This window comes from Pogona vitticeps, chromosome 4 (assembly GCF_051106095.1).
Source record: "Pogona vitticeps strain Pit_001003342236 chromosome 4, PviZW2.1, whole genome shotgun sequence".
Taxonomy (NCBI): Eukaryota; Metazoa; Chordata; class Lepidosauria; order Squamata; family Agamidae; genus Pogona; species Pogona vitticeps.
Window position 1 is genome coordinate 96,999,801 of NC_135786.1, and position 262,700 is coordinate 97,262,500.

A 262,700-nucleotide genomic window follows, 5' to 3' on the forward strand; every position below is an offset into this window, starting at 1 on the left:
TTTAAAATATGACCCCCTTGCCTCTGAGCGAGTCTTATTCACCGCACTTTCTTGCTTGGACAACGCCGTCTGTTTCTCCGTAGCGGACAATCTACCAATCCCACCTGTCCTGGGATTGAATGCCTCACATAAAATTGTAATGAGTAGGGGGAAATGGGTATCACCATTTCATGAAGTCTTTGTGTGGATTAATGCAGTGCAGTGCAGTGGATACAGTATCAGTAGGATTCAGGAGAACTGGGTTCAAATTCTGTTCTGCCCCACAAACTCACAGAGGGTGAGGTAGTAGAAATGATAAACTGCTCCCAGAACATTTCACTTACCTTGAAATTCCTGTTTGGGGTGACCATAAATTGCAAGCAACATGGATTTATTGGGCTGAGTAAATTGGTTTCTTTGGTTTGAAATTTCTATTTAAAAATAAAATTTTCTTACAACAAAGTAAAATAAAACAAAATTACTTAAGATCTTGAATGCTGAAATGTACACCAAATATCTAAATAATAATTCAGTGATTTAAGAAATAAGGAAATAATTTATATCAGAGCAGAAGCTCAGGGCAAAGAAAGATACTACTGTTATACGTTTTGCACATATTTTATTTATTTGTTTATTTATTTATTTATTTGATTTATATCCCGCCCATCTAGTCTGGTCAACCGTTCTGGGCGGCTTCCAGTAAGGTGTATACAATGAAACATAAGGATTTTACAAACAGTCCATAATACATACAATAATAAAACAAATAATAAATGAAAGAAAAAATAAAGAAAGAATTAAATATTGACAGGAGGGAAGGCCTGAACATACAACCATGTTTTTAGTTGACTCTTAAAAGTGCACAGCGTAGGGGCCGCACGAATCACCGGAGGAAGGGTTATTCCAGAGGTGAGGAGCCACCACCGAGAAGGCCTGGGTTTGTATCCTTTCCTTTCAGGCCTCCCTCACCGTTAGGCTCCTCAGCCTCACCTCCTGGCTCGTGCGGGTAGATCTAGGTGGGAGCAGGCATTCCACCAAGTATCGGGGTCCTAAACCGTAGGGCCTTGTATGTAAGCATTAATGTCAATGCGGAAACGGATGGGCAGCCAGTGCAGCATGGCCAGAGTAGGAGAGATATGTTGGTATTTTCTCACTCCAGTAAGGAGTCTGACCGCCGCATTCTGCACCACCTGAAGTTTCCGCATCAGCTTCAAAGGGAGCCCCATGTAGAGCGCATTACAGAAGTCTAATCTAGAGATTACGAGTGCATGTACTAAGGTAGTGAGCGCCGCCATGTCTAGGTAAGGTCGCAGCTGGGCAATCTGCCAAAGGTGGAAAAAGGTGGTGCGGACTACCGACGCCACCTGCGTTTCCATGGTGAGCGTCGGGTCCAGGTGTACCCCCAGGCTGCGGACCCGCTCTTCGCGTCCAGGGCCACCCCCCCAAACATGAGGGAGTTTCCCAAGCCACCATCCACAGGGCCACCCACCCTCAGAACTTCTGTCTTGTCTGGGTTCAGCCTCAGCCCGTTCTCCTGCATCCATTGCAGTACGGCCCCCAGGCAGCGCTGGAGGGAAAGGATGGCATCACCTGCAGTTGGTGAAAAGGAGATGTAGAGCTCGGTGTCATTGGCATATTGATGACACGATGCTCCACACCCTCTGATGACCCCACCCAGCGGCCTCATATAAATGTTAAACAGCATTGGGGAAATAGTCGACCCCTGTGGAATCCCACATTTGAGACTCCACGGGGGCCGAAATACTCTCCCCAAGCTGCACTCTCTGGGGCCGGTCCTCCAAGAAGGAACGGAACCAGGCCAGAGCCAAGCCACCGATACCCAACTCAGAGAGCCTCCCCAGGAGGATACCGTGGTCAACAGTATTGAAGGCCGCCGAGATGTCAAGGAGGACCAACAAAGATATTTTACCCCTGTCGGCCTCCCTCAACATAGTCATAGTGATACTTTCCATGCTCTTCCCACATATTTTATGAAATAATAGGCTTGACTAATATCTTGGTTTTGAATGTGTGATTTTTAATTACCAATCAGCCTGAGCAGGTTTGTGAATGTAGGTTCATCTCATGGACTGAAAAAGCTTCTGCTAGTCTGGTACTGATTAAATCAAAATAATTAGAATTTGATGACTATCAGAGCTACCATAAATCCTATGCAAACTGCGGTGGGAGTAATACCCACTGAATCAGTGGAACAAACAATTGCACAATACGTTTCCAGCTTCATCTATCAAAGGGAATATAGTTATACACACTTACTTCACTTTATAGACCGCAATCCATTGACTACAATGAGACTTCCTTCTGAATCAACATGCCTGGGATATAATTTCCAAAAGTGTAGTTGAGTTAATCTTCTGCAGCAAAAGCAACAAAGAGCCTTGCATCGCCTTAACATTTAACAACTTTCATTGGCATACATTTTTGTAGACTCCCACAATCTTTTTCAAAAGTTCAGAAAAAATCAGGAGCAGTTGATACCTTTATTTGACCATTGAAAAAACAAAGCAAGCTTTCAATGATAATCCATCTTCCTCAGGCTGTACACCAAGTTCTTGTGGGTAGCTCCAAAATTATATGTTTAAATTCCTTGAAGTTTCATGGCCACTGTTGGGGGCCAAATATAGCTTCTTTTTTAGAAGTACAATATTTCTTCTTATACTTGGGATATGGTGTGATCATTTTCAGCCCCCGCTTCTCCGAATGTGACATCTCGATGCAAAGATGAATCGGCCACTTCAGTATTTTCTAATAAAACATATTTATGGTTTAACAAGGTTTCATGGTTTTTTTCAACAACAACATCTGTCTCTGATTTCACAGAAACAGCGGCATATTTGTCTTCTTTAAACAAGTTCTTCCTAGTGAAGGGTGATGAATTCAAAACCAGTTTATAACTGTCAAACTCAGATAACAAGTCCCCTGAAGATAACGCCTTTTGCTTTGGGGTGAGGGGTGAAAGATCCAGCCCACCTATGGCTCCCAAACCTTCTTGCCCAGCGTAGGTCTCAAATTGGAACGAAATGGACTGGCCCCACAGGGGTCTCCCACATCTCTCTATATTTTGTTTGTTTTCTTTCCACTGAACCTCCCTCTGTATCCATACTTTATATCTCTTTCTCTCTTCTCTCTCTTCCGTCTCACCCCAATAAGGTGGCTTCCTATATACAGTATCTGCCTTTTTCACTCCTCTGCGTACTCTCGAGGAAATTTAAATTCCACCCATTCCCCTGTCCAGAGGTCTTCTTCAACCAAATCCACTAAATCCTCCATTTCCTCTGCCTTCTCCATCCAGCATGCTTCCTCCCTCCCTTCCTCCTCCAACTGCCCTCCTTGCTTTCCTGCTCCTTTCTTTTTCTCCTCTTTTCCCGTCGAAATGGCGCCCCCATTGTTTCTATCCCTCTGTTTAGCCGGTGAAAGTCTTTCGTTATGCCATCTGTCCCTCGTGGTTTCCTCTTGAAGAGACCGGCTTTACACCTCTTGGGCCACCTCTGAGGTTGGTCTTAGCCTCACATATGGGTACTACTAAGTCACCACCTCAAGTGTTCAAATTCACAGTAGTGCCTGGTGCAAGTGTCACTGGTGCAAGTGTCACCTTGCTAAGATTTATTTAGCTATTCATTTTTGTTTCTTGTATGTAGCCTTTTTCCCCACAGGGTAAAAACGAAAATGTTAAGACAGTATTAAAAGCACTATATAACCATCGTATTTAAAACTATTCAACATATATTAAGATTAAAAAACAATACTGAAAAAAAATTAAAACGTTTTAAAATCTGTAAGTTAACAACAACATTCCAGAGGCACTTCCTGCTTAAAAGCCTGCTTGAAGAGGAAGGTCTTTCTTTGCCTGATGATGGAAGGACAATAGGGAGAGGGCCAACTTGGCTTCTTGGGGCAGTGCATTCCCAAGCCTGGGAGCAATCATTGAGAAGGCTCTCATATCCTTACCAAATTAGCTTGAGAAGTGGTGGAACCCAGGGAAGGGCTTCCCCAGAAGATCTTAAAAGCTGAGAAGGTGGTACAATCCTTCAAACAGCTTGGGCCCCAGCTACTGTATATAGGGCTTTATAGATAATAAAAATCACTTTGAAATGGGACCAGAAACAGACTGGCAGTCAGTGAAGCTGCTGTAATAAGGGAGTTACATGCTCCCTAGAACAGTGCCAGTTAACAGTCTGGCTGCATCATTTTAAACCAGCAGAAGTTTCCTAACACTCTTCAAAGGCAGTCCCGTGTAAAATATGCTGCAGTAAGCTAAATGGGACATAACTAAGGCACGTGTCACTGTGGCCAGATTGAACATATCAAGCTGGCGTAGCAACTTTAATTGTGCAAATGCACTCCTGGTCACCACTAAATCCTGGGCATCCACACTCAGGTTTGAGCCAAGGAGCACATGCAAGATGCAGACCTGACTTTTCAGGGGGAGTATAACCCCATCCAGTACAGGCTGACTTCCTGTCCCTTGATTTGCCTTGTGACTGACTAGGACCACCTCTGTCTTGTCTGGATTAAGTTTCAGTTTGTTAGCCTTCATCCAGTCTATCTTTGACAACAGACACTTGTCTAAGCACAGAATATCTTCCTTGGAATCATATAGGAAGGAAATATAGAGTTGGGTGCCATCAGCATACTGATGGCACCAAACCACAAACCTCTGGAGAAACGCTTAACAGTGCATTAAAGTAATGTTGATGAAATGGGTGGAGAGGACTGAGCCCTGAGGGACACTGCATACCAATAAGCAGTGGGTCAAACAGGATTTCCCAAATATCATATTTTGAGTTTGGCCATCTAGGAATAATAAGGACACTATAAAAAAATTAGGGCCATTCTTAATATTAAGCAAATAGAGGGTGCCACTTTATTCATCTTCTGCATAATTTTTTAGTGTATTCCCCTTCTTCTGTCAGTAGGTGTGTAAATTCATCTGGATGTGACTTGATTTCAGCATTTTGCTAAGAAAGCACTTTGTACAGTTATGCATGATACACTATGTACGTATACAATTTGACATGGAGAGTGATTTTAGAACTGGAAAACACGGTCTCTGCATCAGAAATCCAGTCGGAAACCCATATCTGTGGGGGATTGGTTACAAGCTCCCCCCCATGGATGCTGAAAACTAACAATATTGAACTAATAATAATTAGTATGTTATATACTGTATATATTTAAAAATACATGCAAAAGGCAAGCTTTTGTGGGTGAATCACATGATCAGAGGGCTTGCTGACATCATCTTCAGGACTCAGCCAATCCCGAGGGTGCTGGTGCTGTTGCCTTGGGAACCCAATCCCTTTTCTCCTGGGTCTTGGTGACCTCACAGAGCACCATCTCTCTGCTGGCAGATAAAAGGGGCTTGCTGGGCAGGGCAGGAGACCAGAAGGGAGGCCAGAGGCCAGAGGGCCCTCCAGCAGAGAGAGCCAGGGCGGCTGCTGCAGGGGACCCAGTCCTTCTGCCCAAGGCAAGTTCTCTCGCAAAAGCAGATGAACTTGCTAAGTGGCCTTGCGAGTTAACAGGTCAAGGCTGGCAGAGATCTGTGGCTTGAAGCTGGCTGATGTTGGCAATGGACCAGGGAAAAGTCGGTAGACGTTGGCAGACAGAAGGTGGTGGAATCTGCCTGCGGATTGGAAGCGATGAACAGGTGGATATTCCTGGGGGAAGCCAGTGGATGTCGGCAGGCAGAACTGTGGGATGAAGTTGGCAGAACATTGGTGGGTGGATACGCCTGGGTTGAAGCCGGTTGACGGCAGCGGACAAGCTCACCCCTTAGTTTTCGGTTTTTTTCTCTCTCTTTCTCTTGCAGGGCCCGAAGCTTCCTCTTCCCCAGGGGGATGCGAGGGACCAGAAGGCAGGCGTCCTGCTGGAGCTGAATCAGGCTGTTGTCTCCGCTGAGGATACCCATTTAGCCACTTTTCCAAAACCAATAAAAGTACAGTGGGGTCTTGACTTGAGAACTTAATCCGTATTGGAAGGCAGTTCTCAAGTCAAAAAGTCTGTAAGTCAAGTCTCCATTGACCTACAGTGCATTGAAAACCGATTAATCCTCTAACAGGCCGTTTTTGTTCCATTTTGGTTTTTTTCTGGTCTGTAAGTCAAATCTCAGTCTGCAAGTCAAACCTAAATTTTGAGGCCAGAGAAGTCTGTAACTCAAAAAGTCTGTAAGTCAAGCCGTCTGTAAGTCAAGGGTCCACTGTATTTTTCTGGAATTGTCTTGAAGTGTTGTCTTGTTTGTCAGGGGCTGCCACGGGATGATCTTCCCCATCTCATAATATCTGAGGCCTAATGCCTGGTGTGGGGTATCAAGTCATGGTGTGGGTCCTTGTGATATCACAGGAACTGGGAACATATTTCTCCATGCATGTGTGTGGGAGTGAGCTAGGCATTGTGGGTTCCCTTTCTGAGCTCCTAAGGAAATATATTAGGTGTTGTGTTGGACAGACACAGGAAGCCAGTGAGCCCTGGTGCCACTTGGAGAGGATTGGATTTGGGTACCCAAACACTATGGCCACCCCGTAACAATAAACGAGACTCGTTCCTTCCCTTCCAGCACCGCTCCTGACATTTGTCTGCCTGGCCTGGAGATTCAGTGGAACCCAGCCATTTTCCGGCACAGCAGCTCATTCTCTGAGACCTGGCAAGCCTCACCTTCATCATCGACACCATGAGCACTCCATGGACAGCTCCTTGCAGAGGACAAGTGGGGAGAAAATATGCCACTTCAAAGAAGCTTGCAGCCCAACCTCTCACGTCAGTGCCACTAACGAGGAAATGGAGCTTTTCTACTGGAAGGCGAAAAAATTGAGGGGAGAACAGGAGCACACCTGCCACACTGTCAGTGGTTCCATGCCTCCTCCCCCAAACGTTCGTCATCTTTAAAATATTTAGAATTAAGTGTGTTTACTTTCCTCATTTACCAGTTATTTTCTATTCTGCTCTCTTTTGTTGCTGTTGCTGTTGTTGTTGTTGTTGCCTGCATATTTCACTTTAATTCAAAATTAGCACCGGTGCTCTTCCTTGCAGGATTTAGGAGCCCTGAAATCTCTCGTGCTTCCTACTGATTATTCCGTCTCATCTACCGAGGCATATCTGTTCTTGGCTCATCCAACCATGGACCCATTCAGTGACCCAGAATTCCTCTCCACTCAACTGTCGTGATTGTTTGTTCCTCCTCCGGAATTCCCAACAATTACCTTTTCTCTCTTCTCTCTTCTCTTTCTTTTCTCTCCCACCTCACTTTTTCCCCTTGCAGGTCTGTGGTGAGGGTTAATTCAGATTTTCACTCTGCTCATTCGTCTCCCACTAGGCCACAAGGTGTTTTATCTCTTTCAATATTTGGAAGAGTGTTGTTGTAGTCATGTCCAGGATGATGGTTTCTACTCACCTGAGGATGATCAGGGGACTGGAAACCAAACCCTATGAGGAAATGCTTAAAAAGCTGAAAATGTTTGGCCTTGAGAAAAGGGAACTGAGGGCAGATACGTAACCAGTTTTCAAATACTTGAAAGGCAGTTATGCTGAGGAGAGGCAGGATCTGTTTTCACTCATCCCAGACTGCAGGACACATGATAATGGGCTCAAATCCCCTTTTAAAGGCATCTGGGCCATATGCCATCACTACATCCTGCGGCAAGGAGTTCCACAGACTAACAACACTCTGGGTCAAGAAATTATCTCTTTTGTCTGTTTTCACTCTCCCAACAGTCATCTGGAATGGATGTCCCCTGCTTCTGGTATTGCCTGAGAGGGAAAAGAGCTTCCCTCTAGCCACTTTATTCATCTTCTGCATAATTTTATACTGTATTCCCCTTCTTCTGACAGTAGGTGTGTGAGTTCAGCTGGCTGTGACTTGATTTCAGCATTTTGGTAAGAAAGCAATTTGTACAGGTATGCATAATACACTACGTGCGTATACATTTTAAGACAGGGAGTGATTTTGGAACTGGAAAACATGGTTTCTGAATTAGAAAGCAGCCGGAACCCCATATCTGTGGGGGATTGGTTACAAGCTCCTCCCATAGCTGCTGAAAACTGTAGAGAAGACTGAACACTAATAATGACTAGCATGTTAAATATATACAGTGGTGCCTCGCTTACCGATCGCTCCATTGAGCGACGAAACCGCATACCGACACTGCTTTTGTGATTGCAAAAGTGATTGCTTCGCGATTTTTCCAATGGGGAAAAATCGCTTTGCAATTGTCGTGTGGAAGCGACCATTTTTTAACAGACCTCTGGGTAGAGTGGGCGGCATATAAATAAATAAATAAATAAATAAATAAATAAATAAATAAATAAATAAATAAATAAATAAATAAATAAATAAATAAATTAAAATAAATAAATAAATAAATAAATAAATAAATAAATTAAAATAAATAAATAAATAAATAAATAAAATGGCCGCCGCAAAAACAAAATGGCTGCCGCTGTTTTGCCTCGCTCTAGAGGGAATCAAAATGGCCACCACTATGGAGGAATTTCACATAAGGTAAGTTTTTAAGCCCATAGGAACGTATTAAACGCGTTTTAATATGTTCCTATGGGCTTTTAAAAATCGCTTATCGATTAAATCACTTTGTGACGTTTCTCCTGGAACGGATTAACGTCGCTAAGTGAGGCACCACTATATTTAAAAAACATGCAAAAGGCAACCTTTTGTGGGTGAATCACATGATCAGAGGGCTTGCTGACATCATCTTCAGGACTCAGCCAATCCCGAGGGTGCTGGTGCTGTTGCCTTGGGAACCCAATCCCTTTTCTCCTGGGTCTTGGTGACCTCACAGAGCACCATCTCTCTGCTGGCAGATAAAAGGGGCTTGCTGGGCAGGGCAGGAGACCAGAAGGGAGGCCAGAGGCCAGAGGGCCCTCCAGCAGAGAGAGCCAGGGCGGCTGCTGCAGGGGACCCAGCCCTTCTGCCCAAGGCAAGTTCTCTCGCGAAAGCAGATGAACTTGCTAAGTGGCCTTGCGAGTTAACAGGTCGAGGCTGACGGAGATCTGTGGCTTGCAGCTGGCTGATGTTGGCAATGGACCGGGGGAAGACGTTGGCAGACAGAAGGTGGTGGAATCTGCCTGCGGATTGGAAGCGATGAACAGGTGGATATTCCTGGGGGAAGCCAGTGGATGTCGGCAGGCAGAACTTTGGGATGAAGTTGGCAGAACATTGGTGGGTGGATACGCCTGGGTTGAAGCCGGTTGACGGCAGCGGACAAGCTCGCCCCTTAGTCATTGATTTTTCTCTCTCTCTTTCTCTTGCAGGGCCCGAAGCTTCCTCTTCCCCAGGGGGGTGCGAGGGACCAGAAGGCAGACATCCTGCTGGAGCTGAACCAGGTTTTTGCCTCCGCTGAGGATACCCGTTTAGCCTCTTTTTCCAAAACCAATAAAAGTATTTTTCTGGAATGGTTTTGAAGTGTTGTCTTGTTTGTCAGGGGCTGCCACACGGTTATTTTCCCCATCCCCTCATTATATCTGGGGCCCAATGCCTGGGGTCAGGCATCAAGTCATGGTGTGGGGCCTTGTGATGTCGCAGGAATTGGGAACCTTTTTCTTCATGCATGTGTGTGGGAGTGAGCTAGGCATTGTGGTTTTCCTGTCTGAGCCCCTAAGCAAGTATATTAGGTGTCATGTTGGATATTTTAATGTACATACATAGTGTGTATGTAGATACTGAGTCTTGGCTGAGTCCTGAAAATGATGTCAACAATCCCTCTGATCATGTGATTCACCCTACATTTGTTTGCCTGGCCTGGAGATTCAGGGGATCCCAGCCATTTCCTGGCACAGAAGCTCATTCGAGACCTGGCAAGCTTCACCTTCATCATCAACAGCACAGCTCTTGCAGAGTACAAGTGGGGAGAAAACATGCCACTTCAAAGAAGCTTACAGTCCAACCTCTCACGCCCGTGCCACTATCAAGGAAATGGAGATGGGCAATGAACTGAATTAACATTTTTTGTGGGTGAATCACATGATCAGAGGGATTGTTGACATCATCTTCCAGTCTCAGCTAGGACTCAGTATCTACATACACACTACGTATGTACATTAAAATTCATGTGGATCCATGCCATGGATAGATAGCAAAAATACACTGATACTGCAAAATCTGCTGCTTGAGGGCAGTGGCTGCCTCTGAGCACCTAATGGTCTATTAATCCAAGTCTTGATTTCTCTCAGTTTGAGAGAAAAAGCCATGGTTGTGTCATTTCCTTTTAACATGTGTCCTGCAGTCTGGGATGAGTGAGAACAGATCCTGCCTCTCCTAAGCACAACTGCCTTTCAAGTATTTGAAAATTGGTTTCGTATCTGCCCTCAGTTCCCTTTTCTCAAGGCCAAACATTTTCAGCTCTTTCAGCGTTTCCAATCAATTTTAGCCTTCCAGTGGACAAGCTAAATCCCTACATAACACTACTCTTTATGACTCTTAGTAGATCATGAGTAAGTTTGGAAAGGAAGGAAAAACCTGCCAATTATTAATAAGGGTCTGGACAATAAATTAATACAGCCACTGGCTGTGCTTTGCATGCCTGTATTTTCATTGGACAGATTCCTGGAGAAAAAGTCCATTGCAGGTTACAAGCCATGATGGGGATGGATAATCTCCAGGCTTAAAAGGAAGGTACCACCAAATACCAACTGCAGGGGACCGTATAAAGAGGCAGGTATCTAGTTGTCTCCTGTGCTGCCAGAGGCATCTGTTGGGGCCACTGTGAGATACAGGAAGCTAGACTAGATGGCCCCTTAGCCTGATCCAGCAGGGCTCTTCTTATACATTCTTACGTTCTTAAGGAGCTGAAATTCCCAAAGCTTCCCAATATAATATTAATAATATAAGCGTATTCAGTGTTAGCACCTCTGGAATAAAACATTAATAACGTTGCACTTCCTGTCATTGCAAAATGTGATACAGGTGATTGTGGAATTCATTAACATTTTTAATGTTTTATTCCAGAGGTGTTAGTTAACACTGAATACGCTTACCGGTATATTATTAATATTCTATTGGAAAGCTTTGGGAATTTCAGCTGCTTTAGAACATACAAGGACGCAAAGTACATCAAGCAGACAGGTCTATTGAATCTGGGAAGAGCAGAGGTGGAGGGGTTTGTGTTTACACAAACAATAACTGGAGCACAGGTGTTAAAATAATGGACTTTCAAAAGGATTTAACGTTTTGTGCTTCCATGGACCTGCCAAAACCTTTTCTGGTTCTTGGGGCACTTCTTCCATCCCATCACTTATCAATAATGGGAGGGTTTCTTCATCTCCCGACCATCCCCAAAACGGCAATCCCTCTCCTGGCTGTGTATCCCATGGTCCAGGTAACAACCCATCTTCCTCAGCCATATGCCATGCTCAGTGGGCTTCTTTTTCTCTTTCAGCGGCTTCCTTCTCTTCCCTTAGCCGGTGCCGCCACTCACAGGTCTCCGACTCACCCCAATAGGACAGACGTTGGGGAAGCCCTTTTCTTTTCCTCTTTTCCACCTCCTGCTTGGGCACTCTTACTTGCTCCCAGCGTCCAGTCCATGGATCTTGCATCCAAATTGTTTCCCACCCCACCCCCACCCCCGTATATTGTCCCAGTCCACCTTTATATCCTCCACTCCGGCCTCCACCACAGACTGCCTCTTCTCCTCTTTTCCCGCCATCTCTGGGTTGGTCTGGGTAGACACAGTTAACCCCTTCATCCCCTTCACTAAGTCCTGAGCATCAACTCCTTGATGTACCAGTCTAGGTGGAGTGGGAGGTGGAGTAGTCTGTATCCCCTTGGATATTTTGGGGAGAGACGGCACTCCCACTAGAGCTTCTTGACCTGGGTCTCGGGCTCCACATGGGCCCAGTCTTTCCTGTTTTTTACCTCCAGATTTGACTCTCAATATATACAGGGGACTGAAATTAGACATGCTGCTCTGTTCAAGTGTTGTATTTGATGTATGCGTACAAGGAAGACTCTGAGTTCGGGTATGTTATGGCAGCAAACACACAGACCTTCTTCCCATAATTTGTGTGGACTGTACATTTTCACAGTAGGTTTTTTTCAGGCTTGTACAAGTGATTACAATATTCTGAGCTTTTCCTATTGTCCAAGTACAGCAGTCACTTGGTTAAGACAAAGAGAAGTTTAGTTAGTCGTCTCATACAACAACAAGCTTCATTTGGATTAGCTGAGTCCAGAATGCTTGCGCACAGGTTAAGGAGAGCCAATGTTTCTCTTTCACTTATATTTTCTTTTCTTGCTAGGTTTGCACTTGTATTGTTTGAGGAATAGTTTGTTTCCCTGACGTTAGGGTAGCACAACACGTAATTCTGAACATTGTTAATACAGAGGGTTGTTTTTCTTGTCCTAGTGCTGAAATATTAATGTGTAAAACGAGACCAGGCAAATACAAGATTGAATTCTACAAATAGAACTTCCACTGTTAGCTTGTACCCTGAATGTGTTAAAAAAAGGTGACTTGATTTCCATATTTTGGTTTTGAATTTGTATTTTCCCCCCTCTTATATGCAATATTGTCACATGTACTGTTTAGTAAGTGGTCCAGCACGGTCTGGGGGTGGAAGGTAATCAGGCCAGCCACTTATGCCAGGAGGCTTCTTATATGAATAGAAGCCCCCATTTCTAGTCTCCATGCATCAAGTTGCCATTCTCATTCATCAGAATGGATATTCTTGCTCACCTGAGACTCAGTGGATGCCTTGGATTACTACTCGTGTACAATATGCGGCTTGATGAGGGAGGGAGTTTAGATTTTTCTGCATGTTTTGCAATGAAAGACTGCAAAGTTTTAAAGATTTGGAGTCAGCACCACTTCAGATGAAGACATTGGCCAAAATCTGGTTGTTTAGCATAATCCAGATCATAATGTTTGGTCCGTCCCTCCCTGGTAATCAAAGCTCATAAATTATTGCTTTCATTCAGGAGAGTAGACTTAGAGGGGTGGAGGAGGTGCTTAATGGATGTTTACAACAACATGCACTTGTTTTTGCTAGGAAGCAATTCAATTGCTCAGGTTCTTCTATCAAACATAATATGGGCATCAGTATATTCAGAATAATGAAAATTGTCTGATTTACTCGAGCATCACACTACTTTATAACAAAAACTAAAGAACGGAATTTCCATAAATCCATGATCTCCATTAGAGCATTATCTTTATATCTATTTATATCTATTAAAGCATTATTGGGATAAATGTACCATAAAGCAATACATATCTCCTTTGCATGAACATTTCATCCATGTTGGTTATATTTGTAGGTGATTTACTTGAAGAAAACATCAGAAGAAGTTTCTTGGATACTTCTATCTGGATCTAATTCACACTATCTTCTAATTACATTTGACTAATAATGCTAACAGGAATTACAATCCATATAGTACTTGTATAAAATGCTGTATATATATCATCTGCTTATAATCCATCCACAACCTTGCCATTTACTCTGTCATCTAAGTAGATTGGACAAATTTGAGTGGTCTTACCAGTTTTTATTTTGCAGTCTTCATGTTCTGTTGGTTTTTGGGAGAGGCAAGGATTTTTCAGGGTATTGGAGTCTTGAGCAAACTGACAGAAAAAACTTCAACTTCAGTCTGTTACATTTGAGGCTTCACCAGGCATTATTGACTGAATTAAAAGCTTATATGACTTACAAGGGCTATACATTTGTTTTAAATTATAACTGATGCTGGCAAGGCAGTCAACTCTGTGCCCAAGATCAAAGGTTGCTCTTCTGTGGAATCACAAGGATGTGCCAGTCCAGTATGCAATGTATAACTTATTGAAGGATCTCCTAAAATTTGGCTGATCTGTGCTGCATGGACTAATTAAGTTATTAAACAGATGTCCACCATTAAACAGTTCATCCACCGTGAGACAAAAAATTTCTATAACTGGCCGTCACAATTGCATAATGCTTTTATCCATTGCCATGCAATGTATTTGAACCAACACAATTTTGAGAGTTTCAGTGTCTGGCAGATTTATTTGTAGAGAAGTGATTCTGTGTTGATTCTAGGGTATATGAATGCTGCATTAGCCATGACTTACGAACGCTGCAGGAATAGATATGAGTTACAGATAGCTAAGAATCAGGTTTTAAGATCAAAGCAGATGGTTTCTCATTATTGCTATGGCAGTGCCTTTGCCTCTAGTTCCTGGTTTTTCAGTAAAAAGGTGCCAGGAGAGCTGCATGCTGTTGGCATTTCCTGATAATCCTTCTGATTAATGAACAATTGCCAATGATCCTTACAGAGTCTGGCAAAGCGCTAGGGATCAAAGCGTTGTCATTTCAGAGCTGTTTGCAATCACCTGGCGTTTAGATGATTGGCAGATGTGTATCCTGAGCGGGAGGCACCCAGCCTTTAAAACCAGCAACAAGGATGTTGATTTGAAGCCTACATAATGCTGATTTGGTGGGACCAGGACTTAAAACTGAGGATTCTACCATCAGGAGTCTTTCAATTACTGCCTCTCATGTGAGTAGAAAATTAGCCTTTTGACTTCTGTAATTTAATACCTGAAGAGAAAAACAGTGTTAAAACATTCTGCCAAACAAAAGTAATCAGAATTAAAGCAGAGGCAATGGAAGCAATATAAAATTTCTCCAACTTCTGTGCTGTCACACCCCCTCCCCCAATGAAGCAAACATTTAAACCTGCAGTTACCAGGGTGGATTTGATTTAAATCATGATTTAAATCCTGGTTTGAATCCAAGCCATTAAGCATTTTATTTTTAACAAATGATTTTAAATTAAAAATCAGATTTGAAAAATTTAAATCAGTTTTTTAAATTTAAATCAATTTTTGTATTAAATGCATATTGACTAGAGATTTAAAGCATGATTAAAATTGATTTGATTTAAATCAAATTCACCCTGCAAATGCATCTATGAAACCATTCCCAGTCATTTTTCAGCCGGAGTGGTGCATGCACTCCTTCCTTCCTTTCCCTCTTAAAATTAAGCGATTAGGGTGTGTCATCTTATATTACTAAAAGGGTGTCTAAATTTTTGTTGATTGTTATGAGAACTAGAGAGGAAATGTTGCAATCACCCTGAAAGAAGGTTTTATATACTTTATATATAGGAGTTTTTCTGTATGTTCTGTAAGTTGTTTTTATAATCTTGGTCTGTGACCGTAATAAAGAATTATGATGATGATAATTAAGCAATTAGATATGGCTTACATCCAAAATATCAATGGGTGTCAAAGCCAAAGAATGTTTGATGTCTTGGGAGCCTACTAAAACATTTCTTCTGGTGGACAGCATTTGGCTCCCTGCAGCTTCCCAGGCAGTAAAAGATGGTGATCTTCCACATTCCCCTGCTTAAAGAAATGCTATGCCATTTTGGACTATAACAGATTGTAACAGGAGAAGAGCCAGGGCATGCAGTACATCTGCTATGTAACAAAAGCTTTGACACCTGTGTATCCTTCTGTGGCAGCTCTGCTTTGCCAAAATCTGTGTTGGAAAACTCAAGTTTGCTTGTGTTCTTGACCAATTTTCCTGTGATTTACACCTACAGGAAGCAATAGTACTAGGATCTAGAAATTCACCTTCTGGTACTTTCTGTGTGGTTTGTTCCAAAACAGTTGATTTCCAAGGCATGGAGTGTTTTCATAACCTTTTCCCTTCTGGTATCCATGCTATTACGTATGAAGGATGACTCCCCATATTTCTTTGTATCAAATCCATAGCCTCAAGGCTTCATTTCTATGTTTTTCAAGATAGAACAAATACAGAACCCATGGGGTCCATGGAAACAGAAGTGGGTGACAATGCACATCCTTCTAAACAGAAAACAAAATACCAACCCACTTTACTTCTTCACATTCCATCCAGTACACAGTTCTTAATCTGAGCCCCAACACTCTGTTCTCCAAAAAGATGCCCTGTGATCCCATTGACCCTTACATTTTCTTCTTCCATCACTCAAACCTCCTTCCTTGTTCCTGTTCATAGCCTCCCCCCAACTGCTGTATGTCCTAGCAATTCACTGCAGTCACTAACCATTGCCCTTATTTTCTTGCTTCTTAATTCATTCATTTTTTAATACTGCCTGTCGCGTCCACCTAGTGTCCTTTGTTTATTTTCCCTAAACACAAGTCCGCCCTCTTGATGCGTTTCCTCACTTCACGCTGCCACCAGTTATTATTCCCTCAATACCAAATAGATAGATCGTAGACACGTGCTGCCAATACGACAGCTTTATTGATATTCTAGTTGTCATGCAAATCACAGATGAAAATCACGGATGTTTAGGATAATTCATTAAATATCATTTTTTTTCATGTTGGTTTGGGTGTGTATTTATTCACTGTTACAATATTCTTTGACTATCTAAATATTCTCTAGACTTTTGCATTCTTTCCTATTCTCTCTAGCATTCCAACTTTCCAATCTCTGTCTTAACTTTCTCAATTCAATCTCCTAACTCTCTTCAGTTCCCTATCTCCAACCTCTTTTCTCTAACTCTCCTCTCTAACTGCCTAACCAACTGCCTAACTGTCTTTTTGGTTCCGCCCCTCCTGTTCTCTCATAGGCTCCTGCTCTTGAGCTTCCTATGATGGACAGGCGTGACATGGGGGTTCCACCACACTGCCCATCTAGCAAATTGCAACTCTGGGCGGTAAATTGAAAGTAAAGCCAAAATAATAAAAATCATACAACACACGGGGCATGGAGCGCCAGTGGCTGTGTGTTCTTCAGGGCTTGGAAAAGTGTGATTGTGAGTTTCACCTCCTCTTCCTCATCTTTCCACTCATGTGAAAACTTCTGCTATAGTCACAAGTGGCAGGGTGGGGATGACGTGGTCATACAGGAAAATGAGAAGGGCAATCACTAGTGGCTGCAGAGAACTGCTGGAAGATTCTGTGTGTTACCTTAGAGCAGGGACAGTTAAGGCAGGACTGACTTCAGCCATTGCCAGCATATTTGTGTGTCCCATCCTTGTAACAGTGCTGCATGGCTATGCTAACCTTCTCTCTTCAACATTTGGTGCATCATTGTGAACTTCTCCCCAGTAAATTTTCCCAAGAATCGACTAGTCTGTTGCATGCACCTCAATACTTCCCACCTGTTCTGCTTGTGGAAAGTCTTCCTTCCCATGTTCTCCTCTTCTACATTACCAGGGGTGGGGTGGGGAGAAGCCGATTGGGATTCTCCCCACCCAATGTATTTTTGTGAAGGCAGAGGAGGGTGGATTGGTTGACACTGCAGGTTTTGGTGGAGAAAGCACAGCCACTCCAGAGAAGCAAGTCTGCCACCCGCTGAAACTACTCACCTGCCTAACTGGGGGAGTAGAACTGTACTGTGGGTTTTAAATGTGATCACTGCCTATTTTTTGATGTTGTGCCATACAATATTGTATTAAACACTGAGAAGGTTGAGAACACATTAAACACTGTGAAGCTTCTTTTCACTGAAAGTTGATATTTGCGTGTATTCATATCTTTATTTTCTCTTTTATTGTGTTCACTTAATCAATAAACCAAAGTAATACACATTTGACTTGTGGTGTTATTTTCAGTGCGTTCAGTGTGTGATAACTTGTCATTTGCTAAAGTATGGTTGCTTTGTCTTCAGTAAATGGCGCTTCCCTCAGTTTGATTGCTGGCTTGCTGCCTTATACTGTCACTACATTTGCTAATCCCTGCTGCTTCATTTTGTTTTAATTGTGGCCTGTCAATAAATTTCAACTAACATGTTGTTGCTGACAGCTTGGGATTTGTAGAAACCTACAGTTGCTCCTAAATCTTGCAGACCCCATGAAAAAGTCCTGGTGATGTTTCTTCTTTCCTGGGGTAGTACCAAAGAAGTAGATTAGAAATTGGTTGTCTGTGTCAAATATATTTATAGATGGGAAGGGTACTGCAGTTTTTGTCCTGTGGTTTTCCTAGACAATTCTTTGTCCCTCTGCGATATGACATTTATTGTTTTCAGAAATGAAAGTCAGCCACTATTGCTTTTCCCCTAAAGTCCTAGGTGTAACCTGACACCTGCAGGAAAACGGGTGTGTGTGTGTGGTGTCACGTTTTAGACTGGTCAGCAGCTTTAGGCTGTACTTCAAGGAAACACAACTAAAGAGGAGAGGCTGGTCAAAGAGGCATATCTGCATGTAGTACTTTTTTGGTTTTGTTTTGCCATGACAGAGGAAATTATCTACAGTGGTGCCTCGCATAGCGATCGCTCCGTTAAGCGACGAAATCACTTATCGACAGAGTTTTTGCGATTGCAAAAGCGATCGCTTTGCGATGGTCCCTATGGGGTTTTTTCGCTTTGTGATGATCGCGGGGAAGCGATCATGGCAAAGCGACCCTTTTTAAACAGCTGATCGGCGGTTTCAAAATGGCCACCAGGAAAACAAAACGGCTGCCCGCTGTTTTTCCTTGCTTAAGAGGCAGGAAAATGGCGGCGCTATGGAGGATTTTCGCTTAAAGGTGAGTTTTAAGCCCATAGGAATGCGTTAATCGTGTTTTAATGTGTTTCTATCGGCTTTTTAATTTCGCTTAGCAATGTTTTCGCTTAGCAACATTTTTTTCCGGAATGGATTAACATCGCTAAGTGAGGCACCACTGTATTACCTATTTTCAAATACTTTTCATATTTTAAATATTTTTCAGTCAATAAAATCATAATTCCCCTAAATCATAGGTCGGGGAACGTGGGTAAATTACCCCAAATGGGGTAAAAGTGAAAATCCTGGGGTTAATGAGCAGTGTTACACCCCTCCCTCCCACCCCCACCCTCTGCAGCCAAATCTCAAATTGTAAGCCACCTCTCCCTGTTACTTCCTGGTTGCCGCAGGCACTTGTAAATCCTCAGTTGGTTTAGAGATCGGAGATAAGCTCCTTGATTGGTTGCAGCTGTGGATTAGCCCCAGGCAATCAATCAATCCAGGGCTTCTGAATGACTGCTTCCTCCGGAAATGACTGCAAAGAAGCAGCAGGAGGAAAAGGATCAAGGAGCAAGCAAGGGAAGAAAGAAAGGTGCGAGACCGAGGACTTCATCAAGCTTATTTAAATGTATGTAATTGTAGAAAATGGAGGGAGAAAATGGAGGGAGGGAGGAAATGGAGAGAGGGTGAGTGGATGGATGTGTGTGTGTGTGAAACTATGAAAAAGAACAGGCAAGAAAAAGAGAAACCTTGAATTAAGGCAGGGGGAGGTGGCTTTTTAAGGTGCCGTCTAGGTTTATCATTGCTTTCCTTCCAAGAAGCAGGCGTCTTTGAATTTCATGGCTGCTGTCACTCTCTGCAGTAATCATGGAGCCAAAGAAAGTAAAATCTGTCACTGCCTCCATATCTGCCCTTCTATTTGCCAGGAGGTGATGGGGCCAGTGGCCATGATCTTAGTTTTTTTGATGTTGAGCTTCAGACCGTTTTTTGCACTCTCCTCTTTCACCCTCATTAAGAGGTTCTTTAACTCCTCCTCACTTTCTGCCATGCTTTTGCGTAGTCAATGAAGCAGAAGTAGATGTTTTTATTGAACTCTCAGGCTTTCTCCATAATCCAGCGCATGTTAGCAATTTGGTCTCTAGTTCCTCTGCCCCTTCGGATTCCAGCTTGTACTTCTGGGAGTTCTCGGTCCACATACTGCTGAAGCCTGCCTTGGAGGATTTTGAGCATAACCTTTCTAGCATGTGAAATGAGTGCAATTGTACGGTAGTTGGAGCATTCTTTGGCACTGCCCTTCTTTGGGATTGGGATGTAGACTGATCTTTTCCAATCCTCTGGCCACTGCTGAATTTTCCCATGATGATGATAAAAAAAATAGCACAATGATTTTGGGCTGTGGCACCAGGGTGGGTGACATGGCCTTTAGCCTGGTTTGTTCCTTTTTGCACACCACACATAGAATGATTAAAGTGGTAGGGAAAGCCCCCCCCCCATTGTGCATTGGCTGTCTCTAGCAAGCATGTCATTGCTAGCACCAATCTGGCAGCCACTGATGATGATTAAATCCTCTGCAAGCTAGCAAAAATTGAATGCAACTTGCTAGGCACGTTGGACACCTTACTACTCCCTATACCACACCATGGCTGGAGTGCAATGTGTTCCAGCAAAAATAGTACACCTCTTTATCAAATTTGGTGCATCCTGCTAGTTTGGTACACAGCCTGTGTAGATTCAATAATATTTTTAATTCAAATAATGTATGATTTCCTTCCTTTTGAATCAAGGGGGTAATGTTGGCGTATATAATTTTTTTTGCGGGGGTAAAAGGTAAAGATCCCTGACCCCTGCCCTAAATAAAAGCATTCAAATTCATAACTCCCACTTGAGAAATATACTGTACTTCAATAGAATACTAATACAGAAAGTAATGTTCAACTATTTCTATGCTCAGTGCTCTGCAGGTTGTATGTTCAACCGGGTTTTTTCTTCTTCTTCTAGGACTTCTAACAGTATTACATTTTGATGCATTGGAATTCATTATGAAATTGCCTGAGTCAAGGTGGGGGAATGTGGTTGTTGTGGGTTTTTCGCGCTCTTTGGCCATGTTCTGAAGGTTGGGAGCACTCCTAAGCTAACTACATCAGAGCAGAGTGCTCTCCTCTGAAGATGCCGGCCACAGAGACTGGCGAAACGTTAGGAAGAACAACCTTCAGAACATGGCCAAAGAGCCTGAAAAACCCACAACAACCATTAGATCCTGGCTGTGGGGGAATGTGTTTCTCTTCAGATGTTCTTGCAGCCCTCATCAGCTTAGACAAGGGTGGGGGATGATGAAAGTTGCAGTCCAACGATATCTGGTAGCCCGTGTATTCCCCATCCCTATTTTGGGAGATGTTGTGACCAGAGTGCCAAAAACTTTTGATAGTTTTGTTCTAATTGAAATACTTACCATTTATTTGAAACATATTTGAATATGACTTACAGTACCTTCTTTTGGTCATAGAAACAATTCCCAGGGAAGCAAACAATGATTACAATGCAATTACAACCCAGTTTAATGAAAATATTTATTTATTTATTTATTTATTTATTTATTTATTTATTTATTTATTTATTTTATATCCCGCCTATCTGGTCCGTTAAAATCATTTTGAACAACCAATGCTGACAGAGATAGGAGGAGAAGAAATAGTTTTCCTATTTAATGTAATATAAAATGAGCCAAAGTTCTGACGAGTGGTGGATGAATCTGAGTAGAGCTCTCCTAGAAAGCTCTTAAGAGTACAGAAAAGGAGGATCATGCTGGAGGAAACTGTCTGACCATGGGATAGTAGTCAATCTGTTGTGGGCAGGTTTGCTCACTATGGCATTTACCCCGTGGCCCCTGCTTGTTTCACCAAACACAGAGCTCACATGAGTATCCCAACATGCCCTTTAACACGCTGCCACCAGTTGATCTCTTTATCAACCTATATTTCCTGTGAAAGACTGAGGTCCATGCAGTACAGTGGTGACCCGCATAACGGGCGCCCCGTTTAATGACGAATCCGCATAGCGATGGTTTTTTGCGATCGTTTTTGCGATCAAATTGCGATGTTTTAAATGGTAAAACATCGCTTTGCGATGACTGGCAAGCTGTTTCGCTTACCGATTTTCGCATAGCAATGTTTTCCTAACAGCTGATCGGCGGTTCCAAAATGGCCGCCGGGTAAAAAAATGGCCGCTGCCAGTGTTTTCGCGCCCATTCATCCTTTACCAGGCAGCAAAAATGGCGGCTGTATGGAGGATTTTTGCAGAACAGTGAGTTTTTTGCCCATAGGAACGCATTAAACATGTTTTAATGCATTCCTATGGGCTTTTTTATTCCGCATAGCGACGATTTTTCCAGAATGGATTATCGTCACTATGCGGGGCACCACTGTATTGAAGTTTTAAACAGAAACAGGTTTATTGATTACAAGTTGTTTTAGGAATAGTTCTTAAGCACATTCTTAAAGTTACATCAAGCTTCAGTATTTTACTTTAACCTCTTCTATCTTAATGAATACAGGTCACATTCTGATTACTCCTTAAACACACTCTCTCTGCCTCAAAACCCCAAACTCTTTCTCTCCTCTCTGTCTGACTGAACTACTGTAGACTGACTCACCCCTCCCTTCTAGTTTCTCTGGCCCGGCCTCCCAACAGCTCTCATTGGTACATGCCAATAATCTTCTACCTGAGCGAAAGCAGGGTGATCGCTACACTCACCATCAGTCTTTCAACCTGGGAGTGCTACAACTAGTAGCAACCAGCAGTGCTACATCTAGTGTGGCAGCTGTGACCCCTTCTGGGCAAAGGAACACATGCTCAGAAATCTCTATAGAGGTGAGAAACAGACCTGTCACCGCTGTTAACCACCACAGTAGTCTGTAACGGTGAGAAATAAAAATTTCTAAAAATGCTTCTGGCAGCTTGTGGTGGTGGGGACTGTTGTGGTTAAAGAGGTTTAAATTGGCCTCCAGACTTGTTGAAGTTGCTTATCCCTGCTATAAATTATGATGGCCTTCCAGTAAATTACTTTCAAGGCTATGGCTGCCTTCACTATCATTTTAATTCACATTAATCTTTAATGCACTCTCGAATTGGCCTCCTCAGCCACACTAGACGCTGTTCCAAGTCCCCCATACAGAGCACGTTACCATAGTCTTTCGAGACTGAAGGATGCCTAACTAACTAACTAACTAACTAATATTTAATGTTTTAAACATCCTTCTCTGAAGGCTTCTGAATATAAGTGTGGGTATCTCTCAGCTGAAGCTTCTGTGCAAAATGAGATAGTTTTTTCTGTAGTAACTTTATTGTACAAAGAATATTTTCTTAATTTTATGATACCTTTCTTTGACTACTAGCGCTTAATGTTCAAAAATTTCCCAGTGAAAGAACTGCACACAGCACCCCAAGCTATTAAATTAGCATTTACTGTTGGAATCCAAATGTTTTCAAAGCAAGAAAAATGTTTTGAATAACAGGACATGATGTTGGAGAATATAAAAAAGCATCTCAAGTCACATGAGCTAGTCAACCTGTTTTCCCAAAAATAAGACCTAACCTGAAAATAAGCCATAGTATGATTTTTCAGGATGCTCGTAATATAAGCCCTACCCCAAAATTAAGCCCCAGTTAAGTGAAACCCTGCCCTCCACCATTGTGCAGCAAACAGAAGAAGAGGACATGGCTCTATTTGAATAAATACAGGTTGTTGCATATGAAAAAAAAATCTGCTGAAAATAAGCCCTGATGTATTTTTGAAGCAAAAAGTAATATAAGACCCTGTCTTATTTTCAGGGGAACACGGTAATAATATACTGAGCTAAGCTGTATATTATTAATACAGTGGTGCCTCGCTTAACGATTGCCTCGTTTAGCGATGAATTTGCATAACGATGTGTTTTTTTAGAAAATAATATGCACCGCATAACGATGTTTCCTATGGGCGATTTTCGCTTAGCGAAGTTTGGGACCATGCTTCGCATAACGAATGCGATTTTAGGTCCCCTGCTTCACTTAACGATGTTTCTTTTTTCAATTAAAAAAGTGTCTTAGAAGGGTCAAAAATGGTTCTAAATGCTTGGATTCGTTAGAGGACCCCTTAAGTCATGTGCAAACCTGATTTGGCTTTGATCTGACTTTTCGTTAAATTTTTGTGATTTTTTTTTTTGGCCCATAGGAACCAATGGACCTGTCAAAATCTGACAGCTCCATGCTTTCCTATGGGGGAGAAAACAATTCACCATAAATTAACGAAAGTTCAGATCAAAGCCAAATCAGGTTTGCACACGACTTAGAGGGTCCTCTAACGAACCCAAGAATTTAGAACAGTTGCTGAGTCTTCGTTAATTTTTTGGGAATTTTTTCTTCCCCCATAGGAAATAATGGAGCTGTCAGATTTTGACAGCTGTCAAAAGTTGGGGGGGAAAAATTCAGAAAAAATTAACGAAAAGTCAGATCAAAGCCAAATTAACTTTTGCATCCGTTTTAGAGGGTGCAGAAGCTTATCCAAGCATTTAAAACCATTTTTGCCCCTTGTATGACACATTTAAAATTGCAAAAATTGACTTCGCAAAGCCATTAAAATGTATTGAGTCAGCTTCAATACATTCCAATGGAGGATACATTGTTTCGCTTAGTGATGTTTCCTATGGGTTTTTTCGCTTAACAATTGGAACGGATTAACCGGTTTCCAATGCATTCCTATGGGAAATGGTGTTTCGCATAGCGATGGTTTCACATAGCGATGTTTTTTTTGGAACCAATTAACATTGCTATGCGAGGCACCACTGTAATACACATTGTTATGCTCTGTTTTAAAGGTGTTTTAGTACTGGTTTTATTTACCATTTTTAATATAATACTTGTTTAATTCTTTTTAAACATTTGTATACTTAGCGTTTTTAGCTTTCACATACTTTCTTTTTAGTGATGTAGTCTGCCTTGATTCCTTTCTAAGGAGAGAGGCAGGATAAAAAATATTTTAAATAAATAAATACATTTGTATTTGCTACCAGGCATGCAAAACCCAATAGAGACAGCTACTTCTCCCTCAGCACCCAACCGGCTCTCTGTTGTCCAGGCCAGGTCAGTCCTTTTGTCCACAATCAGGTCAGCAATCTGTTGGGACTTATTTTGGACTGACTGGGCATTCAGCAACAAAAGGGGCCAAGTGGAAGGCACTGGACGGAGCTGGTTACCCTGCACGGGTCCAGATGAGGGAACGTCAGAACCCGGCATTGGAACCAAATACCAAGCCCAGATTTTCCTGAAATGGCCAGCATTCCCTCCAGCACCACATTATTTATTAGTACTTTTATTTATATTGTATGCCGCATTTCTCCCAACAAGGGACCCACATCCTCCCCTCTCCATCACCACCGATATTGCATTGTGCCCCTCCCCCCCGTAATGAGCTCTCCAGGCTAATCAATTACCATCAGGCCTTAATTTCCCCCACCACAAAGAGAGAAAGAGAAACCCACCCAACCTGGTCCCTAAATTAAAGAAAAAAGATCCTTAAGCTAACATAACAGTTAATTTTACAACATAAGGCTTAAGATGTCTAAGAAGAACAACACTCACAAAAAAACCTAATAAAGGCATAACAGACACCTAATAAATACAACAGCATAATTAACAATGAAAATAACAGTAAATGGGTATACAGCGTGCAGCAGATGTATACTAAACCACACGGAAACCTCGGCGTTGAGGCAACTCTGCCAGAGGCGAAGTCCGAGAAGCGGCGGCGGCCACGGCTGCTCGTACTAAAAAGGCGAGTGCCCGAGCCGAGGTCCAAAAAAACACCCTCCAATCATCCGTCCAACTATCCCTTCATGTACAGTGTTCGTCCTCCTCCTATCAGGCTTCCAGTGACCCTCAGAATACCACCATCCTCGACAACGACCCCGACGTCGGAAACGATCTCCCCAGTTCTCCTGAAAAAGGACGCCGTTTCAGAGCAGCTCCTTCTCCGCCTGCTCTGCAGCGCCTGCCATTCAATCATCCCGCACACCCACCTCCCGCCTTCCAAACCGCCCTCCTCCGGCGAGCCTCCCTGCCGCTGACTCTCAGCCGGCAAGCCAGACGAAGCTAGCCGCACTCCGAACAAAGGAGCCTCCCCGGCAGTCACAGGGCGGCCTGCTCGCCTCAGCCCTGGAGCCTTCGGCTCGGCTCGATCGGTTAGGGAGGAAGCGGCCGTTCCTCTCGCTGACGCCGCAGAGAGCGTAAATCCAGCCCCCGGCTCTACCCCGGCGCCTCGGCCGAGCCTGAGGCAGGTCCCCCTCGATGGAGACGTCTGGAAGCCTCAAGCCCATTCCCCACCCTGAGATGGTGAGTGCCCTGTGAGATTATGAATGGAAGAAAGCGTCAGGGGACTCCATGGCTTAGAAAGCCTTCACCCAAAGTGGAAACAGATGAAAACTCCCTGCCTGCGACCTCTCCGCCCTTTGGGTCTGACATCCTTTACATCCCAGGAAGAAAGTGCTATTTGCATAATTATATTGTGAACTACGGTATAGAAGACGAAACAACAACAAAACCCATAGGGCGTTGCTTCCTATTCCTGTCCTGTTAATCAGGCAAAATCCAAAGGAAAGTGGGCAGGGTGGGGAGACAAAAACCATGTGGCACCTTGAGGACTGTTATATTTTAATGTGAGCATTTTCTGGGTCGAGTATGTGGGCAGCCAGAGCTGAAACGGGCACCCAACGCCTGGACACAGCAGTTGTTTGAGGGTATGATTTGGTTTTTTCTTTTAACAACGAAGGAGACATGCCAGAAGTCTGTAATAGCTTTTTTTCCCTTTTCAGTTATTTTCTTTTTGTGCATAATGTTTCAGCTATTGGTTTTAAGTGATCAGATATTTAGTAGGAATCGTGTTATGATCATGTTTGGTGCTTGTGATGGCAAATGCATAAAATCTAATGTTAGCAAGCTGTCATAATATTCTTCTATAAGGATACTAAACGAAGACTCAGCAATAAATAGTGTCATGAGTGGATGGAACCAGCTGTCCCTTAAAGCTTTCTTTACATTATGTTTTCCACAGTTCTTTCACAAAGTAGTCGATGGCATATGTGGCCGTGCATACCCTCGCTATCAAGACTATAACACTGTTTGGAATTTGGCAGAGTGGATGAAGGTGCTAGAGCAAAGTGCTGCATATTTCAAGAGTGCAGTTGGCAAAGATCTTTCCGATGAAGAGGTATGAATCCTTATCGGACGTGATTTTGTAAGGAAAGTCTTGATCCTGCTGTTCTTATCCAAAACAATTTGTGTAACAGGAAAAACCGTTATCACAAAAGTTACACATGGGGTTTCACTTCCTCATCATACATCCATTGCAAGATTCAGTGTATAACTTCCAATTAAATCAATTCAGTATGCAGCTTGTAGTTTGTATTTTCAGTTCCTTTTCTATAGTATAAATAGTAAAAATAAAATGTAAAACCAATGTTTAGTTATGAATTGGGATAACATACAGTTTTAAAAAGGCACTTCCAAGTATGAACATGACAATAATTATACTGTATTGTATCTCCCAGGTATATTTTCCTCCATAACAGATCCATGGTAAAAAGCTTCAAAGGGCCTAAGCAGAGAGTCTTAACTCATTACCATGTTATTCTTGTACTCATCTATTGCATGAGGTAATTCACCTATCATTGTGGCTGCTTACAAAACCTCCTAGAAAGGAACAGAGATCTTAAAGGTCATTAACAGTAAGAAACCAGTCTCCTTAGTACAATTAATATTCATATTGTTTCTGCCATTGTTGCCCCAATGTAACAGGTGATACAGTAATCCAGATGAGATATAGCTAAGGCATTTCTTGCCGTAGAGACGTTAGACATTTCAAGGAATGGGCATATAAGGTTTAGCTGTACAAACATCATTCTGGCTTTTGTTGAAACATGGTCATCCAGAGTTGGGTTTGCATCCAAGAGAACATCTCAGCTATCAACCTGAGTTTTCGGGGGTGTTCTCTTGGATGCATCCTGAAGTCTGGATATCCATGTTTGAATGCTTTTTGACAGACAATGGCCTCTGTCTTGACTGGATGAAGCTTCGGTTGGTTTCTCTTCATCCAGCCTATTACTGAAATCAGATACTGATTTAGAACCAAAATAGTTTTCTTGGAGTTAGGTGGAAAGGAGAGTTAAGTAATATCTCGTGAGCCTATTGGTGACACTGAATCCCCAAATTTAAATAACCAGGTCTGATCTAGAAAATACATCTCATACCTAATCCAGTAGAGAAACACAGTTCAGTACCTTATCCCAGATTTGAATATTGGAGACTGGCCAGTAGTAATCTACCACAGTGGGGGTTTATGAATGAAAGTCTTGCTACCCTTCTTTTCTTTAATGAAGGCTGGAATCCTGCATTATGGTAAAGAGATATCCACCCTTTCCCTTACCCACTTGGCCACTTCTCGCCTTTACTGAGTCAGGAGGGACAAGGATGCAACACACACTTTGATTCTCATCTCCAAGAAGCCATTGTGTCCACAAATGAAATTTCAGATGTCAGGGCTTTGACAGGAAGATCCTCAAGAGCGATCACAAAATCACTTGGATTCACCAGTTTTCTGTGAAGGGTTTTAAATGAGTTATATTAAGCCTAAATGTCACCAGGCAGTGTTCTGTCCAGGAGAACTGGACTACACAGGGTTTGTCCATACAGATCACCATTGTCCCTCCAGAAGAGAAAGCTGAGACCACCGTGTGCTCTGCTACCTGAGTGGAGCCAGACAGACCAATGGTCATCATGGAAGACATGAAATCTCGAGCCACTCCTGACAAAGGGGCCTCGGCATGGACATTGAAGTTCCCCAGCATAATCCCTGAGACCGTTCAGCCAGCTCAAGAAAGGAGAGCCATAGAGAAGGTGGTTGGTCCCAGACATCCACCTCCAGACCTAGCAAACTGTAGAACTGGCACTTGGGGGAGGATGGAGCCACTGCCCAAGTCTTGTGTGCTGCTGCATTGAGAAACCACCCCACAGAGTTAAGAAAGATTACTTCTCACCCTAGGGCTGAGGTACTCATCTAGAATCAAGTCCGGAATGGTATTGTTTTCCCATGAAGGCGAAGGGCTTGATGCTGACCTTGAAATGTGCTGAACCTGTTTGTGAATGTATCATCTTCTATAAATGTAGCCATTTTTAAGTGAAATAAATATGGTGTGTCTTGTAGGCTCTTCAGCAGTTGAGTGAGCTGAGTTCTGACCAACAAAAAGCAGCAATGACTTGCTTGAAAGCCAGAAGACACGATATCAGGCGTGCCCTGGTTGAAAAAACAAATGCCATCTGTTCTGCACAGCTCTTGGATTTTGACTGGCAGCTGAAGGTTAGATCTATATATTCATTCTTAATGTAAGAATACCTAGACAGATGCACAGGGTGCAAAGCCTTCGCGAATATATTTGGTACATAAACATTGGCTGACCAACGTGTAAAGGGCACACAGAAGCATTCAGGCAAAGTGCAGTGAAGACAAACTAAGGGAACTTCATTCTTCCCCTTGGCTGGCCAGATTATGCAGCAGTTGGTGGATATTCTTTTGTTCTCATTGGCACCTGGCAACTAAACTGGTTTTGGACCAAGCACTGGAGTCAGGCACTACATTTTTGTCTTGCTTGTAATGGCTGGGTGAAGCTGAAAGTTCTGTACTGGTGCAAAACCAGTTCTGATCTTGGGTGGAAACTAACTAGACATGAGTAGGTAGTGTTGAAAGGGGACTTCTTTCCTTTCCAAAAGGCGAAAACATTTTCCTGGGTTTTGAGTATATTGGATCTGCCACCACTCATCTATTTCATTTCTACCCTGCTTCTGTGGCAAAGAGAGAGTTATTTTATCATTATTATATATGTGCTTGCTTCTAGATAGTTGAAATTGTTTGTACAGAATTTTAAAAAGCTAAAACCCATGTGCAAACCACTTTTCAATCTAAGTTGGTGGTTCCCAAACCTGGCCCCCCAGAATGTCTGACTTCTGGAACCTGACATCCAGCCGCATCTGGGGACCCATTTTAGGTCAACACAGATATTGAATAAAAGTGAGCCAAGTGGTGGAAGAGAACAGTGAGGATGGAAACAAAGGCTAGAACATGCAGAAGAGAGCAAGACACAGTGCCTTCATAGAAGTGGACGGTTGTTGATGAAACGTTTCCCTTCTTACTTAATAGTCACGTGCTGTCAAGTCAATTCTGACTTATGGTGATCTGTTTCATGGTTTTCCAGGTAGAGAATATGCAGAAATGGTTTACCATTCCCTTCTCCTGGGGACAGTCGTTGACACTGCTCTGTAAAAGTGTTTGAGCCTCTTGCTTTAATGGGCTATGGCTTTTAAAATTCTCTGTAAGATCTGAATAAAAAGGCTTTCCTCCATCCAGTTGGGGTAGCACTTTTGAGAGGTATATGTCTAATCTAGTTGTTAAAATTCACTCTAGCATCCTCATGGTCTCAGCCTGAGCCTTTGCAGGCTGGTTACTGGAGTGCAAAATCTTTTCGTAGAGAGCATCCACCATGACAGGCTTCATTTTATCCTATATTGCAGTAACTTTATCTTGACTTTCCTCTCCTCAAATGCTTCCCTATAGATGCCTCTGATAAACCACATGGACCTCAACAATTCCCACAGCTCAGTCACAGTGTTTTCCTCAACTCATGAACTGCAATGGTTGTGGTCAGCAGTTGTTTCTATTTTACAAAATCCTTTTCTGCCTGGAGTTCGGTGTAGAGTAAAAAGAATTTGCAATATTTCTTCAAGGGCTTGGGATGTTGTTCCTTCCTTGCAGTATTTCTCCCTTCTAGCTCCATATTGCTAAGTGCAGATTTTTTTTTGTTTTCCCTGGCACTCATGGGATAGAATGGGATGGCTTCGAGCAAGATCCGTTCCACTGGTCTCCCAATAAATTCTTTTTGTTCTATTTCCTTCCTGTTTGCTGAAGAGAACATCCTGTCCTCTCCTGTTGAAAAATTGCTGCCCCATTGTGGCTGCACTTGGAGGCCTGCTTTATCTGCCTAAAAGCATAATTTGGGACTTTCCTAACTGCTGCTCCTGGCCTGAGTCTCCTTTCCCAGTTTCTGGGTGTCTCCCCCCCCCGCCCTACCCTGATCACAAACTGTCCCTCAGCAAATTCCATTCAAATCCTGTGTTGTTCCTTGGTAAATTAGGGACACCAAAAGCATTTTCTCCATATAGAGAACCTTTAAAAGAATAGAGATCTTATGGTGTTACTGGCTTCATACTGGATTCAGTGGGGCTTATTCCAGCCTAAAACTAGGATTCAGTGATGCATTTCATAGGATTCTACTTCTGTTTCAGTTGGCAATCCTTCCTTCCTTCAGCTTTCATCCGACTCGTATGTTAAAAACTTGTTCCGGAGGGCTGGGAACCCTTGGGAGTTCATTTTTGACATCACAGAGGGTCAGAAAGAAGGATGAGGGATAAAAATCCTGCATTGGTGCATATGTAACACTGTTGAATATGGAAGTATATTGCTTGATTTTGGCCAGAGTCACACTGAAAATTGTGCTGATCCTACCCCCATGTTAAGTGTGTACAGTATCTTCCAATGCTTTGGGCTGTGGAAAACACCTCTGAGAAATGTAAATGGCGTATAAAATTGACATGACATACTTTTACATTACATTTATTATTAAATACTCCTAATGTGTTATAGTGTATTCCTTTCATTGTAGTTTGCTAAAGAGAGTAAGTCAAAATGGAAAAATTGGATACTAGTTGAAAATATGACATTGGGAAAAAATCAGTTCAAACTTTCCAGAATACCCACTTCAGTGTGTCTGATCTTGATACTTTAAATTTTGGTATGCTTCTCTAGTGATATAGTTGTGGAAGAAAAGCCGTGGTTTGTGTTGCTATCCTAACAGTCATGATATTATTAAGTTGGCATTTACTGGTTTTAAGTGGGGGGGGGAGAGCAAGAGAGAGGGTGAAGGAGGGCTCCCATTCAGTTGGAAAAAATACATTCATTGTCTATAAAAAGGTATAGTAAATAGCATGCACAAGAAAGAACTCCTTGTGATAATAAGCACATGGATGATAAATATTATAACATTTTATTAAGAATTAATGTGTAGTAAACCATGAATTATGGGGTGGTATACAAGCTGAAATAATAAACAAATTAATTATAAATAAATTAAACATAGAAAGATTTATAATCTTCAGTGTAAAGAGACCCTAATTTACAAAACTGTTCCAGTGTCCACTTGTCATTATAATCATGATATTAACCCTGAAAGTTTGCTATCTCCTCTGACTGCGAAGGTATACAGGAAGGCAGAGGGCTATGTAAGACATATATAGTTTGTGATACCACATAGTTGTCTTTTCACTCTTGAACTGGATTGGTTTACAGCATGTTTTCTGCATGTATCTTTTTCTCTTAAAAAAGAAAGTTAAAAACATGCTGCTACAGCCATTACTTCTTGTTAGAGATGGGTGCAAAATGCAATTCAGCGGCTCGGCCAAGTTCAGTCCTGCACTTGCACAGGGGTTATGAGGGTGCTACACACTCCCCTCTCTGCACAATTGCCCATTTCCTTCCTGCTTCCCCATCACAACTGTTCACTCACGAATTGCAGTGTGTGCTTTTCTCCTCTGCTTCCTCCGGCTGCCCTGCCCTGCCTCGCCTCCTCATCTGAGTTGGTAGCTGCCAGAGGAGGCAGAGGAGAAAAACATGAGCTGCAATCCGTGAGTGAGCAGTCATGCTGGAGAAGTGGGGAGGGAAGCGTGTGTTACCCAGGGAATGGGCAAACGTGCAGAGGAGGCAGGAGAGGGGAGTGTGCCGCACCAGCATAACACCTGTCCAGGTGAAGTACCAAACTTAGCCGAACCATTGCAGTGTGGTCCATGCCCATCTCTAGTTCTTTCATTTGATTCATAGCTGTTGAAAAGTATCCCTGTTATAGCTGCAACCCTGTTATTCTGTCACATTAGTGAGAATAGTTTAGCCAGAACATCTGACTATAACACTACATGCTTGCTAAGGAGAGTAATTATGCTCCCACTCTTCTAAGGGGCTTTTGCTAGTTTACATTTATACCGTTTAAATAGCAGAGGTCTTAAACATTATTTATAGAACACAAAAATGTCAAGAGGCAGCTAAGTGAGAAATGGCATACCTTTTATCTGTAGCTATTTGTGACATTTAATTTTCCGAAGAGAAACTCACTTTCTCTTCCACCACCAAAGCTTGATGTGTAAACCTAGCTGGTTTGTACATCTCCAATTCACTCCCCACCCCTGCCCCCTGCAGGTTTACAGAAGCACTTCTAAGATTGTATTTCTCGTTTCTCATCTGTTATTGTAAGTATAGTTTTGGAAAGGTTTGCTTTTAATTTCTGAGAGTAGTTTTGGATCTCTGTTTGCTTTCTGTTGTTTGCTCTTGCTCATTAAGAGATTAAGCTGAACAGCTCAAGCATCTAGAACCATAGAGCTGTAGGGACATATTTAATTAGAAGTCTGACAGAGTTCCATTTGCAAGACGTACTCCTGAATATGTGTGCACAAGATGGAGTGAAAAACACTTATTGCAAAGCTTCCTTCTGCTTCATCATATATGTGTAATAATTTTAACCCTGAGCATTTGCTAATGTTTATTGCCTAAAGTGAGTGAGTTCAAAATCCACCGGGTTACTTGCTGTTCTCTTTCCAAAAGTTAGGTTTTTCTTAGTGAGAAAACAAACGTAAAATCCATACACTCTCTGACAAGTTGTATTAGCACTGCTATTCTGCTAATGAAGATTTTGACAAATCACAGAATATTTTAAAGGGAAAACAGTATGAGGGAGGGGATTTATTTCATCCTACAAGCAGTTGACTGGATGGCAGTTTGAATCTTCACACAGATAAATTAAACCTCCTTTGTCTGCCAGTGCCCATAACATGTTTTATTTGCATATTTTGACATTACCATTAAAGGTTCACAGGAAACTCACTCGTCATAATGTAAAGATACAGATTATGATGTAGTGAGTAGAGTGATGGACTAGAACTCAGGAGACCTGTGTTCAAATCCCTTCTCAGCAATGGAAACTCACTAGGCGTGTGGAACTGGTAAAACCACTCTTTAAATATCTCACTTACCTTGAAAGCCCTATGAGGATGGCTATAAGTCATTCCCAATTTGACAGCACTTAACAACAACAATGTGATGTAAAGCTACTCTACATGAAGTGTGTTTTGTTTTACTCTCCTGTACAGCTTGCCCTCTCAAGTGATAAACTATCCATGCTACAAATGCCACTTCTAAACCTTGATCTGGATTTGGCAGAGAATGGTGATGTCAAGCTGTTCTCAATAGAGATGAATAAGGAGGAGCTACAGAACCTGATCAGTGCATTGGAGGCAGCTAATAAGGTTTGTGTCTCATTGTAAAAGTAAAGATATGACCAAAATATTTCACATGCTGTGTCCAAGAGATTGCTACCTGTGTATGAAGAATATGTCTAGTTATACCTTTATTTTGTGATTCAGCTGGATATCATTGCTCTGATGTAAACTTCTAATATCAATTCAAGGTAGCTGTTTAATAGGGGTCACACATCTAGCTCATTCCATTGGTTAGAATTGCCACTGGGGACATTTCCAGGTCCAGTTTCCTTCTGTTGTTTGTTCCTTTGGAGCAGTCAGGGCCCTTTTTGTTTGCTCCATCTTCTGGCGGGTGGAATTTCCTTGTATAGTTTGGCAAGTGTAGGCTTACAGGCTTTTTAATGGAAGAAGGGGAGCAACCCACCTCTGCTGTATGGAGACAGCTTTTTTGGGGTAGGGGTAGGTAAGAGAGGTTGTATTATGGAAATTTAAGGCAAAATGCAAGTAGACATGCTGTAAAGTTTGAAATGTTTTAGAGCAGTTTTGAGAACAGTCTGATTTGAAAACTTGCAGAGTTGTTTTGGTTTGGTTTATTATTCAGATTTCCTGTTTCCCACATGTTGTGTCTTGAAGGTTGTCCTCCAACTGAAATGATTCCAGCCACCTGCAGTGCCTCTCAATGAAGATAAAGAAACGTATATTGTACAAAATAAAGGAATCATACCTTTGAATGGCTGAGACATTAGAAGTGTAAGATAAAGGATTATTATCACGAAGTTTTTGAATGTTTGATTTGTGCAAGACCAGAATAAGTATTAAAGTATATTGGGCCTGATTTGTGGACAGGTTCAATGGAAGAAAGCCTTGTGACACTGCCAGAGCATTTCAGAGGAGTACCACATGAAAGCATTAATTCAAGATTCTGAAGATCACCCCGGACTTGGCCTTCCACTATTTGCTGGAAAACAGCAAACATTTACGTCAGATAATATGACGCAGACATTCCCTTTCTCTCTCTGCTTTGTTTTGCTTAAGATTTTTGTAAGAAGATGATAGATTAGAAATACAGAACCATTTCCACACAGAACAATGTTATGTTGTATTTTGAAATTGCATAGGAAATAGTTTTGATGTCCAGATGAAGCTCGGTTCTTATGTACAGTAGTAGCACAGACCTCCTCAACCTGATATTGTCCAGATATATTGGACTACAGTGTGTGTGCGTGCCCACACATTAGGAAGGTGCCAGCATTGAGGTGGGTTGCAGTCGAATATGTTAATGGTTTACCAGATTGAATGTAGGAAGCTTGAGAGTTCTCCGAGAGTGATGAAGACTTTTCCTTGCAAGAATGATGTCCCTGCATGGGCGGAACCTGCCTGGAAGGGTTGTATAGAATTACCCATAGTTGGCGACTAAAGCTCATGACTGTCATCCTGAAGTCTGCCATCATCAGATAGAAATCTGTGACCCTAAAGCACCTGTCTGTGTCATTGTGCAGCTGTAAGGCAAGGTGAGCAACTTGAAGCCCTCCAGATGTTAATGGACTGCAGCTCCCATTTTCCCCTTACCATTGCCTATGCTTAGTAGTGCTGGTTAGAGTTGCAATCCAACAGCATCATCAGAGCTATTTACAAAAGTGTACAGGCATTCACAATTACTGTATACCATCATAAATATTCCACTTCACACCAGCTTGTCATTTGCCTTTATTTGTATGTGGAGTAATTTTTTAGAAATATGTATTTAAGCTTTGACTGCAAACAGCAATGAAACTCCTCTTAACCCATTGAAGCCTGCACAAGTAGCCCTTTCTACCAGACTTGTCTGGCTGATACGGAACCTTAAATCCTTAAATTAGCAAGCAGAAGTTTACTCAGTTTGAATCCTATTGTTTGTAACTTTTTAACCTTGTAACTAAAGCTTTTGAAAGAAACTCGGTAAGGCGCTTGTCTTTCCATATCATGCTGGCTTGAAGCCAACAGAGTATACTTACGTTAAGGATAACAGCACAATAAGACCTTTCCTTTCTCCCTCCTACATTCCTTCATCTCATTGACAAATTTACTTTAGAGGGATTCCCAGATCTATGGAGCAGAGTTTGAAGACTGGGTGGGGTGGGGAGATGTGGGGGGAAAGTGACCCTCTCTGTTGATGGAATGCTTCTGTCAGAAGAATGGCACAAAGGTCCAGGCCCTTGTAACGTTCATATCCTTTAGCTGGACCAGTGAGGAAGTTCAGAGAGTCCATGTTTTGACATTGCAACTACCAAAAGTAATTCCAGAGCTTGACTAGATGGGCATGGAAATTGGTTGTGTAGCAGTGGTGGTGTCAAGTTTACCATTTGGGGATTTCTTTGGTAGCACAAGCACAAAGCCTACAAATTAATGTGGGGTCTAACTCTATGGTGAATGCCACAATAGTGAAGGGGAGGTTAAGACTGGGAGCCATAGATGGAATTAAACCAAAGGAAGCAGCCCAAACAGTTTTAAAGTATTTTAGTGAAAAATGAGACTGTACATAGGTGTATGGGGGGCACACTTCTTGTAGATGATGACTTATAAAGTCATCATATGTGGATTTTAAAAGTATATATTGATCTGCCGGAAAACAGTATTTTGAAGTTGCAGTCCTGTGGTTATTCAAATGATCTAGTGTAAGCCCTAATTTACTTGCAAGCAGTCTTTGGGTTGACCTATAAAACTATCTTAAAAAACAAACGGATAATAGAACTGTAGAATAATGGAATTTGAAGGGGCCTATAAGGCCACTGAATCCAATCTCCTGCTCAGTGCAGGAATCCAAATCAAAGTATATTTGACAGCTGGTTATCCAATTTTCTCTTCTATGCCCTCTGTATTGGAGCACTCACAATCTCCTGAGGTAATTGGTTCTGTTGTGCTGCTCTAACAGTAAAACTTTCCTAATATTCAACTGAAATCTGGCTTCCTGTATCTTCAGCCTGCTGTTATGTATCTTGTACTCTGGGATGGTTAAAAACAGATCCTGCCTCTCCTCTGTATGACAGATCATTATTCACCTTTTCCTCGCCTGGTACCCCTGACCGACCATGGTTTGAGTGGAAGGGGGGGGGACACTTTACCTCAAAAATGTCAGGGTTCTTATGGTACTATGGGCAGGCTTTCCTCGTTTACATGGGTTTACAGTACATGTACATGTCATACAATCTTCCAAGTATTTGGAAAGTGGTGTATCTCCCCTCAGTCTTCTTTTCTCAAGGCTATGCATGTCCAGTTCTTTCAATCTTTCCTCATAGGGTGTCCTCACTGCCTCCATATCTTCCCCTTCTATTTGCCATGAGGTGATGGGACCAGTGGCCATGATTTTTTTTTTATGTTGAGCTTCAGACCATTTGTTGCACTCTTCTCTTTCACGCTCATTAAGAGGTTGGCCTGCAAAAGTCCTCCAACACTAGCACTTCCTTCTGGCAGCTTTTGCCTCCTGATTGCCAGCTGAGCTGCTCTTTTGCTGAAGAGACTATAGCCAGGACCTCTTGCACACCTTCTCCTCCTAAGCATAGTGATTTATTTATTTATTGTATTTTTACCCCCCCCCCCCTATCTGGCCAGTGATCCCACTTGCAATCAAGGTGTCTGAGCCCGTCTGGCAAAACTCTTGAGTGCTACTTCGTTAGAGCTTGTCTGCCAGTTTCTGCAGGCCTGCCTTCTGCACCATCTACCTCCTTGCTTGGCTAGCCACCACTACCAGGGCTTGCCTCTGCCATCTGCCCACTTAGTGGCATAGATAACTCACTTTTTGCTGCCCACGTGTGGGGTTCCCACTTGCCATCAAGGAGACTATGGCCACTTGGCAAATGTTGTGTTACTTACCTTTGGCCCCTGCCTACTTGTCCCTGCAACTACTCGTTTCCTCCACTCCCGGCATCTGCTTGTCTGCCAGCCACAGAAGTACTAATGTATGTTCAGTTTCAGCAGCTAGTGGGAAGCACAAATATTTGGATGTCTACATTTCGGTGTACAGTACACAGATTGTCCGACACCAAAGTTTAACTAAGTAGCCTCTGAAACAGTTCAAAGGCCAGTGCCAGGCCCCCTCCCTCCTATCATTCCAACAACTAGTAAAACACATCTTTTCAGAAAAGCTTTTCAGGATATCCTCCCCTCACAATAGCTTACTATGTCTCTGTTACATTTTTTATTTTATCTTTTGGCTGCTGTTGCCACTGGGGGCTCTTTTGGGCTGCTTTCTACATTATAGATTTGATAGACAATGGGTTGGGTGCTTTTATGTGTGTTAACTGCCCAAAGTAATGGCAAGCTACTAGATGGGTGGTATAAAAAATTCCAATCAATCAATATATACATAAATAACAGTCTTCAGAACTGATGAATCAGGGCCTAAATCAAATTCTGTTGGTCTCTGATCAGGCTGCAGAGTTGTAGGTTAAAGGTATCCCTCATTTCCTTGGGAAGCGGTCCTACTGAATTATGTGGAATTTTATTAGAACATATACACAAGGAAAGGCGTTAATCTGCTTTCATTCTAATACAGCTCCCATTATTCAATAACCACATGACATGTCATAATTACACATCTTTATTAGCTTTTCAGTTAGAAAACAACAATAAAGAAACCAACCTCCTAATAGCTTATGACTGGAAAAGAACAAAATACACAAAACTTTAGGAAAAAATAAATTCTGAGTAAACGACTACTGCACTAGGCAGCCACATCTGTAGTTGCTGCTTAATATTTAAACAAACAATTTCAGTCCTTCAGTGTGTTCTTAGCTTATTTCTTGAACGGAATACAGGAAAAACCAAACCAAACCAAGACATACAAATAAACTTAGTTGAAGGAATGTAAGTAGGAAATATGGCACCTTAATATAAAGGTAGCATAGCTCCTGTTTTAGAGCTAAGCATTAAGTAATAGTTATTTTTCTGAAGGCAGGAATCAGCCAACAATTTCAGATATTTACAAGATGCTGAACAAGGGCACACTTCTGACACCAAGCAAAGAAGCACAGTTCTATTCCAGTTTGATTTCAGCATGATAAATGTGTGTTGTAAGTCCCCGTCTTCACAGCCCACATGGCTGATATGCCCTGTATTGGCCAGGGAAGTAGGTTTTGCAGATTAAATCATGCCACTGACATCTATATCATGTAAATGAGCTGCAACCCTACACTGTTGTGCACACCTAATCCTGCTGCTCAGATCAAGATATATCTGTGTGCACAGCTAGATGCACACTTGTTTTTAATCCTGGCAGACTGCCTCTGATTGAAAAGACTGTCTCCCAGTATGGTAGGTATTAAAATGTGTTCTGCGAAATATACCAATGCTAAATAAATACAGGAATATGTGTAGTATGGGTTTCCTTGATCTCAGGCTTTGGCTCCATGTGGAATACAGGTAACTGGGTACCTGATTGCAGTCCTTGAATACACAGAATAAACAGACTATGACGAAAACTGAGACCCAGACTGCTGTGGCATTGCCCTCCTGCTTCCTCTGTGAGTTGTACCGCCATCTCCAAAGCTTGCTTTATGGCAGCGGAGTGCAATGTTGGAAGGCCCAGGGACCAGTTTTCCACCCCAAAGGCCAGCTTCCCACTGAAACCAGAACTGCCTGGAAGCCCACATCTGCTTTCCAAACCCTTCATGCTAACTCTTTTAAAAAAACCAGAACTGTATTTCCTGGAAGGCAGCTCTGAGGGCTGGAAAAGAGTGGGGCTGCATGTGGGGATGGCAGGCCAGATCTAAAAACAGCATCAGTACAAATACACATTGTGCCAGCTTGGAAGTTTAATGTTTATGCCAAAAAAGGAGAGAAGGAAGACTCAGCAAGCAACCTCCTGTAACTTTTGGTCTGACAGATACAGTAAAACTCTTTCAAATGCAAACAATAATTGCTAAAATAAATATATTCAAGGAAGTGCAAGGCAGACTCTTCATATATGTACAAATCAAAAGGTATGCCCATTTGCTCTGAATATCTGGTTGTTCTATTTATTTCTTTTTATACTGGGGGAGGGAGAACTAACGGGCTGCAAAGCTACCCCAAATGGGAAAGAACGCCCCAGAAATTTTTCATTGCATATTTCCAATGGGTTAAATTAAGGAAAGACACTAGCATGACACAGGGTATTACTAACCAAGCGTCATGTGTAGGCTTGCAAAGAACTGTAGACCATCTTGACTGGTGATGATGTAAGGATGGCTGGGGAAAACTTCTTAACTGGTCAAAAACAACTGACATCAATATATACTCATATATGGATGGGTTGGGGGCACTAATAAACATTTATCTGGGCTTACAACCTGCTGGAGATGTACTATCAATACTCATCATGTGAATGCACCTGAATTTTGTGGGATACTCCCATCCTTGTGCAAGGATGGGAGTATCTGACCGTAACAGGGATAAATGACAAAGCCAACCAAAGAAGCTTTTGCATGCTGAGCACAGAGATGGAACGCTTTACCCAGAACTTGCATCCCCAAATTGTTTTTTTTTTTTTGCAGAAGCATATTTCAAATAATGTGCCACCTACAAATCCCTTAGTACTCCCTTCCCTACTTTGCCATTTGAATTGCCGAGAAGCAGGCGAAAGCACTGCCTTGCAGCACCTTCTTACATTTTACTCTTGTGATTAGCATAGTTTGGGAAGCCAAATTGGGAAATCATAATGTTAGAGTATTTTAATGGCATGTTGCCATAGATACTAACCAATTTATTGAGGCAGTAAGACCTCTGCAGCAAGTGTTCTGGTCGATGCCACATTCCCGAATAGCCAGTGTTACTCTCTTTTTCTAAATTCCTGAGGTCCACTGGCTTCACGAACATGCCTGAAGCCTTCCCAGTATGTTTAGCCACTAAGAAATTCATGGCAATATCATCACAATTTTGCGTCTCATCTATCATGGCGTGCACGGCTTCCGGCTGCTTTTGAAAAAGTTCAAGGTATTCACTGTTGAAGAAGGCTGCTCCAATGAGGACCATAGAATACTGGTCTCCATTGCCAGTGCTAGGACTCTGCAGTTCAAAGCTGCCATAGCTGTATATTCCTGACGGGCTAGGTAGATGCTTTCTAGGAACAAACCCCACTATCTGATCTGGAAATTGCTGTAAGAAAAGAAAAACATAAATGTCATTTATGAACATGATCATAACTACAGAGGGCTCCACAATGACTGCACAAACTGTACACTGTGTAAACTGTCCTGTTCGCTGCTTGCATGTAGAATCAAAAGAAAATGAATTTACATAAATTTATGCAATTAAAACATCCTAATGGCTATATTTCCTAATGGGTAAATTAAAGGTAAATGTTCCCCTTGAGATTTAGTCCAGTTGTGTCCAACTCTAGGGCGCGGTGCTCATCCCCATCTCCAAGCCGTAGAGCCAGCGTTTTGTCCGTAGATAGTTTTCCATGGTCACGTGGCCAGGGTGACTAGACATGGAACGCTGTTACCTTCCCACCATGGTGGTACCTATTTATCTACTTGCATTTGCATGCTTTCAAACTGCTAGGTTAGCAGAAGCTGGGACAAGCGACGGGAGCTCACTTCGTCAAGTGGATTTGATCTCACGACTGCTGGTCTTCTGACCTTGCAGCACAGAGGCTTCTGCAATTTAACCCACAGCACCACCACGTCTCTGGGTAAAGGGAGTGCTTTACAAACTATTGGCCAGACAGAAGAGATTCTGATTCATATATTAGATCTATGAAAACCTACCACACCAAAAATTTGAATCAAGAATACTGACTCTGTAGTTGCAACCGAAGAATACTGATTTTTAACTACTAAAATGTAGCCCCAAACCAGTGATGTACAGTATACATTCCTCTCTTTATGACTAAGACTTATTTTAAATACTTGCCTCAGAACCTCAAAAATGTTAGACTTGTTGCTGGTCAAGGCTGACAGTTATGACAGTACAGATCATAGAAGTGGGGAGATTCTTCTTTACTGTACAATCTTTTATTTCAATAAGAGTGTTATTACACAGACATTCAAAGATCGCTGCATTACCATAAGAACTCGTGACTATGCTATTTTGGCATTTCTATGCTTTATTTTAAACAGAGTTTAACTATTTAATACAAGGTGCAACTATTCAGAGCATATTACCATAGTTTCTTGAGACTGAAGGATGCCTACACAAACAGAGTTTGGAGAAGTTACCTTTTTTGCATTACAACCCTCAGAATCCTCCAACCTTGTCTTTATCTCCTTTGAAAAATAATACCTATTTTTGTTAAGAAATAGGTTAAGAAACTGTATTCACTGGGACTTCTTCCTCTGTAAGTATGAAGAGAGCTACAGCTTTACAAGAATAATACACAACTCAGATACACATGATATTGAACCAAATACGGTGAGCCAAGCTGAATACAGACATTACCTGCCAAATGGAGAACGCGAAAACTAGGTCGTAGGCACTAACTAGGGTATCATCATCCATCATCAAAACAGCTGAACAGAGAAAAATGGATTTTGATGAGTAAACACATTTAAAAAGGCATTATTGAGCAAAAGACATATGACCAATTGGAACAATATTCCCTGTAGATGCTCTTGCTGGAAGACAGAGTCCAACTGCAAGAGATGAACAATTTATGGAAAACTCAAAATATGCTTTGTTAAATTCACTCAGGCATAACTGCTGTTCAAAGAGGGTTTCCAGAATTCTTCTTTTTAAAACCTATCGGATGTTACAGATTTGGTTTGAAAGGTGTGAGCAAAAACAAGGTGAACTCCAAATGGTGAGTAGGTTAAGTGCAGCTCTAGAGTACTTCCTCAATATGAAGAGGAGTGGCTAAAATAAACTGTGGTGAACATTATACAGTACACTTAGGTGGCGTTAAAGAGGCTTCTGATTCTTTTGTCATCTCAATAATGGCATTTAAGATTTCAACTACAATGGTTGTTCTGGTTTTTTTGGGCTCTTTGGCCGTGTTCCGAAGGTTGTTCTTCCTCACGTTTCGCCAGTCTTTGTGGCCGGCATCTTCAGAGGACAGCAATCCAGAGTACAGGTTGCTGTCCTCTGAAGATGCCGGCCACAGAGACTGGCGAAAAGTCAGGAAGAACAACCTTCAGAACACAGCCAAAGAGCCCGAAAAACCCAGAACAACCATTAGATCCTGGCCGTGAAATCCTTCGTGAATATTTCAACTACAACCTTGTACTGCAGTTGAATACATTGGGGATGGAAACAACCAGACCTCTGGGGGAATTATAGACTGAACTGAAGGTCAGGAGTAATGGGTTAGCTGAAACCAGAAGTTATAGAGTGGGGTAGGGAGCCTGCATCTTCAAACTGTTTGGGACTTCAGCTGCTAGAAGTCACAGAGAGCATGGACAATATTATGGCAACTGCAGTCCAAAATATCTAAAGCACCCAACATTCCTCACGATCTGAGTTTCAAGCAAGTGAAAATAATATTGGCCGCGGCTGTCAAAACAGAAAAAGGGAGCAGAAAGAAGCAATGGTGTTGTGAATAGGTCAGGATGGTTCATGGTAGAGGAATACTACTCAGAGGAGAAGGAGGGTGACTGGGGTCTCTCACGGATTTTTTAAAAAAAGATGACTGATATTTCTTCAGTTGATAGCTGAATATGCAAACACTCTGCTGTAGAAAGAAAAGAAGCCCAGGACCTTTTAGTTGGGATGGGAAGCTTTTCCCTAGCTTGAGCTGCAACTTGGCTCAGGAACCTGAACTGTTCTCCAGAAAACAGTGGGGTGTTCGAGCACACAAGTCCAAAATTTGTAAGCAGTTTTCTTGTTGAGAGTCTGACAGGATCCAAATGCCACCTCTAATCTCACTTTTAAGCCCTGACTTTTAACACCCTCTGAGCCCATTGGCATTACTGATTGGTGGTAGTAATAGGGAGGCTTCATCAGAGCCTTTTCTGAGAGTCCTCCATTCCTAGCTGACATCTTGAAGACTGCAGTCTCAGAAACTAAGGAAATACCTTGGAAGCTATATGTGCCAGGATACATAGTACGAGGCTTTGCCACACTGTGCCTGCAGCTACAAGCAGCCAGGAAAGAGAAACTATTTAAATTATGAAACAGAGCCGAAATTTACGGAGGTATGGCATTCATTTCATAATGAAAGTGAGCGCAAGAAAATGGGCCAAGCTTTATGTCTTCAGAGACAACTGATCACAAACTTAAGCAGCCTCCCTAGTTTTGTCAGGACATGGGGCAAAAATAATATCCTGTCTCTAGCAGAATATTAGATCTATTTGATCTGTGATGGTCCATTTGCCTATGAAAGTTGCTACTTGAAGGTACAGTCATCAATTAATACAATGAGTAGTCAAGTACAACTCCTTCCTAGCTAAATGGAAATACAGTGGTGCCTCGCAAGACGATTTTAATTTGTTCCGCGAAAATCCTCGTCTTGTGAAAAAATAATCTTGCGAGGTTCCCTATGTGTCAGTCTTTTTTAAAAAAAAGTCTTGCGAAGCATTGGTCTTTTAAAAAAAAGTCTTGCCAAGCACAGTCATAGAAAAAAATGTCTTGCGAGGCACCAAAGTGATCACAAAAACCAATCGTCTTGCGGGTTTTTCGTCCCACAATGCAATCGTCTTGCGAGCCACCACTGCAATGTTGTATAAATGGTAACGATACATGTTGGATGGAGGATAGAGAAAGCCCTTACCTTTGGTTTCCAACTCAGGGAAAACCTGCAGCCTGTTCCTCATGCGATTGACTGTTTGCCCTTTGAAGATAACTGGAACGGGATGAGGTCCCAGGGAGTTCCAGATTTCCTCGGGTGCCTTCTCTCCAATGTTATTCCACACAACAATCACTTTGTGCAAATGAGGAACAGCCTGATAATGATTCAGAAGCTTCAGGAGTAAGTCGGTTCTGTTGTATGTCTGCATAATGAGCGTAAATGCATCCGAGGCAATCTGACTCTGGGATTTTCTTTCCCTTCGCAGGGTAAGCATTTTGTCTTCCTTAATATTGGGCAGCAAAGCCGTTAATGCACCCGCCACTAGGAGCAACAGAAGGATCACTACTGAAGAGAAGTGAAGCAGCCGGATCCCCATAATTCTTCCAGGCAGTTTGCAGGTGTTATAAAACCTTCAGTATTGTTTTTAGAAAAAGGGGAAGGGGAGAAATCAGTCAGCCATACCTTGCAAACCACAACATTAATATCAGCCAATGAAGGCTTATTAGTATCAAATGGGATTTGCCAAATCATAGAATCATAAAAGAGTTGAGTTGGAAGGGGCCTATAAGGCCATCGGGTCCAACCCCCTGCTCAATGCAGGAATCCAAATCAAAGCAAATCTGACAGATGGTTGTCCAATGTTTTCTCGAATGCCTCCAGTGTTGGAGCTCTCACCACCTCACGAAGTAAGTGATTCCATTGCTGTACTGCTCTAACAGTTAAGACGGTTCCCCTAATAGTCAGCCTAAATGTGGCTTCTTGAAGCTTGAACCCATTATTAGGTGTCTTGCACTCTGGGATGATCAAGAACAGATCCTGCCCCTCCTCTATGACTATCCTATCTCCCCCGAGTCTTCTTTTCTTAAGGCTAAACATGCCCAGTTCTTTCAGTCTTTCTTCATATCTATGCAAGAATTTGCAAAAGATAATAAAATGCATATTAGCATCACTGAATGTTCAATAACACCAAATACTGTACAGAAAGCCCTGCTGCCACCATCCCTTCCTCAGAATCTTAGAGTTTTTTTGTTGTCATCTACCATCTGTGTTGCTTCCAACTTATGCTGACCCAAAACTTCCCATCATTAACAGCCCTGCTTTAGATCTTGTAAACTCAAGGCAGTGGCTTCCTTTACAGAGTCAATCCATCTTGTATTTGAACTTCCTCTTTTCCTGCTGCCTTCAGTTTTTCCTAACATTTTTGCCAGTGAATCTGGTCTTCTCATCATGAACTAAAGGTCTAGTTTAATTATTGATTTTGTTTGTGTTCCACTCTCCTCTTTGTGACAGGAATCAAGGCAGCATACAATGGCAAAAAATGCACACGTTTAAAGTCACAATAAATGTAGATATTTGTATTAAAATATAATTAAACCTAAACAGTATTAAAAACATACTAGTTAAAGCAATTAAAACATATTATAAAAATATGGTGCACCCTCTTACTAAGAACTCCAGTTCTACTGGGGCATTCAGACATCAAAAGGCAGTTCAAAAAGGAAGATTTTCACTTGTTGGCAGAAAGACAGCAACCCAACCTAGCCTCATGCGGAAGGGAATTCCACAGATTGGGAGCAGTCTGATAATGCTCTTGAGTCCCCACCAAACATGCTTACAATGTTAGCAGGACCAAGAGAAGGCCCACCCCTGAAGATTTCTGAAAGTAGGGGATTATATGGGGAGATATGATCCTTCAAATAGCCTGGACCCATAAAAGGCTTTATAACCAGCACTTTGAATTTGGCCCAGCAATGGATTGGCAGCCAGTTAAACTGTTGTAATATGATCAATATGTTATATGATCCCTTTAGCCAGCTTTAGTCAGCAATCTGGCTGCAGCATTTTGAAGCAGCTGAATTTTCTGAAATGACAGTTTCAGTTTAGTCATTTATTTGCTTCTAGGGAGAATTCAGGCTTAATTTAACCTAGCAACATTATCTTTTTCTTTTTTCTGGCAGTGGTATCTATAAAGCTTTCTTTTAACACCATATTTTGAATGAATCCTTTTTTTTAAAATAGGAAGGGAAAGAAGAAGGAAAAAAGGGGAAATGCATTTATTTATTAATTCATTAAAAAAAAAATCATCTAGAATATGACCTACTAATGACAAAATCCTCAGAAAGAGCTTGATCCTGCTGGGGACAACCCAAGATAATTTCCTGCCTGAAGAAAAGATAGTGCCTTTTACCTGCCCCACATAGAGACGCCAACTATACTGACAAGCAGTTGTTTCTTCCTTTATGACTGGCGATGAACATTCCATCCTTGTCATGCTTGAGGCAATAGGTTAGTACACAGGCCTCAGGATGGAGTGTGGACTATACACAACTTAGCCTTCCAACGTTGAGGATGAACTAGGAGGCTCAGAAGGAATAGCTAGGAGATAATGATATCCGTCAACGGTGAGGCTGGCCTTGGAGTGGCTGTGTTTAAATCTGGATTGTCCGGAGCAAGGTCCCTGAGACCAGAAACTGAGCTGAAGCCTTTAGATTAGCAGTCAGAAAATACTACTTCAAGTAACATTAAATGGCCAAGCTCCATTACACCAGGCATGGGTATTCATGAAGATTCATATTTTCTGTTACTCTGGAACTCCCTCCCACAGGAGGCTAGGCTGGCAAAGACCTTTCTCTTCAGGCACGATTTCTTTTAGTGACTGGCTGCCTCAGTAGGGTTTTTAAATGGACTGTTATACCTTATTGTTCCGAATGTGTTTTGATGTTGCTTATGTTTTTAAAGTATAGCATTCATTTGAGTTTTTCAGGTATTTGCATACTCAGCATTGTTAGCTTTCAATGTTATCTTTTAATGATGTAAGCTGCTTTTAATGAGAAAGGTGGGGTAAACATATTTTAAACAAATGTTGTTTGGAGATGGCAAGGGAGACTGAGGACATGGACTCCAAAGGAGCTCACTAGCATTCAAAAGTCTGGAAAAAGTACGGTAAAATATTTAACTGATAGCTTTGAGAGTTCAAGAGCAGCTGCTCATAACAAAGAGTGGTAACTAGTGCATTATAAGCAACTATAGGCTGAACAAATTCCAGAAGTGTATTCTGGTGTTAACAGACTTCAGTGCTTTGAGTCTGTTCATGGAGTCTGCAAAGGGAGAGCCTCAGCTGAAATTGCCAATTTCCCCTTAAATTTCTACTTAATTTAAAACCAATTATATACATAGCAATCCAATCAAGGACGTAAATTAAAAAATGAGTATGTTACTGGAGAAAACAAATGATCTTCAAAGGAGATAGAAAACAATATAGATATTTAACTAGATTTACGTGATTCATCGATGATTTGTACTGGAAGCTTTACAGAGGCATTCCTGTTCTCTGGTTAGACCAAGAAGTGGAAAAAGTATTTTTGCTACTGGCAACTAAATGTGGTATTCCACAACTATGGAAAACACAAATGGGTTTGTTCCTTAACAAATGGTATGACTGAGTATGGGGAATAGCACTTGACGAGAAGCTAATTAGCGTCATGTATTTGTTAAGGAAAAGACCCTGATGTTGGGAAAGTGTGAAGGCAAGAGGAGAAGGGGACAACAGAGGACGAGATGGATGGACAGTGTCATCGAAGCGACCAACATGAATTTGACCCAACTCTGGGAGGCAGTGCAGGAGGGCCTGGCATGCTCTGGTCCATGGGGTCATGAAGAGTCGTACACGACTAAACAACAACAAATTTGTTAAGGGTCCAAAAAGAAACAGACTCATCTGAGGTACTATGGTTCAAATTTCTTGTCTACATCAACATTTTTTTTTTAAAAAAAGGCAATTCCCTGAAATCATATGGATATGGGAAGTAGGAACTAATTAAGAATGAATAAAAGGCCTAGTTTCCCTGGGCAAAGTCCCAAAATCCAGAAATGTCTTAAGTCATTTTTATGTCCAATTAACTTGGAGTTGACTACATTTTAAAGTCCCTGTTAAACACATAAGTAATTCAGAAATGTCAGAAGACTCAGGAACATTTGTTGTTGTTTTCCTCAACTATTTTTGTATTCTTGGCATACATTTGCCCTGCATTTGATAATAAAAAATGAATCTTATAAATAAAATCAAAGACTTGTTTGTGTGTTTGTCCCAAAAGGTCTCTGAAATGGTGAAAGCTACAAACACAACATTTTCTACAGATGCTACTGAGATCCCAGTTTAAGTACTGGGTGGATTATACATATCTCAACTGGCCATGTTGGCTCAGGGATTCTAATAATTATTTTTTAAAAAAATACACTAAAAATGCTCAGATTTTCGAAACTGTACAGGCTAGAAAAGATGAACCTCTGGACCACTGAGGGCCCCAGTTAAATAATTAGATATGTAATATCTGAACTGATCTTGCTGGCAGAGGGACTTTGTCTTCTGAGTACAGTATTAAGCTATGCATTGGAGCTGAAGGAGAAAATCTCTCTCTCTCTCTCTCTCTCTCTCTCTCTCTCTCTCTCTCTCTCTCTCTCTCTCTCTCTCTCTGTGTGTGTGTGTGTGTTTTAACCCTTAAACCTTGGGGCAGTTGAAGAAAAGAAATAGAGAACTGGGGGGGGTACTAATGGTTTCTAACTCTGGATTCAAGCTGAACAAACATAATAATGGTAGTGAAAAAGAAGGGGAGCAATGTGAAAGAAAAAGTCTAGGTGATAAAAGAGAAAGCACTGAGATGAGGATGGGACTCCTAGGCTTCTAACCTCGGTGAAGTTCAGTGTACAGTATTTGCTACTAAGCCTTATAAATAAGAAGTGAACAGAATTATCCAAGAAGCCTTGCACTGGTTCAACAAACAGGGAAACAGAGCACAACAATATGGCTACTGCTTCTGCTGAAAGCTCCCAGTTTCAAAAGCAGGCAGAGAAATGGAACAATAGTTCAGCAATATTCAACAATATTCCAGCCACTGGCTTAGGAGCAGTGTTGCATCTCAAAAAGGGCAGCAGAAACAAAAACACCAAATCTCTACAGAGGTAGACCAAATGTCAGATGGACTGAATCTATAAAGGAAACCACAGCCTTGTGTTTAGAAGAACTGAGGAGGGCTATTCATGGCAGGACAATTTGGAGGTCCCTTAGTTATAGGGTTACTACAAGTTGGACATGACTCGATGGCATGTAAACCACAACACACAAGTAAGGGTTCACAATACCTAATGCCAGCCAAGTTGTTTCTGTGCGTAAAGCAAAAAGATAAAAAAGGCCTCTCCTTCTAGCTGACAATAAACAATTTTTTAAACCCCAAACAATTTCCTGAACAGGGGAAAAAAACACACCTGAGGCAGCTACCTACACCCTGCCTAAGGACACTGCTGCCTTGTTTTTAATACATATTCTCAGTACCTCCACAAGAATCCCACCTGATGCCAGCAAACTAAGAAGCTGACATTCACTTGCTAGTTACAGCTAAGGTGGACAGACAAAGTCAACCACCGAACAGTGAGGCAACATTTGGATAAATTCTACTGATTCAGTGGTTCTCTTCTGGTTTGAAATACCAGCCGGATTCAGGCCAAGAGCTTCCAAGGAACTCCAGCTGGGCAGGAGCACAGAGGGTGGAAAGACAAACCACCGAAAGTAGGGGAGAAATGGCGAGCTATCAGGACAGCCACAACTCAGGCCCTCTGGCAGCTTATTTACTGAGTAGACACTAGCAACAGTCCTATATACATAAAACATGCCAGGTATGGGCTGGGCACAACAGAAATCATGTTCAGGAGCAACCCTGAACCAAGAATAGGCCCTCAATTCAGGAGAGACATAAAGGATGCAGCCACTGTAGACACCAAGCCCTCCTTCTAGGAAATGCTTGCTATAAGTGTTTATCTGTGTAGGAGCACAGTACTGTATAAGATATGTAGATCAAACAGTGAGAATCAAACCATGACTGAAGACAGGTTCAAAGCTGAAGAGAAATTTAAGCACAGGTGCCCTTAGTGAATGCCATGCTAAATATTTATGAAGTCCTTAGAAAGGAGGAAAAAAGGGAAGAGCTGGGGGATGCATGTGTGGAGGAAGAAAGGGCACACAAGTGAAGGTTTAATACTCATTAGCACGCCCTCAGGGCCAGCCCAAAACATTTTGTTGCCTAAAACAGAGAAGCAAACAGGGCCTCCCCTTGCTTCCAAGTCAAGAGTCATAGTACTCCCACATTCTTTGGAAGACGGAGCAGAAAATCTCATAAATACCACTCCTTATCTTTGGCAGGAAAAATATGGTAACAACAGAGTGAAATAAATAGCTCAAAATCTGCTTGACCCTTCATAACACCTAGTTGCCTCATTAGGCAGGGTCAATCATGCATACTCCCTAGTACTGCAAATTATTAGATAATAATATTGTCATGGTTCCTTGTCACATAGCCTAAGCTTCTGTGAACACTCGATGAAAGCTTTCACATAGAGAACTACACATGAAGTGAAGATACAGTCAGGAAACTGTATGAATTAAAACAGGAAATGGAGCTTCAGAAAGCTATTTACATTGCTGCCATGGGTGACCTTCCATTCACAGTATGTGCACTAAGGCTTTAATTACTGCCAGTTTCTCTGTTCCTTTGAGCATTTTACCTGAAGTAAGCCCACCCACACTCTTGATGTTATCACAGCAGGACTGAGGTAATCTGAGGTATTATTTTGATGCTGGGCTTTATTGCACTAGCTTTAGAGTCACAGCATCTCACAAACAAGAAGAAACTATGGGTTTCAAGACAGAATTATTTCCTTCCAAGACATTATTTCCTTTCTTTACACACACACACACACACTCTCTCTCTCTCTTTTGTATACAGAGAGAGAGAATGTGTTGCTGCAGGCAAACTGTAATGCAATAATATACTCCAAATTTCTCTATAAAGATTAAATAGCAAATCAAACCATGGTAACATCCTATTTTGTTCTTGGCATTAGAAAAAAAAAGTCAATAACTTAATGTATTAAAATTGTGAGTGGAACATTTAAGCAGAGAAACACATTTGGTATGAGAACTCACCTCATTCCTGCACTGGAAGGGGTATTGTTTAGAGTACTCAAGAACTTTGTGTTGGACAGCCTTTTGCTCTGTAGGAAAATAAAGCCATTCACAGTAATACATTTTATAGACACACTATAAGATAAGGAAACATGCAGGGTGATGATTTTACCAGGCAAAATTGCTAATAGGTATACAGTGCTGTTAACCATCCCCCTGATTGTGAAGAAAAAAACATCTTTTTTTCTTCAGTCAGCATGGCCAGCAGTCATGGTGGCTAGAGTATTTTGGGAGCCGGAGTCTGAAGAAGTAACTTGTCCTATCTCCACCTTGTCATTATTATGTAGACAAACCCCAATGGAAGCATGAGTGAGGTGAAAGCCTTTCCTCCATGATCTCTATTGAGACTGCAGTTTTCCTCTTGCCACAGGGAGCTTGAACTGAATGGATAAAAACCTATGATTTAAAAAAAATTACACATTTGATTCTTAAGAATTTAAATCAGATTTTCAAAATATTTTTTTGTTGGAATTATTTTTTGAAAAAACATTAGATGGTGATAGTTTTAATTTAAAATGTTATATCCCAAAGATCTCATTATGGAACAGAGATTGCCAATTTGAACTCTAAAGTAGTGTACAGTGGTGCCTCGACTTACAAACTTAATTGGTGATGGTTGTAACTCTAAATGGTCGTAAGTCAAAACACCATTTCCCATAGGAATGCATTGAAATGCAATTAATCCGAAGGAAAAAAACACAGAAAAGCAAACAAATCCTGCAAAACCGATCGGAAATGCAAAAAAAGAAAATCAAAAAGCAAACAGAGACTGCAAGACCCATCAGAAATGCAAAAAGAAAAACCCAAAAAGCAAACAAACCCTGCAAGACCCATCATAAATATGAAAAGAAAAACCCAAAAAGCAAACAGAGACTGCGACCCATTGGAAATGCAAAAATAAAATCACCAAAAAGCAAACGGAGACTGCAAGACCCACTGGAAATGCAAAAAAACCCCAAAAAACAAACATACCCAGCAAGACCCATCACAGCACAGAAACCCTACCACCCAACCCAAACCCATGCTGCAAAATCCACCCAGAACAGCCAGTTTTTAAAAAGCAGAAAGCAGCACCTTATCTTACTCCGAACACACTCTCTCTAACTGCTGGGACAAAAGAGCTACAAAGAAGCAGCCTCTTCACCACCAACGGTTAGCAATTTAAATTCCCCGCCTTTTCCCCCACCTTTTTTCTGGTTGTAACTCAAAGCTCCGGTCACAAGTCGAAGCAAAATTTTGTGGCCGGGGCTGGTTTTAACTTGAAATGGTCGTAAGTCGAGGCACCACTGTACTAACATACTTCCTTTAAAAAAAAGGTAAATGGAGTCCAACAGTTCTTGGGTTTTATGGGGCTCCGTAGGTTTCTGTATACAGTACATTATTGAGATTAATATTTCTATTTCCTATAGTATTCAGTCTACTAGATCAGTGGTCCCCAACCTTGGGCCTCGCAAGGATCAAAGCTGCGGCAATTTCAGATTAAGTCAGCTAAGATATTTTTTTGGCTGACTCAAAGTTACCTCCAGAGACTGACTCCAGAGAGACCGGGGGGGGGGAGATCTGTGAACAGAAGAAAGGGAATTGAAAAACACTTTCCAGATCTGGGAGGAGGTTATGCAAGGCAGTCACAACGCTGAACCAGCGGTTTTCAATGGAAACCAAGCCATGCTATCCACTTTATTTTTAAAAGAGGAGATGGGTGTGTGAATGCAAAACATACTGCGAGTAAAGACCTTTTCGATGGACTATTACCGTATTTTTCACACCATAAGACGCACTTTCCCCCCACAAAACAGGGGGGTGGAAAGTCTGTGCGTCTTATGGAGCAAAGAAAACAGATTATATTTTCCTGTTTTCTTCTCCTAAAAATTGGTGCGTCTTATGGAAAGGTGCGTCTTATGGAGCGAAAAATACGGCAATTAACAATTAAGAGAACTGGAGGGGGCTTGGAACAGAGCAAGGTGAGAAGCAAAGTGAGGATTTGTCAGAGCAGAGTGAAACTTTTAAAAGAGAAAATAACAAAATAACTTTAAGATAACATAATGGGAGTTCGTGATTGAAAAGACCAAATTAAGAGCAAGAAAATAATACGAAATGAAAAGAAAAAATAAAAGACCACAAGGAGGACTGAGTAAAATTGGCTGGAATGGAAGGAAAAACAACCTGGGGTGGAACTGAAGAAGCTGAGTATAAACTGGAATAACTAATGGTTTGAAGATCTAGACATAATATTGGTTTATGAATAATAAGAGTCTGAGATTTTGAAGGACTATCTTAAAAGTCTCTAGGAACATTCAAAAAGTTTTGGTGGATTACAATAGAAACTAAAAGAAAGAACTGTAAAGATCTGTTTAAACTAACCTTGGCCAATATACCAGCTGTGAAAAAAAGATCTGAATTAGCAGCTGGAGGAAAGGGCTGGAACTAACAAAGACTGAAGAGGTTTAGAGACTTAGAAATATATGTTATTTATTGTGACTGTTGGTTTACAACATATTTACATACATTGGTGGTATTTGAATTGGTATTTAACTTTCTGTTTCAAAATGAGTACTGTATTAAGTAGGTAAGAGAAGTTAAAGATTAGAGACAGAAGTGGATATGTTTTAAAGGGTAGAAAGTAGAAAAGGAAACACTAAGTACTGAAAACATATCAAATATTTGATTGGAAGAGTTAAAATGCAGAAAGAAAAGGACAAGCAAAAACCTATGCAGGCAAGAAAACTGTCTATAGAATGGATAATAAATTAATAGGATTGGTGTGAAGGAGGTCCCGGAAAGAGTGTGGCATCCCACGAGAAAGACGGCGGAGAAGGAGTAAGGAAGCCAGAAGGTGCCGGTGTAGAGGTGAACCTAAAGGAGAACTTGACCATGGAGGGGGCGAGAACAGAGCGAAGCAGGAAATTTGAAATATGTCTGGTGGAGGAGCACAGGAACCAGAAGGGAGAGGAGCAAGAGTTGTAAGTCTGGGAAGAGGGTATAAGTAGCCAGGGAGGGCAACGTTTTGAAGTTGTGGAAGCGTAAGAGGGAACTCGAGAGGCTGCGGGAGTATGAGAGATTAAAGACCCAGGAGTTGTTACATGACTTTCCGAACCTGAAGTTAGGGGGGTTGCTACCTGACCCTACCCCTAAAGAAGCAGGCGAGGTGAGACAGGAGACGCTGGAATGGTCTGTTATAGTCTTCCCTAAGAATAAAAGTAGAGGACGTCAGGTGATCTGCCCGGATTCCTGGTACAACACACCTCCCTCTGAGGGAGACTGGGCCGGGCACCCATGCTGCGGCACCATTTGTGCAGTGAGGAGAGCACCCCTCCGGAAACCCACTGATGGGGAGAAGTTTGGCCCAGCACCCCTGTGATTTGCGGCAGGAGTTTGCGTTGGACAGTTATGGCATGTTGCCTGAATTAAGCCTTTTGACCCAATTATGAACAATATCGACCTACATGTAATCAATAAAGATGAAGCTGTTAAGGTTAGGAAAACGTCTCCTGTGATATTTCCCACGCAAAATGAGGAGTTGTCAAAATGTGAAACTGAACCCGATCACAATTGGTTAAAGAACCTACGGAACTAGACAAGATAATACAGTGGGGTCTTGACTTGAGAACTTAATCCGTATTGGAAGGCGGTTCTCAAGTCAAAAAGTCTGTAAGTCAAGTCTCCATTGACCTACAGTGCATTGAAAACCGATTAATCCCGTAACAGGCCGTTTTTGTTCCATTTTGGTTTTTTTCTGGTCTGTAAGTCAAATCTCAGTCTGCAAGTCAAACCTAAATTTTGCGGCCGGAGAAGTCTGTAACTCAAAAAGTCTGTAAGTCAAGCCGTCTGTAAGTCAAGGGTCCACTGTATGGGGAAAAGAAAATCACCAAATTGCAAAGTTGTATAAACTATTATTGGAAAGAAATATGGGACAGGAAGTAATTAAAGAAAATATGATAAAATGGATGCAGGAATTAGGTAGAACAATTCAAACAGAGGATTAGTTTAGAGCATGGAATGATAACAAAAAACTATTAATAGGTACAAATTTGAAATAAAATTATATGAAAATATTATATAGATGGTATATGACACCAGAGAAATTGGCAAGGGTGAAGAAAAATGAGAAAGATAAATGCTGGAGATGTAAGACAATAAAAGGAACACTATATCATATGTGGTGGGGTTGTAAATGTTATTAGGAAATTTTTGAAAGAAATAGAAGAAATAATCACCATAAATTTAAAAATAAAAATGGAGATGAAACCTGAAAATTATTTGTTCAATATGGTAAAGCTAAACTCAAGACAAGAGACAAAAATTTGTTTATATATATTAGGCGCAGCCAGAATTCAAGTGGCAAAACAATGGAGAGACAAGGAGGAACCTTAGAAAATTACAGGAACTAATATTAATGGACAAACTAACAGACTCGTTGAAAGGAAAGAGTAGAACACAGCACAAATCTCAATGGGGGAAAGTAAAGAAGTATCTTAAAGAGAAATGGAAGAAAGATTCCAAACCTCTACCAAGTGACTTAGGCTTAAATTAGAAGCAGAACTGCTCTCAACAGAAGTGAAAAACAAAGTAAAGCATATTGTTAATATGGATATAAAATAAGAATTAAGAAAGGCATTAACTGTATTAAGATTGCAAAGAAAATAAATGTATGGTGGAAAATAAGGAAGTAAAATGTTAAAGATTTACTGTTTTGCGAAAGATATAATAAAAAGTTATTTTGGTTATGTGCTAATATTGTGATAATTATTTACTTATTTTTAACATTTCTTTTAAAAATGCAATAAAGATTTTAAAAAATTAAAGTCAGAATTACATTTGATGGAATGTTGTTGTTATTAGATAACATCAGAAAAAATTGCAGTTCTCAAACTGGGTTTGTGTTTCCAAAGATGCATACCTGTTAGCAACAACATTTGGAAATGAAAAATAACAGATTTGATTAGCCCTGTTTCCCAATTCTGACTGGAATTATTCATGGTGCTTTTTCCCATCTCTCAACATACTTGAAATTCATAGAAGCCCTTATTAAAACCTCCAGTACTGCTTCTCATAGTTTTCTTGAATGATGCTTATTACACTTTAGTGTGCCAACCGTAACTACTGTCCCTCTGCAACTTTGTGTAAATACAGTTATATCCTTACTTTGGACAGGGCACACTTTGGCAGACTACAGAATGGATTGGATTTAAACATGCAGACACTCCTCCTTTAAAAGCATATTCCTGCTTGCTGGAGACTTCACATTTTTTTCATAGTCTCCTTGGCCAACCCGACTCCATCTCCAGTAATCCCCTGTTCACTGACACTTTCAGTGTCTGAAAGTGGATTGACAACAAGAATGTGGAAATGTATTTTTATTGCAAGTAAAAGTGCCAATTTGTTCTTTTGCCACTGCTTACCTATATAATTTTATGTGCATCGGATAAGGCAAAAGCAGCTGCTCTGAACCCAAATGTGTATAGGAAATCTTTTTTGCCAGGCTGCATGGAACTTAATCTTCCCAAAGCACATCTAGAATCATGATTAAGGTGTGCTTATTCTCTTCAACTGGCAACCACAGCATACTCTGGGAGCAAGATGCACCAGTCCAAAATGGGCCCCTGTAAGTCCAAATTATCTGAATCATGCCTTGCATAACCTTGTGACCTTGCTATCTAAAGCTGCAAACCTACCTGCAAATAAATCAGACCTACTCTTCAGTTGTCGCATAGCCTCTTAAGACTGAGACCTAGAGGCGCAGCTGTGAGTTCAAAAGTGCAAACAGATGCTTGTGAGGCTGCAGCTAAATCATCACCCGAAAATGCACCTCTTTCTAAAAGGTAACCATACAGTTACACTGCTTGCTTGCTTGATTGATTGTACAGCCATTATAAACATAGGGCGATGCGTTGCAGTCATAGAGATCTAACTCTGCTATCGAGATCTTTTCAGTTTAAATGGCAAATCACAAGCAACCCCAATTATTTCGCTTGTGGGCAAGGGGAGAGATGCTCGCGCAACAACAGCCAGTGGATCTTCTTGCGGCTGCTGAGACGGAGCTTCTCGACACCCTCTGGGACCCATGAGCCTGATTTTACTAGGTTAGGAAAAGATACGTTTCCCACTTACATACATACATACATACATACATACATACATACATACATACATACATACATACATACATACATACATACATACATACATACATACATACATACAACACAACAACACGATCAATGTGAATCCCTCCCCCTCCCCAATAACCACTGGGGTCAGGAAACAGGATTCCCTACGTCATCATTTAAACCAGAGACCTTTTGTGAATCTGCAGTTTGCTTCCTCTCCCCGACCCCCTCTTCCACGGTTCCGACTTAAAGCCTACAGACAAACACCCCATTCATACACCCGCGCCTCCCCTTTCCAAACGGTAAATGAGCCTCTCCTTCCCCGCTGACTCTGCGGGCGCACCTTCGGATCCTGCCCTTATCTGCGAGATCGCTGCGGGCCGAGGGCGATTTCACACCATCCCCGCGGAGATCTCAAAAGGATTCAAACGCGATCTGCACCGCGACCGATCTGCACTGCTTGATACCACCGCAATCAAAAACATCCATCGCCACGCGAGAGGAACGTAAAAAGGGCTGTACCAAGGATAGCGATCTCTTCCCTTTTCGTGGTTTTGTGCTTCCGGTTGGGAGTCGAGTTGGTTCTCCTGCTCCGGTCCTGGTCGTTGGTGAGGGTGGTCCTGCCTTGATTGTGTATTGATCTTCCTCTGCAATTTTTTTTTTCTGTTTAGTCCATGGCAACTTCTAAGAGCGAAATTCCAGTCGCGATGAGATAAAAAAGTAGTTCAAGAGAAAACCAAGACTGCTCTGTTCAGAATGGAGTTTCCTTCATATTTTTTATACAGCAGTGAAGGACGTTTGCCCTAGTGTCATTTCTGGAATGCTAAATATAATTATACCAAAGTCCGTTTCAGTTCCTTTTATTATTGTACCATGAACAGGGCCAGATAAGCTTTTCATGATTTGTTAGGATTTTAAGGTGGCACAATATGACATGCACAAGCTGACAGGTAACAACCACAACAGGTTTTATTTCAACTGTTGAGTTTCCAAGGTGTTTCAACTTTTAAAATGCAAACCATTTGCCTCCAGATGTGATCCATGTACTGTACTTTCACACACCTAAAAGCCACAAGAGTTTTGCATTTTCACTTTTTCTTTTAAAAATGTATACTAGATATTCTCTTTTGCCTTTTAAATATAGGATTGCAGAACATCTGTTGACTCACAAACATCAGTGAACAAACATATTTGTGACTTTCCTTTCAGATTTAGCCAGGTGAGCAAAATGTGGACACTCATATCCTAGATAAATACTATTTTTCAAATGAACAGTAATGAAACCTCCATTTACTTCTGGAGCTCCATTTACTTCTGTGGCTCCAACTGTCAGTGAGATATAGTCTGAATGTGCTGCTTTCCTGTGCGGAAAAAAAAGCTCTATGCACACATTCTCTCCTGCAATGTAAACTAGTTTCATATTCTCTATTCCTATTCCCAAGATATTTTTCCTAACGTTTATTCTAAAGCAGGCTTCCCCAAGTAGTGCCCTCCAGATATATTATTGGACTGTAACCCCATCATACCAGCCACAGAGTGTGCTTGCTGATGGTGATGGGAACTGTAAAGTTTGAGGTCAGGCTAAAGGGTGGCTGGTCTGAATCTTTTTTCTTGTAACTTGATCTCATTGATTTGGGTCTTAGTCTCTGAAACAACAGAATACAAGTTTGTTCCATGTGACAGAACCTCACTTATTGGAGGGTGGCTGTTAGATAACCACTTAATGGTACCGGTGTGTTTTTCAGGATAAGCACACAATTCCTTCAACTTGTTCTCATGTTTCCAGGTACCTCTTTACTAATGTTGCCATCCTCTGGATTCACTGCCATTTCCTAAATCGTGATGCTAAGAACATAATTGTGTTAAACCCATACAAAAGTAAGCTCTAGAGTCTATCCAGTATTCCTCTGAGGACACAAACTCCAAAAAAAGCGTTGTCATAATAAACAAGACAGCCTTGAATGAAGCTTCTCTCCTGTTTTGTGTCCTGGAAATCCTTGTCCATAAGCTTTTCTGGACCTCTAGAGGGATTCCAAATGTGGTGTCGGGGATAGAGTGACAGACTAGGAGGACTTTGGAGAACACGGTTCGAATTCCAATCAGCCATGAAACCTCACTGGGGAAGTGGAACCGGTAAAATCACTCCTTAAATATCTCACTTACCTTGAAAGCCCTATCAGAGCCACTACAAGTCAGCTCCAGCTTGACAGCATAGAACAGAATAACTAGTCACACTGCAAAAAAGACTGAACTTGACTATGCAGCAAGAGCATGTTATTTTCCCCAGACCTTTACGACTGTTTTCACATGTTATTTTCAGAGCTCCAAATATAGGGATGCCCATCTGAAGAAAACCCACTGAACATAATACAGTATTGTGTTGTCACTGCAATTTTGTGCATATTAGCAAGGCTTTATATAAGATTAATATCAATCAATCAATCAATCTTTATTTGCAGTCTCCGACCCATTAAAATACATACATGTAATATTTAAAATGAATGGAAGCAATTAAGCCATTTCGAGACAGTTAAAACAGTATAAATTAATAAAATTTGTACTCAGGTTAATATGTATACAAATGCACCCTGTATTTCACATTTCCCGTGTGTTCAACTCAAATGCAGAATGTGCATTAATTGGATTAACATAAATTTAGGGCACTTTAGGAGAGTAATTTTTTATTTTGCACAGAATATTTATTTGGCATAAAGGCAATCCTAAAGAGGGACAGATATGCTATGCCTCAGCTCTCATCTATTTTCTCAGGTATAGGAAACCAGCTTATATCTTTAACTCAATGTTATTATCTACACAGACACGAACCATCCAGGAATTCATACAGACGTTTTTCCCAGCCCTTTTGGGAGATGCCATAGCTGAACCTTGGACATTTTGCATGCAAACCATGTGCCTAAAGCAACTGCCAAACCTTATTTTAGAGCTGTGCGGTATGGGTCAAAGAAGGGCAGACCAATCTCAGAGAGTACAATCCTAACAGGAGGTTTGCTGTGCTAGCCAGACTTGTACAGACCACTCCACTGCCAACCCCTTCCAGAAAGATAGACCAGGGGAGACACCCGGGAGCTGGAAACAAGTCTGCGGGGTCTGACTGTGGCAACACAAACAGAGAAGGAATTGGAGGAAAGGAGGAAAAGGGGAGGTCCATGGTGGAGGTGGGAATGGGGTTATAAATAGGGACCATGACAACATGGGTGGTGGTGGTTGGGAGCTTATCTGGGTAGAACATGGACTGGGAAATGCGAGAAGGTTAAGGTGCCTCGGGAAGAGGCAGACTACCTCCGTAGACGAGGTTTACCCCAGCGACCATCGTACTGGGGAGAATTTGAGGCCCAGGAGTAGAGGAGGCGATTGAGATAATAAGAGAAAGAGGTGGTGGAACGGGAAGCCGAGGCACGTCGGGCATGGCGAGTGGAAGAAGCGCGGAGGATGATGCACCTCTGAGACCATGGGACACTTTATGAGAGAGGGAAACTCGATATGGGAAGAAGACGGAGATGAGGAGACACTACTGCTATTGAAAGAAGGAGGTACCGAAGCCGAAGTTCCCAGTTATGACCCCTTTGTACCAGGACCTTGGTTGCCTCTGCGAGACCCATTGGTATCGCAGGAGAAGTTGCAAAATAAACCGTTGAGAGATGTTACATCATTGATAAGAGAAATAAATATGAGTTTGAATGTTGCACTAAAAGTGACTGGTTTATCTGAACAAAAAGTGGAGGCTGATAACAAACTCTCACATGGATTTTGAATGTTATGCTACAGGTAATAACGTATAAGTTAAAACTAAGTGGTGCACTGCAGTTAGGACCACTATCACCAAGAGTACCAAATGGGGAGAAATCTGATATGTGTAGGATGGATGTAACATAAATCCTGTTACATAGTCATGCTAACAGTGTATCTTTTGACAGCAAATCCCTGCAGAACTGGATTTCAGCCAATGGGGTCTAGACTGGTTGAATAGAGCCAGGGGTGGGGAGTGCAATTCTCCACTGTGCTGCCTGAGACAAGAGCCAGCCTGTGGAGCTTTGGGTAAGCAACATAGTGCTTGAACATAGAAAGGGATGGTAATCCCCTGAGAGTACTTCAGGTCTAGCAAATTGTGGCAGCTGTTGCCATAAATTGGAATAGACTTGATGGGTGCATAATTATTAAGCTAAGCTTCCTCTCTCAGGTCTTGCTAAGATCTTAAAGTTGTTGTTTTGAATATACAGATAATTGTTTACATCTTACAGGGGTAACTGTGTGTCCAAATGAATCCTCCTAAGACTTCTGCATCCAGCAGTAAGGAATGGGTGCTTTGGGGCAGTGCTATTTAAACGTTTATTCTTCCTTCTTAGCTCTAGTAAGGCTGGCAACCGTCAAACTACAACTCTATACCCACTTATCCGGGAACATCTTCTTCTTCTTAGGCATCCTTCAGTCTCGAGAGACTATGACAGGGGTGGGCAATTAATTTCTATAGGGGGGCCACATGTAGGAGTCTTAGGACAGCAGCTGTAGAGGCTAACTTTCCCTCCCCCAATTAGTATAGACGCTGGGCAATTAGCCAATAGAGCAGGGAGCGTTGGGAACCTCCAAATGAGGGGTGGGGTTTTTAATATATATGTGTGTGTGTGTTCCCCAGTCTTCAGTAAATCGAGTGGAATTCAATCAATCAATCAATCAGACCTTTATTGGCATAGACAAGGCAACGTATAAAAGGAAAGTTAAAAGAGGAGTACAGTTTGCTGGTCTTTGTTGCACAGGATTGTAACATAGTGTAGAAAGGATGCTACACTCGCAGATACATCCTGTAAAGAGTCACTCAACATAAAATAAACTTTGTCAGCTTCAGAGAGGCCTGATTTGTTTTTTAAAATTGGTTCTAAAAGTTGGATACGAGGGGCAGTATACTTGGGACACCCTAATAGGATATGGGAAATTGAATCGATACAGTTTTGTTTGCATGAACAAAGCCTATCTGCGTGGGGGGTCCTTAAAAATCTGCCCGTCAGGACTGCAGATGGCATCACATTAAACCGGGCCAATGAGAACGCCCTCCGGTGCTGGGGGTTACTTAGTGCAGAGAGGTATGAAGCTATATGTCCAAATTTGCAAGGAAGAGACAATTTCACTGGTGAACAAGTCTTGTTAGCCGCATTGTAAAGGTTTTGTTGCTCAATGTCCAGGACTCTTTGTTTAATTATTTGAAACGTTTCAGAAGCAGACAGCATATAGAAGGAGTCCAAGCATAGACCCAAAGCACTAATTTTTTTTTCGATGATGGCAAGCCAGTTGGAGGAGGATGAATCTTGAAGTAGTTGAAAAATGAGACTATTTGGATCAGGGTCGTTATGAAGTCTCAGCCAGTATTTGAAGGTAATCAACCAGGCTCTAGATTCGATTGAAGTCTGTCCGGTTTCCAGGCAAAGAGCAGCGTATGGGACGCAATTAGGCAGCCCTAATATTTTGCGAAGAAATTTTGACTGGATACACTCAATAGAATGGTCGAATGAGCTGATCCATATAGGGCAACCGTATAGAATTTGGGCCTGAACTTTAGCGTTAAAAACCTTTATGGCTGCAGGGATGAATTGGTTGCCAGTATTGTAGAAAAACCGGGAGACTGCAAGGGTGCTGGAAGTGGCTAGATTTGTAACAGAATTACGGTGTTGTGTCCAAAATAAGTTATATTGAAAGTTGATACCAAGGTATTTGAAATGCTTAACCTGTTCTATTGTGTTTCCATTGATTACCCATTTTAAGGGTCGCCAGGATTTGGAGAAAACAAGAATTTTTGATTTTTCGCAGTTTAGTAGAAGCTTGTTTTGGTTAAGATATTCGAGGCACCTAGTGAGTAGGCGTTTCAAACCCACACGGGTGCGGGAAATTAGAACAGCATCATCCGCGTAGAGGAGCAGAGGGACTTGTAGGGAGCCGATTTTAGGAGAGTGAGCATCTATTTCAGCCAGGAAAGGGGCCATATCGTTGAGAAACAGGTTAAATAAAGCGGGCGCTAGGATGCAGCCCTGTTTAACGCCTTTATTAACCGGGATCTTTAATGTTCGTTTTCCAGCGGGGGAACACTTGACTTGGCAAGTTGTAGAAGTATGCAATCTTTTGATGAGGAAGAGCAGTCTTTGGTCAATGTTCAGATTGTATAGTTTGGACCAGAGGAGATCTCTGTCAATAGAATCAAAGGCTCCCTTCAGATCCAGGAAAGCAGTGTAGAGTTTACAATTTGGCTTCTGTGAATATTTGTTGGCCAGATGATAGAGAACTAGACAGTGGTCTGTAGTTGACTTCCCTTTAGTGAACCCAATTTGTTCAGGCCCAAGGATTTTGGACTGTGCCATCCAGGAGGCAAGTTTGGCCATTAGATGCTTTGCATAGAGTTTCCCGATGATGGACAAGAGACTAATTGGCCTATAGTTGGAGGGGAGTGAGCGGTCTCCCTTCTTGAAGATGGGAGTTATAATGGCATTCGTCCATGCTTCTGGCATTAAGCCAGTTTGGTCAGCCATTGAAAAGGTGGAAGCAAGAAGGGGGGCAGTGGAATTATTACTGTGTTGCGGCTCTTTATTGTTGTCGAACCCACTACATAACAATAGGACATACTGTACTTTTAAGCAGGCACGGACACTCAAAATTTACTTGGAAATAAATCCACCAGATTCAGCGTGGCTTCCTTTGAAAGAAAACACGCGGAGTGGGGATCGCACCGTCACGTCTGAAGCCCATAACGATTTCCCATCTCCCCCCACCCTAAATAAGGATCGGGTCAAATTTCACATCTAGTTTTCATGATTCCAGAGAAAGGCATGGAAATGTTGGATTCGCCACCACACGCTGGGGGAGTCAAAACACCCTTCCCTCGACACCATCAAACACAAGCCACAGCTCCCAGGGGCGCTGTGACAGCCTAATTTTCTTTTCTCCTTCTGCCCGCCTCGCCCCGCGTCCCCGATTGATGCCCCTCATGACGCAACCCGCTCTGCCCCGCCTCCCGCGCACGCTCACTAGAGGCCTATTGGTCCGGGTTTGCCGGAAGTGGCTGCTGGCGAAAAGGGCCGGCTTTTCTGGAGTGGCGGGCGCGCGGGCGGGCTTGCCTGCCGAAGCGAGAGGCTGAGCGAGGGGGGCCCCGGAGCTGCCCTGACGCCCCCGCCAGCCAGCCAGGCCGGGCTAGGCCGAGGCGGACTAAGCCTTCCCACTCGGCCTTTTCCCCCTCCGTCGCTGAGGAAGATGCTGCCTTTGTCCATCAAGGACGATGAGTACAAGCCGCCCAAGCTGAATCTCCTCCGCAAAGTCTCGGGGTGGTTCAGGTGAGGGGCGCGGGTGGAGGAGGAAGAGGAAGAAGAAGAGGGAGAAGAGGAAGGAGTGGCTAGCCGAGGCTGAGAGTGTAGTTGTCCGGCTCCCCTTTTGGTCGAGGGCAGGGGAAGAGGAGGGCGTCAGGGTAGGAGGAAGGGAGCAGGCTGGCGCCTCTCTGTGAGGGACAGCTGCCTGCCTTGGCTTGGTGTGAGCGAGGCTGTGTGTGTGTGTGTGTGTGAGAGAGAGAGAGAGAGAGAGTGTGTGTGTGTGTGTGTGTGTGAGTGAGTGAGTGAGTGAGAGAGAGAGAGAGGAGTCGAGGGTTAGATCCTGGTCTTAGAGGAGAGGAGCCGGCCTAGTAGTGTGGGAAGATTCCCCCCCCCGGATGTAGTGGGAGAAGTGGTTGAAGAAGCTTGAATGGCCCGAGTCTAGTGGAAGAAAAAAGGGTGGTTGCCTTTGCGGGTAGGGGCATGGTTTCCTTTTGGCCTGCTGGGGGATCTAAGTCAGGGGAGATGGGGTGGAGCACGGCTTGGTAGATACGTGTGTGTTGTGCATATGTTGTGTCTTAGTTATGGGTGTATCAGATGCCTCCAGAAAAGAGCTGGCTGTGGAAAGTAGTGAGTGGCATTGCTTTGGCAGGCTGAAACCTTTCTGTCAAGGAAGTGGTCCTCACAGGTACCTTGCTGAAAGCCGAAGAGACATCCCCCCCCCCCCAGAGAGAGAGAGAGAGAGAGAGAGAGAGAGAGAGAGACTCACAGCTGATGTTGGGGTGGTGACAAAATGTGGGAGGCGGTTGGCCCAAAGACCATGTGGGTGGGTGTGCAGACAGAGACACGGAGCTAGCTTTTCTTCATCCTCTGTCCTTGGCAGCTTTCCTCTGTCTTGGAGAGGAAAAACAGATGGGATCATAGCTTGATATTCTGTCTGTTTTTCTTAGTCTCTCTCTCTCATCCTCTCCTTTTGTGCTCTCTTTCTTTTCTCTAGATCAATCCTTTCAGACAAGACATCACGAAACCTCTTCTTTTTTCTCTGCCTCAACCTTTCCTTTGCCTTCGTGGAGCTGCTGTATGGCATCTGGAGCAACAGGTACAGGGAAGGAGGGAGGGAAGGAAGGAAGGAGGGTGAAAAGGGAGAGGCGGTGCTTCTCAATTGAAGGCCAAGTTGAGCACAACAGCTGTGTTGCCACGTCTCCTCTCTGTCGAGGAGGAAGCTCTTTATGCGTTGATGATTTGAACATTTGAGAGGATCATTACCATTAGAAGACAAGGCTGGGGAGGACTGTCTAATTTTTCTTAAAGTGTCTTGTGATGTTGTTAGTTTTTAAAGAAATAGGATTTATATGTTGAGATATAGTCTTCTAAATGCACATTATTGTAGGAGGGTTCTGGTTTGCAGGAATTAAAAATAAAAGGTTTTTAAAGGGTTTCTGGTTTTCTTGGGCATGGGAGGCTATTGTTGAAGGGAGTACCTACCTAACATCTGAGTATAGGATCTGGTGGATTTTATACTTTTCAGGAGTTATAATTTGTTATTATATGTTTCACTTGCAAATATTGGTGGTTAGCTGCAGTGCTTCCATTCTGTGTAGATCTGGTAAGATACATCTGTGTAGATCTGGTAAGATACATCAGTAGTTAAAGGTTTCCTTGTCCCTTACTATGGGACAAGGAAACCTTTAACTACTCACCTACTGTGGAATAAAAGTTGCTCAAGGCAAACTGTTATTCCACAGTCTCACTTTTAAAAATGCTCTTATTCAGTCCTGTGAACCTCCATTAATGTTGTGCCTGCAGCTGCAGTCATGAAGTTACTGTAATGGATCTTGTTGGACATCTAGGTCTTTATAACTTTGTTATAAATTCTGGATCTCTACTATGAGTACCTGTACTTGTTAATAGTTCCTGTGAGTGCTGTAAACTAGATATTATATTGCTTGGAAATCTATGTCCTTTCCTATTAGTTTCCGCTCAGAGCAAAATTCATGCCAAAAACTTATTTCTTTTTTGTTTATCTCCTTCCAAACTGATACAGAGAGGTGTTTGCTCAAGTGAAATAATGACAGCTTCATTGTAATATCCAATATTCTAGGACTTTTCACACATGGTTTCTTCGTTCCACTGCTGCTGGATATATAGGAATCGCTGTAGGAAGCCACGAATATATAGATCATAAACCATAGTGGTTTCCTAGACTGTATATGCAAAATAAGTAGAAATGATGTTTTCCACATAGTGATGTTTAGTTCTTGATGTAAGATGGGGTGGACAGCAATTAGAATGTTGCTAGACTTCAACTTGTATCATCTAGGACTGGTGGCCATTCTAGCAGGGCTAATAGTTCTTTGTTGTAGTTCTTTAACACATTAAGGGGTGCAGGTAGCTCACTCTTTCTGCAACATTATCAATATATATTGGGGGTAAAAGAGTTATATAGAGAAGCTAAAAGTATTTGTTTGTGTATCTGTTATGAAAGTATATTTCTTTGTAAATTACTGGAGGGAAGATCCTGTTAGTCATGTCAGGAAATATGTTATTATGGCCCAAATCAGTATGCCACTTGTGTGCCTAATATTTTTAATACTAGTGGCTGCTGCTGATCCATTGAACCTAAGTAGCTGGAGATTCAGGATAAACAACACAAACTACTTTTTCTTACTGTGTATACTTAAATTGTGGAATTAGTTTCTGTGAGATGTACCATTGGCCACTAATGTAGATGGGTTTAAAAGAGGACTAATCAGAGTGTTAATGAGTTTGTTAGAAGACTGGAGCAGTTCCTCTTTTTTTGGTGGGAAATAACCACTGAGATTCTTTCGAAAGATTAACAGGCTTATTTGCTTTAACATTTGGTGATTCAACAAGGATGTCTGGCTCGGTCCCCCTCTCGCGGTGGTTGATTGAAGGTCAGATCTGATTACCTTCCTTCAATGATCTTTCCCTCGGGGAAAGACCACCACTGTCCATTCTTGTGTCTCTGTTACTGTCACTTTCTCTTCCTTTAGATCTGGGTCTGGTAGTAATCCTCCTACTTTTAAGTTAGGAAAGTCCTCTAGGAGTCTGCACGTTTCCCCATATCTGAGTTCATCCTCCTTCCTCTCTGTCTCCCTTCCTTCATCCTTCTGTATCTCTCTCTGTGGTATACTGAAAACTCTCCTCCTCTCTTGATCCTTTATATCCTCCTCCCACACTGGTAGAATTAACTCCTCCTCCTCTTTTCCCTTTCCTTCCTCTACCAAACAGATTTCTACTTTTATCTCTTTGATTCCTTTCCTTCATTTTCTTCCACAATCACAGTCTTCCCTTTCTATTCCCTTTCCTTTCTCTCCCCCTCTTTCTCCGACGTTTCTATTTGAGGGGAAAGCTCATTCTGTTTTTTCTTTCTCTTTCCTATTTCTCCTTCACACTCTTCTCCAGTCATGGATTCCCAGTGTAGTGTAGTAGATAGAGTGACAGACTAGGATTCAGGAGGCCTGGGTTAGAATCCCCACTCAGCCATGGAAACTCACTGGGGGAATGAAACTGGTGAAACTACTCCTTAAATACCTTACTTACCTTGAAAGCCCTATTAGGGTCACTATAAGTTGGTTCCAACTTGACAGCACAGAACACACACAATCAGATTCATGAAGGATAAGATTGTCAATAGTTACAGTTATGATGGTTCAGTACAACCTCTAACTGAATGCCGTTTTCTGGGAAATATCAACAGGAAGCACTGTTGCATATGTTCTGCTGTTGGGCTTCTTGTAGGCTTGTGGGTGATGTACTGTGTGGGCTAAATGCTGAACTTCATAGATCTTTGGTCTGATCCATCAGAGTTCTTCCAGTTATTCTTCCATGTTGGTAATTTGTTTCTGGTCCTATGAAGTGTCTGAATCTTGAAGCAGAGCCAGCCAGCCTTGAGTAGTTCTGCTTGTCATAGTGAGTGTAGTGCCAGCTTCTGGTCAGAGTGACATAGTGGCCATGTTTCTTCCTAAATTGGAAGCTGCAGAGGTTTTGTGGGAATTGCCCATGCAGTAATTTGCAGATCTTGCAACCTCCATGGCTCTAAAGTTGAAATGAAGATTGAAGATTGGTTGGCAGCTTCATTGCTAAGATGCTTGTAGAAAGATCGTAGCCATGCTGGGCTGAATAAAGAAAGACAGAAAAATGCACTTGCCAACCTTTTCTGCTTCAGAAGATTAGGATGCAGGTATGCTACATTCAGCTGCTTGAAGGCATTCAGGCTGTATTTAGATGTCAGTGCCCAATTTGCTGTTCTCCCCACTTGCCCTGCCCTTCTGGAAAGTTGTTGTTAAAAGGGTGCTATGTGTCACTACCTAAAGGAGATCAAGGTGATTTTAAGCATTGATTCCCAATCAACCACACTTTGTGCTCTCACTTTTCTCAGGAAATAAAGACCTGTGTCAGTATAATGGTGATGGGTATGTCAATACTTTTGAGAGCAGTGGAGCCCAACTGGTCACACATCTGTATCTGGAAAAAAAAAGACTGCCTGTGCGTTTGTACGCATGAGAGCTGGTAATTGTAATTTCTGGTATGACCAACCAGGAATTGAGGGGCCCTGGGACCACGGGTTACAATTTCAGCCTCAACTCTTGACTCCTGCCACAACCCTGACAAATCCTGAGGCAAAGTATCTTCTGTATATATAGGTGAGGCACTTTGTGGATGGAGTGAGTAGACCACATGTATGATTGTCTTTGCTTTTTATTTCAAAGTGTGTTAGCTGAATTCCTGTTTGTAAAGTCCTGTGGTATAAAGGTGATGCTGTCATCATGTGCAGCAATTTTTTTTTGGAAATTAAACATTCCTTCTTCTCATCCCCTCGTCCTCATGGATCCTAAGTAATCCCTTTCATCATTGGGAATTCATGGGAGCTGTGGGATGGGAGGGAGAGGACTCTACCAAAAAATCACCAGCGATGGCAATTCTTGGTGATTCCCCTTGCCCATCCCATAGCCCCTGTGGGTTCTGAGTCATCACTTTCATTGTCACAAACCCATGGGGGTTGAGATGGGAAGAATAAATGTTCAATGTTCAGTGTCCGAAAAATTGCCCTGGTTGATGATGTCATCAGGATTATTTCACAGAACCCACACAGAGGGAAGTTCAGGTATATGTACATCTGGTATATATATATACCAGGAGCAATTTATATAGTATATATCTGATATTATGCATTGGTTTGAATTAATCTAACATGTCTAAAAACAATCTAACATACGGTTGGCAGAATGCTTTTTCACTCTTAGCAGTTTCTTTACATAAGATTTTTCTATTTTTCCCTTGATTCAAGGACACTAGGCTTAATAGTTAAGAACTGACCTAATATCCTTCCACTGAACCATAGTATGCCTCATTTCTTGTGTGTCTTTGTGTCTTGTATGCCATGCTATTGCTATATTCATTGAGTTTGGTGCCTATGGTTTCTCAGTATCTTTTAGGTTTGCACATTAAAAAGTGTGCAAATGTGACTTTGAAGTATCATTTAACCTCTGTAGTCTCTGGTTTATTAGAAACTCCTCTGTAGATGGTTCTCTTATTGCTGTTACCATGTCTTGTGAATTTAGCAAGCGATTGATGATGGCACTGTTAAAACCACTCCATAAATATCTCTTGTACATTGAAAAACCTATTAGATCAGATAAGATGCCATATAACAAATAATAGTAGTGGAAAACTGTATTTTTACTGACTCCTGTAATATAATAACAACAGTTAATGATAATATATATTACATATACAGTGGTGCCTCGCATAACGAGCGCACCGTACAACGACGAATTCGCATAGCGATCCCTTTTTTGGGATCGCTAATGCGAAGGCATACCGGCAGCCCCAATGGGCAAAACTCGCATTGCGAAGTCAGGAAATCAGCTGATCGGTGGCTCCAAAATGGCCACCGCACGACCCAAAATAGCCACGCGCAGCGTTTTCGCGCCTTGCCCTCGCTTACTGAGGGCGTGAAAATGGCTGCCGGATGGGGGAAACTTCGCTAAACGGTGAGTACAGAAGCCATTGGAACGCATTAAACTAAGTTTATACAGTCGTGCCCCGCTGGACAATTACCCCGCTCTATGACGAATCCACTTTATGTTGACATTTTTGCGATCGCAAAATGATGTTTTAAATGGGTTTTTTTAGCTGTGCAATGATTGGTTCCCTGCTTCCGGAACCGATTTTCGCTTTACGACGATCAGCAAACAGCTGATCGTTGGGTTTCAAAATGACCGCCGGCTGAAGAAAATGGCCCCCCGCTTCCTCGCTTTACAGGCACCCAAAATGGCCGCCATATGGAGAATCTTCGCTGGACGAGCAGGTATTCAGCCCATTGGAATGCATTGAACGGGTTTCAATGCGTTTCAATGGGTTTTTTATTTTGTTTGATGATGTTTTCGCTCTACAGCGATTTCGCTGGAACAAATTAACGTCCTCAAGCGAGGCACCACTGTATATGTAATGGCCAAAATCCTATTCCTATTCCTATGTAAGAGTGATGAATGACGTCACTCATTCATAGGGTCGCCATAGGTCAGGCAACCTGATAGCTCAACAGCAAGAACAATTACAACAAAGGGTGATGTTATCACCAGCAGTGGAAACATTTGGTAATTAAAGAGTTCCCGCTTCTGTCCTGCAGCTCGTCCTATCAGTGTCATTGTACATGCCCACCTGGGATAGGAGCATGAACTCCTAAGTACCAAAAATCTCCCTCACTGAATGGCATAAGTGGTGGAGGAGATTTTAGAGAATTAAAATACTTCCTGCTTCTATCACAGAGCTGGTATGGCTCATGCACAACACAGTTGTGCTGGTTAAATCAGAGTTAGACAAGCTGTGATACAGGAGGAGGAACTCTAACTATTGAAAATCTGCCTCTCCTAGTGATACAGTCAGATTTACACAGATGTGATTTTTCAGAACAGGATTTAGGCTAACATATATAGCAAGTCTATAATAATGATGATGATGTTAATAATAATAATAATAATAATAATAATAATAATAATAATAATAATAATAATAATAATAATAATAATAATAATAATAATAATATTTTAATTGCATTTTATTATTTATAACCTGTCTTTCTCTAAATGAGGGTCCAGGGTGGCTTATAATATTAAAACTAATGATAATGTTTAAAAATAAACAACAATCATAATTTATTCACATGTTGTAATCCCTAGGAACCACTGGAATGGACTTATGGAAGTACATTGGACTTTGTGAACCCACTGTCTGAAAATTGTTGTAGTTCTAACAATTTCAGTGCTAACATTTGTTTTGTTGGCTTTGGCCGGAATCTTACTGGTGTTTGTTTAAGGTTTGCATAACTTGGTGCAGATAATTGCAGCCAGTTACAAGGTGCCTTGCTCTGTCTGTGCTGCGCCTAGTCACATTCTCCGTTGCACAGCTGAGATGTGCCCCAGCACCTCATTAGTAAGCCACAACTAGACACAGCAAGCTAAGCAAACTTTATATAAATACTTACAGGATCCTGGCATCTCTGTTTTTAAACTGTTGCAGGTAACTTTGAGTCTTTTGGCAGAAAGTGTTCTTGTAAATATGATAAATAATAATTATATATGTTAGCACAGGAATTAAAGTTCTTACAAGAATATTGTAATGGTAAATGACTGTGGAACAAATGTAAATTTGTGTGGTTGGGGATTCAGAATAATTATCCCCACTTTGCTCAGTGCTGATTATTTATTAAAAGAATTTCTTCAGGAAAGAATTTGCCGTGATTTTGTGAATTACAGTATGCCTTCGCAAACTCAGTTGTTTCCCCTGTATTTTGTGTGGATAGTTTGTAGCCCTATTAGCTAGGGTTGGTTCTTTGGTTTTGTCCTTCAGTTGAATCGTAGGTAGCTTAATAAGGTTCAATCCACATTGTATATTCACTGCAGCATATAATTATATCTGTGTGTTGAGAGGTAATTTTTAGGAGGGGAAAAAAGATAATGTAGTCCTTCAGTAAATATGAATAGCTGACATTTTATAATCCCCAGGAATCAAAGGAACATAGTTATTACAGCAAAAGGGATTTAACATTTTTATTTCTAGCACATTGGATTTCCTGGTACATTCTTTACTTAATTGAATTTTTATTTTTCTCTTTGCTTTTCCAGTTTAGGTCTAATATCTGATTCGTTTCACATGTTTTTTGACTGTACTGCACTCTTAGCTGGACTGGCAGCTTCTGTAATTTCAAAGTGGAGATCAAATGATGCCTTTTCTTATGGGTAAGTGTGAGCGGCCCCAGCCGCTGTATCCATGATGAGGCAGCAGGTACTGGTGATCAGTTAAGCTTCATTGGACTCAGCGTACAAAGAAAAGAAAAACAGTGTCTCTGTAGTCCTTTGCAGGATGGGGCCTCTAGCCCCAAGCAGCAGGGATGGAATTGTTAGCTTTCTAGCCTTCCAGTCCTTCCAGGGCTGAGAGAATATTCTGTCCCAGCCCCCAGTTCCGAGGGAGTTACTTCAGCCTCCAGTTCCGAGGGAGTTACTTCAGCCTCCAGTTCCGAGGGGGTTACTTCACAGCTCATCTTGGCCGAAAGGTCCAGACTGTTAAACAGTCTTTGTCAGCCGAGTCCCCCAGCACAGGATCCAGCAAGCAGAGGAGGCTGTGTAGCACCAGCTGACCCTGGGAGCTTTTCTCTTTCAGCTTTCAACTTGCCTTCAAATAAGGCAGCCATCCTCCAGAGATGCAGGCCTCTTAGAAGCTCCTTTCAGCGTCTCCCCTGGCAGACTATTTTCTCTCTTCTCTGAAGGTGACAGAAACTCCCAGGCGTCCTCCCAAATGTCCAGTTCCTCCTACCTCTCTCCTAGCTCACTCGCCTCTATATCTACCTCAGCTACAGCTACAGCTGTTTCCCTGGGAGAGGGTTTAGGGCCTCCACCCTCCTCTGCCTCAGGTGTTTCCTTCAAGGCCAACAGCCCTTCTGCGTTGCTGAGGGGGTCTGCCCATGCTGGCACTTAGCACCTTCCCCCCAGCCAGCTGTAGCTGGCTCACAGTAAGCAGTTTTACTGTGTAGAACAAAGATGTTCTCTTTGTTGCATCATACATTCTTTGATCATGAATGAGAGATGGTGCAGTTTTATTACAATACAATGTCAAAGCAGTTTTGAAATTAGTCATTCTGTTAAAGTGAGTGAATGGAGTTAATAAATATCTGGACTGATTTAAATTTAAGATAGTGCTGCTTTGGGGCAGAGAGCCAGAAGTTCTTGTTTCACAGGTGTAATAAAAAATTGGTTGAACTAACGTCAAACTGCTTAGATGTCAGTTCATCATGTGATTCGTCAGTGTTAAAGATTGTGTTGTGGCTTCCAAACATCTGAAATTGCCATTACAGTGGTGCCTCGTATAACGAGTGCCCCGTTTAATGATGAATCCGCATAGCGAAGGGTTTTTTGCAATCGCTTTTGCGATCGCATTGCGATGTTGCCTATGGGGAAAAATCGCTTTGCGATTTTTTCCCCATAGGCCCCATTTCCCCCCAGCTGAGCAGCGTGAGCCTCCGAAGGACCACTCCCGCTGGTCAGCTGGGGGAAAATGCCGGTAGTAGCCTCGGAAGGACCCTTCTGAAGGGTCCTTCCGAGGCCACCGCCGGGATTCCCCTTCGCAGGGGGCATTTTCCCCGAGCTGAGTGGGAGCGCCGCCTTCGGCAAGCCTCGGAACGTAAAAAGGCTCCCCCCCCCCCTTTTTCCATTCCAAGGCTTGCCGAAGGCAGGGGAAAAGGGCGGGAACTTCAAAAATGGTGCTTGACAAGCCTCTGCAAGCACCCATCGTTGCGTGGAGGGACCCCCGCCAGTACTCCGATGGTGCAGGGGAAGCCTCCGAAGAGCTCCAAAGCTGTTGTGCGCTGTTGCGGGGAACCCCCGCCAGTGCTCCAATGGCTTCCCCTGCAACATCCCAGCAGTGGCCTCCGAAGGACCCTTCGGAAGGGTCCTTCGGAGGCCACCGCAGGCATTTTCCCTGAGCTGAGCGGCGGCGGCAGAGGTGCCCGGTGGAGGAGAAATGACAGATCGGCTCCTGCCTTCTCCCCCACCGGGCACCTCTTCTGCTGCTGTAAGCAACATCGGGACAGCCCTTTGGGAGGAGCCGGGCTGTGGAGAAGGAAGGCTGAAGCCGATCCAATCCTTCCCCCCCACCATCGGGCGCAGCGCTTTCGGAGAAGCCTCCCGGTGGGTGGGAAAGATTGGATCGGCTTCAGCCTTCCTTCTCCACAGCCCGGCTTCTCCCAAAGGGCTGCCCCGATTGTGCTTACAGCAGCAGAAGAGGTGCCCGGTGGGGGAGAAGGCAGGAACTGATCTGTCATTTCTCCTCCACCGGGCACCTCTTCTGCTGCTGTAAGCACCATCAGGACAGCCCTTTGGGAGAAGCCGGGTGGTGGGGGAGAAGGCAGGAGCCGATCCCGTCTTTCCCCCCCGAGGCTTCTCCCAAAGCGCTGCGCCCGATGGTGGGGGAGAAAACCGGATAATCCGTTCCTATTGGAACGGATTATCCGGTTTTCAATGCATCTCTATGGGAAAACGCGTTTCACTTAGCAATGTTTTCCCATAGCGATGTTTTTTTTTTTTGAACCAATTAAACTCGTTAAGCAAGGCACCACTGTATCTTCCTTCAGGTTGTATGATCAATATTTAGTACAGATTCAAGTTGCCAGAAAGATGTGACAGTGGGTAGTCTTGCTGTCATTTTTGCTAGGGTCCTTCTGGCTTGCTTGATGCCCAAAGTTTTCCTTTGTGTTAGAGAGAAAGGCTTCATGGCTGCTATAGACTGTGGGGAGTGCTGTATCACTGTATTCTCATATGTCATAACTATTCAGTCCAGAGTTATAGAAAGCTGAACTGTCCTATATATAGCTCTTAGGTTTGAAAATGGTAGTGGTTTCTACATGTGCTTTAACAGGCTAATTGTGGAATGTTTTTTGTGCATCAGTAACAGAAATCTTAGGTGAATGTTGTAGGAACAGATGTAAAATATAAGTGAAAGTGAGTATTCTCTTAAAAGACCTTATATTGGCATGCATTCATTGAGTGGTTAATTCTGTGCAAAGTAGTTAATTTATTTTGGCAGAGTCTAAAAGGTAAACATTTCTATTTCACATATATACTTTTTGTTAGCTAGTTGTTTGTAGTGTTCAGAGTTTGTTTTTATCACATGATTAAAATTCTCCACTAACTGTGATGTATTTTACTAAAGAAATGCTTGAGTTGAGAAGATTTTAGAGGGCTTATTGAGATGGATTACCCGACTGAGAGCTAGGAGCCAGGGCTTTAATTCCGTGCTGTGACTCTCAGGAGGAGAGCTAGCCTGTGTGTTCTTGGGCAAGCGGTACAGTCTGGGAGCACCCACAGAAAAATGTAATAGTGGACTGCTTCTGAGTGCTCGGCTTCTAGAAAACCCTGGAAGAGGTCACCATAAGTTGGAATCAACTTGATGGCACATAATTTATTGTTATTACCATTATTAACACCTCTTGCTCTGTTGCAAAATCTGGTGTATGTTTTGTTAAATTAGGCAGTATTGTAGTTGGGGCACAGGTTCGGTAGATGACTTTCAGCTTTGTTGCTGTGTAATCTTAACAGACAAGAATGGACATTGAGCAGGCGATGTGCAGTATCCACTAGCTGTTTCTCTGTTTCCTTGCATTTAGTGGCCAACCCCCTGTGGTTTAAAGATGCACACCTTTTTGCTAAATGTATCTTCGTTAGTTTGAATATAAAACAAGGATAAGCAAGGAAGAGACAGCTACTATCCTCCCCTGTTCCACCGTGTTACTTCCACACTCAACTGTAGTACCCGAAGTGAGTCTGCTGGCGGGGTGGTGGTGGGTGGAATTAAACAGCAGACCATTGTGGTGTTAAAGAAAGGTGAGTTTTCATTTGTCCTATCCATGTTCCATTTAGTGATAGCAGGCCTTGCCAAACTGGCTTTCAAATTGGAAAACACAAATACATCTGTTTTGGTCTTCAGTAAAAAATAAAGAGCAATAAACACATCCTTCTTTGAGTAGGATTTGCCAAATGAGTAGGAACGTTTGCATGCTGCTTTAAGCTGGTTCTGTTCTCTGGGTTTATGTAAGTGGTGTTGGATTGCAACAAACAAAATCTAAATTCTGTACTGGGCAGTTGAGAAAGGCTTCCATGATCAGGAAATGGAAAGATTGGGCCATAGTAAGTGCTGTCATTGATTTTCGGATGACAGCTGAGCCTTGTGTGCTGCTTGTAGAATCATTTGCCAGTGCCTGGAGTTTCCTCACTCAAAGAATAGCATAAGCTGGTTTAAAAGTAATGCACAAAGTTGTGCTTTCCGTACAGAAAAAGTGAGAAATATAATAGTCTTCTGGTATGTCACAGCTGTTCTGTGAAGCTTTATGCATTTCAGAAAAAGCAACACCAATTCTGATTCTCTTCTCCCCCTGAGTACCATTCAAAGGAAAATTAACAAATCACAGACTGCTGTTGTGTTTGTCAGTTATTGGGGGCAGGGGAAGTGTTGGAGAAAATGGCTGAGGGTCTTGGTCTAAGCCAGAGTTATATTAAGTCCTGCTTTTCTTGATTTCCTAGGTATGTTCGGGCAGAAGTACTAGCTGGTTTTGTAAATGGTCTGTTTCTAATCTTTACAGCTTTCTTCATTTTTTCTGAAGGTGTTGAGGTAGGTAATGAAGATGGCTATAAATATTTTTCCCTGATCGATAGAGATTTTTTGGGGTAGATATTTGCATGTAAATGTGTTCCACAGTGCTCATTGTGGCTCTCTGTCAGGTAGATAAATACTCAAGATTTCAGCATTAATTAAGGACATTTATTGAGATGTACATTTTGTGTGATTGTGTTTGGCACATGCCAAGTTGTTGGTGAATAAAATTAAAAATCAGTAAAATATAAATGGGTAAACAGATTGGGATCAGCATGACATATAACCTAGATCCATCTTTACATTGATTCTATGGTGCTAGCATGACAGAATGTTCTCATCAGCTCCTAGCATTCCCCCTCCCCCCAAAATAACCTACAGCTCTAGAGTTTTCCAGTCTTCTGAAACAGGATTCTGAGGTGCACGGCAGGCTGCAGTGTGGAGGGGAGAAGGAGTTTTGGCAGCAGGTTCTTGTACCATTTTGATTTAGGTTAGAATTGTGCACATTTGTGTAGTTGGTCAGTAACCCACAGTGTTCACCAGCAGAAGTTGTAGCCCAGAAACACAAATCTACACACCTTTAATTTGGGCTCTTATCTGCATTTTTTTGTGTATGTTTTGAATATCACTATGAATCTGGAAGTTAAACATAACCAATGTGACTAGTTAAGAAGTCCTTTTTGCCTTCATTAACTGGTCCAATGCTCATTTAAAGTCATTTCAACAAGTGGCCATCCCTACATTTCTTGTAAGTGAATTCCATAAATCAGTTATGTATTGTGTGAAGAAGTACTTAATCTGTCCTCAACTGTCCAGAATAATTTTCTGGAAAACAATTTTACTCAATGACTCCAAGTCCCCATATTAAGGGAGATGGAGACTGTTAGCCATTAGAGAAAAATATTATTGATCTACTGACTTCAGCCTCCATATTAAAATAAATGACATCATGTTTTATATAGAACTGATGTTTAGGAACATCACAAAGTTAATCATTGATGAGTGTAAATGAATTGCACTGAAACTTTCTACTTTGTTGCTCTTGTTGCAGAGAGCTCTTGAGCCTCCAGATGTGCATCATGAAAGGCTTCTTCCTGTTTCCATACTTGGCTTTCTTGTAAACCTTATAGGAATTTTTGTGTTTCAACATGGTGGACATGGCCACTCCCATGGCTCTGGTAAGATACTTAAGCTATTACTAGTTTTATTAGATACTGTTGTTTAAAGTTGCAGCAGAGGGCCCAATACAGTTCACCAATACATAAAATTCAGTTCTGATACACTTTTGGATATCTTGCACTTTCCTTATGTATGCTCATTTGAATCTCCTCTTATGCTGCAGCATTGCAAGCATTATTTCTGTTTAAGGAGCTTGGTGAAAACATTGGAATACTTTTTACCATTTTTATAGGAAAATGAAGCTTTATCCACTTCCAAGAGTAGGATATGTGATTTGGTTCCCTCTGAATGTTTTGATCTGCATATATCACCCCTCACCATTTGTGATGTTGGCTGGACGATGGGAGCTGTAGTCTGAGGTCTCCTGACAGCATTGGGCTGCCTATACTTATCCTGCAGCTACACAACAATTCCCAGTCCCCATAGCAATATTGGAATACCATAGTAAAAGATGAGTAGGGCTCAGTATTGTAGTGAATGTCTGTCCTGCAGTTAAAGTACCATGAAGTTGGGCATGATACTGAGTATATAGAATTGTTTTTATTGAGCAGTGTAAGATCTGTGTTGTATGTGACTGTTTATGTTAATATTAGATTTTACTGCTTTCTAAACATACAATATGAAATTAATTTTTAAAATTGAGCACAGACGGTTTTAAACCTCAAGTGCTATGTCACTCATCACCCTAATAAGAATGTTGGTTTACTGTGTGGTATAAAAATGCCCCTGTCCAAAGTGGTATTGGTGCATGCAGGATCAAGTATGTGCCATTCAAATCTCAGAGCCAGAAAATAGGAGGAATAAAAAGGTAGAATTAAAGCAGATTTTTTTAAAAAGTTCACTGGTGTTATATGATGTTTTATGATCCCAGTGAAGTGGATCCAAAATACTGGCAATCAGTAATTTGGCATCATTTCATTTCTGCTTTGCCATCTCTTGATTCACTGAAAAATGGCACCAGGATTATTTTTGGTTCCAGTGTGTTGCATTATTGGGGACAAAAAAAGAGCACCAATGGAAACAGCAATAAATTCCTTGGGATGCTTTTTGTCCCTGCAGTTTTTGGGGGAATGTGGGAAAAAAATCATATGCATGGCAAATGATTATATTTGGGGCAGTCCTTTATAACCCGGTGCTGGAGAATGCTTTCTCTATAGATTTTCTGTGTAGGTTCTGCAACAGAACATGACTTGACAGGCTCATGTTTAATTTCCTTGTGCATGAAGGTTATATTGTACAGTAAGTGTATATGCTACAGTCTGGAAATGCATTAATAACGGGAGATGCTTTATGCACAGTGGGAGCCTAGTGCTTGCAGGTTAAGCCTGCAGTGGTTTATAATAAAGAAAATATGTACGATTCTTTCCAGACATCAACTTTTAAAGGTGTTACTAAATTACTTTGTTTTTAACTGGTGTTGACTGTCTCCAGCCGTCTTTTATCAGCCTGAGATAAAGCCTCTGTACTTCCCCTACATTTATTCCAGTGTATATACAGTACCTGACTTATTAAACTTCAGTTTGTTGTGATGTCTGTATCAGCAAACCGTGGCTTAATTGCTGCAAGTCAAGTGGAAAGTCTAATCCTGAGAAGAGTTCTTTAATCACAGTGAAACTCTCCAGATAATACCAACTAATCTTCTTACAGGACATGAGCACAGTCATTCCCTGTTTAACGGGTCTTTAAGCCATGGTCATAATCATGGAGGGCATGGCCATGGTCACAGTCACAGCCATGAATCCAAGCATGGGCACGAACATGGACATTCTCATGGCCACAGCCATGCACAGGAGTATTGTCATGGTAAGTGAGTGTGGAGCAGCAGGCTAATGCTTATGCTTTTGTATGTGCTCTCTCTCTTTCTCTCCGATATTTAAAGGTGAAAACAATGAGTATACAATGGTGGTTAACATAATTTAAAGACAATGTCTAAAGCTAGGAACAAAGCGTATAAAGAGGCATCTTACATCATTAAGGCCAATATTAAATCTAACAACAGTAAGTATACAAATATTAAAAAGAATGCTTCTCTTGAGAATGGAAAACACAAGTAGTACTGAAAATCCAGCCAAACCATTATAGCAATCCATCTAAAAAAACTCACACATATAGCCAGTTACTGAAGGAAGCCCTGCCTCAAGATGAAGGTCTTTCCCTGCTTGCGGAAGGACAGCAAAGTTGGGGCCAGCCTGGCCTCCTGTGGGAGGGAGTTCCAGAGTCTGGGAGCAGCGACAGAGAAGGGCCTCTCCTATAACCCCAACAGACACACCTGTGAAGGTGGTAGGACCGAGAGAAAAGCCTCTCCTAAATGTCTGTATAGATACTTTGAACGAGGCTAGAATTCTCAGGACTGGGTGATATCAAACAGCAGCTTTCTGCATTTCTCGGGATTGTAGTATTGTTGATGCTTCATGAAAAAAAAAGTATGAAAAACATGGACTTTATCTTAATATCAGAGTTTAAAGCTACTTCATGAGAAATGAATTTGGTCCACAGTCCAGGTATTCGTAGGAAACAGCATGACTGTTTAAAAATAAAATAGGTATGTGTATATATGCCCCTGCTGTATATGATAGTGCTTATAAGCAGCACACTAAGGTATTTTATTTTGGAAGAAATGGTTCTTAAGACTCATGAATACACAGCTATGGGAACCTTTCTTTGCCATCACTTGAAAAACAACCTGGCTTCAAAAGTGGTTTTAAATAGGAAACTTGACAAGTACCAGTACCTCCTAACATAGTCCTAATCCAGATTTATGATTGAAAATGGGGAATTTGTGTCTGTTTTTAGACATAGTGGGTTAGCGGTGGGGAAAGAGATTATATTCCACCATATATCTCTTCTTTCTGTAGCTCTAAGGCATTTTAGTTTAATTATAGCAAGTGCTTTAGCTGCAGTAAAAAATGAGGCAGTGTGCTGTAGTGGTTAAGAGTGTTAAATTGGGGAGGTAAGATGCAGAATGAAATCCCCATAAGGTCCAGTATAATGTGACCTTGGGTTAATTGCTGTGTCCTAATCTAATTGCCTTTATGTGGTGGTGGTGAGGATAAGATGGAGGTGGGCAACAGCAGCATAACCGTTTCGCTGCCTTGAAATCCTTGAAGGAAGAATGGGTTAACAGTTGCCTTATTGGTAGACAAACATTACTAACATCTGTATTATGGAAGGAAAACTGATCAACTGGTCTTCAGGCTACAAAGACAGTTCCACTTCCCAAGAGAACAGCTGCTAGCTTGGAAGATGTTGAACTCTTTGGCGACAGATAATTTAAATGTTGACAGTACAGCCACAGAATGGTTTGAACACCTATAATATGGAACAAATCATAGCTGTATTTGTTTTGAAAGCCATGAACATTATATGTTCTGGCTATGTTGAGTTGCTCCAGAATTTTCAGACTAGTAATAGCTGGTATTTAGGTAATGTTCATTATTTAGAAATCTTGACATTATGTTCTGAGTTGCTGGACAACTGGGCTATTAATGGTGTTAATTTAGTCCAGCTATCTTTCTTGTTTTCTTCCTTGTCTCTAAATGAAATACAAAGGATTGTGTTTTACAGTTTTCATTGATACTTCTCCCTCTCTCTCATATCCTTCACTCCTCTTTTTTGTTCTGCAATTACCAGTTTAAAAGTGTGCTGAAATATGTTTTCTTTAAAGTGTTCTCACTTCCACTTGATTGAACATGTGTGCTGTTGTATAAGGAGTTGTGGAAGGTTGTATGATCCCTTAAAAATACCTTGTGGGCTAAATGAAAGCTTATAAACATTTGGAAGATAAAACAGCTTTTCTCTTCTATCCTTACAGATGACCACTCCATTGAAACAGCTGCAGGATCCAGCAAACAGATTTTAGAAGGTGTGGTATGAATGAAGAAATACTGTTGAATTTCAAATTGTGCTGAAATGAAACAGTAAAAACAAAAATTGAACCTAGAAAAAAAAGCTTTATATAAAGTTTTTATTGATGTTAGTTAGGATGGGAAAACCAATGATTTCCTCTTGTTTTTACCTAATAATTTACTTAGCACGTAAGTTCTGCTAATAAGGAAAACATTTCGCACAGGCCTGAAGCTTTTAGGTTCTGAAGACCTTGCCTAGCTAAAATGTTCATGCTCACAAGCTAGTGATGCTGTTAACGTAGAACTTTTTTTTACTATACTGTTAGTATACCATCAAAGCAATAAGACAAGTAAGCTGATTTTTGCATTCTGAGATGCATACGAACAAATCCTATAAAAAAAGTAGAATTTTTGCTCAGGGGAAGTTCCAGCCAGCGTAGCAATGCAGGTTCTTACCATTTAACAAATAGAAGGAACATTTTATTTTCTGGATGCCACTGCTTGCTCAATGGTGGTGTTTGCACAAATTGTGTACTTCTGTTTAGCAGTGTTTTTTCTTCCTATTGGAAGATCAGTAGGATAGTGGCCCATGGGATACACTTTGCTTGCCTGGAAAGTGTTGCACCAGGGCTTCTTTCTGAGTAGGCTTGCATAGACTTGAGTTCTGTTCTATTTGCTTGGCAAGAAAATGTCCAAATTGCTATGGATTTGCACATATGTATTTGTATGTGGTTCTTTGAGCTGAAAGAGATGTGCATCCATAGTGTAAAGGCTCACATTGGAGCACTCTGAAGAATACGAGAACTACTATCATATAGTTTCTCTCAAAGACGCACTAGACCAGTGTGACAAACATAAAGGGTTATATATTAAACTGGTCAGCTTTATTGGAAAGTTCAGAATCTGTATGATTTTCAGAAAGGAAGCAAGAGATGGACCAGTTATTTCTAAATCTTAATAAACTGGAAGCTGGAATGCCTGTCCTGCTCAAATCTTGTAAATGTTTTGCTTTCATACGCTTTTCCTGGTGTGGAATCTCTTTCTAGTGATTGTAGCAGTTCATCCAAAAATCAGGAATTTTCAAAAAAGTTGTTATTCAACATCCTTGAGAGGCAGGCATATTTTTGGGAGGTTAAGAGAGAAGTAATTAGTGATCAGATTTTTCCAATAGGTGAATAGATATGCCAACTTCTGTCTTGATACAAAATTTCAGCTGTACAGAAGTTGAGTAAAAATGATGATTTATTAAACATATCAAAAAGTTAGCTCTTTATAGTATTAATACTTATATTCTTTTTGTAAAGAAGAAAATGTACTGGATTGTAATTCTAATAGCAGAAATATAAACCACTTTGATTTTGAAATATCTAAAATACTTGGATATTTATAGCCTTATGAGATGATTTTTCTGCTTTTTCATCATATGCCTGCAGAGGGTGCCAAATGCTCTTTTTATGCTTGGACATATGCTGCCCAGAAACTAGAACTCTACCTTTAGTTATTGTTGACGTCTAGCCTGCTCATGTAGGAAAAATGATTTTTATTGAAGGTTGGAAACCTCTAATTTTCTCCACTTAAATTATAAAAAAGGCAGTATAGGGAAGCTTTTACGATTCTTTTAGTTCCTGTCTTTTGATGCCTGATTGACAATTATACTCTCAACTATCAGTAGAGAAATCCATAAACTTGGATTTTGGATATCTGCGAAATACCCTCTTAAACTGGATTGGCTTGACAAATGCCCAGATTTGTGCAGTGTGCAAGAACAAGTAATTATGGAAAGGAATTTCATCTGGTACTGGAAAAATATTTGCAGCAACATATATGAGTGTACAGATGTTAAACTGTTTAAAGCTTTCTTTGTATTCAGCTAGTAATAGATTTTTATTTTGCTACTTGGTACTACAGATAGCGTATTTATTGTGTCTCAGGGAATGCTGTGGTAAATGTATTAATTTGCAAAATAAATTATTTCTCAAAAACCTGAGGTTCTGTAAAATTAGACGCTCCAATGATTCCGTGTTTGGAAATCTGGTATTTAGCCATGTAGGGAGAGATTTTGGGTATACAGGATTTCTATTTTGTTATATTTTTGCATTTTAACATAATTTTTAATATCATGGGAGCTAATTACAAAAAAGTAATTTTTGTCATTGTTAACAGGACAGCATAGCAGTACTAGTATATATCTTAACAAATCTTGCAGATTCAGCTAATTGGGGCCCAAAGTTTCTGATGCTTACCTTTACAGTTTAAAAAAGGGAGATATGCTGTTGTGGATTCCATGCTGCACACAAGAAATGACAAATAACTGGCATACCAAATGGTTCTGCAAATACTGTTGTCAATGTCCACTAGAATAAACTGGTCTCTGCTGCTATCTTAAGTGTCAGCTGTTATTTAAGCTATTGCTAAAATTTCATGTTAAATAGGCATAATTTTAATGCTTGTTCTTATCTGACATGTATTTTCTTGTAGGTGTATTTCTACATATTGTTGCTGATACACTTGGGAGTGTTGGTGTAATCATATCTGCATTACTAATGCAGAACTATGGTTTAATGATAGCTGACCCTGTTTGTTCAATGCTGATAGCTCTACTCATAGGAATAAGGTAAGCACTGTAGTGGTTAATCACTTTTTAAGATTTGGGAATCATAACAGTTATCACAGTCTTCATTGTCAGTTGCTATAACTACAGCAACAGCTATCTTTATTCTTTGTTGTCTTTTCCTATCTTGTTCTGGTTTGGTTTCATATCTAAAGGAAACTTTCTCCTGTCAGTAGCCAATCTTGCATGTACATGTAATTTTGTGAATATTAATCTTGTAAAATAGCTTTTCTGACCCACATTGTGAAACATCTTCTCTCTGTTTTGTGTGGTTTATATAAGCAATGTACTGTACTACTAAATGGAGCAGAATGGCCTGAAATTCAATGGAGGCTAGCCTGCTGGCACACAACACAGTCTTCACCAAGCTAAGCTGCCAAATGTGTCATAGATGAAGCTGCTTCATACCCATATTTAACTGCTAAAGTTTCTTCTCTCCCCGTTTTTTGGAGTAGAATTTCTTATGTTTACTTAAAGCAGTGTTTCCCAACCTTTTCCAAGCGATTACCCACTTTTATAACAGCCAAGTAACTTGTGCTCCCCGCCACATTTACATAAAAAGATATTTTCAATGAAAACACATCAGAAATAGATTTTTCAAAATATAACTCTAACCTAATATTTAATGTGATGGTTATATTTGCATCTGAGCAAAAATAAGTGATTAAAACCTTCATGGTGAAATGTCCTATAAAAATGATTGCAACTAAAAAGAAGCCTTGTACCCCTCTGAAAACACTTTGTGACCCCCTTGGGGATCACAACCCCTGTTGATATCCCATAACTTAAAGCATTCCACATGGCATGGATATCTGAGTTAGAGGAGTCTTGAAGTGTTAGTATTATATTATTCTTAGAAATTGCTGTAAATAAGAATTGATGATGTAGCCTACAGGTTTCTCTGTTATTGAAAAGGTATTTTAGGTAACTATGTGATTCTGGTATTGCAGCATTCTGGTCTTACGGCAGTAATAAAGAGAGCTCTGAAGACATTATGTAACGGACATTTGCTTTTGCAGAATTGCAGTAGTTACCCAGACGCATGCCTGAAAAAGAGGGCACTAGAGGCATCTTGGTAATCATGAAAACTGCTTGTTAACATTTCCTATTCCCAGATCTCATGTATCTCATGTAAAATAGGGAGTAGAATCAGAGAGGAATTAGTAGTAGATTATTTTGAACATTTAAGTCAGAGCCAGAACTCTGGCCATTTCATTTGTCTGCTAATGGTGATTTTTTAAAATTAAAAATGATTGGAAAAGTATACACTATAACAATGGTGGTGAACCTTTTTGGGCTCGCGTGCCCAAACATGAGGGGGGAAAAAAACAGTGGGTGGTCTGCTGCCACCAGTATTGTGGCAGCGGCGGACCCGGAGAACCTGAAACCAGAAGTGTGGACCTGGAGCTGGAAGTGGTGGCAGAAGGGGGAATCCTGGCACGGAGGTGCCTCAAGACCCCTCTGCTGCCAGCACCAATTGCTCCCGATCTGCCTACTGAAGCGCCACCACTGGCTGCAGCCACCTCCTTTGTGTCCCCAACCCTCTGTCCGCGGCCCGGTGCCAGTCTGTGGTTTTGGCTGGACTGGGTCAGGGACCCAGATCTTCCGCCCTCCTTCACACCCTCCCCCCTGCACGCCCACCCGCACAGCCCCTTTGCGCATGTGTGCACGTGTGTGCGCGGGGGCCACTTGCGGCCCACGCCCCTTTACGCATGCACGTGAGCACGAGGGTACCCTGCCCCCCCACAGACCCCTCCCCCCCTCAGGTTGGGGGACCACTGGTGTAATGTGCTCTTCAAACTTTCCTAATCCATCAGTACTTCAGTTTTTGAGAAGCACTTCCTTGATGTGTTTTGATCCTAGTGATATCTTCAAATAAGTATGCCACAGTAGTTAGTAAGCTTGGATATTAAGCTTTATGCTTATTGAAATGCTAACAGCTTTTTCTTAGTGCTGGAATAAGTCTTGGCCTTCATTTTTTAAATTTAGCTGAATCAGCAGGCCAAGCTCATGTCATGTGGATTCATGTACTATTTCAACTACATCATGATGGTGTATGTTAAAATGGGAAGAAGTCTAAAATGGCCCATGATTAGTGTTAAGTACGTAACTTAATGTTATACAACATTATATTTTATGTGTGTATTTTAATATTTCATTGATTTCTATTATAAAAATGTTTTTCCTATGAGAAATGTTGAGCTCTATGTCATGACTAGAGGTTTGCACAATCAAAAAAAGCTCTAAAGAAGCCATAAAAACTACTCCCAAAAAGACAGAGGCAACAGAAGATCAAGCTACTTCAAAATAGGGCAACAGTACAATCAACACCAGACAAAACAGTCTAGGAAAAGCAGAATAAATGCACAGTAAATTCATAGGGTTGCCATATGTTGGAAGTGACTTGATGGCCCTTGAAACAAATTAATTAAATAACAACATTTGAATACCAGTCAAACAAAACATTGGAGATGCCCCTTTCACACACATAGGGGAATGGAGAGCAAAATAAAAGCTCCCTCTCTCAAAAACAAAGGCAACCTCCTTCACCCAACCGCTAGTCAAAGTCAGATCAAATAAAATTACTAGAATACTGTATAGGGAGATTCCCCATCACTACCACCATGAGCACTTCATTCCTTCTCCTCTTGTCCAGCAGGCAGATCAGGCAGGAAGCTACAGTAATCGAAGAAGGAAAGGACCAAAAGAGAGGAAAAATCCCCAAAGAAATCAGGGGTGGGGGAAAGGGGGAATAAAAAATATCTTTAAAAAATCCAATTGAGGGGGAAATTCCCCCCAAAAATCAAGACACACAAAAAAAAGGGGGGGGGAAGGATTCACAATAAAGGTAGATGCAATCCAAGGTGGAGGGGGCCAGGAGCTCAGCAGCACAATAATTCCACAGGGAACAACTAAGCAAAGAGCAAGTTTTCCTTGGGTTCCACGCCCTTCTAAAGTAAAATAAAGTGTGCTGCTTATATATTGCCACATAATGCTTAAAGTTTTCTCTGAGTGGCTTGCAGTTTAATTATTCAGGCTACACATTGCCCCTTGCTCAGTGAGCTTGGAAGAATAGAAGGTTGTGTCAACCTCAAACTGGCTCCCTGAACCTGGGATCGAACTCAGGTTGTGAGTAGTCTCTGCAGTACTGCAGTTTAACTGCTATGCCATGAGGCTCCCCTGCCCACCTTTGGTATGCCAAATCGTAGACTGAGAATTTCCACTCCTCCTGGACATCCAATAGCATCATATCCAGGAGAATGTCCACTCCTCCTGGACATGATGCTATTGGGTGGAAAAATTATCAAGTGATTTGCCAGACAAACGGAGAAAAATACGTTGCATGAGAAGGAGGAAATAGGAAAAAAATGAAACTTTTATGTATCCCACTTTCATTATTATGAATCGATCATGTTTAGGACTTCTCTCATACAGATCAATAAAAGAATAAAAGCAAAAAAGGGAACCTCTTATTTCCCCTCTTCCTTTTGAGTAAATACAGAAGTCCCATCCCTAGTCATGACCTCACTAGTGGTGTTTGTAGGATTAGTAACTTTTTTAAATTAAAACAATATAGGAGCACATATTTCTGGTTAAGTTGTCTTGACTATAAGCAAATCTTTGCAGGCTGCATCTATTCAGGGGAGTTGAATGGCATTAATCAACTGTGGCCTACCCAGCATCTGTTCTCTGGATGTTATGTTTCTCTAGGATCCACGTTCATAGCACTGTGCAAAGTGTATATTTCAGTTTTTTTAAAAAAATATTGCAGATTTCAGGCCTACATTCATTGGCCTTTATGAGTGTCAGCCCTAATACAAATGGCATTTAATATATAGGTATGACGGTTTGGCATACACACGGAGAGCAGATATACAGTCATGGCCAAAAATATTGGCACCCTTGCAGTTCTGTCAGAAAATGCAACCCTTCTCTCAGAAAATTGTTGCAGTTGCAAATGTTTTCATACTCACATATTCATTTCTTTGGTTTGCATTTTCTTGTGTTTGCAAAAACACAGAGAAGAAAAGTCAAATTTGTTACAATCCCAAACAGATACCCAAAAATGCACTGGCCAAAATTATAGGCACCCTATCTAAATTGTAAGAAATCATTGCTTTTCAAGCATGTGATGCTCCTTTAATTTGTACAGTGATGCTTCGCATAGCGATCGCTCCATTTAGTGATGAAATCGCTTTGTGATGCATTTTTTGCGATCGCAAAAGCGATCGCTTTGCAATGTTCCCTATGGGGGAAATTTCGCTTTGCGATGATTGGTTCCCTGCTTCTGGAACCGAGCATCGCAAAGCGACAACTTTAAAACAGCTGATCGGCAGTTTCAAAATGGCCGCCGGGTAAACAAAATGGCCGCCTGCTGTTTTCTGGGACAGATTCCTCGCTCTACAGCCACCGAAAATGGCCGCGCTATGGAGGATCTTCACTGAACGGTGAGTTTCCAGCCCATAGGAACGCATTGAAGGGGTTTCAATGCGTTTCTATGGACTTCCCCCCCCCGCATTGCGACGTTTTCGTTCTGCAGCGATTTTTGCGGAACGAATTAACATTGCAATGCGAGGCACCACTGTATTTAGACAAACTTGTTGCAAGTAAGAAGTGTGGGCAATATAGTAATCACACTTGCAACCAGTTAAGATGGAGAAAAGTTGACTCAACCTTTGTGTGACACTCAGCGTGGAGAAAAGAATGAAGCGTAAAGAGTTGTCTGTGGATTTGAGAGAAAAAACTATGGAAAACCATTGACAATCTCAAGGCTACAAGTCCATCTCCAGAGATCCTAATGGTCCTGTGTCCACTGTGTGCAATATCAGCAAGAGATTTACAGCCCATGGCACTGTAGCTAACCTCCCTGCATGTGGACGGAAGAGCAAAATTACTGAAAAATTACAACGAAGGGTTGTTTGAATGGTGGATACAGAACCCAGATTAACTTCCCAAAAAATTAAAGCTGATCTGCAGACACAGGGTACAACAGTGTCAGCTCGCACTATCTGTCGCCATCTGAATGAAAAGGGATGCTATGGTAGGAGACCCAGGAGGACACCACTGCTGACACAAAGGCATAAAAAAGCAAGACTGGAGTATGCCAAAACTTATGTGACAAAACCACAGTCCATCTGGGAGGACAAAAGTAGAGCTTTTTGGTCAAGGACATCATGGCACTGTTTAGAGAAAAAGAAATGAGGCACTCAAAGAAAAGAACACAGTCCCTACAGTCAAACATGGGGGAGGTTCAAAGATGTTTTGGGGTTCCTTGCTGTTTCTGGCACTGGATGCATTGACTGTGTGAATGGTATCATGAAATCTGATGATTACCAAAGAATTTTGGGCACAATGTAGTGGCCAGTGTCAGAAAGCTGTGTCTTCACAAGAGGTCATGGGTCTTTCAGCAAGACAATGACCGGAAACACACTTCAAAAAGCACTCAGAAATGGTTATAAAGCGCTGGAGAGTTCTGAAATGGCCCACGATGAGTCCAGATCTGAATCCCATGGAACACCTGTGGAGAGATCTCAGAACAGCAGTTGGCAGAAGGCATCCTTCAAATCTGAAGGCCCTGGAGCAGTTTGCAAAAGAAGAGTGGTCCAGAATTCCAGTAGAGAGGTGTAAGAAACTCATTCATGGTTACGAGAAGCTATTGTTTTCAGTTATTTTTTCCAAAGGGAAAATTGCTACCAAATATTACGTTAAGGGTGCCAGTAATTTTGACCCGTGCATTTTTGGGTTTTTGTGTGGGATTTTATCAGATTTGACTTTTCTTTGTGTTTTTGTGTTGTTCCAGTGCAAACCAAAGAAATGAACATGTGAGTACGAAAACATATGCAACTGCAACAATTTTCTGAGAGAAGGGTTGCATTTTCTGACAGAATTGCAAGGGTGCCAATAATTTTGGCCGTGACTGTACACAATTCTGGCTTATTGGGCTGACATGTAGTTCCAAGGACCATTGCTTGTGGCAAGTGCCAGTATATATAGGGTTCATTTAACTTTTTGGCACTAGAAAAATACATGGATCTTCAGGATAATTTGTTAAAAGAACTCAAAAAACTGGAGTTCATGTTTTGCAGTAAGTGGAAATGGATGCAGATGATATTAAAAACGTACAGTATTTTTCCGTGTATAAAATGACACTTTCCCCTAAAATAATTAGAGGAAAAATTGAGGGTCGTTTAATACACAGGAGGCAGTTGTACGCATGCTCGGGCACCTCTTGCTGGCACTGCTGCCCAATTGCCTCTTCCAGAGCTCAGGGCTTGTCCCCTCTGAGGCAGCAGCAGGAGGAAGTGGAGACAGAGGTGAAGGAGCAGTCACGCGTGCTTGGGTGCCTCTTGCTTCTGCTTCCCTCGCCTGCCCGATCATCTCCTCCAGTGGGACTGATGGGCCTCACCTCCAGCTCACGTCTGCCTTGTCCTCTCTGGTGGCGGAGGGAGTAGGAGGCAGAGGCAAAGGAGCAGTCACATGCGCTCAGGGGCCCCTTGCTACTACCTCTCCCACCCGCCCTATCACCTCCTCCAGTGGGACTGACTGGGCTCACACAGCAGAAGGCAGAGGCAAACGAGCACTCTCATGTGCTCAGGCGCCTCTTCCTGCTGCTGCCGGCGGATGACCACCTGCACTGATTGTCTCAGGTCAGGGGACAAGGCAGCCACGTGAGCTGGAGGCAGCAGCAGGAGATGGAGGTGGAGGAGCAGTTGCCCATTAACTGCTCCTCCATCTCCAGCAAGGGTCAAAATTAGGGGGTTGTTTTATGCTTAATATATTAATACCCAGTTTTTGTTTTTTCCTTTAACAAGCATTGGATATTAATATGCAGGGAAAATACTGTATTTCAAATAAATCAGGCATTCCTTTTGTGATGCAGGCAATAGGATGATTCTTTCTGTTTAGATCTTTTCTATATGTGTTTGTGCCTGTGAAGTTTTAATAGGTTTCTTCCTACTGCATTTGATATTGGCTGTAGAGAATACAGTGGTGCCTCGCTTAGCGATCGCTCCATTGAGCGACGAAATTGCTTAGTGATGGACTTTTTGCCATCGCAAAAACGACTGCTTAGCGATGGTCCCTATGGGGAAAATTCGCTTTGCGATGATCGCGGGGAAGCGATCATGGCAAAGCAACCCTTTTTAACAGCTGATCGGCAGTTTCAAAATGGCCGCTGGAAAAACAAAATGGCCGCCTGCTGTTTTGCCTCACTTAAGAGGCAGCGAAAATGGTGGTGCTATGGAGGAGTTTCGCTGAAAGGTAAGTTTTTAAGCCCATAGGAACGCATTAAATGCATTTTAATGCGTTTCTATGGGCTTTAAAAAATCGCTTAGCAATTAAATCGCTTAGCGACTTTTTTTCCGGAACGGATTAACGTCGCTAAGCGAGGCACCACTGTATCTGAAGTGCCAACTTCCTTTCAAATATAAATTAGCTGTGGGCTGTTGAAACAGGAACAAAATTAATCTTGTATCTCATTCTCTGAAATGGTGGATAATATTTGTTACTCTTGAGAACGTGAGGCTGGAAACCAGTTTTGAATATATATTTAAGAAGGGGAGAAAGAGTGATTTAACAATATTGTTAGTTTATTCGTCACAAAAACTATTCTGTGTCAACACCTTGATGTAGGAGAGAGAGAAACGTACTGCTAGGAAGATGTGACATGGAAGTTCTTATTAGAAAAGTATATGTATGCAAAAATGTTGCTTTCATGTGGATTCTTGGGGCCTTCTTGTTACCTATTGTCATATTTAGCTCAGATAAGTCCTTAATATTCTCTTAGGGTAGGGAAGAAAAACAGTGTATTTTCAAGATCATGTGATATTTTATTTTTCTTTGGCCTGGAAAATATTGCTGTAAAAGTGGCATAGTTTAGAGATAAGATGCCACTCAATACCATACAATACACAGAGACAATTAACTGCTGGGAGAAGACAGGAGTGGATAGAGAGAGAGAGAGAGAGAGAGCTAGAGAAAAGCCAAATTTGGCTGTGGGCCAGTTCACTTGCCCTTGGAAGCAAATGCTGTGGTTGGAGTCTCTGCAAGAAAATAGCTCACACTCAACTGCATTCACCCAGTTAGCTTTCAGAGATTTCTAATGCATATCATATCTCTTGTGTCTTGAATTGAACCTCTGATGTCTAAAGCCAATGAGAACTACGTTGCTTCTGTTGACCTGTATATCACTATCTTAAAAGTTAAATGTCAGCATAACTACATTTTCATAACAAGTTCTGTTTTTATAAAGTGCAGAGTCATTGCTGTAAAATGAAGTTGTTCCAATCATGCTGCTTCTTAGGAAGGGAGCCTGACCTTCTTGCGCAACACATAGACAATACTGTATTCTCACTATGCTAACGTTAACAGTGGGCAAATGAGTCTTTGTGAGCGAAGGAAGGAAAGTGAGCCGTCCTCACGAGTGTCAACAGAAGAAGGAGGCGGAGGATGCGCTGTGGGAGAATTGATAAAACTAGATGAGGAAGAAGGGGGCGTCAATAAAGCCATAGAGGTGTTCCTAGCGGAGAGGACGAGAGACTGGGGGGAGGAGTCGAGCGAGTGGAGATGGGATGAGGTTATAAAGGAGGGGAAGGAAGAGAGGGAAACAGACAGAGAAAAGGAGGAAAAGGGCACCCAAACGAGAGAGACAGGAGCAGAGAGGGAAAGAATCGCGACTCTGGTTAAGAACTTTCCTAACCTGATGAAAGAAGACGGCTTGCTGCCTCTGCCTAAAGAGTTGAGTCAGGCGGGAGTCCGTGAGTCCAAAGAGGGATGGAAACCGGGAGGGGGTATGGCTTTTCGCCCTACGATGGACAAGGCAACCCCTGGTGGTGTCAGCCCTTACCTACCCAGATTGGAGGGGTCGACCGTGGTCCATCCCTGTTGCAGGACTACCTGCTCAGTTCTGACTGCGTCGGTCGCGAACCCGAACGCAACCGTTCGTTTTGGGGTGAGGAAACAATGAAACATAAAGATGTGGCGCCTGGGACTAAACCCAAGAAGTATAACTTGCTAACAGACGAAGAGTTGCCGGACCCATTCGGTCCAGAGTTATCTGATGTTAAAGTTAATAAAACCAATCCGTTTTTGACTGTTACATCGACTCCGGCTATTATTCCCGCCGATTCCCTTGGTCCGCCCTCTTCAGGAAAAGAACCCAATCACAGTGGCGCCCAACGTGGGGCGGACCAATGGGGAGGCAGGGAAGAAATGACGAGGATGTTGAAGACCATAGAGAGGCAAGAGAAGATGATTGAAAGTTTGACGGAACAGCAAATGTTGGTTACCAGACACATGATGAAGCTGGGGATGGACGATGAAAGAACCCCAAAGAACAATGTGTTTATAAAGAATGGTCTAGTGGCCGGCCCTGCCCCCATCAGGATACAAAAAATGAGTGCTAGCGATGATCCGGAGGCGTATCTACATACATTTGAGCGCGTAGCGGTGGCTGCAGGGTGGCCTAAAGAACAATGGACTTTAATATTGGTACCTTGCTTAACGGGACTATTGCAAGAAGTGGTAGACACCCTGAGCCCCCAAGAAGCCGCACAATACGAATCCGTAAAGACAGCGATTCTAAGGACTCTTAATTTGACGGAGGAAGCGTACAGGAAAAGGTTCAGGGAGCTTAAGTGGAAACCTGGGGTGCATCCACGAACCTTAGTGCAAAGAATGAAAGCTAACATGACTAGATGGATTAAACCAGAAGACAAATCTAAAGAACAAGTCATGGAGGCGTTTGTGTTGGAACATTTGGTGACGACTTTGAGCGGGAATCTGAAAGGGTGGGTGCAGAAGAATAACCCGAAGCAGTTGGAAGAAGCCATCAAGCTGATCGAAGACTATTGCGCCTCAGAAGAAGCAATCAAAGAAGGTCCCGCCTTCTCAGGGGAACGCGGGAGACCTCGTGAGAAGGCGGGGACGCAGGCACAAGGCGGCGGAGTGAAGAGAGGGATGGACGTGCCAGGAGGAGCTCGTCCTCGCGGGCGCCCCTTCGAACCTATGGGGCCGAAGCCGGTGCGCCCAGTTACAGTGGACGACCGCGTGTTTGGGGGGCTTGTGTGTTACGGCTGCGGGACCCCGGGCCACGTGCGTCGGGATTGCCCTGGGACAGACTGCTCTTGGGTAGGCGGATCGAATAATACCCAAGAGAAATCTGGGAAACAAGTAGGTTGGGAGGTGGTTGCATGGGTGAATGGGGAGAAGAAACAGGCGCTAATTGATACAGGATGCGGCAGAACCTTGGTACGGGACATAAAATTAGAAGGGGTGGAAGAAGGGTTTACAGTGAAGTGCATACACGGAGACTCTAAGACCTATAAGACGACGTGGGCCGAAGTTAAAGTTGGAGAGGAGAAACGGAAAATGAAAGTGGGGATTGTTCCAGGACTTTCGAGAGAAATGTTGTTGGGAAGAGACTGGGTGGGTGATAGAACATTAGCCGAATGTAAAGAAGTGATGCAAGGAGACTGTGTTAAAATTGAAGTGGGAGATGATTTCTTGCAGGAGACAACACGCGACCACATGCGTATGTTGCAACAAGATGACGCCACGCTACAAGAACACCTGCGAACCGCGCGTGAGGTGGGCGAAGTAGCTGGGGGAAAAGAGGGGATGATTTTGGACAATGGGCTATTGTATAATGTGACAGAAAAAGGGGAAAGGAGGTTGGTGGTTCCACAGAAATGGCGTATGGCGATTTTACATTTGGCCCATGATATTCCTATGGCGGGGCATCTAGCATATGATAAGATGAAACCCAGGATTGAACAACGGTTTTGGTGGCCAGGAATGGGGAAAGAAATAGAAAGCTATTGTCAGACATGCCCAGAGTGCCAGAAAACTCAAGCCAAACCCAGACCAGGAGCTCCCTTAGTACCCATGCCCCTAGTGGATCAGCCCTTCCAGAGAATAGGGGTGGACATTGTGGGGCCCCTTCTCAAGTCGGCGGGGGGCCACACACACATTCTGGTTATTATAGACTATGCTACCAGGTATCCAGAAGCGGTGCCCTTGCGGTCCACAACATCTAAGGTGTTAGCTCGGGAATTGTTACAAGTCTTTACCCGGCTGGGCTTTCCAAAGGAAATCTTGACAGATCAAGGCACCAACTTCATGGGACAAACCTTGAAGGAAATGTGGGGATTATTGGGAGTAAAACCCCTCCATACAGCAGTCTATCATCCTCAGACTAATGGATTAGTGGAGAGATTTAATAAAACACTTAAAGGGATGCTGAGGAAGTTAGTGATGGAGAAACCGAAAAGGTGGCACCTGCTAGTAGCGCCATTAATGTTCGCAGTGAGGGAAGTTCCACAGGCATCCACGGGATTTACGCCTTTCGAGATGATGTATGGTTGGAACCCCAGAGGTATACTAGATTTGGTCAAAGAGAAATGGGAGAGTGGGAGAGATGAGGTACAAACAAACGTTAAACATGTCATAGAGATGAGAGAACATTTGAAGTTAGTAGCCTCCTTGGCGAGGGAAAATTTAGGAAAGGCCCAAGAAGGGCAGAAACGGAGATATGACGCCAAAGTTAAAGCAAGACAATTCGAACCGGGACAAAAGGTTTTGTTATTGATGCCAGCAGCTTCATCAAAGCTATTCGCCACTTGGCAAGGGCCTTATAAGGTGTTGAGAAAGATAGGAGAAGTGGATTATGAGATCTGGATGCCTGACAAAGTTAAAAAGAAAGGCATCTTTCATGTAAATTTGTTAAAGGAGTGGAAGGAGAGAGAAGCATTATGGGGGGAAGTAAAGGACGAAGAATTTGGCCCGGAAACGAAGGATTTTTTGCGTCAAGGAGTAGAATTAGATTTGGGAGAAGAGTTAACTGCGGAGCAAGAGAGGCAGATGAGAGAGATAGAACACCGATACAAGGAAGTTTTCTCAGGAAAACCGGGTAACACCACGTTAGTCGAACATGCAATCAACACACAACCACAGGTCATAGTCAGATCAGGAAGTAGGAGCTGGCCTAGACACCTGAGGGAGACTATTAATAAAGAGATAGAAGAGATGCTGCAGCTGGGCGTGATTGAGCCATCTTATAGCCCTTGGAGGAGTTACCCGGTAGTGGTACCAAAACCAGATGGGAGTGTCAGGTTGTGCATCGATTATCGCAGGTTAAATGAAGTGTCCAAATTCGATGCTTACCCGATGCCAAGAATTGATGACTTACTAGAACGGTTGGGAGGGGCGGAGTACCTCACCTCATTAGACCTGACCAAGGGATATTGGCAGATACCCTTGAGGCCAGAAGATAAAGAAAAGACAGCGTTTGTAACACCTAAGGGCCTTTACCAATTCTCGCGTATGCCCTTCGGGTTGCATGGGGCAGCGGCGACGTTTCAACGACTGATGGATAAAGTGTTAGCCCCCGTAAAAGATTTTGCCGGAGCTTATATTGATGACATACTCATATATAGTAAAAGCTGGGAGGAGCATTTAGAGCATCTGGAGAAGGTGCTACAGGTGTTGCAGGAGGCTCATCTGAAAGTTAATCCGACCAAGTGCAAAGTGGCGCGTAGAGGGGTGAAATTCTTGGGGTTTCAAGTAAAACAAGGTAGAATACAACCGGTGTCAGACAAAATCGACCAAGTGACTGCCTGGCCCGTGCCCAGGACAAAAAAGGAAGTACAGAGATTTTTAGGGCTAGCAGGTTATTACAGGCAGTTCGTTCCCAACTTTGCCCATATTGCGGCTCCCCTAAGCGATTTGACCAGAAAGAAGAAGGCAAAAATAGTTCATTGGGGAGAAAAGGAGACCGAAGCTTTTGAGGAATTGAAACAGATACTAGCTGAATTGCCCAGTAGATATGCTCCAGATTTTTCCAGGCCTTTCATAGTTCAGACTGATGCTTCAGACCGAGGAGTGGGAGCAGTGTTATCACAAGAGAAGGACGAGGTAGAATTTCCAGTAATGTATTTAAGTAAGAAACTTACCCCTAGAGAGCAGAAGTATTCAACTATTGAGAAGGAGGCTTTTGCGGTTAAATGGGCTATACAGGCTTTAAGGTATTACTTGTTAGGAGCACCCTTTACGCTCATCACAGACCATGCCCCATTACAATGGTTAAACAGGATGAAGGATGTGAATCCCAGGTTGACCAGGTGGTACCTAAGTTTACAACCATTTACCTTCACAGTGAAATATCGTAAGGGAAGTGCCCATGCTAATGCGGATTACTTTTCCCGACAGGGAGAGATGCTACAGCAAACCGAAGAGAGGACGGCCCACTCCTCAGGGGGGGCGTGTGAGCGAAGGAAGGAAAGTGAGCCGTCCTCACGAGTGTCAACAGAAGAAGGAGGCGGAGGATGCGCTGTGGGAGAATTGATAAAACTAGATGAGGAAGAAGGGGGCGTCAATAAAGCCATAGAGGTGTTCCTAGCGGAGAGGACGAGAGACTGGGGGGAGGAGTCGAGCGAGTGGAGATGGGATGAGGTTATAAAGGAGGGGAAGGAAGAGAGGGAAACAGACAGAGAAAAGGAGGAAAAGGGCACCCAAACGAGAGAGACAGGAGCAGAGAGGGAAAGAATCGCGACTCTGGTTAAGAACTTTCCTAACCTGATGAAAGAAGACGGCTTGCTGCCTCTGCCTAAAGAGTTGAGTCAGGCGGGAGTCCGTGAGTCCAAAGAGGGATGGAAACCGGGAGGGGGTATGGCTTTTCGCCCTACGATGGACAAGGCAACCCCTGGTGGTGTCAGCCCTTACCTACCCAGATTGGAGGGGTCGACCGTGGTCCATCCCTGTTGCAGGACTACCTGCTCAGTTCTGACTGCGTCGGTCGCGAACCCGAACGCAACCGTTCGTTTTGGGGTGAGGAAACAATGAAACATAAAGATGTGGCGCCTGGGACTAAACCCAAGAAGTATAACTTGCTAACAGACGAAGAGTTGCCGGACCCATTCGGTCCAGAGTTATCTGATGTTAAAGTTAATAAAACCAATCCGTTTTTGACTGTTACATCGACTCCGGCTATTATTCCCGCCGATTCCCTTGGTCCGCCCTCTTCAGGAAAAGAACCCAATCACAGTCTTGTATGCATATAGAACAGATACGTAAACTGAAGTTCTTGAATCACATGATCTATTCATTACCACAAAAGGTGTGTAAGCTGGCATTTACCTTCTTGAAATTACCCTATGACTCCACAGACTTCCTTTATTTTGATTACGAAGGTTGTGTCAAGCTGCTTAGTGTTATAGGGCCAGAAAACAGTGAGATAATTTCTTGTTCTAGTGCAGGACTTGGTTTTAAAACAGGTTGAGCAGCAATCTCCCTTAGGGTGTTTGGTCTACAGCTCTGAGGGACCATAGCCAGCGTGGTTGATTTGGAAAGATTATGGGGTTTGCAAAACATCTGGAGGGCACAGTTGCTGATACCTTTTCTAAGTACGAAGTTTTCTAATGCTTCATAAAGTTATGTCGATCTAAACACCTCACTCTAAAAATTACAGAACCACACCTGTATAGTATCAAGAATGTTATAGCTGATCATAGAACCAAATAGATTACAGTAAACAAAGAAAATGTAAAGGTCTCAACCAAAAACACATCAGTAGATGAAATTAAGGGTTTCTTCAAAATGGTGTTTATAAAGAGGGGGAAATCTGGCTGTCATAAACAAGGTCCCTCACCCTTTTCCAAAAATGGTTTGAAAATTACAGAAATCTGCATTCTTTTGACAGTGTTGATTGCAAAAAAAGGTGAAAGAAAGTTACATACTTAAATGATACAGCTCAGTAGTAGCAACCACTTCCAAGATGCCTGCATTCCCAGTGGAAAGTGATTTTTATGGTAAATTATTAAGCAGAGTAGATGGTCTCCCAATTTTTTTACTTACGTGTAGTGCAGTGTGATAACTATTGTACCGTCCAGAGTGGGCAGGAAGCATTTAAATGTAAATCTTATGTCTGCACTTTCTCTGCCCTTCTCTTTATTTGCAGATAGGGTGGGGGAGTAGTGACAGATGAATGTATAATTGAAATCAGATTCTGTCAGTTTAGGGGCATTAGAAATCATTCAGCTTAAATAGTTCCCAGTAATGTTATATCAGTGGAATTTAGGGTTTTACATCTGAGATTTTGAAAACTTGTATTGACTGATAATACTAAACCTATGTGGTTTTTCCAATATTTGCAATAGTTTTTTTGTTGCTTTCTTTTGCTGGAATCATATTAACATTCAGGTGTCAATGCTTAACTAACTGTTGATGGATTATTTTACTGTTTTTTATTGTACGCCGTCAAGTCAATTCTGACTTATGGCTAAACTTTTCAGGGTTTTCTAGGTAGAGAATACTCAAGAGTGGTTTATCCTTCCCTTCTTCTGGAGGCATCCTGGGACTGTAGAGCTTTCCCAAGGCCACACAGGCTGGCTGTTCCCCAGAAGAGTGGGGAATTGAACTCCCAACTTCTGTCTCTGTGGTCAGGTACCTCACTCACTGAGCTGTCCAGCCAGCATAGATGCAGCATGGGTTTGGGTTATTTCAATGTGCAAACAGGTGGTGGCGGCAGTTGTTTTTTGACAACACGTAAATTGCTGACGCTCTTTAACATTTTGATTGTGGTTTGGATGCAGTGACTGTGGTTTTTGTCCATAATCTTTCACTTCTTCTTTTCATGGCTGAAATAATGACCAAGTCTGAATATCTTTTGTCCTATTCAGATCAGCACTCATAGTGGTACGAGCTCAATCTATGGCTTGGTGCCACAGTCATTGCAAATATTGCATTTTGTTGAGAACAGAGCAGGAATGTGTTAGCTGTGCCTGTCCAGCATGCTTCTCTTCTTGACCTCAGCATCTTCCACTTATTGAACAAGTATCTCCAGCAGGCAGCCTGCTGTATTCATCCAGCCTCTTTTTGTTCTGAATTGGAGGGTGGGGTCTATACAAATCAGCAGACTCTGCATCCTGCTGCAGGTATTTGCCTTCTTTTGCCTGGGGGGCGTTGTGGCTGGTAGCAGGGGTGTCCTAGAACAGAGGTGATCAACCCCCGGTCCCCGGCCCGGTGCTGGTCCGTGGCCTGAGGCCAACCGGGCCACAAAGATAGACCTCTGACCCCGACCCCTGCATGCACTCACCCCTGCAAATGCTGTTTGAGCCTGTGCGCGCGGTCGTGCGCATGCACGAATGGCAGCGCGGCACTTGTGCAGGCGAGAGAGAGAGCGGTCTGCCGGAAACTTGAAGGTCCCAAAACAAAAAGACACTGCTTTCCTTCTCCTCCTCTTTGAATGGTGGAGCATTGTTAGTGGGTGGGACTTGGTTGGCGGGGAGGGAGAACAAGCAAACAAGTGGCAGCCTTTCTTTGTGAGGAAGAAGTGCGGAAGGGTGAGCCAGCACTTCCCTTACTCCCCAAACTGAGGATGCTCAAGGCGAAGGAGAAGGGGGAAGCACCCGGGGGGGGGGGCTCATAGTCCCTGCTGTTATTTTGGAGCTGAAGAGGGTCTGAGATTCTCCCTTGTTCCTGAAGTCAGACACTCCCTCTTTCTTCCCAGCCATCTGAATCTTTCCCTCAGCCGCTGCCCGCTTCCTCCCCCCCCCTCCAGCCATGGCCCATTTCCCACTGGTTCTGGTGGGGGCTCCCTTACCAAATGCCTCCGGGCATGTCAGCCTGTTAAGATACACAGGCTTTGTGCTCATTTGTTGTTGTTGTTTAGTTGTTAAATGAACCAGAGCAGCTAATTTCTGCTTATACTTTTTGTCAAAAAGCCTGGCATGTCCAGGAGAGGAGATTCAAGCAGCCTTACTAGCAACGCTTGTGGAGCCTTAGGAAAAGATAAACTTTTCAGCAGCCTAATCTTTGCCGGAGGCACAGAAAGCTGGCGGTGAAGAGAACTAGCATAACAAAGGTGGCAATTCCAGCCTCGTTTCTCCTCTCTTTAAGTGTCTTTCCTCTTTTAAAAGCAGGTTCTTATTTATTTCCTTAAGACACCAATCCTCCTCTGGGTCTTATGATTCTAAAACAAACTCCCTACATATTAAGCCAGATTGGGTGCTGGGACTTGCCATCATTGTTTTTAATTTCTGCTACTCAGAGGTTTGCTTGCAGCAATATATGGCGTACTTTCCATACTTGATGTTTAGCCTCAAGTACCCCCACGCATGGACGCCCCCCCACGCCCCATTCACAGATGACGATGGCAGCGGCAGCCACCCCACCGGTCCTTGGAAGAATGGTCTTCAACAAAAACGGTCCCTGGCATTAAAAAGGTTGGGGACCACTATCCTAGAGGCAAGAGAGCCAAGAAGCGCATCTCCATTTGCATCTTGTGTGATTGTAATTATACAAGAGTGCAGGGCTCTTAGGAAATATAGATGCTATACTTTCAGTGCCTTTTAGTTCATATCCCGCCCAGAGTGGTCGACCAGACCAGATGGGCGGGATATAAATCAAATAAATCAAATAAATCAAATCAATCAATCAATCAATCAATCAATCAATCAATCAATCAATAAATAAATAAGAACACAGTTAGCTATTCTAAATAGTGTAAGGAGTAACTAAGTAGGTCTTGTGGAACTGCTTTGAGTCACTGTGCCTTATTTCTGTGGGGCCTCCCAAAAGCATTTTTGTTCTTCAAGCCAGCTTTTTATCGCTATTCCCGTAGTACAGTCAATTTTTTCTCTTCTCCTTGGTCGTGAAGGATGCTGCCTGTGCACCTGCTACAGGATAGCATAAATGGATATACATGTAATTTGTGTAAGGCCAAAAGGCCAAACAATACAAAAGGCAAAAGTGATAGCCAAGCCTGAGTTCCAAGGCATGATTTATGGGTGATTGCAATGAATTAGCTAGGATGTTATGCCAGATGATTATTTGTTGCTACATGAATAAAAAGTTAGGCCAATTATCTCACGCCTGGCAATCCCCTGCTTCCTATTTGATTGGAAATTGGCATTTAATGTGTTTTTTCTGAATTGCCAGGCTGAGATTTGCAAACCAGGATCCTGCTTGTCATTTGTCTTAATTATTGTAGTGTGGAGACTGCTATTTGGGTAAAATATAGTTCCTGCTTGTTTCCTTTGTCCAGATTAATACTCCTGTTATTGGCTCAGCGTTGCTTGTCTCTAATCCTCTGTGCAGCATACATACTGTATACAGATTTTACTAACTCTGCTCAAGGAGGGGCGGACACTATTTCTTGCTGTTGTTTACTGCAATTTAGAGCAAAAACTAAAAATAGAAATGAGAAGTTGAAATGCACACTGGCTTTAAAAAAAACTTTGCAATGCTACTGTGTTCTTATGACTAATGAAAAACAAAAGAAATAAAAGTCAGTTAGGATATGGCCATTATTTATATGACTTTGAGAGATGTCTAAGGTCTTAGAAACTTTGGTTGGACAAGCAGGAAAATTTTCCAAGCTTTTCAGAGAGAAAAATGGAAAAAAAAGAAGTCTTTAGTACTGTGCAGTGTGATTTCTCCCTCTGTCTTAATGCAATCTGAACAAATGAAGCCATTTCTTCAGATTGTATGGTGGCGGACCACCAGAAAAGCAAAATCCAAGAGGAGCAATGCCCACCTCCAGAAGTATAGGTGATTAACTTCCATTCCCCACATTTTGATTTGGCTCACTGGCATTTTGTTATAGCCTGTTCAGTGTAATGATGTTCAATCACTTTGAATGAGGACAGAATAAAGAGGTGCAAATGCAAAATCCGATAGTATGGGATCAAAGCAAATTCATTATGGTTCCTCTGTGGGGAAGGGCAGTGAACTTTCTCTTTTGTCCTTGGATTGTGCCCTCTGTATCTTCTGGCCTGAGTCCAGTTGCAGGCCCCAGTAAACTAACTGCTTCAATTGCTGAATGGTAAGTCAATATCTACATAACATTTCACCAGCCAGAATCCTCTTAGTTACACTCACTGGTGTAACTCAATCAGCGTAGATCTCAGCAGCAAGTTAAGAAGTCAGCATAGGCATTTGTTGGCCAAATAGCAAGCAGTTTATCTTCTCCTTTGAGACAATGTGGAGTTGTTGTTAGTACTTTAAATTTACATGTGGCATTCCCTCATAAAAATATCCAAAATGAACAGCAAAACACATAAACAGCAATTCAAGAGTACAGTTGTGTTCAAAATTATTCAGCCCCCAATGCTGTAAAGGGGTTTAGGGACTATAGTGTACATTTGGAATTGTATTCAGAATGAAATCCTACAAGGATGTTTTAAAGAACCAAATGCAACTAAAATAACATCAATTGTTTATGTAATACAGTAGTAAATGTTTCTTTTGTGGTTTCTTCATTGCCACAATTATTCAACCCCTTAAAGACTACCACTCTGAAGAAGAGAGGTTCATTCAGGTGTTTTCGATCAGGTATTGAAAACACCTGTGGATGTCACCGAGCACCAGTCAAGCATAATAAGCACCAATTAGGCAGCTTTAAAATGACTGTGATACTCAGCTCCTTCTAGACATTTACTGGTGTGGTTACAAACATGGTGAAGTCAAGAGAATGGTCCAGGAAGACAAGAGAAGAGGTGATTTGTCTTCACAGGGAGGGCAATGGCTATAAGAAGATTGCAAAGAAGTTAAACATACCAAGAGACACCATAGGAAGCATCATTCGCAAATTCAAGGCAAAGGGCACTGTTGAAATGCTACCTGGTTGTGGAAGAAAGAAGATGCTGACTTCGACTGCTGTGCGCTACCTAAAGCATAGAGTGGTGAAAAGTCCCCGTGTGACTGCTGAGGAACTGAAAAAAGATTTGTCAGATGTGGGTATAGAAGTTTCAGCTCAGACAATAAGGCGCACACTGCGTAATGAAGGTCTCCATGCCAGAACCCCCAGGCGCACCCCCTTGCTGTCTCCCAAGAATAAGAAGAGTCGACTGCAGTATGCCAAAAGTCATGTGGGCAAACCACAAAAGTTGTGGGATAGTGTTCTGTGGACTGATGAAACAAAATTAGAACTGTTTGGGCCCATGGATCAACGCTATGTTTGGAGGAGGAAGAACAAGGCATATGACGAAAAGAACACCTTGCCTACTGTGAAGCATGGCGGAGGGTCAATAATGCTTTGGGGCTGTTTTGCTTCTGCAGGTACAGGGAAGCTTCAGCGTGTACAAGGTACCATGAATTCTCTTCAGTACCAGGAGATATTGGATGAAAATGTGATGCAGTCCGTCACACACCTGAGGCTTGGGAGACGTTGGACCTTTCAACAGGACAATGATCCCAAGCATACCTCCAAGTCCACTAGAGCATGGTTGCAGGCTGGAACATTTTGGAGTGGCCATCGCAGTCACCAGACTTAAATCCGATTGAGAACCTCTGGTGGGACTTAAAGAAAGCAGTTGCAGTGGGCAAGCCTAAGAATTTGACTGAACTGGAGGCTTTTGCCCATGAAGAATGGGCGAAGATACCCGTAGATCGCTGCAAGACACTTGTGTCAAGCTATGCTTCACGTTTAAAAGCTGTTATAACTGTAAAAGGATGTTGTACTAAGTACTAAGATTGAATGTCACTTGGGGGTTGAATAAAAACTAATAATGATGTGAGCACAGAAAAGACATTTGTGGTTATTTCATTATAAACTTAAGGTTATATTTCTCTGACCTACAAGTGCCTCTTTCATGTAAATGTAAGCAAGATGACTGAATGATTAAAATCAATGTCAAAATGGCCAAAACATTCAATTTCAGTGGGGGCTGAATAATTTTGAACACAACTGTAGAAATACATGTCAAAGCGATAAACAGTCTAATACTGGTCTTTCTTGCAAAGGGCTAATTTTGTGTTAGTCTTATTTAGAGAAGATCCACTGAACTGAAATGGACTGATAGTCACAACTTGTTCCTTTTTCACTAGGTATGTTCTAAATGGGACAAACTCTGGATTTAGCACAGTGTAGCAATTAAGATAAACAGCTCAACTTCCTAACTGTTAGAGCAGTACGACAGTGGAACCAATTACCTTGGGAGTTGGTGAGTGCTCCAACACTGGAGGCAGTTAAGAAAACCTTAGATAATCACCTGGCAGATACGCTTTGATTGTATTCCTGCATTGAGCAGGGGGTTGGACTTGATGGCCTTGTAGGCCCCTTCCAACTTCACTTTTCTATGGTTCTATGACATTTTGAATTTAGTACTAAATAGACAGCACCAAGAATCAGGACACAATATTAGTCAGTATTCATCACTTGCTAAATATATAAACCAGAGTCTGATGTGACAGAACATTCCAGTACAGTCAAATAGTAATAAAGAATACAGCTAGCAGTCAATTATCAAAATGTAAGAAACAGCCAGATTTCTCACAGGTACTAGTGTAAGTTATTGAGTCAGAGGTATCAAAATATTTACTGAGTATAGCAGAAGGGCCATAGGTATAGGAGTTTCCAGAAATGAAGCGTCTTTGAGCAGTGACTTAAATTTAAATAGTTGGGCATCTCACCCTGAGATCATGCCATGTCAGTTCAGTAAATCAGCTAGCCCCCTTTAGCTAGGCGGATCATACGTCTTTCAAATGAACACAGTATTATGCCCTCTCCTTTGCCTTCTACTCTGACAGCAGTAGATGAGCTTTCTAGATGGTGCCAGGCTCTCCTTCTAGTAATTCTTGTTGGGTATTTTGCTGCTGTATAGTCATAGAATTGTAGACTTATTTACTCCAATAATTGCCAGTGCAGGAATCTAAAGCTAAAACACCTGTCAAATTACCATCCTACTTATCTTATCTCTGATACTTTCTCTCATTCTAGGGCAGTTCTCAAAAGGCTGCAGCAGCAGACATACAAGGGGTGGTATTCCATCTCTTCCCACTTTTCTGCTTCTTTACAAGCCCCTGAAGACTGTTTCTGAGGCTAGCCCAGATAGAACCTTAGCAGTTCTATTTTTGAGTCAGACAAATGAGCCCCAACAATCATTCTCTGCCCTTCTTGAATATGCTATAGTGCATTCAGGCTGTATTCTTTTACACAGAGTAAAAGAGCACCAAATAGAAAAGAAAATACAATTACTGTAAATAGTGTGCTCTCCTCTGATATTGGTAGAAATAGTGTGGATGTTTTAGATGCCTGATTATATTTTTGCATTCATTACGTTTGCACAATTGACACCTGTCTTAAATAATAAAATGGATCTGTGTACAAGGAACCACTTGCAGATATGCTTTGACTTGATGCCACAGATTTGCTTCATCTTTGGAATGAGAATTTGGCATATTTCATCTGGATGCTCATGATGACAAGGAAATGACTGATGTTTAGTGAATACATTTTCCATGTAGGTTTCTTAGGCCTTTATTTGGTGGTAAATTTTAATGTGACTGGCTTGTGATCCATATTCTGCAAAGCAGTGTGTGTTTATTTAATATGTATACCAAATTTCCAACCCTTGAAATGAAACTCTTTTTACTCCCCTGGTTGGGAAGTAATTATTGGCTAGCTGTGTGAATTATGTTTACAGTATGATGGCCTGACGTAGTTTTCTTTTTCTGTGGTAACACTTCACCACAGACTTTTGGGAAAAGGCTTATGAGGTCATCTAGGAAAAGAGTTTTTCCTATTGCTCCTGAGTTTCTTGTACTGAGTAATTCAAAATCATTAAAACTCTCTCTCTCACACACACACACACACACAGCTGACTCCTTTCTCTTAAAGGCTAATTCCTCTAATTTACTTCTGTCCCATTGTTCTCTCCAGACGTTAAGGCATCTTATCTGACTTTATATAAAGCAGGGTGACAACCAGTTATGTGTGGGATATAATGTGTGTTGTGGAGCTTGGGTGTCAAAAGAGGTTCCTCACTTCACCATCAGAGTTATGGCTGGCTACAATTCAGCCTCTGGGAAATGATGGTTGTGTTTCCGGATGCTCTTTTTCCATCGCTGGCATGACACTGGTGTGGCTCTCTGTCCTGAGATTTTGTTCTTTCCCGGCTTGTTGTTCTATCATGTAAAAGGCAACTTCCTGTTACAAGAGCCTTGTGGCACAGTGGTTAAACTGTACCTTCCATCCTTCTGAGGTCAGTAAAATGAGTACCCAGCTCACGCGTGGGGGCGGCAGCAATGTGTAGCCTGTGTAATTCTTTTTTAAAGTAAACCACACAGAGAGTGCTTCAAGCACTATGGGGAAACATACAAGCTGCATACTTTTTTGTACCCCAAATATGCAATGCTGTTAACAATTAGAGGGCAGTCAAATAATCATTTCTGTGTTATGGATTGGGAAGCCATATTGTGTATACACAGACCACTTACTTATTTACTCATTTGCAATGTGATGGATTAGTCCTGACCAAAGATACTAATCTGATTAGGATAGTATTGGGTAGGAGGTTCTAGTGTCCATGGTGGGCAATATGTTCCTGGGCAATATTTGATGCTGACACCAAACAAATCCAAGTATTGAAAGCAAGGAGATCGTGTCTGTTTGCTGTTGAAGTACTTCAGTAGGAAACTCTTCCTGCTCAGTGATATTGTCACTTTCACAGTTGGCAGAAGAACCCTCTAATTACTTCCAAATGCTCACTGTTTTACTAATGCCCCTGGATTCCTCCCCCCCCCCCAAGAAATGCAAAGCTGGCTGTTTGAGACTAGACATTTCATTATGGCTGAACCACTGCTTCTGATTTTGTTTTATGATCTTGCCCTCTCACATTCTCCCCCTCCTTGCTTATTAACTTGAACCTTAAAGAAAACATTTTCTAAACCAGATTAAAATGCAAAAAATGATTTTTTTTTTCAGTTGACTGTTTAATAATCATTGTAATTGATTCTGGGTTTTTAAAAAAATGGACAACTATGTTGTATGTTGTTGTTGTTGTTGTTGTTGTTGTTGTTGTTGTTGTTGTTGTTGTTGTTATTATTATTATTATTATTATTATTATTATTATTATTATTATTATTATTATTATTATTATTATTATTATTATTATTATTAATTGTATTTATACCCCGCCTATCTATATCACTTTCATTTCCTCTATATAGATTTGAGTAAGTGCACATCTTTTGTTTCTAGAGTCTGTAGCTGAAGCATTTCTTTTCATTGCTGCCCCTAAGGAAGTGCCTGAGTCACATCTGGGACAGGCTGTTGGATCATGTGTTGTTATAAATCCCCTTTGATTGGGATTGCTGATACAGTGAGCTAGAGCACTGGTTCTTAGCCTTGGGTTACTCAGGAGTTTTGGACTGCAACTCCCAGAAGCCTTCACCACCAACTGTGCTGGCTCGGGTTTCTGGGAGTTGCAGTTCAAAAACATCTGAGTAACAAAGGTTAAGAACCACTGAGCTAGAGCTCTAGTTCAAGAAGCCATACTTTGAAGGTGGCATACTTTCTGGACATCTTTTGCAGCCTTTAACCAGAGTTTCTTGGTTGAGATGGAATAGGAAACTACAGCTGATGGAATATTTGCTGGCTTTACTGCCGTAAAAAGGTAACAACACAGCATCTCTGTGTGTGTGTCCATAAGACTTGCCCGTATCTAGACTTACTAAGCTGAGATGTGATGAAACATTGGTTCCCAGTCTTGGATCCCCAGAGCTTCTGGGAGCTAAAACTCCCAGAAGCTTTCACCACTAGCTGTGCTAGTCAGGATTTCTGGGAGTTGTAGTCCAAGAACGTCTGGAGACCTGAGGCTGGGAACCACTGTAATAAATAATTGAACTGAAAGGGCATGGTGCAATGTTGTACTTTCAGGACAAGAAAACCATCTGACAGAACTGAGAAGGGATTATTCCCTCTCCTCATCAGAGCCCTCTGTAAGCTCCTCAAACCATTTGTCAAGGTCTAGAAAGTCCTCCTGAGTCAGATTATAGGAAGTGCAGTTGGCTGCCAGGTTCAAGGGTGAGCGATCCCATTGTAGGAGCAGAATGACAGATTTGGCCTACACGTCTTTATAACACATATTGGAAGAATGCTGACTGGGTAGCTCAGTTAGTTAGGTATCTGGCTGCAGAGACAGAGGTTGGGAATTCAGGCCTATGCCTCTAGGGAAAAGAGGCGGCTTAAGTGGTCTTGGGCAAGCTATTCAGGCCTGGGATGCCCCCAGAAGAAGGGAATGGTAGACCACTTCTAAGTGCTCTCTACCTCTAAAACCTTGAAAAATGTCACCATAAGTCAGAATTGACTCGACAGCATACAATTATTACTATTGTTGGAAGAGTGCCACACAAGGGTAAACTCTTCTATATTTTTTATGTGCCTCCGGTGTTCCTTTGAGTTTACTAAACCACTTCTAGGTTAAAATGTTTGTGAAGCTCTGTAGAGGTAGATGCATAATGCATGTCATGATTTTTGTGAATTCTGACTTGCAAATACTGAAGAGCACCATGGAAGATCTTCCTGGCAAATTTGGCTTCCTGTTTGATTGTAGGCAAGCTAAAGGATTTTCTTGAACAAGATACGGTTACATCCATTTTCTGTGCCATTGATGTTATTTAAGTAGGGTCTAAGGACTTTGGGGTGGTTTTTTGTCATGTGCTAGTACATAAAATACCTACCAGCAGCTAGACATGTTTGCATAACCTTCAGTGAAACAATGTATATATAATCTGTGACCTCTTTTCCTTTAAGGATTCGATTCAGTGTGTGTATTATTTAAATAGTCTGGCTTTGGGTAAATTCTCATAAGTAGATTGGACACGATTCACAGTTCATAATGTTCTCAGTCAGAGATTGTCCACTGAGGAACTGCATTTTATAGTCAGCTTTAGCCGACTGTCGGAAGATTGCATTCTTTGTTATTCATTCAATATGTTATTCTTCAAATTTGTCTTGTTGACTAACACTACAGAAACAATGAATCACAACCAGAATGCGGTTAGTTTTATGGTTAAATCAGAGTGATCACTAAACAAAGCTTTCATTTTTGGCTAAAATCAACAATGCCCTTATTTTATGTGGGCTAAGAAGGACTTAACAGTTTCATCAGTTATTATTGTCTCCAGAAGTCATGTTATTATTGGCTTCTGCACTATTAAAGAGCAGGCCGGGTAGGTGGGGCTCATCAGCCATGGAAGGCAGCCCATCAAGGAAAAGGAAAACTTCAATTTCAAACATCCACTGCCTTGTGGCTATATCCACTGAGGGGGGAATCTGGTGCTTGGGTAATAGCCTATCCTCCATATTACTTTACCCAGGCTTCATGCTCTGGAGAGGACACTCCTCGATTCAGAGCATGTTACCGTAATCTATCGAGACTGAAGGATGCCTATGGATGGAGCTATTGTCTCCAGGGTGTTGACAATCCAAGCAATGTGTATGGTTTAAGAGAATAAAGCAAAGCAAATAAAAAATCAGAGATAGAAAGCAGTTACTAATTTCTTTCATCTGGTGATACAAACAGTCTTGTGTTGGTTAACAGTTCAAGTTTTAACTTGTTAGGATTTAATTAGTCTTTTATGATCTCTCCTGATGTTATTTTTTGTGGATGTGAAAAGATATGTGACAATTTTGTCTGTTCTTTGGAAGGAGGAACTGTATTCTCTGTTGCACATATATTTGATGGTACAGTGTGCTTGTGTGTGTGTGTGTGTGTGTGTGTGTGTGTGTGTGTGTATGTGGGAGAGAGAGAGAGAGAAACTGGCTCTTTAAATAATTTCAATTGTTTTTTTTTCCTAGTGTTGTTCCACTTCTGAGAGAATCCATTGGAATTTTGATGCAGCGAACCCCTCCCCTGTTGGAAAATTCTCTGCCTCAGTGTTATCAAAGGGCAAGTTGGCTTTTGTCTGTTTAAAGCAATGATGAAAATTTTATGATCTGTGGACCCCGTGTTACCCCAAAGCTCTTTTCCCTTCCAAAGCACTCCTGGAAACCAGCTACAAACTGCCCCATTGAAACAGTACCATAGTTTAAATCAAACAGTTCACTTGCTTTAAAAGGCTGGTGGAGGTTTGTTGCTACTGGTTCATTTAAATCAAGTTAACAGTTGTTGTAAATATTCTGCACCCTCTCCCCTTCCCTGGTTGGTTGTTGCCAGGTTTCCACAGCAGCAGGGGAGTTGTGGCCCATGGCAGTCCACTGGTGGGGCAAAATTGGCCCATAGACTCGGCTAGAGTTGTCCATCTCACTTTGAAACCTACACCTGCCAAATAAAATAGCAAAACTTTCACATCCCTATGTTACCTGTCCTTCACAACAATCTACTGAATTTCATGACAAATAATAGAAAAATAATAACATACAAGCACAATTACCTGATTAGGTAATTTTATGGACTGTATAATTTTATAGTATAAGGGTAGCACAATCATGCCCTGTGCATTGCTTACAGTGAATCAAAGAGTACTTTCCCCAGTTGTATGCCTTCTGTTGTTATTAAACATACAATCTAGTATTTCCTTTGAATTACTTGTAGCTTCATGACTTCTGTGAACAGAATAATATCCAGAAAGCATATTAAAACATTACTTTTCAGGGAGACATTTCAGGATATCCTTGCTTTGTAACTGTTTGTTACTTTGATTTTTTTATTTTGTACTGTAGCTTGCATCTTGTCTGTTGCCGCCAGTGTTCAGCTGTATAGTTTGTCTTATATTTTATATTTAAGTCACCTAAATGTTATCTTTGTATATTAGGTTCAACAGCTGCAAGGAGTTTACAGTTTACATGATCCTCATTTCTGGACCCTCTGTACTGATGTTTACATAGGGACTCTGAAACTGTTTGTAGCTCCAGATGCTGATGCAAAGTGGATTCTAAGCCAGACTCACAACATTTTTACTCAGGTATAATTTACAGATTCACTGTAACTTTAAATAGGATACCATATCCAACAGCTGAGGACATTTCTTTCTTCCTTTTTTTGAAAAATAGAAATAATAAGACACATCTGTACTGATTTGCTGCCTTTTCAGCTTTAACATCTAAAGCTGGCTATATTATTGGAAGTTGTTGAAACTTTGATTCTGGGCTCTTTTCTAGTATCTTTGTTGTTTAAAATCAGTCTTTTGTCTAATTTACTTGATGTTCCAAAGTTCTGTCTATTCTGTAATTACCAAAACTTTATTGACATGCAGTCAGTTCTGCTCTATAAAGACTGGCTCCTGACTTAATTTTTGCCCCCTAAGAATTCTGAGGTTTGTGTGCTCTTGCATTTTTCTTTTTTAAAAATGGAATCAATGTTCTAGTTGTTTCTTGCAGTTATTTTAACATTAAAAATATGGACTTTTCATAATTAATGTGGGCCAAAATCATTGTGTGTAAATTTGTGCATATGCAAGCTCATGTTGTCATCAGGTGCTTCTTTTGTCAGTCATTAAGAAGTTTCCTGTTCATCCTCCCCTTCCAAGTTCTGAGGCTCCCTAGGGAACCCTTTGAACTGGGAAAAGCCTTTGGGGGCCTTGGGAAGGTGGGGGAAAACATTAAGGTCTGGAAATTTCCATTAGTGGTCCTGTTGCCAGAATTGGCACTATCTGTGATGATTTGGGGGCATTAAGACTACCCACCCCACCCCTACCCTCAAAGGCTTCCCCAGGTCAAAAGGGATCCTGGGGGAGGTGGAATAGGAATCATCAGCCAACCTCGTGGCCGATGATGTAATCAGCTTGTATGGGTGTAACTTTATGCAAAAGTATTCTGGTCACTATATACATGTATTTCTACTTGCATACTGTACATTCAAGGAAGTCAAGAATGTGTGAGAGAAAAAAAATTAGCCATCAGTCAGTTGGTATTGAGTTGTCATTCCTAAGGGCTCTCTTGTGATATTGAATGACAAAAGCAGTAAGTCACTTCCATACATTTACCAGCTGTTGATTCTAAGGACCCACCACAAACCAGCTTCATTCATGATAGCTTTGCGTATCAGCATGTTTTAAAGTGGGCAATTATTATTTCTTTCATGAGTACTAGGTGCAATGCAATTCAGGGATGTAAGATATCTTTTAAAACCATTTCTGGGTTTTGTAGCGTGGCAGGTTCAAAGGCTTTCCTAGGCACTTCCACAAAAAGAGAAACAATTTCCATCTAAATTTCACTGGTATTTGAAATTGGGTCGTCACCATTGCTCGACTGGTTTTCTAATGTGGGTTTTCCTTTTATTTGCAGGCTGGAGTGAGGCAGCTGTATGTACAAATTGACTTTGCCGCTATGTAGCAAACACCTTGGACATCCTTTTTGGACCAAAGGTTTTTTTTATTTTTAGAACCGTTAATGATTCAAGACATTAGACTTCTTCTGGAACAGAAACCTCTCTTCTCAACAGTTGTCCGAAATGGAATAGACTGCTGCCTTTTGGCTGGATGAAGAAGAACTTAAAGGACACTGCCCTAGACTATGGAGGGGCTTGGCTTTTTCAAAAGCCCTAAGCCTTTGTGCATTGTTTGCCAAGTTTGTTCCTGCAGCAAACTTAATGTGGTATTGCAATCATTGGTTATGCTTTCTTAGGATGTTTTTGCTCATTCCCACGAAGCCAGTGTTATGCGGGGAGGGTGGATGAAAAGAAAATGATTCTGTTCATGTCACAGTGGTTGACATTCTACAATATAACTGTATGTAAGACTGTTTGTACTTTGCAAACTTGATGAACCAAACCATATTGGGTTTTCAGAGTGCCTTTATATCGAAGTATCTGTTGACACAGATATGAAACATCGGGGATTTTTATTAATTTTTATGGCTACTTCTTGTACCGAGTAAGGTTCTTAACTTGTGATTGGTGTGATCTATGTGTAATAGCATTATGGTAGATGTTGGACTCCTTCTTACTGTTACATTCTGAACTTCCGTGGAGGTGACTTTTCAGTTGTACAATACAAACATCAAATGATCACACAAAGCTTGTTTACAAAATGTTTTACTACCATGAAGTGAATCTAGGCTGATTGTACCTCAGCACTCTTGACAGTAGTTGAAAATTACTGTCTGTGGCCATTGTGCTGAAGGAAAACCTGCAGAAATGTGATGCTACCACTTGATTATCTTCTTGTTTTGAGTTTTTTAAAGCACTCAAAAAGGAGGAAGCTTTCATGTATTGCCTCCTTCTGTTTTTTTTTCCAATCTGATCTGGGAGCTTTTACATTCAGATATATGAATGGATAATATTTCTTTATGTGCTAGCTAACAGATTATCAGAGGTTTTACTTCAGATTCTATGTTTTCAATCATTATTCAGAAGCTATTCAGTCTTAAGATCTTAAATGAAGATCAAGCCAGAATATTCCTCCAGAAATCCCTCCACTCTCTGCAATAAAGTTCATAACGTATACCATTATCATGCAGTACAAATGGATTTGCTGATTTCTCTCCATACAAAAAGTCTGATTTTGTATTTGATTTTAAAGGGATCAATGGGTTTTTCAGCAAAGTCTTTTGGCGCTTAATTCACAGGGCAACTCTTTTAATAAACAGTGTATAGTTCAGCCAACATTGGTTTAAAGCCATCTTCTGTTTTGTTTTTTGTCCCAGCTGAGGTTTTTCCTAGTTTCTCTGGATCACCACTAAAAGCAATTAGATTTCCGTGTGTTTACCCAATAATAAAAGTGTAACAGCCAAAGGCTCTTGGTAACACTTCAAGGGCTCCTTAGACAGAATAACAAAGATCTGCAAATATGTATTGAACTGAAGTAGATCTTAAGTGGAATGTGCGACAGAAAGAAAAATCATCTTTTCACTCAACCAGAGATGAGTAAAGTGCAATTTCCCAGAAAGGGACTCTCAGCTTTACTTATCTGTTGGGTAGGCTGGCTGGGGTGATGGCAAACGAACATGGAAGGCTGCCCTTTCTGCCTCTGAGCAATCTGTACAAATCAGGAAAAAAACCTAATACGGTATAAATCATTCATGAATTTTTGGGGAGGGGGGAAGAGTATTTGTATAATGGATGACAGTTGTTAAAAATGAATATTGGTTAGTAATTATATTCTTAAAACAATATAAGGGACGTCAGAAATGGCTAAATTAGAACAGAACCTTTTAATTTCAATTTTAGCAGTAGGCTTCCTTATATAATTTTTAATGTTATCTGTTCTTTTGTAATCTATTATCAACTGTTTAATTTCTAGCCTGTGCTTTGTCTTAATGTTATTTTAGAAATGTGACTTGACACAAATTACTTGCATTTACAGAAAATGGTTTCATAAAGTATATGTCATTCTGTCCCACAGGACTTCTCTAGCATGCTTTTCTAGATTGAGGTTTCACTCTGGCTTGTTCCCTTTCCCAGTCATGACACCATAAAATTCTTTCTCTGGCTTGTTGGTGAAGAGACAGAGTACCAGGCGCTGTGCACAAATGTGTTGCCTGCATTTGTTAAAACTGGGTTTCAGTGCGTCACTGGTATATGCTTTAGTCCAGATGTGGTCAACAAGTGAAGTGCAGTGGAAAAAGATTTGTCATTGTTCACAAACTACATTGAGAATTGGTTCACACTAGAGTAAATTCATACCTCTCCGATGTTCACTTCTATGTGTTAATGTGAAGTGCTGCTAACTTTATATCTGGCCTTGCACAGGCCGTTACCTGTGCAAGCTTAAAAAAACAGCCGCTGCTTCATTTGAATTGTTCATATGTCATGCTCTGCTTGTGAAATTACGGTTTCTCTGGCTTTTGTCAGCATGCTCTAAAACACATTGGGTGTGGATGAACATGAGACTGGAAACTGTTTGACCTTTTTAGTAAGTTTAATTTGTTTAAGCCTTTTTGCAAATACGCAGTCTTTTACAATCACTTTTTCCAGTCAAGTGATAAGATACTAAATCTTGTTCAATCACACTTCATCAAAAAATATGACTTTGAAAATTGCTTTGATCAGACGTGGGCGTCATAGTTTAAATTGATGCATTGCTTTTACACAGCCTTAGATTCTACCATAGCAGGGCGCTACTCCATAAACAAGTGTGCCTATTCATCTCTAATCATACTGAGAGGTCTTCAATTTTGGGGATGCAGTTTATTATAGAGAGACTAAACTACACTTAGTCACAGAATTGGCCTAATTGTTGACTGGTAGTGTGTTGCACAGCAGAAACCAGTTCACAAAGTAGATGTTGATACAGATGGTAACAAACCTCAGTAGTCTTCTCATATTTGAAACACTTAAAAGTATGTATAGCTTAAAATGCTTTCCACTTAAAATGGAAAGCCTGTGATTGCACTTAGACATTGGAAGTCAATTAACAAATGAAACAGTGGCCAAAATTCTGTTATTTTAACACAGTAAACAGCACTACAGTAGGCCCATTGAACCCTTGGGGTTTTAGTGAGTCAACCTCTCCATAAGTTCCCTTGATTTAAATGGGCCTACTCTAGTAGTGGTTAAATGAGTTACTATGCTAAAATGAGCTGAAGTTAGAGTAGGCCCATTTGAATCAAGGAAAGTTGACTCAACAAATCCTCCCTGTTTCAATGGGCCTACTCTAGTGCTATTTACTACTCTAAGCAACAGGAGTTTGGCCACTGTGATGCAATTATGTAAATTCTAGAAAAGCTAAAAAGATTGGAACTATAGAGTAATGCTAACCACACTTTATAAGTGAATGATGATAGAGCACATCTGAGACAACTGAACTGAGTTTTGCTGGTGAGCTACAAATAGGTGGTTACCTAGAACAAGGATGCAGTGCAAATGAAATGAATAAGATTTTGAGGAGCAATTACAGTGCTGTATAATTCTCTTAATCATGGCTAGCTGCCAATATCCAGGGAATTTTTCAAATTCCAATGCATGTTAGTATTTTAATATAGTTAAATGTATTCTAGATTTTATAAATATATTTAGCTGCTTTTTTGCTGCCCAAAGAAAGTATCATTTTCATGTATACTTTTTCATATTCCCGTTGTCTTTGTCCACCTCTTGCCAACTGCTGTTTCCAACTAGAACATGATCATCGGTTCCTTAACAACTAATTTTCATTTTGTAAAAACTGGATGAAAATGTGTAGCTCTCCAGATATCACTGTATATGCAGATGCATTGTAACATCCACTGTCGCTTATCACTGACTATACTGTGGAGATAGATGTACAGTCTTGGGTAGAAACTGGAAATGCCTTTCAGATAAGCAACACTTGATCTATTTGTAGCAACCATCACCTTGACAGACAAAAGTGAGCCCAAAATTACAAAAAAAAATCCACTCCCTGTGTCAATTAATGAAAAGCAGTGCTTGCATTCGTTATCATTCTAGAGATGTCCTGTGAGGAAAGGGTGAGCTTGGCAGTCTGACTGCCTAAATTTAGATTGGATTGCCTTGCCTGTAAGACTGCATAGGAAAGTGCTAATCAAGTCCCTATTTCCTAAACTGCACATAAAGAAAGACTTTACTACTGGCTTTTGATTCTCTAAATATGTGCTGTGTTGATTCAGGTTCCCAACTCTGTTGCTTTGGTAAATGCAGATAGGTGACCTGATGACTGTAAACGTGCATTGATTTATGAATATTGAATAGCTAGTCTGATGTCCTAGGTGCAATATTGCAGATTTAAATGCATCTCTGTTCTGTTTCAATAGAATTTCTATGGAATACTTAAACAGAAAATCTGTTTGAGGCAGTATTTCAAGTCAATTTCCTTATTAATAAAAAGCCTTCCCCCCCAATGCTCAGCTGTTGTCCATCAAGTCCCTAGAGTGTAATACACAATCTTCACTGTCCAGTGTGGCAATTCCAACAGAACTTGCTGGTAGTGTATGCTGGCAACTTGGGCAAGCACAATCCATTAATCTCCATCCTTTTTTTTTCCCAGAGGGGCTTCTTTAACTTGCCAGGATTGTGGCAGATTCTTAGTTCACTGCAGGTGTGATGACAGGTTTTTATTCAGTTGTGTTCAAAAACAGATTTATCTACTGCGAACAGTTTAAGCATATCTACTTCCAATGGATGCAAAGTTCCAGTTATGATCAGAGAGTGAAGAGGATCGCCCAGCGCCACGGAAGTCATTTCCCATAAAGTACCTGAAGCAATCTTTTGGTCTGCTCCTCCCACTCTTGCTAAGCCAACACACACTGTATTTTCTGTAACTTCTGTAAAAACAAAGAACATTGAGTAAGTATACATCAAAAAAGAACAAAAAAACTGGTTGTACTTGGCTCCTTTAGGCAGGAAACAGTGCTGCCCTCAGAACAGCACAAAAACACTCATTCCATCACACTAGCAGTCCTCTGAAGGCAAGGCAGTTCTTCAGGGTGGGGATTACACAGTAATTGAACAATGTTTGTAACAGTAGTTCACAATAGGATGTGGCAAACTTGGTAAAAGCCAAGCCTGGGAAGTGTATTACTGTATTCCTCTGTCCAGTGAAACATGTGAATCACAGATATAACAATCAATGAGCTAAACTGCCATCCCTGCAGTCATTAAGAGGACATAGTCAGTTCTGAAAATACAAGGTTTTGGCCTCCCAAGTTCTGAGGAACTTGCTGCAATATTTAAGTCAAAGGCTCAGGGAACATTTGTGAAATGTCTGGGCAGAAGCTAGAAAGTTGTTGCCACAGAGTTCTCTTTCTAATTGTAAATCTTTGTGTAAATAAATAAAATGCAATGCCTATTCAGGCATTAGTAGTATGGGCATGCGATAAGGTTGTGTAGCAGAAACATGGGGAAAGGATTCTGTGGTAATTCTCCAGAGGATCCAAGGAGAAACAAGGGCAGGGCTGCTCTGGAGAGCCCAGATAACCTGTCCCTCTGCATGATTCATGCTTCAGGTCTGTCCCCTTGCAGTGAGTCTCTGCAGACTGAGCAGGGCAGGGCAGTTTTGTGGCACCTCTGCCATGGGTGGGATTGGAGCGCTAGTGACTGCCTGAACCGGTTTGAGGCTTGCCTCCTTCCAAGAAGCTGGCCTGCTGATCAATGGGTCATGCTGGAGAACTAAGGCTGCTTTCTTGGCAGGCAGCTCATTTCTTAACTCTGGCATCACTTGGCACATAAGAGTGAAGGGTCTCCAATTTTTAAAATACTGACCCTCGGCTACCACAGCTCTGGGCCAGCCACTTTGTTATCAGTCCCACCCAATAACTTCTCTGTTGCTACAACAGGACACTGAATAAATTACTCATGCTAAAATATGTCCATATGGGTTGGCACTTTAAAAAACAAAACTAGTTTGTGGCTAGCTTGTGTGTAGGCCAGCGTTCTGTGGCCTGAGTTGTATGCCTACAGGCCCAATGACGTTCACTTTGCTGTGGATGAACCACAGTGGAAGCTTGGCCTCTGCCCAGGCTGTATTCTGCCAATTTTATGGAAAGTCCATCTCCATAGCAAATTGGGACTTTTCTAACTCTGCAGTAATTTCAACGAAAGCGCCAATTTTCAGAAGTTGGTTCAGCCTTCTCTGACCCAGCGGCCTTCAGATGCGCTAGGATAAAACAGTAGTCATTCCTTGGTTCGTTTGATGAGGGATGAACTCCAAAATCTGGGAGGTCTCAGCTGGAGAAAAGGCTGAGCTAGTGGCATGAACGGATTTGCGTACCTGGTTCTTCCCCTTGTAGCCGCCTATTTCGGATGATAGCAAGAAGCTGTTCTGCTGCCTGATTCACACTCATGTAACGGGGTGGTTCATAAACCTTCTTCCCCCTGGTGGAAGAAAGTTTACTTTAGCAGGTCAATGATGGTCCCATACAGAGCTTGGAAAAATTCTGTGAGCCATGATTAAAAAAAGAAAAGAAAACTTCCCAAGCTCTCTGCCCCCATTGGCCCCATCAAGAAGCAGTATCGTAGCACATGAAAGACGTACTGATTCTATCGCTGGTTGTGAAACTGAAAGTTTCAACACACAACTAGAGATGGGCACAAAGAGGAAAAATGGTGGTTCATCATGGTTTGTGGCTACCCATGAGCTACCACAACCCCCTCCAAACAAACCAGTTCAAGGTTTGTTTTTTGGTTTTGTGCTGGGGGGGTGGGTACCTCTGCTGCAGGCTGCTGGTGCCATCTTCAGAGGCAGCGGCAGGCTATGGGGAGGGAAAACAGGCCTGCTAACTCTATCCACGTGCCCACCTATCAGATGAATGACAGGCACATGCTCAGAAGCAGTAGCCCATCTTCATAGAACTAGTCTCTGTGCATGGCCCACCACCCAGCTGATAGGCAGTCACATGCGCAGAGGCAACGGCAGGCTCTGGGGAGGGAAGCCAGGTCCACTAGCTCTGCTCATGCACCCGCCACCCAAAAGGTAGGTGTGCGCAGTGTGCAGAGGTAGCAGGCCGAGCTTCTCTGCCAGGAGCCTGCCGCTGCCTCTGAAGATGGCACTGGTGGCCTGCTGCAGCTGCACAAAAGGCAGGACCAGGTAAGCAGAAGCAATGGGAAGGGGGCGGGCAAAATGAAGTGCCAAGTGGAAAAAAAGTTTGGTGCTTCAGTTTGCTCCAGTAGAACGGGATCCCTGAACCAGGTCATGAACTGAACTGCGAACCAGCCTGGTTCTTTGATTCTTCTGGTTTGTGGTTTGGTTTGTGCCCATCTGTACACACAACAACTGTTAGATCAAAGCAAGATCCTCTGCACTCTGTCTCTGCAAGGAGTCCCTCCCATGTCTCTGAAAGCTCACAAGAATGGCATACAATTGAGAGTTCTCATTCGTTCACTATATTTCCCAACAGTGGGCCCCAGATGGTGCAACACTACAAACCATCATCCTCAGTTAATAGGACTAATATGGGGTCGGGAAGGCTGTGCTATTCAAAGGTCTATTGCTTCTGTAAGCAGAAGTTCCCTTAATTAACATTAGTAAAAGCTGTTGGTAGATCCTAGCCTCTTATGTTTTTGTTTTCATCCTTAATCTTTCTACAGAGCAGTACAGAAGTACAGAGGAGTAATAGATTTGGAAGGGACCTCAGAAACTATCTAATCCAACTCACTATATAGTGCAGGACCTACAAAACAGAATGCAAAGCATCATCTCTGGCAGACTGCCATCCACAGAAACATGGCCAACAGCTATCATGTTTTCCCAAAAATAAGATAGGGTCTTAAATTAATTTTTGCTCCAAAACAAAACAAAACAAAACAAAAAAACGCACTAGGGCTTAATTTCAGGGAATGTTTTATTTTTTTCATGTACAACCGTCTACATTTATTCAAATACAGTCATGTCATCTTCTGGTTGCTGCACAATAGTGGAGGGCAGGGTTTCACTTAACTGGGTCTTATTTTTGAGGTATAGATTATATTACAAGCATACTGAAAAATCATACTAAGGTTTATTTTCAGGTTAGGTCTTATTTTGGGGGAAACGAGGTATTTAGCCCTACTTTTGAAGCTGATGGATAATATTTGTGCTGTCTTTTGACCAATTACAGACATAAAGCAAACTCTAGCTTCCAAAATTTTAAACAGCTTTATTTACAAATACTGGCAGGCTATAACTGTGTATGTTCAAAAAGCTACGTACAACAATTATCCTGCCAATCACCAAGGCACTTGCGTGCATGCATGCTACTCCTCTAGTGTGTCTGTTCTGAGGTTTTCACCCTCAGAATTATAGCTTCCCTGACAAAATGGAAAACATTCCCCTTCTAAGAGAAGCGCCACATACTGAACCACCTCCATAGTACCATCACAGTCCTCTATATTTCCAGACCCCTGCTAATCTATTGTAACTATCACTCCATCAGAGAGCGTGCAATCTATGCCAAACTGGAAGGAAAGCCTATATTTTTCCTCCATATACTGTACAGTTACATAATTATAGGCCTAGAAGCCAGTTCTCAGGAATTGTTTTCTGCAAAGTTTGCCAACTCTGGAATTGGCTACACAATGCTTATGATGAAGTTCCAAAATAAATTTTCATCAGAAATTGTCAGAGAGGATGAATGTGAATCTAAAAGTGAGGATGTGTCCAAAAAAAATCTCCCCAAAATTCCAGTACAGATGGGCAGGGCTAAGGAAGCCAGGATGGAGGAAAAATAACAATACCACAAGTGGAATGGCTTGAAGGTCATTGCTACCTCACTTCCTGTGTTTTTCTAAAAGTCAAGACAGAGAGAATGTATACTGAGCCTCAAAAAATAAATAAATAAAACAAAAACTTGAAACTGACGTTATGAAAGAGCAGCAGCTCAAATTACCTTCTTACTCGTGCTGATGGAAGAAGGCAGCTGAAACTGAATTGAGTTTAGCTACAGATAAGAGACAAAGCCAAATTCTGTCCAAGATATTTTGCCATGTGAAGTAAAGCTCTTACACATCAACAGCAGCGGCCACCACCACCACCTCAAACAGGTACTATCTTTCCGATACCAACATATTCTCTTTGTGATGCTGCCTGAAGAAGGCTGGTTTACTCTGCTATGGGGTGAGCCACTGTGGCCATCTTGTTGTTTTTGGCTCAGAACTCTAATCATCCTCAGTCAGCCTAAAGTCAACAGTACAAGATTGTGGAAGCTGCAGCACAAAAGCATCTGGTAGGCAGGCCAGCCACAGACAAAACTAAGCTGGATGCTACTTAGTGGCAAGGCTCCTCTTAAGAGTTGGTGCAGACGCAGTAAGCTTTGCTTGCAATTCAGAACAGGGAACAGACTGTACACCTATCAATCCTTCTTTTCTTCATGGAAGCTGGTGCACCCCATGGAGCCTGTAATCCAGTCACTCCCCCATTATGTGGGTAAGAGATATTAAAGGTAAAGGTTCCCCTTGACAATTGTTGTCCAGTCATGTTCGACTCTAGGGGGCGGTGCTCATCCCCGTTTCCAAGCCATAGAGCCAGCGTTTGTCTGAAGACAATCTTCCGTGGTCACATGGCCAGTGCGACTTAGACACGGAACGCTGTTACCTTCCCACCGAAGTGGTCCCTATTTATCTACTTGCATTTGCATGCTTTCGAACCGCTAGGTTGGCGGGAGCTGGGACAAGCGACGGGAGCTCACTCCGTCGCGTGGATTCGATCTTACGACTGCTTGGTCTTCTGACCCTCCAGCACAGGCTTCTGCGGTTTAGCCCACAGCGCCACCACGTCCCATAGCAGAGTAAACCAGCCTTCTTCAGGCAGAGATATTAGTCATGTAAAAAAAAAAAAGTACCGTATTTGCCGCCGTACAAGGCGACTGGCCGTATAAGACAACCCCCCAACATTTCCACTCAATATATAGTGGACGGCTCTGCTGCAGCACCGGCGGCGGCTGCCCAGGGCTCTGCCCGGGCCCGCCCTGGAAGTTCATGGCTGGCGGGGAGGGCGAGGAAGAGGGGAAGAGCGTGCGTGCGCCAGCTGGCTCAAGCAGCGAGAGGGTGAGGAAGAGGGGAAGAGGCTGGGTGGGCGGTGGGAGGAGGAGGAGGAAGAGGGGAAGCGGGTGGGTGGCGGGTGAGCGACTGCCTCCATCTCGACCAACTGCCTGCCTGCCCGCCTGCCTTCCTCCCCGGCAGCGGCTCCTTCCTGGCCCAAATGAAGTGCACCCGGCGTACAAGACAACCCCCCCCCACTTGGAGGCATTTTTTTGGGGCCAAAAAAGTCGTCTTGTACGCCGGCAAATACGGTACACCCTCTGAATTCTATGGTTTTATGTATCAGGATATAATAAACAATCTGGTCCTTGGCAGGTCTGGAAATTAAGTAAATACAACCCCAGATAACACCACCACATGACATATTACGTGATTTCATGACTTATTTAACAAAAATAAAGCCAAAATGGAGACACCGTGGGTGAAACACTTTAAGATTCAATAGCTTGTATTTATTATTTTATTTATTTATTTTATTTATATCCCGCCTATCTGGTCGGATCAGGACCACTCTAGACGGCTAGAACCATCTTGTAGAACCATCTTTAGCAGAATTAACTTGAAGTACAGTACTTGTTTTCTGTATGACTTCATCAGTCTGCCACATTGTTTCAGAGGAATTTTGGCCCACTCTTCTTTACAATATTGCTTCAGCTCATTGAGGTTTGCAGGCATTTGTTTATGCACAGCTCTCTTAAAGTCCCGCCACAGCATTGCAATTGGATTGAGGTCTGGATTTTGACTGGGCCACTGCAACACCTTGATTCTTTTTCCCCCTCAGCCATTCTGTTGTATGTTTGCTGGTGTCCTTGGGGTCACTGTCCTCTTGCATGACTCAATTTTGGCCAAGCTTTAGCTATCAGATAGATGGCCTCATATCTGACTCTAGAATATTCTAGTACGCAGAGGAGTTCATGGTCGACTCAATGACTGCAAGGTACTCAGATTCTGTGGTTGCAAAAACAAGCCCAAATCATCACCCCTCCACTACTGTGCTTGACAAAAGGTATGAAGTGTTTGTGCTAATGTGCTGTTTGATTTTCACCAAATGTGGCACTGTGCATTATGGCCAAACATCTCCACTTTGGTCTCATTTGTCCAAAGGACATTGTTCCAGAAGTCTTGTGGTTTGTCCAGATGCAACTTTGCAAACACAGACCATCCTGCCATGTTGTTTTTAGAGAGAAGAGGCTTTCTCTGGGAACCCTTCCAAACAAATCATACTTGTTCACTCCTTTTCTAATTGTACTGTCATGAACTTTAGCATTTAATATGCTAACTGAGGCCTGTAGAGTAACTCTTGAGTTTTTTGCAATTTCTCTGAGCATTGCACAGTCTGATCTTAGGATGAATTTGTTTGGATGTCCAATCCCGGGAGGATTGGCAACTGTCTTGAATGTTTTCCACTTGTGAATCTTCTTCCTCACTGTAGAATGATGGACTTTAGATTGGAAATGGCCTTCTAACCCTTCCCAGATTGATGGACAGCAACAACTGCTTCTCTACAATCACTGCTGATGTTTCCTCCCTGGCATTGGGTTAACACACACCTGAATGCTCCAGACTAGCAAACTGCTAAACATTAGGCTTTTACAAAAGTGGTCACGTTTGCTGATTGATGATCAGTAACTCACGGGCATTTGGTTAACAGCACTTGGATGCTACTTAGCCTCTTAATTGCTATGGAAGCAGTAAGGGTATACTTAGTTTTTCACACATGGCTTCTCCATTCTGTCTTTATTTTTGTAAAATAAATCATGACACAGTGTAATATGTCATGTGTTGCTATTAATCTGTGGTTGTATTTACCTAATTTCCAGACCTGCTAAGTACCAGATGATTTTTATTATGTCTTGATAAAAAAAACCATAGAATTCAAAGAGGTTGTACTCCCCCCCCCCATTATTGTATTGTTACCAATGAGAACAATCAACCTCCAGATCTTCCAGAATTCTTGGCTAATTTGAACCCCTCAATGCACGAAGAATCCATCTGGCCTCCAGTTCAATTGTCTTGAGTGACATGCTGGAAGATGCATCCTGCAATTAACTGCTATCTATGATCTCATCTTAATTTTGCATTCCTAGTACCAGGACTAAGAATGGTGTGCACACACTGCCACATGCCAACAGCACATGCAAATATTCCAAGACAACTTACCTTATGAGATTTTCCACTGACTGTTCTTTGACTTTAATGTCTGTAGAAAAAGAAGTGGAAACATACTTGAAATTTATGGAATATGTTTTAGCACCTTTAGGGATTTTCCTTCTAAGGCAAAAGCTGCTTCTGGTACAGGATCCTCTGCCTTTATCCTACACATACACACACGTAAAGGTAAAACCTCACCAACTCTGTCCAAGGTGCTGTTCATACACTGGGACTTGCAAGAAAGTTTGTTTCTTTTCAGCAGGGTGGAACATTCCAACCAGCCATGCATTCTTTCAGAAACTCCCATTCTGTTCCACTTTACCCTACAGTTTTTCTTCTTCTGAAGGGGCCCTTCAAACAGGGTAACACTAGAGCCTTGTGGCACAGTGGTCAAACCGCTGTACTGCAGCCAAAACTGTGCTCATGACCTTGGGTTCAATCCCAGGTAGCCGGCTCAAGGTTGACTCAGCCTTCTATCCTTCCGAGGTTGGTAAAATGAGTACCCAGCTTGCTGGGGGGGCAATGTGTAGCCTGCATAATTAACTTGTAAACCGCCCAGAGTGTGCTTGAAGCACTATAGGGCGGTATATAAGCAGCACACTTTGCTTTTTGCTTTTTTACCCTCTTGTTTCTTAGTAGCTATGGTAACTCGGCACCTGACCTCACCATTGTATGTATAAATGGGACCAGCAACTCTTGCTGCAGTGTGGAGCATACCTTTCCTGGGTTCCAGCTAGGCAGCCAACAAACTTTGCCCTCTTCCAGGATATTCCATTAATTTTCTCCAGTTCTGGTTTTCTCCCACCTGCCAACCAACTTTTTGCACATTCTCTTTGGGCCGTTTAGAGATTCCCTTCCTCCCCCTCCCCTTTCACAATATATGAGGTTTTCCAAGCCTGCTGCTCTTGTTCTTCTGTATGAGTGGTATTTCTTTGGTTGTATCAAGATCCACAGAGAGAATGTACACACAATATACAGAATATTGCTCCAAACGTTCTCTCTCCTAGATTCTTCAAGGAACAATGTGTGACAACGTGTGATACAAGGACAAACTTACTTAGCTGAAGCCTGCTAAATGAACAGCAGCCATCAGAAGCTAAAGTTACAATTGGAAGCCAGCACCATTGTATTTAAAGAGACTGAAGGGGTTGAAGCTAAAGCAATCTGTAAAATCCTAAAAACGTTTCACCCTAATATTTTCTAAGTGCAAAATACACAATGTATGTCATGTTTGTTCCAATCCAGGTTCCCGTGGCTATAGGAGTGTGCGGTGCTGAGTTCCTCCTCCTCCTCTATGTGCCCAAAGAGAGTATTTCCAGCCCTTTTGGTGCCAGTCACAGTGGAACCCCATGCGGGGGTGGAGTTGCACATGAGGCTGGACTTGCACACGTGAGGGGTGGATTTTCAGCAGGGATGAAAATTAGAGACCTTTGCCAGTTTAGAAAATCTGACACATTTTATCCTACAAATGCTCAAGCTACTTTATTTCATTTCTGGATTTGGTAATGTCTTTCTTTATTTCATTACTAGTTTAGCACTGATTCACTCTTTGGCATAGCTAAAGGTCCAAAGATCCTTTTTCTAGTCATTCTGTAAAATTCCCTAAGCTCAGATGTATTCAGTCTCTGGGAACCACACCACTGAAACCAAAACACTGCAAATAAGTTTTACAGGGTTCAGAAACAATGTGCCAAACATCACTTTTCATTAACAAAAGGGCTCCTTCCTTCCAATTGAAAACTTCTGGATTCAGCAGAAGGAACCTCCTGGCAAAACGGGTGGGGGTGGGAGTGTCAACCTTTTCTGCAGTTGATTTATCATTCCCTCCTGCAGCTATATCCACCTTCAGAAAATTTTGCTCTGTATGATCTCCTAATCTTCTGAAGCAAGTTTCTGGAGGGCACAAAAGGCTATAGGAAGAAAGAATCAGCAAAAATCCACTGCTCCTCTTTTGCCAGTAAGAGCAAAGTCTGGGTCCAGCCACTACATTTTCAAAGCAATTGAACATATCTTTCTTTATTTTCTTGTTAAAATTAATTATTTTTTTAGGTTCTACATACTACAGCCTATCTTTCAGACTCTACATAGTTAACTCTTGACTATGGAACCTAGAAAATAAAAGTTTTAAATTTTAGATGGACCTTTTTCTCTACAGCTTTTTCTCAATGCAAATAATCAAGCTATGCATGAATAAGAACAGAACAGACATGTGTAGGTCACTCGAGTTCCTGCAAAATGTACACATACGCAATGAAGAATTAAATATAAAAAGAGAATCTTACTTATAACAAATAGGTTCTGTTCCTTTCCCTGCTACAGTACCATTGACGCTGAAGATTCTATTTACACTCTTGTAGTTGTAGAAGGGGTAGCTGTGTTAAGCCGTGCAAGCATTATAGGTAAAAGCAAAATAAAAATCAAAAAGACAAAAATGTTGTGGCACCTTAAAGACTAATTTTTATATCTTTTCAATGTGAGCTTATCCATGAAAGCTCACAATAAAAAAAATATAAAACTTAGTCTTTAAGGCTTGAAAAAAGGCTTGAAAATGCAGTCATCCACTCATCTGTGACAAGTGAAAAAATGCTTCTCAATGAGTCGCAGCTCCCTCTCTGCCTGCCTCCTTAACCTCTGCCTCTCTCTCTCTCTAATCCTGCAGTCCTCCCCTCCCCCTCCTATTGCGAAAGGAAAATTGCCCTCTTCTCGCAAGAAGAGAGCTCGAATCGTATATAGAGATATAGCCCTGCAGGAGAATGCAGAATAGTCCCATGCTGGAGAATATGGAGATTCCCTGCTCCCAATTTCAACTGAATGAGGACACATCCTGGGATGGGAGGGAATCGTGGTTTTTAAGAGGCCGGGCGCTTTTGCTTTCAGTTTTATTTTTGCTGGAGACATTAAAAAGAAAGGCATTCAAAATACAAGTTTCATCATCTCACAGGCATGCAACCCAAATCTGAGGGTATAAATCAGTAATTCCCAATCCCAATAATTTGCAAGGCTATAGTCCAGTCATGCTGACTGGTAAAATTTTTGACACACTAAAATTTTTCAAGCCCTGGAAATCATCTTCATCAAACATGATCCTTGATTACACATGCAGCTGTTCCTTACCAAGCAAGCAGAGTGTGTGCATCCCGTTTCTTCTGTTTTTTGTGATTTTATCGAAAAAGCTTTCAGGCTTCCACGTATCTGTCCAGAAAACGATAGAAACTGTTTCTCCAAAATTGTATAGCTGCCAAGATTTGGGGGTTAGGAGGAAACACAAGAACAATATTAGGTCAAATTCAGAGTGCAGCTATTAAAAGAAACATAAAATCTGGTTAGAAACACCATCTATACATCAGTTTTGTTAAACAACACTCTTTTAGATCAGAAACAACTCATGTGGGGTGGAAGAGGCTTTCTGGATTCACTTACTATGATCCATGAGATGTCATATACGCAACTAAAAATGGGCGAAATGAACATAAGGTATAGCTCTTGCAAATACATACAGGTAAAATCAGCAAAGAAAAAAGAACTGGCTTCAGTTGCTTTACAAGTATGTCTGCTTAGAGGGAAAGTTATACTACTTGCAATGTGTGAAATGGCTATAAGTGTATGCGTAAGACAATTCAGTTGTACAACTTGAACTAACGATAACACACAAGGCAGCTTTCATTGTAGGGGCAGCAAATATGTAGAAGAAGGAGACAGTGCTCATACTCACAAGAGGAAAGCCTGGGAAACTTGTAGAACAGACAGAGATCCTTCTGGTAGTTTTGACAAGCAAGATGTTCCCAAGAAGGCAATCCTGGGTTGGCTGTTCATAGAAGCTTCACTGTTCACCATATATCGCCAGCTTTAAAGGGCACTTTCATAAATCTGCTTTATTAGACTAAGGCCCTTCTCCCTGCTCTGCTGGTTAAGAGGCACTAGGTTCCATTTCGAGTTGAGATCATGCCCCTGTGGCAAAGAGGCTGTACTTCTGCAGAAGGACTAACGTACCCTCTAATTTTCAGCTCCGCTGGGCGGGGCTCCACCTCTCTCTCTCTCTTTGCTTTGCCCTTGGGTGCGCGCGAGACTCCATGCCTCCGTGTGCTGGGTTCAGACCAGAACCTAATGTGATCACTGCACAGAGAAGGAAGGTAGCTGCACAGAGGGAAGTGGACTCATGTGTGTCCTCAATTTAACAGGAAACTGGAGCAGGACCATTGCTGTTAAGGTAGAAAACACATCTTTCATGCTGGAAATCCCAGGTTCAATTTCAGGTTTCCACGTGGGGCTGGAGAAGCCCACCATCTGAAGCCTACTGACAACCCCATAGACCACAGGACAGCTACCCACAGCAACCCTCCTAAGTGTAGCCTCTGGTATCTCTGTACCATTATTGGAGTGAAAAACTGGAATGGGCAGGAAAGTGCATTCCAACCAGAGTGTAGTACCCCAAAAGCCAGCTCATACCTCACTCTAGGCACACAGTCTTAGAAGCTGGCTGACACATGTGCCAGCCAGTCTACAATGATGCTCTAGGTGTCACTGACGTGCCTTATTTCCTAGATACTGGCTCATCTGTTTCTCCTGCCTTGATTTGTTTGAGTGTGTGATTCACCTATGTCAGCGGGGAGACAGAGACAAAATGCATGACTGAACTGAAGGATACAAAGAATATACTGCTCTTAGTCCAGAGCTTGGACATATTACTTCCTGGACTACAGTCCCCAGAATTCTGGGAACCCCACAACTTTTCCACATGCTGTTGGAATCCCTTTTTCCTCAAGGAATGCAGCCATCAACTCTGAAAAGTGTGCCTATCCCTTCTGCAGACAGTAATGAATTCAAGGAATTACTGGTCTGACTTTGCATAAAATGCTTCCTTTGTCCAAGACACTTATACAGTGTGCTTAGTGAATGATTCTTAGAATATTACCCAAAACATGTTCTTAAATACTATTGTTGTGTAATCCAGAAAGAGGCCAAGAGTTTCAGATTTGACATTTCACAACCAAGATAGCCCTGCCAGGAATTTGAGAAAAGTTACTCAAAATAGTGAGAAGGTCAAGATGCAAGTTTTCAGTTCTTCCATATTTAGCTTTCTCCTCCTCTTTTAAATTTTTTTTTGATATTCAGCTTCCTGCCTTCTACCACAGCACATAAAGCTGGCTGGATGCTTCATAATGGAACTCAATGAAAAGTGATTTTTTTTTTTAAAAAAGGCAGTTGATATAACATTAAAGAGGTGCTTGCAAGCCTATCTTATCCATCTCCACTGTTAAACAGATAAATGGCAGTTTTGAATTTGTGGCAGTAAAGGATGCAGGAAAAAATATGAGAAGGGAGTTGGAATGCAAAAGGGTGAGTGAAAGATCTGGATACTTCTGAAGGACAGAAAATATCCACTGTGGAAACAAAATCCCATAAAATGATGTGGAAGAACTAATCCTGAAAAACTACAGTGAAGGTTATCAATACACCTTGTTTGAACCGTGGCCAGGTAGCTGACTCCAACTTCCCCTCTGCTTGTAGGGCCGTTGCTGGGAGAGAAAGTTAGGTTGGTGTCTCTCGGCCCTACCCAACACCTTATTCTGTGCCTCTGCTAGGAATTCCCACTGGGGTCAGCGGAGCATACGTCCGAGTAGACACGTGTACAGGCAGCCTCTTAACACCCTATATCTGTGCAGACTTTCCTTTTCTACAAGAATTCTGAAAGCCAGTATTAAACAAGTCAAGGGGAACTGCAGTAATGAGGGGATCAGTTGAGTTCTCAGAGGAGTTTTAATAACTTGCAACTGAGAATGGAAAAGGAATTTGTTAGGTTCAAATTTCCTAATGAAAATACCATCTCTCATGGTCACACTTCTCAAAATTGGCCATGGGGAAAAGCACATCTTGCCGTACATTTCAGTGAAGATATGCATGACTTTACAAATACACATATTTCAAAATGTGCACAAACATGCATATAGAAAAATACACACACATTTTAAAAGACTGAAATCTAGTCACACAGTAAGTTGCAATTAGAGTATAGAGTCAATAAAACTTTTAGGAGAGTTGACTCACCAAACCCCACACTGATTCAGTGGGCCTACCCCAGTTGTACTGGATTTCAGCCTTATAGCAGTTGAACTGAACATAAATCTGCACATATTTGTGTTGTGTGTGCACATACAAATTTCTATGTGAGAAGAAAAAAGTCTTAAAAATACAGAATAGGATAAGAATGCCAGTAGAATGGTAAGAAATTCAACAAAACTGAGACCCTTTTTACATCCCTGTATCAACTGCTGTGGAAAACACTTTTCTCATTAAAAAGGAATACTTAGGCATGCCATGTGTACATGTACACATATCTGATAATCCTGGACCAGTCGGGTTTCCCAGAATTGCATACTGCAGTGTATAGTGATGATGTTGTTGATGATGTGCCATCAAGTCAATTCTGACTTATGAGAATACTCAGACGTGGTTTACCATTCCCTTCTTCTGAGGACATATTGGGGCTGTACAGCCAAGGCCATATAGGCTAACTCTACTTCACAGGAGGCACAGTGGGGATTCGAACTCCCAGCCTCTGCTTCCACAGCCAGATACCTAGCTTGTGTATAGTACCCCCATATTATGTGTTTCTTTCAGGTCACAATGGGGTAACACCCAAGATAGCTGCAGCGACTGTAACATATGGGTTTGCTCTTTTGCTATCAGCTTTCATCACACTTGTACATATTCAAACAACTTCTTCATCTACTAAGTAAATCAGTGTTCTTTTGTTAAGTGTGCCAAATTCTATCTGAGGAACAACCCACAAAAACATGATGTCTGCTCATCTGGAATTATTTTCCATAAGAGTTGACTTATCAAGTTCACCTTGTTTTATTAAGTCTACAATAGCTAAGACTATGGATTTAGGACAGCCTGTTAGGTCTCTGGTCCATGACGCATTAAGCTCCACTTCAGACCTCATTTAAGCACAACTACTTTGATATCATCATCATTTTGGAACTGCAAAGCTGGAGGGGACCCCATGGATCATTGAGTCCAGCCCCTGTTGAAGAGGCACAATGGGGAATCAAACTCCCAACCTCTGGGTCCACAGCTAGAGGCCTAAACCACTGAGCTATCCATATATAATTATCCAGGATAAAAATACTTCTACATCTCAGTTCAAGTGATTTTACAAAAGGCTCAGAAATAATTATTTCCTAATTAGTCTGTAACAGGCCCTGCGCATATTGCTAGAGCAGAAAAGATGGACATAGTACTGAAGAAGGGACCACATCAATTAAGAGTTAATTAGTATTTCCAATTTCCTATTAACAAATGAAATGAACCATCTCATCCTCCCAAGTTGAAAAAAATTGAAATAAAAGAGCCAAGAAGATGAAAAATGCACATTCATAGCAGCAATGCAAGATCTTGGCAAAAATCAAGAAATAATCCTTTCAAAACACAATTTCTATTTTTGCAGCATAGTTCCCCAAAATTAATACTACATCAGCCTTAACAGTAAATACTGCATTTCTTCAGATATCTGTTTAAAAATTCCCTTAAAATATATCTTCCAATATTTTTTAAACATCTGTATTTCATGTGTTGCTCTGCCTTCTGTATGACCATTTCAGTTTTTGAATGGACACTTCAAAGGCAGCTCCATGTACAATATAGTGCAGTAGTATAACCTGGATATTAGCAGCACATGAATGACACTAATCTGGTTACTTCAGCCCAGAAGGACTGTAGTTGGTGGAAGTTACTTTGTATTTAGACAATATCTGGGGACTGAGAACTCAACTGTTTTTAGTAAGGGTGCAATCCTACAGAAAATAAACTGAGTACCACTTCTAAGTGTCCCCAGGCACCCATGTAGTAATTCCGTGGTTTCTCCTGACATTTCAGTTAAAGAGCAGAGTAAAAACACTTAGCATCATCATCATCATCTTAGAACAGCAGAGCTGGAAGGGATCCTATGGATCATCGAGTCCAGCCCCTGACAAAAAGGCACAGTGGTCAATCGAACTCACAACCTCCGGCTCTGCAGCCAGAGACCTAAACCACTAAACTATCTAGCAGTCCAAATAAGGGTGTATAACAGGTAGCCTGTAGGGCATGTGCAAGCCTCAGGTGCCCCTATTTGTCCTTTCATCTGGCAATACAACTGCAGCTACCAATAGTATCCCTCTGCCAAGACTATGGTGGCATTGGCACAAAACAGCTGAGCTCTCCTTCTTTTGTTGAGAAAGGAGTCACTCTGAACTTCAGACTAGCAGGACTCCTTGGTTTGGAAGGGTGCTCTGGTGCCCACTGCACCACAGAGAGCACAACAAACCTGTATTACTGTGTTTGCACTGCAGAGAGCTGACATACTGAATTTCAGCTGCAGACATAGGAGCTGTCATCATTTCAGCATTAGGGCAAAAAACTTACCGTATTTTTTGCTCCATAAGACACACCTTTCCATAAGACACACCAATTTTTTAGGAGAAGAAAACAGGAAAATATAATCTGTTTTCTTTGCTCCATAAGACGCACAGACTTTCCACCCCCCCTGTTTTGTGGGGAAAAAGTGTGTCTTATGGTGCGAAAAATACGGTACTTGAGATATACTCTCATTGGGGCTTTTTGGGAGAATGGATCCCAATACAACCTCCAAATCTAGGAATCTGTCCATCTCTGCTTCAAAGAAATAAATATATCAATATGTAACTGATTATGTAAATGGAGAGACATATTTTATTCAAAGCAATAAGGCACAAATAATATTGCTTATCTTTTGTTACCTTCTGTTGCCCATTCAGATGAAGTGATAGACTGAGATAACAGAATTCTGGACCATCACCCCTTCAGATTGTGGCATGAATTCTATGTGTGAATGCTTCCACCCTCCTCCCAAAAGATCTTACTAAAGTATAGTAATTAACACAAGGGAAAAGATTACTCAAAATCGTTCTGATGCATTGGATGAGTGCATCCAATACCTTTAAAAATACACTCAAAACAAATATTCAATAAAAAATACAGTCAAGTGGTTTGCAGTGCGACACTTCTCCATCTAAATGAGCGTAAAGAACAGAACAGTTTAATTTAGGCTGATATTCTGTTCCATTTATCTCCATTGGGCACATACACATTTGTGCTCTAATCCAGTCTGCATGGTGGCAATGTTTTTTTCAAGCACTTATTTACAGAGACTATGAGAAAGCTCAAATTTGCAAATATAGTTTTAAAAACTGCTTCATAAGATACCAGAGAATTCTTTTACATAAGCCGAGTCCATGAAAAGTTACATCACAAAAATTTTGCTAGTATTTATGATGTCAAAAGACTCTCTTCATTGTCTCATTCAATTATTGCTACTCTCGAATGTTCATGAATCATGAGTTCGTTTTCCCTCCTTTAATCTCTATGAAATGGGCTTGAATAATTGCAAGACAGATTCAGGGTCTATTGTAATTCATTACACATAAAATTATTAAGTGGCTCAGACATCACATGGCTGCTGACTTCCCTGACAGAAGCAAACCATAGCGCTCAGCTTGCCCTGTGCATGTTTTCTGAGAACCCTACAAAGGTGTTTCCTGTTTTTCACTGGCGGCGTAGCTGCCTGGGCACCCAAATCATATCCATGTGAAGACAGAGACGTCAATGCTTATTCATGCATTGGATAGAAATGGGGTGGAGAGACCTGTGTCCCTCCAGATACTGAACACCCACCAGTCTCAACTAGCATGGCTGTGGTAATGGATGATGGGGATTGGAGTTCAACAGCATCAGGAAGTCCCCCCAAACTCTGAATGAATTCATATAATTCAAGAAAATATCTCTAATTTTAATTTTAAATGCAAATTCAAATTTCTGCAAGCAATGTTCACCTGTCTATCTCCAACATCTAGAACTCACTGGCAGTTTTATTCAGCCATCACAACTTTCACAGAGTCCTCTGCAAACTTCACTAAGCCTTGTGAAAAAGCTTTTAAAGCTAGGGGCCACTGCTGCATCTCACGGTAATTAGGCATTCTGAGAAGGAGAACTTCCTTTGCTTCATCCTCAACCTATTACCAAGCAATTTCACTGTGTGATTTATTCATTTATTTAGAATATATCACAATGCAATGTTCAGGCTACACTGCCTTCACATCCTGGCTTATAAGATTCCAAAACACATCAAAATGTAACTTCAAAATCAAGAACATTAAAAACAAGAAAATATTTTCAAATGCAGAGTAAATTTAAAGCAAATGTAGACTGAATAAACGTAGACTGTTTTCAGAGTTTTAAGAATAAACAACAGTGATGAGGTCATCTGTCTCTGTGGACCGGCACTGGGCCACGGACCGGTGGTTGGGGGACCCCTGGACTAGATGACCTTTAAGCTCTTCACCAACCACAGAATTTTTTGACCAAAGATTAGAGAATGGAGGAAAGAAACAGAATACTTCTAAAATCAGGCAAGATATGAACTTGATGAAATGACCTGTGCACTTAATACAAATTGCTGATGCCATAATAAAATCTCTTAGCTTTTGAGGTGCCATAAAGCTCTTGATTTTGCTGCAACAGACTGACATAGCTACTTCATTGGAATTCATATTCATGAGGCAGTTTGAAAAACTTGTTCAACTTGGATATGTACCAAAATATGATGAAGTGGGTAACTTTGTTCCATGTAAGGAAGGGTGGTTGAAAACTTAAGAGTTTATGCAAAACTGAAGACATGTACAAAGTTCACCACAACAAAAGTGAAAACGATCTGCAGCTTTAATTTACTCATGTAATCAATGAACTGGGGCATTTTGGTTGTACCTTAAAGAAAAAACTGCCCAGCTGTTAATGTTCTTTTGCTTATGAACCAGGACTGGAATAAATTACTCTACAGTTGTGCCTCGCTAGACGATGATAATCCGTTCCCCTGAAATCGCTGTTTAGCGAAATCATTGTCTAGTGAAAAGCATGTCCCCACTGGAATGCATTGAAACCTGTTTAATGAGTTCCAATGGGGAAGAATTGTCGTTGTCTAGCGAAGATCGGACATAGGAAAGCCGCTTTGCGAACTGCTGATCAGCTATTTAAATAGCTGTCTTGCGAAGCTTAGGTCCCGAAAACACCCGTTTTGCGAGCGCGGAGGGAGCTGTCAAAATCGTTGTCTAGCGAAAATCGGTTTGCAAAGCAGGGACCAAACATTGTCCAGCGAAATTCCCCTATAGGAATCACTGTTTTGTGAATCGCTATAGCAATCGCAAAAAGTCAATGTCTAGCGAGAAAACTGTCATGCGGGGTAACTGTCTAGCAAGGCACCACTGTATTTACAGAGTTTGCAGTAACATCAGCATAAGCTCTAACTTCCCTGTTACTTAATGCACTGAGGAACTCCTATATTGAATGAATACAACATGAACAAAACAACAAAATCTCTTTCGATGCACTTATTACTTACCTGAAATAGAAGACAGCTAATTTTTTGCATCCCTCAAATGCCCCTATTGCAATACCTTTCTGCAATAAACCAAACAACACCTCTGCAATAAAACAAGATTCAGATGCCCTCCAACCCTAGCCTCTTCCCCCAATGAAACTAGAAGCAGACTTCTGGCAAAATGTACTTTTCAGTCTTCATTACTTGTCATTTTGCGGGCTGGTGCATGCCATGATAGCAGAAAATTTCCCTCTGCAGGCAGAAGGAATACATCCACTCTTTACACAACTACAAATGAATTTTAGTAAAGCAAGAACCTATGTCCATTCTTAAGAACCTCCGTTCTATACAATATCAGGGGATTGGTGCTTGTCAAACCACTGTTATTTTAAACCAACCAGGATTAAACTGCAGTTTAAAATCTTGGTTTCTTAGCTACACTTTATTATAACCAAATTTGTGTACATAATAGGAATCATATGAATCCAAAGTGGAAGACTTTATTCTAGTCTTATATCAGAAAGAGGATGAAAGCTGAACACATCAGTCTGAGATTCGCAATGCTCACTCTCAATCATCTTTAGAACAACCCTGTAAAAGTAGGCCTGTATTATTTGTTTAGAAAGTGTAGTGCATTGGATAGAATGTTGCACTAAGACAGTGGTTCCCAACCTTGGATAACCCAGGTGTTCTTAGACTGCTATTCCCAGAAGCCTTCACCACTAGCTGTGCTGGCTACAGTCCAAGAACATCTAGGTAACCCAAGGTTGGAAACCACTGGACTAAGACACAGGAAACTTGGGGTCAAATCCCCACTCTACCAGGAAAACTCACTTAAGGGTGGTGGTAATGGTAAAGTTACTCTTTGAATTTCACACATATAAAAAACCTTATGAGGATTGCCATATGTCATAAGCAACTTAATGTCACATAACAATTATTTATTTTCCATGTATTCCATATGGGCAATTAAGGCTAACTGCTTCTTACAACTGAGTACAAGTTTGTATCTTCTCAACCATATAATATCAGCTCCTACCCACTATGAAAGAATGCCTCTTAGATTATGAGTTTCATTACAACGAATAAAGGACATATCTATTTCATGCAGCGATTTATGTCCATTTCTATTTTACACACAATGCAAAAAACACTGGAAGCTCAGTTGTGCAGTTTTGAGAAGCTGGGGTGGTGGAGCAGGGAGGTGAGAAGAAGAAACGTAACGAAGTCTGGAAAAAGTCTAGAAACTTTCCTACATGTTTCCTGCACGTTTAAGTGTTTCCCAAGAATTTGACGGCCAAAATTCTTGTCTGTATTCTGCAGAAACCTTGTTACAAGCCTGCATTGCTTATGTTTTGCAGAAACCTTAGTTTGCAACATTCAGAAAGAGAGAGAGAGAGAGATAACAGTAGATTCTGAAAACCAGGAAAGGGCATGACTTTCAGAGTTGTTTCCCATACTTTCTGTAGAGCACATCACCACATGCTTCCTGCAGGGAAGAAGGCAAGGACTCTCTCTCTCTCTCTCTCTGTGTGTGTTCTGTGCTGTCAAGTTGGAGCCGACTCATAGCAACTCTAAGAGGGCTTTCAAGGTACTTAAATGAAATATTTAAGAAGTGTTTTACCAGTTCCACTCCCCCAATCAGTTTCCATGGCTTAAGAAGGATTTGAACCCTGCCCTCTAGGGTCCTAGTCCATAACTTTATCCACTACACCACACTGGAAATTTGCTGTTGTTTCAGTGAAAATGTCACACATGCAGAAGAGGTACCTGTAAACCACAGCAGCCAACAGCATTCAGGATGGAGGCATTATGGATGACTCTGTAGGGAATCCCAAGCTTCACTGCCCGGAGAATAAGATCACTATGTGTAGTTGCCCTGCAGTGAGGAAGGAATAGTTTATATGAGTCATACAAAGGACATTACCAGTCAATCTGTTTCAGCAGAAAACTAATAAGCAAGAATTTCCCACATTATTATTGTTTATTATATTGATCTAATACCATAATTATATATATTTATAACAAAACATAGTCTACACCATTGGAGATAATATCTGCCAAAGGTTCCTGCAGTCACCAGTGATTCCCAGGGTAGAGTTATACAGTACTTGCAATGGCAAAAGCAGCTGCTGTTGATACACTGATGTTGCTTCAGGGTTTCTCTGCTCCAAACCTGAAAAATTCAGATCAGGAACAGGCAGAATGCAGACTGAAAGCCACCTGGAAACCTCTGGATTATGATCTGTACAATGACATGGAGTTCTGACTTTTTAGGATTTCATGACAGGAGCAACAATTAATATCCCTCACCCTACAGTATTACAATCACAGGTCAGTAGTAACTGAGATGTAGAGTTGCATTTGCAAATGAAGGTCATCCCATCATATGGCCCACTCTAAATGTGTAGGCTTTTCTACTGGAAATTAACTCTACTCTCTGAACCACCATTTTGCATCCACCAAGCCACTAATTTGCACATACCGCCACATCACAGACCTCAAGGCTAAACCTTATCCACATCTGGTGCAGATGCTATACTGGCATGTTTTAAAAGAACGTAGCGGTACCCTGATGGGCTGGGCTTGGGCGCTGTCTATTATAACTCATGTTTATGCCAGTTTGCGATTGGGCATATCAGTGGAACACCATAGTTGTTGTTTATCATACAAAGGAGACATGTACTGTGGCTCTGTCCTGGAGGAGATGCTATCCACGATATAGCACACAAAGCATACTCCAGGTCACTGCTGGTTAACAAGATAACAAGAATGTTACCCTGTGGTTCTCACCCAAGGATAGGATTCTCACTCGGGGACTGTAGGGTGCTTTGACTATATTGCAATCGGCATATGATGCCTTTAAGGAGGATTTTTTTTTTCTGGGAGAGACTTTTCTGGACTGAGGTGAATATCAGTCAACTCCAGTTAGAGTGAAGTGTTCTGTCAGCTATGTAACTAGCCAGTTAGTTAGTAACGAGGCTAGTTCACCAGTATTTACTTCATAATTAGAGGAAGTTTTATTTTAATTTTTATAAAGCCAAACTTAATTTCCTCACTCTGCCCCAAGAGAGTGCACATTTAGTTCTCCCTCTCTGCTGATTTGAAAAAAAAAAAGGACTAGACTGCATCAAGGAAGGAATGGATCCAGATTCCTGAGGCAAAGTTAGCATAGAGCACATCAGAAGTAAATGGACTGAGTTTTTTCCTATTTTTCAGTGAACAGGAAGGTGAAGTGCAAAAGGAAGATGAAGTGCAAAAGGGAGGACTATTGCATTTCTACAACTACACTAAAACCAAACAGAGGAAGCTGGATATCAGTAAGGCTACTGAGACACAAAACAGTAATGGTTAGAGTTTTGAACTAAGTCCTGGGTTCAAATCACTACTCTATGAAGCTCAGTGAGTGGTCTTGGGTCGGTCACATTCTCTTGAGGATAGAGTGGGAGTACAAGAGCTACAGATGATGCCTTCAGCTCACTGGAGGAAGGGCAATACATGAATAAATGTCTTGACCAGTCAGCTCATGGCTGGACATCTACAGGTTAATTCCTAAGCAATATTAAGAATTCACCAGAAAGAAGGTATCTAAAACAGGGGAGGGGATGCTGTGACCTTCCAGACATTACTAACCGAGACTGCTCATGATCAGTGCAGGTCCCCCTCCCTCATTCTAGTTATTGGATCCATGTAACATCAAGCCCAGCATGGCCAATGATATGGATGACAGAAGATGGGAGACCAACAACTTCTAGACAACCACAGGTTCAAAAGATACAACACGGTACAAGGGAGATGACAAATACTGTTAATGTGTGGACAGACTTATTTTGTCAACAAAATGAAGCCATGATCTTTTTTTCAACTCTAGTACCTGAAGTAGGAGGTGAGCAGTTTGGAAAGTTGTCACATGAGGGGAGCATGAACCTTCTCACACACGTCAGTGAGAAGATTAAGCTGATCTTCCTGAAACACCATATATCTATATGCTATCTTCTCCCCACCCTGTCCAGCATGGGGACAACGTACTGGGAATATCCCCATTGTCATGAAGTGGTGCAGTCCCCCCCTCCAAAAAAGTTCTGGATTTAATTCTAAGGATAGTATAAATTGTACCATATAGATGTAAAAGTGTAACATAGGTGAAACATTTCGCTTCACAAAGAATACAAGTTAGTAGTAAAACCATGCTGAAAGCCACAAAGATCTCAGGAGACTTCAGTGTTCAAATGTTGCTGAACCAAATGATCGTGAAAAGAAAATATATGTTGGTCAACAGAAGTCCTGTCATCCTCCAAAAGAGACCGAGAGGGGGGAAAAGTTGAACATTGTTTGCAGGAAGAATGCTCCATGAAATTAAAATGGAAACAATGGTAGCAGATACGCTAATTGTGGTTTTTAGTGTAGGTATGCATGCGTAGACAGAAGCTACTGTAGCGGTAAAGGCTTAAACATGAAGCTCAAAAAGTTGAAGTGCAAATTGTTGCGGTTTTTAGCTGTGTAAGTGTGAAGGGAACACACCTAAAAACCTCAACAGTTTCCCTTTCTGAAAGCTTAAACTTAGCTAGCAAGTGTCAAGCAGATATGCTAACTGTTGTGATTTTTAGCGTAAGTGTGCTTGTGTTGTTAACCAGCCCAGGGACAATATACTGCACTGCATTGTTCCTGGCCTGGTTAACACAGACTTAAAAGCCATAATACTTTGTATTTTATCTTTAATAAAGCACTTTTTGGACTGTGATGTTCTGATTGTTTTATGGAGTGGCTTGCAGAGCATCTGACTGGCAACTATCAACTTTGCTTAGAACACAGAACAACTCTGGTGCGATTCCAGTGCCCCCCCCCCCATCACTGAGGAAGCTGGCCTTCATATAATTGTAAATGAGAAACTTTGCATGCATCTCTGCACTTGCACCAGTATGCAAAGGGCTTGTTTTCCTGACACATTCACATTGCGTATTCAAGAGGACTTCAGGAAAGGTGGGGGATACCCCCCACGAGCAGTAGATTGCCACTGCATGTGCCAGGCATACATCCAGGCTTTGAAAAGCAATTCCCTCCAGAGGGATTTACAAAACAAAAGGTTTGAAGAAGTCAAGGGAAAAATCCTAGAGAGTTCTAGCTGCATGCAAATTAAGGCTCAGGCTGCTGTTTCTGCTCAGAGAGAGGCATGCTTAAAACCAATCACTGACTAGATATGTGGGCTCATGGGGCCACCCAGTTGAATCTATACTGTGTGTGTTTTGTGCAGTTTTAGGGTGTGTGTGCAAGAAATAGCAGGTGTACAAGAATTCTGAAGCCATAAAATTGAAAAGGTTGAGTTTGCATAGCAGTGGCTAGTGAAAGCTGAGAGCTGCTAATCACACACAGGTCAACCATATTTATCACATTACATAACCAAGTATGGAAACTGATTTCTATAAGAAGGCCAAATTGGAAAAATGGCTTCAGCTGCCCTCTTCTCCCCAGAGTTCAAAGCTGTTCATTCCATGTAAGTGAACAGGGAACAGACACAGCATCTGGTTCAAAAGTGTGGTTAAAGTGCTTTTAAGGACACAGATTTCCACTGGTGTCCCATGCCCCGTCCATTTTGCCCTCTGCTTCTCCAGATAATCCTGATCAGAAGCACATTATACAGCAGCACGTTCAAGTGAGTTGATGGCCCCTCTAAGGTTCTGAAGATAATTTTATGGTGATTTATACAACATTTCTTTCTGTCATACCAGCACAAAGGTGGCAGTGGAACAACTTTAAAACGGACTCAGATTTTTAATAATGCCATTGCTCTCTTGAACACTGTAATTAGTTTAATTCTCCAAGGCTGGCATCATCTGCAGCTAAGTACCCATTCAATTACAAAGAGGGAGGCGGGAGAGAAAATGGCTTCCTAACGCTCCTTAGGAGGTATGCTTATATCAATTACTCTTGTTTTTGACATACACCATTCTTCATGAGAAGGAACCCCTCGTGTGATGGGCGCAGTGATTACATTTTCCCCACACCCCTCCTCCTCACATACTAATATTATTTTTTAATCACCAGCTGGTGATGAAAACTTCTGTATGGCTTGACATTACAGATTGATGGTGCTTGACTGGCCAGGGCAGAAGGACAGCCTTCTGGTAAAAGAAAACAGCTTCCAATGGGAATAGGAAATGGAACTAAGAGGCTTAATCAACCAAACTGATAAGACCTTTGTAATGGTCCAGATGTCCACACACAAGACCATAACAAATGATTGATATAATAGGCATGGCAGCATTGGGTTCCCAAAGCTGCCATGTGGCTTACAGGTGCAAAATACAAACAAACTATACAGGAACAAATTTCAAGTGAATCTCTCACGCGTCAGATAAGAAACACTCTGTTTATAGCAAAAAATACCACTGGTTTGCTTTTCAGAGAGCACCTTGGACAATCATAATGAATTTATTATTGATTTACCTATTAAGTGTACAGACATCTGTGTCCCTGTCTAAAGATGTGGCTCATGTAGGTACACTCGGAAGAATTCACATTGCCGTTTTCTAAACCACAGCTATCACGTGCTCTCTCTTGTTCTCCTTCTTACCACTAAAACACATTTCTTTCTTCCTGGCATGGCATTCTCTCACAGTGATTAACAGTAACAAGATGTTCTCACAACCAATTATGAAAACTTACTTCCAGTCCTGCCTCAAATAGAGCTAGTGCAAAGACAGAGCTGCAGCACAGTTGGGTAACTGTGGACCTTTATGCTGATATATGTATTTATGCAACACAGAATGTGTGTGTGTGTACACATACACAGAGTCTCTGGTTATGTCATTGTCCCGGTCTAACAGACTTCTGACACCTGCCTTATATACCAGTCTGGCTGAATAGAGATACATTCTGATTGGTTAGAGCAACTATGGCCCATGGGCCACATTCAGCCCACTTTGCCTTTTTATCTGGCCCAGGCATAGGAAGAGGAGGGAAGGGGGACCCAAGCGATCCCCACCCTCACTGTCTTTGCAAAGGTCCCCCATCCCTCCTCTTCCTATGCCTCAGCAGGGATAGGAAGAGAAGTGAAGCCTGATCTAAATGATCCCCCCACCCCCACTGTCTTTGCAAAGACAGCAGGGGTCCCCCTTCCCTCCTTCAACCCTCAAAAATGTGTAAAATATATTATGTGACACTCATGCTGAAAAGTTTGGAGACCCCTTGGTTAGAGTCATATTCTATGCTATATATGTGTGTGTGTGTTTGCTAGAACCAGAATGTTGTCTTAGCATAGAATATGCTAGAATAACCAATCAGAATGGATCTGTACTCAGCCAGGCTGCAGGTGTCACTTAGAAGTCTGTTAGACTGGGACAATAACATAACCGGAGACAGGGGCTCACACAATATGTAACTAAGAAAGGGCTGACAGAGCCCAATAAAAGACTGAACCAAATACAGTATGTAATATGTATCTCAGACAGATGTACAGTGGTGCCTCGCTTAACGAGTGCACCGTTTAACGAAAAATCCGTATAGCGATCCCTTTTTGGGGATCGCTATACGGATCAGCCCCAATCGCCGCACTCGCTTTGCGACGATTGGGGCTCCGGCGGCCATTTTGGAGCCGCCGAACAGCTGATCGGCGGCTCCAAAATGGCCGCCGGAGCGAAAACATCGCTGGAGGGGGTAAGTTTACACACTTATTGGAACGCATTAAACTAAGTTTAATGCGTTCCAATAGGTTTTCCTGCCCCGCACAGCGATGTTTTCGTATAGCGAAGGTTAATCCGGAACGGATTAACCTCGCTATACGGGGCACCACTGTAACTGATTAAAATATGTAACAATGCCAAACAGGGCTTACAAATGTTACAATATCACAATGAGATAGTTATTTCCTAGAGAAAATATGTCTGCCATACCAAATGTCTAAGCACTACAAGTTATGCTATATTTTATAGTTATTTATGAACAGTAAAGGCGATTTCTTGTTTTAACCAAGTCGTAAACACACAATACAGAAGAATGTATAATTTTAATCTATACATTTTCAGCTGCCATATATAAATTCTGTTAAGTTATAGGTTATAATTTATTTATTATAACCAAAAGCTCACACTTTAGATGTTGTGGCACTACAACTCCCATCAGCTCTAACCACCATAAATAGTGGTGAAGAAAGGGACGTTACTTACCTGTAACCATGGTTCTTTGAGTGGTTCTCTGTGAATGCGCACAAATGGGTTAGACTGTGCCTGCGCAAGACTTCTCAGAATATTCTAGAGCTTACAGAAACGTGATTAGTAGGACGTTTCCCTGCAGTGCGCATGCTCCGCCCACCCGTAATACCTCAGTTCCGAAATGTCTGCCACTGTTAGACTGCAACCATAGCAAAGATCAAATGCAAGTGACGGACAGCGAGGAGGATGGGTGGGATTTGTGGATTCACAGAGGACCACTTGAAGAACCATGGTTACAGGTAAATAACCTCCCTTTCTTCTTTGTGGCCTCTGTGAATGCACACAAATGGGTGACTAGCAAGCTCACTTACCGGGAGGAGGTCAGTCATGCCAACAATGATGTCAGCACAGCCCTTCCAAAATTTGCTTCCTTCTTGGCCCTTGAGGTTCAGACGGTAGTGTGTCGCAAAGGTCGATGATGTGGGCCAAGTGGCTGCTCGACAAATGTCAGAAACATCAATGCCACACAATAAGGCAGTTGAACTAGCCATAGCTCTTGTAGAATGTGCCTTTAATGCATCTGCTGGAGCTTTGCCAGCCAGTTCATAGGCCAAGGTGATAGTAGACACCATCCACCTAGAAATTGTCTTTGAGGAGGCAGGAGAGCCTTTACGTGGGCCATGGAAGCAGACAAGTAGTCTATGGGAAGTGCAGAAGTCTTTAGCCCTAGAAGTGTAAAATGCTAAGGCACGATGAACATCCAAGGAATGGAGCATGCACTCAACGTCCGAAGAAGGATCAGGGAACTACGTTGGAAGAATCAAAGATTGATTAACATGAAAACTTGATACAACTTTGGGAAGAAAGGAGACATCAGGATATAAGACGACCTTGTATGAGTGGAATTGCATACAAGGGGCATCAGCCCGAAGGGCAGCTAATTCACTTGCTTGTTGTGTAGAAGTTATTGCTACAAGAAAAAGCGTCTTGAAAGAGAGGAGTCGAAGATCTGAAGAAACCATTGGCTCAAACGGGGGGGGGCAAGTAAGAGCTCATAACATGACTTGAAGGGATCATTGAGGCAATAGAGGTCGGACAGGTGGGCGAATATTACGTAAGCCCCCTAAAAACATCCTCAAGGTCAGGTGTGAGAACAAGCAGGAGGCTTCTGAACCCGTAGGTTGGTAAGAGACGATAATGGAGATATAAACCTTTAGTATAGAATGGGCCAGTCCTTGGTCAAATAGATAGTGCAGAAAGACGAGAAGCGTATCCAACGGAACTGGAACAGGTAACAGACCTCTAGAGGAAGAAAATGTAGAAAAAACATTCCATTTGTAAGAATACAACAGCTTGGTGGAGGGTTTTCTGGCTTTGTCCAAAACCTCTGCTATACTGGGGGAATCCTCCAAGCTGTGAGATAGAGCGACTCCAGGTCGGGATGGCAGATCCTGCAGGCATCCTGGGTCAGAAGAAATAGTTGGGGAGGCACCCTCAGTAACTCGGAAGCCATGGTCTTGAGGGCGGTAAACCAAGCTTGCCAAGATAAAAGGTGTGAAACGCCTTGATGACCACCAGCATCTCCAGATGGCTGATGTGACCTGGAACACAGGGCATGGATTTTGTGGGGCCACAGTGTGCAGCCCCCAACCTGTTGGGCTGGCGACCATTGTAACCTGGACCGTCAGTTGAATGGGCCAGAAGGGACGACCCACTAGAAGGTAAGGCAGGCTCGGTATCGAGACAGGCTCGGTATCGATACTGAAGCCTGAGCCTGTGGAGGTGGTACAGAATCTCCTGCCTCAGAAGGAGAATCTGGGTCCAGCAACTCCCTAGATGACTTCTCCAGGATCGGGGATGGGAGGGAAACCCGAATCGGCAGAGGGTCTTGAGTTTGAGCAGGTCTAGAAGGATGGTTGGACTTCTCTTATCTAACCGTCTCCTTCTTTTTCTTAGGATCTTTTTCCAATGGCGATTCTGACATCAAGGTCGATACCGGAGTTTTGGATTTCAACTCTTTAGAAGAGGACGTCAGAGAAGTAGCAGCAGGAGTCAGCGGAACAGCAGACTCAGGACAAGGAGTAGGAGGCGCAGAAGCTACAGTAGGCTCCATAGTAGCTGAGCTCGAGGGGGAGAGTGATTTTTCCCACAAGTACGAACGAAGTCACCGCAAACACAGCTTAAACGCCGGCTTGGTCAGTTTTTTATACTCCAGTCAGGAATGTGTCTGATGTCTTTCCCATAAGCAAAATAAGCAGCGATTGTGGCCATCGGTAAAGGGAATCTTGTTGGTACACGATGTACAACATTTAAAGGGCCTGACAAGGCCATAAAAATAGGCGGGAAAGGGACGGGGGAAATAACTCACAGGAAAACGTCAACCATTAGTAGTCCAAATCAAATCAAACTGTAGAAATAGAGACAAAGTTCATGATCCAGAAATCATAAACAGGTAGACAGTTCGAAGTAAAAAACCCAAAAATATAAAGAGAGGTTCGCTCTAAACGTTGCAAAGGAGTCCAATCGCAGCAGTGGCAAGAAGGAACTGAGGTATTACGGGCAGGTGGAGCATGCGCACTATGGAGAAACGTCCTACTAATCACGTTTCTTTAAACTCTAGAATATTCTGAGAACTGCACAGGCGCAGTCTAACCCATTTGTGTGCATTCACAGAGCCCACAAAGAACATGGAAGTCTGACTTCCACCAACAACTGAAGGGCCCTATATCTCTTATTAGAGATGGGTGTATTCCTATTTGTATATGACTATGAATATCCCAGTACAGGTGGAACTAACGAGGGTCTGCCCCCCCTAGAGTCAGACTGTCCACTCACGTGTCCGCTGGCGGCCTCACTCATCCTTCCAATCACTCCCGGATCCCCGCTCTCTTGCTGCTTGGCTAGTGGCAACCATGCAGGGAGACGTGTCCTCCCTCCCCTTGCCTGGAGTGGTTAGCCGAGCAGGAAGAGAGCAGGGCTCCTGGAGTGATCGGAAGGATGAGCAAGGCTGGCACTGCTGGCAGAAGAATGAGTGGACGGTTCAGCCCCAGGGGCCAGCCCCTCATTAACCCCCATTCCTCATCCCTGATCTACAGCAACTGTGCAAGAAAGGGAGGAACACATGTAGAGACAAGAAGAAGGGCCATACGTGGAACATGGATCTATGCACACTGGATTACTAGAAGAAACGTGAGGAAAGGATGAGTTTCCATCCTGTAGTCAAAACCAAAGGTTTCATATGTACAAGAAAGAGACACCTTGAAAAATCTCAGATGATCTCATAGAAAATTACAGTTTACAAATCAGCCCTTTCCATATAATCAAATCAGAGTTTGTGGTTGAAGAGCAGCAGTAAAAAGAATAACACAGAGGTGTTGTCTCATCTTACCCAAAGGGATCTCCAACTACAAGGAAAGCCACGTCACACAAATGGGCATCCTTCAGAATGGTATCTGCTTCTTGTTCTACAGTTTCTCGGTCAGCAAGAATAAGATCTTTCCCATAGAACTCTTCCTGGGGGAAGATAGTAACATATACATGCTACTGCATTATTTTAACATTTTGAGGACTCATTTACATAAGGCAATACACAAACTTCTCCACAGAGAGCATAGTTAAACTATAGAATCTGTTATGACTACACATCATGATGGCTACCAAATTAGGGAGTTTTAATGGGGGATTGGATACATTCCTGGAGGATAAACCGACCTAGGGCTACTAGCCATGATGGCTGCATATTATCTCCAGGATCAGAGACAGTATATCTCTGAATATCAGCAGCCAGGGAATATGAGCGGGAGTGTAACTAACTCGTGTTTCTTCACACCATTAAAAACAACTATGCTGTTGTTGTTGTTTAGTCGTTTAATCATGTCCGACTCTTCGTGACCCCATGGACCAGAGCATGCCAGGCCCTCCTGTCTTCCACTGCCTCCCGGAGTTGGGTTAAATTCATGTTGGTTGCTTCGATGACACTGTCCAACCATCTCATCCTCTGTCGTCCCCTTCTCCTCCTGCCTTCACTCTTTCCCAATATCAGCATCTTTTCCAGGGAGTCTTCTCTTCTCATGAGATGGCCAAAGTATTCATAATCTAGTACATGTTAGCAATTTGGTCTCTAGTTCCTCTGCCCCTTCAAAATCCAGCTTGTACTTCTGGGAGTTCTCGGTCCACATACTGCTGAAGCCTACCTTGTAGGATTTTGAGCATAACCTTGCTATGGTGTGAAATGAATGCAATTATACGGAGTTCTTTAGACCCTATATATACTAGAATTATACGTTACTTCCTCTTTTTCCTCTTCCTTGCTTCCAGTTGATTAAAGAGGCTGTAGCTTATCTCTAAGCAGAGCTACCATTGAGAATAAGCGGAAAAAGTACTTCCTAAGACAGGAAACAAACTTCCTCACTGATCCCACAATAACCAAGCAAAAGATCCTATTCTATCATTAAATATTCTGAAAAATGATATATCAAGGTAACTGTCATATTAGCTGAAATCCAGTAGAAAGTCACAACTAGAGTAGGCCCACTGAAACAATGGAACTTACATAGGTGTTGCTTTTCCAAATCTCCACTGGCCTACTTTAGTTCTAATTTACTACTCAATTTCAGCAAATGTTTTGAAAAAGATTGCTCATCAAGGTTAACTTTCTAAGTTGTAATCATTTACAGAGCTTTTTGTTTTTTCACTGGTTACTTTACTAGTCAGGGAGATCAGACAGAGATACAGAAAAGGAGCCCCCCTCTGTGATGTGGGTTACACAGAGAGATATTGACTAGGTACAAAGTTATATAGTCGATTTAATTGTAATAATGGTTACAGCAGCAAAGTTAATCTTTGCAAGAATCTGGAAAAATGATAACCAACTTAACTTAGAGGAATGGTATAGAGAACTATGGGATATGGTAATTCATGATAAATTGACATGTGATATGAAAATAAGAAGAGGCCTAATAATGATTTTAGGAAAATATGGAGTGCATTCTTGGAATACGTATTTCAGAGAGGGAAAGAGTACATGCTGAGGGAAAAACAATGAAGTTTTGGAGAGAAAATGGATTGAATGAATTTTAAAAATATTATTAATGCTAGCCCTGAGGTGGCACTGGTGTATTATGTAATTGTATTTTATTGTAGTGTTAGGTTTATGTTGTTTGGGTTGGATGTTTGTTTAATAAATAAATAAATAAATAAATAACAAAAAGAAAAGTTATACTGTATAGTGGAAGTCATAGCAAAGTGGAGATGTGAACTGAAGTCTCACTGGTGCATCTTTAACATTCACTCTGTATTTGTACTCGAGGTCCCACTCCCTCCGCCTCTACGTACCAGGGCTTCCTTTCTGACAGTGAGGATCGAAGTGTAGGCTTCCAGATATACTCGGCTGCATTGCTTTATTACTTCAAGGCCTTTTACTGTAATATCTTTGGCATCTCCAAGTCCAAGTCCAATCAGATAAAGCATTTTTCCCTATACAGTATATCTGTCAAGGAAATAGAACAGAAGTCAATTGGGGAGTGGAAAATTTTAAACCTGCCAAAAAAAATTGAAGGCAAACAAAAAGCAAACAAAAGTATATCATATAACTTTTTCTTTTTTTCTTTTGCCAAATAATAGAACAGAATACTGCAGGTTAACATTTCTCTGTACAAATGTGAGCATTATGGTTATGATTTTTTTATAACCAGGAAAATAGTATGGCTAAATTCTACTGGTGTTTGACAAGAGTCTAATTTGACTCACAACTCAATGCCAAGATGTATCTTGGTTGCATGTCTATGCATCTAATTGGATAAGTGAGATGCATGCTAGCACCTCAACTAGCCATGGCAAGTTATACAAACCTTCTGCAGCTGGATTCCGGCCTACCACCAAATATAAAAGCAATAATGTTTCTGAAACAGCATTACAATACAATGGTTGAAGTGAAGATTTGTTTCTCCAGTTCTTGGGGGAAAAACAAATCAGAGGAGAATCACTGCTCATAGAATGGCCCAAATCCCAAATGTAGTTATGCCTGCAGAAGGCAAACAGTGGAACTAACACTGTCTTCTTGCTGCTAATTAATGTATTTCTACATGAATCTACCTGTACTGGGTACACCAGTCCAATGTGTTGAGATGCACCTGAAAATCCAAGCAGGGACTTGTTAATTGCCAGCTAGAAGTTGTTTCGAGTCTCGTTGTTTTCCTTCTGCAACTGTAACCATACACACCAACCATGGATGAAGTCCATGGTTTGCTTAGATGCTCCCACTGACTGAACTGTTCGTATACATGACAAGCCAAGAATCTTGGATTGTTGTATTATGTGAATTTGCCTAATACATTTGACTTTTCTGTTTTGAAAACTCTTATTTAATCATGAAGGAAATTTGAACTGGATGCAAACATGCGTAATGGAGTAGAAGACTGGTGGTACAGTCATTAAGGCCATTTTTAAAACCCTGCTGATATAACAGTGGCTGGAAAGATATGCTGCTCATCACTGATAACTTCACAAGCACTGTTCACTGTGGTATCTGCACAAAAAGGATCCAGAAATCACTACAGAGATAATTAAATCAGTTTTCTCCAGTATAGATGCAAGCATTATTACCTACCAAGATCCATACATTTCAGAACAGAAATGCCCCCTGCCCCTTGTCATTTATCACATAATACTTTGACACTAACAGGATTCTCTTCTAGCATCTCTCCCACATCCTGGCAGGGTCTGCCCTACCATTAGGTGCAGTGAGGTAATAATCTGAGGCAACCGATATTGGGGAGCTGTGGCAGCCTCCTCCTCACCTATTCTCCTTTGTTGAAGGGCATAATCATATATGAGTACTAAGATAATCAGGAGAGGCCTTTCTCTCGTTCCCACCACCCTCACAGGCACATATGGCAGAGACACCAAATTTAAATATATTTAACTCTTTTTAAATATTGTAATCATGTATTATTTTAGCTTTTAACTTTGTTTCCCCTTCTTCTGGGGGCATCCTGGGATTGTTGAAATTGCCCAAGGCCACGCAGGTTGCTTGTACCCGCAGAAGGCATGAAATCTCTGCAGTGATTTCGACGAGCCTTCCGTGTCAACGAACGACAATCTAGCGGTTCTCCTTACCACGTGCTTCCTCAGCTTATGTACACACGCCCGTTGCTCGCCCGCCCGCTCACCCACCCGGAAATTAAAGCTTGCTCGGTACTGCAACACACCTCTTACCACCGGCGAAAAAATAAGAGCTGACTTCTCTCGCTGCAAGGCTTTCCCTTGCTTCACACGTGCACCTCCCTATGCCTCTACGGCTCTCCTTCCCTCACTGCTTGCCGTAAAGAGATTCCTTCCACACGGGTTTATTTTTACGACGTTTTACGCCACCAGAAGCATTGGTCTTTCCACCCGCGCGATTTTTGGCGGCGGCGGCGGGGGAGGGGGGAAAGGAGGCGGGGAAGGAGAAGGAGGAGGAGGAGGAGGGTGGATGGGGTCGACGCTGTTGAGGTGGAGACGGCTCAGCATGAGCACCTGGGAATCCAGGAAGGTGCTGAGGGTGCCCACGGTGCCCCTTGCTAATGGCTTAAACATCCCTATGTTGGGGCTGGGTAAGTGCTCAGGCTACACCGTTCGTGATGGTCAGGAGTCGACAGCAGCGGCTGCAAAAAGCCATATAATCAATACTGCTAAGCGCGCTGAGAAGAAAAACCATTCAAGGGCTGGCATAGTTTTCCTTTCCCTTAATCTCCCCACTCCTCGGCCACTCGGTTCTTCACCGACAGATTTTGTAAAGACGGAGTGGAAAACTTTGGTCTTCCAGATGATTATGGGACTTCAATTCCCATAATGCTTTGCCAGTGGCCGTGTTGAATGGGTGCTGAAGTCCAAAAATCTGAATGGCCAAAGGTTTCCAACCCCTTCTGTAAAAGGGTGCAATAGTCGTGTATGTTGGTCCATTAGGAAAAAAGAAATATAAAAGGCACAATATGACCCATAGCTTTGTAGGACTACCTGACACCAGACATATGCTTAACTTCCTCCTGTTAGGACTGTGTATTATGTGCTGTCATGTTGGAAACTTATCTATAGCAACTCTAATTGGGCTTTCAAGGTAAGCGAGCTATATAAGGAGTGGGTTTACCATTTTCCCCATTGAACTTCCATGACCAAGGGGGGATTTAGCCTTCCAAATGCAGTGGACAGCAACTCCCATAATTCTTTACCATAGGCCATGCAAGATGAGGTTTCTGGGAGTTGCAGTCATCAGATTTGGAAGGCAAAAGTTACATTACCCTATGTTGGACTGTGCAGCACAGTCCTGTGCTCAGAAGTGATTCTAGTTGTAAGAGGACTCTCAAGGGAACTGTCACACAGGGCCAGTCTCCAGACAAGCCTCTAAGTGTGTTGTGTTTCACTAAGTATTATTTATTAAAAATATTTATACCCTGCCTTTTTTCCTTAAAAAAGGACCTGAAGCTTACGTCAGTTTAAAAAACAACACTACAAAAATAAGTTATTCAAATATTTTAAAAGAATCAAATAAACATTATATTAAAATAGTAGAAAAAAGTATTCCTAAAACAGATTTAAAAGCAACAAAAGTACAAACAATCCTGTTTTTCAGATTCTCTGTTAGGCAGCCAGTCACTAAGGGAAAGCCTGCCTAAAGAGAAAGGGCTTCATTTGCTTGTGGAAGGAAAGCAAAAGGAAGGAGTTCCAGAGTCTAGCAGTAGTGACAGTGATGGCTCTCTTCCCTGCCCCCACCAAACACACCTCTGAAGGTGGTGAGACCGAGAGAAAGACCTCCTTTCATTATCTTAATACCTGGGCAGGCTCATAAATAAAAATGCAGTCTTTGAGATAGCTTAGACCCAAACATTTAGGGCTTTATAAGTTAAAACCGCTTTGAATTGTACATGAAAATGGATCAACAGTCACTAGACTGTTAACTGCAGATTTATCTCTGACCACCCCAGAAACCTGGGCATCCAGACTCGGAGATGAGCCCAAGCTACACATACTGTATATATTTTCAGAGGGAGTCTAACCCCATCCAGCACATTGAGCTTGATACAGCTCCCCCTCCAGTAGTGCCTGCAGAATCCCATTGGGCAGCTTTCAGAGGGGTGGTTAATTTGACTATGTCTTTGTTGGATGGAACTGAATCAGCTTGTTATGTGTAAGCTGGCATCAGTACAATCTTATTTATTAAGCTTCCCAAATAAGCGGCAAAGGTATAGAAGTGCTTTTCATCTGTGAAGATTCTCAGTCATCCAGGTGAGGTTATCTGGAAGCTGAGTCATGGCAACTGGACTTCTTTCTTGTTAGGTTGAAACATTTTGCTACACATCCAAGTACAGTGGTGCCTTGCTTGACGGCGTTAATTCGTTCCAGCGAAATCACTGTAGAGCGACAACTGCGTCAAATGAAATTTAAAAAACCCATTGAAACGCATTGAAAACCGTTCAGTGCATTCCAATGGGCTGAATACCTGCTCGTCCAGCGAAGATCCTCCATACAGCGGCCATTTTCTTGTGCCTGTTAAGTGAAAAGTCTTCCTAAAAACAGCGGGGGCAATTTTGAAACCCACCAATCAGCTGTTTGCTGATAGTTGTAAAGCGAAAATCAGTTCCCGAAGCAGGGAACCAATCATCGCAAAGCGGAAAAACCCCATTTAAACCATTGTTAAGCGATCACAAAAACCTAATCGTACAGCTATTTCCTCATTAAGCGAGGCAATAGTTAAGCGAGGCACCACTGTAGCTTCTTCTGTCTGAAGAGAGTTGGTAGGAGATCCCCGATACGTGGGGATATATCAGGGATCTCCTACCAACTCTCCTCAGATTGAAGAAGCTACTTGGATGAGTAGCGAAACGTTTCAACCTAATAAGAAAGAAGTCCAGTTGCCATGACTCAGTTTCCAGAAAAGTGTTTTTTGTGTGTGTTTGTTGCTTACTAGAAGCTGGATTTCATAATAACTGTTCTGACTTTGAATGCAGCTATAAATAGTGAATGTTCTGCTATTTCAAAGCCAGTCTCTAAGGTTCCTAAGCATTCAATGTCTGAAGTCTTGTTGCTTTGCCTAATAAAATTTGTAAGTTTCAATCTACTCTTAACTGGCAAACAAAAAGCCGCACTGTGGTTCTCAATGTGTAGGCGTATGCATCAAGACAGCATGTATGTGTGCCCCTGAGAACTACAGCTGGGTCTCTTCCGTCTTCCAACAGCTCCCAAAATCCTCATCCTGTGTGTCCAGTGGTTTAAGTTACAAATATTATGCTAAACAACAGGATTTCAGCCAATCTCTTTTCATTCCTGTACCTCTGTTCCCATTTATTTTACCTTGAATGATCAGCTGTAACAGTATGCACAATTTTGTTTCCCATTACATGACAACAGTATTTTTCTAACTTTCTGCATGTTATGTATTTTTATGATTTTTTGATCGCTATTCATTCACCTTGTTCAGCCTCTTGACTCAAGACGTTCTTACTGTAAACATTATTACTAGTCTGATTCTTTCATGCTCCAATTGTGCAGTGACCAAAAACTCTGCATGTCCCATTAACTTCTCTAAATGTAAGAAAGTATGCAGGGGTTTCTTTGATATAGCTTTATCTTTCTAAGCTCTGTGATCACACATTAAATCTCAGTTGTCTTCACATAGAACTGTTTCCTACATGCAGAATGTTGTGAGTATGGGAGGGGATTGGGTTGGGGTAAGTTTTATTTTGTTACCTTTTTTGCTGATGTTGGTAATAAGACATTAAAACATGGTCATATCATATATCTTCATAATGGTTAGCTTTACATTAAAATTGTTGACACTTGCAGATCCTTTCTTTTCATCAGTCAAGAAGCATCTTCTCACCTGCCTCACTAAAGCTGACTCACAAAAATTCTTCATTTACCACACTACAAGTGTTATAAATGCTTCACTCATATATTTTGTGACACAGTGATTCGCTTTTAAAAAATTGAACAATGAGTGGGAATTCACGTGTGATAGGAGAAAATGGGCTGCACGCAGATATAACTGTGGTGTAGATATAGGGGAAGCTGTATATCTATGGCTGAAATCCTGTTGCACAGCTCCACATGTGGAAAAATGATGATGTAATCAACATCAGCAAATCACTACTGATTAAAGGTTTCCTTTTGTGATTTTGGGGGGCATGCAACTTCTTTGCCTTAGTGTATGAGTTGTGTTGCTTTGTGAAATTGATGAAGTTATCTCTGTTGCACATGTGGAGTTGCACAACAGGATTTCGGTCTATGTGTTTTATGTACCACCAACTCAGAAGCGAAGCTGCAACTATACTGGCAAGCCAAATTGCTCTGATTCAGCGTGGTTTTGAAAGGTTTGTACAGTGTCCTGGAAAAGGTGGCAGTGTTTCAGAATTCTTCATATCATATACAGAAACACCACATATCATAGATCTTTTACTGTATTTCATGTAGATTGTATGGTTTCCTTTGTAATTTTAAAAACAACTTTTCATTATGATTGTTGGAAGGCTTCGCCACTTATCATTGGAGCACAGCACATAGATGATCTTTTCTTTCTCAGGAGGAACGGATTATTTGTTCACTGAACTGCAACTGATGTTGGGAAAAACGATTAGGATGCTCCTTTTACCTGGCTTTGGAATTGCTCAGAGTATTATTCCCCATGCTCCACCAAAATGCCTCCTCATCATCACCAGATCTAACATCTTGGTTGCCTTCTTGTCAGGACCTAATCATCATGAACTTTTCCTGTATCTACTAAAGTCAGTGGAGGGAAAAAGTCTTATTTATAGTAATATACTCCTTGTTGAAAGCAACATCCTATGAAAAAAGAAAAAATAGAAAGTTGAGTTTTGTTGCTGTTTTGTTGCCAGGTGTAGAAGAGAAAAAACTTCAGGGTAGCATATGTACTCAATTCTTAAGACATTTTGAGTGGGTTTAATTAAGGAAAATAAGTAGCAATGGGTGAACTGTCTTATAGAGTTGTTGGTTCATCTATTGAACAGATTCTGTTGTGACAATATTGATCTTCCCAAATAATCCTTTGGATGATAAGCTTCCAAGGAATTCCATGGTTCCCCAAAATGCAAAAGGGATTGAAAATCCCTGTTTTAATTAAACTCTACAGAATATCTTGGCTTCAAGATACACTGTTGAAGGAGGACCTCATGTTGCTCTACACAGAGCTGGATTCTAATAAGAAACCATCACTTCCTGGTCTTTATAAAAGCATTTGTGACCTCGTAGAGCTTCTTTTAAATAGCTTCATTGCAACAGAACCACAAAAATGAGTTGGGGGAAAAAAATCAAACCAACCTTTTAGAATACACACAGTGGATTCAGTGTGATGTTTCTTTTTGAAAACTATTGTGGGATGCCAGAGGCTTAATAAATTGAGTCTCCTGGTGTGCTGAAAAGTATTTGATTAACTGTAGCCATAGTAAGATACTGTTGTGACCTTAGAATTTTGCAGGTAAGAAATTAATAATAACAAAGCTGTTCACCATATAAAAATATGGAACTGTATTTTTGTGTTCCATGTGCTAATAAGAAGTATTTGATTCTGAAAATGAATATGTTGAGATATCTCAGAGGACAAGTGTAATAAACAAATACTGTACCCATTTTTATGTGAAGGATCAAGGTGTGCTGCTGATCTTGCAAAATTCAGTTGCGTTTCAAATTTGGCTTCTAGGTTTGGTTCAGTCAAGTAGTTTTGTTTCAAAATTTAATTTGGTAGCTTGAATAAGATTTTGTTAGACCTGCGTAGGGGTTGCAAATTTAACACAAAGAAATAAAAGGCACCTTTTAAAAAGTTGGAGACAATGTAATGCTGTAAGCTCATTATCTGTGGACAACCATGGCCCACTCATCTTTTGCGAATTTTGACTATTTTACACATCCCAGATTCTATTTCTTTTATTTTAATGAATGAGAAATGTATTTATTCTTGGGTAGTTGTTGTTATTGTTTAGTCGTTAAGTCATATCCAACTCTTCGTGACCCCATGGACCAGAGCATGCCAGCCCCTTCTGTCTTCAACTACCTCCTGGAGTTGGGTCAAATTCATGTTGGTAGCTTCAATGACACTGTCCAACCATTTCGTCCTCTGTCGTTCCCTTCTCCTCTTGGGTAGTACCTCTCCTCATACAGCTTCTCCTTTTAAATCTTGGTATAGCTGCTATGTAGGGCTTTTTTAACCTATAGTCATAGAACCATAGAAAAGTGGAAGGGGCCTATAAGGCCATCAAGTCCAATCCCCTGCTCAGTGCAGGAATACAATTGAAAACAAATCTGTCATATGGTTGTCTAAATTTCTCTTGAATGGCTCCAGTGTTGGAGCACTCACTAGCTTTCATGATAATTGCCATACTGCTCTAACAGTTAGGAAGTTATTCCCAATATTTAACCGAAGTCTGGCTTCCTGTAACTTGAGCCTTTTATTGCATGTCCTGCACTCTGATGTTTGAGAACAGATCCTGCCCCTCCTTTGTATGACAGCCTTTCAAGTACAGTGGCGCCTCGCTTAGCAATGTTAATTCGTTCAGAAAAAATCGCTGCTAAGCGATTTCATCGCTAAGCAAAACGCGGTTTCCCATTGAAATGCAGTGAAAACCGGATAATCCGTTCCAATAGGAACGAATTGCCATCCTTAAGCGAAAATCGCCATAGGAAACATCGCTAAGTGAAACGCGGTTCCCCAATTGAAATGCATTGAAACCTATTCAATGCATCTCAATGGGGGAAAATACAACAACAAATTAAAAAAGAGTCAGAACAAAGTCAAATTTGATTAACAAAGGGTTTATTAAGTACACTTTATGATTTCAAACATTTTAAACAGTGAACTTTAACTTTATAAATAACAGAAAAACATTTAAAAAACAAAAAAATCAGGCTGTTTAAACCATCGTTAAGCAAAACAGGGGACCCAAAATTTAATCGCTATGCGAAGCATGGTCCCAACCACCGCTAAGCGAAAATCGCCCATAGGGACCATTGCTAAATGAAGCACAAAAATGCTCCGAAAAAGTCATCGCTAAGCGATTTCATCGCTAAACGGAGCGCCCGTTAAGCGAGGCACCACTGTATTCAACAAGTGCTATCATATCTCCCCTCTGTCTTCTTTCCTCAAGGCTAAACATGCCCAGTTCTTTCAGGGCTTGGTTTCCAGCCCCCTGATCATCTTTGTTGCCCTCCTCTGAATTTGTTCTGATTTATTGGGATTGACATCCTTCTTGAAGTGTGGTGTCCAGAAATGGACACGGACCTCAAGGTGAGGCCTAACCAGTGCCGAATAGAGAGGTGCTTGTACCTCATGGGAGGTGGAGATCATACTTCTATTAATGCAGCCTTAAGTAGCATTTGTCTTTTGAGGGAAGAGGAATAATATTTTGAGTATGTATGTGTCAACTTTCCTGGATTCCTTCCATTTCCCTTTCTTCCCCTCTTCGGGAAAGAATGAAGTTCCTTCCGCTTCTTGAAGCAGTTTTGTTTGCATAACTTTCCTGTTTTATGCACAAACACACATTTGTGTCACTCGCGAAAGAAAAAAAGGAAGGAAGCCTTTGATTTGAAATGTGAGCATATATTTCATGACCCAGAGTAAATGTAGAAGTAATTTGTTAACATAAATAATGCAAGAATAGGCTTAGAGCTTAACAATATAAAGCTCATGCCAGAGCTTAGACATTAGCTCCCAAAATCTCTGAGCCAGCATGGCTCATTAGGAGTTGTTATTTTAAAAAAAAAACCAAAATATTTTTTCTGCTAGTTTCAAAGCAATGTAATGTTTCTCAGGCTGATACAAGAGCATAGAAAGAAAAAAGACATCCAAAATATTGTAGCAGTTTGAAGACTAAAAATCCCCCCTCAGACACTGGACATTTGCCACCTTTGACAGACTTGGACCTTGGTCCCAGGAACATCTCCGAGTACTCCTAGACAGCCAAGTCCACCTGGCCTACTGCTGTTTCCTCACTAGGACCTGTACATTGAAGTAATTAACTGCTTCATAGTCCCATTCTTTTGTTAATGAACTGTTGACACTTTGTCTGTTAACTTTATGCACAGGTGGTCATGGGGATATGTAGACATGTACCAGTCCTATATGTGGTCTCTAGTGCTTGAGGAAGTGGACTTTGATCCATGAAAGCTTACACTGAAATAAAATGGTTAGCCTTTAACGTGCAACAGTTTTTTCTTTTCTTTTGCCAACACATTGAGAAAGACATGACTACTTCCTTAGTACAAGGATGAGGTGCCAGTCACTTCCTTCCTCAAGACTTTCTTTGGTACAGCTGTGCAGCAGTAATTCTTTTCTACAGCTTTGAGAGATAGGTGTGTGCTGTGGAGAACAAGCTTTGCATAACATATAAATTGGGTTGCAGTTCAGCTAGAAATGTGCACGCTAGCAAACATACATGTTACTTTTGTCTCTGTGGCATATATTAGTCCACAGTAGTCATGGCTTGGCTTTTTTTGGCACAGGTGACACCTGCTCAAGACCCTAGTATGAGACCAAGCCACTACGTTTCACGTCACTCCTGCCAGTCTGCTGAAGAGGGCCTATTAAACAAAATACAGGACACCACAGATATTTGATAGCTACTTCATTGGTACTGACTCTGACCCCCATTCAGAGTGCTCATTTCTCATTCCTGAAGCCTGTATAATTTTAGCTCTGGATATTTTGAGGTCCATTAATGAATACTGATAAGGCCCTGTTATCTGAAGTGAGGTTCCAGGTTGTGTATGTTGGCTTCCTCAATTGTGGCACCCAGACTTAGCAGCTTTTCTCCTCCATTCCTCTCTCCCCACCCTCCCTTTGAGCCTGAAGTGCCCCTACCCTTCTTGATTTTAAGAGACTGGTTTAGCCTTACAAGGTTGGCTTTCAATTTAGAAAGCTCTTCTGGTTATGAACTAGTTCATTTTAAAAATCTGTTTCCTTTTAACTTTGTGTTTTTATCATATTTTAATTCTGGCTCTATGTTGCTTTGGATGTGTTCCCCCCCCCCCCCCCCGGAAAGCAACCTAACATTTTTAGTAAACAGACAATAAATGGAAGGGATGGATTTTACTTTCAGTCTACTGAGATAGGAAATAGGTATCAACACAGTGCTGGAAAGACAGCCTGGAGTTCCAGATTGATTCTCTGCTCTTGCCCAGGCTTGTTGGCCACTAGTCCAAAGGTATTACTAGTTCTGTCTGTTTGGGTCACTTGTATTGCAGACTTGAAATATGTGATTACTGGTTTTAAATAGAGATGGGGTATTCGTATACGAATATCCCTGCGCAGCTGGACTTAACAAGTGTCCAGCCCCTGGGGCCAGACTGTCTGCTCGTTCATCCTGCTGCAGCTGTGGCCCCACTCATCCTTCCAATCGTACCCGGAGTGCCACTCTCTTCCCGCTCGGCTGGCCACTCTGCATCTGTGTAGGGAGACCCACCCTCCCTGCTCCTGCCTGGAGTGGCCAGCTGAGCAGGAAGAGAGCATCGCTCTGGGCGTGATTGGAAGGATGAGCGGGGCCCCTGCTATAGCAGGAAGCATGAGTGGACGTCTGGCCCCAGGGGCTGGACCCTCATTAAGTCCATCTGCACAAGGATATTTGTATATGAATACAAATACCCCCGTCTCTAGTTGTAAAGTTATTTTTAGGATGCAACTCCATGCAGCTGTCCTACTGTTGTCCAGGGGATTCTGGGGGTTTGCAGTAAAAACAACAACAAACAAACCCCAAAACAACAAATATTGTAAGCTCCAGTTAGTGATTCGTGGTGTTAGCCGTCCTAAAAATAATTAGAATAAATATATGCCCAATGTATGTTTTCAACACAGTGCTTCACGTCAAGTGAAAATGGCTTTGAAAAAGATAAGCATACTGTGTCCTTTGTAAATCTTCCTTTAGGAGCCTGCCCAGATGTTAAGATCATCTGGGGAGGTCTTTCTCTCAATCCCACCAACTTCACAGGTGTGTTTGGTGAGGACATGGGAAAGGGCCTTCTCTGCCACTGCTCTGGAACTCGCTCCCATGGGAGGCCAGGCTGGGCTTCTTTGCTGTTCTTCCGCAAGTAGATGAAGACATTTCTCTTCAGGCAGGGTTTCCCTTGGTGACTGGCTGTCTGAGGAGGGTTTTAAAATCGGGATGGTTAGTATTTTGTGGCTTTTATCTGTTTTAATAATGCTTTTGTGCAACATTTTAAATACGTTTATTTAATTCTGTTTTAGTATGTGAATAATTTATTATTTTTAGCTGTCTTTTTAAATGATGTAAGCTGCCTTGGACCCTTTTATGGAGAAAGGTGGGGTAGCAATATTTTAAATAAATAAATAAAAGTACTCATAAAGAGAGTTCTCTATTAATCAGTTTTAATACACAGTTCATGTTCTTCAACAAGACATTTTGGGGTGTTCTTTTCATCCTTGTGCATTTAAAATCTAGGAAGGTGGCCTGCAGCATTTCTTTTTCTTTCCCTTCTGCATGTCACATTTGTAATTCAAGGCTTTTCATTCTTTGCCAGAGGCCCTTGGCAAAATCTGGAAGAGTTGAATGGTTTTATATCACGTGAGCCTGCAACTTGAGTTACAGCCATTGTGCCTTCAGCTGAGTTGGGGAGAATGCTGATTTTGGAGGGCCCTTCCCTTGGTTGTGTTGGTATGTGTAGTCAACAGAAACAATTGCATAGGTTGCTGGATTTAAAAACATTCATTTGATCCTGAATAATGTTAATAAGAAAGATATATACCCTGGTTGTCTCACCTGAAAGTATAGGAATAATAATTGTTTTGATTTTTTCCCCTTCCTGACAGTTTATTTTGGGAAGGAGGGATGTTAGAATATAAATGCGTAATAAACTGCCTTGAGTTAGTGAGATAGCAGCTTTTGAACTTGAATGAGGGTGACCATTTTGCTCTTTGGTAATCAAAGTTCATTAATATACAAAACTATGTGTGTGTGGTGTTTGTTTTCCTACGCTTAACATCCCAATCCTGTGTGTATTTACTCAGAAGAATTTATTTATTTATTTATTTATTTATTTATTTATTTATTTATTTATTTATTTATTTATACCCCGCCTATCTAGTCATTTCGACCACTCTAGGCGGCTTACAACATAAGGATAACAAGTTCTATTTTTTTATAACAATTAATTAATTAAATGATTCTATAAGATGGGAAAAATGAAAATAAATCAAATAAAGAGAGAAAAAAAGGAAAGAGGACAGGAATTAACTGGAAGGGAAGGCCTGCCTATACATCCATGTTTTTAGTTGGTTCTTAAAAGTACCACTATAACAAAGAGGTTGACACACAGGTACAAAGTGTGTAGGATGGTGGCCTTAATGGACCACAACAAATCCTTTTGCAGTCGTTCCCAACCTTAGGTAACCCAGGTGTTCTTGAACTGCTACGCCCAGAAACCCTGGCCAGCATAGCTGGTGGTGAAGGCTTCTGGGAGTTGCAGTCCAAGAATACCTGGCCTACCCAGGGTTGGGAACCACTGTGTAATTGTATCTGCATTACTGCTATATTAGGCATGGTGAATTGCTGCTACAAGCTGCCTAATGTTATAGAATATCCGTTCTTCCTACCCTATAGCTGAGATAATTTCACATATCAAGACTGAAGTATGGCCGTCTGGTAATTTTACTTTGGTTTGAACAGTTTGACCACAAAGGCTTGATTCATTCAGGTTTCCAGTATGTTCGGTATGTCAAAGTAAATGGATTAACAGGGACACTGGGGTGGTGGTGGAAGAAACCAGTAAAAAAAAACCCTGTTCACTGCAATAAATTGGGTCACCAGAAGTAGTTTCAATTCCAAGATTAGGTGTGTCTGTGAGCACAACCCTTTGCCTCCCTCAATAAAAGTTAGTGGCTGGTTCCATTTTTTTAAATTAATCTTGGCTTGTGTAATGTCCAGACTTGGGGATATTGCTATTCATAACTATGGTTTGTTGCAACAAGCCGTTTTAAAAATCATGAGTTATGAAGCTGGCTTATTTCAACAAATAAACATGCTAGATCACCGATTAGGCTTCAGCCGCCATCCTAAGCTTGAGAGAGTCAAGAACAGAAGGAGAAGCTTCTAATCCAATGGCTAAGCTGAAGAAGGAGCAAGGTTCAGAAAAGTCTAACCTTGCTATACTTCATTGTTATTACAGCAAATCATAGATCTTTGTTATGTCCAAACACAGCCAATATGTCTTCCTTCGTAGAATTCCTACCACATATAAACAAGTTTTCTGTCCTTTCTGTCCTGCAAACATAACTTTAGGCATGTTTATTTTATAGGGTGCTGTAGTGGACACCCTGCTTTCCCACATATGTAATGGTATTAGCCTGAACCAATGGGAGTTGTTGGGAGGCGTGGCCAGCTATATAGAAGGGGGGCTGTAGAAGAGTGGAAGCAGATTAGGAGGAGATAGAGAAGAGAGAGGTTGGAAGAGAAGTTTTGAGTTTTGAGGCAGAAAGTGTAAAGAGTGAATAGTGAGAGGGTCATCAATATTAGTTAGGATAGAAGAAGTTAAAGAAATATACTGAACACTTTATGTAACTTTAAGAATGTACTTAAGAATTATTCCTGAAACAACCTGTAATCATTAAACCTGTTCTTATTTCAAAGTTAAGTACTGAATGGACTTCAGTCTTTCTAGGAAATATAGTTGGGAAAGAGATCAACTGGTGGCAGCGAGGTAAAGGACGTGTTGGGATACTCTGTGAGCTCATTGTTTGGTGAAGCAAGCAGGGGTCATGTGGGTAAACATCACAGGTGCCATCAAGTCAATTCTGAGTTATGGCAATCCTTTCAAGCATTTTTTTAGGTAGAAAGTACAGTGGTGCGTCGCATAACGAGTGCACCGTTTAATGACGAATCCTCACAGCGATCTGTTTTTTTAGATCGCTAATGCGATCACATTGCAATGTTTTAATGGGCAAAACATCGCATTGCAATGATCGGTAAGCGTTTCGCTTACCGATCTTCGCATTGCGATGTTTCTAAAACGTGATCGGCGGTTCCAAAATGGCCGCCGGGTGCCCAAAATGGCTGCCGCAACCATTTTCGCGCAGTTTCCTCGCTTACCGAGGGTGCAAAAATGGCAGCGCTATGGAGGAACTTCACATAACGGTGAGTTTGGGCCTCATAGGAACGCGTTCCTATGGGGTTTTTAGTTCCGTTTTGCGATGTTTCCGCATAGCGACGATTAATCTGGAACAGATTAATGTCGCTATGCGGGGCACCACTGTACTCAGCAGTGGTTTCGCATTCCCTACATCTCTGGGCATCCTGTGGCTGTGCAGCTTGCCCAAGGCTATACAGGCTGGCTCTTCTAGAATCACAGTGGGGAATGGAACTCCCAACCTCTGGCTCTGCAACCAGATGCTTAATTTACTCAGCTATTTATTTATTTATATATTTATATATTTATTTATTTATATACCACCCATCTAGAATGTGTCTACTCTGGGCGATTTACATATAATATAAAAAAATAAACTAAGATAAAATCTAGATTAATCCAAGATGGGAAAGGAAGAAAGAAAGAGGGAAAGAAGAAGAAGAAGAAGGAGAGAGAAAAAGAAGAAGAAAAGGGGAGATACGCTAGGGAATGGCTGACTATCCTGTCAGCTAGGTATCTTTATAGTTACAGGAAATTTTTATTTAATTTATATCACATTCCAGCCCATGGGCTCAGATTGGCTTACCATGGTATTTCTAAATATTAGAACTTACGATGGTACAAATGGGCAGAAGTAAATTGGGTTATGCTGTTTGATCTCCGAATGATCAGCAATAGTAGAATAGTGAAATCGATTCCCATTTGTCTAACAACAGTAATTACGAAATAATTTTTTTCTCATTAAATTAGGTAATTGAAAAATCACTTTTGTGGAGGAACAATGGATTTTTGTGTGAAAGTAGATGTGACTTTCTTTCTGGTGCCAGTCACATATCCTTGAGCTAACTGTGTATACATGTGCACCTTGTTCCTTAATTCTTACAACATGTTCATGGGCCCAAGCTACTATTCTATACCTGGATCCATTTAGAACAGCAATTTCTAACCTTTTCTTTACCATGGACCGCCTTTCAATGTCTTTTGTTTCCATGGGCCACCAAGACTTAAGTCAAGATTTAAAACCCTAAAGTGCATCAAATATTTATTTAAAGTTTCTCATTAATGATCTCATCGACAGATATTCTTTGTTATAACTGTAATACTTTTTAAGATCACTGGAAGGAGCTATATTTTGCTTTGAACAGGATGCACCCTCATCAACAGCATCAGTTCTTTTATATTTCAAATTCAGCCAGTGATCCATTCTGAGGCTCAGCCAAAATGTATTGTTATGAAATACACTGCGATAATGTCAAAAAGTCACTTTACCCAACAATAACCAAATGATTTTATTAGCAGAAATCGAAGAGGAAACACGATCACAAAGTCTGTCCAAACACTAACTCACACTAACACTGACTGACTCTGATTCTCTCTTCTTGCAGCTTCTCTCTGTGCAGTAGCAAGAAATGTCATGTCCTGTCTCTCAGCCACTCAGTGCCATTCACATGTTCTCACCATGTGCAGAAATATCAGTTATTTACTATCAAACAGATATTTTCAGAAAAGTATTTTTACTTTGTTTGTTTTTAATAGAAGCAGAAGGTTAGAAAAGCCATGTTTTACACAAACAAGCAAGGGAAATTAAGATTTTGTTCTATTTGTCCTTCTCTCTCTCACTCTCTTTATAAATGCGAAAGATCACAATGTTCTTCAAGCCCTCTGTGCGGATATGATGGACCACTGAGGGCCTGCAGAACAGAGGTTAAAAACCTATTATTTAGAGGATCTCCAAATTCAATTTTTTAAAAGTACATCCCTCCAGCCTGAAGTCTTCCCACCCTCGTCCTAAGCAATCAGTAATGAAAACTAAATCTAAATAAGGAAAAGTGCTTGACTGAAATAGAAAATGTTACTTCATAAGAATCACCCACAGACCAAGGCAATCAATAATGAAAACTAAATGTAAATAATAAAAAGTGCTTGACTGAAATAGAAAATGTTACTTTGTAAGGCACAGTCATGTATAGCTAGAGGTACATCTGTACTACATACTGATTTTTTCTGATTTTCCATTAGAATACTGAGAAATGTTTGTCTCATATACTTGGACTTCAGCAAGAACAACAACAACACATTAACCTGATATTCAACAGGTGTATTGGCTCTGTCATAAGTAGAAAAACTGCCATGACAATTTCCCGTGCTCATGTGTACACATTTTTTAAATAGGCTGCAAAGTAAAATCTGGACTGTCATTTGATATGTTAATCTTTGACAGACTTAATTTACTATCAGAAGTAAGAATGTGTTCTTCCTCTCAAATTTTCTGTTACAAAGTACCTCACAAAGTTACAGATCCCACCATACAGTGTCAGGTTTCTCTGTTTCTCTTGGTGAGAATGAAAGCAATACTGTGGAAGCGAAAGATTTATCCAGGTATGTTAAGAACGGAAAGTGATTTCAGCCAGCTTCAACAAAAGGAGTAGAGTGGAAATCATTTAAAACTGGTTCACACCAGCAATTCTTCCTAAACTATTAACTGTTCAGATCTAGTCACAAAACATTATTCTGAGGAGAAAAGGTTTAGTGAACCCTGGAAATTGGATTTGATTTATGCCAGAAAATCTGCCTTTTCACTGCTTGAGATTTTCTGGAGAAGAAAGCCACAGCCTCTTACCAAATGGTTTCTAAGGAAACATCTTATAGCAGAGCATCTGAAAACAATTTGGTTGTTAATGAGAAAAAGTTCTCACAACGGTGGGAAAGTGTTGAGTGAAAGAAAAGGCTTCAAGTTTCTGGCACTTTCTCCATAAAGAAGTTTAAATAAAAAGTGTGCTGTTGCCGTAGCCCAGCTTATAAAATCTCCTACAGCAGAGTGGGTTTTCATCACCTAGCTTTCAAGGATTCCACTTCTGATTTAATATCCCTCCTTCACAAACACTTTTAAAAAGACTTGTTAGCTACACAGAGGAAAGGGGAAAACTGCTTGATATTTATTTGATACTCAAAAATTAGTAATGCAAAGATTGTGTCAGATAGCATTTTCTGATTTTCACTTTATCCACGGAGGAGGTAATAATTTGATTATTTTTGCTATGTACTATGTGTCAGGATTGGTCAGGTCTGGACCCAGAATCTTCCTGTTCTGCATGCATTTGCCTCTTGGGGTGAACTAAGGAAACACTATTATCCTTTCTTGCTCCATGCTGCAGACACCTCATTGGTTTTCCCTGGCTTGGCTATAAAAGATTTCATGTCTTTGTCTGAGATTCTCTGCCCTGGATCGACCTTCTCATACTACATTTATGTGGGTTTTCTGCCTTGTATCAATGTAGTTGTAGGCCAGCCAACATCCAGAAGATGAGTTCAAAAATGAGTTACTGCTGCTGGCATTTTAAAAGCAGGCATTTGTATCAGATTTATAGTGTACAGGGTAACCAAAAATGGATGTCGATGACACTCTAAAAATGACCTTCAAGGTGATTTTTCTAAATCACATATATTTTACAGCATGGGCTAAGTTATTTTGTTCCATCTGTAAAAGTAATGAACTGTTATGGACTTAGAATAAACCAGAAGAAGGAATTATTCTGCCAAATTTATAGTGTGAAGAGGGATGCTAAGTGACTGAGAACTTTTTTCTAACAAGATTGGGAGAGACATTCTAATGCCCTCACCAGGTACTCATAGCCTCTGAGCACATATTTTGGAACTGACTGTAAATAAGAAAACCTGGCCATGAATTTGAAAGCTTTCATGTTTCTTCTGCACACACACTCTCAGCACTGAAACGCTCAGTCTCATAAAAATACTTGCAGAGTTGAAAGCTTGCTTATGTTTTTGATTTTTTTTATCCCAGTGTTCTAATAAAGGTATCTCCTACCCTTGTCTTTGGATTGTGTAGAACAGTGATTTCCAGCCTTGGGTAACCCAGGTGTTCTTGGACTGCAACTCCCAGAAATTCCAGCCAGTATAGCTGGTGGTGAAGGCTTCTGGGAATTGCAGTCCAAGAACACCTGGGCTACCCAGGGTCAGAAACCACTGGTGTAGAAGAACCTCTCTTTTTTGTCAGACATGTAATGGTAGTGCAATAGATTGTTTTTATCGTTGAAGGATGGGTTTTTTTGTATGAAGAAAAACATAGGATATAAGAGAAAATATGGAAATATGGGGTTCCAGATCTGAGATTCCATTCTTGAGCTTCTGTGTTATTTTGCTAGAAAGACTGCTGATCAGATGGTTCAGTAGCTTAGCATAATGTGTCTCCATAGTCTATATGATACATTGACTTTTATGGATTTCTTTTGACTTTGGCTGCTTGAAAATGATGTTCTATTTGATTAGATACATTGCATGAGTGTTGCAATGAAATTGATGGATTCCTACTCCATACAGCTTAATCCGGAGCTTTCTATTGTAACTGCTTTCAGAGTGCTGACTATGTTAATCTTTTACAGAAAAATCAAGGAAAGTCTAATGGCATCTTAAAACTGAACAAGATATGCCATACTCTTTTATTCTTACATGTTATTTTTGTTATGTGCTGTCAAGTCACTTTGAAATTATGGCAACCCTATGAATTAGTCACCTCCAAAAGGTGGAATCATGAATACCCCTGCTTAGGTCTTGCAAACACAAGATTGTGCCTTCCTTCATTAATCAATCTATTTCATACTTGCTTTTCTCTCTTTTACAAGTAGGACTCCCTTATCTACAGGGGATCTGCTCCATGACCTACTGCGAAATCCTCAAACCGTGAATGTGACAAACCCCATATACAAGGAGGCAGGACAAAGGCTCAAAGGGCAGAACAAAGACCACAAGGTCCATCCTCTTGTATGTTGTATATAGGTAAATTGCAGATAGCTAAAATGATGGATATTGATCCCATGGATACAGGGAACCTGCTGTATAAAGTTTTATGGATTGTAGCCCCCTTCATTAGATTCAGGATTTTATAATACAAATGCAAGAGTAGGTGGTATCTTTAATTGAGGATTAAGAATGTAAAACAAAACAAATAGTGAGCTTTTGATGATAAATGATCTTCTTCAAGGCTGTGTGCATCAAGTTCTTGTGGGCAGTTCCAAACTTATGTGCTGTTTTTAATGTTCCAAATTCACATGGCTGATGCTGTAGAAACCCGGTTAGCTTCTTAGATGGAAGCAGCTACAGCATGCATGTTGGTTTCAAGCTCTTAAGAAGCTTTAAAGAAGAGTTTGAAACTAGAGATGGGGGTATTGGTATTGATATATGAATACGAATACCTCCGCAGAACTGGACATAATGAGGGTCTGCCCTCCTGGTGGCTCACTCTCCCTTCAAATCGCTCCAGAGCTCGTGGTCAGCTATCCACTCATCAGTGGCAGGGAGACTCGTCTTCCCTCCTTGTGCCAGGAGTAGATAGTTGACTGGGAGCTCCAGAGTTTTTTTCCCAGCCCCAGCACGTTCCGATTGGTGTTGCTTGTTGTTTTGTTTTTTGGTGTGTTTTTTTCCAGCCCCAGCAGGTCCCAATGGGGCTTGCTGAGGTTTTTGTATGCGTGTGTGTGTGATTTTTTTCCTGGCCCCAGCATGTTCCGATGGGACTTGCAGTGTTGTTGGGGTTTTTTTGGGTTTATTTTGGCCCAGGTGCATTCTGGTGGGGCTTGCTGTGTTGTTTTGGTTTTTTGGTGTGGTTTTTTTTCCAGCCCCAGTGCGTTCCGATGGGGCTTGCTGAGGTTTTGTGTGTGTGTGCTTTTTTTTTTTTGCCCCAGCACGTTCCAATAGGACTTGCTGTGTTGTTTTGTTGTTTTGGTGTGTTTTTTTCGGCCGCAGTGCATTACGATGGGGCTTGCTGTGTTGTTTTGTTTTTTGGTGTGTGTGTTTTTTCTGGCCTCAGCATATTCTGTTGGGGCTTGCTGAGTTTTGGTTTTTTTTTTTTCCGGCCGGAACTTATTAATGGGGTTTTAGTGCATTCCTATGGGAAATAGTGCTTCAATTTACAACCAATTTGAGTTACGACAATCCTCTGGAACGGATTAAGTTTGTAAGTCGAGGCACCACTGTATTTTGAGTGCCTTTCTTTTGAATGTCTCCAGCAAAAATAAAACTAAAAGCAAAAGCGCCTGGCCTCTTAAGGAGCCACGGTTCCCTCCCACCCCAGGATGTGTCCTTGTTTGGTTAAAATTGGGAGCAGGGAATCTCCATATTCTCCAGCATGGGACTACTCTACATTCTCCTGCAGAGCTATGTCTCTATGTGCCACTCGAACTGTCTTCTTGCGAGAAGAGGGCAGTTTTCCTTTTGCAGTGGGAGGGGGGACGAGAGGACTGCAGGATTAGAGAGAAAGAGACGGGCAGAGGGGAAGGAGGCAGGACGGAGGGAGCTGTGACTCGTTGAGCAGCATTTTTCACTCATCACAGACGAGTGGATGAGTGCATTTTTCAAGTCCTGGTCATCTAGATACCCTAGGCTGGAGGTCCTTAGCAAGTGTTTGTTTATTTGCTTTTGGCAATTGTTATTAAACTTCCTATCTGGGTTGCATAAATGTATCCAGAAATTGTCCCACGGCTTTTGGGAGAAAGGTGGAGGTTTCAGCTAGGCTTTTTTTCTTAGGAATTCCTATACATCAGTTACTGAAATTTTGTCTGTTACAGATAATTCTTCAGAGCGTGTTTGGGTATGCTGAGCATGCTGAGTTCACAATGATAAGTAACAAGATGATAAAATTACATTCTATGTTGCATTTTCAGTGGCAGGCACATTGTGGGAAATATGACGAACAGGGTGCAAGTGATCTTTTAAGAAAGATTTTCTTCTCATTTTGTGACACCTAATACACATCTAAGGAGTTCCGTCATTTTCTCCCACAGTGCACTGGTTTGAATACTTCTTCACCGAATGTGGTTGGAACTACAGCCACCATAATTACAGTCCTATTAAGGAATGTCCTGGGCTTGTTTAATTTCTGGGATGCCTGCTGACTGAATGTTTCAGGCAAGTTATCTTGATGAATAATTGTTCACATAACAAGAAGGACTTGATCCTCTATCAAGTTGACATTTGGACCTTTTATTATTTAGAAGAAAGTTGTGTGACCTTGATTTGTGTTTAATTTCTAAATACCATTTTAAAAAAAATCTCACATGGTCGTTAAATGAAACTGAGCTTTCTTTGTCTCAATTTGCTGTAAGGAAAGTCTCTGTGCTGTTCCAAGACAGATAAAGCAGGGTGAGATTTTCATGGTGGTATGCTAAACACAATTTTGGACATGGGATTACATATCCATGTTATTGAAACATAAGCAGAAATCATTCATTGGGCTATAATTGTCTTATCAAAACACTAGCATTAAGTTGTCTCGTTCTTTTATGTAACATTGTTGCTTTGGGAATGATAGCATTCTTAAGCAAAACAGTGGAGCTGAAAGGCCTATCCATGTTTAGTCAAAATGTTCCGTGTTGTCTGGATGTTGGGCAAGTTAGTGGAAACAAGAGACTGAATGTCAAATAAATTACTATGCTCAAACTGGTGCAGATTGGTTTCCCACTTCATGGATCATTCCTGCAAATACTTCTGTCAGTGTAACTGGAACTACAAACACAAGATGACATAGCTTTACACAAGGTTAAGGAATCTGGAATTACTGTACTAACCTTAGGCTTCCTTAGCAAGCATCCTGTTTTGATGGAAGCAGTGGGATTTCAGAGGATATAGGTAAAGCTTGTAAATTATTAGGCTGTGACTCTGAATTGCATTGGAGGAAACCCAATGGTTAAAAAGAATTCTGAGCATGGCCAGCAGGAAATTAAATCTAAGAGCTGAAAAACAGAGTAATAGGATGTTCACAGCAGAAGCCAAGAACATGAATACTAGATTACAGAGCACTGAAACACTTAAAGAACAGCAACTTTGGTTTATATACTGTGATATGAGTTTGCTATATAACCAGTTATAAATAAGATTTCACGTTATGTGACCTTATTATTTATTGTCCCTGTAGCTTTTGTTCAAAACTCAAATTAGTTTTCATTTTTTCCTCCTTAGAAAACTGGTTAGGTTTTTTATGCACAACTAGACACAGAACAAAAAGTAGATTTTGAACTGTGAGAGCTGAGAAGGTAGAAGCATGCTCAAATTACAGTAATTAATGGGTTATGGATTCAAACGTAGGTTGCAGAGAAAATGTTAAATGTCATAGTTCTCCTAGTAATTATATTTTTCTTATATTTTGTTTTGTTTCTTTATTTTAAAATGTGGTGGGGAGAAGAGTGAAAAGTTGGTAATACAGCATAGTCCTGACCATTCCTGTTCAAAATGAAGCCACACTGAGTTTAGTTCAGTGTATTTCTAGGAACTTGTGTGGAATTGCTGTGTCAGTACAAAAACTTGCAAGGAGATCTCAACCCAGAGAAATCACTTCACAGTATGCATATTCAGCTATCAGAAAATATACAAAGGAATGGATTCTAAAATTAAATCACCATTTTTCAATCTATACACATTTGAAGCTGATTTGAAACCTTGAAAGATTATCAGCTGACTTCTGAGTTTGTATTCCAGACTTGAAGGACATGCTGAGTCCCATTCTTCCATTACTACTCCTTTTCAGTTAAGGTCTGATGGTAGCAGCATATACAGTGGGGTCTTGACTTGAGAACTTAATCCGTATTGGAAGGCGGTTCCCAAGTCAAAAAGTTCTCAGGTCAAATCTGCATTTCCCATAGGAATGCATTGAAAACCATTTGATCCGTATCTGCTCTTTTCCATCCATAGAAACTAATGGGAAGCTGCTATTCCGCCTTCAACCACTAGAGGGGGATATTTTGTTTCTTTTTTTTCTTAGGTCAAGAAAGGTTCAGGGAAGGCAGGGAAAATACAGTCCAGGCAGTACCAGGCAGTCCGAAGACTGTCTCCCAATCCACTCTCTAAACGCTGGGAGGAGTGAGGAAGCAGACAGGCACCCTTTTCACTGGCCAACAGTTAACTGAAAGTTCAAATTTTGCACTTTCCCTGCCTCCCACGTGGGTTTTTTTTCAGTTCTTAACTCAAATCTAAGTATGCAAGTCAAGTCAATATTTTCCAATGAGAGTGGTTCTTAAGTCAAAATGTTCTTAACTCGAGCCGTTCTTAAGTCAAGACCCCACTGTAGTAGTTTTCCAGTTTTTCTGGACCTAGAACAGTGGTGGCAAACCTTTTTGGGCTTGTGTGCCCAAACTGGGGGGGGGGGGGGGGAACAGGTGTGCTGCTGCTGCTGCGGAACTGGAAGTGGCAGCAGAAGGGGGAATCCCAGCACAGAGGTGCCTCAAGACCCCTCTCCGGATCCGCTGCCAGTGCCAGCTGTTCTGGATCCACCTGCCGAAGCACCAGCACTGTGGCTGCAGCCGCCTTCTCAGGTTTGGCTGCGCACACGGGGGGGGGGGACGAGTAGCGATCTGGCAACTTATGGCTCGCCTGCTGGCAGAAAGGGCTCGGCGTGCTGGCTGCAGCACACGTGCCATAGGCTCGTCATCGCTGACCTAGAATATTAATTGTTAGTCTGAAAAGGACTCGGGGAGGAACTAGAAGTAAATCAAAAGTGTGTGTGTTTGCTCAGCAACCCCAGATTTCTCCTATTGCTTTCAGGTTTAATAAGACGCGTTAAATTTACATGCATAATTCCAGTGAGCCAAATGCTTGACTCCTAGTGATAGTATTTAACTTTTGGCTTTCACTTAGATGCTGGAAAAGTTACTTTTCCCAAGCTGTGTTTTGTCTATGCTCTTGTTCAACTTTTTACTGTGTGGATAACTGAGCAGAAAAAAACTTAATCCTCAAAGTTTTCAGAAGTGGGACTTGAATTTGCGGTCTTGTTAAATTTTATTGCAGTGTGTTTATAGATGGAAATTGGACCATTTCAGCAATGTGGAGAGGGGGGATCTGCTGCTTGGGTAACAGCCTATCCTCCATATTACCTTACCCGGGCTTCATGCTCTGGAGAGGACACTCCTCGATTCAGAGCATGTTACCATAGTCTCTCGAGACTGAAGGATGCCTATGCTATGCTATGCTATGTTTATAGATGTGGCTCTATTTAAATTTGATGTTTTGGAATTACTAATTGCTCCAGCATACCTAACTTACCAGAAGAGCAACAGTGACAAACAAATGACCTGTGCTTCTTCGCATGATGTTTTTCCCCCCTTTCCCAAGGTAAACGTTCTGGCTGCTCCAAATTTCCTTACTGGAATCTATTGTGCAAGGAAAGGATCTGAGCCCATTTGCAAAACCTTTGAATGAACTCCATTCATTCTGTGTGCTTGGAAATGGCTATTCAGTCACAGAAACAGTAGTTACAACCTGGTTTCCCCGGCTCAGACACCAGCTTATTAAAAGGGGAATTTGTTATGAAAAAAAAGGGTAGTAGCTCTCCTATGGCGGTTATATAACCCAGCATTCCTTTAGTATGTCCATGGTGTAGTTATATAAGCATGGTCATTTTCTCAAGTGCCTGTATTGTGTTGGTTCTGGATATTTCTTCACTTTCTAAATAATATTAATACAGTACATAGTAACACATGCCGTATATTACATAAAAATGCATAGAATTTGCAGATTAATTTCTAAAAGATAATTTGTCATCACAGTTTTTTAAACAAAGTAATTTATTGTGATTAGTCAGTGCAATGTAAAAGAAAGACATAACTCATTGGATTATGCACTACTTTCTTATATATTTCAAAACTATTTTTGCACTCTCCTAATCTAAGACTTATTACAATTATTTTGTTCTTTTTAACATGCCACTTCCCAATTCTACAACATGAATTCTCGTAGGTAATTGTTTTCTTGGTGTTGTTGAATTTATTATCTTCATTTTAACTTTCATTATTAATATATTTAAGTACAGTACTCATAATGAGGTACCCTTTTAGAAAGATAAATAGTGTGGCTCCCTAAAGTTCAGGGGTGGTCTTGTGAAGCATTTAGAACTCTGTAATCATTATTACAATCATGGTGGTGGACTAAATCCCAGATTTCTTCGGCAAATATATAATTCCTTCTGAATGCTTATATGATATAGGCATTAACTACTGCCTTGATTTCTTGCCTTAAGAGATAAGATATGCGATACTTCTAAGAGGTGTGCTTGAAAATAAAATTTAATGAATAGGAATGATAACAAATTGAACAGAAATATGGGACGTGGTGGCGCTGCGGGCTAAACTGCAGAAGCCTGTGCTGCAGGGTCAGAAGACCAGCAGTCGTAAGATCAAATTTACGCGACAGAGTGAGCGCCCGTCACTTGTCTCACCTCCTGCCAACCTAGTTGTTCGCAAGCATGCAAATGCAAGTAGATAAACAGGGACCACCTCGGTGGGAAGGTAACAGTGTTCCGTGTCTAAGTCACGTTGGCCATGTGACCACGGAAGATTGTCTTCGGACAAAACGCTGGCTCTATGGCTTGGAAACGGGGATGAGCACCGCCCCCTAGAGTCGAACACGACTGGACAAAAATGGTCAAGGGGAACCTTTACCTTTTTATGTAGTTATTTAATATAAAACCATTATTCAATAAAACACGACTCGTCTTCCTGAGGTTCACATTATTTGTTTTCCACCAAGATGCCTGTGTTTCAGTGTTTGGTTTATGGTGCCATTTTCTTTTCAAATTTCTTTTCTTTTCTTTTTTTTTGTACCATTGTTGATGAGATTTCATAGTCTCGTAAGTTTTTCACCTCCATTTGCACCTCATAGGAATACCAGCAGTGATGGAAACAGTTACATCTGTGGGAACATGCTGTATAAGAACAAAAGAATTTGTGAGGAAAGAGGGAATAGCCATTTTATATGTCATGTGAGAATAAGAAAATAATGAAGTAATGAAAATCACTGACATTCGTTTACTTGCTTTAGTAAGGACAGTAAGAGAAGTTCTATATGGATATTATTGTTATATGCTATCATGTCATTTCCAACTCATGCAACTCTATGAATGAATGAATGACTTGGATATTAACAACCCTGATAAGTTCTTACAAATTTAAAGACTCTAACTTTCTTTATTAAGTCAGTCCATTTCATGTTAGGCTTCTTCTATGCTTGCTGGCTTCCACTTTTCATGATGTTATTACCTTTTCCAGTGAGCCCTGTCTTCTCATGATATCTTCAACCAATGATCACCTCTGTTTAGTAAGATCTATTGAAAGTTATTTTAAGACAGTCGCTGGAAGGACAGCTCAGTGAGTTGGGTAGCTGATTGCAGAGCTATTGATCAGCAGTTTGATTTACTTCTGCCTCCTAGGAGTGGCCTTGGATCCAATTAAATAATTGTCCAACCTTCAACTTCATTGCTATGAATGGAGCAGACTGCCATTTTTGTATATCTTTACACTTAAAGATCTTTTCTAGTTGCTTTGCTGCCTTTCCGAGTCTTCATCTGATTTTTTGGCTGGAGACTACATTTGGATTGATGATTAAGTCAAGGTACAGAAAATCTTTAACGTTTTTAAATTTTTCCTTATCAGTGTTGTGTAATTCTTCTGTAGTCATTATTTTTGTCTTAATGTTCAGCTGTAATTCTGGTTTTGCACTTCCTTTTTTAAAACTTCCTCTATAATTGCTTCAGATGATTGCTGTTTTATGTCAGTAATGTAGTCTTATCTTCAGATTTTATATTATTGATTTTTCTTTTACTGTTTTTAATTTTTTTTCCCCAGTGAATCCAATCCAGCTTTGCATATGGTATGTTGTATGATAGGGAGATAAAATGTACCCTTCTCTGAAACCTTGGCTATTCTGTTTCTATATGTTCTGTTCTTACACTAGCCTCTTGTCCAGAGTGTAAGTTCTTCTTCAGAACAATCAAATGCTGGGGCATGAACCTTTCTTTCAGAGTGTTCTGTAAGGGAAACATTCACTTTTAGATCTTGAAAAGGCTTTGGCATGGGTAGAGTTCCTTCAAATATCATGAGACAGAGAGTGGGGATGGCTCCCTAAAGTTCAGGGGTGGTCTTGTGAAGCATTTAGAACTCTGAAAGTTGTCTACCCATTCTCATCACTGCTTTTTAACTTCTGGGTCTCCAGATATTTTCTTATGTCTCTCCCAGAAGGAATAATAGTTATTTTAAAAAATGTTTGATTTTAAGGAGAAGGGGTTCAACAGAGGTAAACTGTTATAGGGTTAATTAATTACTCTTTTCCAAAAAATATAACTTGCTTTCTAAACAAAGAAAATATGATGCGTAAACATCAGCTTATATTTTAGCAAAACATTTTACAGTATGTAGAGCTATAGAAGATGGTATTAAATTAGAGAAATAGTTGTACCAGAGCACTTGGTTCAGTGTAAGTACAGAGTTGGCTTAAGGGAAGAAGCTGTTTTTTTAATATACACACGTTCATTAACACACATGCTTATTAACATTCTAATTGTGATAAGAAACTACCATGAGTCAACCTCAGTACTCACCCACCCCTATCTTGTTTAGCAACCTGTGCAAGAAAAACAGCAGATCTGCAATGAAAATTACAGATGATACCACACTCAGAGGCTTTGTTCATTCAGAGAAGAGTCAGGAAACTATACAAAATTAATCAATCTCAAGAATTAGGGTAATAGTATGAAATCGCATAGTGTCAGGTGATGTTTCTGGAAACAGAATTAACCTTAATGAGCATCTCTTTTACTCACAGCAACAACAGCCTATGTGGTCATGTACGATCACCAGAAAAAAGAACCGGATAGTTTGTGCATGGTTATGGCTTTTCGGAAGAATACAAGAACACTCATAGTATGTGATATTTTTCCTAGTTTTTCTCCCTAAGGTCATAAATCAAACGGCTAAAAGAACTGGGTGCAGCATATCAACAGATGGCATTGTATATAGTTGATAAAAGAATGAAAGATGAGTGAGTGCTTCCTAAGAGGCTGAGCTGCTGTGGTATACACTGGTCTTTTTCAGGAAAAAACACTGCATAAAAGAAGTAAGATAATCACTGGCCTCCCCCCCCCCCCCAACCTTAGGGGCTGCATGTTCTTTATCTTGCAAGTCCCCCTGTTAATTCCTTTACTGACTGAACCACTTCCGCTCTGCTGTTGCCATGCACTCAGCACTTGAAATGAATGGCCCATCATATATGTATATATATATTTAACGCTTTACCACTGTGTGCCTTGAGTTGGAGTATTATGTGTACTTTGTAATTATTATTAACACTCTAAAATGCATGAAGTGAGGTTCATGAAATTTTAGTACCTTTTAGTACTTCCTCTGTTTCTCTTGCTAAAAATCTTCTAAACTTTTGAAATAAGGTAGCATAATTTTTTATAAAACAAATTGAATGTATGCATCTGTTCAACTAGTTGGAAAAGCTAGATATTTGATGTACAGAGTTATCCGTAACATGTACAACCAAAATCATGTAGCCAAGTACTGCAGGGGTCCAGAGCAGCTGCCTTAAGATGAAGGGTCTGACTTTGAGAATGCCACCAAAAACTGGTTTTGAGAATGCACATCTGGCTTTGAGAATTTCATTAGTTTTATTGATTAATTAATTAATTAATTAATAATGCATTTAAAAATAGGAGGAACAGAATTAACAAATCATATCTAGATAGTCCTGCACAAAACTTGCTTCTCTAAAGACAACATGGGGATCAATTAAATAACTAATCTTTGTGAAGAAAAAAGAGCAACAGTCAGAAGCCTCTCCTCTAGAATTTCGTATGATGTGCAGGTGGACCATGTAGTGACCAAGTCTTTATTTGCAAATAAATGATTGTACGCACATCAGTGAATGTATTTCTCTTGAATTTACCATTTGCTGCCCTTATTTAGTACAGTATGTCATTTTTTCCAGTAATGCGATGTCTACAGCCAGTTATACATATTAAAACTTTATAATGTTTTCTGGTGTCTTCTGCTTTCAAGGTGTAAAGCAGTCATTATGAGTGGGATCAAAATCTTTAAGGAGCAAGTTTTTTTTTAATTGGCAGAAAAGATGGAGAGTATGCATTTTGTTGGCTTAGGTGTCCTCAAAGTGAGCATACTGTGCCTGTGAGAGAAGGCAGATTGTACAGTGCTGTGTTTTCAAGTTTCAGGTTTCTGTTGTATAGCATGGAATTGTGGACTTTAACATAGACTGCTATAAAAAAAGAAAGAAGCATTTGAAATGTGGATGTATTGCAGGATGCTGAGAGATTTCTCAGTTGAGAGGGTGACCAGTGAAGAGATACGAAGACAAAGACCAAGAAAACATGGAACCCATAAAATGTAGAAAACTAAATGGTCACATAACAAGAAATGAAAAGTTGCAACTGATATCATGGTAGAATAAACAAGAAAAGAAACCTGGCCAGAAACGCTTGGAGACTGGTTTGTTTGGAGCCTCATTTGGAGCTGTTGCAGGCAAAGTCAGAATAGACATAATGAGATAATGAGAAGAAAAAATGAAGTGTCCTCATAAAGTACTTTTGGGGAATGGAGGGAGGAGATGTGTGGGCTTCCAGAAAATGTTTTATTGGAGAGAAAATAGCAAATAAACAGTTAACCATGAACTGTTTTCCAGGAAGAGAGCAATAGGGAAAGGGAGTGGATAATAAAGCTCAGAGCGTGAGTGCAGAGCTTTGAGGCGAAATTGCAGTGGAACATACGGAAGGAAGAAGGGAGTACTGTATTATCACCCCTTCCTTTGATATATGTCATGAACATCAAAAGAAGGAAAGATGATTCAAGGGGTGCAAACAGGACACCAACAGAAGAGCTTGTGAGCTCAATAGAAGGGAAGCAGTGACTCAAGAAGGACATGGGGAATTCAGGAAGGCTGGGAAGAGGGTTGCTCTGCAGAAGGGGGAAATCCTGCTTGTAGTGCAAGCAGGAATCTGGAAATGCAGGCATGTCACGGGAGATAGAGATCTAGCTGGATAAATGCTTGGGGCACTTCAGTGTAGGCATGGGAATAGTGGATTCTAAGTACAAATGAAGGACAATTTGTCATGTGCTTGATTGACAAAAAGAGTAGTCGCGTTTACAATGAATTTTTAGATTGAGCTTTGCAACACTTTTACAGTGTACATCATCATTTGTTTCTCACGTTCTCATAGTCAGTCGTTAAGGTGACACAATGAGGCTTGATTATCTTGGTACTGAAGGAATGTATGGCATCTACAATCTCAGTAGATCCCATGCTAGTTGACCAGTGGTGGAGTTTCGCTCCGTTATTTTTGCCCATAGGGGATTTTGATTGGAAAGTGTAACTAAAACTTGCTGTATGTAAATAAATTCATACTACCTTTGGAGCTCGGAAGTCATTTGTTATGACTGATGAATTACTTGTCATTTATTTTGCAATAATCGAGGCGTATAACATTGTTACAGTTGTTCTGTAATGAGGGATAATTTCATTCTTTCCAACATAGCTATTTAAGTGACTCTTATACTTACGGGCTCTGTGGCCTCATTAGACTAAGTCTGTATGAAAAGTTAAACTTCTTCCCTCATGGAAAAACACCCGTTCATTCTCCCTTCTTTGCCATGATCAGTTTAACATGTGAAGGAGAGAATTGGTATATAATTCTGAGGAAGCCATGTGTTAATATTATTTTTTGTTACAGCAAGTGAGGGCCATGTCGATAAACAACATTCTACAATGAAAGCATCAATTATTTACATTTTAAAATTGTATTTCCCCCCCTCCCAAGAGATCTTGGGAACTGTACTTAAGGAGCTAGAGATATTTAACAGAGGAAGATCAATACTCTTCTAGACCTGCCATTTTCATGCTGCCAGGTGAAATGGCTATGTTTAGGCACATCCAATTTTTTTTTAAGAAGGATTTTGTACCTAGACAATAACTGTGATGTCTTTATCTAATTTCTCACCTCCTTGTTATATGTAGTGGCTATACCAAAAACAAGTGTGTGCAATCCATGTTAACAAAATAATGGATGTTTTGTGTTTCAAGGGACGTCCCATCATGGTGGCTTCTCCCATGAAGCTGTGGTGTTTGCACTTCAACAATGTGGCATCTATCATATTGACACAGCAAAGCGATACGGCTGTGAATCATTGCTGCAGAAGGCTATCAAGGACAGTGGAGTGAAGCGAGAAGATCTCTGGATAACAACCAAACTCTGGATTAGTGACTATGGCTATGAGAATGCTAAGCGAGCCTGCGCAGAGTCTTGCAAGAGACTTGGTGTTGAATATCTAGGTATGGTGTGTTTTTTTTTGGTCTTGATTCGTAGAATTCTATTAACAAATCTGGATGCATTTTTAGTAAAAATGTTCTGGTTTGCCTCACCTGCCCAGCTGGTGTATTTGGAGTCAAAATGCCAAACCTACATTAAACCTATTCCCCTCCCCGCAACATGGAGATGATCTCTGTGGGCAGATATAATGGGGGCAGACCAGTTAACCATATTAAACAGAACAGCCCTGCTTTCCTTCTCTCCTGTTTCAACTTCTCATTTTTAACAAGATATGAATCAATAAATTTGGAGCCACCTTTTCCTAGAAAGAGCATTCACCACCTTGAACTATCTGCTCCTAGTTGTACTTTGGTACAGAATCTTCATTTTAGTCGGTCTTGAAGAGGAATGTTTTTGCTCCCAAATGATAGACTATGGAAGGATATTACACAGGATATTACACTGAGGTTTTGTGACTCTTGAAGCTAGCCTGATTGGGGCAGAACTTTCTCATTCTCCCATTTGTGTTGCAGATTTTCTAAAGAACAATAGCTGTGTGGTCATCTTACAGTAGTCATGTCCAAGGTTTCTGTTTAACACATAATAAATGACAGAGTCATGGGAAACTGGAAATATATATTGTGCTGTGGGAGAGGCTTTTAAAAGATACATTTCATCCCATGCTGTTAAAAAAATCACATTTTCACTCTTTCCATATAAGTTTTATATTTTAGTGGTAGGCATCTGTATTAAATCAATATACAATTGCAAAAATGAAAATCTGGCTTGAAAACTGCATTCCCTGTGCTTTGGTCTCTGCACCACAAATCATGTTTTTTCTTTCCCCGAGTCTGCCTTGTGGTTGTTGGATGTGCAGTCCATTTTATTCTCCTCCATGTATGTTTTGACTTGCTTTCTGGTCCTTATTAGCAGCTTCCCTTTTATTGTGTTGGGAATTCCAATGGAATTGCAAATATTAGTTTCCCTTACAAGCATACTGATGACTGCTAACTGTGAAAAGTTAGCCATGCATTTTGAATGAAGAGAGCTTTTTCTTCTAAGTTTTGATAACTCCTGGGAGACCGACAGGCACTGCAAATTAATGAGGCACCCAATGGTTAAGATGGTGGAGCTGACTGAGAAAAACAGTATACAGTACATTGAAATGTTTTGCATTATTCTGTTTTTGTATCTTACTGGTTTGGCATTCCAGTGTGAGGATTTGATGTCTCACAGTTGAACATTAGTTCGATTGTACAGTAGTTTTAAATACAAAGACACACCTAAGAAGAACGCTGGCTTCAGTTTTAAGTATGTGGCATAAAACAGTTGTTGCTTAACTGAAAACTGCAGTACATTCAACACAGTGCAATTATTCTTGCTTTTGCCTGTATTTAAGGCTCAGTTTAAATCCTTGTACATTTGTTTATACACCAGAATTTAATATGCGTAGACACAATCCTGTCAAATTAAATACTCTTAAATCCTTTTGATTTCAGTAGGATATCTTCACATCATTCCTAGTGGAATCAGTAAGAGTGAGATTTACACACGTGCGTGTTCATTTGGAAATGAGTTCAGAGGGTTGTATTGCTGCATAAGAATGAATAGGACTGCAGGGTTCAAATGTTTAACCTCAGTTAGATGATGACTTTGGAAAATGCCATTTTCTATTTGTTCACACATTTGTAGCCTACCTCTCAATTCACCAGATGTCCCCCAGATGATATAATTAACATTTCGGAACCCATAAAACAACCTAAAATGACAATCAAAACCAGCACATATAACCAGAAACAGGATTTAAAAAAAAAGACAAATCTGTTAAAAGCAAAAGTATTTTTTAGTAAGTGGCCTTAATTCTCTTGATTGTTTGAGTTGCAGTGTATTGTTATCCTTGCCATGTCCTGATCCGTTTTAAAAGGGAATGCAGAAGGAAATACTTGCACAACCTATTTGTATTTTCCATAGTGTACACGTGTTTCACAATCTTGTATGTGTACTTAGGTGCAAAAAATCAAGCAAGTCATCCCTTCTTTTTTTTCCAACTGTTCATTTAAAATGTGGTTCCTTGAGGTTGCACATCTCAGCTGTACCGAATGATGAGTAAGCGTTTGGTCACACTTTATGTATTTGGATGCTGCATCGTCAGCAGGAATCCTGGATTTCATCTGCTCCTCATCTTTGTTCAGTCATTTGTGCATGTGTCCAATTGCTACCACAAGCATGATAGAGCCCCATAGTTTTCATGTGAGCAAGAGCTTGCTCTCCCTGTTATTGGCGAAGGAGCTCATTATGGACTTTATTCAAAAGAAGTAATGAACAGAGAGTCCCCCAGGCAACCTTTTTAGAGCTGGTGTGACCTAGTGGTTAGGACTGTGTGGCTTTCAAATTCAAATCCCCCTTCTGCTGTGTGTTTGGAGATGGCCTGAGTCAGGCAGGATAGCCATATGATATGGAGGTCAGGTCTCTGTACCTTTAGCAGTTGTACAGAAGAATAAATATCAGGTTAGGTGCTAGTCAGGTTACCAAGCTATGTACAAGTTAACCCTCTTGAAATATGTTATTCCACACAGCCGTTAAAAGTACTGGAGCCCCTTTTCTCATTCATGTGGATACCTAATTCTTAGGTATCTACCATTAAGAAAAAGGAATAACAGTGATCCACTTTTCATAGCTTTAAGGAGAATGCTTTATTTGACAAAATGTATACTCATACATATTTAAGGGTTATTTTCCTGTGGCACAGTTATTAAATTGGAGTCCTGCAGCCAAGACTCTCTGTTTATGGCTTTAGCTTGATCTTGACAGGCTCAGCTCACCAGCTTGAGGTTGACTCAGCCTTCCATCCTTCTGAGTACCCAGCTTGTTGGGGGGCAAAGTGTTGTTTGTATAATTATGCTGTAAACTTCCCAGAGAATGCTTTATTACTATGAGTGGTGTATAAGTTATAAATAAGTGAGTGTGGTAGTAGTGCTATCTCACAAAGCTAGAGTGCTTTTTGAAAGTGTTTCATGGATTTTGGCTTCCTGCCTTGCACAACCAAGTCAGAGCTAGACAGGTGTGTGCTGGAAGCTAGGAAGATGTATTTGAGCTAGACCAATGGTTCCTAACCTTTGGCAACCCAGGTGTTCTTGTATTGCAATTCCCAGAAGCCTTTACCACCAGCGATGCTGGCCAGAGTTTCTGGGAATTACAGTCCAAGAACAGCTAGCTTACCCAAGGTTGGGAATTGGTGGGCCAGATGCCTTAGTTTTGGGTTGGTTCTGCAGCTGTCGTCACCTCAGATCACCCCACTTGTGTCTCACCCTTGGTAGGGAGGCAAGGGGAATAATTGTTGCAAATGCTAGCCACGGTTGCTTTGGGTAAGAGTTCCTTTAAATACTCCATCCTCATAGTGTTCTTTTACTTTTCCCATAAAAATGAATGGCCACCATTCACTTCTGCGCAGCCAAGAAAAGGCCTGCATTTGAATGCTGTAGCTAAAAGGCGAAAAACTGTTCTTTAAACTCAGTGACCAAGGTCTTACCAGCATGGGTCCTTAGCAGCCCTGGTGCATGTGTTGTAAAATAACCCTGCACATGTTGTGACTGGCCAAGCAAAACAAAGCCCACCAGTTGTGTGTGGTACCCTAGTAGAATTTCCACAGCCTCCTAATCTTGCTTTATGCCAGGGAACTTCAAAAAGAGAGGGAGTATGTAATCCGTGGATAGGACACTGTGATTATCTTGGTATGTCAAAAGTTGTGTAGACTTATTTTTATAAATGCCACAAAAATATGACCATCTCTAGTGTGTCTGAGTGGAGAGATTTCTAAGGGACCCTATGAACATGGAAGGTGACATACCCTTTATTCTACATTGTTGAATGTAAGAATCCTTTAATATTGTAACTGTGCAAGTAAATTTTTTCACTGGCATGTATGTCCCTAACTTCTGGCTACCTGTGGGCCTAAGATGAATATGTACAGTATCTGTATGGCTTTAAAAATAATAATAAAGTCTTGTCACTCCTGGAGAAACATGGTCTTCCATAAAATGAAGTGGTGCCCAAGATGTTTGAAGGCACTGATGTGCAGAAGGTGGAAAGGATATCAGAAGATATCAGAGCAGGCCAGAGATCTTGCAGTTCTCATGGCTGCTAAAGCATTCTTCTTGAGTTGTTAGAGTGTCTCAAGAATGGCACAGAGCTGCTTTTGTATTTGCAGAACTCCTTGTGTGAGCATTTAGGAAAGGAGGCTTACCTGTATAGTAAAAGTGGTGCTTTTGAGTTGAATTTTAGCGAAACAAATGATGTCTGCACCATGTCATATTCTGATCTGGTGATTAAAAGATCCTTTTCCTCTTCTAAATTCAGAAGTAAATTTCCTTCTTTATTAGGAGCTTTCAGGTTGTGCTGTAAGCAACTTTGAGAGAATTGATTAATGGGAATAAAAACTGATCTTTTTTGTTTTAGATCTTTATTTAATGCATTGGCCTGATGCGCACATCCCTGGTAAGAGCAGTAGAGAAGTAAGAGCAGAGACCTGGAAAGCCATGGAAGAACTTTATGATAAAGGTAGGATGACTGTAATAATGGAGGAGGAATTTTACTATTTTATGATTTCATATTTTGCAAAAAATGCATAGAACTTTTGGGGAAAGATAGGAACTGATGCAGTACGGTGGGGGCAGGAATGAAAAGGCTGTTGTGTTTGTGCACTGCTTGTAGGCTTCCCACATCTGGTTGGCCATCCAGTGATCTGACCATTATTTGTCCCACTATGTCATGTTCCTCACTGTTTCATTTGATATTTATTTCATTGACTATGCAGCATTAGCACTAATCACAAATAAATCTGATCTTTGGCCTGAGTATGTGGTATATTTTGTTCATGTAGCAGAGCTTTCAACCACATCCCCCACAGTGTTTCCAGTCACATTATGTGTCTTGCTTTCGGCTTGGTGATTATATTGGTTTCTTGGGGCAGTTGAGCTATAGCGCTAAGCTGATAACAGTGTTCATTCGTTCTTGTCAATTTAGACAAACTGCTGACAGGTAGTGGTGGCTGAAGAATCACAAATAAAATTCCAGCCCTTTTCCATGAATGGTTTGGCTGGAGCCATAATCCCCAATAGGTTTGCTTACAAGTAAGTAACCGGCATGCCTTATATTGCTGTCTGTGCTTTTTAAGTGCACCTGCATATATAGTGGAACAGAAGTTTACAGGGATGAGGAGGAGTAAAGAAACCTGTTCCCAGTAATACTTTGGTTGCTTTGCACATGCCTTAGAAATGCCTAGATCTCACTGCTTTCCTAAAGAGGAATAAACACTGGACAGTACAGGGCAACTTAACTGAAGTAACTATATTTTGTGGCATCAAAGCCACGATTCTGGTTATAGTTCCGAGATCACAGAGCTTTAGTGATATTGCTTAAAATAGATCCAAAATGTGGTCAAATAGGACCTGTGGTGATAGTGGGGATTTTATTTGTATAGCAGTTCTGGGTGGATCCTCGAGGAGACGGGCTTTTGTTAACTGGTTCAACAAGAAACTGAGAATAAGAAATTCTGATAATTAATTTTCAGAGGGTTTCTTTGGGGAAGTTTCGGGAATTACACCTCTTTTTTCAAACCCTTGCCATGATTCCCTAGTATTTCCTTCCTCAAATGCACCGATTTACTTTGCCCATCCATCTATGCTTATTCTGAGTTTAAAAAAACATCAGAAGTTAGGGAACTGAATGATTTATCATTGCCATCCAGAGTTGTGGGTTTTTTAAAAATCTTATTACAGATTCGGTCTCCCTTTGGATGTCTAACTCTCTTTTCACCTCTTGCTACATTATTCAAATTAATGTCAAATAAATCTCAATCCAATTAAAATGGCCTTTACGTCTGCCCCAAGCGTTCTGTTATCTGGTCTCATTGGCTGTTTCTCCCAGCTACAAATCACCTCTTTCTTGTCTCAAGCAAAGCAGAATTTTTGAACCTCTGGCCATGTGTTCCTGAAGTGATAGGCAAATGTTAATAAATTTGGAGGTTTAAATGAAGTGGCCCATGAGAGAAGAAATGATTAAATAATTTGCTTGCATGGTTAACCACTAAACTTTCAGTCAACATTCAGATAATGCTTAATCATCCCATTTGACTTATGGCACTGGTCCGGGGTTTCTAGAGCAGTCTTTTAATTAGTATTGTTCCTTTTGATTATTCATTCTTTATCTCATCTAAAAGCTTGTGTGTAATGTAGTAAGGTGGCAGTCCCAAACATACTTGCAAAGGAGTACGTCCCCTTGCAAGGGAGTTAGCCCCCTTGTACAGAGTAGGAGCTCCTTCTAAATATACAAATTTGGATGCTCTCTAACAGCTTAAATTGGCATGTCCTTTTTTTGCATCTTTTCCCAGTCATAAACTTGCCTAGACAAGCCACTGATCTCTCAATTCACCTTTTTGCAAGAGGGGTATAATAATCCTAACCTAATTTACTGTAATTTTGTAAAGGCCTCTGAGGTTCTGTGTGACTAGCTTTGGGATTTTGAAACACACTTCGTAAATTACAAGTTTTACTGCTACCTGTTCTTAAATTTGAAGCTAAACATATTGGCCATTATATCATGTATGTCTGTTAAGAAGCCTGTGGTCCTTTTTCCTTTTTATTATACCATTTGATTATTTATTGATAAAAGCAGAGAGCTGTAGTAAATCCCAAAAAATGGAGAACAACTTTGCTTTAATGCAAAAGCTCATGATTGAAGCTATACCCCTCACAAAAATGAAGTCAAACCACATGTCAGTTGTCCTCTCTCAAAACATAGATTCACTTATACACCCTTCATGTACATTAGTTCTGACTTCATTTAAGTAGGAGACGTGAACTCCACTCTTTGATTCCATAAAGACAAAAGGCCTCTCCTTACCTACGTAAGACATTAACCACATATTTCTATAGAATGCAGATCGTGTGGGCTGGACTGGTAAAGATTATGACATTTGAGAGTAGGAGTGCACTGCAAATGTACTGTTTGTAGGTCAGAATTTAAGGCAACATATTTTTAAAGCTCACATACCAATAAACAAGCAAATATCAACAATAGCAAAGCACTTTGGTCGACAATTTCTCCTGAACAGTTTGATCTCTAAGAAAATTACACCTACTCACAAAGGAGAGAGAGTTGCCATTTATTAGTCTCTTGAGAGTCCCCTGGACTGCAAGGAGAACAAACCTATCCATTCTAAAGGAAATCAACCCTGAGTGTTCACTGGAAGGACAGATCCTGAAGCTGAGGCTCCAATACTTTGGCCAACTCATGAGAAGAGAAGACTCCCTGGAAAAGACGCTGATGTTGGGAAAGTGTGAAGGCAGGAAGAGAAGGGGACAACAGAGGATGAAATGATTGGACAGTGTCATCAAAGCGACCAACATGAATTTAACCCAACTCCGGGAGGCAGTGGAAGACAGGAGGGCCTGGCGTGCTCTGGTCCATGGGGTCATGAAGAGTCGGACACGACTAAATGACTAAACAACAACAAGTCTCTGTTGAAAAGTAGGGATCTACATTCTACAAGATGTTGCTCACAAATGTGTCCTTCCATCACAAGCAGTTGCTTTGAGGCTCAAAGTTTCCGCTGGGAAGGACATCCCAAGATCAGGCATTTTCCATTTTAAGGATAGTCTTTTTTAAAAATGAAATTTAATGAGATACAATATACAAAACCATAAAATAGTTATAAACCATCAAATCCCGCATAGTAAATATATCAAATGGTACTACTGATTTAAGGGTACAGTAGTTTTAACCAGTCACGGAGGAAAGGTTCAAACTTTTAGAAAGTGGCAAGATTGACAGGTAGAAAGTGCAGCATCAGTGAACTACTAAAAATTAAAAGGCTGCCAGAAAAGGAGAAAAAGAGCACCCCGTGGATTCCATCATTAATTTCTTTGAAGGAGATTACATGGAAGCCAGCAATCGAGCAAAAGACCCCCCCCCCAATATGGAAGGCTTCCAACAGTCTTCTTCAATATGGTATCCTCCAAATGTGTTAGGCTCCAGCTCTCTTCACTGACAGGTAGCTGCTCTCTGAGGATTTGAGGAGTTTCTAATCAAGCACATCTGGAAGGTAGCAGCCAGGTTGCGGCAGCCTGGTTTAAATAAATAATCAGCAACTAAGTATTATTATCTTTGGTTGTGTGACCAGTCTGGAATTCGCTATGAAGAGAACTGACACTGAACTGGAAACGTTTGGAATAATATTAAAATCTAAAAGTGTGTAGAAACTCCCTCCAGTTTTATTCCTGCCAGCTGGGAGTCTAGTAATTATTTTATGTTACAATGAGTAAGACTTTTTGGTCAAAACACATTTTGTTTCATATAACAACATATTCGTTTTTAAATTCAATTTCAGAGTGATTTGCTATATACTTTTCCAAGTTTCTATGGATCCCAATTTTTGCGGTATTATGTTTTAAGTTAGAAATGAACAGCAAAAAAAGTGAAGCGTGCTGCTTATATACCGCCCCATAGCGCTTCAAGCACTCTCTGGGCGGTTTACAATTTAATTATACAGGCTACACATTGCCCCCCCCCAGCGAGCTGGGTACTCATTTTACCGACCTCGGAAGGATGGAAGGCTGAGTCAACCTTGAGACGGCTACCTGGGATTTGAACCCCAGGTCATGAGCACAGTTTTAGCTGCAGTACAGCGATTTAACCACTGCGCCACGAGGTCTGTGCAAGTTCTCCCTTTATACATCTGTAAGGAACTGAGGTGGACTGATGCTGGCAAAGATAATCCTGGAGCTGTGGATTAACAAGTACTTTGCTTGCATCTTGCTTTACAAGGCAGAGAGCAATGGCACTGTTGGGCACCCTTTGAGCCTTGTTTAATTCAGAATACTGTCATGTGTTAGAAGTAAGAAATTGCTGAACTTGAGCAATCAGATTTCAGTTTCCTGAGGAGGAAAGACCACTAAAGACTTAGGGCACCTGTGTAGTATTCACAAAGAGCATAAGTAAACAGACACACACTCCTACGAAAGAGCAAATCAGTTAGATCACAACACCAGAAAGGTATGCATCCACATGTGTGCAGCCACACATGCACGTATTAGGATGTGCCATTTGAAGGTTTCTTTTTTGGACTCCCAACTCCCAGAATTCTCCAACAGTTCCTAAGACAGAATTTTGGGAGTTCCTGCTCATAGAAATGGACTTATATTTCACTCAACTAAAACAAGTCCCGTCTTGTCCACTGTTTCCTGTACAAAAAAGATGCTGCCACAGCAAGCACTTCTTGGGAGGCCCAGATCTTTGTAGTAGGTGTAGCTTTGCTGCCTGTTAGGCTTCATATAAGGCACCCCAAAGAATGACACCTCCCACAGAAACCTAGGTTTTTCAGGAAACACTGGAACAGTTTCCTTTAAAAAGAAACAACTAGAAATAGGTTGGAGACAGCCTGGAAGATAAGGTCTGTTCCACTGAGTTCTGGGTGTTAAAGTTTTTTTTAAAAAAACCTCACATCCAGAATGGCATATCTATGTATGCACACAAACACAGTATTTAATGCTTTAAGATCATTCTCAGCTGTGTCCTTATTCTGGACTACAGTGATACATCAGGCAGCCCACTTAGCTAAAGAAATGGATTACCATTTCCAAACTCTTTTAGGTGTATAATTCAGGTGATCTGCAACTAGATCTCAACCCTAGCTCCCACCCAAGAAACAATCATTCTGGATAACCTCCTGAACAAAAGAAATGAAATTGGTTATTTCCTCATTAAAAAGTGAGTTGGCCCTATCTACAGCAGTAGTAAAGGGAAGAACATTTTTTTTGGTTCTTAATTTGAGCTTCTGCGTCCATTGTGTTAAAATCTCCCAATATGGTTTGTGACAGAGCTGTTCAGGAAATATCTTTTGAATGTCACAAAACAATGTTTTCAGTGTGCTTTGAAAAAAAAGAGTGGAAAAGAGAACATGTCATGAATTGGTTTAAAGGCAATGGGAAATTCCACAGACGAACAAAATGAAAACGTGTTTAAGAGCCATAAAAGTTAATGCAAAGGTTCTGTATAAAAAGCTGTTATTTGTAGAGGCATCTGACAACTCTATTTATAAATGTATTTTTCCTTACTTGGGGAAATTAGGAAAGATGATCTTTGATAGCCTCTGAAGTTTTGAGAGTTATAAATTAAACAGCATGTTGTATGCAACAGCAGTTGCAATGCAGGATTGCGATACCAGGGGTTAGGAATGTAGGGAACTGCTATGTACCGAATAAGGGGGCTGGTCCATTTGGTCCAATATTGTCTACAGTCAATCCAGTGACTTTTCAAGAGCCATCCAGGAAACTTTCATTGCCACTCCTGAAGATGCTAAAGATGGAACTTTGGACCTTCTGCATGCATAGCATGTGCTCTTGCTGCTGAGCTACAGCATCTCCTCATGAACAGGAGTGGCTTGTGAACTGATGGGAAGGGGTTCTTCACCCCAGAACTTCAGAGGAGCACATTCCCTACCCACATCATGTGCCACCTTTGCCTGTAAATAAGGGAGGGGGGGGTCATACGTGTGGGCATGGTGAAAGAGCTCCATTGCCACAGGACTGATCTTTGAAAAAGGCCTCTGTTGCTGGCAGCACAGGATTGTTACACTGTAGTAACAGTAGAGAGAGTCTTGCAGGTCAGAGCATCCTCCTGTGGTTCAGGGTGGTTCTTGAGGGATATCCGCTTGCGCCACACCCTGTGGCTGATCAGATAAAGGAGGCTGGTTGGTGTCTGTTCAAGGAAGCAAACCCAGGCTGGTCTTGCAGGCCACTTTAATTGTAACAGTTTGTGAGAAAGGTTGGGGTTTTTTGTAAAGACGGCAATGGTTTAAAGCTAAACATTTTTATACAGAAATATATGAAAAGGATGTTTGTTTATTTATTTACTTATTTAGCCATTTCTCAGTATGAGCTTCCCAACAGAAATCTTTTACACAGTGAAACAATTATAGTTCCTCGACATGGCAGCAGTCTCATCTATGTCAACTTACTCGTTATATAAATGTCTTCACAGCAACTTTTCTTCTGACATATGTAAAGTTTATACATTCCATAGTAAGCTTTGGGGAAAGATAGTGTTTTCTTATCCAAAAGGGATTTTTTTTTTTAAAAAATTGTTTTGGTTTCCCCTGGCTTAAAATAAAACATGATTGTTCTGGGGAGGAAATTATGCTTCCACTGTTACAGCGCTGAATTTTAGAATTCTGTATCCTCCTCTGAGCTCACTCATTGCCACACATTTTTGTGTGACCTCGGGCACATTTTTGTGTGACCTTCAACTACTCAGAGTTTCTGAGATATAAGTCAATGAAGTGACAGGACATTTTGAACCCGAAGCATTATCATCATATTGAAGATTCTTTGGCTGCCAGACTGCCTCAATCTTCCAGGACAACCTGCAATTTCTGAATGTTCTTAAAAGTCAGCCTTGTGTGTAGAGAGAACATTGCGGTAATATATTTTCAAAACTATGAGGGCCCATAACATGATAGCAATTCCTTCATTGTTTCAAAGGTGTTACACAAAGGAAACTGGAAAAGGACATTTCTGGCCAGAAGTATTAAACAGCAGAAACATTCCCTCCACCTATTGCCATCAGGGTGGAGGGTTATAGAGATTACATATCAGACTTGTGATTGAAGCATCTTTAGTCTGGTTCCCAATCTCAAGTACTTGTATCCAGATGCTTTTGGAGTATAACTTCCAGCATCCCTAACCATTGGTCATGGTAACTAGGGCTTTGAGGAGTTCAACAAAATCAGTGGCCCCGAGATTTGGAATCTTTGTGCATGGAGTGAATAAAGTGCCCAAAGCCACCCTGATACAATTTGAGAAACTTGACTGTATGGTTTTCACTCTTGTGTTGCTTATTTGGTCTTCTGTCTGACTGCACAGGCTCCTTAGCTTATGGAAGATGAAGAATCATCAGGAAGGTTTCAAGATTAATAGGTCTTCATTAGGCACAAGGTTACAAAAATGAGCAGCATAGAAGAGGAGGAAGAAAGACTTGATCTAATTCCTTGTAGTTTGCATGTTGTCTTGAGATGTAATGGATGAAGCAGAAGTCATTCTGGTATGGTTTGGGTTTTATTTGTGTTTGAATTTTTTTTGTGCCATGTAGGTTACTTCTGCCGGAATATATAAACTAAAATCCTGTTCTTTAGCGTAAGAAAATTTGTAACTTCTAATCCATTCCTAGTCAGCAAATAAAACAGAGCATGCTATGATTCTCAGACGTTTGTGTGCACACTGTCTTGATCCCCAATCATGGTGGGGACTTTTTTATTTGCCAGTTAGGAATGGGCTGAAAGTTATGAAAGTTGTTAAACTAATCAATGGGATTGTAGCCATCAAGTGCTTTACCTGGAAAAGATGCAAGCCACTTGATACTTCTTTGTGTCTTATCTAACTAGGATAGTGTGTGCTTGGGAGGGACTGTGGTCCCTAACTATAACTCATCCATTTATCTTGTCAAGTCCTCCCTCCCTTCCTTTCTTGGAGAAATATTGGCATGTGATTGTAAACACCATGTGTAGAAGAGTGGGCATTTAGCAATTGTGTGTTAGGTAGAAATTCAACCAGTGCTTCTTTTTTTTATCTCCATCTCATGAAGGGCATGTTAGTTGAGTATCTGTCCATCATTCCATTTGACAGTTTCTGGGAGGAGACAGGGAGTGGCGACTTGCAAAGTCAACGTGTGTTTCCATTGTGTTTTTTCCGTTTCTTCTAATGAAAGGGGCAGCATGACCAGAGGAAACATTTATGAGTGAATAAAATTACTGATGTAGCATGACTCAGAAAATCTAAAAAGTGTTTTGATGTCTGAACCTGGTACAGTAACGTACAAGAAGTCTTAAGAGCTCCAATAAACGCCCACGGCAGTGTTCAAGAAAGATAAGGCATGCTGTTGTCATCAGACAAAGCTTTGCTGCTGAGACCATTTATTTATGAATCTTTGTGTTAAAGGATCAGCATGTCCGTTTTGCTCTGGGTAGGTCTTTTCCCGCTTTTCTTTTTGATCTTTGCATTTGCTTTGTTTGCTTTGCAGTGGGGTTTTTGGCAAGAAAGTGCAGTGTAGCTGTGTTCAAAGAGTCCAGATAAATAGATATGTTCCATAAAGAGCTGACTGAAAAAGGTGGTAGAGTCAAGCGTTTGCTAGAACCACCATGTCCAGCAAAGGGCCCATCCTCCCAACAGTCTTGCCTTCCTTTCTTGGTATGGAGCACCCAAGAAAGCTGGAGGGAGTACAAGAGAGTTCACAAGTTGTACGCCTCATCCTCTTCTGGTGCCAACAGTGTAAGGATGCTTTGGCAAAAAGCCCAACAAATCATGCACACCACTTTACTTGTGGAAGAAGTCTGTTAGAATGGGAACTAATTTAACCAGGGTGGATTCGATTTAAATCAAATTGATTTAATCATGATTTAAATCACAAGTAAATGTTAAAATTTGGATGGTTTGATTATTTAAATTTTTTTAAACTCTTTTTTTATGATTTAGATTAAAACATTTGATTTTTCATTTAAATAAATTTGATTTTTTTAAAAAAAATCACTGATTTTTATCAACCCTGAATCTTAACACATGTGGAGGGCACCAGCACAGGGAACACTAGCTCAATCAGTTTGTGACCTTCTGGGTAAAATGCACTCATATTGCCCATAAAATGGTTTGCCCAGATCACTTTTCTGTTTCACATACAAACTGTAAATATGTCTGATTTGCATTTTTTTTCATTCTTTCATCTTGTACATCTTGTACATGTACTAGTCCTCCATTTCATTCTGCATATGAGACTTGTCAGTATCCCTGTTGTATATTTCTTCAGCATATAGTGTGATTGGTACCGTACTGAATGTAAAATCCAGAAGCTGACTGTTGTTTTTATAGGAGGGCTTTTCTGTGAGTCTTAACCTGAATAATGCTTGTATGAGTATGCGGAGTATGCTTGTATGGAGAAGAACAGATCAGCATGTGGAGGCTGGGGGCAGGGCTTGCTTCCTTTTTCTGTGTTTTGATTCTCTCCACATTTAATCATGTACACAAATTGGAGGTGAAGGGGAGAAAGGACTTTTAAAATACTGTACAAGTTCCAGTTAGAGTTTGTGTATGCTTATTTGGACATTAAGCCCCACTGAACATAGTGGGAAGAAAACTTAGTGATAAATAAACATTGGCTGAAATCCAGAAATAAATTGCAACTAGAGTAGGCCCGGTTTGCATCAGTGGAACTTATGGAGAAACTGACTTACCAGATCCAACTGATTCAATGGGCCTACTCTAGTTGTGGCTTGCTACTGGCTTTCAGCCATTATGTTTGTCAGAGTGCTCACAGTCAAGTGTGTTACGTATCATTCCTACTGCATCTCATATCCCCTCAAACCTATGTCAACATTTTGTGCCTCTTTTGGGGCACAAAATCAGATTCTCTGCTGCCACACAAAGTATACTGAAACCAATGGGTTTGGAGGTAACACCCTCCCCGCCATTGTCAAATCCTCTCTGAACTTGAACCATTTGTGCTAGTGATATTAATGTGCCACATACCACTGCTGTCTTGTCTCACCAAGTTATAAAAATGACGTACTGTACCTCAAGCAGGGAAGAGGTGGTGGTGAACACTAGAAGTCCCCTGGAGTCACCTGCAGCATCTTGTAGTTGACCCGTTGTGTTGTTCAGCCTGCACCATTTCCAGCCCCAGATAAGACAAAGTGGTCATGACATTTTAACAAAAGTTTGGGTGGGAGGTTCTGAGATGACAATTTGTAAGTAACATATCTACTAAGGCTCTAAAATGTTGTTGTTAAGTTGTTGCATTGGAGTTGAAGGTCTTACAATTGGGTCTTGGGTATTTTCCTCTTTTCTTGATATATCAGTTTTGGGTTTTAATCACTTTTGTTGCTTCATTTGTTATTTTGTCATTGTTCCTATGTAAGCGGTTCTAATAATTTAACATAGCAAAAGGAAAACAAAGTCACATTATTCTTTATGATGTGCATGTCCATCATAAGCCTCCCACCCCCAGTAAAACTACTTTTTTTTCAGCTTTGCTAGAATTTACATTTACCCAGGATCAGAGTTTCAAACGGTTGATGGAATTTAGTTGTTGCTGACCACGTTGAAGATTTGTTGCAGACTATGGTTAACAGTCCTGCCAACTCCTGCCAACCTAGCAGTTCGAAAGCATGTAAAAACGCGAGTAAATAGGTACCACCTTGGTGGGAAGGTAACGGCGTTCCATGCCTAGTCATGCTGGCCACGTGACCATGGAAACTGTCTTCGGACAAAATGCTGGCTTTATGTCTTGGAAGCAGGGATGAGCACCGCATCCTAGAGACAGACACGAATGGACTAAATATCAAGGGGAACGTTTACCTTCTTCTATGGTTAATATAGATTTTCTTGAAGGTAAAGGCTATCTCAAAGACTGTTCCCAATCCTTTAAGCCTTGTTTCGGTTCTTCTGTTTTGGCCTGTTGCAATTTCTTTTCAGATTTTGTTTCTTTTTTGCACGCTCTGTCTTTTTCATTGTCACTTACTAACTTGCTTTGATCTCGCAGAGGGACCAACAAAGTACAGGCTGTGCTTGTCAAATTTTGTATTCCTTTCATACTGATAATTCTTGTGATTTCAGACAGAGGTGGGTATATAAATAGAAACAGATGTGAGAGCAGTGATATGCACAAGGAGATTGTAACCCTAATCAGGCATTACATCTTAAGACACACTGAACTATGCCATGCCCATTTAACTTCTGTTTGAAAAGACTTGAGCAGTTGTTTTCATTTTATAGTGGCAATATTTGGGAAATTATGCTTAAAACCAATACAATGAATGGAACAGCATTTTTAAGGGGAGGATGCAGTTATTAGGCTGGCTTGAGGAACCTAAATCTAAAGTGAGCAAAACTAGCCGCCTAGAGTGGGCTAATATGTCCAGATAGGCGGGATAGAAATAAAATAAATAAATAAATAAATAAATAAAACACTGAAAAATCTCCTTTTTAGAAGCAGGTAGAGGCCATATGGCAAAATAATACTCTACCAGCAAGCCACGCTTTTGAATCCATCCAGCTTTATCATCTTCCTATACCCTTTCTGTGATTCTTACTTCTTTTTAATCCTTTCATTTTCAAGGCAATGCCAATTAAAACATGAGGTTTTTGATACAAAATAGACCATCTTGCCCTATTCCCTTTCATTTTTCTGTACATTGGAAGTAATGTTTTGTTCTAGGCCTTGTTTGGGAATATTGATTTACAGTATTAGTGTGGACTATGGTGCATTTATTTACTTTGTATTTCTTCTGCTTCTAGCCCTAAACTCTGGGACCTTGACCTCCCCTAGCAGATTAAATACAGATTATGCAAACTGCTGTGTTCTTGGTCATAATGCAATTAACAGGACACATATTGAGCACATGATCATTAGTCTAAATGAAAGCTGTCTAGCAGCCTGGTGCTCCAGATTAGTGCAGTCATTGTTGCAATTGTTAGGGGAGTAAGGAGTTGGAATATATCTGTGTACATTCTCCTGTGTATTCTGTATGGAGTTGACTCACTAAATCCACAGCAATTCAATGGAGTTTTCTACCTTGCAATTTACTTTTGGATTTCAGCCAGTAAATGCTGATATTTGAAAATTTTATTTGGGATTCATCTGATTGCATTTAGATACTGCATTGCTTCCAGCTGCTGTGTTTATTCTTTTTCCCTTTTCTATTCTTGCAACAATCCTGTGAAATGAATTAGATTGAAAGCCACCTGACCAATGACTACACTCATTTGCTTCAGTGATGGAGCAGGGGCTGGAGCCATTTCAGTGCCATATATTACTGCATTTGCATACAGTATGTGCAGACTGGAAAAGCAAAACGGATGCGTTGCTGTGTTGCTGTGCCTCTTCTTGTATGCAAAGTACACGGCGAGCAGTGCATCTGAATTGCAAATGTTTTGTTTATGTTAATATGAATTTATATTCAAACCCAGGATCAAGGTAGATTTCCACCTCATTATGCATCCTATTAGCATTAATGCAAATTATGCAAGCCCTGCTGGGCTTGACAGCGCAGCTGTCTGAAGTGAACAAGGCGTCCCATCTTTCTAGCTGTTCCATATTTGTTGGGGGTCCCGAGACAAGCGAAATCACTGGTGATTCCTTGCACTGAGTGGCTATCTGCCAACTCATTAGTATGGTAATCATCTTTCCCATATTTTCTCATGCTGGATTCTCCAGAGTAACCTGGGCTCTTCTTGTTTTAACATTGTCACAAGGAAGAGGCTGCCGAGCTTGCATTACCACAGTCGTGCTTTCTCTCCCAGGATTCCCATCAAAGCCTATGGTAAAAAGTGCTAGTCTTCACCTGTATAGCAGTGTTCACCTTGGTCCCATCACATTGTTTTGCTGTTTCGAAGCACACATTTTGAAATGCGAACAGCCAGAGTACATTCAGTTACAAAAACAAAAACAAAAACAAAAAAAAAACACTCTCAGTCAGTGTAGAGGAATATGTAAGTTGGATAAAATGCATAAATGAATGTGTGTGAGGAGAAATACATTAAAATGTGCATGAAATTCGGTGGGGGGGATTAAAAACAACCGTCTGATATGAAATAAGGATAAGAAGAAAGCAGATGCGATATGGAGAACTGCAACAAAATCAGGACTCAAGAAGTTTTTGCAGTCTCAGTCCCAAAGTACCTTTGACCGGAAACAAGCAGCACATCATACGTATTATTTTAATATGTATAATGATATCCAGAAATCTCCATATTTAAATCATGGCAGTGTTAAGAATCTATAGGAAAAATTAATTGAATGGAGTTACTGTTCCCTCAGCTTTGAAACAGATAAAGATAGCCTGTTAATAAAGTGAAACATATTTCAGTATGGAAACATATTTCAATATTTGAGTGTGGTCATCTGTGGTTAGCTGCAGAGCGTTGGAAACGCTGTCATTTTAGACTGTAACTTTCATGACTATTTGTAGCTAAAACTGTAATAAAATTAAACAATATTTTTGGACTTTGCGACCAAAATTCAGATGAGATGTCAGTTGTACGCCCAGCATGCATCTAACACTCTTCAGGCTCTCATAGATTTGTTACAAATAGCAGTAGGAATTTAACATTTACATGTAACATTGGCCTTGATTTGTTTTTTTTGTTTTTTTAGAATGCTTCAGTGATTATATCTAGAACAACCATTATCAATGGGGGCCCCTGGTGAGGGGGCTGGCACATTTGAAGAGGGTCACATAGTGGAAACAATTCTTCCCACACCATCTTATAAGGTTCATTGTGTGACTTATACAATCCTGATTTGGCCTGTATTTATTTCATACTGTGTTTATGGCCATGGCCAAAAAAGATTAAGTATGACTGATCTAGAACATTATGGACTTGTCCTTAACTCAAAGTGCTTAGGCAGAGAATTTAAGTCAATATCTTCCTGTAGCTGTTTATAAGTACCTGTACACACAAAGTCCTTGTGTTGCATTTGCTTTATTGGACCAGTCTAGTAGTTTGTTTCCATCAGTGGCTGAGTAATGAGAAGCCTTGAAGTGACAGAAATATCCCTCTTCTCTTTTGCCTGCAACATCTGGATAAGAGAGAGTGCCTTTGCCCATGGGAACTCCATTTCCCAATTTATCATGGCTAATAGCTATTCATAGGTCTCTGTGGCATCTGCCCAGGTCATGAATAATAATGTGCTATATGCATGGACCAATGAGACTGCTGGAGAGGTGGAGTCCTGCAGGGGGAGGAGGGAAAGATTGGGTAGTTAGAGTTTAGATTCAGAGATTTCGTAGATTGAGAGATTTGAGAGTTTGAGATTGGGAGTTTGGAGATGGAGAGTTCTTGGATTTGGAGTTTGGTGTAGAGAGAGAAGGTTGGCGGTTGAGGGTGGATGAAGTGGGTTGTTTGGTTAAGAGTTAAAGACATTGATTGTGCCCTCATTACCTGTAATAATAAAGAACTTCTTTTGGGTTCTATTTAAAATGACACATTGCCTGGACCTCTATTATTAATAATACGTAATGTTGAGGTAATCAGTTGGTGGCAGCAGCAACACCATATGTAGCTTGTGCCCTGGGATTGGTGAAGCAACCAAGGGACAGGCAGGAACGTGACAGTTTCTTTTCCATGACTGTATTTATTCCGTTATTGAAGAAAACCTTTTAAAATTTATTTATTTATTTATTTATTTATTTGATTTATATCCCGCCCATCTGGTATATCATACCACTCTGGGTGGCTAACAACAAGGATATACAATTAAAATAAAAATCCATAAACATAATAAATGATAAATAGAAAAAAGGAGGAAAATTAAGGCAAATTAAGTAAAAAATTATTATAAATTAACCAAAGTACAGTAGAAGTCTACTGTACGCTTTTCTGGAATGCTGCAAACAGAACCTTTTCTTTGTGGGTTCTGCTGATTGAAAGTTGATGGTGGCATGCCATTTTGAATCTGTTTTTTAAAAAATATAATACAATATATTTAAACTAAATATTACTGTATAGTATATATTTATACTAGACTATAATTGATACATAGATTTTTTTGAAAGTTTCCTGACATGTATGGGCACAGATTTGTCACTTGTAGCAGGTATTATTAGAAATGTAAAAGCTCCCTTTAAATGTTCACAGTTCATATTATTAATGCCTCACGACTTAAACAGATAGTTTCAAATTTTCTCATATTTATGACTGAAGAATTTATTCATAACAGCAGTAACCTGCAAGAGTCTGAAGTCTGTTTGGACTGTTTGTCCCTGTGTTTTCTTACTCACACCGCCCATTAGTCTTCTACCAGTGTTCTCCTTTTCTTTAGCTTTTGGCAGGCTGTTCAGAACACCATTTCCTCCTTTTCAACCTGGCGAAGTCCAATTGTTCTTTGCTTACACTACACCAGCTTTTCCCAGAATTTAGCCTGGAGCTTGAATCCACCAGGGAGCCTTCAATGTGTTTAGATTATAAAACGGCTTCCTGAAGGGATCTTGATTGCACAAGGTCCACAGATAATGCTGTTGGACTCGATGTTCGGCATCCATCTCCCGTCATCTCCTTGTGTTCTTCAGGAGGCTGTTACGCAGAAATTGGTGTGTGTGTATTCTTGCCCTACCCACCTGAGCACCCTGATGATGAACTAATTATTCTTGGAAATAATTGTGCCTTTATAACTCACCCTGGTCTTGGAGTAGATAACCCTTTCATGGAGGTTGGGAGAAAAAGATAAAGGCTGAGAGGGGATATTTATCCAGAGGAATTCAAACATAGCTAAGGCACGCTCAACTGCTTAATCTGAGATACAAAAAAAATCTTCCAATTTAGGTGGCACAGTGTATGTAGTATAACAGGAATTGCATATCTTCCCTGAAGGTTTAAATGCCAGTGTTTCTATGAGTTGTATACCCAAATGGTGATCATTTGGGTATCCATGTCCTGGCCCATGGATAATGCCACGAAGCACTTCTGTGCTTTTCAAAGTTGCTAGTACCATGGATGTTGCTTTTTGTCTCTGTGATGAAAAACATGGCAGATTTGTCCTTGGGACATACGAGATGGCAGAGCTAAAATTTGAACCCAGGTCTGAATAAAACAATCTTGAGACTAGACCACAGATAAGGCTGGCCCAAGACATGTTGCTGCTACAGATGTCAAAAACAAGAGGGCACTTTCCCTCTTTCCATATCCAGAAGCCAGTCAGTTTGGCAATTGAACCTTTCCTCAGCAGTAGCCATGGAGCATGCCTTGAAAGTGGCAGAGTAACTTGGACAGAATGGCACAGAGCAGGCTGCATGAGACATTCAACTCTGCCATGTCCTGTGACCATTGCATCCGTCTCTCCCATCTGTGGCAGCTGCCTTCTTTGACTTTCTGGTAGGGTCATGCCAGGCCACAAGGTTAAAACGTACAGTTTTTATCAAAAGGATGATGGCAGAAATGTTACAAACCTGTGATTCCTCTTCTTTTGTCTGTTAAGGTTTATGCAGGTCTATTGGAGTAAGTAATTTTCTCATTGAACATTTGGAACAACTCAAAGAAGACTGCCATATAACCCCACATGTAAATCAGGTGAGTTAATTGTGCATACTGCTTTTCTAAGGTTTTAATCAACAAATGTTTTACAAAAGTCAAACTTGGAGGAAGTGGGGGAGGGAGGTGTCAGGGAAATTACACACATGCGCACGCACGCGCGCACACACCTCTGGAAATCCAAGGAACAATTGCCAGCAGTGGAGGGATTAATGTGCAGGGTATACACTTTTTCCTTATGCATTAGTTGCTAAACTTTACTGTAAGATCCATACATCTGATATCTAAACGTTTATGCATGGGGTTGCTTGGATGTACAGTTAAGGAAATGGATGAAAACAAGAAATCTGGTGAGGAATAGGACTACCAGCATTCAAGAAGAAAGCTGTTCTAGCAACTGCACATTTGTTATCAATACAACAGTAGTCAGCTGAAGAAACACACTGTGTATAAATGATCTTTGCTACACTTGGCACTGGCGCCTGGACTGGGGGTGCCTCTGAAGCTGATGTTCCTCTGCTATTAATGGAGTCTGTGGACTAGCTTCTGGTGTTACAGTATTTTGCTTTTAGATATAGTTAATCAGCAATTGATCCATGGCAGGCAGATATAATCAATTTGTGGAATCTAATTCCACATAACCATTAGCTTACACAATAGAAAAGGATTAGATAAATTCAGGAATGAGGGGAGAGGTATGAAGTATCAACTATGATAATTACAGCAAACTGTAATGTTCCCAGTCAGGATATCTCTGGATACTAGCTTTGGAAAACTTAAGTGCAGCCATGTATCACAAGAGCCTCATTAGCCACAGCTGTGGGGTCATCCAGAAATGAAGGCGATTACTGTCAAACTGTATTGACAAATAAATTTTAGGGGTTTTCTTCTTTGCCTAATGCAGGCCTTTTGTAAGGTGATGGGCCTTAGTTAAAAAATCAAGGGGTCTACAGTACTTGGCGTTAACAAGAATTGTGTACAACAATACACTGCTGGTGGAATATCCATTCTGCATTCTACATGCCCATGAAGATTGCAGTTAAATTCAGAAGAAATAGGGAAGCCTAGAGAGAGAGGTAGCCAATGATATTGTCCTTGCCAGTGCAAAAGTGCTCTGATGCTGGGCATCCTGGTTCCATGACAGTCCTAGAGACAGATAGCGGAGAGTAGCTTTGTGTTAAGTAATTTCCGTAACTGTGTGGATGGGTGGGGGGAGGAAAAGAATGCTGGTGCTACTGCACTCTTGTCGGTTGGATGATCCTAAGAGAAATATACTTTCCAAGTACAGTATTATGAAAGAGTTACATGCTTGTACCAAGGTCATTTTACAGGAGCAGGAGAGAAAGCTCTCATTTCATGGGCATCATGCATAATTTTATAAAATTCTATCATATACTCTTCTTTACCACTGTTTTTCTGAATAACAAGAAGGTCCACGTGGTTTAGCTTTTTCCTTGGAAAGAAAGTATTGCAATCCAGTCTTTGCATTGTTCCCCAACCCCCAGTCTCTTTCCCACAAACATTTTCTTTCTATGTGTAAAATACCCAACAATCATTTTCTAGCACTTGGCAATTCTGCTGGGTTTTGGAAGATCCACCCATAGTTGTCCACAGCCACCTCCTCCTGCCTCAGAGTTCTTTGTTGTAAAATCCTGGAAATGTTCCTGAGCCTGTTCAGGTGCAAATCCAATGAGCAAACAGAGTGATCTCCCAAATGCATCTACAGATTGTAAACATGTGCTATACAGAAGGCCACAGAGAGGTCAAGAAACTACTGATGTGGAAGAGATGGATATGTCTGCTGCTTGAACCTTGTCTCCCATCCAGGCCGTCGATTTTGATCACAATGGTGCTTAAGGCTGACTCAGCCTAGCCTCAGAGAGTGCCTGGGTTTTTCAGTGGCAGCGTTGAGTAGAAGCCAGCCTATTGTTCCTGACTATTGTTGCCTGAAAAGACAGTATGTACTAGGGATGAGAAACAGGAAGCTGGCCTTCATCCTCTTGGGGTGGATGACATTTTCCACATTCTCTGGGTTGATGTCATTGTGCTAAACTAAGATCTCCCTCTCTCCCCCCCCCTTCCTCCTCTTCATCATCAAAACTACGCAAAAAGAGTTAGGTCATTGGAAGGAGTGTGTGACGGCCATTTAGATTGGAGAGGTGTTGCTGCCTGTAAAACCGGCTTTATCAGAGAATTTTTGTTTGCACAAATACAGGATTTTCTTTCTTTTTTTTTTAATTCCAAGAAGTGTATCCAGGTTTTTGTTGGTTTATCCTTGTATGCTGAAATTCTGGAGAATGATGACACTGAGATACTTTCGGTTTATACTTTATTTACTATATCATTGGCTATCATGATTAGAGATTACAGATATTCCGTATCTGTAATGTGTATCTTGTATTCATTTCCTATTACCTTTCCTATGAGTCTCACCCACCTGCCTCTCTTGTATTCAGATTTGCTCATATTCCTTGCCAGGATGAATATAGCAAAACAAGCTATAATAGTGAGGTTTCTTTCATTAAACCTCCATATTTCCAGTGTTATGCAAGACCATTGGACTAGGACTTGGGAGGTCCAGATTGTAGTCCCCATTGAGCTGTGGAATTCGCTGGGGCTCTTGGGTTAGTTACTCCCTCTGAAACTGACCTGTATACATTGCAGAGTAGCTTGAAAGAGAAAAGTGAGGAAGCATTTAATCTTCCATTGTCCAAGATCATATGGATGGGATGCTCAAATAATGCACACCACAGCTCTCTGCACAGATGAAGTTCCTTTTAATATATATAAAATCCCCTTTCCCTTGACTATTGTGTAACTAAAGGGTAGTTTCTGCTCAGGTATTATCAGAATGCCAGTGCTGCCCAGAATCTATTTCATGTCATTTTCTTCCCTAATCTCTTGGGGTTATCTAGATAGGATAACCTGGTGTGCTCTGGTCCATGGGGTCACGAAGAGTCGGACACGACTAAACGACTAAACACAGATAGGATTGAAATTTTATTTTCTGTGCTAAACCAAAAACACACATGCTCCAATTCAACTTCACATGAATCTTACTATGGATTGACTGGAAGAAATTACCTTCTGATAATAGAACACAGTTGTGTGAATCTGTACTATGGAGAGCCAGAATTATTTAAATTAGATGAAGAAGCATAGTTATGGAGTGTTCTCTCTCTCTCTCTCTCTCTCTCTCTCTCTCTCTCACACACACACACACACACACACACACACAGAGAGAGAGAGAGAGAGAGAGAGAGAGAGATGCATGGTTGGGCTGCCCTTTCTTGAGAATGCTAAACCCAATTTCTTACAGAGGGAACTGCAAGATATGTGATAGAAAGAGAAGATAGTGCCATCTGTTATATGTGATTGTTCTCCAAAGACAGGACTCTGATATGTCCAGCAAACTGTTGTGTACATTATGGCAAAGAGTTTGTGAACTGACTGCTTTTTGTAAATTCTGGGGATTTTGGTGATCACTATGAATTTTGCAAAATACTGCGTTTTTACTCAAGGGAATTCTGGTTAGTTTTTGAAAGAGGAGGAAAATGAGTTACATTTTTGTTGTTGTGAAAGCCACTTGCCAGACCAGCAGTAACACTTCAGTTGCTTTGCTGATTGAGTTGTAATCATTCATCTGTTGATGAAAATTTTAACTCAAGAGTTTCTGCTTTTTTATATGTAAAAGGTTGAGTACCACCCTTTCCAAAGACCTCAAGACTTGGTGAATTACTGTCGAAGCAAGAATATTGTTTTTGAAGGCTACTGCCCACTAGCCAAAGGTGAAGCCTTAAGTCACCCTAACATAGTTCATCTTGCACAGAAATATGGCAGAACCCCTGCACAGATATGTATACGCTGGAGCATACAGGTGAGTTCTAAAGTTACCAGCATTGTAAGTCTGATCTCTACTGAACAGTAATTTTTGAAGCATTTGCCTGTACTGCAAATTATTGTTTGACTCATCCATATGAAACATGCCAAGGGTCATAAATATTCCTCATCTGTCTCTTACTTCCCTTAGCAGTATGGGTACACAGTTGTGTGCTTATCATGTTTTGGGATAGTTCCATAGCTGAACCTTTCTGTATGTTCTGAGTATTGATAAGCAGAGAATCTGAAAGTACCTAATTCCTGGAATTGTTTATAGTATTATGGCAGTTTGTCAAGGCAAACCAGGAATCTGTTAGTGAAGAGAGATTCAAGACCAGGCATCCGGTTCTTCTTTCTTATCAGTGTAGAACAGGAGTGGGGGACATCCAGGGATGAGTTCACATATTGCCTCCCCTCAACGAACTGCTAAAAATTAGGGGTGCATTAGGAAATTTGGTAACTGAGAGCTGGGGGCACATCAAAGCATGTGTTTCTTTCCTTGACCAGTTAGTGAAACAGTGGCATAGCAAAAATAGTATGTTTGCTTGGGGTATGTGTGTGTGTGTGTGTGTGTGTGTGTGTGAGTGAGTGTGTGTGTGTGTGTGTTGTATAAATAACTAAAATATGGGGTATGTCACTTCCAATAGCAGTTAGAGGTTCACAATAAATTCTGTCACATTAAACACTAGGACATCAGAGAGAAGCCTAGTTTGCTCTCTGACACCTAGATTTCTATGCATGGGGAACTTTTATATGAAAGAGAATTTAACCTTGTGATCCCTCCTTTGGTACAGTCAAGGCATCAGTTTATCACCTTGCCTGCAGTTTGTGAGAATTAAGTTGACATTACAGGTTATTCATTTTAAGGATATTTTTCACTGATGATGTAACTTTAATGTAGACTCATTACCTTGAATGAGTTCATCCTAATTCATTCTCCTTCATCCCACTTGCCATTCTTCAGTGGTCTAAATCAGTGGTCCCCAACCTTTTTGGGTCCGCGGACTGGCTGAGCCTCTGAGGAAGGCAGGGGCCCCCGCAGGTGCACGTGGCTACACGTGCGTTCTCAGGCACATGCACGAAGTGGTGGGGGAACGCCTGCCCGCTTGCCAGTGCTGGCATGAGCACTCCCCCACCCCTTCACACATGTGCAGGGGCACCTGCACGCACGCCTGCATGCCCAACCACCCCTTTGTGCAGGCACTCGGTTGCATGTGTGAAGGGGTGGGGGAGCGTTCATGCCGGTGCTGGCACGCATGTACATGCGCAAAGCAGCTGTGGGGAGGGGAGTGCGTGGGGGGGCGGGAGGTCTGTCTTTGCAGCCCGGTCCAGCTCAGGCCACGGACCGGCATTGGGCTGCGGACCGGGGGTTGACGACCTCTGGTCTAAATCATTGACTTCACTTTTCTTCTAGAATGGCATTGTCACAATTCCAAAATCTACAAAACCGGAGAGGATCATGGAAAACTGCCAGGTAAGCGCAGACAGTCATATGCCAGATGGACATAGCTAACATCTTGTGCTTGGCTTATTGTCTTCCTATTCTGTGCCAGGTTATTTCTGATAGCATAGATAGAATTACTTTGTTGCTGAGTGGGAACAAACCAGCACTTTTAGTAGGCACAGGTGTACAAGATTGGCTAGTAGGCACATCATCAATTGATCCTAAACTGCAAAGCATTATAATCCCAGTGAGAAAACACTGAAAAATAGTATGCATACAGGTGTGCTAGGAACCTCTACAAGGGAGATGAAAGCACAATCTTTATATCAGGGTGTTGAACCTTTCATTGTCCAGATGTTTTGGCCTGTGGATCCCATGGGCCCCCACCAGAGTGGTGAATGATTAAGGGGTTGCGGAAGTGACCAGTGACTCCACACCTTGCTACATGTTATTAATGCAAAACCAGACATATTGACAGTGGATTCCTACAGAGGTAGTTCTGGAGCTACAAGCAGCATCTTTGCTTTGATAGAATAATTCAACCTCAACTAAAGCTGTGTTTGATAGGAAGAGAGCCAGCATGCAGTTTTGAAATGAGGAGGGGTAAAGTAAGTATTTAGCTTAGCAAGAGAAGTAAACCTGGCATTAGTCCTTGGAAGTCTATGGTATAGAAGAGAATAAAGTTCTTTGGGGTATAGGGGGAAGGATCCCTTAATATAGTTAGTATCCTCAAGGGTCAATTTTTGTTTTCCAAAAATAAAACTGGAAGTGACTGTACCACCATCATGCAAGTTGTATGGAATATCAAAATGCCTTGTTGGTTTGGCTGCCGCAGATTAGCATGGTTACTCAGGGCGGGGGGGGGGGGAGCGGGGAGGACAAGTCAGTGATGAAGGTGGATGTTAAAATGGAGTTGGGAGATTTTGGAAGCCAAATTTGGGTAGGTAAGTGAAAAGCTCAAATCCAGGACTTTGAGGGCAGCCTTTTCAGAAAGACTGTCTGTTCCACACATAAGACCTACAAAGGGGCAGAGCTGCAGAGTGTGTGCACAGGTGAATGACAAGTGATGTCAGAAGAAAGGTAGGCCCTTAAGAGGTTTGGAGACAATCTGACCTTGCCAGAAAGGAAGAGAAAAAATATATCCAAAATAAAACCAGACTGCTAGTTCTTGCCATTAAACGTTTTCAGCTTTTAATCATACTTTTTGTAACAAGCCAGCAGAAGCTGAGGAGCATCCTGTTTTGGGTTAGTTGTCCTTTTGGGCACAGCTGGGCAACCTCTGGCCCACAGGCTGCATAGGTCTCCACCTCCCAAGGTCCTTGCCATTGAATTTGCCACATGGGTGGAAAAAACTGTTTTTTTAAAAAATAATGTGTACCCCAAACCACTTTGTTAACAATTATGTTTATGCTGTTGGAAACATCCTAGACATGCGTTTCTACATGGGAAGCATTTATTAAATGCATGAAGAATAGGTGCTGCTGAGAAAGAATCAGCCTTTTAAAATTCATTATGTAGAATCCTGTTGTGCAAATTTACACCAGCATAATCTGAATCGGGTACTAGAAGTATTTATGATAATTTAAACTAATGGAGAGCTTCCTGTTCCCAATCCCTTCTGTTTCAGGTTTCAATACTCCCTAGGGCTCCTTTTTGCCCTTGGGAAGTGTGTGGGAGCATCAGGGCAGAGCCTTTCACAGTGAAAAATTGCTGGCTGGATTGCTTCCGGTCAAATTGGGAACACTAGTGACGACATTTTAGTTGTAAAGGCTTTTCCCTTCTCTGTTCTGAGGCTCCTAAGGTTTCTCCAGACAAAAGGCAACCATAGGGAGCACCTTGAATCAACTTAAATGTTTTCAGTGCTCAGTCTGGATTTGTCATTGTTTAGTCGTGTCCGACTCTTCATGACCCCATGAACCAGAGCACGCCAGGCCCTCCTATCTTCCACCGCCTCCCAGAGTTGGGTCAAATTCATGTTGGTTGCTTCGCAGACACTGTCCAACCATCTCATCCTCTGTCGTCCCCTTCTCCTCTTGCCTTCACACTTTGCCAACATCAAGGTCTTATCCAAGGAGTCTTCTTTTCTCATGAGATGGCCAAAATACTGGAGCCTCAGCTTCAGGAGCTGTCCTTCCAGTGAGCACTCAGGTTTGATTTCCTTTAGACTTGATAGGTTGTACCAATCAGTTGTTCCATATCCAGTTCTAACTGTTGCTTCCTGTCCCACATATAGGTTTCTCAGGAGATGGATAAGGTGGTCAGGCACTCCCATTTCTTTAAGGACTTGCCATAGTTTCCTGTGGTCCACACAGTGAAAGGCTCAATGAAGCAGAAGTGGATATTTTTCCGGAACTCTCTGGCTTTCTCTATAATCCAGCGCATGTTAGCAATTTGGTCTCTATTTCCTCTGCCCCTTCGGAATCTAAATTGTACTTCTGGGAGTTCTCGGTCCACATACTGCTGAAGCCTACCTTGGAGGATTTTGAGCATAACCTTGCTAGCGTGTGAAATGAGTGCAATTGTAGGGTAGTTGGAGCATTCTTTGGCACTGCCCTTCTTTGATATTGGATTACACAACTGTAAATTTAGGCCTATGGAATTTTGCCCCTTGAGAGTTAACAGATGAGTAGAGGTGCAAAGATATATTTTTGGTGGTTGTTGTGGGTTTTTCAGGCTCTTTGGCCGTGTTCTGAAGGTTGTTCTTCCTAACGTTTCGCCAGTCTCTGTGGCCGGCATCTTCAGAGGACACACAGTGCTGTTCTCTGAAGATACTGGCCACAGAGACTGGCGAAATGTTAGGAAGAACAACCTTCAGAACATGGCCAAAGAGCCTGAAAAACCCACAACAACCATTAGATCCCGGCTGTGAAAGCCTTCGCGAATATATATTTTTGGATTTGCAAATAGCTTTGTACAAAGTCCCTCACCAAAGACTCCTGATAAGGAGAACCATTTCTTATCAATCAATAACTGATTAGGAAATTAGGAAACAGAGGTTAGGAATAAGTTAATGGTTTTCCCAGTGGAATTAAACCAGGTGTAGGAATCATACCAGTAAGAGCAAAACCTCTGCAATTTTCCTTTAAATACAAGTAATGTCAATTTGGGAGGAGCTACTTACTTACAACACGAAGCTATCAACATGAATTTGACCCAGCTCTGGGAGGCAGTGCAAGACAAGAGGGCCTGGTGTGCTCTGGTCCATGGGGTCACAAAGAGTCAGACATGACTTAATGACTAAACAACAACACTTAAATGCTGCTAAGAACTGAGCTTTCTGTGACTCTCAAGGAAAGACGTATTGCTACAAAAAAGGACAGAAACATCACAGCAAGTGCCATAATGTCTTCCAGAACACTTGGCGGTTTGCTCGCCCTGTCTTTGAAAGACACAAATAGTTATTGCAGAGGTGGAAAAGGTGCAGAAAAGAACAAGCAAAACAGTCAAAGTGCTAGGTGTGCTATCCTGTGAGGGTGGACTGAAAGCATTGTAGCTTCTTAGTTTAGAATGTAATGAGATGAGGGTGTGGTTCAATGATAGATGTTTACTAAATTATGAATGTTTTGGTTAAAAAAGCAATAGAGGTTCCCCCCCACACACTTCCCTCTCCCTTTATTTTGGCACTTATGGTCATCTAGTGGAACTGGAGAAAAATACATTCTGGAAATGATTCTTCCTACAATTAGAGCTTAGAAGACTTGCTTTTTTGGATTATAACTCCTTGAAATCTCCCAACATTTAAGACTTTATCTAATTCAGGGATTCTGGAAAGTATCTTTTCCAGCCTCATAATTAATTCATACTATCGACGATGCGTCAATGGCCAGTCACTTAGAAAGTTTAAAAAGAGACTGAGAATGCAAATCATGTTAACAAATCATGTTAACATGAGTTAACCAGCCATCCTAGCTAAAAACAAGCTCTCTGTTCAAAAGCAGTGTGCCTTTGAATACCAGTTGCTGGGGATGAGGGATGGCCATCCTGTTGCAGCTTATTCATTTACAGTGGTGCCTCGCTTAACGGCGATAATCCGTTCCAGGAAAATCGCTGTTAAGCGAAAACGTCGTAAAGCAAAAATAAAAAGCCCATTGAAAACCGTTCAGTGCATTCCAATGGGCTAAAAACTCACCGTCCAGCGAAGATCCTCCATACGGCAGCCATTTTTGGTGCCTGTATAGCAAGGAATCCATCCCTAAACACAGCGGGGAGCCATTTTAATTACCTGGTGGCCATTTTGAAACTGCCGGTCAGCTGTTAAAAAACATCGTTTTGTGAAGAATTGGTTCCCGAAGCAGGGAACTGATCATCGTAAATCGAAAAAAACCCTATTTAGACCATTGTTTTGCGATTGCAAAAGCGATCGCAAAAACGTCATCGTGAATCGGATTTGTCGTAATGCGGGATAATCGTAAAGCGGGGCACGACTGCATTTGAAAACATACCGTATATCCCAAAGCAAAATTGGTGGACCTAGGTTTTTTGTATTACAATCGCATAGAAGTGGTCTTGTGAGAGAAGATTGATTGTTTCTGAGACTACCAGGAGGACAGAGGGCTTTCTCAGTGACAGGTCAGGAGAGCCAGGTGCAGAGCAGAGATATTGCGGGCTGTGCTTCTATCCTTCCATGCAGCCTGCAAGAATTCCCAGATCAGGGACCCAAGTAAGGAAGGGCAAGAGGCAGACAAGGAAATGGCCTTTCTCCGTGTGACATTTACTCCTTTGCTACATTTTCCTCTTCTATGACTGTACTTAAACGTAGCAAACTCCAGGGAAGAGGCTTTTTTTTTTTTTTGGTTTACGTCTGAGTCTCTCCTCCCTCAGGAACCATTTCAGTTGTTGTACGTGCCAGCTGGTGTGTTCCAGGAGGTGAACGTGTGCTTGTCAGAAAGCATAATTTACAAAGAAGGGGGATGACTGTTTTGTCTGGCCAAGAGAGAAGGAAAAGTTTTTTCTCCTAGCCAGGGAATCCCCTCTGGCCCAGAATCTCCAAGCTTCTCAACAGTTTATCTCTTTTTGCATGATGAAATACTTGTAAGAGTATAAAATGTTGTTTCTCTCTCCCTCGTCCCCCCCGCTTTTTCTTCTGGCCTTCTTTCTCAGCTCTTTTCTCTTGTCTCCCAATTCCTTCTGAATTATTAGTGATGACGTATGCAAGGCTTAGAAAGAGGAAAGCTGAAGGCATTGACTGGGGAAACTGAGGACTTGGCTAGATGGCTAAATTGGTGTGGGATGGATTGGGCTAAATAGAGTCACTTCAGGCCACATAGATGTGCAATATGCCATTTAATTATGCAGGCTACACATTGCCCCCTCCCCAGCTAGCTGGTTACTCTGTTTACCCACCTTGGAGGGATGGAAGGCTGAGTAAATCTCAGTCCAGCTACCTCCTCCTCCTTCCAGGAGGAAACTTTCAAATTTTTATTTATTTATTTCTAAAAGATACAGCACATTAGTACTGCCCTAATAGGCTAAAAAACAACAACCCAACAACGATACTTTGCTTCCTCCCTCTCCCTCATCCACAGAGCAGCTTAAGCCATTTAATGATAATAGGAAATTGAAAGCAAATGGAAAGCTGAAAGTAGCAAGGTTTGCTTTGGTTCATTCCCAGCAATTGCATGTGCTGGAATCGAACCAAAATGGTGCAGTCCTACCCACATCTAGAAAAGAGTAGCTCCTGACAGGGAGCCAATAAGCTGCAGTTAGGGATGCTGTGGTAATGGGCTGGTTGTGCTGGCACATGTTGTGTGGTCTCTGGGAAAAGGGGTGAAGCAGCCCATCCCCACCTTGGACCAGACAGTGGGACAAATCCCTGTGTAGTCACACCCTGAGATTTGGAAATTATCACAGCACTATAGCTGTAGGAGAATGCCATTGAGTTCCTTCACATTACCTTTCAACCCTCCAATTCTAAATTGTGAGCCGCCCAGAGTAGACTATGTCTAGATGGGCGATAAATAAATAAATAAATAAATAAATAAATAAATAAATAAATAAAACCTTAATTTGGTTGTTGTGTTTTTTTCGGGCTCTTTGGTCACCAGAGCACAGAGTGCTGTCCTCTGAAGATGCCGGCAACAGAGACTGGCGAAACGTCAGGAAGAACAACCTTCAGAACACGGCCAAAGAGCCCGAAAAACCCACAACAACCATTAGACCCCGGCCGTGAAAGCCTTTGTGAATACATTAAACCTTAATTTGTTTATGTGTTGAAATAGAGATAGGCAACCTGGTGGCTTCCAGATATTGGATTATAACTTGAAATCAAAATGGCAAATGAGCCGGAGTGTAGACCAGAACATCTTATCTGCTCCATGTTAGAAGGATGGTGTAGGAGCAACCATATAGTACTCTGACCAGAAAATAGTTTTTTAGGGAAAATAGTTGGCTGAAGCAAGTGAGCCAAGCCACATTATTTAGACGAAGCGAGCCTTGTTCCAAATTAAATAGAGATTTAACATTCTGACCATTATCCTAAACTATATATAAAATCTTGATGTAAAACAGCAGTTCAGGAATTTTAAGGAGAAAACAGGACAATTTTAGTGTTATGCTTTGCTTGCATTCCACTAACCGCATATACATTCCCTTTAGGTCTTTGATTTTTCACTAGCAGAAGATGATGTAGCCATTCTAAACGGAATGCATGATGGGAGACATGTTTCGTGGGATCCAACCACAGTTGTTTAAATGGCAAGGTGTGGTTTTTAAAAAATACTATGTTCTCTGCTCTCTTTTCTTTTGGTGCTCTTCATGGTATGTGAAGGGGTGATTGGAATCGTGTGAAGGCAAACAGCTGCACAGAACTGATTAAGAAATGAATAAAAATATTATCTTCATTATTTTCAAATATAATTTGGATGTAACAACAGGAACTTCTTTGGGGTTGCAATGCATATGTATCATAGAATCAAGTAATATTGTTAACATCAGACTCATTTCTCTCATTTTAGAAACCTCAGCAAACTCTCTAAATATAATATAGGAAAGTACATAAAATGTCTAGCTTGTTTGGGGGCTAATACATGTCTTCCCCATGGTGTTAAATAAATAAATTGGAACTATTTAATGTTGGAATATTTTGAGTCTTTGGGAACTAAACTGTGTCTCCAGCTTGTGAGCTTTCAGATGTTGTTGGACTACAGTTCCCATCAGCCATTGCCAAAATAACCGGTAATAAGGCACAAGAGTTCAAGTCTGAAAACACCTAGAAGGCTACAGTGTTCCCATTCCTGGCCTAAGTACCGTATTTTTCTGTGTATAAGACAATACTTTTGTCTAAAGTTTTTAGACTAAAAATTGTGGGTCGTTTTATACAAGGAAGTAAGCCAAGGAGAGAATCACGCAACTGTGAAACTGCTCATACCTTGCCTCTGCAAACAGACTTTCTTCAATCACAAGGCTTAGCTTCGTCCAATCCTGAACCTTATGTAACTGATGTCAGTTGATGCTGAACAAACCAATTGGAACACACCTCATTGGAGGTGGAGCTTGTAGGCAGTGGTCAGATGCAACAGGGACTGGTAATGTCGGAGCGTTCTGAGCCCAGAGGCTGAATAAAGTGATATGCTCAAAGCTAAGTGTGATGCATAATATGACAGTACTGGCATGTAAATGTTACCTAATTCCTAAATAAAAATGTTTTCTGTTTAAAATACTGATTCCTTAATTTTGGGTTGGAAAAGTGGGGGCACGTCTTATACATTGGGGGTGTCTTATACATGGAAAAATACAGTAAAGATTGAGACAGGTCACAAAGTTCCAAGGCTTATTACTTGATTTCTGGGTTTCCTGCAAAGATAGAGAACTTCCCTAAAAGCTCCTTGGAGCTGTTTTGCAATGACTTTAGCAAACTATTGTTTAAGGCCCATTTTTAAAAGCACTTTCAGTTTTTAGGGCTACTTTTCCCACACACAGCTCAATTATTCTAACACTCTCCGCACACAAAATTTCACTTCTTGGCACCAATCATATTCCAGGCATAGCATAGCTAGACATACAATGGCAGGTGCATAACTAGACATTAATTAGCTTCAATTAGCCACAACAACTTGTGTGATTTCACTTGCGCCAGAATTTATTTATTTATTCATTCATTCATTCATTCATTCATTCATTCATTCATTCATTCATTTCTGTCCCGCCTATCTGATCAATTACAACCACTCTAGGCAGCTTACACCATAAAATACATAAATAAATATAAAAAGGATTATTATACAATAGACAAATAAATAATAAAATCCCAGTAGGATTTTGGCCCATGCAGGTGCCCTTGGGAGAGGTCCACTGTTTTTTGTAAGTTAAACATTTTGTTCAAACTAACACCGCCTTCTACTTCAGCAGTGGAAGTCAGAATTCTATTGGTTAGTTATGCTGTTGTACTGTAAGTGCAATGACATTAATTGGAGTGGTGAATTGCTGCTGGTTAACAAATTGCTGCTTGTATCCCTTGTGACATAGCCATCACATGAAATGACACATAATGCAGACACAAGAGGCAACCTCGTGGCGCAGTGGTTAAACCGCTGTACTGCAGCCAAAAATGTACTCACGACCTGGGGTTCAATCCCAGGTAGTGGCTCAAGGTTGACTCAGCCTTCTATCCTTCCGAGGTCGGTAAAATGAGTACCCAGCTTGCTGGGGGGGGGGCAATGTGTAGCCTGCATAATTAACTTGTAAACCGCCCAGAGAGTGCTTGAAGCACTATGGGGCGGTATATAAGCAGCACGCTTTTGCTTTTATTAACTAGTGGCAATTCACCCCTGCAGTTTACAGCATTGTACTTAATGCTGGTTAACTAACAAATAGGATTTTGGCTGGACTGTTCTGGGTCAGGCGGCAAGTAGAAAGAAGCATTACAAAGTGAAGGAAGCTATTATTTTTAATACTTCAGCACAAAAAATCCTGTAATTGATTTAGAAATGTAAATGAATCTGTAGACTAGGAGTTCCCAACCTTGACTCCTCAAATGTTATTGGACTACAACTTCCAGAAATCCTGGCAAGCAGAGCTAATGGTGAAGGCTTCTGGAGGTTTTAGTACAAGAACATCTGGGGATCCAGGATTGGGAACCATTGCTGTAGATATTAATCATTTACATGGCCAATGATATTTATACATAAAGTCTTACTTCTGGGAATAAAATGCATAAACTCTTAAGATCGTTATAGGCCCTAACGTCATGTTCAGTCATACTGGTGGTTCTGTTTTTTTCTCTCTCAGTAGGAGTGTTTGTATGTGCAGAACAGGGAAACCAACAAGCCAAGTGCCAAAAACGGAGGGAAATTGGTTATTTTTCTGGCCCATTAGGAGAGGAAAACAGACCAGAGTGCTGGTCCCATGCTTTAGAGAGAAGTGCTTTAGTTTGTCTAGCCATCTCTTGCAGCAGGCACGAATGGCCCAACAATTTGAGAAAATCTTCCCTCAATACAGGTTTTGATGCCCAGATTTCTTGCAACAGCACTAAAAGCTACTTGAGCTTTCATCTGTGCCAAATTTTAGGAGAAATGCACTGAAATATCCTATACTGCTATTGGAGCCGTGGATTGGAAACATACACTAGAATGTGTACGGTGTGCAGTTTTGTCTTTGCAGCCTTATTCAATTGTCAGCCTCATATTTGGTATATAATCATGTTTCTCTGATATTTTAGGAGTTCCTGCATCTAGAAGAGCATGGAAAGTCTGACTGTGATTTATATTGTTCTAGGACTTCCTGGAGTAGTTTTCCCACTGTGCGCTGTTTTAGTCATATCACAGAAAACAAAGTCACTTACTTTTTATCAAGTCCCAGCTTGCCATGAGCTGGCATTGTTGTTTGTCCCTGAAGTTTTGTTCTACACGCCTTGGAGACAAAGTTTCTTCCCTTGATTAGAACTCCAGAGGGAATCTGTGGGAGAGTCTGTAGGCATTTCAGAGGCATAGGTCAAAGGTCATCTCTGAAGTTACATTTGGTAGAATTAAAAGAGACAGATTTGAAAAGTAGGTCCGACAGCTTTTATGTTGCCTTCAGTTTGGGCAGTGTCATACATTGCACAACTACTTAGTTCCTATCAGACCTGAATCTGTGATGAGTGTATGCTAAAAGTACTAGTAAAGTTATGTTAGTTGCATTTACAGTTTAGACTTTTAGATACACACCTAAAAAATGGTAATTGATACACAGCATGCCTGGCTGGACAGTTAGAGCTAAATACACTCTCTACACCAGCGGTCCCCAACTTTTTTGGAACCGTGTACTAGTTGGGGGGGTGCGGGCTCCATGCGTGGGGGTAGGGCCAGCCCTGTGTTTGCGGGTGGGCGTGTCATGCTTGCGGAGGGGTGGAGATCTGTCTCCGGGGCCCAGTTCCAGGAAGCCCACGGACCATCACTGGGCCACAGACCAGGGGTTGGGGACCCCTGCTCTGCATGGTTCTTTTCTTGTGCCAACACTTGTTTCTCACAGGCATATTGGAAAATGTTCCTAGGCACATGACATGAAATGTAAGTCTTCAGGGTGTAATGACTCAGTTAGTTTAGTTATATGTTGTGTCCTTGACACATAAATGTTTATCTGGGTTAATATTCCTTTGCTAGATCAGAGGGATGAATGGTAATCTCTCTTCCTATTTTACCTTGCAATGTAATATGTGAGGCTAGAGCTCCACATAGTTCCCTATAATTCCTTGTGAAGCATAGTGGGAGGGAAGATCTTAAATGGGTCTTGTGTTTACCATGAGAAATAGCCATAGGATGGCATCACTGGGCATTTACAACAGAGCACCTGTAAGGCAGAGCAAGTCTGAGCTTGGTTTCTAAGCTCAAAAGATTAATTGGGAGGCAGGGGTATGATACAGAAATGGAAAGGTTTGCAGACATACAAGTTCTAATTGCATGTGGAAGTTAAGTGTGAGAGAGATTTCTTCATGAGCACATTTCCTTTCGAAGACAGGTAATAGTTGTGCTGTATGATTTTTTTAAAAAAAGTTCCCTTTTCTCTCATCTCTGCTACAGCTGTCCAGAGATAGTGACTTATTTGACTTTCTCAAAGCTCAGGAGCCTATTCATGCGGGAAGCGGGGCGGACTCTGAATGAACCTCCATTGCACAATTAAAAATGAGGCGAAGCCTTTTCTGTTGTAACTTAGTTTACTGCTGCATGAAGAGGGTGACTCACAAAAGAGTTAAGATTTGAGCGTTTGCACATGGGGAAGTCTGTCCTCCCTGTTGGCGCTCAGGCCCTACTGCCCACTTTTCAAGCAACAGTACGCTGTGCCAAGTGTTTGTTTTCTGGTTCTTGGGCAGCACATGACATCTCTTGCATCACTAGGATAGGGAGAGAGCACACGAGCCTGTTCAAGGAATGATGATCATGGTTTTGCTGCAGCTGTGCAAGTTGCCACTGCAGATTATCCTGCTCTGTAGAAATAGAGGAAACAGATGAAAACACAAGATGTTGACGGTGGGATCCCGAGGTTGCCGCATCATGGTGTGGTGTGACACGCCAGTGAAGATCTGGTAGGGAATGATGTAGGGCTACAACATTTTTTAAATTTCCCATGTGTGATTAATTCCCCACAAAACTTTGCTTTCATATACCCAGCAGGGACACAGTCACATATGCTAACTAAATACTGTTTTACTTCACACATACATTCCAGAAAACTTCAGCCATTTTTGTTTGTTTTTCTTTTGTCTTCGCTATATAGGTGTACTCGGGAGAATACATATCTATATCCTCTCCTTCTGTTACAGTATGCTTATGAAGTACTTGAAGCTTCATCTGTTACAGTGATATCCATACTGGAAATTCATCAGATGTGAAGTGGGTCTCAATCTGATGGTGACCAGGACTTCCATATTTTGCATTGCCTACCTCACTAGCACGTAACTTTCCAACCCTGTTCCTGCATCTCCTTAATCATCTGCAGGCAATTCCACCTTCAGGACAATGGCGATATTGGATGTGTACAAAGCATGTGCAGACATAAATCTCAACCAGGCCCTCAACATGTTCTTTACAGGCATTCTGTGATACACTAATTGAAAAGTTTTGTTTCCTAGCGGGAGAAGATTTCTCCAGCATCATAAAAATCAAATCTCATTAATATCTTGTAAACCAGGAGGCCAATGTGTCTTGCTGCTGTAGATTTCTGTTCCCTAGTGAAGACCTTTGCACTGGGCTGCAGACTTTGGAAAACAAGGCAGTCTATCCTGGGATCCTTAGAACAGGAAATACAGTGGTGTCTCAATTTACGACCATAATCCGTTCCAGAAGATAGGCATAACTCGAAATAGTCGTAAATTGAAGCACCATTTCCTATAGGAATGCATTGAAACCCCATTAATCTGTTTCAGCTGTAAAAAATAATCACACACCCCCCAAAAAAAACCCCACCACTCCAAGCCCGATCAGAAGGCGATGGGGCTGAATAATAATAATAATAAAAAACGCAAAACCACACCCCCACACAGCCAGCTCCATCGGAACGCCCTGGTGCAGGGGATGAAAATCAAACACACACACACACACACAGAGCCCCATCAGAACGCCATGGGGCTGAGGGGAAAAATAAAAAACACCCCCCACACACACAGCCAGCTCCATTGGAACACCATGGGGCTGAGGAAAAAAATCAAACACACACACACACACACCCCACAGCCAGCTCTATCGGAATTCGATGGCGCTGTGGGAAAAATAAAACACACAGACACACACAGCCCCATCGGAATGCGATGGGGCTGTGGGGTAAATCAAACACCACACACACACAGACAGCCCCATCAGAACGCTGTGGGGCTGGGGAAAAAATCTAAACCAACACACACACCACAGCCAGCTTCATCGGAATGCAATGGGGCTGGGGAAACACACACACACACACACACACACACACACACACACACACAAAAATCACAGTGAAGAAACATATCCCCCCCCAAACCCACACCCACCCTGTAAAAACCTGTAAATGTACTTACCCAGAAGCAGAAAGAGCACCAGACAGTCCAAAGCCTCTCTGCAAACGTGCGCACACTAACTGTAGGGGCAAAAGAGCTACAAAGAAGCTCTTCACTGACCAACAGTTAGCCCTCTAACTTGAATTCCCCACCTTTTTCTCCTTCCTATTTTGTTTGCAACTCGAAGCTCCCGCCGCAAGTCAAAGCAAAATTTTGCGGCCAGAGCTGATCGCAACTCAAAATGGTCGTATGTTGGGATGTTCGTAAGTTGATGCACCACTGTACTGTGGGCTATGCAGCACTGTATGTTAACTTAGGAAAAGTTGGGAAAATATTCTTTGCCTTTGAAGAGGTGTTGTGGTGGTACTTTTTCATAGGGATGAGGTCAAAGACTGAACTTTTATTTCTTAATCTCAAAGCAGCCTGGTCTTTTTAAATAGACAACATAGCAGCTTTGGTCCCTGGTACAAATGTTACTTGGCCCTGTACAGTGGCGCCTCGCAAGACAATTGCCTCGGGTGACGAAAAACCCACAAGACGATGGATTTTTGCGATCCCCTATGGTGCCTCGCAAGACAGTTTTTTCTATGACCATGCTTCGCAAAACTTTTTTTTACCTGAGACCGATGCCTCACAAGACAAATAAATTTCATTCATCTTGCGAGGTTCCCATAGGGAACCTTGCAAGATGATTTTTTCGCAAGACAACGATTTTCATGGAACGAATTAAAATCATCTTGCGAGGCAACACTGTACAGCATTTAGAAAGGAAAAGAGCTTGTCCATTTCAGTTCTTCATCTGACAAATAATAACATGGATCCCACCTCACAGTGTTGTTGGTAAGTTGAATTAGGTAGAGTTATCAAGGCTTGTTTGTACTAGTTCTGCACCCATGTTAAAGACAAAAAAAAAGTTAAATATTTTTTTGGTGTGAAGGAAGTACTGGAACCCTAGGTTGTGAATCTTAGGATTAGGTGGTGTCCTAAATCCTTTATATTCCTTAAAACCCACTGACAACTTGCACACAAATCCATCAAAGAAACATGCAAACAGAAATGTTCACTTAGCTGATATGACTACACTAGGAAAAACATGTGAGAAATGCTATGAGTTTGGGGAGGGCTGATGCACATTTTTCCCATTGCATAATGCATCCCCACCCCAATCTGTAGTTTTCCCCTCTGTGACTGAGACCTCTGCTTTTTTAAAGAGTGGATCAGTTGCCATTGGTTCAGTGGGTGCTCACTTAAACCTATGCAGAAAAACCACAGTGCCAGCACACAGTCAAAAACACTGAGCAAAAATCCACTAGTTCTGCTTTTTTAAAAGCTGGAATGAAGCAAAGCCTCTCTCAAAAAGTTTTAGCAAGACTTTCCTGGTTTCTTTCTTTTTTTAACAGCTAAGGATGAGGAGAACCTCTTTCAGCAAGACTTTAAAAAAAGCTTAGAAATGGCCTGTGAAGCCGGCAATACTTTTTTTTAACAGCTTGGTGCCAGTGCTGATGTGCTAGGTCACCTAAATACCCTCTCCCCCTCCAAAAAAAATCCTAATTTGAGAAGGAAACTATAAGAGGAAAAGCCTTGTTGTAGGTTTTTAAGGCAGTTCCTTTCAACTGTGCCTCCTGCAGGGCTTCAGTAAAAATGCAAACTTTTTTCTCCTGTCTCGCTGTGTGGCCACTTCAACAGACCCAAATTCAGCGAGTGAATGCGAGTGAATTCCTATTTCCCTTTGCTGTGGAGTTGCATCATTAGTCATTTGTGGCATCTCAGTCCTCTTGAGAAGGTTGTGCAAGAGAGAGGGACAATTGCTGTCATTTACAGAATTTCATGTGTGATGATGTCCTGGAAGCTGTTCTTCCTCACAAGCTGCCAGGCAAATAATTGTTTGCAAGCCTGACCAGTATAAATGAAGGCTATGAAATCACGGGGGCGGGGGGGGGGAATGCAGGTAGACTTTTTTTGAAAATGTTTTAAGCAATGCGAAATAAAAATGTTTGACAAAAGAGGAAGGAAGAGTTCCTCTGCTGTGTTAGGAGATGCAGGTGGTGCCACTTTCAAGATATGCATGAGTAGTCTTGAAATCCCTATTTGGGTTAGAAGCGGAATCACATTGCCAAGAGAACAAGCTGCTCTTCAGAGACAATGCAAGGTATGCAAACTGGAAAACAGCTTCCCCGGCATTGCTACCAGTCTTAACTATTTGTGCTGTGGCAGTGCTTGTTGAAGACAATGGGAGTTGTAATCCAGCATAGCAGGAGGACCCCTGGTGAAGAAAGCTGATTTAGACAATAGAGGAGTTAAAACATGTTTTAACCTTTTAGAACAGGGATGGACAAAGATATTGTTGGACTGCAAGCTCCCATCTGCTGTGTTCAGCATAGCCAATGATGGGACATGCTGATTGTTGCAGTCCAGTATCATATGAAGTGCTGCATTGTTTCCCCACTTAAGATACAGAATACCCGATTTTTTCTTTGTGAGCATTTGATAATATTTTTTCTACCTCTTCAAAACTATTCAGCATAGGGTGATTTTCATCCAGAGGTTGTCTGCTAAAACTACAGCCCTATGCATGCCTGCTTGTAAGTAAGTCATTTGAATAAATTTTAAAATTTTTTGAAGGTCTTTCTAACAGAAAAGCAGCCTTGAAATGTCCATAAAAGTAAAGGAATTTAGTGACTTCTGTGTAAATCTTAATAAGATGGGACTGCAAGGGTATTTTCAGTAATAGTGCATGTTTTTGAATGGTACCAGTTAGGGTGGGAACATATATTCAGTTTAAACATGGCTGTCAAACTAGAGATTTGCATGTTTTGTGTTTTTGAACCATGACTTCCAGAATTCACCAGGGAGCTAAAGGTTGCCTGGCAAATCTTAGGAGTTGTAGTCCAGAAGCACACATCTGTACTCTTCTTATTTCAAACTAAATAGTGTGTTGCAAAGGCAGGGACTGGGGTGGCCTTCCAAATGCAGCAACTCTGATCACTCAAGGCCAGAATAGCCAGGAGCAAAAAAAAAATCATGGGAGTTGCAGTCTGACAACATCTGGAAACCTATACCTTCCCCATCCCTATTCTGTTGTGTGACCAACATTTAAAAATGATATACTTTAGCTGCAGAAAATAAGTTCCTAGATTTTCTTATAGTTTTCCCAAGAGGCAACAAGGTGTCAACTTCCCTGTGTCTCCTGGTGCCTTTGGGTCTTGTCTAGAGCAGGGGTCCCCAACCCCCGGTCCGCGGCCCACTGCTGGTCCATGGCTTGAAGCGGACCGAGCTGCGGAGACAGATCTCCTGGACCCCACACACACTCTTCCCGTGCACGCCCGCATGCACGCATGCACGCTCACCTGCATGCACAGGTGCCCTGCCCATCTGCACATGTGTGTAAGAATGCCTTGCTCGCCCGTGAGCGTGTCACGCCCATCCGTGTATGCATGTGAACGCACCACGTTCACCTGCGTATGCGAGCGAGTGCACCACACTCACACATTAGTGCGTCATCCCCCCGCAAGGGGAGTGATGCCTGCGCAGAGACCCCACCCCCCAACTGGTCCACTGTTCAGAAAAGAGTGGTCTCCAACCTTTTTAGCTCCAAAGCTAAAGGAGTGCGCTCGGGTGCGCATGCGGAAAGAGAGGCACAGTGTGGGTGCGTGCTCGTGCGCAAGCGCAAATGGGTTGTGCGGGGGAGTGCATGCGGAGGTGGAGCGCTTGTGCGGGTGCGCTCTCATGCGCAGGCACAAATGGGCTGTGCAGGGGGAGTGCGTGCAGGGCTGAGGGGGGGTTGGGGACCTCTGGTCTAGAGGATGGAAATGTACATGATCCTACAGGTGTACATTCTCCCACACTTGTCAAGAGTGTCTCCTCTAGACAACTATCAGAAACATGGGAAGAGGATATATGAGTCCGTGATACATCTTTCTTTAGTATGTGTCCTGAACATACCAGCCAGTTCTTTGGTGATAATATCCTCGGCTAACTATAGATGGGTGTTGTACCAATTACTGTATATGCCCTTCTTAGCCTTGGCATTGGCTAAGTCTTAGTTCAAGTTACTCCCAGCCCCATAACCAACTTAAAATTAGCTGTGTGTTTTCTCTTATGTCTTGAGCTGACTGAATTCTTTAGGAGCTGATCTTCCAAGTGATCATTACATTCGTCAGTTGTAAATGGCATGTTTGGTTCGAGTGGTGAATAAAAATCCTCCATGTTCTTCAACGCATTAAGAAGGAGCATGTTTGAAGGAATAGTGTGGCTATTCGGAGAAGGGAGCTGCTTGAAAGAAGCTTGGTGATGAAGATTGGTGGGACTGTGTTTCTCTTGTAAGAAAACCTAAGCCAAAACTTGATATTAACTTGGTTACTGTGGGCTTTGGCAGGCAAGAGTCTCTCTCCAGATGCCATCCAGAAGGCAGATTTATTTGGGGGCACAAAAATTGGGAAACATATTTTGGCAGCTACTAAAAAGATCCTGGCTGTCATCACCTATGGCAGAGGAATTGACAGGTCTTTTAAAATAAGGAAAAAATAGATGCTTCTACACACACGAATTTTGGAGTGTTTGCACCTTACTTACTCAAAGCCCATCCTTGATTTCGGAAGATGAATTTTGATGTGCCTTCAGTTTTAAGCTCCCGTGAGAACTTCTGGCTCAAGGTTATTTTCTCTGCATCCCACTTCACCCCCATGGTTATATGTGGTAACATATTTTACTTTTGGAAAGCAGCTGTGTGTGACTGACACAATGCTAAATCTAGGGTTCTGATTAGGTTTTGCTCATATGGAAACTTGTCAAAAGTCAAGTGTAAAGCTCTTCTGGGGACAGGAGTGAAATTGAGAGTTGTTTATGCAGATTGCTCAAAAATTAGGATTTGGCAAAAACCCCACTTTGCTTGAGTTATTGCATCTGATCAGAGGCAGTAATAAAATGACGTGGTTTCAGCATTGAAGGAGTACTGTTGAACCACTCGCTTAAACCCTCTGATAAGCAGGAACATAAAAACCACTTTGAAATAATAAAGACAAGAGTGGGGGGGGGGAATCAACAAAAAAAAGTGAAGGGGAAGGGTGCGGCCCTTTCTGCCCAGCTACAGAGTTTCCTGTTTGATATTCCAAAGGGAGACTCTGTTTTTAACCCACGCATTGTGTGTGCGCGCGCGTGCGCTCAGTCTTTTCATGTTTGTCCGTTTTCTTGACTGCTGCTTGCTTTTTTTTATTCGGGTAAAAAGCAGCTCAGACCCTTCAGCCGAGAAATGCCAGTGGTGGTTGTAAAATGCGTACATCAGGCATTTCTAACCAAGCTGCACATTTGATTGCAGAGAGCTGGAGATGGCCCTGGCTCCTACTCTGCCCACAACTTAAGATGGGAGATAATTATGTCACTGCTGCAGTAAACAGCCTACAATAATTATAAGTTCAGAAGTCCTTGGAGTCAAAATGTGTGTACTACTGGCCTTGTGCACTGTGGTAAACACAAGCCTGCTTCCCTTTCAAGTGGTACCATAGTGTTAGTCTGTCAAGCGAGTCAGGGACTTTTAAGCTCTGTGCTCTTTGGTGAACTCATATGATGATGTAAACAAGGCTTTCCTCATTGTCCAGTCTTTCTGCAGTACATTTAGAATCCAGGCCAGGACCCATATTCTTTTCAGTAAGGTTCAGTGGGGGCGGGGAGGTATTCTTTGTGGTTCGGATGAAGACTTCGGGTTTTGGGACACCTGTGTGTGAATTCTTGAGCACACTTCACAAGCTTCTGGAAAATAATGCACCTCTGAGAAAGAATGTGGATTTGTTTGCACAGTCTTGTAGAAAGACCCCATGAAATTTCTGAGGAAAACTTGCTTTGCCCTTTTTTGGGATTGGAGCTCTCAGAATTCTCTAGGCAATGTGCCCACTGGAAGTCATTTGATGTGAATATAAAATTTAAATGATCAAGGCAAGAGTCTTTAAACAACAGTGCCAGTCCATATATTGTGCAGGAAAGACATTTTGTAGAGAGTGTCACTTTTGAGTACCGGTTTTGCTCTGAAAATAGCTGTGATTATTACTTGGGTACACAGGGGGTGGAGAGAGAGAACAGAAAGGGATATTTTACTAGGCTGGCCGGGAAGATGGAAATTTTTGGCTGATGCAACTGAAGGGTGTGAAGACGGGGAAAGCTGCTCTTGATGTAGTGCCTACCTATAGATTCTGTCATGTTAGAGTCATCAGAAGTCTTAGGGAGATTTTAAAAGATGTGCATCCTTGGATATATATGTAGAACTCCCAAGTTACAGGAATTGTACTATAAACCTCTCTGTATTTTTGAGACTGTAGTTGTGGAACAGTTTCATTTACTTCTATTGTGCCTCCTTTTCTCTTGAGGGAGTATCTGTTTTATCTAAAGGAGCCTCATGGAGCAGTGGTTAAACTGAAGTACTGCTGTTCTGTTCAGTCCCAGGTAACCAGTTTGAGGTTCACTCAGCCTCCTGTCCCATCCTTTCAAGGTTGGCAAATTGAGTACCCAGCTTGCTGGGGGAGCAATGTGCAGCCTGCATAATTAAATTGTAAACCGCCTGGAGAGTGCTTTATGTACTATGGGGCAATGCATAAGCATTCTTTGCTATTTGATTAAACTATCCCTGCTTTCTTTTGCCCTGTTTTCTTTGCTGAACTGAGAACATTTCAGCTGGTTGACATTTATTTTTTCAGTGGAATTACCATGATTTTTGATTGCTTGTTTGTAATATCTCACAAACAAATCAGTGGTTACTTCTAAAGCAGGGACCAGAGACCAATCTCTTTAAAGAAACATTTTTGTTGTTTAGTCGTTAAGTTGTGTCCGACTCTTTGTGACCCCATGGACCAGAGCACGCCAGGCCCTCCTGTCTTCCACTGCCTCCCAGAGTTGGGTCAAATTCATGTTGGTAGCTTCGATGACACTGTCCAACCATCTCCTCCTCTGTCATCCCCTTCTCCTCTTGCCTTCACACTTTCCCAACATCAGGGTTTTTTTCAGGGAGTCTTCTTTTCTCATAAGATGGCCAAAGTATTGGTCCAGCTCTCACTTCCATACATCGCTACTGGAAAAACCATAGCTTTGACTATGTGGACACACGAGTTGGTTTTTTTCTTTCGTTCACCTTGCCTGATAACATTGCAGTTTGTTTTGCTTTTTAAGTGTATTCCTCAGAAACAGGTAGTATATTCATTTTGTGGTGAAACTGAGAATCAAATTCCCTTCATATTAGCTCTCATGTCATATTTTGTTAACATGACTTTCCAGATCATCACCACATAAACTAATGCACACGTCATGTGATACTACTGCCAACCAATACGGTTCAAGCTATCCTGTTGATACAATGTCAAATCTATCAAATTGGTTTTAAGGTAGTAACTATATCAGTTAGCTTTATGGTAGTTATTACATTGGAAAGGTAGCATCTGAATTGGGTCTCAATGTGACAGTTTGGACAGAGTTACCCTCATGATTAAAATCTCAATAATCAAAATGTAAGCAGCTCAAAGTGTGTCTGATATTGATTGTGATGCACACCTCATTGGCACTAGTAGTGATATCTATATGCAACACATTGTTCCTGGTTCTAGACAGATAATTTCTCCTTCCCACCGATTCAAACCTTGATCTTATTGGAGTGACAAATAATGAAAGCAGACCTTAGAAGATAATGATTTTTGAAGAATGTTTATGAAATCATCCCAGAATCTTAGCAGAATAAATCTCTCCATTGTTGATACTGTATTTGGCATCTGTTAGAGAAAGCTGCAACTTCACTGACCACTTTTTTATGCAGAAAGAAGACATTCTCTGCTGGTCTGAGCTTAAAAATAAAAATTTATTCAGCGTGGTTGGATGATTTCTGATTTGCTTCCAAATATGAGCCTTGGAAAATATCTTAGAGACTTTGTTAAGTTCACCAGTTGTCTATGCTAAAATGATACTGTTTTTTGAAGGTTATACTGTGCGTAAGTTTGTCTGCCATGCCTTTTGGCCAGTGAGCATTTACAGGACACTTACCAATGAAAACTGGAAATCATACATATATTTTAAGCGTTAAAATGACTTGAAGGATACTTTGTTTTCCATGGTGTGTACACATAATTCTTTCATCCCATTGCCACTTATAGTCCAACTGGTTTTGCAGGCTTTTCAAACAATACAAAACTCACAAAGTGTAAAATTGAAAAGTGAGATGATTGTATACACTAGAAATAGCAACAATCCTCCTTTCCATAGTCATCCAAATTTGGAAAAAAAATCAACAATCTGCCAGTATGCTGTGTTGAGTATGCTACAGTTTACTGGTCAGCTTAGGGCAAACAACACTGTAGCTGTATCGCCTGACACCTTTTTTCTCCCTTTTTCTTTTGGTTTGTTATTTCCAGGTCTTTGATTTTAGGCTTGAAAAAGAAGATATGGAATGTTTGGAGTCCATGAACATCGACAGAAAAGTGATCCATCTCACGTATCCGTTATGGAAGGGATAATTACAGATTGGAGTACCTAAAACAAGAAGACCTCTAGTCTGCCAAAGGCTGCCTTCGTGGTTTTGCTTTATTGCAGTCTGAAGTGTTCGAAATGACACTTGTTGAATACTGCGTGCACAAGCTCATCTTTCTGTTATTAGCAGATTATTTCAGCAATCCACTGTTTCCATCCACCACCCTAAAAAAATTTCAGGAAATTGTGGGTCATGCTTCATCCCAGCTTGATCTGGATAAAAACGTCACTCCTGGAAACAGCTACATCCCTGTGATGCTGGCCATGTGCAAGGCAAATGGACTTTGCCATTGGGCCCTGGTGGAAATTAGCTGGCCTGGTTAGCTTGAGGTCTTGGCTGCATATGATTTTTGCATGAAAGTAACTAAATCAGTGTGGAACCAGATACAGAGTTTACATGATTGCAATCCAATTTTACTGGCAATAAAATTATTTTAATTCATAGAACTTCCTTTATTAGAGTTCTTTTAATTCTAATTCTTGTAAGCCAAAAAAAAATTCTATTACACTAAGGTTCACACAAGGCAAAATATAAGGGAAAAAGCCTCTGTGTGCCTTCAATGGTCATAGACTTCCAAAGCAATTATAAGGAATTATAGCCCCAAATCATTTTCTGGACAAAGACAGAGTTGCTATCACTCACAGCAGTGTAGTGCCTTGTGATGCTGGAGAGAAGTATTTAAAGAAAAAGGAATTGCTTCTATTAATTTCCTTGTTTCTTTTAGTAAAAAAACAGGGAACATACTCTCCTACTCTAGTTGTGAGTGAGTGATGACAAGTCATGGACTGGAAGATGCACTTGACCATGTAACAAAGGGATAGGGGTGCTTACTATGAGCCTCATGATGTTTTGGACTACAATTCCCAGAAGGTTTGGCCAAATAATCAAGGTTAAAAGAGAAAGGAAATAGTAGTCCAAAAACATCTGAAGGGCCAAGAATCTCCAAGCCTGCTGTAACTGTTTTGAGGAACTATAATCGTTAAAGCTGCTATGGGGGCTTCAAGCATTGACATCTTAAGGAGAACATACCTAAATCAGACCATGGACATGCATGGATTTTTAAAAAAATAACAGTTCTTGGATCTTACTCATTCAGTGCCAATGTTGAAAAAAAGTTAGCTGTTGTACAATTGAGGAATAGGGTCAACTTGGATATAGTTGCTCTTGTGCTCCAGATATGTTTTTGCAAATAGCCAAACACACACACACAGACACACACACACAGACACACACACACAGACACACACAATAAATAAATAAATAAATAAATAAATAAATAAATAAATAAATAAATAAATAAATAAATAAATAAATAAATAAATAAAACTCCATGTATCAATAGCTAAATATTGGTTCTGCTCACCTTATAGAGTACAACCACATAGTTTTTAGTACAGTATTTCAAATGTTCAATTGTTTTAATACACCTCCACAAACTGGTACATTAGGCCCATCTGTGGCTTGGAGTTTACATATTTCCAGATTCTGTTTATCTATTCTCTACACCCTCCCTTTGTAGAGCAGTTGCATGAAACTGAAGTTTTTGGTAGGGTGACCAGATCTGAACCTTGGCAGTTCTAGGAATAGCCATGTCTTTCTGTGCTCCTTGTTTAGTTCAGACAGTATGTGTGGTTTTGCTAGCACAGATGCAGATAGCTAGATCCTCAGAAGTTGGTGTCTAGTAATATGCTAAAATGAGATATGTTGTAAACTTTTAACGATTGATGGCGAATGAGCCTACCCAACCCTTAATTGACTATAGAGGCCAGGCTCTCCTACCCTATTAGCTTATCAGGGGGAATATATGAAAATACTTCTACACTGGCCCCATCCTTATGGAATGCCCTGATTCATGATGTCCACACTGCTTCCATAGTAATTATTTAAATCAGGCATAAATCATAATCATCACACGCTAGAACAAAAGTTTATGGGGATTGTGGGATCTTTTCTGACCTGAGAATTCTAATGCTTTGAAGAGAAGGTTCTAGGTTAGGGTTAAACATTCCCAATGAGAATTCCAGTCCCCATCCCACGGATGAAATTTCATTTTCCCCCTCAGTGGGAACCAAGCTACTGACAACCAGACAACATTCACTACATTGTGGTTCACAGGAAAATGACAGAATGTTTCTTTTCCAATATGGTACACTAGAGATGGGGAAAAAGTGTTCCAGAAACATTTCCAAAAGAAATAGATTTATGGGGGAAAATTTTTCCCCATGATGTTGTTTGTTTATAAACAACAAGAATCTGTACATCACTGGTGAGTGAAATTTGGTGACATATTTTACAATGGTTCGGGTGACAACACTGAAGAATGTGTACATTCTATGGCTCATTCTGCATAAATTTCCCAAGAAAATGTGACTTTGGGTAACTAAAATGCCCCATACTAATGCATGAAGGATTTTCTAGACTTTTAAACTGATGTAGGATACATTTTATTATCCTAGGTGTTTGAATTATCTTACTTTGTTTTTAAGTCATTGGATTTTATATTTATTTTGTGATTGGATTTGGAGAAGCTTTGCTTCAAAAGTATGTGTAAAATATTTTTAATGAATCAAATAAGTAAAATATTTGGCCCTCCATATGCAGTTGTATTGCAAGTCTTTATCAGTCCTAGCCTGTGTAGCCAATGGTGAAGGATAATGAAGGTTTATAGCCCAGCAGTATGAAGAAGGTCACACATATCTACTCCAGAAAAAAGCAAACTGTATGATATTCAGAAGTATTGCAGAGCTATTGCTGGAAACATGTGAAAGCCCAAGGACCATAGAAAAGAGCCAGGCACTGGCTGAAGTCTTGTTGCTTAACAAGTCACACTTAGGTAGGAAATAGTGGGGATTTAGTGAGTCACCTCCTCCATAAATTCCATTGATTGAAATAATACTAATCTTGTTGTGATTTACTTTAGTGCAGTAAATCACAGGAGTAGGCACTTTCCTATGATTCTTGGGTTTCACATGTTTCCAGCAATAGGTGTGTATTGCTTCTGAGTCAGTCCATTGGTCTTCTTTGACTAGTACTGTCAACAGGCATGGAATTTTTCAGATTCTTTTCAGTATAGAGCCTAATGTGCAAAGAGTCTACCATGGTGTACATGGTGGCTCTCAGAAATCTACTAGTCCCCCAACCCATTGTAATTGCTATGGAGTTTAGCAAGGCCCACCCACTCTCCCCTGCAATGACAGCAGAGAAGATCATGCATCGTCACATTTCAGGTGTGTATCCTGAAACTCCTTTGAGGACTTTGGGTTGGTGGGTTGGTTGGGTGGGTGGGTGGGTGGGTGGTTGGTTGACAGGTGCTAGAATTCTCATTGGAAAATTCCTGGTGAATTGTGGTATTTGTAGTGAAACAAATCCTGAAATCCCAAGCCTAATTGTGAACTGATTGTCAAAAACTATCCAAGCTTTCGGGCCATATTCTTTTGTAGTTCTCTCTGAAGATGTTTGGGCTTGAACCTGTGACTTTCCAAACTACATCCACTCCCTCCCAAGGAGCAGAGGAGGACTCACTTAGATTGCATTAGATCCTTGGGGTATACAGTATAAATATATTTTCTTTAGAGGAAATTGGATTGTGTGAAATTTGAGTTAAACTTCCTCAATTGAATGTAGGCATCATAGCAGCTGAAAAGCTAGCTGGCTTCAAGAGCCAACTTGTTCTTTACAAAACACTGTAAGTACTAGAGCCCAGCTAAGGCAAAAAAAAATCTGTAGAGACATGTGGGAAGGTCACAGTATAAAGAGGGTTCTGTATTCTTTTGGCCCTTAAAAATCAACATATCTTTGCTTGGCATGTAACTATGGCAGATCTGTACTTCATTTCAGGGATCTGTTACTATCACAGCAGGGTGAAGAACCTATTGCCTTTCCAGTATTTTTAGACAGCTGTAATCATCCTTGGCCCTTGCTCATGCTGGCTGGAGCTGATGGGAGTTAGAATCCAGCAGCACCTGGAGATTTGTGAGGTCCTCATCTCTTCTAGTTGATACCTGAGGAATAGAAGAAAGGGGACTTAAACAATGACACAATATGATATAGCTGAAAGCATGCATGCTAATATTTCAGCATGTGAACAGTGCACTTCCTTTGCAATGTGTAATGCGGTTGATGCCACATTTTAAGGTCAAGGTTTGCATAATACGGAGGAAAGTGCACTTTAACATACAGTTCCTAGCCAATGTGATTAAGAAGGAGTTGGAATTTTGGTGTTTATTTGGACCTGCTGTAGCAACTCTGATTTAACTATGAGAAGAACAAAGCCACCAAACCCCTCCTAAACAGCACTATCCGTGCATTATACCTTCTGATCTTAAGCTCTTATGGAATCTGCATCCAAGTTCATATGAAAAGGTACTGTATTTTAATGCAAAGGTATTACTAAAAGCTCTTTTACAGAAGTGCAAATGATCAATACTTTCATAGGGTTTGCTGAGATATTTTTGTCCTACCTCTGTACTTTTCACACATAGTTTGAATTGGAGATGTGTTTCTCTAGCTGTGTTTCTCCCTCTTAGAAGATTAGTGTTTCTTGGGTAGCTCAGTGATTTAGGTGGAGTCTGATTCCCCACCATGCCTCCTTGATAGGAGCTGAACTCAGTGATCTATAGGGTCCCTCCCAGCTCTGCAGTTCTAAGATGATGATGATGAAGCTGTGTTTAGCGGTGACATCTTAAAGCAACTTTTCCCAACCTTGTGTGTTCTATCAGATCGCATCTTCCATACTCCCCATGCAGGCTGAGGGTGGCAGGCATTGTAGTCCCGCCCACCTAGAATGCACCAAGTTGGAAAAAAGTTGTCCGAGAAAATTCTGTAGTGCACAAGTAGACAACTTTTGGCCATCAAGATCTTATTAGGGAATCTAGCTCCTAAAAGCTCTAGACAGCATAGCCATCAAGGAGAGGGCATTTGAGTCCAATAAAACATGGGTTGCCCCTGTACAGTGCACCTCTGCTGCAGCACAACTGCATTCTTTTGTGGTGAACAGAAGAACCCACAGATAGACGTATGCTCATTTCAGATCAGTTCTTCCTTTGGTTCTGTCCTTAGTATAAATTCTCAGTTAAAGAAGTGAGGAATAAGAAAGTACCAAAGATTTAGAAGTGTTGTTATATTTAAGTAGCATTTAAATACATTAGTATATTCAAGTTATATTTAGGTGTTTGTGTATAAGAATCGAACAGAACCAGAGACTACATTTAAAAAAGGACTAAGTGCCATTCTGCTTTATGTGCTCTGTTATCTAGTTTCTTCACTGCTCAGAATGGAGGTGCACCCATTTGCCTCTCAGTTACCCCTATAGGAGTGTGTCCTGCTGTTTGCCGGAATATAGCCTCTTGGATGCCTTTTCTGTCACAACATAAGCCTGAACTTGAATGCCATTATCTCAAAAATAAAACCTTTCTGTCCCATTTCCGAACATCTTGAGTCAAGCTATCTTCTCAATTATGGAAGCTGCTTGGACATATTGCTCCCCCTGAGTAGGAGATGCAAAAACAAGGGGCACAAAGAAAGGAACATACTGTTTGTGTTCAGGGGCTGTCAGCTCGTTTCCTTTCAGTTTACACATTAGCAAAACAGGCACAGACTGCAATTGTCAGGCAGTTACAAAGAGGGTCTCCTCAAATTATCCTCCATGCCTTCCGACAGTTGCAATTTAACGGTTCTCTCGATTCATCGTATGCCTGTTGACTCAAAACATGACTGTGTACGGTTCCATTGCCGATGCTGCAGATTTATCTGAGTAATTTAGAAAAGGGTGTGGAGCAATTGAAACTGATTGCTAGAAAAATAATAAACCCTACGTGACGTCTTCTGTTGTGCTTTTTGATAATTCTAACTGTCGAAATGGGTGCCCACAACAACTAGCCAATCCTTTTAACAGAACAGGAAGTTCTGGCTTGAACCTCATGTGTGATATTTCTACTATGTGGTTATAGGTTTTCCTTGTCTGATATACCACCCAGAGGTAGCACTTCCTTTTAAAGTCCTACTTGTCGTATACCCTGCTGTCTGACAGTGGACAATGTGTGTTGCCTTTAATGAGAAATTAGCTAATTTTAGATTCTACAACGAATGACTTGAGGCCTCATTCAGAGAGGGCACTGGGAGGGCCCCCAAACATGGCACAGCTGGCTCACCATATTTTGAAATAAACACAGATATGTACATATGTACCATAAATAATATTATGGGAGAGGGGAACAGGAGAAAATACCTGCTTATGTCATAACTAATGGTAAGCCACCCTCACAGTATTTGGTGATATTCTTACTCATTCCACTGATGAGTGCCCTGGAACACTACCCTAAAACACTGTTTTGTCCATTGCTTGTCTTAATAGGTGATGTGAAAAATACAAGGATTTAGTCTGGCATAATCAATGCAGACTGGAACAGCTTTGCAGAGCTTCAGCAAAAATCTAGCTTCTCATCATTTGACAACTGGAGGTACCAGACGGGACTCCCTGCATGAAAAACATGTGTCTTACCTCTGATCTGTATTATTTCCTTTTCTTCGCTCATATAGTGATGCTGCATTTGTGCATTCATGTATGTGCTTGACAGAAACTCCAGCCCAACTAGTTGACAGTTTTGAACTAGTTTTCTCATAGAGAAAAGCAACCTTCGGGACCCAAGCCACTGCTGTCATTAATTTATAGATTAGGTATGCCTGGTGATGTAAAGGTCCAGAAAAGAGATTTTTTTCCCCCTTTCCCAAAATTAGAAGCAAGAGGTTTTGGTCTGAAACCCAACCCCTGGGCACTTACTTATCTCAGAATATTAGACTTAAGGAATTTTATCTACCTTGACTTGATTTTCCTCAGGAGAAGAGGTCCTTCTAGGCAGTCTCTCTCCATGTCCTCACCTCAGAGGTGGAAATGAATTTGTGGCAACTGCTGTCACCTGCTTCTATACAATGCTACAAAGATGGGGGCAAACGTAACTCCTGACTGGAAAAAAGAAGTGGGCATCTCCCAGCTTGGAGAAGAGGCAGAAGGGTGCCAAAGTCAAAGATGTGCTTTGAATTGCACTCCTGCATTTTTGGAAACAGAACTGTTTACATGCCTTTAAACTGGTGGAATCACATAGGAGTTGAGCACCAATATAGCATAGGGGTTCAAATATTGGACTGGGAGTTGGAAGATCCACATTTTGCATTCCCACTGTGACATGAAACTCACTGTGTGAGCAGAGCCCAGCTATTCTCTCTTAAGGTAAACCGCCCAGAGTAGACCCGTTCTAGATGGGCGGTATAGAAATCTAATAAATAAATAAATAAAAATAAATAAGGTAGTTTCTAGGACAATAAAATGAGAAGAGCCATGTATTTTGGCTCATATTTATTGGACAAAAGGTGGGACATGGCTGTAATTGATACAATAACTAATCTCTGCTAATAAAAGAGAACTTGTATGTTTCTATCAAGCATCGCTTCAAGATAATCAAACCCAGTCACCTGGCACTTGTCTTGGATACTAAAATGGCCCTATGGAATGTGCATTTTCAGGTTATTGAGTTTTTGAAATGGATTAATCAATTTTAGTTTAAAAGCATGATCACAAATACCATCTCTAGGCTATAGGAGTCTCCAACTACCCGCTGCAGACAGAACAAGAAAGGCTCAGATTCGTGCAGTTCAACGAGAAGTGTAGTTTATATAATTCCACCCTAGATTCACAGAACCATAGAACTGCGGAGCTGAAATGGACCTCAAAGGATATAAAGTCCAAACCTTGCTGTTGCTGGTTGTGGAGGAAAAACAAAAATGTATCAGCCACGGTGGAAGAATGGTTGTGGTCTAAAGAGGAAACCTGGATGGGAATAAAGAAATATATTTGGTTCTATCTTGGTCTGTGTCTGAGACAGAAAGGGTTGGTTAGCCTGTTGTGATTTCTTTCTTTCTTTCATTGCAGTGACCCAGAATGGTGTCCAGATGGGACGGTAGCCCACAGTTATAACCACAGGAAATGAAGCTGAATCCTAACTAGTACTGAGTTATGGAGCAAAGTTAGCTGGCAGCAGGGCACACAAAAAAATGGGGGGAAGGAGAATGGCCTTTGGCCATTTATGAGGATGCCCAGTGGTTTAGATATCTGGCTGCAGAGCCAGAGGTTGGGAGTTTGATTCTCCACAGTGTCTTCTGTGAGTAGAGCCAGCCTGTGTAACCTTGGACAAGCTGCACAGTCCCAGGGCATCCCAAGAAGGGAATGGTAAAACACTTCTGAATTTTCTCTCCCTGGCAAACCCTGAAAATGGTTAACGTAAGTCAGGGTTGACTTGATGGCACATGATGTGAGGCTGCATGAAGTTTCCCTGATTTTCCCTCTTTAAGGAGAACTTGCTAAAAATGATACAGAATGGTTTCCTGTCACCTCCCTTTTAACCTTCTTGTCCCAAACAGAGTAGTCCTAGAACGAGCTGGAATTTTCAGCATGAATACATTACTGAAACAGCGACCTCTACGTTGGCTTGGGCACGTCGTGAGAATGGCTGATGGTCGGATTCCAAAGGATCTCCTGCATGGAGAATTAGTGCAGGGAAATCGCCCCAGAGGGAGACCACAGCTGCGATACAAGGACATCTGCAAGCGAGATCTGAAGGCCTTAGGAATAGACCTCAACAGATGGGAAACCTTGACATCTGAGCATTCAGCCTGGAGGCAGGCACTGCATCATGGCCTCTCCCAATTTGAAGAGACCCTTGCCCAGCAGGCCGAGGCAAAGAGGAAGTCACAAAAGCAGCAAAACCAGGGAGCTGGACAGGGGACAGGTTGTATTTGTCCTCAGTGTGGAAGGGATTGCCACTCCTGAATTGGCCTTCTCAGCCACACTAGACGCTGTTCCAAGTCCTCCACATAGAGCACGTTACCATAGTCTTTCGAGACTGAAGGATGCCTAACTCACAAAATAGGGTGACAGATCAGAAAAATAAATCCAGTTGACAGGTGTTAACCACACTGATGCTTTTCACACCTTTTCTGTGCAAACTTATGTTTGAAGTAAGCATTTGGATCCTGATTAAGAATATAAAGACATGGGGTTGCAGTAGTTATTCCACTAGATAGGACTCACCAATTGTCTACACAAACTGATGTGCAGGTAAAGGTCAATACTGTGTTTTAAAGGCATGGCTAATATTGTGCCCCAGAGCAGCTGAAAGTCTGAGGTCTGATCCAGGAAATCCCTGGTTCTAATCTTGCTTCTGCCATGATTTGTGGCACAGAGGATTGGCATCAAGTGGCATTAAGTGGTGAGGCTTTCATTCCTGCCCGCCCTTCTTGTGCTGCAATGCCACCTGCTAACCTGGCTCAGGAGATTAAAGGCAAAAGCACCCCAAATGGGGGAGGGGGGAGGGAGTGTGTATAAATAAATATCGTCCACCATGTTAAATCCACCAAACCATCATAATCATCTTAGAGCTGCAGAGCTGGAAGAGACCCTGTGTTCAAGGAGGCACAATGAGGAATCGAACCCCCTAATCTCTGACTCCACAGCCAAATACTTAAACCACTGATCTATCCAGCAGGTCTATAGAATCTACCATGCTAAATCCACAAAACCAACAGTAATACACTAATTGTATGCCATCAAGTCAATTCTGATTTATGGTGGCCTTTTCCAGAGCTCTCTACGTACAAAGTACTCAGAAATCCCGTGGCATTCCCTTCTTCTTCAGGTACCTCAGGACTGTTCAGCTTCCTGAAGGCTACCTAGACAGGCTCTGTTCCCAGGAGGCACTGTGGGAAACTGAATTCTTGACGTCTGGCTTCATAGCTAGATAACTAACTCCCTGAGCTGTGTGGCTTCATAACTGGATGATGGGCTAGATTCATCACCCCAACAACTGCCTGCCTGCTGGCTGCTGTCAAAAGATGGCAAGGCCAGGACCACTCTTCCAGTGTCCTCAGCTGCCACAATCCAGAGCTGGCATTGCCTGTATATAGCTTAAGGAATGCTCATATAGCTTAAGGAATGCTCATAGAGCCTCGTGGCTTGATCAGAAGATGGCTGTATTTCTGCCACATCTCTCCTAATTGGGAAATCATCATCATAATCTAAGAACTGTGGAGCTGGAAAGGACCCTATGGATCATAAGAGTCCAGCCTTTTTCAGTGGGGAACTGAATTCCCAAAAAGACCTAAACGACTGATCTAGCACAGGAGTCAAAGAGCAGGAACTCTTCTTAGTTAGGCCCTGGGACTAGCCTTTTCTCCTGAACCAGGAGAGGACAAATGACCAGTGATGGTGAGGACACACTGGTTAAAAAGACAACTGGCCTTGCCATTAAGGAGTCTTAGGCAATTCACTCTTTTCCTCTGTACCTGTAAGACAGATTTGATCTTGCACACATAGGGTGGCCAGCTGACTAGGAAGATGCTCCTATACCTCTTTAAAGTCAAACTTCTAAGTCAGAGAAAAGCAGCATAAGCTCCTAATGCAGAAGAGGACAACAACGGATTTTCCACGCCTCCCATCAGCCCTAGGGAAACCACGAGAGCTCATGGGCGTTGTAGTCTTTTATGTATATGGCTGCAGTTGCTCAGCTATGTACGTCTTAATGCTTACCCCTATGGGTATGGGGGAGGTAAGGGAGGGCGCTCCCCCTCATCTTAAACTTGACATTTCTCTAAATGCGCACAGGTAAAAAGTATACTCAGGACAACAATCCACAGCTACTATTAAAAGGCTTTGGCGCACCTGGCCCCCGGAATTATTCCTACTGGTGCCCACGCTCTGACCCAGCTCTGTTAAAGGCACCGGAGCAGCCTCCGCCGGGCGAGGAGTCGTCACCCGGTAGCCTCGGGTGGCTTCGCCGGGCGAAGGAGCGTGAATTCCCCAAGCCCGCCAGCGGTTCGGCGGTGCCTCCCTTCAGACAACCCTCCTCCGGGTCGCCTGCCTCTCCCCCTCCTCCAACCTCGCGCGGCGCCTTCAAGGCCCGTCCCCCCCCCCCCTTCCTCCCCGTCAACACGTGCGCCTGCCCGGTATAAAAACCCCGCCAGCGGCGGCTCCTCAGCCCAGACCAAACTTTTCGCGAGCGCCCGGCCGGCTGGCGGGGAGAAGGAGGAGGAGAAGAAGAAGACAGGTGTTAACCCTTCCGCAGCCACGCCTGGCCAAGCCTTGCTGGCGCCCCCGCCCAGGCAGCCACACAAGCCGGGCCCGGGTCAAGAAAGTCGGAGGGCGGCCACGCACACATTGCCCCCCCCTCCGGGTCGAAGGCGTCGCCTGGTTTTCCACTTCGCGCTCTTTGGCCATTTCCCGCCCCCCTTTCTTGACCATCCCCACGACCGACGCTGCACCAGGAGGCTGGTCAAGAGTGAAACTCGGAGCGACTTTTGAAGAGAACGAGGGAGAAGAGAGAGAGAGAGAGAGACTGGGGGGAAAGAGGCAACTGACTCCCAAGGGGTGGACACTTTGCGAAAGGAAGCGTCTCCAGTGAACGCTACGGAGGCAGCCCGGCTTTTGTGAGGCAAGTGGGGCTGCCGGGCGCGATGTGAGGAGCAGGGGAGCCCGTCTGTCTCCTCCTGAAAGAGACTCGTCGCCCCGTGTGAACGAGGTAAGAAGAACCGGCCCGGTGGGAAAGGAGGTGCGGGCGGCGATGGAGGAGGAGAGTGCGGGGGGCAGCGGCTCCCCTTGCACGCGTTGCAGTTTGTTCCAAGGAGCCTTCTCACGTGTGAATGTAGCGAGAAACGAGGGACCGGCTTCGTTCTGGGATCTTGGCTTGGCCAGGCAGGACGAGGCGAGGACGGCTGTCAGAACATCCGCTTCGCTTGGGACACGCTCGGTGGCAACCCCAACACTGCTTCTTTGTAAGGTGGGAAGGCTGCCCACCAGCACACGGATCATTCTCCGTGGAAGTGGCCGTGATTTAAATATTGGCGTACTCGTGGGGCACGAGGCGTTCAAGTCCCACTGTGTTCAATGGGGTTTACTCCTAGGAAAGCCTGCACAGCATTGGAAGCCCTCGCCTCTCTGTTGTGCTGATTGGCATCACCCAATGATGCAGGAAGTGGCAGAAAGCTGCCCAGGAGTTAAATCCTGTTATCTGCAACAAAAAACCCTCCCAGAATGTTGTGTAGTGCCTGTACCTATGGATTAACTCGCCCCTCAGCTTTCTACGCACTTCATGCCCAGCAGCGATGACCCTGTGAACTGAGCCTGCTGAAGGGGTTTGAGCTGATGGTGGAAGATTTGCCTCCAGAATACTGGAGATTGTATCGCCCAAGTCAGACATGATGGCCAGTTGCAGGCAGCTGATAGTGGACTTGCTTGTAAAACAAAACAAAACAAAACATAGGCAGCTACTAGAGGCTAACTTTTGAAGACTAAGGTGACATCTGCTTTCATAGCTTAACATGCAGAATTCACTGAGAGAATGAGATGTTCAATTACAGGGGCACAGGCTGAGGGACACTGGATGGTTAACAGAATGTCCATTGGCAGGAAGAGTACAAAAGATAATTTTTATGGCAATGCAGAAATGTGACATTATGATAGCTAAAACACCAGTGCGCTATACAATTGCCATGGTGAACTTGATAGTAGTGTAGATGTAGAAATGCTACCTAGTAACATAATTGATAATATTTAGAAGGTGGCGTTTTTTTGTTTTCTAAGGCGCAAATCCTGGCTTTTAATTTTGCTTTGTGCCTGGCTAACAAGCTGTGACTTGTTACTGGTGCTGTATTTGCATGGCAAAACAAACCAGATTACAACAAACTGTACACCACAGCTTGTCATGCTCTGTGAGCATGGCACAGAAAATTCCATTTTAGGGAGGAAGAAAAAGTTTTGTTTTGTTTTTTAAAGGAAAGAGCATAAGTGTCTGCTATGGTGCCCTTTCCTGGCCAAGTGTGAGAAAGTGCCCTTGACTGACAGAAGTTAGACTTCAGCTGGTTGTCGCAGAGTAGGAGATGACAGAATCCAAATAGAAAGCATCACCTTGAGGTTTTAATGGCACTAGTGCACCATAAGAGCAGGAGGAGCTGCTTCTTTATAAAATGATATTTCCCTCCTTTATCAGAGAAATTGGAAGTGGGGAGAACTTGAGCTGCTGAAGGAATGTGGGGCCACCACTGAGCCTGTTAGCGGATCCAAGGGAAGGGAGTTTTGTTCTTAAGCATGGAGTGGAAGAACACTGCCACGTATAGGACAGAAGCAATTTCCACCCTGTTCATTTTGGCTGATGTCAATGGAGGGTTCTGTCTTGTAGTTTGTGAGAGCAATTTGTTTGCTTGAATCATTTTGGTTTTGATAAAAAAAAATTTGTTTTGCTCTATGTTCTTCTTAACCTGGTTTAACGTGCTCTTGTTTTGATTTCAACTTTAGTCATGCAGCTTGATTTATAAATAGGGTTTGGCTCTGCAAGACCCAATACAATCCAATTCAATTTGATGATCTTTAATGTGCCTTCAGCTGTTGTATAATAGGATGCTTATGGTAAATTTGTCATCTGTACCTTTGTGTAGACATGCTGTGGATGCCTGGAGAGGGGTAGCATTCCCGTTGTGCCTGGTCACTATTGCTGTTCTCATGTTCTGCACATTCAGATAGAGAGTTCTGAAAAGAGCTCATATCATAGGTTCCCTCTATGATAGCCAGGGACCTTGCAATCAGGAAGCATTTTTTTGTGTGTGTGTGCACACAAGTTGTATATCTCTGAACTAGACAATGTTCAGAACTTAATACAACGTATGAAATTTAGGAGCAGAGATGGTAGGTGGGTACAGTCCCAACTCTCCCCCTTCTTACTTCCACTGAACATTTGCAAAGGATTTAGGTAAGAGCTTTTGCCTATTTGAATTCACAATGGCTGTGAACCTGCTATGGTGGGATAATGGACAAGCCTTGGAGGCAGGAAACCTAAAAGCCATTCTTTGACTGGATTTGTACTTTTGATGCTCAGGAGCTTAAGGAGATATATAAAGATTAATAAGGTGGATGGGGGAGAGTCTTGTTCTCAGCAGGACTGACTTCTGAGTAGACACAAGATTTGTCCTGGAAGGTTGTCAGAGAAAGACTGTGTGGAGTTAAGTAGAAATGTCTTGTAGACAATGAAAGCCAACAATTGTGTGTAATTCCTGTTTCCTCTCATTGTTTTGAAACTGCATTTCAAAAATTGAGTTTGCTTTGTGAGTTTGAGTTGTCTCAACCATTCTTTTGTTTTTCTATTCAGCAACGCCAACAAGCTGGGTAAGCGTTGGTGGTGATGCTGATGATTTTAGACACGTCTTGAACTAGATTTTAATCATGCACAGAAGTTTTGGGTGCTGTGATTTGATTGCAGTTTATGTAAAAATCAAAGCACCTTGTACATGACACCAGTGCAGTTATCAAGACCTCATAGTTATGAGCATTCATATTTAAAAGAAATGTTTGCCAAAGTCTCTGATACTTGATGGATGTTCATATGGTTTGTAATAACTGTTACCTCTTCCTCTCTACTATTGTGGTGGCAATTTAAACTCCAAGAGTCACTTGTCTATAGGAGAATATTTTTTGTATTAGCATATAATCTTTGCTTCAAATAGCCTGTGTTATTGTTTTTGCTAATGCTAGATGATGTCCTCCCTCCCCCCTGTAGCTTTCCTTAGTCTGGTGTCTTTCACATGTTTGGACTATGACTCTGAGAATCTCTGCCTATTAGTGATGTTGTATGAGACTGATGAGATTGTAATTCAAAACATCTGGAAGGTGCTGAATTGAGGAAGGCAGATCTGAATTATATACACAATTTGAGGCAAACTGTGTTTTCACTGTTAGTGTTTAATTTGCATAATTCTGACCATAGTGGACTTCCAGGATTTTGTGTTTGTGTTGCAAAATGTTGGCTTTTGAGTTGCAGTGAACTACGCTAATTCTGTTTTGCCTTTTGTCTCCTGTTTTTTTTTAAAGGATGTGGTTTCTGAGGTTACCTAGAACGTGCTAGAAATTGGAGTCACAGAAATCTGGACGGCGCAACAAGGGTGGTTGGGAAAAGTTTCTGCTCTACGTCGCCTCTTGGCAGCTGTCTGGAGAACTGCGGTCCACACTGGAACCATGGACACCACCAGTGGCCCCCATGTGATGGCCACTAATACAGTCAGCGATTATGTCAATTATGAAATCATCATCAAGCATTACAACTTCACTGGGAAGCTAAATGAGAAAGGGGACCATGGGATCAAAGCCTCTTCTGTGGTCTTTATCATCATTTGTTGCTTCATCATCCTGGAGAACATATTTGTCCTGCTCACTATCTGGAAAACCAAGAAGTTCCACAGACCTATGTATTACTTCATTGGCAACTTGGCACTCTCGGACTTACTGGCTGGGGTGGCTTACACAGCCAACCTCTTGCTGTCTGGACACAAAACCTACACCCTTACTCCTGCCCAGTGGTTTCTTAGGGAAGGGAGTATGTTTGTGGCACTGTCTGCTTCAGTCTTCAGCCTTCTGGCCATTGCCATTGAGAGGTATATTACAATGCTGAAGATGAAACTCCACAATGGCAGCAATAGTTTCCGTTGTTTCCTGCTGATCAGTGCCTGTTGGGTGGTCTCTGTGATATTAGGGGGTCTCCCTATTATGGGGTGGAACTGCATTGGCATTCTAAAGAAATGTTCCACTGTGCTGCCTCTCTACCATAAGCATTACATCCTCTTCTGCACCACCGTGTTCACTGTCCTCTTGTTATCCATCGTGGTTCTTTATTGCAGAATCTACATCTTGGTAAGGACAAGGAGCCGTAGGCTGACCTTTCGGAAGAATGCTGCCAAAGCCACCCGGAGCTCAGAGAAATCTCTGGCCTTGCTGAAGACAGTGATCATTGTTTTAAGTGTGTTCATTGTCTGCTGGGCTCCTTTGTTCATCCTCCTCCTGCTGGATGTGAAATGCGAGGTCAAAACCTGCCCAATCCTCCTCAAAACTGAATATTTCATCGTCCTAGCTGTTCTCAACTCAGCTACAAACCCCATCATCTATACGCTAACCAATAAGGAGATGCGGAGGGCCTTTGTTAAGATTATGTGGTGCTGTAAGTGTCCTGCCAAAGACTCAGGGACCAAATTCAAGAGACCAATCATTGGAGGGATAGAGTTTAGCCGAAGCCGATCTGACAATTCCTCTCATCCACAGAAAGATGAGGGTGACTCTCCAGAGACAATTGTGTCTTCGGGTAACGTCACCTCATCATCTTAGGACTTTGTGCGAAGAAGAAATACGGCCCCTCGAAGGCCGACACAAGGGGAATGGCTCTGCTCACTTGTCTCCAGCCAGAAGGAGAAGAGCTATGGGAGAAGAGATTGGTTTGAAGGGAGAAAATGAGGCACTTCCTAAGGTTGATGGTATAAGATAGAAGGAGGAACCCTTCCTGGAAGTTCATGTGTTGGCTTTATGCTGAGGCAGCTTACGATGGTTAGGAACGTTCATGCCCTAAATCATTCTGAAGGACTAAATCTTTGGTAAAACAACATATATTTAATGGAAGTGTGAGTGAGGGAAGAGAGAAGTTATCTTCAAATGTTTTTTTTTCCTTCCTAAGACAAATGTGAACCCCTGAAACAAAGATCTCACTGTTCTTGAACAATGGGCCTTCTGAACTTACTTCAAAGCAAGGGAAGCAAAAGTGGCAATGTATTCTGGGTAAACAAAGAAAGAACTTGAGGATTGTGCCTCAAGATTGGCCAGGTGCAGACCTTCAATTAAAAGTAGATGGCAATTGGATGTTGAAGGCTGTAGTTGGTTTGTCTGAGAAACACAGCCCCATATGTCTTCTTCCAGCTGAACTGCCTGAGATTTAGTGGGGCTTTACTTGAGTTAGGTTGGGATGCTTCGAATAGTAGCACCATTTGGACCTTGCAACTGAATTGATTTGGCAAATTGAATTTATTATTAATAATTTTTGTGGCACCTCTCTACACAAAATGTTGTAAAATTGCCATCATTTTGCCCACTTTCACAATGTTGCAGTTGTGGTTTAGGCTATGAGACTGTTCTAAGCCTTAGGAAGGTTGAACAAAGTTGAGTCTCCGTAGGTTGTAGACTTCATCACTGATGGATCATGACTAGAGTGGAGAGCACTGCACCCAAAGTTTGGGGATGAGGTGCCCCCACCTCCTAAGTCCATAAGCCACCACAGGCTTAAGTTAGTAGACTATGGTCCTCTGTATTACACTCCAGAACATTTTATATCTCAGAACATTCATAGTTTTAAAAGATGTAAATAGTTTATCAATCAATGTTCACCGAAGGTATTCTTTGTGTTAACTGAATGTAATTTGTTTCTGCATCAATTTCTTGTCTAAGTGTGTGTATATTATATAAATATACACACGTGTGTGCATCTATTTTCTAACCTGAGATGATCAGGTTGATTATGTACTGTGTAGAGAGGTGATAACAACAAGCATAGAATCTTTACTGTACCCAAATGGCCTCAGTCTTACCAGACCTGCGGCTTCACCTGTAATCCAAATTTACAGAGTACTATCCAATTTAAATTAGTACCTAGGCCTGCCTCTTGTCTCCAAGGGTGATGACATGCAAAGAAACACAACAAAAGTTTTTGCAGTTGAGCAAGAGAGTAAGAGTATTGTGGAAAGGGCAAGAGGGGGTGGAATTGAAGAATCTGTCTCTTAAAAGCACCTCTCCTTCTTTCTATGGGAGGGATCACAGCTCAGGTGAAGAGCAAATCTTTATATTCAGAAGATTCCAGAGCAAAACAGTCTGAAGGAAATGGCAGTGGTTTGCCATTCTGGCGGGAGGGTTCTGGAGTTTATACTTTTGTAGCCTTTGATATCTCCTGGTGTGATCCACTCATGGACTGAACCCCCTCCTCACTTGAAGACTAGTGACCTAGAGCATTACAGTACTGTGGAAAGAATTTGATGAAGTCAAGTGATTAATGTACAAAAATTGGTTGAATTTTTTATGTGACTGACATTTTAGTATTATTTCCAGTGCAATTTCTTTTATATATATATATAAAATAGTATTTAAAATGTTTCTGACTTTGTACAATTTGCACATAGCTTCACTGACCTCTAAACATTAATAAACTGGGGGTTTTGTACATGTTCTTTTATGGCCATTCCTTCCTTCACATTTTCATCCATTATGGTTAAAACCAGCTACTCTTTAGAGAGTTTAGTGGAAATATTCACACCATTTTAATTCCCCAGACGCAGTGAACATTTGCCATATTATCTCTACTTAACAAAGGAAACAAATGCACAAAGATGTCCTCGTTTATGTGGAAACTATTAAAGTCCATAGTTCTTGCACATGTATATAAACCCTCTCAGTAGTGGCTATGATGGGTGACCTCTGTAGTGAGGCAACATTAAATTGAAACAGGTATCCGTTAAGAGTAACCAAATTGTGACTGGAATATTATGACTGAAGGTTTAAGAACATGCTCAATGTGATTGTGCCAGGCCTGTTTCTTTAAATGCAGCCTCCCTCCAAAAAATGGGGGGAGAGGCACAGAGACCAGTGCTCTCATTTTAAAACCCCCAGGAACAAATCTCCACATGCCACTGTGTCCCTGCAGTTCTGCCTCAATTATGTGAAAATGGATGGAGGATGTGTTTCAAATTAAGGCATAAAAGAGGCAGGCAGAAATCTTACACTCACCACAGTCCTTCTTGGAATTTGGGGTTGGAAGGGAGGCAGGAACTGAATTCACTATTCCCATTTGTTCACCCTGTTTCACATGTAATTGGGTAAATCTGCTTTTTAAAAAAATGCAGGTCTGCTCCCACTGCACGTTGTTCTGCCCTTAGACCAGTGTTTCCCACCCTTGGGTGCTGAAATGTTCTTGGTCTAAAACTTCCAGAAGCCTTCATCACGAGCAGTGCTGGCCATTATTTCTGTAGTCCAAGAACATCTGAGGTCCCAAGGTTGGGAACCAGCGCCTTAGAGGGGGCTTCATACTGTTGTTCCTTCTCCTGAAACTGAACAATTAGTCCCATCTGTCCTCTGAATCCTTGGAGGGGGCTGTCAAGTTGCAGTGCAGAGATAAGAGTCTTGGCCTTGGCACGGGAACTAGCAGAAAGCACATTCCTGCTCATGCTGCAGAAGCAAAGGGGGCTTCACATTTTGCCCCTCCACAGAAAATGAGGTTGGGTGGTGCAATTTGGGGAAGAGCAAGGCAGAAGGTACAGCAGTTATGTATTCACCGTGTACTGTATGCATAAACTCAAAGGTGTGATCTCCAGTCACCGTTATGGGAAGTTCCCTTTTAAAATTTAATTTCTCTGAATTCCTCAGCTTCATGATCACTGGCTATAGTAGCTAGGGGTGTTGGAGAGTTTTCTTCTCCCTTACCATTCAAAAAAGCCACAGGAAACTGCTTCTAGCCTGGGAACAACTCAAATATTTCAAAGTGTCTAAGCTGCTGTTGTGCGGCATCAACTCCGTTCTGCCTTAATGAGTCTGCAATAGTATTTTCAATGCATATGAGATTTTCAAGTGGCAGTTCACACTTGACACCCTTTAGTGAGTTTCCATCGTCGAGTGGGGATTTGAACCCAGTACCAACACTCAATTCACACTCTGTGTGGCATTCTATCCACAACACTACACTGACTCCCTCTTGTTCTACCAAAGAAAGACATAATGAGTGGCAGCCCTTTACAGGACTCTGTGTGGCCGTTTGAAAAAGCAGTTGCATTTTTTTGTTGGGAAGCCTAGCTGTTCCTTGGCAAAGACTGGAAAGTGGAGCTCCTCCCCCAGATCAAATTGGGCATCATCATTACTCATGAGCGCATTAATGTATCTGGTAATTAGGAGCTATAGAATGGAGGGCACCACCAGAAATGCAAGTGTTTGTAATTTAACCTCGAGCATCACGGTGTAGCCTTCCAACTGCCTGCTGTGAACCGTGACTTCGCACACACGGTGTGAAACCTCTTCGCTCCCCTCCCTAAGTGCCAAACCTCAATTGCACGCCTGATTGCTACATATTTATGTCCTCTTATCACGTGGCTGTTTCATTTTGCCAGATGGGGGTGAAATTGTCAAGACTTAAAACAACACAGAGGAAGGATCTGAATGGTTGATGGTGGGAAGCAAGGAAGGAGAATTAGGTTTTAATGCTACAGCAGCTTCCCATCATAGAACTGTGTTTAACCGTGCAGTATATTAAGTGACTCTGTGGTAAATGAAAGATGAGTAGCTCTGAATGTGTGCATGCAACTATTAAAAGGCATATTTAGTGGTAATATATTGTAGCAGCAAGATGAACAACCTCCACAGAAACTATGTGATGCATTTACTGGGTGCGGTGCCTTCTAGACAGCTGGAACCACCAGTCTCAAAGTACACTCTTCTGAAAGCCGATCTAAACATATGTGGTAGAATAACGTGACACATTTTTTCCTGGTTTGTTTTACAGTATATTAGGCTGTAAATGGATGATGACCTCTCCTGTGGAAAACTCTCTGCACATGGAAAATTATAGAAAGCTAGTCCAAAACTGTTTCTTTTGTTATGCTGGTTTTCTATACTGTATTTGCTGAGATTACAGTTTTGTAGCAGCAGCCTGATCCCCCCCCCCCAAAATCTGTGACCCAAAATATTTTTGACTGGCTGTGTTTGGAAAGGCCTCACTGAACATAATTATTTCTGAGGAGGTGCATATATGATTGCACTGCTAATATCCATGTTGCTTGAAGGGGACTCAGTAATCCTATTCCATTTTACTTAAGTTACTGCTCTTTCTGCAGATGGTGGGCATTGCTGTTCCACTTCGTTCTACAGTCCTGATTAAACTGGGAAGCTCAAAACAATTCATCATACTCAGATGATAGAGCTTCACAATACTTGGTTATTTTACTGTATCCGTGTCAGGATAATTTCTGTCCAAAGCTGATGTACAACCAGCCAAAATCCATCTACTGCAGATGTGTCATTCAGTGGTCCAGAACCTGAGATTCTGATAGCTTTATCATATGCGTCTACCTAGGTTGGTTTTTCCTTTCCCTCTCCCTTCCACATGTCGGTGTGCACACACACACACACACACTCTCTCTCTCAGCCTCTCTCTCTCTCTAGGTAATACCCTGGAATTTTATTGAAACTTACAGGATGCAGTTGGATTGCAAAGATAACCTTCCCCTTCTTGGAGTGTGTGTCATTTCTCCATCAGGTTTATGGTGGGAAATTCTGCTCCCTGACTGAAAGAGGTTTCTCAGGTCGCAACCTTTTACTTCCTGAAGGAAATTCCAAAAATGCCCTGAAGACAAAAACTGGAAACAGACCGGGATTTCTCTCCATCTGTCTGCCTGCGTGGAAAGAATGATTTCATGTGTGATCATTTCCTTTCTTTTCAGTTGCTGTCCGGAGCAAAGCTTGGAGGTGGGAAGTACCAGGTCTGCATTTGCAAAGGGATAAAGCATATCTTAATGAAGGGTTGTTTTTGAATTATTGTTTATAGTTTTATTTCTTAGATTTCTGTCCTGCCCAACAGGTGAAGTATGTACGGGTGTTGGAGGTGGGGGTGGGGGTGGGGAAGTAGCTATATAATTTTTCACATGTATTTTTTTCTGACTGACTATTTTCTAGCCCTTTCCTGCTTTATTTATTTCATTTTTAAATTGTGATACATAATTTTGGGATTACTCTAGCAACACAAATAACTATCTGAACACAAAGAGTGCACTGTCTACTCACCAATACTTCCCACTCATTAAGGAGAAACTCTGCTTACAGTTAAGCATATCTAGATCTGTGCCCAGCTGGGAGACCGTGTGGGAAACGTCACGTAAACCAGCTCTGGGAAGTGAAACTTTTAGCGAAGAGGTAAAGGCTAGTCAGTTTTATCAGATGTACTAAATTTGTGCAGCAAAAGGAGGAAGAATTCCAAATGATGCCCTTTACAAATATGCCTTGCCAAAAGATACTTTCCAGCCTGGATTGCCCATTAGGCGAGGCACAGTGGGACAGCCCCTCTCCTCAGACATTCAAGGGTTTCTGTAACTCTAGCCTGCATCAGGCCTACATGACATCAGTGGCCAACTGTAGCTATACTTTGGATGACACTTTAGGGGATTTTAAAAAATACCTGTCATTTGGGGGGGTAGTGTTTCTCTTATATGGGGATATCTGTAGCCCATATAGGCCCAGAAAGATTGGCATTGCTGCAGTGAGAGAAGAGAACAGGGGAAATTATCCCTGTGGTATTTACATAGAACAGTGTTTCCCAAACTTTTTCGACTCATGGCTTCCTTTGAGTGGTATCAGTGGTGGAGGACCAGGTAGAGCGGTGTAGGGCACAGGGTGGAGACGGAGGTGAAGGAGTACAGAGGCCCACACCACCAGCACTAGCTCCATGAAGAGGATTCCACCATGCCCCTGGTTCGGTTTGGTGGCACCCTGGGAACCGTGGCGCACACTTTGAGAACCCCTGATGTAGAGGTTCCCAAAATGTGACCCACTGGTGGTCCATAAACTCCAGTCACAGGGTCCAAAAGTCTCTGGAAAAGTTGGAGATGTCTCCATTTTGCCTTACACTTGATTTTTTAAATCCCTTTCAGAGGAAACTGGGTCAGATTTAACCAGTACTCAAGTACCAAACTAGTGAAGAAGACCATGACCTGATGAGGCCCCTCATTTTCACAACATTTGCTAGAAACACAAGAATACAATGGGTATAATATGAGTTATAATCTTAGAACTACAGAGCTGGAAGGGACCCTATGGATCATCAAGTCTGGCCCCTGTCAAGGAGGAACAATGGGGAATCAACCTACCAGCCTCTGGTTCTTCAGCTAGAGACCTAAACCTGTTGGTTTAGTTGAGATTTCTGACAGAAGGATGTTGGCCGTATGCTTCAGCACATGGGGTAAAAGAAGCCAAAAAACAAAAGCAAGCAATCAAGCCCACCTGAATTTGTAAAATTATTCATTTCTATTTAATATGGTTTAATTTATTTGCTAATTTATTCCAGTGAACTGAAGGGGATATATGTGATGACCCCCAGCCTATTCAGTTTTTTCTTCCCAACAACCTTGTGAGGTAGGTCAGGCTGAGATACAGTGATTGCCAATGAGTTTCATGGGTCTGTGGGGATGACAACCTCCATCTCCCACTTCCCAATTTTGCTCTCTTAACCACTGCAATTATGTATGATGGACAGAAGAGGAGATGGTCTCCCTCTATAACAATGGTTCCAAACTTGGGTCCCCAGATGTTCTTACACTACAACTCCCAGGGCACAGCTTTGAGGCTTTGGGGAGTTTGGACCCAAGAACATCTGAGGACCCAGGGTTGGGAACCACTGCTCTACAAGAGCAATCACACATTTATCCTATATCCACTCTGTTTTGGGGAAGGACAGACCTGTGTAAGTGCCATGATGTGCGCGTGAATCTCATTGGACTTTCCCACAAATCACTCTTGTGTACCCTTATGGGAACTGCTCTTTCCAAATAACTTGATAACTCCTACAGATGGAAGTTTAAATATGGGCAGGTATTTCCAACTGGAAAATCTAGGAAAATAAGTGTGGTGTAGGCAATAAAGTGTCAGACTAGGCCCCAGGAGACTTTAACACTTGGCTCCATCATACAGAATCCTTGGATTTATAGTTCGGGCCGGTCTCTTAGAACTCTCTGCTGGGGTTCAGGGGAATGCTTTGGAGCTCTCTGCCAGATAACTTCTTGCCAAACCTGAAAAGCGAGGGCACTGTAGGCAGAAGCCATGATGGTTAAAATGGATTCGAATGGTTATGAAGGGGTCCAGTTAATACATATAAAATATATCTTAGCCTAACCATAGCTATCTTGCTTTCTGTAGCTTGCTTTACTATATTAATGTTTTGCTTAGGCAGGCAAGAATGAACAAGGGAGGAGGGGGTGTCCATCTGAGTGTCTTCCAATTTACAATTAAGGTATTTCTAAATTAGAAGTCCCTCCTTGGGAAGTGGGGTGTCTGACATGGAGAACTGAATTACTGCCCAAGCTGAGATCATGCAAGAATTTGTACCAGTTATATAATCCCCTCCCATTTCTCCTCCTTCTCCCAACCCCCTTAGTCCCTCTTTCATGTTATGCCTTATAAAAAGGTATACTTTTGTATGGGGGGGGGCGCTTCTTCTCTGCATGTTTCTGTGCACTTCCTTTGCACTTCAGTTTATTGATGACTTTAAAAAAAATCAAATCTGGACATTACTAAAGATGCTGAAAATGTAGATTAATGTAACATTTCGTAAACAAAAAGCTAATGCACATTCCTAGCTATCTTCAATTTTTCATATTCATATGAAATAGCAAACCGGAACTCTCCTAGTTTCAAAAATAAATGCATGTCCAAGTTAATTTGCAGTTCTGCTGCCACCAATTAATATTTGCCATCACTGATGAGAAGCTCCAGTTGATTAATCATCTACTGATTAAGCTGAAGTATGCAGCCTTGGTTTAAAGGTGAAGAAATCAGGAACCGCAAAGCACTTTGCATATGTAAGTGGTCTAAAATGATTAAAATGCTTGTTCTTCAGCCCTTTTTGTATCATATAGACTAAAGGCTGATGGGAGGAGGCAGGGAGGAGGGATATGGTGGCAGGTCTTGTCCTATAGCTTTATGTATCCAGTTCACTGTTTCTGTTCTTATGTGCAAACCATGTTCCTTATGAAAAACTAAACAAAACACAGGATTCCTGATTGTGCAGGCAGGCCTGCATGCACACAGTATGTTCATATTCACACAAGATGCGTTCAGCCAGTATACTGAATGCATGGAAGATCAGGAGCAGGCCGTGGATCAGACCAAATTTGGATCAGTGCTATGGCCACATTTCTGTCACTGAGTTGCAGGGCAAATAGCAGTTAGGGAAAGTATTAGCTCCCCCTTTACTAGCACAATGGCCTAGAAAATGTATCACCTTCCTCCTATTTAAGTTAACCCATAGAAGACCGGTAATTTCTATCAATATGGCAAATGGTGGCTACAACATTTATAATAGTAAAGTATTTATTGTTATTTTTTTCAGTTGGAGATGTTTTTTCTATATATGTGTTCATATGTTTTCATGTTTGCTCTTTATATGCAATCTTTTAATGATGTGTTGACATTCCAAAGAGCAAGTACAGCACTCCCATACTTTCTCTGCTAATGTGGTTTCTCATCCACTCCCACCCACCCCAAATGTCTACAGCAAATGTTGAGGTTCTGTTTAAACTGGTGAACAGGGACTCTTCCTTCGGATTTCCCCTGTCACCAACCAAAGGAAACAGCCAGTGCTTTCTTTTACATGGCTGCTTTAATGATGCCAAAATGGAGTGCTGACTTCATACTACCTTTTTTAAAAAATAAGAATGTTTTGGATGAAACACAGCTTGGTTTACTTTGATGACATTACATAAGCCATGTGCCAGAGCACAGACGAGTGGTATACTTTGTGACTGCTTATCTATATAATAATGAGCAGGGTTTATAAAACCAAACGAACTTTATTTAGAACATACAAACACAAACAAAGGGTTTTTTTTAAAAAAGTTCCCATGAACAGGAAATAATAAAATACAAGAACAAGATTTCAGGTCAGTTTCTTCAGCAGACAAGCATGAAACTTTACTTTTCTTTTTTACTTTGAAATATAATTACTTCAGTTTCTTAACTTTTACCTTTATAATTTAAACTTTTTTCTTCTACACACACACACACACACACACAATTGCTTTAGCACAAGTATTTACAAGACCATACTTTCATTCTGTCTTTCATCACACACATTCTCCTCACAAACCTGAACCACACACACCTTGCTAAGAGCTAATTCTCACATACACAGTCTTTCTCACTAACCCACTCTCACACACACCCTTATACACACAAACAGAATCTTTCCAGCCAGGGACCACAGAGGCCAATCAATTCATAGTTACAATCATACACATCACAATCACTGAAACAGTTACTCCTGGCACACATCCCACATCCTGCTGTAAATCAGCCTGGACACTTACCATGCAAGCAAAAATGCACCCACAAGTAAACATATGCAATGCAAAATCTCCACAGCAGGTTTTTTAAGGTGACCATCTGATGTATATGCAGCTTGATTATCAGAATTTCTTCTGCTTCCCCTCAATGATATTTCTACTCCCACTACATAAGGACATTAAGAAGAGTCCTGCTGGATCTGTACTGTACTGGACAACACCAGCAGCCATTATGTTAGATTGCACAGGGAAGCCATTGAAATCCATAAACATCAACAAAAAAGAAGAAGGTCTAAAACTAAACATGGTCTGGCTCCCAATATTGAAAAATACCGCCTATAAAAGGCCAATGAACTCTACCCAGCCACAAGGACCAGGGATCATTGTACAAAAAAGACCAGCTAATGACACCCATCAATCACAGTGACAGATAATCTCTCCCCCTTATCACAACAAAAACACGCTGATCACCCTAACTCCTGAAAAGCTGTTCCCACAGCTATAAATACTCAACTATCCAACAACAGCAACAGAGCATGGACAGAGTTCCTACTCCAGTCCTCTGAAGATGCTGGCCGCAGAGACTGGCAAAATGTCAGGAAGAACAAGCTTCAGAACATGGCCAAAGGGACCGAAAAACCCACAACAGCCACTAAAATAGTTCTTTTTTCTTTTTTTCTTGTTTTGAACCTCAGAGAAAAGAGAACTCAAAAAGCAAGAAAAGGAACCCAGCCTCTGTGACATTAGAGCAAAGGTGGCTCTAGGGACCAATTATTGCTGTGAGGTGACGAGTGGTACATGGTTGTACAGACCTCATTCTCATATACAGTGGTGCCCCGCACAGCGAGGTTAATCCGTTCCGGATTAACCTTCGCTGTGGGAAGCATTGCACTACGGAACACAAAAAGGCATTGGAACGCATTAAACAGCGTTTAATGCGTTCCAATGCCATAGAATACTCACCGTTGTGCGATGTTTCCCAGGGGCCAGCAGCCATTTTCGCGCCTTCCCCTCGCACAACGAGGGCGCCAAAATGGCTGCCATCAGCTGTCCGGCGGGTCCAAAATGGCCACCGGAACAGCCGAAAGGGGCCGGGGCGCAGCGTTTTCGCGCCCTTGGTAAGCAAGGGGAGTGCGCGAAAACGCTGCCGGAAGCCCCGAAATGGTTGCGTGCCCTTGGCTCTGTGAATTACCGCCTATACGGGCACCGTTTTGCGATCGCATTTGCGATTGCAAAAACGGCCTCGTAGAGCGAATTCATCGCTCTACGAGGCGCCCGTTGTGCGAGGCACCACTGTATACATATAAGTCCTATTCAGGCTCTGGGAAATTTTGTTTTAGTCAACACGCAAGGCGATGATCAAACTAGTGTCTTTGCATCATGTCTTTGCTCCTATGGAAGCAACAGGTGTACAGAGATTAGCATTTTCTATCTGTGGAGGCTCCCCACCTGAGTCAAAATCCCAATTTGTACATGTCCTGGCTCATGCGTGGAGAACAGGTTCTCCTCTCCACAGCTGTTGCTTTTGCATGAGCAGAACAATGAAAGAAGGGTGTAAACCTAGCATGTTGGCTGAAGATTCTTCCCTGACATTTGAATAGGCCTTTACACAATCTGAATAGGGGAAAGAACAGAAGATGTTTTTACTAGTAGTCATTTATGAAAACCTAGAATGCAGGGCAACATCATACTTTAGAGAAACATACAGTACAGCTTAACTGAGTAGGCCCAGGATTGTTCCACCCTATGGAGTGAGGAAACTCACCCACATTCTCCAAGGAGCCTGCTTATTTCTGCATATGAAATATTATTTATATTATTAGCTACTGAATGTGTCTTGATCATTTTGTAAAATGCTGACAATTTCTAGTCTTGGAGAGAGTTTTTCCTTAGGAATTTTACATATTGATTAATCTACTTTTTAAACCCTTCTTGTTTTCACCAGATGTGTTACAGATGTTTTCTTCATAACTCTGGAACTCAGATTAAAAAATTGTTCAATTATCTTTCACTACTGCTGTAATATTCCCTCTTGTGTCATAAGGGTTTTTCCACCAATAGTTATGACATTCATAGTCACCTTATGCTACTTCAAATGATCTATATTGTTATCTTTTACTGAAGAGGTATTATCTGCCCGTGAGTAATTTGCACTGAAATTACATGTTGCGTAATAAATTTACTGTCAGATCACACAATCCCCACACCTTGAAGGACTGCAGTTAGATGTTCATCTTAAAATCTGTAAAATGTTCAGGTTGTTGAAGGAAATCATCATGTTCTGAAGCTTTATAATTATAGCAGATTGAAAATTCTGGGCCCTGATAAGTCTTTTGCCAACATTTTCACTTCTCTTATTTTTGGTAATAAATATGCAATGTGTCATAGAAAAGAAGATAAATAATTCCCTGCTTCTGTAAACTAAAGAGGGAAAAATCTTTGTCAAAACCGTCAGGTTGCTTAGAGGCTTAATTAACAAAAAGCTGGAGAGTTTAGTTTGCCACTAAAGGAGGGGGGTGTCGCTGGTGAGGCCCCTGGAGAGGGTTCAGCAAAGCGCAACAAAGCCTAAGAGCTTTAACACAATGAACATAAAAGACTCAGTGATTGCAGACTGTTCCCACCCAGTTCAAGATATTTCACAAGATCTGTGCTCAGACTGATGGTTAGAATGCTAGAAAAGATGACAAGATGTATCTTTGTGTGTGTGTGTGTGTGTGTGTGTGTGTGTGTGTGTGTGTGTGTGTGTGTGTGTGTGTGTGTGTGTGTGTGAGTGAGTGAGAGAGAGAGAGAGAGAGAGAGAGAGAGAGAGAGAGAGAGAGAGAGAGAGAGAGAGAAGGAAATGAGAGGTAAGAAAAATGGAAAGGAAATACATACAGTACTAGGAATAATGGTCTGTACAGTGGAATCCTCAAAAGGGGAAACCAGTAAACTATGCAGTTGTGAAAAAAAAAGTAAATCCACTTTGAATTCTATGGTTTTACATATTAGGACATAAGAAAAAATAATCTGGCCTTTAGCGGGTCTGAAAATCAGGTAAATACAACCTCAAATGAATAATAACACATGACATATTACACTGTGTCATGTATTATTTAAACAAAATGAAGCCAACATGGAGAAGCTATGTGTGAAAAACCAAGTACACCTTATAATTCAATAACTTGCAGAGCCACCTTTAGCAGCAATAACTTGAAGTCATTGTTATCACGTGACTGTATCTAGATTTTACTACAACATGATTTATTCATTTGAAATGTAATGCTACAATCTAAGGAACACAAATTGTACCCCCAATTTTCCCTGAAAACTTTCAGTGGAGATTTATACTACAAATGGGCACGAACTTGAAAAATGGTAGTTTGCAATGATTAGCCACAAACCAGGAACCACCATGAATCAGTTGGAAAACCAAACCAGTTCACGGTTTGGTTTTTGATTTGTGCCTGGCTACTGGAAGGGAAGCCAGGCTGCTGTCTTTGGTGGCAAAGGTGGCAGGACCAGGAGGCTTTGCTGCAAGTTGATTTGCAGTCTGCAATTATTTTCGAAACCACAAACAGAGGACATACAAGGGCTGCATATTGACTTGTGAGTTCGCCATTCATATTGTTTGCAATGCAGCTTGTAATCCAGCCCACATACACTTTTATTTCCTTCTTTCCTTTTGTCCCGCTTTTCCTTTTCTTTTATAGTTAACTCTGAAGCTCCTTGGTTATGGAAAAGGTGGCAGCATTCCAAACCTTAGGGGAGATGAATGAATGAATGCACCTATGGGTAGCCCCACAGGCCTAGAAATCATGCCCAGTCCGGTTACATCAGTGAAATGCGCCACCAAAAGACATCCCCTGTCCTCCATCTTTACCAGAATGTCTGCAAGGGAAATAGCCCAATCAAAATGTTCTAGCATGAAAAAGTCAAAGCCCTCTACTGGCAGAGAGAGAAAAAGCCGCGTTGGCAGCAGATGTGATGGAATGAATCGAATCCACCCTGTACATCATGTAGACACTAAAATATATTTCATATTCACCTGTTTCATAAGCAGAGTAGAGATGGGCACAAACTGAACTATGAACCAGAAAACCGATAAATCAGGCTAATTTGTGGTTTGATTTGTGACCCATTTCCGGGATCCAGTTTTGCTGAAGTAAAACAAAGCATCAAACCCTGCCCGCCCACTTCCCAATGCCCCTGTTGCTCCCAACTCAGTCCTGCTGCCACTGCCTCCATCCCTGCCACTCTATCCCTGCCACCATTCAGAGACATGTTGGGCACATGTGCAGAAGGTGGCACCTGAGTTCCTGGAAAGGAAGGCACGCTGCCGTTGCTGTCATTGCAGCAGCGCGATCGTGGCAGTGGCAGTGGCACAGCAGCAGTGGCCACACTTGACTTACAGACGGCTTGACTTACAGACTTTTTGAGTTACAGACTTCTCTGGCCGCAAAATTTAGGTTTGACTTGCAGACTGAGATTTGACTTACAGACCAGAAAAAAACCAAAATGGAACAAAAACGGCCTGTTACAGGATTAATCGGTTTTCAATGCACTGTAGGTCAATGGAGACTTGACTTACAGACTTTTTGACTTGAGAACCGCCTTCCAATACGGATTAAGTTCTCAAGTCAAGACCCCACTGTATAACAGTGCTGGTGGCGCAACAACAGTGGTGGCATGATCATGGCAGTGGTGGTGGGGTGGTAGTTATGGCACGGTGGTGGCATTGGCATGATAGAAACAAGTAGGGCTCCCCCACTGGGCACTGGTTTGGTTTTCCAGCTGGCTCATAGTGGTTTGTGGCTAACCATGAACCATCATGAACCACAATTTTTCAGGTCCATACCCATCTCTAAAGCAGAGCAAATTCTGCCATATTTGGCCATGTAGTCGCCCTATTTGTCTCTCTTTGCAGTACCTTTGGAAACTCAGCCAGAATCATCATTTCCTGGCTCAGTCTGTAAGTGTATGCAAGAACCCTAAAGCATCTGCAGTTATAAGGCCATGCCCCCTCCCCACCCCACATTCAGAAGCTAGCTGAACTGGCTCTACTCTGCTTATGAAACAGGTGAATTTAAAACAATTTAACATCCACGATGGGACTGAGAGCTGCAAGACACTTGAAACAGTAGGCTAGTTTAGAGAGCCCAGAATACACTGTGCAAAATGCTCAGCAGAGGAGGAACACAGCCTGGGAATTGGGAAGGACAGTCAAGGGGTTACCAATGCTGTCCCTCAGCGTTTGCTGTCTAAGGCAAAAGCTTCATTCTGCCCAATGATAGGACCAGCCCTAGCAGCGACCAAGGTGTATTTTCAATGGCCAGTAATTGATTGTTGGGGTTACTGTTGTTTTTCCTAGTACACTTTGAAACCAAATCAAACTATGTAATCTCCTGGCTTTTTGATCAATGGAAGACAGGCACTTGCTGAATAAACAAGCCAGGGGGGCGCAGAAGGTGGCATGGAGCCATGAGCAAGGCTAAGCCCAGACAGGGACAGTAGACATTGGTGGTGGTGGTGGTGGGGAGTATGGACTGTGTCAGATTGCTGTGATTATTTTCAGGATGTGTGAAACTGAGTTCATCCAATTACTGGGTAGAACTGAGCATGTTGGCAGAATGGGTTAGTTCCTCCAAAAAGAGGTTACATAAATTGTCCTTCTTGTTTCTGCTGTCCTTTTGTCTCTACCTCTTTCCTCATTTTTTTTCCAGACTTAGCCTTTCTTCTGTGACCTGTTGCTTTTTCCTTGTATTCAGGTCTCTCCCTCCCCACCC

The 262,700-nt window shown here is 41.6% G+C and overlaps 6 protein-coding genes and 2 long non-coding RNA genes across 13 annotated transcripts; 6 read left to right on the forward strand and 2 right to left on the reverse strand.

Annotated features, from left to right (window-relative positions):
* Window positions 1-8,381: 8,381 nt before the first annotated feature.
* On the forward strand, window positions 8,382-9,398 carry LOC144588652 (uncharacterized). The gene is made up of 2 exons (XR_013544301.1): window positions 8,382-9,099; window positions 9,262-9,398. It is a non-coding gene; the product is annotated as an uncharacterized LOC144588652 (long non-coding RNA).
* A 14,860-nt stretch (window positions 9,399-24,258) lies between these two features.
* On the forward strand, window positions 24,259-35,712 carry COMMD8 (COMM domain containing 8). Of its 2 annotated transcripts, none has more exons than XM_072998016.2 (5): window positions 24,259-25,765; window positions 26,484-26,639; window positions 28,632-28,784; window positions 33,671-33,826; window positions 34,380-35,712. In XM_072998016.2, the coding sequence occupies exons 1-5, from the start codon at window positions 25,721-25,723 to the stop codon at window positions 34,407-34,409; spliced, it is 540 nt and encodes a 179-aa protein (XP_072854117.2). In that variant the 5' UTR covers window positions 24,259-25,720; the 3' UTR covers window positions 34,410-35,712. The 2 variants fall into 2 exon arrangements, with proteins under 2 accessions (XP_072854117.2, XP_072854118.2); XM_072998017.2 differs by having other exon boundaries at window positions 34,412-35,712.
* Window positions 35,713-38,338: 2,626 nt separating this feature from the next.
* Window positions 38,339-59,363, reverse strand: EXTL2 (exostosin like glycosyltransferase 2). Of its 2 annotated transcripts, XM_078391799.1 has the most exons (5): window positions 57,940-59,363; window positions 51,433-51,499; window positions 44,439-44,866; window positions 42,173-42,243; window positions 38,339-40,888 (listed from the first exon to the last, which is right to left on the reverse strand). In XM_078391799.1, exons 2-5 carry the CDS (start codon window positions 51,435-51,437, stop codon window positions 40,397-40,399), a joined length of 996 nt encoding a protein of 331 aa, XP_078247925.1. In that variant the 5' UTR covers window positions 51,438-51,499; window positions 57,940-59,363; the 3' UTR covers window positions 38,339-40,396. The 2 variants fall into 2 exon arrangements, with proteins under 2 accessions (XP_078247925.1, XP_078247926.1); XM_078391800.1 differs by lacking the exon at window positions 57,940-59,363 and having other exon boundaries at window positions 51,433-51,500.
* A 5,246-nt stretch (window positions 59,364-64,609) lies between these two features.
* On the forward strand, window positions 64,610-115,500 carry SLC30A7 (solute carrier family 30 member 7). The gene is made up of 11 exons (XM_020788729.3): window positions 64,610-64,906; window positions 65,874-65,975; window positions 73,027-73,140; window positions 77,473-77,560; window positions 78,594-78,720; window positions 80,369-80,524; window positions 82,533-82,583; window positions 85,045-85,180; window positions 111,756-111,846; window positions 112,712-112,861; window positions 114,183-115,500. Exons 1-11 carry the CDS (start codon window positions 64,827-64,829, stop codon window positions 114,228-114,230), a joined length of 1,143 nt encoding a protein of 380 aa, XP_020644388.3. The 5' UTR covers window positions 64,610-64,826; the 3' UTR covers window positions 114,231-115,500.
* A 1,236-nt stretch (window positions 115,501-116,736) lies between these two features.
* Window positions 116,737-153,343, reverse strand: DPH5 (diphthamide biosynthesis 5). Of its 2 annotated transcripts, none has more exons than XM_078391801.1 (8): window positions 153,180-153,343; window positions 151,306-151,459; window positions 149,360-149,484; window positions 139,595-139,703; window positions 129,547-129,667; window positions 126,442-126,481; window positions 120,539-120,642; window positions 116,737-119,093 (listed from the first exon to the last, which is right to left on the reverse strand). In XM_078391801.1, exons 2-8 carry the CDS (start codon window positions 151,438-151,440, stop codon window positions 118,888-118,890), a joined length of 840 nt encoding a protein of 279 aa, XP_078247927.1. In that variant the 5' UTR covers window positions 151,441-151,459; window positions 153,180-153,343; the 3' UTR covers window positions 116,737-118,887. The 2 variants fall into 2 exon arrangements, with proteins under 2 accessions (XP_078247927.1, XP_078247928.1); XM_078391802.1 differs by having other exon boundaries at window positions 153,187-153,275.
* A 58-nt stretch (window positions 153,344-153,401) lies between these two features.
* LOC110076521 (glyoxal reductase) lies at window positions 153,402-231,455 on the forward strand. Of its 2 annotated transcripts, XM_072998018.2 has the most exons (8): window positions 153,402-153,563; window positions 182,953-183,201; window positions 187,634-187,735; window positions 204,194-204,285; window positions 207,941-208,123; window positions 209,540-209,599; window positions 216,164-216,267; window positions 230,894-231,455. In XM_072998018.2, exons 1-7 carry the CDS (start codon window positions 153,443-153,445, stop codon window positions 216,257-216,259), a joined length of 903 nt encoding a protein of 300 aa, XP_072854119.1. In that variant the 5' UTR covers window positions 153,402-153,442; the 3' UTR covers window positions 216,260-216,267; window positions 230,894-231,455. The 2 variants fall into 2 exon arrangements, with proteins under 2 accessions (XP_072854119.1, XP_020644382.2); XM_020788723.3 differs by lacking the exon at window positions 216,164-216,267 and having other exon boundaries at window positions 153,403-153,563.
* LOC144588653 (uncharacterized) lies at window positions 178,672-181,257 on the forward strand. Its single transcript, XR_013544302.1, has 2 exons — window positions 178,672-179,780; window positions 181,179-181,257. It is a non-coding gene; the product is annotated as an uncharacterized LOC144588653 (long non-coding RNA).
* Window positions 231,456-242,226: 10,771 nt separating the features above from the next.
* Window positions 242,227-249,068, forward strand: S1PR1 (sphingosine-1-phosphate receptor 1). Of its 2 annotated transcripts, none has more exons than XM_020788685.3 (2): window positions 242,227-242,573; window positions 245,912-249,068. In XM_020788685.3, exon 2 carries the CDS (start codon window positions 246,056-246,058, stop codon window positions 247,193-247,195), a length of 1,140 nt encoding a protein of 379 aa, XP_020644344.1. In that variant the 5' UTR covers window positions 242,227-242,573; window positions 245,912-246,055; the 3' UTR covers window positions 247,196-249,068. The 2 variants fall into 2 exon arrangements, with proteins under 2 accessions (XP_020644344.1, XP_020644346.1); XM_020788687.3 differs by lacking the exon at window positions 242,227-242,573 and adding an exon at window positions 244,043-244,796.
* The last annotated feature ends 13,632 nt before the right edge of the window (window positions 249,069-262,700 follow it).

Coding starts and splice junctions, on each gene's coding strand:
- COMMD8 (XM_072998016.2), top strand. CDS start 25,721: ATGGAGACGTCTGGAAGCCTCAAGCCCATTCCCCACCCTGAGATG. Junction 26,640..28,631: donor AAGATCTTTCCGATGAAGAG/GTATGAATCCTT, acceptor TGTGTCTTGTAG/GCTCTTCAGCAGTTGAGTGA. Junction 28,785..33,670: donor ATTTTGACTGGCAGCTGAAG/GTTAGATCTATA, acceptor TCTCCTGTACAG/CTTGCCCTCTCAAGTGATAA.
- EXTL2 (XM_078391799.1), bottom strand. Junction 42,244..44,438: donor CCCTGAGTTGGAAACCAAAG/GTAAGGGCTTTC, acceptor TTCTCTGTTCAG/CTGTTTTGATGATGGATGAT. Junction 40,889..42,172: donor TCGCGTTCTCCATTTGGCAG/GTAATGTCTGTA, acceptor CTTTTCTTACAG/CAATTTCCAGATCAGATAGT.
- SLC30A7 (XM_020788729.3), top strand. CDS start 64,827: ATGCTGCCTTTGTCCATCAAGGACGATGAGTACAAGCCGCCCAAGCTG. Junction 65,976..73,026: donor TATGGCATCTGGAGCAACAG/GTACAGGGAAGG, acceptor TTGCTTTTCCAG/TTTAGGTCTAATATCTGATT. Junction 85,181..111,755: donor GCTCTACTCATAGGAATAAG/GTAAGCACTGTA, acceptor TTTTTTTCCTAG/TGTTGTTCCACTTCTGAGAG.
- DPH5 (XM_078391801.1), bottom strand. CDS start 151,440: ATGCTTTATCTGATTGGACTTGGACTTGGAGATGCCAAAGATATTACA. Junction 139,704..149,359: donor GTAGTTGGAGATCCCTTTGG/GTAAGATGAGAC, acceptor TCCTCACTGCAG/GGCAACTACACATAGTGATC. Junction 119,094..120,538: donor GCTACAAGGGGAAGAACCAG/GTACGCAAATCC, acceptor TTGTTTTTACAG/AAGTTACAGAAAATACAGTG.
- LOC110076521 (XM_020788723.3), top strand. CDS start 153,443: ATGGGGTCGACGCTGTTGAGGTGGAGACGGCTCAGCATGAGCACCTGG. Junction 183,202..187,633: donor ACTTGGTGTTGAATATCTAG/GTATGGTGTGTT, acceptor TTTTTGTTTTAG/ATCTTTATTTAATGCATTGG. Junction 208,124..209,539: donor GTATACGCTGGAGCATACAG/GTGAGTTCTAAA, acceptor CTTTTCTTCTAG/AATGGCATTGTCACAATTCC.
- S1PR1 (XM_020788685.3), top strand. CDS start 246,056: ATGGACACCACCAGTGGCCCCCATGTGATGGCCACTAATACAGTCAGC.